Here is a 288,358-nt window from a genome sequence, read left to right as displayed (position 1 = left end):
GTGGGCTGGTCTAAAGCTCAGAGGGGTTGCTGAGACAACTGGAACAGCAGGTGGGATGCAGCAGACTGGAAGCTGAAGCAGGCAGGGAGACACTCACAGGATGCAGGAAGATGGTCCCAGGGATTGGAACACAGGGAGGTCAGACAGGCCAGGTCATACACAGACGAGCAGTACAGGAGCAGATGCAGGAGGCTGAAAGAGAGTCACAGAACAAGCCGTGTCGGTAACAGACTGGTACGGATGAGCCAGAGGATCAGAGAGAAGCGAGGTCGTGGACAGGCCGAGGTCAGGTGCAGGCGGATGGCAAAGGTTAGTCACAAGGCAAGCTGGATAACACAAGAACGGATCAGGAAAAACAGATAACTCTCAGGGAACGCTGTAGATCAGACAGCAAGATTTCCTTGTCATGGCAGAGTTTAAATAGCATGCCTGGCGCTGGTAATCGCGCGCTCGCGCACTCCTGTGCCTGTGTACGCGCACCTGCGCATGCGCACCCGCAAGCGTGCACCCACTTGCGTAGAACTGCTGCTCCCAGCAAGCCTTTCCTGACAGCCAGTGTTCAAACCCCTCCAATTTACATAGTTCTTTATAATGCCTATTCCCCCAAAGTGGTGAGTACTCCGAGGCCCCTTCAAATTTCATTATACTCCTCATTTCCTTCCAAATTCTATTCATAAGTGACAGTGTTGGACCCTTACAGGTATCGGCCAGGGCTCCAGTTTCCAGCTGTGCCAAAAGATTGTAACTAGAACTATAGAGCCTGTATAGGATCCTCCCAATTCACAGCACCCCAACCAACAAAATGCTGAAGTTGGGAGGCTATGAAGTAGAGTCTCGGCTGAGGCACCGCCAGTCCACCCCAATCCCTAGCTCGCTGGAGGATTGATTCTTTATCCTGGGATTTTTTCCTTTCCATAGTAACCTTCGAAATATTGATTCTTTTTTTTAACCATTTAAGAGGTATCCATATCGGTGAATTGTGAAGAACAAATAATAATTGAGGGGCTCAGATCATTTTTATAAGGTTTGCTTGGCCCACCACCGATAACGCCAATTGGATCCACGCCGTGCTCTTAAGGTGGAATTTAGTGAGAATAGGAGTTATCTAATAAATAGTCTTCTACTGTTGAGTGTATCTTTATTCCCAGATATTTAAACAAAGATACAATTTTAACTTGCGGAGCCTCTTTTAATATAAGCAAACTAGAATTATCTAAAGGAAGTATAACATATTTGTCCCAATTGATAATGTAAACAGAGAACGAACCAAACTTTTGCATAAGTGACATTAAAGAACTTAAAGAACTGTCCATATCCCCGAGAAACAGCAGAGCGTCATCTGCATATAATGAGATTTTTTCATTCCTTAATCCTCTACTAAATCCACAAATAGATTCTGATTGGCGAACAGCTTCAGCCAGTGGTTCGATGGCCAATGCAAATAACAGAGGGGACACCCCTGTCTAGTACTTCTGTATAATGAAAAAAATTCTGAAACCACACCATTTATTTGCATACAGGTCCTCGGAGCAGAGTACAACAGCTTAACCCACCAGATAAAATTATCCCTAAGGCCAAACAAACCCATCACCTCCCACAGATATGTCCACTCGACACTGTCGAAAGCTTTCGCAGCGTCAAGTGACACAATTGCTCTCTTCCCAGGGTTATCCAATGGTATTTGCATATTCAAAGAAACCCTCCCTAAATAAATAGCTGTAGATCTTGTAGGGATAAAACAGCACTGGTCTCGATGAATCAAGCTCTGCATATATCTGCTTAGTCTTGTTGCCTGGACCCTGGCTAGAATCTTAGCATCTGAGTTCAATAATGACATTGGGCGGTAAGATTCCGGAGCCAAAGGGTCCTTTCCAGGTTGTGGTAACACAATGATACAGGCATCCCTCATAGAATCTAGAAGCTTAAATGATTCTAAGGCCTGATTAAGAACCTTCAGCAGTTCTGGAAGCAAGACCTCCCTATGTTGTACACTTCTGATGGTAAACCATTAGTTCCCGGGGCAATATCATTTGAGGAATCTACCACTGCCTTGACAAGTTCCTCTAGTATCAATGGGGCAATTAAGTTCCTGTCCAGAAGTTAGAGAGAGAGAGAGAGAGAGAGAGAGAGAGAGAGAGAGAGAGAGAGAGAGAGAGAGAGAGAGAGAGAGAGAGAGGCAAGTTTTAGTGGGTCTAAAAATTCCTGCTGTGCAGCTTTGTTAATCATTTCCTGTCTATATAATAATTGTGCATCCTTCCAGACCCCTTTATTAGAGGTGGTAGGATCCTTAGTGTACTGAGCTTCTTTCTTCTGCGCATCGGCTTCTAACCTGGATTCCCGTTCCCAACTAGTTTTTTTATAAATACTCATGGCTTTAAGCAAAGTTCCCCTTAAAAAAGCTTTTATGGTATCCCATACCACCTGAGATAAGGCTGAGATCATTTAATCATTTATATGAAAAAATTCCAGTAAGGCCCGATTGGTTGAGTCCCCCTGGGGCAGAAACCAAAAAACGTAATCTAGTTTAAAAATGGCAGCAATCTAAACAAATTACAGTTACGTGACTCTAGGGCATCCTCCACTGAGAAAGAAAGAAAACATTTAAATCAGGGAAAATGACGGCATTCAGAATACACCTATTCCAAACCGACGGGACACTGATTATCGGACTACACCATCTAAGTCAGGAGGGAGGGGTCCCATACCCAATCATGATCATAACAACTCTATACATAAACCCCAAAATATAGCCTACACCTCCAGACAGGATAATTCTTACAATGTGCCTATGCAGTAATTAATATCACCCTTTGGAATATTAATATGCTGGTGAGTACGCTCCATATAGACCGTTTCAGACAGAACAACAGGATTTTCCCAGGGGAGGTCATTGGAACCCACTGGAAAACACCCATCATGCCAGGGCCCACAGGGGATGGTTCCGACCCAAATATGGGAGGGGGAAAGGAAGGAGGGGAGGCTATTGGCAGCAGCCTTACCCCCCTCAATTTCAACCCTACCCATCTCAAGCAATAAGAGGAAATGAGGGGGGAAGACATACAGAGGGTGTAGGAGGGGCCGTACCAAAAAACGAAACAAGAAAATTAGGACAGGGAATTTTCAATCTAAGTGGGGTGAAATTTACAGAGAATGAATTGAAAGTTTTAGACTTAGGCTTAAAGTTTGCACCAGATAGAGGTTTTGAAGAATTTAGTACTTATATTGATGTCCAGAAGTTTATAGGGAAGTTGAAGATAAAAAGGCATTTTTCCACCAAAACAGTCACTACTAATGTAGATGGGGGTTCCGTTTATTTACATAGTGGGTTAAAAAACAGTTACATTTTTAATCCTAAGGGGTCATCTAGCCATTTTATTGTGACCTTTAAGGCAATGGTTGAGCAGGATTTAAAATCTTTGAAGAAAAAATATAGGTGACCTAAAAGGGATATATGGGCAGGGATTAGGGAGTTGGAGGACAGGAAACAAGTGGTAGTATGTCCTGCTGACAAGGGGGGGGTTGTGATTTTAAGGAAAGAGGATTACAAAAGGGAACTTAACAGACTGGTTGACAATATTATTATATACCAAATCCCCAAGGTTTACAAAAACCAGACCAACCCACCCGGGAGGCCCATAATTAGTGTAATCAATTCCATAAGTTCTAGATTGGGGGAATATTTAGATACATACCTACAACCTTTGGTACAACAATATCCAGCTTATTTACGTGATAGCAAACATTTAATTAATATGCTGGAGAATTTTTGGGTAGATGACAATATTATCCTGGCTACAGTGGATGTGAAGTCGCTGTATACGAACATACTCCAGGATGATGCTCGAAGAGCAGTGAAGTGGGCTCTAAATGAGAGGTCACAACTGAAATTGTCCCAGCAAACTTTTATCCTAGAAGCCCTTGAATTTGCCATGGAATGTAACTATTTTTGGCATGACTGGAATTTTTACCGTCAACACAAGGGCGTTGCCATGGGGGTCAGATATGTGTTGAGTGTGGCAAATAGCTTCCTCAGCAAGTGGAAAGATGTGGAAAAATTTGGGAAACCTAGATTAGAGCTGGAGGTATACAAAAGGTATATAGATTATGTATTAATAGTTTGGAAGGGCAGTGAGGAAAATCTTAAAGCATTCCTGGATGAAATTAATATAAATGCTTATAGTATTACATTTATGGGTGGATGAGATCGAGAACAAATTACATTTTTGGATCTGGTAATTTATAACCCATTCTTTTGGGTTTATTCATAGCTTTCACATTACACAGTCCATCATTCATTTTTGATTTGGATACAATCACTTACTTTTTTATTTTGTTTTTGTGGGGTTTTTTTTCTTTGTTTTTTCTGGGTTTTTTTTAGTTCATACACTTTATCACAACACCATTCATCACTTTACTCACCTACTGATATAGGCTCCACTCATTACTTACACACATCAATTTCACATAATTTCATTTTCTTACCATTGCAGAGCAGTTTGGACTGATAAACACACACCAGAACCACATGGTTGTGACATGGTCACCTGGCCACCACCTGCCTGCTGTTTTCTGGCCCGGATGGAATTCCTCACCTCAGCCCCGGGTGAGATGATTATCCTTGTCCCCCCTCTTCCTTTGGATTTTAGGTTGGGCGCCACCATTTGACCACACTGTAAGTTACACACCTTTATTTTTGAGAGATTGTTTCTCCGTTTAAAGGATATCCCAACTTATAAACATTACTGATTTATTTTCAGAGCATCCTACTCCTGATGATTGGCAAGAGCCATGAAACGTGCGTTGAATTATATCAAACTGATGCTTTAAACAATTTTGGTCTACCATGTAAAATCGATCATGTTCATTGAAATTTTATGAATGGATGAGTGTTCTTTTATAATCAAGATGTTTATTTATTATTCTGTACTTTCTTCTGTACAATTGTTTTATATTTATATTTATGCAAATGTATTACACTGGATTGTGTCCTGTATTACAGATTGATAGTTCCTTAATGTAATCTGCTATTTCATAATAAACTGAACAATCCAATGACTTGCCTCATATAAAGTCCCATTTCCTCTCTCTTTTTGTTGTTGTATTAATTTGAAAAAGTTGTCAAAAAACACTGGTCAGTTTTTTGTTACAATATTTTGGCATCCCTATTGCCAAGCAATCCAGTGTTTGTGTATAGAAGGTCACCTAATTTAAGAGACAGATTGGTACATAATGTACCAGACCCTCCTAGGAAGTTTGAAACCTTCTTGGATCATAAGGGTTTCTATTCTTGCCACAAGTTTAAGCCGTGTAGAACAGTAAAAAATAGAACTAGACGTACCCACACTTTTCATTCTAATGTTACCCTCAAACAATATCCCATTAAAAAACTGATTACATGTCATAGACTTACATAACCTACCTCCTATCCTGTCCGTGTGGCCAGCAGTATGTTAGCCGCACTACACGCAGGTTGGCGGTTGGATTGGGTGAGCACCTTAATAACATAAAAAATGGGTTTAGAAAGCATAGTCTTTCTTGTCATTTTAGGCTCTTTCATAATAGGGACCACACTTTACTCACTTTTTGTGGCATAGATAAAATAGACAATCATTAGAGGGGTATAGATATGCGTAAAGCAGTATCACAGAATGAAACGCAGTGGATATATGAATTATGCACTTTGAGTCCACAGGGAATGAACATAGATATTGATATTAACTGTTTTATAACATTGTTAATGTTTGTATAGATCCAATAGCTATTCAACATGGTGTATAGGTTTATCTGATAAGAATTGTAATTTTTATGTTATAGAGTAGATTCATTAGTCTGGACAAACTATCTACTTATCCCTCTTATTTGTATACATTTTCATGTAAAATGCATAGTTTCTCTGGGTGACCAGTGATAGTCTCTGTAAAAATATCCTATATTGCCACAAGATGGCGTGAGTAGATATTGTAAAATGGGTAATTTTTTTTTTTAATTCATTTTCATTTTTATTTTTAGTATTAGGGCTGAGTTATTTTTTAGGGAATGGATGCACGGGGAGAATATCTGTTTTTGATTTTATCGTTGCCGATGATTCAGTGAACCCTCTATGAAGGGTATATAAGGAGAGTTACGCAGAGTCATCTTCTGATGATGTCATTTTTGATGATGAAACGCAGTAAGTTAGGATGCATGGTGCGGTGTATTGGACTTTAGGTGGAACGCACGCTACAAACCCGAGCCTTCCAAACCGTTAATGGTTTATTGGATGCTAATTAATGCCTGTACAGGAAAGGTGTCATGGTTATGCAATAGAGTTTTGTCTGTCAGCTTACCTGTCTCCATGTGTTCATCTCTAAAGACCAGCTGACTCTCACCTGACTGGTTTTGTAACCTCTCCTCTAAGCATGGCCCCACCCCAGGCCCTATCAGGGAACCCTATATTAACCTGTGCACTGCAAGCCAGCAGTGCTGATCAACCATTGTGTGTTAGCTTTCATGTGCACTTGCTGTGTTTCCTGCGTCTGATTCTAGTTACCGACTTTGGCCTGTTCTCGACTATTCCTGTCTGCTCGTGACCCTGACCTTTGGCGTGTCTCCGACTATCCCTGTTTGCCTGTGACCCTAAACCTTGGCGTGAACTCTTTGTCCTTGTCTGCTTGTGGCCCCGACCTTGGCTTATTCCCTTAATATCCCCATCCTTCTGTTTCCTACTGTGGGTGTGAGCTGGGGGACCCTGGGGGTTGCGACCTGGAGCCAGTTGCAGCCCAGTCCATCCTCACCACTAGAGGTGAACACCTGCTGGCTCTTAGACTCCGCGCCCCAGGGAATCTTACGCTCTAACCCCGGTGGGATCCGTGCTGGTGTTCCAGCGGCCCTGCCTTCCTTACCACCCTGACTCCCATCCGCAGCAGTCAGCTGCAGGGTCCACTACCTTGTGGTGCACTCCTGATCCCTACGGTGTGCATCTGTCACCTAGCCTCAAGGTGACCTGACAGTTTGATCAGCCATGGACCCGGCTGATGTGCCGATACCTGCAGATGATCCGTTGCAGGGCTTAGTTCTCAGACTTGAGACCCAGGAATGGCATCAGACCCAAGTGATGCGATTCCTTCAGGATTTGGCATCCCGTTTTAAACAGGTTCAGGCCTCATTAGGACCCCCGGTTCAACAACCTCAACTGCTATCTGCTGTTGCACCTATCGCACCAGTCACACATTTAGCCACACATTCATTACAACTGCCAGCTCTGGCTCGTTTGTCTGGGGACTCCAAGGCTTGCAGGGGGGTAGCCAGTGCACAATTCATCTTGAACTTCCGCCCAAAAACTTCCTGTCCGATCGGGCGAAAGTAGCCTATATTATATCCCTCCTGTCCGGCGAGGCGCTAGCTTGGGCTGCCCCTCTGTGGGAACTGAATGATCCAGTGGTTTCTAGCCTGTCTGATTTCTTCAAACTTTTTCGGAATATCTTCGAGGAACCGAGTTGTGTCTCCTCAGCGGCTAGCGCTCTTTTACGTCTCCGTCAAGCGTCCGCTTCTGTGGGACAGTATGTTCTTCAGTTCCGCATCCTCACACCTGAATTGAGCTGGAATAATGAGGCCCTAGTTGCAACCTTTTTACATGGCCTCTCTGACAGAGTGAAGGATGAATTAGCAGGAAGATCCCTTCCTGCTGATCTGGACTGTGTCATCACCTTGTGTAACCAGATCGATATTCGCTTTCAGGAGAGAGCCCTGGAAAAAAGACGCCAGCACTCCCCGTTCCTTAGGCAGCCTGAGCTCCCAGTCCCTTCTCTTCGATCTGAGGAGCACCCCCTGCCCGCTGAGGAACCTATGCAGCTGGGCTGGACCAAGTTGTTTCCTGAAGAACGCGCTAGGCGCAGAACTCTGGGCCTGTGCCTCTATTGTAGGGCCAAAGGTCATTTTCGTGACGCTTGTTCTCTTCGTCCGGAAAAACGATCGGGGCTAATACATCTGGAAGGTGGAGTATTAGACCCTGAAGTATCACCTTCACCTTCTCGTCTTCTTCTTTCTGTGTTCCTTCATGTCGGCGCTTTCTCTCGTTCGGTCTCGGCACATCTGGATTCCGGAGCCTCTGGCAATTTTATGGATTGGCAAACTGCATCTTCCATGAGACTTACCCTTGTGCCCCTTTCAACGCCATTGGTGGTCTTGGCGATTGATGGCACTGTTCTCCCAGGGGGTCCTATCCTCTTCCAGACCCTCCCTGTTAAGATATCGGTACGGACACTCCACCAGGAGTGGATATCCTTCCTTGTCTTACCTAAGGCTTCATCTCCTATCATATTAGGTCTTCCTTGGTTACGGTTCCATTCTCCACACATTGACTGGACTGCTGGATGGATCCTGGCTTGGGGTTCCTCCTGTTCCTCTTCCTGCCTACTCAAGGTTACTCCAAAAGAGAAACTTCCTGTTGCCACCATCCCAGTATCTTCTGCTCTTCCCGATCCATATAGCGATTTCTGGAATATCTCCTGCAATAGTCGGGCTGAGGCACTCTCTGGGTCATGTGGCACTCTGGATGAGGAGCCCACCTGTGAACTTGAGCCGATGATTCACTCCAGTTTGCATGGTCATTTACCTTTGCCTGTTCCTGGACCCCCTTGGACGCACACCCAGGCTGACTCGTGTACCAGTTCCACAGTCACTACACCCTGTGATGCAATTCTGGTGGTCGCTGCACTTGGCAATGCTGTTCAGTCGGCCTCTGCACCAGTTCAGCCTATGCCCAGTGAAGCTATCCAGCTTGACTTCTGTGACACATCACTTTCTAACCAACCTGGTCTCAGGGATCCACTGACTTCTGCCCAGTCTGATGATCCTGTGCTGGATGTCCAGCTCATCTTTAAGGGTCTGGGGGACCCTGCTCAGACTCCTGATGGTGTTCTTATGTCTTTACCCATTCCTAAGAAGCCTTTAGCCCTCAATAAGTCCTCTCGCCCTCTCCCTACCTCGGTTTTGGTCTCTGAGGATAATCTTAAGTATGAGGTTAGTCAAGTTCTCGATTCCTGGCGCCGTAGAGGCATTCTTCAGTACCTCGTACATTGGGAAGGGTTTGGTCCTGAGGAGAGGTCTTGGATCACTGCATCTGAGATCTTTTCGCCTCGTCTGTTGAGGAGGTTTCATCTGGAGTTTCCCTTTAAGCCAGGGCCGAGACAGGGGAGGGGAGGCCTCATAAGAGGGGGGGTACTGTCATGGTTATGCAATAGAGTTTTGTCTGTCAGCTTACCTGTCTCCTTGTGTTCATCTCTAAAGACCAGCTGACTCTCACCTGACTGGTTTTATAACCTCTCCTATAAGCATGGCCCCACCCCAGGCCCTATCAGGGAACCCTATATTAACCTGTGCACTGCAAGCCAGCAGTGCTGATCAACCATTGTGTGAGCTTTCGTGTGTATTTGCTGTGTTTCCTGCGTCTGATTCAAGTTACCGACTTTGGCCTGTTCTCGACTATTCCTGTTTGCTCGTGACCCTGACCTTTGGTGTGTCCCTGACTATCAGAGGCGGCTCTAGACTTTGTGAGGCCTTAGGCAAAACTTAGACATGAGGCCCCCCTCACTCCCATAATGGGAAAAAAAATTCAGGGGATGAAAATGAACTGTATTAGGAGGGTACAGTATAGGGGAGTGGACAGTACAGGGGGTAGGTGAGTGGGCATAATAGAGATATATTTTCCTCAAGCAGAGCTGCACAGGGAAGCTGCTCTCACAGATCCTACCTATTCTGGTAGGCTGTCACAAAGAGAGAAATAAAAGAGGGATGGGTGGAGAAGGAAGGAAAGAAATGGGTGGAGATGGAAGGAAAGAAACAAAGATGGAACGAAAGAAAGAAAGAAAGAAAGAAAGAAAGAAAGAAAGATAGATAGATAGATAGATAGATAGATAGATAGATAGATAGATAGATAGATAGATAGATAGATAGCAGGAAAGAAAGATAGATAGATAGAAGGAAAGAAGGAAAGATGGAAGGAAAGAGAAAGAAAGAAAGATGGAAGGAAAGAGAAAGAAAGAAAGGTGGAAAGAAAGATAGAAAGAAAGAAAGATAGAAAGAAAGAAAGAAAGAAAGAAAGAAAGAAAGAAAGAAAGAAAGAGAAAGAAAGAAAGATGGAAGGAAAGAGAAAGAAAGAAAGAAAGAAAGAAAGAAAGAAAGAAAGAAAGAAAGAAAGAAAGAAAGAAAGATAGATAGATAGATAGATAGATAGATAGATAGATAGATAGATAGCAGGAAAGAAAGATAGATAGATAGAAGGAAAGAAGGAAAGAAAGAAAGAAAGAAAGAAAGAAAGAAAGAAAGAAAGAAAGATAGATAGATAGATAGATAGATAGATAGATAGATAGATAGATAGATAGATAGATAGAAAAGAAAGAAAGAGAAGGGGGTGGAGACGGAAGGGAAGGAAGAGCATCCCCTACATCAGTGTACTCACTGGGAGGCAGGAGGGACTGGATGGATGGATGGATGGAGGGAATGGATGGATGGATGGATCAGACTCCCCTTGTCCTTTTCTCTTTCCTGGGCTTCAGCTTGAATCTTCCCGCCCCCCCACACATCACCTTCTCTGAGACAGAAGAGAACACTGCCGAGGAGAGTGGGCGGGGCAGACAGAGGAGGATTAGGAGGGTACAGTATAGGGGAGTGGACAGTACAGGGGGTAGGTGAGTGGGCATAATAAAGCAGGGAAGCTGCTCTCACAGATCCTACCTATTCTGGTAGGCTGTCACAAAGAGAGAAATAAAAGGGGGATGGGTGGAGAAGGAAGGAAGGAAGGAAGGAAGGAAGGAAGGAAGGAAGGAAGGAAGGAAGGAAGGAAGGAAGGAAGGAGAAAAAAAAGAGAAAGAAAGAGAAAAAAAGATGGAAGGAAAGAAAGAAAGAAAGAGAAAAAAAGATGGAAGGAAAGAAAGAAAGAGAAAGAGAAAAAAAGATGGAAGGAAAGAAAGAAAGAGAAAGAGAAAAAAAGATGGAAGGAAAGAAAGATGGAAGGAAAGAGAAAGAAAGAAATATGGAAAGAAAGAAAGAACGATGGAAAGAAAGAAAGAAAGAAAGAAAGAAAGAAAGAAAGAAAGAAAGAAAGATAGATAGATAGATAGATAGATAGATAGATAGATAGATAGAAGGAAAGAAAGATAGATAGATAGATAGATAGAAAGAAAGAAAGAAAGAAAGAAAGAAAGAAAGAAAGAAAGAAAGAAAGAAAGATGGAAGGAAAGAGAAAGAAAGAAAGATGGAAGGAAAGAGAAAGAAAGAAAGATGGAAAGAAAGAAAGAAAGAAAGAAAGAAAGAAAGAAAGAAAGAAAGAAAGAAAGAAAGAAAGAAAGAAAGAAAGAAAGAAAAGAAAGAAAGAAAGAAAGAAAGATGGAAGGAAAGAAAGAAAGAAAGAAAGAAAGAAAGAAAGAAAGAAAGAAAGAAAGAAAGAAAGAAAGAAAGAAAGAAAGAAAGAAAGAAGAAAGAAAGAAAGATGGAAGGAAAGAGAAAGAAAGAAAGATGGAAAGAAAGATGGAAAGAAAGAAAGATAGATAGATAGATAGATAGAAAGAAAGAAAGAAAGAAAGAAAGAAAGAAAGAAAGAAAGATAGAAAGAAAGAAAGAAAGATGGAAGGAAAGAAAGAAAGAAAGAAAGAAAGAAAGAAAGAAAGAAAGAAAGATAGATAGATAGATAGATAGATAGATAGATAGATAGATAGATAGATAGATAGATAGATAGATAGATAGATAGATAGAAGGAAAGAAAGATAGATAGATAGATAGATAGATAGATAGATAGATAGATAGATAGAAAGAAAGAAAGAAAGAAAGAAAGAAAGAAAGAAAGAAAGAAAGAAAGAAAGAAAGAAAGATGGAAGGAAAGAGAAAGAAAGAAAGATGGAAAGAAGAATGGAAAGAAAGAAAGAAAGAAAGAAAGAAAGAAAGAAAGAAAGAAAGAAAGAAAGATAGATAGATAGATAGATAGATAGATAGATAGATAGATAGATAGATAAATAGATAGATAGATAGAAGGAAAGAAAGATAGATAGATAGAAGGAAAGAAAGAAAGAAAGAAAGAAAGAAAGAAAGAAAGAAAGAAAGAAGGAAAGAAAGAAAGAAAGAAAGAAAGAAAGAAAGAAAGACAGAAAGAAAGAAAGAAAGAAAGAAAGAAAGAAAGAAAGATAGATAGATAGATAGATAGATAGATAGATAGATAGATAGATAGATAGAAGGAAAGAAAGAAAGAGAAGGGGGTGGAGACGGAAGGGAAGGAAGAGCATCCCCTACATCAGTGTACTCACTGGGAGGCAGGAGGGACTGGATGGATGGATGGATGGATGGATGGAGGGAATGGATGGATGGATGGATCAGACTCCCCTTGTCCTTTTCTCTTTCCTGGGCTTCAGCTTGAATCTTCCCGCCCACACATCCCCTTCTCTGAGACAGAAGAGAACATTGCCGAGGAGAGTGGGCGGGGCAGACACAGGAGGAGAGGGCGGGAGGAGGACGAGCAGAAGCTCTCTCTCCTCTTCTGTCTGGCTGTGCGGGCAGCAGGGGGAGGGGGGAGATCCGTCAGAGCTCTACTGAGCGGCTCTCCCTGTCTGTGATCTGGAGCTCTGATCACACGTCTCACTCGCAGCCTGTATCTCTCCCTGTAGCAAAGTGATACAGGACTGTGTGATGGCGGAGATCTCTGCTGCTGGAAGGGGCGGCTCTCTAATTAGGTAAACTAGCCAGCTGTGCGAGGCCCCTATGACTGCGAGGCCTGAGGCCACCGCCTATCTTGCCTAATTAGAGAGCCGCCTCTGCTGACTATCCCTGTTTGCTTGTGACCCTGAACCTTGGCGTGAACTCTGTTGTCCTTGTCTGCTTGTGGCCCCGACCTTGGCTTATTCCCTTACTATCCCTATCCTCCTGTTTCCTACTGTGGGTGTGAGCTGGGGCACCCTGGGGGTCGCGACCTGGAGCCAGTTGCAGCCCAGTCCATCTTCACCACTAGAGGCTCTGGTGAACACCTGCTGGCTCTTAGACTCCGCGCGCCAGAGAATCTTACGCTCTAACCACAGTGGGATCCGTGCTGGTGTTCCAGCGGCCCTGCCTTCCTTACCACCCTGACTCCCATCCGCAGCAGTCAGCCGTAGGGTCCACTACCTTGTGGTGCATACGGTGTGCATCTGTCACCTAGCCTCAAGGTGACCTGACAAAGGGTTTGCATCAATCCTGTTTCAATATTGTACCTGTTTTTTAAGCTTTTAAAATAAAGAGAAAATACTTTTTTATGCTATGTGGAGCCCGTTTTCTTTTTGATTGCCACAAAGTTAACCCTTGGATTACGGATCACAGGAAGGAGATATAAACTGGTTCGTGGATCCTCTGGTTTTGAGACCGCCAAACTCATTTGACCTCTCTTGTCATATGATATTGAGGGTCAACAACATTTGGTGAGTAGGGATCTTCAACTAACTTCTATGAGTCGTTTGGGGAGCACTTCTTACTAATATCACTATATTGTGGGATTTCAACGGAGAACAAGCACATTTCTTCTTGGCAAAAGAAGTTTATTATAATCACTACGGACTTATGAATTGTTGCATACGCATGTTAATTTTGTTGTTTTACTTTAATAATTTGCACATTGTGATTGCACATTTATGTGATTTTTTTGTTTTCATTTGATTTAGCAAGCACTGTTTGTTCACGGAAGTTTAGATTTGAAACACCAGTCTCTATATTAATAACATGATTTGAAACAGCTGCTGCATGTAACACTTTAGGATATCATTTTAAATGGTTTGTCACTCTGGGTAAAAGGATTTATTCATTACATATAAAATCCTCAGTATGACCGACAAGAGCAGCAGGGAGTTCTCTGATTCTGATTACGAACCGATGTTAAGTAGTGTAGTGGGTCTGTAACAGAATCAGAGGAGGAGAAAAGGGTGCCCACCAAACGAAGGTGTGCTGTCAAGGAGCCGGCAACCACCAATAGTGCAGTGGCAACCACCAGTAGCAGAGTACCTCTGCATGAAAGGCCAGGTATTAGTGGACTGTCACATCAGCAACAAAAGGTTAGGGCCCATGCCAGTCTTCCAGATGCACTTGGAAACCCAGTATGTTTTTCACCTAACTTTGGATCAGCTAATATCCCCCTTTTACTGCATAGGCAAGTGTCCAGGCTAGACAACACAGAAACATTTTCACCCATTTATTTTTTTTCCCCAGTGATTTATTATGTTTAATTGTGGACCAGTGCAACCTTTATGCCCGACAATTTATCACCAATAACCCAAATTCAAGCTATGCCCATCTGTATGAATGGAAACCTATAACAGCAGGAGATGGATGGGAATGCGGCGATACCCCCCTCCCCGCTTGAGATGGAGGGGAATGTGGCAGCGATCAGAGGCCCCCTTACTTTAGGAAGGAGGCAGATCAGGCAGACATGGATCTGGGCTGCAGCTCCTCGCTCTGGGGCCATCACTTGGGTCCTGACTGAGACCTGATTGGCCAGGAGTCCTAAGATTCCCTGGCCATTCGGGTCTCAGGAACTGCTTTCTGATTGCAGCAAAGAACAGAGAGAAGCTTACCGCTCCAGGCAAACTCAGGTGCAGGATGGATCACAGGTGCAGACCTCGGCTCACCACCATGGAAGACGAAAAAGACAAGGAATTGGTCGCACACTGGAACTCCAAATTATCTCGATGTCATCTTTATTGTCAAAAAAGGGTCAGACAGATACAGACCCTTTTTGACAATAAAGATGACATCAAGATAATTTGGAGTTCCAGTGTGCGACCAATTGCTTGTCTTGTTTGCTTTCTGATTGGTCGGGAGGAGAATCAGGAAGACAATAGCGAATATTATTTGCGCCCCTAGCCCACACTTTTTTGAAGCCAATTAGAGCCTCAGGCTCTTATCATGTGCTTAAAAAAAAAACCCAATGAAATCCATGCGTCCGGCGCCCTGCATGTAGATTAGGGGGCAGACGCATGGATGGGGGGTGGCGCCCATGCGCCCCCTATGGACAGCCCACCACTGGTTTGGGACCTTATAGTCTCACTCTTCGAAAAGGAGTATCATCTGTACGTTGATAACTATTATACCAGCCTGCCCCTTTCTGCAATCTTTATCAGAAGAAAACACTAGCATGTGGCACAGTGATAGCTAATAGGAAGGGCTTCCCACAAAGGCTGGTGAATACAAAACTACAAAGAGTGGAGTCAGTGAGTTTGTGGAACAAAGAAGTATAGGTTATGAAGTAGAGGGGCAAACGAGTTGTAAATATGCTTTCTTCAATCTACAACAACACCTCGAATGTATACATGAGTACAATATGTTCATGGGGGGAGTCGACTATAATGATCAAATGATCCAGCCCTATTTTGCAACAAGAAAAACCCACCACTGGTACCATTTATCTCTTCAATTTGACAATTTGCAATATTTTCTACCATAAATCCACTGAAAGAGCCAAAACCTCAGATATCAGGAGGAAATCGCTACTGACCTTGTGTACCAGGAAGGCCCCCCACTAGAAAACATTTGTTCAGATGCAGTGAGCAGACTCCACGAATGCCATTTTTTAGATATAGCCCCTCCCAGAGAAACATGCCATAAAAAATGTTGGGTATGCTTGGAGTGGAGTATGTTGGGTATGTTGGAGTTAAACAAGACACCATTTATTATTGTCCCCAGTGTCCTTCCCAACCAGGCCTATGCATAGTAGACTGCTTCCGCTGTTACCATACTTCTCTACAATATTAGTGAAGTATAGTGAACTAATTCTGACTGCTTGCCGTTTTCCCATATATGACCATTTGCCTGCCGCCTAAACTGACCATGCCTCTGCCTGCCACCCGAACAGACCCTGGCCTGTTTATCGACAATGGTTCTGTCTGCTACCTAAACTGACCATGCCTCTGCCTTTCACCTGAACTGACCTTGGCCTGTTAATAAAAACTACATTTTTTGCCTGCCGCTTGGACTGATCTTTTGCCCTGCTACTGTAGTAGTGGGATTCAAGATAACAAAAGGGTCTTGCATATGTGAGGGGCTTCAGAGTAGTTTCTCTAATTGGAGAAAACTACGTTTTTGTTTTCTCTGGGTTTTGTAATTCTTGGATAAGTGTCTGGAGACCGGCGGCTTCTAAGAGTTTTGGGTGGGAAGAAGCCCCTACCCCTGTCCCCAGGTCTCACCTGACCAAGGCCCTAAGCCTAATATTTCTGCCTGTTGCTGACTGACCCTGGCCTGTTAATTGATCATGCCTCTGCCTGCTGCCTGACTGACCACAACTCTGTCTGCTGCCTGTGCTGACTCTGGCCTTTTTATGGACCATGTTCCTGCTTACTGCCAGGACCTATACTTTGGCTGTGCTGACCATGTCTCTGCCTGCTGCCTGGACAATTCCTTTGGCTGTTGCTGACCATATCTCTACCTGCTGCCTGGACCAATGCTTTGGCTGTGCTGACAATATCTCTGCCTGCTGCCTGAACTGACTCTAAACAGTATGAATAGTATCCCTGCCTGATGCCTGGACAATTCCTTTTGCTGTTGCTGACCACATCTCTGCCTGCTGCCTGGATCAATGCTCTCCTTGGTGGACAACTGTACTGCTAAACCACAGGTAATCTTTTGTTTACCATTTGCTCAGCAGATTGTGTTTTGGGGTGTAATTCTTTGTAAGTCCATTTTTATGGTAATTTTGTGGGTGTTTCCACTGTCCTGGTGCTTCAGGGCCTTCAAAAATGTGATAGATTGTCAGGAAATTAGATGTATAAATTATGCCCCTAGAATGCCCGAAGGTGCTATTTGGATGCTGGGCTTCTATGTGGCCAAGCTGTGAGAAAGTCTCACACATGTGGTATCGCCATACTTAGGAGTAGCAGAATGTATTTTGGGGTGTGATTGTTGGTATGTACATGCTATGTGTTAAATATCTTAGAAAATTGACAACTTTGTGCAAAAATATTTTTTTTTTCATTTTCTTTCCATATTTTCAAAAAAATTGCGTATTCAAAAGACTCATTATGCCTCATAGAACATACATTGGGGAGTTTGCTTTCCAAAATGTGCTCATTTTGTGGGTAATTCCATTGTCCTGGTGCTCCAGGACCTCCAAATGTGATATTTAGTCAAGAAATTACAGTAGATGTATAATTTATGCCCCTAGAACACCTCATGGTGCTCTTTGAATTTTGGGTCTCTCTATGTGGCTAGGCTGTGAAAATGTTTCTTATGTGGTATCCTCATACCCAGAAGTAGCAGAATATGTTTTGGGGTGTAATTGCAAGTAAGCTTATGCCATGCGTAAGAAATAACGTGTCAATATGACAAAAAAAAAAAAGACAATTCTGAATTTTCCAAAGAATTGTGGGAAAAAAAGTGCAACTTCAAAAAACTCACCATAGATAACAAAAATACTAATTGTGACGATAGTCACTTTGGGTGGGGTGCTTGTGGAACCCAGCTTACCTTGCAGAGCTTTGGAAAATCCGTGTCTAGCTCCCTCGGTCCTTCCTATGTGTAAATCACCCTGTGTCCATTAGGGGCACAGGGTGACCGAGAACCCCATTCTGATCTGAGATAGTCAGACTCGCTGTACAGTGGAATGTTGTATATATGTACATTATCTCACAAAAGTGAGCATACCCCCTTACATTTTTGTAAATATTTTATTATATCTTTTCATGTGACAACACTGAAGACATTACACTTTGCTACAATGTAAAGTAGTGAGTGTACAGCTTGTATAACAGTGTAAATATGCTGTCCCCTCAAAATAACTCAACACACAGTCAATAATGTCTAAACCGCTGGTAACAAAAGTGAGTACACCCCTAAGTGAAAATGTCCAAATTGGGCTTAATTAGCCATTTTCCCGCCCCGGTGTCATGTGACTTGTTAGTGTTACAAGGTCTCAGGTGTGAATGGGGGGCAGGTGTGTTAAATTTGGTGTTATCGCTCTCACTCTCTTATACTGGTCACTGGAAGTTCAACTTGGCACCTCATGGCCAAGAACTCTCTGAGAATCTGAAAAAAAGAATTGTTGCTCTACATAAAGCTAGCCTAGGCTATACGAAGATTGCCAAGACCCTGAAACTGAGCTGCAGCACGGTGGCCAATACCATACAGCTGTTTTACAGGACATGTTCCACTTAGAACAGGCCTCGCCATGGTCGACCAAAGAAGTTGAGTGCATGTGCTCCACGTCATATCCAGAAGTTGTTTTTGGGAAATAGACGTGTGAGTGCTGCCATCATTGCTGCAGGGGTTGAAGGGGTGGGGGGTCAGCCTGTCAGTGCTCAGACCATACGCTGCACACTGCATCAAATTGATCTGCATGGCTGTCGTCCCAGAAGGAAGCCTCTTCTAAAGATGATGCACAAGAAAGCCTGCAAACAGTTTGCTGAAGACAAGCAGACTAAGGACATGAATTACTGGAACCATGTCCTGTGGTCTGATGAGACCAAGATAAATTTATTTGGTTCAGATGGTGTCAAGCATGTGTGGCGGCAACCAGGTGAGGAGTACAAAGACAAGTGTGTCTTGACTACAGTCAAGCATGATGTTGGGAGTGTCATGGTCTGGGGCTGCATGAGTGCTGCCGGCACTGAGGAGCTACAGTTCATTAAGGGAACCATGAATGCCAACATGTACTGTGACATAATTAACTGCTTCCCGACCGCCGGCCGTCAATTGACGGCCAGGCGGCGCAGCTCTCGTTGCGGGCGGACGTCATATGACGTCCTCGCTTTCCTAGGCCACCAGGGGGCGCGCGCGCGCCGCCGCCGGCGATCGCACGCACCCGCCGTGTCACTAGGCACCCGGTGCACGTGCCCGGCGGCCGCGATGTCTGCCGGGCACCCGCGATTACCGGTAACACAGCAGGACCATGGATCTGTGTGTGTAAACACACAGATCCATGGTCCTGTCAGAGGAGAGGAGACCGATGATGTGTTCCCAGTACAGCGGAACACCGATCGGTCTCCTCCCCTAGTGAGTCCCCGCCCCCTACAGTTAGAATCACTCCCTAGCAACACAGTTAACCCCTCGATCACCACCTAGTGTTAACCCCTTCACTGCCTGTCACATTTATACAGTAATCAATGCATTTTTATAGCACGGATCGCTGTATAAATGTGAATGGTCCCAAATATGTGTCAAAAGTGTCCGATGTGTCCGCCGCAATATCGCAGTCACGATAAAAATCGCAGATCGCCGCCATTACCAGTAAAAAAATTTTAAAAAAATAAAAATGTTATAAAACTATCCCCTATTTTGTAGACGCTATAACTTTTGCGCAAACCAATCTATATATGCTTTTTGCGATTTTTTTTACCAAAAATATGTACAAGAATACATATCGGCCTAAACTGAGAAAAAATTTGTTTTAAAGAAAAAAAAATTGGATATTTATTATCGCAAAAGGTCAAAATTATTGTGTTTTTTTTTAAACTTGTCACTCTTCTTTTGTTTATAGCGCAAAAAATAAAAAACGCAGAGGTGATCAAATACCACTAAAAGAAAGCTCTATTTGTGGGCAAAAAACAATAACAATATCATTTGAGTACAGTGTTGTATGACCGCGCAATTGTCATTCAAAGTGCGACAGTGCTGAAAGCTGAAAAATGGCTTGGGCAGGAAGGGGGCGAAAATGCCCAGTATTGAGGTGGTTAAAATAAATAATTGTGTATGTGCTAGGTAAAAATAACGTGATAAAAGTATAGATAACACCTAAAATAATATTGTAGCGAAAAATCTATAAATCACGTTAAAAATAAAACTAATAATATTCAGTGCCATTAATCAGTGCCATTCATTAATGAAAACCAGTGAATATATATATATATAAAATTATATATAAATTATCTATAAATCACGTTAAAAGTATTCAATAATAATCAGTGCTATTCATTTATGAAAAACAGTGAATAAATATATATAAATATAACATGCAACATGCAAAACGTGAAAAAATCCAGGTGATGATGAAAAAATTTTTTTAAATGTCCGAAAATTCAATAAAATTAATCCAAAAAAATTATGTATAAAGTGCAGGCATTAGTGTCCAAATAAATTATATATAGGCATTCCTCGTGTTCTTCCTATATGGTGTGGAAAATACGGCATGCTTTGGTGCCCTCCAGTGACCCCCAATAGCTCATGCGCTCACCTCTGAGCATGTGACACAGTGGTTAAACAGTGTCTATAGACGCAGTAGAGCCACTCCTGGGCTCATATGGGATCTGTTGGGAATGATCTGCACCTCTCTCAGATAATCATCAATCGTAACATATGTGGGAAAGAAAGAAACCCCATAGTGTAATACCATCAAAAATTTATTAAAATTAAAACCACTTCCCTCCAGGAGGGTACTCACAAGGTATAGGTGCGTCAGTGCACCATCCTATCCATAGCATAATACACAGGGATACAGGAACAAACGTCTGGCGTGCGGTGTGGTATATAATCCTCTGCTTGTCTGTGTGGCTCTGTCCTGCCCCTCCCCTACGTGTCTTTGGCACAGGGATAGCGTGCCTTCATCTGGGGGATCTGAGATCCCCCAGATAATTTATTATTTACATTCACATCAGTCCCTACACCCTCAAGGAACTTACAATCTAAGGTCCCTAACTCACATTTATACATACTAGGGCCAATTTAGACAGGATCCAATTAACCTACCAGCATGTCTTTGGAGTGTGGGAGGAAACCGGAGTACCCGGAGGAAACCCACGCAGACACAGGGAGAACATGCAAACTCCAGGCAGGTAGTGTCATGGTCGGGATTCGAACCAGCGACCCTTCTTACTGCTAGACGAGAGTGCTATCCACTACACCACTGTGCCGCCCCCCAGATAATTTATTTGGACACTAATGCCTGCACTTTATACATCATTTTTTTGGATTAATTTTATTGAATTTTCGGACATTTAAAAAATTTTTTTCATCATCACCTGGATTTTTTCACGTTTTGCATGTTGCATGTTATATTTATATATATTTATTCACTGTTTTTCATAAATGAATAGCACTGATTATTATTGAATACTTTTAACGTGATTTATAGATAATTTATATATAATTTTATATATATATATATATATATATATATATATATATATATATATTCACTGGTTTTCATTAATGAATGGCACTGATTAATGGCACTGAATATTATTAGTTTTATTTATAGATTTATAGATTTTTCGCTACAATATTATTTTAGGTGTTATCTATACTTTTATCACGTTATTTTTACCTAGCGCATACACAATTATTTATTTTAATTTTGTCACATACACGATATGAAACGTGGATAGTGTGTGCAGCTGATTGAAGTATTTGGATTCACTTTATAGGCATCTATCCATTTGTGGCTCACAAGATCTTTATGCAATTATCGATGTACTGTGACATACTGAAGCAGAGCATGATCTCCTCCCTTCTGAGACTGGGTCGCAGGGCAGTATTCCAACATGATAATGACCGCAAACACATCTCCAAGGCGACTACTACCTTGTTAAAGAACCTGGTGATGGACTGGCTAAGCATGTCTCCAGACCTAAACCTTATTGAGCATCTGTGGGGCATCCTCAAACGGAAGGTGGAGAAGCGCAAGGTCTCTAACACCCACCAGCTCCGTGATGTCCCCATGGAGTAGTGAAAGAGGACTCCAGTGGCAACATGTTAAGCTCTGGTGAACTCCATGCCCAAGAGGGTTAAGGCAGTGCTGGAAAATAATGGTGGACACCACAAAATATTGACACTTTGGGCCCAATTTGGACATTTTCATCTAGGGGTGTACTCACTTTTGTTGCCAGTGGTTTAGACATTAATGACTGTGTGTTGAGTTATTTTGAGGGGACAGCAACTTTACACTGTTATACAAGCTGTACACTCACTACTTTACATTGTAGCAAAGTGTAATTTCCTCAGTGTTGTCACATGAAAAGATATAATAAAATATTTACAAAAATGTGAGGGGTGGATTCACTTTTGTGAGATACTGTATATATTGTATGTTGTCTCATGCTTTTGGACTCTTTGCTTGGATCGACTGGGGTGTGGCTTTGTCCCATTGTTCTGTTGTGTCTATCTCTCTGAGGAGAAGTGTATTATGGGATGGAAGTTTGTATTGGTGTTCCTGGCATGTAAACCAGGGGGAGGGCAGAGAGGGGAGGGGGGAATCCCTCCAACAGTCCTCCCTGCTGATAAGGTGTTCTATTGTTCAAATGTTTCAATGCCTCTGTGTTCCTTATTGCTGATTGGACAGTTTACCCCCTCCTGAATCCAGGGGAGGGGGGTTGTCCCTGAGTTGTATATCTGTTGTAACATGTGTTTGAATAAACAGTCTGTTGTTTTCACCCTAAATTGAGTTACAGCTAATGACTGGGTGCTCTGTGGCATTTTGGATTATGTAGTACCGGACAGAGGACAGACAAGTTACATACTGAGACAATTAGGACCATTCACCTTCACCTATGCCATGTCTGCCGCCTGGCGTCCCCCCTGGGGGGTACCCATGTCCGTTTTATCCCCCTCAGCTCCCGTGCCATACTCTGGCTGCTGCTGTCCTTTTGGGGGTTGAGCGATGGAAACTCTGGTTTCGTTCATTGGTAAGTATTGGGCCGCTTTGCTCTGGCCCATTCTGCCATTGTTCTTACATTTGCCACTGTGACACATCTCTTTGTTTATTTAGATACATTTCATCCGCATCCACCCCGATGAACGAGCAATGATCTCGCGAAACGCGCGTCGGGTTTTCTGATGCGTGCATTTGTATATACTGCATTGTATAACGTTTGTATCAACTTTATTTATTCTCTTCAATTTGTGCAAATCCATTGGCTGAGCTAATATGCTATATTATCCATGTATGTACGTTCATTTTAATAAACATTATGTAGCGCTGGTAGATTTGTGATCTACCATCTGATAGGTAAATTTAGTAAATTGCTCGTTAGGGGAAGTTAGATTTGCCTCTGTTCCAGCTTGGCTGACGTTGCATGTGTTTCCATACTGGGCCGTTGGGTGTCGTTGTTACTATTGGTCAGTGTTGGAAAGGCAACGTATCAAAGCTTATGGATGCTCTTCTGTCCCGGAGACAACTCGGTGGAGGTGGTCCTCCGAGTGGGATTCTGGGAGAGGGTATTTATGGGACAGACTCCATGTTTTAGGGTCGTTTTACAGCCACCTGCTGGCCCTCCTGGCCGACATGTATGCGTTAGAGTGCTACCTCGTGGTCCTCCGTTCCGGAGGCCCGCATCGCTGTGGCGCATGGGTGGGCCCAGAAGTTTGTCTGGGGCCTACCACAGCAGCCGAGGAATGGTCCTGAGCTGTCTATCCAGAGTGAAGAAGCTGGACAACCGAGGAGATCCCAGGGGAGGACCCGTCATGGAAGGATCATGCAGAGTGCTGGTCTGGAGAGGGGCCTGGTGACTCAGTTGGAGGACGTATCCTAAAGTAACTTTACAGAATAGTGTTGCCGGGTTTGACTTAAAGGTTCAAGCACTGTGACTGACATTCACCGCAAAACCAATACATCCTGTGGCAGAGGATCGTACGGGTTCATCCTAAGCAAGTCTGTGGCAGAGACTTTTGTTCGTGCTGGCTGCTAGGCAAGTGAGAGAGGCCTATCCAGGCGAGCAAAGAGTGTGTCCCACAAGGGGAGTGCATTCTACTGTAATATTCAACTCTAAAGGACATTTGTCAAGAATGCTACAGAAAGGTATTTGAGCTTTCCCTGCAGTTTCCCTTCTGTCTCTTTCCTGCTACTTCCTTTGTTAATTGTTCAATAAAGCATTGAAAACGCACTCAAGTGTTGGTGCTTGTATCGTCCGGAGGTAAACTCAATGGAATCCTAGACCCGGTGCCGGTGAAACAGAGGGAAGGAGAGTGAAGGTAACAAGCCCACTTAAACCAGCAGCTCCGCCGAGAGTTATTGCTACATGTGGGGGCTCATCCGGGATTTGTTGACTGTCAGTTCTCACAAACCAGAGAGGTGTTTCACCGGGAGTTTACGGTGAGAGCTGGACTTTGTCAAAATTTTGCAGGAAGAGAAGGGGTTAAAGATGCAGGACTTTATTTCTGAGTGCGTAGACGGCGGGCGCCAGTGAAGGCCCGGGAGCTACGTGATCAGAAGAACAAGTGGGAGGAGTCTACCCTACTTGATACCGCGTGGGACGCGTGTATGTGTGTGGCACCAGAGGAAAAGAGAAGCCTCGTGATCGTTCTGAGAAGATCAGAGTGTGGCTATGTCTTTTCCGGCGATGCAGCCAATTATGGGACCGAGAATGTTCCCGGCAAACACCGTGTTGAATACTGTGCTGATCGGAACCCTGCTTACGGATACTGGAGTTCATTTGAAGCCGGTTTGTTCTGTATACCTCAGGAGATATTGAGGGGCTGGGCATGATCTGCCATCGATGTGAAGGACTGACTGTGCATCTTCGTCCGTTTGGCCGATGTCTGCAATGTGGAGAATACTTGTTTGTGGTGGAGCAACCTACCACGTCGCCCCGTGCTTATCAGATGGATTGGGCAACAGGTATCGCCACAGTAGAAGCTGCTACTACTACAGAGAGAGAACGGCGGGCCACCACTTTGCCTGTTGTTACTGATAATGTTCCGGAGAAAGACACTGCTGTTGCCGTCTCATCAGAGGACATTACTGTGATTTCTGCGTCCACTACGCCTACTCCTGTTGTGCCTGTACAGAGGAAGGTGGTATATGTGCAGGCTTCCTGCGGCCATGGTCGAGGCCTACCTCAGAGGTTACCTGAACAGGAGCTGCCAGAGTCCATGTCAGGAACGGGTAAGCCAATGATGGGGAATGTATCTGGGACTGTAAATAAATAACTGCCAGCGGAAGACTTGGGAGATTCAGAAATAGAATCCATGTCGGATCTTTCCGGTGATGATGACTTATTTGAGACTATGTCACAAGAACTGTTGTGGTCACAAGGCGAAGACGTTGCTTCTGCTATGACTTTCCCTGAATGGACAGCCCTGAGTTCTGGGAAGACGTCACCCTGTGTGGAGCCGCCAAGTACTGCTACTGAGACTTTATCGAAAGTTGCTTGTTCACTACAGACACCGGCTGGGTCTATGGTGAGCAAATCACTGGATTCCTGTGTGCCTCCTGGTATAGGGAAAGACAGATCTTTGCCCAAACTTGCATGTTTGCAGAGAATGTTAAACAAGCGTGTGGCTGCAGAGTATGGTTTGGAATTCCCCTATGTGCCCCAGGACATAATGCAAGTGATTGAACTTAACCGGGAACTTTGGTACAGTGAAGCTGTTTGGGACTACTTGTCTGTGCCTAAGCCTTTCCAAAAGACTGGATGTTCTGTTAAAATGGATGAACGTTTTAGTGGATGTTTTATGCACTGGAACTTCAGTCGGCACATCTATGCTGACAAAGTGGTCATCTGCAGGCCGGAAAAGATGACGTTGTCTATTTCATTACCACAGTGGATAAAAGGGGAAAGACACTGACCTTGCCAGATCCCCGGTTTTATTGGTGATTATGGACAAAAGAACTTTGAAGTTAGATAGTTAGTTAGTGTCAGTATAAAGAGATCTTCGTGGTCAAGATCTGGATACTCTGTTCAGTGTTGCAAATCCAAGGACTTCTTTTTGCTACCCGGATTTCTTTCATTTAGAGAAATTAATATTCAGGGATGGACTCCTTAAGATTATTTTGATATAAGTAAAAAGGAAGAGAGGCTCATTTTTTAAAAAAATGAGGCTTTGCTCCTGCTATTGTACAGTATATGTGTGTGTTTAATATGTTTTCCTTTTCAGGAACTATTGGATCTCCTATCAAGCTGGGAGGCTTTTCAGCTAGATAGATAGTGAGGTTATGTACAGTCATAAGATGGTTTTGTTTACTGACGTGAACATAATGTTTTGTAGATGTAAGTCTTATAATGTCTTTCCACTGTCTATCTTTCTTCTTTGACTATCCAAGTTATTAAAAGCTCAAATACCTACTCCCAGGCTTGGGAGTTACTGTCATTGTTTTTGGACAGACGTTGGGGACAACGTCTACTGTAGTGGGGGGAGTATGTAGCGCTGGTAGATTTGCGATCTACCATCTGATAGGTAAATTTAGTAAATTGCTCGTTAGGGGAAGTTAGATTTGCCTCTGTTCAAGCTTGGCTGACGTTGCATGTGTTTCCATACTGGGCCGGTGGGTGTCGTTGTTACTATTGGTCAGTGTTGGAAAGGCAACGTGTCAAAGCGTATGGATGCTCTTCTGTCCCAGAGACAACTCAGTGGAGGTGGTCCTCCGAGTGGGATTCTGGGAGAGGGCATTTATGGGACAGACGCCATGTTTTAGGGTCATTTTACAGCCACCTGCTGGCCCTCCTGGCCGACAGGTATGCGTTAGAGTGCTACCTCGTGGTCCTCCGTTCCGGAGGCCCGCGTCGCTGCGGCGCATGGGTGGGCCCAGAAGTTTGTCTGGGGCCTACCACAGCAGCCGAGGAATGGTCCTGAGCTGTCTATCCAGAGTGAAGAAGCTGGACAACCGAGGAGATCCCAGGGGAGGACCCGTCATGGAAAGATCATGCAGAGTGCTGGTCTGGAGAGGGGCCTGGTGACTCGGTTGGAGGACGTATCCTAAAGTAACTTTACAGCATAGTGTTGCCGGGTTTGGCTTAAAGGTTCAAGCACTGTGACTGACATTCACCGCAAAACCAATACATCCTGTGGCAGAGGATCGTACGGGTTCATCCCAAGCAAGTCTGTGGCAGAGACTTTTGTTCGTGCTACGTACTGGCTGCTAGGCAAGTGAGAGAGGCCTATCCAGGCGAGCAAAGAGTGTGTCCCACAAAGGGAGTGCATTCTACTGTAATATTCAACTCTAAAGGACATTTGTCAAGAATGCTACAGAAAGGTATTTGAGCTTTCCCTGCAGTTTCCCTTCTGCCTCTTTCCTGCTACTTCCTTCGTTAATTGTTCAATAAAGCATTGAAAACGCACTCAAGTGTTGGTGCTTGTATCATCCGGAGGTAAACTCAACGGAACCCTAGACCCGGTGTGGGTAAAATAGAGGGAAGGAGAGTGAAGGTAACAAGCCCGCTTAAACCAGCAGCTCCGCCGAGAGTTATTGCTACATTTATACTGCTATTACTCTTGTTACTCAGTGGCTAACTGTGACTACCTCATTTAAAGTCCCAGGGCAACTTTCTCTTTTTTTGTATATCTCTTTTTTTGTACCGGACAGAGGAAGCATTTACGGCAGGCAGACTCTTCTTGAGTACGGGGGTCTGTCACAATTGGTTGGCAGCGTTGGGATTGTGCTTCCTTGCTGTGAACACATCCAAACCACCACCTAAATCCAAGGTCCGGATAGCAGGAGAGCAGAGGTACAGATACCAGCCATCATGAAAGAGGAATTCCAAAGGAGGTTGCGAGAGATACAGCACAGGGGACCAGTAGTGCAGGTCCTGCTGGGATGGTAGCCCCATGGAAGACTTTGACTACGGTGGCCTGGGACTGTTGTACTGGAGGCTGTCCAAGGACCCTGACTTTGGGAGTAATCTGGAGTGACGTTTGGAGGTAATAATGGAGCACAGAGAGGGAAGTCTGAATGTTTCGGAAGTGCTCTGGGCACAGGAAGATTTGGAGTTCCTGGCCGTTCAGTAATGGGAGCTGGAGATTGCCTACAGACAGCTGATAGACTCTGCTCAGCAGCAGGGTGGGGCTCCCTTTGCCTGGGACTATCCAGAAGTACCAGCCTGAAATCTGGGTAGCTCTGAAATCCTGGCTGAAAAGTCGGCAATGTAACAGTGTGTAACAATGTAACAGTTGCCCACCTGCCCTCGCAGCTATGGACGTGAATGTCTTATGGCGGATGCAGCAAGTGCCGACTGACCTTGATGAACCTGTTTCTGCACAAGACAAGGTTGGATGGAGGAATGTGCCTGTCCAGCAGCATGCCAGAGAATCGGCAGTGGAAACTCCGGAGATTGCCATTTCCAAAGCTGAAGTGCTGACAACAGGGCAGAGCTCTGCTAACCTCTGTCCAGCACTGATAGCATCTTCTAGGTTCCACGGACAGGAGATGGTGAACTTCTATTCCCAGACACCAGTTCCAGAGACTGGGGATGTAATAGACTTGTCTGCTGAGGAAAAACAACCTAGTAAACCTCCAGCAGAAGAGCTGGTATTAGGGCGGAATATCACTGAGCTCTGCCCAGCACCAGTAAACTTGTCTTCATTCTACGGACAGAAGATACTGAACATCTATCCCCAAACACCAGTTAAAGAGATTGGAGATTTGATAGACTTTTCTTCTGAGGAAGAACAACATGGTGAGCCTCCAGCAGAAGAGCTGGTATCAGGGCCAAACTTCACTGAGCTCTGCCCAGCACCAACCACAGCCTCTGTGGGGTTATGCCCCGTACACACTATCAGACATTCCGACAACAAAATCCTGGCTTTATTTACGACGGATGTTGGCTCAAACTTGTCCTGCATACACACGGTCACACAAATGTTGTCGGAAATTCCGAATGTCAAGAACCGGTGACGTACAACACGTACGACGAGCCAAGAAAAATGAAGTTCAATAGCCAGTGCGGCTCTTCTGCTTGATTCCGAGCATGCGTGGAATTTTGTGCGATGGAATTGTGTACACACGATCGGAATTTCCGACGGATTTTGTTGTTGGAAAATTTGAGAACCAGCTCTCAAATTTTTGTTGTCGGAAATTCCGACAAAAAATATCCTATGGAGCCTACACACAGTCGGAATTTCTGACAACAAGCTCCCATCGAACATTTGTTGTCGGAAATTACGATCATGTGTACACAGCATTACAAGAGAATTCTCCAGCTGAAGCACTGGCCACCAGACAGAGGGTGCAAGACCTCTGCCCCACACCTGCGTCAGTTCCAGGGCCCATGGTGAGGAGGTGGCGGTCACTCCCCAACAGTTAGTAGGAGTGGATGATGTGGGATCCTCAGCTGAAGTGCTAACAGGGCAGAATGCTACTGGCCTTTTCACACAACTGCAACTTGAGCTGATATCGGTGGATAGGACTGCAGTCTCCACTGACACCAACCCAGCAGAAGAGCTGGCAACAGAGAAGAGTGCTGCTGGCCTCTGCCTTCAACTAACAGAAGAGGGAGTTCCTGTGAAAGTGGATGGGACTTCGGTCTTCACTGACACAACCCCAGAAAATGGTGCGGCTTTGAGACAGGAGGATGTCAGCCATGCTTTGCAAGCACTGGGGAATTTTCATCTACCAAAAGAGGATGGGACTTCAGTCTCCACTTGTATACCCCAGGGATGCTGGGTAGTCGACCCAGATCCCCCCAGACCTTCTCTGCAGTGGCTGAAAGGACTCCAGGGAGAAGGGCCAGTCCACACTTTTCCCCAGCGGCGGGTATGTTTTTTGAGAGAGGCAGAGGTTGGCTGGGTGAGTAATGCTATGTTTGGGACAATTTATTTGGGGTACTGTGTGGATACCGGCATTGGTGGACTGCAACTACTGACTAACTTCAGGGTCAACCTGTCTGGGGTCTCCTCCTGTGTTAGTCCCCTGCTGAAAGGGGAGATGTGTGACGGGAATCACTTTGGGTGGGGGGCTTGGGGAACCCAGTTTACCTTGGAGTTTACCTTGGAGAGCTTTGGAAACTGTGTCTAGCTTCCCCAGCCCCTCCTATGTGTAAATCACCCTATGTCCATTAGGGGCACAGGGTGACCAAGAACTCCAGTCTGATCTGTGCTAGTCGGACTTGCTGTACAGCCACACTGGAATGTTGTATATATTGTGTGTTGTCTCATGGTGTTAGACTCTCTGCTGGAATCATTTGGGGTGTGGCTGTGTCCCGTTGTTCTGTTGTGTCTGTCTCTCTTAGGAGAAGTGTATTATGGGATGGATGTTTGTATTGGTGTTCCTGACATGTAAACCGGGGGCAGTGTAGAGAGGGGAGTCCCTCCAACAGCCTTCCCTGCTGATAAGGTGTTCTATTGTTCAAATGTTTTAATGCCTCTGTGTTCCGTACTGCTGATTGGACAGTTTACCCTGCCCTGAATCCAAGGCAGGGGGGCTTGCCCCTGAGTTGTATATCTGTTGTTACATGTGTTTGAATAAACAGTCTGTTGTTTTCACCCTACATTGAGTTACGGCTAATGACTGGGTGCTCTGATGGATTTTTGATCGTGTGGTACCGGACAGAGGAAGCATTTAGGGTGGGCAGACTCATCTTGAGTACGGGGGTCCCTCTGTAACACTAATGCCCCGTACACACGGTCGGAGTTTCCGATGGAAAATGTCCGATCGGAGCGTGTTGTCGGAAATTCCGACCGTGTGTGGGCTCCATCGGACATTTTCCATCGGATTTTCCGACACACAAAGTTGGAGAGCAGGAGATAAAATTTTCCGACAACAAAATCCGATCGCGTCAATTCCGACCGTGTGTGGCCTGTTCCGACGCACAAAGTGCCACGCATGCTCAGAAGAAATTCCGACACGGAACAGCTCGTTCTGGTAAACTTAGCGTTCGCAATGGATACACCACTTTCGTCACGCTGCAATGTTAAAAATGGTTTAATACAGCGCACTCTCTTCTTCTTTATAATGTGACAAGAATTAAGTAGTTTTGCTGCTCATATTCACACAGACTTCTCACAAACTTATTTCGTTACTATTTATCGGGATTCCCTCAATATATTTTGATTTCTCACATCTGACAACATAATTTAGTTGTATTTTTTTTTTTGTTTGGCTTTAATGTAGATTCTTTTTTTGTGTTTGTATTTTTTTGAAGGGTGTTATTTTTTTTGGGGGATTTTTATTTGTACTCCCGAAAATGTTTGTGTGTGTTTTTTGTGTCAAGTTACCACAACACCATTGATATGTTGTTCTATTTAATCTGTCAGAGATTTTTTGGTGTTGGTGTCCCTTGTTAATTTCACATGTTATGTTAGAAATGTACCTGAATCGTCACCAACAAACTGTCCTTTTTGGATTAAAACACACACAGGAGAGTAGAATTTCCCTAAATTTTTAAAATTTTATTAAGGGGTCACAACTAAACAAAGAGGGAGGCAACGCTGGAGAAACAGCAGAAGTGGGTGAAGCCTTGGACCCCCAGGGCAGACATCAATTATTTTCAAGCAAAATTGGTGGCCTGAGGAGTCCTTATCTAAGGGAGTAAAAGAAAACAAACAAAGGCGCCTCTAAGTGTAGAAGAAAGACAAGTTTAATGCCCCAACTGGGTTCCAAAAACACTTACAAGATGGGAGGTGTAGTCAGGCACTTCGTAAGTGGAGCTGCATTGGAAAGGGTCACAGTGGGAGGAAGCATTCAGAGCGGATGGATGTGGTACAAGGCAGCGGCAGTGTGGAACAGAGGAAGCCGCTGTAAGGCCGGTGTCGTTAGCACGAAGAGACGGCGTAACCGGTAGTGATGTCATCCACTGGAGCGGTTCCTTAACCAGCCTGGACCGCAAACAGACAGCCGAAGGGAGGAAGTGTCGTCATCAATAAGGGACGCGTTTCGGAACGGTCATACGTTCCTTTTTCAACCAATGACTATAATGATGGCTATGCCTGATATATATACACACACAAACTAATGGTGGGTTGGCCTGGGGGCGGGGGCAACAATCAAAATTTGATAATAACATAATTTAAAAACGTCTAAATGCATTTAAATACATAGAAACACAGGTAACAGCATTTTAAAAGGAGGCAATGAGAAAAATATATATATGTATGGGATATTAGGAAGAAAAACAAAAGTAAAAACTGAAATGATGGAGAGTTAAAAAGGGAGAGTATATAATGTATTCTATCAATAGGGTGTCTGGAATAGACTAACACGCAGCCTTACATGTACAACGGCATAATAAAAATAAATGAAAGCAAAGAGGCAAATATAAATAGCAGAATAAAAAATGAAATTGGGACATTTGTGTCACCAATACTATCGAAATGTGGTAATATTAGACTGCCGCAAATACTGTAGTAAAAGAGAGGGGGCTGGATTAATATTATCATAAAATTGCGCTGACTTCAAAATCCTCGTTTAACCCTCCAGGGGCTAAAACATTTAATAAAAATATCCAATACATTTCCCTGTGACATAGTCGTCGGTAGCGTTCAGCTGGGGGAAGATCTTTTGGCATTGAAATATTTTTTTAAATATTCTTTGATTTTTATTGCCTTTATATGAAGCCAATTTAGGTTGACGCACGGACTATTGTATTCTTGCATTTATTGCTAGTCTCTCATTTATTTTATATCATGTTTTAAATTTGCATGTGTACAATTTTATTCACAATCTATATACATTTTATATATACATATTTTTAAATGAATTTTGTGCGTATTTCCACGGTACAGCAATTTTATCCTTTTATCTATTGATCACCTCCCTCTTTTTTTTTTTTTTTTTTTTTTTTTCTCTTCCAGTTATGGATTTCTTGTCTGAAATAGATTGCCTTAAATACTCCAAAATAAATGATCTATTGGCCTTTATACCCAAAGAATTTTTTAAACCCATACCTCAATTTTCCCATTCTAAATACAAATCTCTCTGCACACTATTTCGGAAATTGGAGAAGTTAGTCATTTCCGACAATCAGCAGTGGTGGGATGAATTTTTCCTTCTCAAATATTTGTCTGCCCACATTACTCCCAGGGGCCTTAGAATTTTGAAAACATGTTCCTTTTTAGACACCGAGTTACAGAAAGAATGGTCATCCATTTCTGAGTTTTGCACCAACAAATGGATCAAAATTATCTCCACACAGAGGCACATCAAATATGAACAATGCTTTCATCAAATAAAAACAGTATTTCATCAAATCACAGATCTTACCACTCATTTACCATCTCTCTGGCTGTCTATCCTGACCAAACTAGCATATAAAAAGGAAGACAATTTGATCAAACACAAATTAGGGAAATTTAGCAGAGATTTGAAAGATTATAGTAGTAACAACATCTTCTCCTGGAAACGTAAATCGACCCACGACCTCCCATCCCTTATGGATATCAATCCTTTTGCTCCCATTGTCCCCCGTATAATAATCCCTCTCAAAACAACATCTATAGTCCCTTCTGGACCTATTATACACAATAAAGAAAATAACACCTCTGCTCTGGTATCCACGTCATCATCCCCCAATAACAACCTAGATCTTGTCCAACCTATGCCATTGGCACAGGTCACTCCCATCTCCACTGCACCAAACATCTCTGCTGCCCTCCCCTGCTCAACCACTACCATACATAATACCATCGTAAATAACACACATACTCCTTCAATAGTTTCTCCCGGTTCGTTGGTTTCGTTTGGTCCTAACACTTCACTTTTGACACCGCTTGCCACGACTCAACCTTCAGTATCAACTGCGGTTCCTTTTTTAGTATTCGACCCTCCTCGGACAAAATCACAAAAAAGAAAACACACAGAAGAGGTTGTCGAGGCAGAGGAGGCAGGTCTCACTCCAGACCCCAGCAAAAAGAAAGCACTGTTAAAATCTTCAACCTCTCCACCCATGCTTTAACCACAGATGAAATCTCCTTACTTAGTCGAGGCCTAAATTTTGCTCCATCCGCTCCACCTAATCCCTTTCTTCTCTTTAAGGATTTAAATAAATTTGTCCGCCTTCTTACTCTAAAGAGATTTTTTAACATCCAATCCACTAAACACCGTCCTCATACTGATTCCCACATATCTGATGCATCACACAACACCATTGATGTCCATACAGAAAGTGATTCCCTTTCCATCTTGGAAGAACTGTATAGCCATCCCCTCACTCCATCTTCTTTTCAGGCAGATCATGAGAATGATTATTTCCTATACACACAACATTTAATAACCTCTCCACCCATTCAAAACACTACGTTTAAACCCCCTTCGGTCTTTTATCCCACTCAGTCCAAAGGCTCATGCATTGATGCTTTCTACCGCATTGTCCATGCGGAAATACAGGAGCTCTGCAACAAAAATAAAAAAAGCTATCTCCAATCTCACTCATCGTGAACAAAGAGCCCTTGATACACTTACCAAAAATTTGGATTTGGTTATCAAAAGTGCTGACAAAGGGGGAGGTATAGTGATACAAAACAGAGTTGACTATGTCTCTGAAGCCACTCGATTGCTATCTGACAACAACACATATACCAGACTTAACAAAGATCCTCTACCCTCATTTACCCTAGAAGCTTCCGCCCTTGTTAAGACAGCACTAAACGACAACATCATTACCCAACAAGAAGCCTCTTTCCTGATTAAAGAAGTACATTTTACACCCTATTTCTACCATCTGCCCAAGGTGCATAAAGACCCAAAAACACCACCCGGGCGTCCGATTGTGGCGTCTATGGACAGCATCAGCAGCGGACTTTCACAATATATAGACCAATTCCTCCAGCCATTAGCCCAATCCCTTCAGTCGCACATTAGAGATGGTGTCCATTTGTTAGAGATTTTAACAACGTACTCTTGGGACCACAATTACCATTGGGCCTCTCTGGACGTCCAGTCTCTATATACATCCATACCCCATGAGGTGGGCCTCAATGCCCTACAGTTTTTTCTCTGTCGAGACCCCATGCTTAATCCGAGACAAGCTTCCTTCATTGTCGAGGCCACTTCCTTCTGCCTTACACACAATTATTTTAAATTTGAGGATGAATTTTTCCTGCAGATATGAGGTACAGCTATGGGGGCGCACTTTGCACCCTCATATGCGAACCTTACCATGGGGCACTGGGAGCATCAATATATATGGAACAACAATCCATTTTCCTCCCACATTGTTTTTTATGGCCGGTATATAGATGACGTGATTATTATATGGGATGGCAATGCATCAGTCTTTTCTGACTTTGTCAGATATTGTAACACCAACAGCATGGGCCTGACTTTCACCTCTGTCATCGACCAATATAAACTAGCCTTTTTGGACCTCGAACTTTTTTGGATAGGCAAGGAGATACATGCCAGAAATTACACCAAGCCAACAGCTGGGAATTCTTTCCTCCATTACAATAGCTGTCACCACCCCCTGTGGCTAAACAATGTACCCAAAAGTCAGTTCTGTAGGCTAAAAAAGAATTGCACCCTAAACAATGACTATGATACCGAAGGTTCAACTTTGAAAGAAAAGTTTCTCGAAAAGGGTTTTCCTGTTGATCTTGTAGATGCAGCTTATCTAAAATATAAGAGTACACCGTTTACTGAGAACCCTCGCCCACGCCCCCAGAAGGGTAATTTACGATTCATCACTCAATTCCATACTCAACATAAGCAAATGGAAAATATTGTAAAAAGACACTGGCCTCTGTTATTACAAGATGAACACCTTCTTTCCACCCTGCCCAATAGACCTCAATTTGCCTATAGAAAGGCACCTAACATCAAAAGCAAGGTAGCGACCAGCAAACTTAAGGCCAGATCTTTGCCTCCTGGCCACCACATGCCCACATTCCTAGCCATCTCTGGGATGTATCAGTGCCGTAAGCCTCTCTGCAAGACTTGTGGCTTTGTGGTACATGGCCAGAAAGAATTTCAGGTTAAAGGCAAAACATACCCAATCAAGGGCTTTCATACATGCTCATCTGACCATGTTATATATTGCCTCACATGTCCCTGTGGCTTATTTTATGTAGGACGTACCATTCGGCCACTACGTAAACGTTTTGGCGAACACCGCCGGTTTATTGAAGGCGGATTAGATAATCATAGTGTCCCCAGACACTACCTCCATGCCCACGATAAGTCCACCAATGGCCTCAAAGTATGGGTCATTGAGGCAATGCCAAAAGATCTTCCCCCAGCTGAACGCTACCGACGACTATGTCACAGGGAAATGTATTGGATATTTTTATTAAATGTTTTAGCCCCTGGAGGGTTAAACGAGGATTTTGAAGTCAGCGCAATTTTATGATAATATTAATCCAGCCCCCTCTCTTTTACTACAGTATTTGCGGCAGTCTAATATTACCACATTTCGATAGTATTGGTGACACAAATGTCCCAATTTCATTTTTTATTCTGCTATTTATATTTGCCTCTTTGCTTTCATTTATTTTTATTATGCCGTTGTACATGTAAGGCTGCGTGTTAGTCTATTCCAGACACCCTATTGATAGAATACATTATATACTCTCCCTTTTTAACTCTCCATCATTTCAGTTTTTACTTTTGTTTTTCTTCCTAATATCCCATACATATATATATTTTTCTCATTGCCTCCTTTTAAAATGCTGTTACCTGTGTTTCTATGTATTTAAATGCATTTAGACGTTTTTAAATTATGTTATTATCAAATTTTGATTGTTGCCCCCGCCCCCAGGCCAACCCACCATTAGTTTGTGTGTGTATATATATCAGGCATAGCCATCATTATAGTCATTGGTTGAAAAAGGAACGTATGACCGTTCCGAAACGCGTCCCTTATTGATGACGACACTTCCTCCCTTCGGCTGTCTGTTTGCGGTCCAGGCTGGTTAAGGAACCGCTCCAGTGGATGACATCACTACCGGTTACGCCGTCTCTTCGTGCTAACGACACCGGCCTTACAGCGGCTTCCTCTGTTCCACACTGCCGCTGCCTTGTACCACATCCATCCGCTCTGAATGCTTCCTCCCACTGTGACCCTTTCCAATGCAGCTCCACTTACGAAGTGCCTGACTACACCTCCCATCTTGTAAGTGTTTTTGGAACCCAGTTGGGGCATTAAACTTGTCTTTCTTCTACACTTAGAGGCGCCTTTGTTTGTTTTCTTGTGTTTCTATAGACCCTGCTTCAGTCTTATTAAGCTGCAGCCCTTTGTGTTGAAGAGTACCATCCTATTTATTTCCATCACTTCCACTAGCATCCTCATGCTTATTTGGGACTGCCTTATATAGAGACATTATCTAGACTATACCAGCCCTGTGCGCCCTATTGAAATATTTTTTTAAATATTCTTTGATTTTTATTGCCTTATCTAAGGGAGTGCAGTCTGGTCCAGAAGTCCCAGAGATCCGGAAAGCAGCAGATGACATCTGTGTCCCCAGGCTGTGGTCATACAAGAGACTGCAGCTTTTGTCAGACCAGACTGAACCCAGGGCCATCACTCTCAGGTCTTCCTTCCACGCTTCCTTCCACGCGGTGGCTCTGGTGGTGGAGTTGTGGCAGCAGGAGGAGGAGGAGGAGGATGGTCCAACTCAATGACGTCGGTCTTGGGTGTTAGTTCCCCACTCACCCCCTTACGTAGGACTTTATACAGAAGGTCCTCACAGAGCTTGCGTTGACCCTCCTGCATGCCCTGCAGTTTTGTGGCAGCCATGCAGGCAAAGGCCTCTTCAGGAGTGGGTAAGGCTCGGAGGGATGCAGAAGCCTCCTGAATGAGCCTGAGCGCAGAATCATGCACGGGAGTCGTCTTCCTCGCTCTTTTATTATATGGAAGGCGGAGGGGAGGAACCTGCGATTCTGTCAGGCTGCGACTGGTCCCAGGCTTCTCTTGGCTGACACTTAGCCCCGCCTCCTACTGGCTGCCACTAATCCCTGCCTCCTCCTGACTGCCACATTCCACAACCTCCTCCTGGCTGAGGTCTTCCTGTGTATGAAAAAGGGACATAGTTTTAGTTTTTGATTCATCAATCACACAATTTTCACCTCCTGACTGTTACAAATTGACTGTTACCAAATATAACAGACTATCATTCTGAGCCCAGCATTTTTCATTCTTGTCCCAATTTTGGGTGCCCACTACTGTCTATTGATATGTAAAACACTTTTTGCAATCAGCAATTAGTGATCAATAATAACATCTAATAAACATCATTTATTTATTGACCAGAAATCTGTAGAAGAATGCTATACCTGACTCCAGCTGGGCTCCTCCACTTCTTCCTGGCTGGAAGGCCCAGGTTGGACATCGGAAGCCTCAGCTGGGGTGGAAGGAAGAGTGGAAGGAAGAGTGGAGAGGGATTCCCTGACTTCAGTGTGGTCTGACAGAAATCACAGTCTCTCATAGTACCACAGCCTGGGGACATAAATGTCATCTGCTGCAGCTCCGGATCTCTGGGAATCTGTGACCTTCTTGCGCTCCCTAAGATAAGTGCTCCTCAGGCCACCAATTTTGGTTTTTAAATAGGGGATGGTTGCTGTGGGGACCACCGGCTTCACCAACTCCAGCAGTTTCTCCAGCGCTGCCTGCCTCTTTTGTTTATTATTATAATGAGGATTTCTCACCTGCCACAGACAGGGCAGCTCCCTGTACTTGTCTATGAACAGGGGGAGGAAATTGTGGTCGTTGAACCCATCCATTTTCTCTGCAAGACACAACACAAGACAAACCCTAATGTCAGGCCAAACTCCCCTAATCTTGTTACAATATAGGCTTCCATTTCGAAGCAGTATAGGCCCAAGTTTAGATCCTACCTTCATTATCACGATTGGCACCTCCGATGCTCCTTCCTCCGCTCACAGATCGTACGTAAGACGCACGCGTGTTATGCTTTATACACACTGCGCATGCGTGTAACTCCGCCCGCCCCTGACGTTCTTTCTAGTCTATTCCCCGCCCCTTTTCGTTCGGCGCAGTGGGGGAGGAGCACATGGCGGATACACAGCAGTATCGTGATAATTGTAGCAACGAGGAGGAGGAGGAGGAAAGCACGGATCCGGAAACGTCTGGATCCAGAAATTCGGGGTACGTCGATCGAAAGATCAGCTCAGGAAGCGGTGGTTGGACCTCAAATTAAGAGAACATGAGCAGTACAGAAAGATCCGGAGAGTGCTGCAAAAAAGTAAGTAGTTGTGCTGTGTTTCTATTCTTTTGATGTTTAGTACGTTCGTGCTGCTTCATGTGCTTTTCGGAACTGTTGTACAGTTTAAAATGGCAACTTTCATGTTCATGGGCACATTATTCGTTCGTATCCAACATTTTTCTTTCGGACTATAAAATACCATTGTTTAGGCCATATGCATTTGGCCACCATTTTTACGTCCTATACTTGTCTTAAAAGAATTTGGTTGTGTAGATGGCTTTGTTACTAGAATGAAATGCAAACTAGATTCTGTGTAAGAAGAGGACACTCAGCAGCAGTTTACACATCTGGACGCTGGAGCACTAGTGTGGGACACAAGAACACCATTTTTATTAGGGGGCCACACAGGTGCTCCAGTGTATACTATAGGGGGGGTGCTACATCTGTGAAGCTTGTACCAAACAGGTAAAGTATTGCAGCTTGACAAAGGACACTGAAAATGCTACATTTTGGAACTCTGCTAAACTTGCCAATTGTACCCCACTTCCAAGCAATGTTTCCTATTTATAGTTCTGCCATCAAATATCTGTGTGCTAATTATACCTTTTTGTTTTACATAGGGGAGAAAAGACTCGGAGGACACCCCTCATCCGAGGAGACCAGATCCCACCCCCCTCTGGAAGAAGGGGAAATCCCACCAACCCAAGCTGAGCAGGAGGAAGAAGACATGGTGGAAATTGTCACCACAACAGGTGAGTGTCTGCGACCACAGGCTCAGGTAAGAGATGGATGCCGGCAGATTTTTGAGACCTAATTTTTTTTGGGGTTCCTCTCTTTTTAGGTGATCGTGATGTTGTGGATCCAGATCCTTTCACATCCGAAAGTGCCCAGATCCTGATCGGGGAGATCATGGGGTGTAATTTACAATTGGAAAACATCAAGAAAAACATCAATGATGTTATTCCAAAAAATAAAAACATTATTGATGTTTTGGGGCGAGTTTAAAGCCCCTCCAAATCCCTTTGTTTTTTGGTGTGCTACAATGTGCAAAATGTTTTTGTGATTTTTCAAAAAGCCAAATTTGGAGGATGCACACAGTGTGTCAACATGTGCTATCTGCCATCACGGGAGATCAATGGACGCGTTTTGGGTGTGCAAACCCCTCCTCAATAATAAAGTAGCTGAGAGGAAGGGGTTTCTCATCCCAAACACGTCCCTTGATCCCCAGTGATGGCAGCTAGCACATGTTGAAATTCGTAAATTGCTGTGCATCTTCCAAATTTGGCTTTTCCTGGGGTGACTTCACACCATCTGAACGCAATATCAAACACAGTTCCTAAATACTCATGTCTGATATTGCCTTCAAGTTCTACAGTTTGTAAGTTCAAGATTTGTGTCTTTCTTGTTGGTTTTACACAGGCCTGTTTTATCGTAAATGGACATTTCTTTTTTTGATAATGCTACCCCAAAAATTGGTATACAACAAACATGTTGGTTTGTTTGAAAAACCTTTGGTAAATGCACATGTGATTGTGCAGGTATAAAAAAGTTTGTTAATCCAGAATGTGTGGATTATTGTGTCAACGCTACAACACTTTTGGGGTGATGTCATTGCTGTTTTCAGAGAAAATGGGGGTTATTTACTAAGGGCAAATCCTCTTGGCACTACAAGTGCAGTTTCAGTGCAGTTGCAAGAGCACTTGTAGTGAAATGTGTCTTTGCATTTAGTAAATAACAGCCAACAGTGCTTTGTATAAGGTTACACAATCACGCCATTTTCTTGACTCAACACATTTCTGTCAGGGTCAGCTAAAACAAACACAAGCAGTAAATGTCCACAAAGAATGTCTTTTTTTGTTTTTTTATTAAAAAAAGGCTTCATATATTTGCTGGCATATTGATGGCCCCCTACCCACAAAGAACTCCAGGTATCGTAACCGGACATCACGGGCACTCAGGGAGGGCAAGCCAGGACGGCCGCTTTCAAGCGCCGTCAGTGTGGTTTCATGTATCATTCTGGCCTCAGGCCCAACTGAGCCAGCATAGTTAGCCGAATGTTTCCTTAAAAAGTTATGGAGAATACAGCACGCCAGTATAATATGGTTCAGTTTATACTCCGCCATATGGATAGGTGTCAGAAATAGGCGGAACCGGCTGGCCAGGATTCCAAATGTGTTCTCCACCACTCTTCGGGCTCTGGCCAGCCGGTAATTAAAAACCCTCTGTTCCGGGGTGAGTGTCCTCATCGGGAATGGCCGCATCAGGTGGTCCCCCAGCGCAAACGCTTCATCAGCCACGAACACGAATGGGAGTCCTTCCACATTGTCCTCTGGAGCTGGCAAGTCCAAGTTGCCATTCTGGAGACGCCTGTAGAACTCCGTCTGGGCGATGACTCCACCATCGGACATCCGGCCATTCTTCCCCATGTCCACATACAAGAAGTCGTAATTAGCCGACACCACCGCCAACATCACAATACTATTGAACCCCTTATAGTTGAAATAGTACGACCCCGAGTTGGGTGGTGGGACGATGTGGACGTGTTTCCCATCAATTGCCCCTCCGCAGTTAGGAAAGTCCCACCGCTGGGCAAAGTGGGAGGCCACAGTCTGCCATTCCTGTGGCGTGGAAGGAAACTGTTGAGGGAAAAAAAAAATAATTACTATTTTTGCTCAGAAACATGGCAAGCAGATTAGGCACAAACATTATGGGGCAACCTCCAGATAGCATTTATTAATTTAACAAAGCCAAAGTATAAGGTACACCTATCATATTCCCCCTCCCCCCCCTCTCATGGGCCATTTCTAACATTATGGGGTGTGTGGAAATCTTGGACAGGTAACCCTCTTCACTTCATTGAGAGATGAATGCCTAAATACAGGGTATTACTTGGAACAGCCCCTCCTTAGTTACACTATTGGCAGCCCACTGGACAGGTAAGAAGTGTCATAATACAAAGATATAAATACACATTGTACACATTTGAGGACATTTGGACATTATGCTATTACCTGTCAAGATAATAATAGGATACAAAAACTTTAAACAGTACCATTTGAAAGTATACAGGCAGGCCCTTGCACTACATGCTTTGGGTAATTCATCCATAAATCAGAGCAAAAAACAGATGGGTATAGTGTGTATGGGTTTGGCAAAGTCAGCAGATAGATGATTGAGGATAGAGAGAGAATTGGTATCAGCTGACTTACCAGTTGGGGGGAGGGAGGGTTACTAAAAATGATTTGGGGACACCACAAAAAAAAAGCCTCTGCCACTCTGCCTGAATTTAAAGATAAAATAACATTTCTAAACATTTTAGGGGGTGTTTGGGGTAAAGCACTACTATGGAGCTGATAAAATACATTGTTAAGTGACTACATGAGGTGAATATGGGCCAGAGACCATGCTGGGGAGGTTATTGAAGGCCAATCTGTATGAAGGACCTAAAAAAATAATTACATAAAAATCCTGCATGCATGAGAACAAAGGGGACATTCACAGCAGATTCCAATCATGGTCATTAGGGAATGAGGAAAGAAATACAATATATTATCAAACATTAAATACAAAAAAAGTGAGATTAAAGGATAAAAATCTTACCTTCATATACTCCTTTTGCAGGACCTGGATGATGGCAGAACAGGTCTCGGGGATAATGATCCCCAGAGCCTGGGGGGAGATGCCTATCGAGAACTTCAAGTCCTGCAGGCTTCTCCCTGTCGCCAAATACCGCAGGGTAGCGACCAGCCTCTGCTCCGGAGTGATGGCTTGCCTCATGCAGGTATCCTGCCTGCTAATATATAGGGTGAGCGAAGCCAACAGACGGTGAAACACGGGGTCCATCATCCTGAGAAAGTTCCTGAAATCATCAGGATTATTCTCACGGATCTCACAGAGCAAAGGCATGTGACAGAACTGGTCATGCTGAAGCAACCAATTCTTGGTCCATGAACTCCTCCCCACCCTGTTCATGGACTGGACTTGTGTCAAGGTCAGGACCCCAACACCAAGCCCCCGCACAGCACGAACTCTACGAGGAGTATGCATACGCAACATGGCTAGAAAACGGTCGGCTGCTCAGAACGAAGTAACAGAACGCACTGAAGAACAGCAAGGCCTGTGAAGAGCGACCTGAAAAACAGTAACGAACGAACAAGAATACAATGACTAATTAAAGTCACGCAAGTTTACAAACCCACAAGCACAAACTGAACGGCAGAAAACGATCTGAAAGCCACGAGTCTGAAAAAGCGCGAATTGTCTCTCACCAAACTTTTACTAACACGAGATTAGCAAAAGGAGCCCAAAGGGTGCCGCGCTTGGTTCTGAACTGGCCTTTTCTAGTCTCGTTGTACGTGCTTGACGTCACCGCGTTCTTGGCGATTGGAAATTCCGACAACTTTGTGTGACCGTGTGGACGCAAAACAAGTTTGAGCCAACATCCGTCGGAAAAAATCCTAGGATTTTGTTGTCGGAATGTCCGAACAAAGTCCGACCGTGTGTACGGGGCATAATAGTGGGCACCTGCTCCTTTGAATAAGTCAAAATCCGGTGCAACGTCCCTTAATAAAAAAGGGGTAGCTGCCCCTTTCCAGTGTATCACCACTTTATGCAAAACAAATAATAAGAAAATTCAGGTGCTTACACTCATATAAAAAATGTGTTCCAGTCCATATGTAATATTATAATGTATTAACCACTTGACGACCGCCTCACGCCGATGTACGTCGGCAAGGTGGCACGGACAGGCAGAATCACGTACATACACGTGATCTGCCTTCCGCGGGCGGGGGGTCCGATCGGACCCCCCCCGGTGCCAGAGGCGGTCGCCATCTCTTCCCGGGCGATTAGAGGTGAGGGGGAGGCCATCCATTCGTGGCCACCCCCTCCCGATCGCTCTCGGCGAATGAAAATCCTTCCTGTGTCTCTGTAATGTAAACAGAGGCACAGGAAGTGATGTCATCCCTCCTCGAGCGGTCTTTTTGATCCGGCACCGAGGAGAGAAGACATCCAAGTAAGTGCACCAACACTACACTGTCAGTAGAACACGCCAGGCACACTTTTCACCCCCCTTCACCCTCCGATCACCCCCCTGTACCCCCTGTCACACTGACACCAATAGCAGTTTTTTTTTTTTTTGCATTGGTGTCAGTTTGTGACAGTTATAAGTGTTAGGGCAGTTAGGTTAGCCCCCTTTAGGTCTAGAGTACCCCCCTTTAGGTCCAGGGTACCCCCCTAACACCCCCTAATAAAGGTTAACCCCTTGATCACCCCCCGTCACCAGTGTCGCTAAGCGGTCGTTTTTCTGATCGCTGTATTAGTGACACAGGTGACGCTAGTTAGCGAGGTAAGTATATAGGTTCGCTGTCAGTGTTTTATAGCGACAGGGACCCCCATATACTACCTAATAAAGGTTTTAACCCCCTGATTGCCCCCAGTTAACCCTTTCACCAGCGGTCACCGTATAATTGTTACGGGTGACGCTGGTTAGTTGGTTTGTTTATTATAGTTTATTATAGTTTTAGGGCACCCGCCGTTTATTGCCTTATACAGGTTTAACCCCCTAATTGCCCGGCGGTGATATAAGTTAAGTTTTTAGGGTCAGATAAGGTCTGCATCGCCCCAGGCAGCGTCAGGTTAGTGCCAGTACCGCTAACACCCACGCACGCAGCATACACCTCCCTTAGTGCTATAGTATCTGAGCGGATCGATATCTGATCCGATCAGATCTATACTCCCCAGCAGTTTAGGGTTCCCATAAACACAGTGTTAGCGGGATCAGCCCAGATACCTGCTAGCACCTGCGTTTTGCCCCTCGGCCCAGCCCAGCCCACCCAAGTGCAGTATCGATCGATCACTGACACTTACAAAACACTAAGCACACATAACTGCAGCGTTCGCAGAGTCAGGCCTGATCCCTGCGATCGCTAACAGTTTTTTGGTAGTGTTTTGATACAGTCGCTGACAGTCAGGAGCATTTTTGCCTGTGAGTCTCACTAGTGTACCCCTAAATTTAGAGCCCAAAATGGCAAATCGAAGGTACACTAGTGAAGAGGCCTACACGTTTCTGAGCATGACAGATAGTGAAGAGGAAGTCACTCATCTGTCAGATTCAGGCTCAGAATACGATCCTGTAGAGGACAGCGGCTCCATGACAGATAGCTCTGACGACGGAGTTGTGGTCCCTGCTAAGGTCAGGCGTACCAGACCCCAATCTTCTTCTGTCCTTGAAGTGCAAGAACCGCAGGGCTCTCGTATGGAGCAGAGAAGTACTAGTGCCGCTATTCCTTCTGGTGAACTGGCAAGCACCAGCGGCCTAGTACACCCTGGTCGTACATCCAGCACTGCAGTAACACTTGGTGATGTGGCGAGTCCCATAAGTGCAGTTCAAGCTGGCGAGGTGGCAAGCACAAGTAGTGTCCCGCTGCCACCAAGAAGACAAAGACAGGCCCATCGTGCCCATAGTGCCCTTCCTGCTGCATTCGCCAATCCGAATTGGGAACCCACCACTTCTGCAGCACCCGTACTTCCCCCATTCACTGGCCAACCTGGAATTCAGGTGGAAACAGTTGATTTTACGCCACTGGATTTTTATTCACTGTTTTTCACCGAAGATCTCTATAGATCTATTGTGGACCAAAGCAATTTATACGCTGGTCAACACATCGCCGCTAATCCCCAGTCCTCCCTTGCCAGAGATTGGAGACCAATTACGGTCTCCGAATTTAAGATCTTTCTGGGCCTTTCCCTCAACATGGGCTTGAATAAAAAGAGTAAGTTGCGGTCATATTGGTCCACTGACCCAATTTACCATGCGCCCGTGTTCTCTGCTTCCATGGCCAGGGCACGATACGAGCAGATTTTGCGGTTCATGCACTTCAACGACAATGAACTCTGTCGTCCTCGTGGAGACCCTGGATACGATCGGCTCTACAAAATTCGGCCCCTCGTAAACCACTTCAACCAACGTTTTGCAGACTTGTTTACTCCCCATCAAGTTGTCTGCATTGATGAGTCCCTGATTAAATTTTCTGGCCGCTTGTCATTCAAACAGTTCCTTCCCAGCAAGCGTGCCAGATATGTAGTCAAGATGTATAAGCTCTGTGACAGGGCCACAGGCTATACATGTAGTTTTATGGTTTACGAGGGCAAAGATAGTCACGTAGAGCCCACAAACTGCCCTGACTACATAGGAAGCGCTGGCAAGATAGTGTGGGACTTGGTGTCACCCTTATTCGGAAAGGGGTACCACTTGTACGTGGACAATTATTAAACGAGCGTGCCACTTTTTAGTCACTTGTTTGATCAGCAGATTGGAGCATGTGGCACTGTGCGACCTAATCGCCGGGGCTTTCCTCAGTGGCTTGTAGATTTCAGTCTTAGGCTGGGGGAGAGAGCCTGCTTGAAGTGTAATAACTTGCTCGCTATGAAGTGGAGGGATAAGAAGAATGTTTTCGTTCTCACCTCCCTTCATGCAGACACGACGACCCAAATTACTACAGCGACTGGTGTTGTGGAGAAACCCCTCTGTGTCCACGAATATAACCAAAATATGGGAGGGGTGGACCTCAACGACCAGTTGTTGGCGCCGTACCTAGTTGCCCGTAAGGCCAGACGTAGGTACAAAAAAGTGTCTGTTTATTTATTTCAATTGGCTTTGCTGAACGCTCATGTGCTATACAGAGCTTCAGGACGGACTGGATCCTTCCTTAAATTCCAGGAAGAGATCGTCAGAGCCCTTCTGTATCAAGACGGTGCTCCACTTCACCATCCCCAACCAAATGCAGTAGGCCGGCTGCATGAGAGGCATTTTCCTTATGCCCTCCCGAGTACCCCTACCCAACGAGCCCCCCCAAAAAGATGTTGTGTCTGTAGCAAGCGCGGATTTAGCGCAAATAGGTTGGGGTGTCTACTTTCCAAAATGGGGTCATTTTGGGGAGTTTTGTGCTATCTTGGCATTTTATGGCCTTCGAAACTGTGATAGGTAGTGAGGAGTGAAATCAAAAATTTACGCCCTTAGAAATCCTGAAGGCGGTGATTGGATTTCGGGGCCCCGTATGAAGCTAGGCTCCCAAAAAGTCCCACACATCTGGTATCCCCGTACTCAGGAGAAGCAGCAGAATATATTTTGGGGTGTAATTCCACATATGCCCATGGCATGTTTGAGCAATATATCATTTAGTGACAACTTTGTGCAAAAAAAAAAAAAATTGTCACTTTCCCGCAACTTGTGTCAAAATATAAAATATTCCATGGACTCAACATGCCTCTCAGCAAATAGCTTGGGGTGTCTACTTTCCAAAATGGGGTCATTTGGGGGGGGTTTGTGCCATGTGGGCATTTTATGGCCTTCAAAACTGTGATAGGTAGTGAGGAGTGAAATCACAACTTTACGCCCTTAGAAATCCTGAAGGCGGTGCTTGGTTTTCGGGGCCCCGTATGCGGCTAGGCTCCCCAAAAGTCCCACACATGTGGTATTCCCATACTCAGGAGAAGCAGCTAAATGTATTTTGGAGTGCAACTCCACATATGCCCATGGCCTGTGTGAGAAATATATCATTTAGTGACAACTTTGTGCAAAAAAAAAAATTGTCACTTTCCCGCAACTTGTGTCAAAAAATAAAATATTCCATGGACTCAACATGCCTCTCAGCAAATAGCGTGGGGTGTCTACTTTCCAAAATGGGGTCATTTGGGGGGGTTTGTGCCATCTGGGCATTTTATGGTCTTCAAAACTGTGATAGGTAGTGAGGAGTGAAATCAAAAATGTATGCCCTTAGAAATCCTGAAGGCGGTGCTTGGTTTTCAGGGCCCTGTACGCGGCTAGGACCCAAAAGGTCCTAAACATGTGGTATCCCCGTACTCAGGAGAAGCAGCAGAATGTAGTTTGGGGTGTAATTCCACATATGACCATGGCATGTTTGAGCAATATATCATTTAGTGACAACTTTGTGCAAAAAAAAAAAATGTGTTACTTTCCCGCAACTTGTGTCAAAATATAAAATATTCCATGGACTCAACATGCCTCACAGCAAATAGCTTGGGGTGTCTACTTTCCAAAATGGGGTCATTTGGGGGGGGGTTTGTGCCATGTGGGCATTTTATGGCCTTCAAAACTGTGATAGGTAGTGAGGAGTGAAATCAAAAATTTACACCCTTAGAAATCATGAAGGTGGTGCTTGGTTTTCGGGGCCCCATACGCGGCTAGGCTCCCAAAAAGTCCCACACATGTGGTATCCCCATACTCAGTAGAAGCAGCTAAATGTATTTTGGGGTGCAATTCCACATATGCCCATGGCCTGTGTGAGCAATATATCATTTAGTGACAACTTTGTGCAAAAAAAAAAAAAAAATTGTCACTTTCCCGCAACTTGTGTCAAAAAATAAAATATTCCATGGACTCAACATGCCTTTCAGCAAATAGCTTGGGGTGTCTACTTTCCAAAATGGGGTCAATTGGGGGGGTTTTATGCCATCTGGGCATTTTATGGCCTTCGAAACTGTGATAGGTAGTGAGGAATGAAATCAAAAATTTATGCCCTTAGAAATCCTGAAGGCAGTGATTGGTTTTCGGGGCCCCGTACGCGGCTAGGCTCCCAAAAAGTCCCACACATGTGGTATCCCCGTACGCAGGAGAAGCAGCTGAATGTATTTTGGGGTGCAATTCCACATAGGCCCATGGCCTGTGTTAGCAATATATCATTTAGTGACAACTTTTTGTAAATATTTTTTTTTTTTGTCATTATTCAATCACTTGGGACAAAAAAAATAAATATTCAATGGGTTCAACATGCCTCTCAGCAATTTCCTTGGGGTGTCTACTTTCCAAAATGGGGTCATTTGGGGGGGTTTTGTACTGCCCTGCCATTTTAGCACCTCAAGAAATGACATAGGCAGTCATAAACTAAAAGCTGTGTAAATTCCAGAAAATGTACCCTAGTTTGTAGACGCTATAACTTTTGCGCAAACCAATAAATATACGCTTATTGACATTTTTTTTACCAAATACATTTTGGCCTAAATGTATGACTAAAATTTAGTTTATTGGATTTTTTTTATAACAAACAGTAAAAAATATCATTTTTTTTTCAAAATTTTCGGTCTTTTTCCGTTTATAGCGCAAAAAATAAAAATGGCAGAGGTGATCAAATACCATCAAAAGAAAGCTCTATTTGTGGGAAGAAAAGGACGCAAATTTTGTTTGGGTACAGCATTGCATGACCGCGCAATTAGCAGTTAAAGCGACGCAGTGCCAAATTGGAAAAAGTCCTCTGGTCCTTAGGCAGCATAATGGTCCGGGGATGAAGTGGTTAAACCAAATATCCTGATACAATAAAGTTCCACACCATCCTATGTAAAAAAAAATAATAAAAAAAAAAAAAGTGTTCTATATTATTTATCTTATCTTATACAGTACTCCACAACCTGTTACACACCAAGTCACTCACCACAAGCTTATAATTATGACTCTTTATCAAAAAGGAAGGTCAAGCAGCACTTTTTCTAAGACTTGGATATGTTCTCAAATGATTTGGTTAACAGGTAGTTCTCTCTCTCTCTCTCTCTTTACACAGTTCTTCCCCTGTATGGCTCTGTAGCTCTCTCTCATGATATAATTAATTAACACCAAAAGATAAATACTGTACTATGCAGTGTAAATGGATTTTCATTTTTTTTAAGCATGTAGAATGTAATGCCCCATACACACGGTCAGTAGGAGCTTGTTGTCGGAAATTCCGACCGTGTGTAGGCTCCATCGGACATTTTCCATCGGAATTTCCGTCACACAAAATTTGAGATCTGGATCTCAAATTTTCCGACAACAAAATCCGTTGTCGTAAATTCTGATCGTGTGTGCACAATTCCGACGCACAAAGTTCCACGCATGCTCGGAATCAAGCAGAAGAGCCGCACTGGATATTGAACTTAATTTTTCTCGGCTCGTCGTACGTGTTGTACGTCACCACTTTCTTGAGGTTCGCAATTTCCGACAAGATTTGTGTGACCGTGTGTATGCAAGACAAGTTTGAGCCAACATCAGTCTGAAAAAATCCATGGATTTTGTTGTCGGAATGTCCAATCGTGTGTACGGGGCATAAGAGTGTAAGCATCTGACTTTTCCTATTTTTTGTTTTAATTCAATACTGGGACCTTTCACCCCTTTCCTTCCCAGGCCAATTTTCAGCTTTCAGAGCTCTTGCACTTTCAATGAGAATTTCGCGGTCATGCAACACTGTACCCAAATGAAATTTTCATCATTTTTTTCACACAAATAGAGCTTTATTTTGGTGATATTTATTCACTACTTAGTTTTTTATTTTTTGCGATATAAGCGAAAAAAAATAGCGAAAATTTTGAAAAAAACCTATATTTTCTACATTCTATTTTAACCACTTCAGCCCGGAAGAATTGGCTGCTCAATGACCAGACCATTTTTTGCGATACGGCACTGCGTTGCTTTAACTGACAATTGCGCGGTCGTGTGACGCTGTACCCAAACAAAATTGACATCCCACAAAATATAGCTTTCTTTTGGTGCTATTTAATCATCTCTGCAGTTTTTATTTTTTGCTCTATAAACAAAAAAAGAGCGACAATTTTGAAAAAAGCACAATATTTTGCAGTTTATGCTGTAATAAATAGCCCCAATTTGTTTTAAAAAAATGCCAAATTTTTCCTGAGTTTAGGCCAATATGTATTCTTCTACATATTTTTAGTAATAAAAATAACAAAAAGCATATATTGATTGGTTTGTGCAAAAGTTATAGCGTCTACAAAATAGGGGATACATTTATGGCATTTTTAGTATAATTTTTTTTTTTTACTAGTAATGGCGGCGATCTGCGATTTTTATCGGGACTGCAACATTATGGCGGACATATTGGACTCTTTTGACACATTTTTGGGACCATTGGCATTTATACAGCGATCAGTGCTACAGAAATGCACAGATTACTGTGTCACTGGCAGGGGAAGGGATTAACACTAGGGGGCGATCAAGAGGTTAATTGTGTTCCCTATGTGTGTGTTCTAGCGGTGGGGGATTGGACTGACTATAGGAGATGAGAGATTGTGGTTCCCAGCTCGTAGGAACTCACGATCTCTCTCTCCTCTCCTCACAGAACTGGGATGTGTGTGTTGACACACACACGTCCCTGTTCTGCCTCTCGTGCCCTTGATTGCTCATGGCCGGCGGTCATCGCAACTGCTGGTCACGAGCATCGGCACCCTAGCTGTGTAGCTGGCACGTGCGCGTACCTGCTATCCCGCTTAAAGGGACCGATGTACGGGTACAACAGTTTGCGGGATCGTGACGACCTGCCGGTATAATGACGGCGGTTGGTCGGCAAGTGGTTAAAGAAATCCAATAAAATCTAATTTTGTCATAAATTTAAGCCAAAATGTATTCTGCTACATGTCTTTGGTAAAAAAAATACTGATAAGTGTATAATAATTGGTTTGTGTGATCACGGACAGTTGTACACAGCTGATCATGTACTAATGTGCGCAGATGATCACGGACATATGTGTGCAGATGACAGGGCTGGACTGGGACAAAAATGTGGCCCTGGACTTCATCCAGACCGGCCCAAGGCACAACACATCAGGGTACAGTGTACATCAGGGCACGGTACAGAGCCCAGCACTTCAGGACACGGTACAGAGCCCAGCACATAAGGGCACAGAGCACGCCACATCAGGGCACAGCACATCAGTGCACGGCACATCAGGGCACAGGGCACAGCACATCAGGGCACAGCACATCAGGGCACAGGGCACATCAGGGTACAGAGCCCAGCACATCAGCGTACAGGGCACATCAGGGCACAGCACAGGGTACAGGGCACAGCACATCAGGGCACAGCACATCAGGGTACAGAGCCCAGCACATCAGCATACAGGGTACATCGGGGCACAGCACATCAGGGTACAGGGCACAGCACATCAGGGTACAGGGCACAGCAGGGCATATGATATTGAGGCACAGCACACAGGGGCACAGGACATCAGGGCATGGGACATCAGGGCACAAGGCACATCAGGGCACATAGCACATCAGGCCATGGGGCACATAGCACATCGGGGCACATGGCACATCAGGACACGGGGCACATCAAGACATCAGGGCATGGGGCACATAGCACATCAGGGCACGGGGCACATCAGGGCACATAGCACATTGGGGCACATAGCACATCAGGACATATTGGGGCACATCAGAGCATTTTGGGGCACATTAAAGCACATCAGGGCACAGAGCATAGCACATCAGGGAACAGAGCACAGCACATCAGGGCACAGCACATCAGGACACAGGACACATCAGGGCACAGCACATCAGGGTACAGAGCCCAGCACATCAGCGTACAGGGCACATCAGGGCACAGCACATCAGGGTACAGGGTACAGGGCACAGCACATCAGGGTACAGGGCACAGAAGGGCACATGACATTGAGGCACAGCACATCAGGGCACAGGACATCACGGCACGGGACTTCAGGGCACATCAGGGCATATAGCACATCGGGGCACATGACAAATCAGGACACGGGGCACATCAGGACACAGAGCACATCAGGGCACGGGGCACATAGCACATCAGGGCACGAGGCACATCAGGGCACATAGAACATAGGGGCACATAGCACATCAGGACATATTGGGGCACATCAGGGCATTTTGGGGCAAATTAAAGCACATCAGGGCACATTGGGACACATCAGGGCACATAGCACATCAGGGCATATTGGGGCACAATAGGGCACATTAAAGCACAGCAGGGCTCATAGCACATCAGGGCACATTGGGGAACATCAGGGCACATAGCACATCAGGGAATATTGGGGCACACCAGGGCAGATTGGGGCACATTAAAGATCACGGACATATGTGTGCAGATGACAGGGCTGGACTGGGAGAAAAATGTGGCCCTGGACTTCCTCCAGACCGGCCCAAGGCACAACACATCAGGGTACAGTGTACATCAGGGCATGGTACAGAGCCCAGCACTTCAGGGCACGGTACAGAGCCCAGCACATAAGGGCACAGCACATCAGTGCACGGCACATCAGGGCACAGGGCACATCAGGGTACAGAGCCCAGCACATCAGCATACAGGGCACATCAGGGCACAGCACATCAGGGTACAGGGCACAGCACATCAGGGCACAGGGCACATCAGGGCACAGCACATCAGGGTACAGAGCCCAGCACATTAGCGTACAGGGCACATCAGAGCACAGCACATCAGGGTACAGGGCACAGCAGGGCATATGATATTGAGGCACAGCACACAGGGGCACAGGACATCAGGGCACAAGGCACATCAGGGCACATAGCACATCAGGCCATGGGGCACATAGCACATCGGGGCACATGACACATCAGGACACGGGGCACATCAAGACACGGGTCACATCAGGGCATGGGGCACATAGCACATCAGAGCACGGTGCACATCAGGGAACATCAGGGCACATAGCACATCGGGGCACATAGCACATCAGGACATATTGGGGAACATCAAGGCATTTTGGGGCACATTAAAGCACATCAGGGCACAGAGCATGGCACATCAGGGAACAGAGCACAGCACATTAGGGCACAGCACATAAGGACACAGGGCACATCAGGGCACAGCACATCAGGGTACAGAGCCCAGCTCATCAGTGTACAGGGCATATCAGGGCACAGCACATCAGGGTACAGGATACAGGGAACAGCACATCAGGGTACAGGGCACAGCAGGGCACATGACATTGAGGCACAGCACATCAGGGAACAGGACATCACAGCACGGGACATCAGGGCACAGCAGGGCACATAGCACATTGGGGCACATGACAAATCAGGACACGGGGCACATCAGGACACAGGGCACATCAGGGCACGGGGCACATAGCACATCAGGGCACGGGGCACATCAGGGCACATAGAACATCTGGGCACATAGCACATCAGGACATATTGGGGCACATCAGGGCATTCTGGGGCACATTAAAGCACATCAGGGCACATAGCACATCATGGCATATTGGGGCACATTAGGGCACATTAAAGCACAGCAGGGCACATAGCACATCAGGGCACATTGGGGCACATAGCACATCAGGGCATATTGGAGCACACCAGGGCAGATTGGGGCACATTAAAGCACATTGGGGCACATTAAAGCACATTGGGGCACATCAGGGCATATTGGAGCACATTGGGGCGCATCAGGGCATATTGGAGCACATTGGAGCACATCAGGGCACATTGGGGTACATCAGGGCATATTGGAGCACATTGGGGCACATCAGGGCACATTGGGGACCATCAGGGCACAGCGTTTACCAGCTAGCATGCAGAGTAGCGCAGGAAGCATCTGTAATATGTTCTCTCTCATGTCACGCTGCTCCCCGGCGGCCCCTCCTCTCTTCTCGTCTATCCCAGATGTCACAAGCAAATGGGGATGGACGAGAAGAGAGGAGGGGCTGCCAGGGAGCAGTGGAGAGATAACTTATTACACACACTTCCTACGCTACTCTGCATGTATCTCAATCTACCCATCAGGCACCAGCTGTCGGAGATTGACGGGTAGATCGCCGTGGACCTCCAATACAACAGGCAAATTAGGCGGTCGCTGAAACCGGCCCACTGAGCCATCGGCCCACCGGGAAACTCCCGGTAGTCCCGATGGCCAGTACATGCCTGGCAGATGATCATTGGGACATATGATTTTACTGGGACATATGTGGGGGATGGCTGTTTTTACTTTGTGGGGACATGTGTGTGGTGACACTTGTGGGGACACTATTTTGGGGACACTGGGCTGGTGACCACTGTGTAAAACAGCTCATATTTGCTGATCACTGGCCGGCTGCAGCGATCTGCTCTCCCTCTCCTTACTGACAAAAATTTTGTGAGGAGAAGAGAGCTGATCGGCTAGCAACAAGCTCTCTATTTACGTCACATGATGGCTGTGATTGGACACAGCCATCATGTGATCAGGAGGGCCAGTCACAGAGCCCTCCTGCCGATCTGAGATGCGCTCTATCCATCAGGATCGCGCCGCTGTGCAGGCACACACTCGCGATCCCTCTCCTTCTGAAGGACATTCCTGAATATCCACTCAGAAGGAGGAAGTGCCCACCTGGCCGTATAAGTGCAGTGGCCGGGTGGGAGGTGGTTACTTACTAAATACTTTGGACTGTCTGCTTTCCAAAAAGGGGTCATTTGGGGGGTATTTGTACAGTCCTGGCATTTTAGGGCTACAAGAAAAGAGGCCGTCAGTACATCAGGATTTATCAATTTTCAATGATATACAGCATAGCTTGCAGACTCTATACCTTTCACACAGACTAATGTACACTAATTGGGGTTATTTTTACCAAAGAAATGTAGCAGTATAAATTTTAGTCAAAATTTACGAAGAAAAGTTACATATTTGCAAAATGTATAAAAGAAACTAAGAAAAATTTATGTTTATTTTTATTGTTTATTGGCCTGGGCAGGAAGGGGAGTAAAAGTGCCTGGTATTGAAGTGGTTAAGCGTTGCAAAGAAAAATTAGGTCTCCTGCCCAGCCAGACAAGGCTTGGCTGTATGAGGTGGGTGTGTAAAGCTCAAGACTGGTAGACAAGAATACAAATCCTTTAGCAGATAAAACAGCTTTCTTATATGTAGTTCATCTGTTTATTTAACTGTTTGCCTAAAGTAATCATTTCCATTTGTTTTCAGTTGCTTTGATGTGTTATAAATATTTGATTATACTATTTGGTAAATTAGTTTTTTTTTTTTTTAAGAAACAAAAATGTAAATTATTCATTAAATTATTTATCTATTTTTACATTGAAATATTGTTTACACAGCTTTATTAAATAGACGTGTTTGATACTTTTCACAGTGATAGTCTTTATGTTATGTTCTTTTGTGCTTTTAATCATAGTGTTTAAAAGATCCAGTGTTGTTGTATTTTGGTTTCTCTTTCCTCCAAAGCCCTGCGCCGTAATCTCACGTCTAGGCACTCCAATGTGGGTGGATAACTTGTCAATTCAAACTTGTTGGCAAATAGACTTGTTGAGCTGAAGAGCCACTCTAAATCTCCTATTCCATATACACAAACTTGTCTGACGTAACGACCTAAAAGAGAAAAAAAAGTTACTGTGGCTTCTGGACATTCTGTACTTGAAGGGTAGCTCCACTTTCATGGGTAACAAATACCACATAAAAAATATATATATATACTGTAGCATATATAATTGCTACACAAGCCATATTTTAATATGGATGTCCAGGATTCTCCCTCCTGATTGGCTGAGACACAGCACCATTGGCTCCCACTGCTGTCAAAGTCAGTTAGACAATCAGGAGAGAGAGGAGGTGGGGCCGAGCCACGACTCTGTGTCTGAATTGACACACACAGCTGTGGCTTGGTTCTGGAGCCCCCATAGCAAGCTACCTGCTGTGGGGGCACTCAACAGGAGGGAGGGGCCAAGAGAGTGGGCGAGGGACCCAAGAAGGGGAGGATCTGGGATACTCTGTGCAAAACCACTACACAGAGCAGGTAAGTATAACATGTTTGTTATTTTAAAGAAAAAAAAAAACAAGACTTTAGTATCACTTTAAGATACAACACAGGTTTTAGACATCCTCTGCAACAAAAATGTAATTTATGGTGAGGTACTCCCAAAGGGTTAACTACTTCTAAAGGAGTGTTGACACTCTAGCTTTTGTCATTAGGTTCCACTCACACTGCATGACTGAGTCTTCTTGTGCTTTTTATTGCACGTTTTCAAGATACACACAAAGAGAAGAGCTACCCTCTGTACAACAAACAGCTCAAAGAAACTCCTGCACCTTTTTTGGGTGTAGAACTTTGCATGAAAATGTGTGTTTGCTGGCCACATTTGGGGTCCCATTGACAAATATTGGCACTGCATGCGTGACGCAAAACTTTATTACATGTTCCGTGTATGTGAGCAGAAATGTGCAGGTGTAAATGGAGCCGTAAGGCTCCCTCAGATGGGCGCTGAGACCTGTCTTCTACGCTGAGCTGCTTTTTTGTCACATTTGCATCCACCTCAGAGCTGCTCACAGGCAGCCTATAGAAGTGGATGCAAGACTCATCAGCTGCATGTACACATACGCATGTCAGAATTTGACATGTGGGCAGGCATGAGTGGGTGCATGGATCAAAATTCAAACAGTGCACTCTGAACCACGCACCTGCTCCTGCATTAGCTCATTTTCCTCCTCCAAAGCTCCCCCAACTCTTCCGCCACAATCTTCTGGTGAGGTGGGGGTTATTAAAACTGTTGTCCAGAGTGCTGGACTATGCCTGCCATTTCCACCCAGCTCCTCCATTCAAAGAAGTCAGTAATACAGCTTGTATAAATGAAACTGATCTATGAATGGAGGATGGGTAGATGATTGAAAGGCCTGCCTTCTAGATGTTTTTACATTCTCGGCAGCTACATTATAGCTGTCTATTATCTTCTTAGCAATTTCAAAAAGTTCTCATATGCCATGTTTTGTACCTTGCATTTTTTCAATAAAAATCTATTGAAAAGGGAAAGGTCCGCCTTCTCCATCCATACATAATTTTTCATTAATAGAAGCTGTAGTAATGGCTTCTATGAATGGAGGAGCTGTATAGATAACTATTTTTACCTGCTAGTGCTGTCCACCCTCTTAAACATTGTGGGGGGGGTTTTCCCCATCATGAACCTGCATCGCTAAATCTTGGTTTGTGCCTCATCTCCAGGTGTGGAAGGTGAATGTATTTGCTTGCCATTTGTCTGGTGGATAATTTTTTTTAAGGCAAAACGCTGGCTTTAAAGTCTGCTTGGGACAGCGTAAATGTATATGCTATATATGTCCTTACCTTTAAGAGTATGATTTTTTAGCAATACAAAGCTGGCAATCTACAAGATAGAGCAGGGCCAGAGAGGGATTACTTTGACTCAGCTGGCCAGCTTGAACATGTAGCATTGATGTATGTAAACCGGCAACTCGGTGTACTCAAACATTATAATTCTTTATTATCTACACAGGTTACATAAAGTAAAACAACGCATTTCGGCTGCAGTGGCCTTACGCCTAGCATATGAATACAAGCCATGTGGTGCCCTGGTATTCAAAGTTAGCTCACTTTGAATACCAGAACACCACATGGCTTGAACCATTGATGGGACTTGGGTTTGTTTTTGAAATGTTTTGCTGGTATAGTGATAAACATATATTTATATCTTATATGATTTGAATTTTTTAGCACATATTGATCACTAGATAACTGTTTTCCTCTCCTGACTTGGTATCTCATTAATGGTTTTAATTATAGGGTCCCACCTTTTTAATTGGTTGGGCAGTAAATGCTGGAACCCATAAAAGTTGTAATCATTCTGTGTTTTAATATGCTATGAGTAAGGCCACTGAGGCCGAAACGCGTTAGCATTGTTTTACTGGATGTAACCTGTATAGCTAATAAAGAATTATAACATTTGAGTATACCGAGTTGCCAACTTACATAGATCAATTCTACAGCACTGAGGGACTGCACATCCGAGCCACGAGCACCGGTCTTCAGCTTTAGACAGCATCATCAGCTTGGGTATTGTATGTAGTAGCTTGAACATGTATTGAAATATATGCAAACTGTTTTTAAGCAAGTGTTTAGTGTTTAGTACAACGTATGTCATGTGCTGTATATATGGAAGCCATTTATGACCTGAGTACAAACGTATCTCCATTTCCACTGCATAGTGGAGATCAGTAAAGAAAAGGGCAGGTGTGCCTGAAGTTGCTGGATTATTCTTTGATGGGGCAATAAATTATGCTCACTGAGCTGTAAAGCCCATGTAATATATATATTAGCATCACTTAGCATCACTTTTGATAGCTGCCCATGATGTTGCCTTCAATAGGTCATACGCTTGGGGCGATGTTTCGGTGGTGGTTAAGACCAGGGATCATAGGCTTTCTGTCCCAGAGTTTGTCCTGGCCAGAGCTTATACAGAGATGTGGTTTGCTCAGTGAGTCCGCTCAGGAGGGAAGAACTGGACCATTACCTTTACACCGTGGTGGAGTTAGGACAGAAGTATGGGGGGTCAAATTTCTATGACTACCATCGCTCTTTTTCGGCCAAGGCCGCTGCCTATTTTGCTCAGTTTCAAGTGGTGATGGTATGGAGTAATATAGACACATTGGCCACCCAACGTGAATTCAAACCCGGGGAACCTAAACGTGCCCAGCAAACGACAAGCGTAGTAAACCTAACCGAAAGCAGCGTAGAACGGATGAGGAGACTTGCCACTGTACAAGCCAATTAAAAACGATCACCTCAATCCGTTGGCACCCATAGACGTGATACAGTATCTCACAAAAGTGAATCTTTTATTCTATCTTTTCATGTGACAACACTGAAGAAATGACACTTTGCTACAATGTAAAGTAGTGAGTGTACAGCTTGTATAACAGTGTAAATTTGCTGTCCCCTCAAAATAACTCAGCACACAGCCATTAATGTCTAAACCGCTGGCAACAAAAGTGAGTACACCCCTAAGTGAAAATCTCCAAATTAGGCCCAAAGTGTCAATATTTTGTGTGGCCACCATTATTTTCCAGCACTGCCTTAACCCATTAACAAATTGAAGCCTAACTCCAGCTAATACTTTATAATCATATACAACAAACAGTTTTTTTTTTCTCTTGAGATAAAGGCTTCACATAAATAAATAAATAAATAAAAGCTGACCATTTTAAGCACCTCTGTCAGTGAGCTTGTTCTATTATTATTATTAGTATTATTATTATTATCCAGAATTTAAATAGCACCAACAGTTTAAGCATCGCTTTACAATACAAAAGGGAGACGATACAGTTAAAATACAATAAAATACAAGAGGGTTAAAAGGGCCCTGCTCAGATAAGCTTACATTCTAATAGGGAGGGGCAGGTGGTACAAAAGGTTGTAATTGTGGGGAATGAGCTGATGGAAGTGGTAAAAGATTAGCTGGAGGTGTGCGAGGCTTCCCTGAAAAAATTTTTTTCAGGGATTGCCTGAAGCAGCTAGGGTAGGAGATAACCGGACAGATTTAGGTAGAGAGTTCCAGAGGATGGGAGAGGCTCTGGAGAAATCCTGCAGATGAGCATGGGAGGAGGAGACAAGGGAGGTCTTGAGAAGAGCAGAGAGGGCGATATGGGTGATATTTGGAGACAAGATTGGTGATGTAGCTCGGAACAGAGTTGTGAATGCCTTTGTATGTTGTGGTTAGCATTTTGAATTTAATTCGCTGGGTGATCGGGAGCCAGTGTAGGGATTGGTAGAGAGGGGTGGCAGACACTGAGTGGATAGTAACGTAGATGAGTCTTGCAGCAGCATTCATGATAGACTGAAGAGGGGATTGCCTATGGAGAGGTATGAGAAGGGCATTGCAATAGTCCAGGCGAGAGATAACAAGGGAGTGACTGAGTAGCTTGGTGGTTTCATGGGAATGTAGGCTGTACAAAAGAATATTATATAAAGAAAATAATTCACACACACAGCACCTTTATTGGTATATAAACATAAACTTTATAAATCCTTATCTTTATTAAATTCATCAATAAATAACATTTATTTCAAATTCTTTTTATTTTTTTTTTTAAATATCTATCAATATCTCTCTCAGTTATAGAACTTGAGCGAGTACCATAAATAAAAACATTCAGCAAATGTCCCCCCTTGATCCAAGGGTGACAAACCACATAACAGGTGCTGCAACAGGGTGGGAGGGAAGGGGAGCTCGCCAAGCCGTTATGGGGTCACCTGTGACTGGAGCTTAGATGCGGGGGTCTTATATAGCCCCCAAACACGTGTATCGCTCCGGAATACACGTGTTTTTCCCGCCTAGCATCACGTTTTACCCGCTTAGAATCCACATGCCTGTCAAATTCGTCAATTTAAAGGGCCAGTAACAATTTTTTTTTTTTTTTTTTAAATATTTCTTTTGACCGCCACAATCCCATGCTGTGGGCACTTTAATCAATGCCCACTTCTCTCATGGGAATGTAGGCTGTACAAAAGAATATTATATAAAGAAAATAATTCACACACACACACAATTCTTAAATGGTAATAAAATGGCCACGGCACCTTTATTGGTATATAAACATAAATGTTATAAATCCTTATCTTTATTAAATTCATCAATAAATAACATTTATTTCAAATTCTTTTTATTTTTTTTTTAAAAAACATCTATCAATATCTCGCTCAGTTATAGAACCCGAGCGAGTACCATAAAAAAAAAACATTCAGCAAATGTCCCCCCACCAGCCGGTTTTTGTTAATAAAACAAAAAACGGCCTACCCCACCACCGAGGCCATTTCTATCATATTTTGTAGACCTAAATTAAAAATATCCAGGCCTACATCAGACAAGTGAACTCCGTCTTGTCTATAGAGGCCCGAAAAACCTCCTTCCAAATCTACATGTCGGAAAGAGAAGCTATCCAAGAAAGGCATGAATTTTTCAATAGAATGGTTCACACGCCTCCTATTCTTTTCCAAAGGTTTTGTCTCTGAAGAAGATAACCAAACAAGACGCGGAACCATCTCAGAAAAAATCACTCGAGTACCAGGAAAGGAAAGTTGTATGCGATGCAAATCTTGTTTTATCATAAAAATCAAATCCAACGTCGATTGTTTAACTACATCATTGCCACCTAGATTAATTATCAATATATTTGGAGAGGGCCAAAGCTGAGCCAAAGCAGAAAGGTGAAAGAAAAGATTAGTCCATTGAAGCCCACAAATGCCCCTCCAAAGAACTTTAAAAGAAGCAGGAGATAAAAATATGTTGGAAGTATAACAGCGTTTGCATGCTCTTTTGTGAGCCCAATAAACAAACGAGTGTCCAATAATCCAAATGTAGGACTTGGAACCTATGAAATTAAAGAGATAAATTAGGGCGAACATAATGATTCTAGCTGCTTCTGTGGCGGCTCCAATGCAAAATGAGTGTGAAGAAAATTTAAGTTGAGAAAAGGCCTAAATGAGATAAACAATGCCGTAACAAAGCTGAAAATTGAAATTTAGTACATGGGGAATGATCTAAATGGACCTAAAAATTACCCGAACATGAAGGCCGAACAGAAAGATATGTAGAAAGTATTTCATAAGAGCAAATAATGGAGTTGCCACAAGCATGTAAAGTGAGCCAATGCCCTTTACCATTAACGTCTGTCTTAGATCGGCTGATAAAAACATGTACCTTACCTTGTGAAATTAACACCTCATCAAAAAGTAAACCTGAATTACCTTTTTTATTAGCCGGGACCATCTCAGAGATATGAAGTGCTGCAAAGAAAATTAGAACAAAAGCTGAATGAAGTAACAAGGCTTCGTATTCTGAACAGCACACCTTCTGAGTTGTTAAACAAATGTTTCATAAGAGATCCATAGAAATGGGCCAAGCATATCCGGTGTAAACGTTTTTCTCCTATAACCTTTAAGCGCTTAATGTACGGAAAAAAAAACTAGTACAAACTGGCAAGTTATGCAGTTATGCAGTTTTAAGAAAGAAACTCCAACCAAGCTCTTATTAACATGATTATAAGAAAAATTGTTTTGCATGAGTGAACAAAGAAATGCTAATACTGTTTGCTCTGTAGGTGAAAAACCGGAGAAACCCAATTCATCATTAAACAATAGCCATCTTTTCCATGCAACCAAATATTTGGTCCATGTTCTAGGAGCAATAGAATACTGAATAGCCGAAAAAACAGAGATTAAATCAAATCCCATAGATGACTCGGGCACGTGTAACCATCTAGGTCCGCTTCGGGAAAAAGCTGCCTGAAACGAGCCATCTGGAAACAAGATAATGCATCAGCTACCACATTCCATTTACCAGGAACATACTTTGCTTTAACCCAAATATTCAGTTTTAAGCATAATAATACAAAATAGCACAGAAGTTTTATGACAGACACGGATTTATAAAAAAGACAGTTTAACAAAAAAAAGCACTCCTTTGTTGTCAGAATGAACTAAAATCCATTTGTTGGCAAAAAATTCACCCCATAATTTGAAGGCCACTATTATGGGAAACAGCTCTAACAAAACAATGTTTTTTGTGGCTTTACTAGAAACCCAAAAAGGAGGCCAAGCACCACAGCATCAATGAGTGTGCCATATTGCTGCAAAACCCAGTGAATATGCAGAGTTTGTAAACAATTCCATGTCAGCTGAAAAAAACAATTCTTCCTGAACAAAGATACGACTGTTATAATCCATAAGGAATTGTGACCATACTAAAAGATCATCTTTGAGATCCGAAGTAAGGCGAATATGCGAAAAAGGAGATTTAAACCCAGACATCGCCATAGACAGTCTTCTGGAAAAAATTCTGCCAACCGGCATAATTCGAGAAGCAAAGGCTAACAATCCCAAAAAAGACTGAAGTTCTTTTAGTAGAACCTTTTTTCTACGCAAAAAGAGGCATATTAACGCTTGAATCCGAGTAATCTTTAATAAAGGGAGTTGAAACTGAAATAAGGTGGTATCAATGCTGATACCCACGAATTCGATAACCAGAGCAGGAAGAACAGTTTTTTCATATGCAATAGGAATGCCAAAATTTTGAGCAATGGTTAAGAATAATTGCAACAATAAGGCACATAATGGTGAATCAGAAGGTCCTATAACAAGGAAATCATCCAAATAATGGATTATTCCTTCACAGCCGGATTAATGCAATAGAACCCACTGTAAAAAGGTAGTAAAAGTTTCAAAATACTGACATGATTAAGAACAACCCATTGATAAACACATGTCATAGAAAAAATAACCTTCAAAACAAAAACCCAAAGAATTAAACGATTTGGGTGCAATAGGCAATAATCTGAAAGCAGATTTAATATCTGATTTAGCCAATAATGCTCTGACACCAAATTTCCTTATCAGATTTATAGCATCATCAAAACTGGCATATGTTACAGAAGATAAAGAATTGTCGATCTCATCATTCAGTGAACTTCCTTTTCTGAAAGAAAGATGATGAACAAGTCGATAAGAATTAGGTTCCTTTTTTGGTACTAAACCTAACGGAGATATGTGAAAATTTTTGAAAGGAGGAGATACAAAAGGACCAGCCACTCGGCCAGCAGCGATTTCTTTAATCAACTTTTGTTTAACCACCTGACTATGAATAAAAACTGATTTAAGATTATCCACCATATTGCACCCGGATCCAGAAAAAACTGGAAGCTTAAAACCGAAAGAAAAGCCTTCAAATAAAATTCCTGCTTTCTCCTTGTCTGGATAGAGAAGTAGACACGGGTACATTTTTTCCAGCTTCACTGGTGTGCGAGCTTTTAGAATTGTCACAGGATTTAGCATGGGAATAGGTCCTTTTAAAACATTTTGATGAAGGGTGAGTCCCAAAACAAAATGAACATTCATGCTTATAACGGCATGATGTTGACCATTTGCACTGGGACTCGTTATAAGCGTAACATATACCCTTTTTATATACCGAGGAGTTTGATTCACGAGGGGTTGTCTCGCAACAACTTGTTTTTGGGGAAGGATGAGGTTTAACCATAAACCAACATCTTTCATCCTCCATTTGAGAGTAGGGTAAACAGCCATTTTTTGATGGAATGATTCATCATAGTTGTACCAACCAAAACCGCCAAGATTTTTATACCTTTCAAGAATATGTTCAAGATGTTGAAATAAACCACTACATTTTTTAGGGAATTTTTCGCCTATCATAACCGAAAAAATACAAAAAGCTTGTAACCAATTATGAAAAGACCTTGGGGCTGTACGACGCCTATCCTCATCATCATTTCTTTTATCATTTTTAATAAATAAATATTTGGAACTGGGAAGTAACGTTAATAGGTCAATAAACTCACCTTTCCATATTTTCTCTTTTGTATGTGATGCTAAATGAAAAACGGTGATATCTCACATGGTAATGCCTCTTTAAAACAAGTTTCAGGCACCGGAGATAATACATGAGACATAACAGCAGATTCCTGTGCATTGTCAACAGTAGTCGCATTAACAGAAGCAAAAGGCATTGAAGTATTGGTAGAGCAAACATTAGCAGGTGATGAGACAGGTACAGACATTTGTGTATTACCTAAAGAAGCCATAAATCTAGATAAAGAATTAAGTAACTGTGTGAATAACTGCTGTTGTGCTGACTCACCAGCTGGAATGGTTCCCATAGGAGACTGATTATTCCAATAGATTGCTGCTCTGAGCTTCTGTACTCAAAGCAGCCATTCTTGTAGGAGACTCTGGTAGCAGAGGAGCCAAAACCATGTCCAGCTGTGCATGCCTGCATGACAACAGATGACGTTGGTACCTGTGAAGAAAAAGAGACATTTCTTCTGGGAGGTGGGGATGGTTGAGCGCTTCCCTGCCCATCTCTGACACGGAGAGGGGACGGGGAGAACGCCCTCTTCTTCTGACGAATGCGTCGGCCACTGCGCTGATGCGTCGTGACGTCATCGGCATCATCATCATCACGTGGGCGGGACTCCTCTTCTTCACGAGAAGCAGCTGATGTAGCAGGACGCTCCTGCGGGTGGTTTCGCTGTTGCCTGCGGGCTTGAATGTGGTGAGTAGCTGGATGATTTACAAGCAGCGGTGGAACCTGCACTCCATCCACATCAGCAGCCAATGGATGTGTAGCTAGATCTTCCATTCCCGTCTCCAATGCCTGCTCCGCTTCTAAATCCGCCAGGCATTTCTTCAGACACTATTCTCCTCCCTCTGACGCTGCCTTCTCAAGGACCCTTCTGACTAGCATCTGCATGACCTTACACGACAGGTATGCTATGGCGTCAACTGTGACTGGAGCTTAGATGCGGGGGTCTTATATAGCCCCCCAACACGTGTATCGCTCCGGAATACACGTGTTTTTCACGCCTATAATCACGTTTTACCCGCTTAGAAACTACATACTTGTCAGATTTGTCAATTTAAAGGGGCAGTAACAACATTTTTTTTTTTTTTTTATTATTTCTTTTGACCGCCACAATCCCATGCTGTGGGCACTTTAATCAATGCCCACTTCTCTCATTCGCTAAAAAGGGGTACTTTTTAGAGATGTTACAGAGAAGAATGCAACAAACTTTTGACAACGATTGGATTTGGGGCTGAAAGGACAGGTCAATGTCTAGGATTACACCTAGTACCCTGGCATTAGGGGAGGGATTGATGGTTGCATTATTGATTTTGATCGAAAAGTCATAAAGGGGGCATGGGTGTGGGGGGGAATATTATCAGCTTGGTTTTAGAGAGATTTCGTTTAAGAAGTGGTGCAACATACATGCTGATATGTCAGTTAGTAAGTTAGTAAAGTGAGAGGAGACTGAAGGAGTGAGGCGAGGAGTAGACAGATAGATTTGGCATATAGATGGTATTCAAAGCCATGGGCGGTTATCAGTTGACCAAGGGAGGAGGTGTAGATAGAAGAGAAGGGTCCAAGAACAGAGCCTTGGGGGGCCCCCACAGAAAGGGAAAACAACAGAATTACTGGCTGGATAACAAGATGAAAATATAAGACAGTGTAAAAAATAAAACTGATACATCCATCACATTTAAGAATTGGTAAGCTGCAATATACGGAATAAATGTTTGTTTTTTGGTTTAATACTGCTCTAACAAGCATTATGATTTTTATTTATTTTTATGAGGTCAGCTTGCTTTACTATGTTTTTTTTCATATACTTTGACTAATGTGAAGTGAATTGCATATCATTCTACTTTATATACAAAATACTTCATTATACTAACATTTTTGCTTAACAGAAAGCTGTGATCTGCCACCATTGTACTGTAAGTGAAAGCTGAAGACACCAGCAGTTGAAATTTTAAATAGGCATTTGAAAAAGGACCGGGCTTCTGTACCTACTAGCAGTTGTTATATCCTATTCTATTATGTGGATCATGTGTCCTGTTATCTCTAACTTTCATACTAGAGTAAAAACAATGAGAGCCTATTACCGTGGCAACCATCGTGTGCGCTGTCATCACTCCACTTTATCGCTCTGAGTTTACCTTCCCATTTAGCATCTGGCATGGACCCTGGAAAATCTGTTGGAATAGAAAAAAATATTATTTAAGCAAAGTGTGCACTTTCGTGTTGGGTCCACTGTTTAAAAAATGGGAAACTTTACATGACTTAAATTTTATCAAATGAAAAAGCCTTTAAAAAAAAAGTCATGGGAAAATATGTGTTATTCAGGGAGACGTGACCAGATGCATTAAATGTTGGTAAATAAAATAGCATTCCCACTTTATGTATAAAAGACATTGCGTGCCAATTAGCACTTGATTTATTTAAAAAAATATCAATAAACAGCAGAAACTGAACGAAAATTTGCAATGTCACATAACTAAAGCTCTGTACACACGGATCGAATGCCAGGAGACATTGGCTGCCTCAATAAAAACTGCCCAACTTTGGGCCTGTGTGCATGTCGGTCTGTCTAACTAAAGCCAGCCTGTTTGGCCAGCTTTTGTCGGACGTGCATGCTGGAAAACCAGCAGCTGACTGGCTCCCGATCAGGTCTCTTAGCCAATGACGAAGTGCACTGATCAGAGTGTTCTGGCAGGGGGGCCATCTCCCTGTCAGAACACAACAGCTAAGCGGGGGGAGATCGCTGTACTAACGTCGGATAGTTAGTACAGCGGCTCCGACTGGAGCCGTCAGGTTTTTTCCGTTGAAGGAAAAAACTATTAGTGTGTACCAGGCTTAAGATTACCTAGGCAAGAGCATTTAAAGTAAACTTGGTAAAAAAACAAAACAAAAAACAAACCTCCAAAAGCGGTAGAGTCTTCACCTTTTAGCGTGAAGTTCCGCTTTAATACAATGCGGTAAACTTGTCAAACAACAGAGTTTTGTCTCTGCAAAATTGTGTACATTTTGTATAGCATCTCGTTATTTGCAGTAGCTAATTCATTACACTTAAAGTGGAGTTCCACCCAAAAATGGAACTTCCGCTTATCCAGTTCCTCCCCCCTCCGGTGTCACATTTGGCACCTTTCAGGGGGAGCAGATACCTGTCTAATACAGGTATTTGCTCTTACTGCTAGCAAAAGATCGCTGCAGTATCTGCAGCAATCTGCGCCATGTCCGGCCCCTCCTCTGCCCCCCCGCTGTCTTCTGGGAGACACACAGGTCCCAGAAGACAGCAGGGACCAGTCAGAACACGCAGCATGACTCGCGCATGCACAGCAGGGAAACAGGCTGTGAAGCCGCAAGGCTTCACTTCCTGATTTCCTTACTTAAGATGCCGGTGACTCCACCCGGAGCCGAGGGATGGGTCGGCTTCGGGTGAGAACATTGCGGGCGTCCTTGACAGGTAAGTGTCAGTCAGCAGCTGCAGTATTTGTAGCTGCTGACTTTTTCATTTTTTTAGCAGGCGGAACTCTGCTTTAAATACTTATTTATTATGATCATCAGCTCCATCTAGTGGTCATAGTGCAGTATTTCGCTAATTCACTCCATCAGTCAGGAGAAGGGTACAAAAGAATTTCCAAGGCATTAGATACACCTTGGAACACAGTAAAGACAGTCATCATCAAGTGGAGAAAATATGGCATAACAGTGACATTACCAAGAACAGGACGTCCCTCCAAAATTGATGAAAAGATGAGAATAAAACTGGTGAGGGAGGCTGCCAAGAGGCCTACAGCAACATTAAAGGAGATGCAGGAATATCTGGCAAGTACAGGCTGTGTGGTACATGTGACAACAATCTCCTGTATTCTTCATATGTCTGGGCTATGGGGTAGACTGGCAAGATGGAAGCCTTTTCTTACAAAGAAAAACATCCAAGCCTGGCTAAATTTTACAAAAACACATCTGAAGTCTCCCAAAAGCATGTGGGAAAATGAGTTATGGTCTGATGAAACCAAGGTTGAACTCTTTGGCCATATTCCAAAAGATATGTTTGGTGTAAAAACAACACTGAGCATCACCAAAAGAACACCATACCCACAGTGAAGCATGATGGTGGCAGCATCATGCATTGGGACTGTTTGTCTTGAGCTGGAAGGGGCCTTATTCAAGATAGAGGGAATTATGAACAGTTCCAAATACCAGTCAATATTGGCACAAAAACTTCAGGCTTCTGCTAGAAAGCTGAACATGAAGAGGAGCTTCATCTTTCAGCATGACAACGACCCAATGCATACATCCAAATCAACAAAGGCATGGCTTCACCAGAAGAAGATTAAAGTTTTGGAATGGCCTAGACAAAGCCCACACCTGTGAAGAAAGGGGGAGAAAATTACCCGGTTTGGAAAGGGCCGGGTAACAAAAGGGGGTTACTATTACCAACAAAAATAGATCAAAACTAATTCTATCAAAAAGTATCAAATTTATTGATTAAAATTAATCAAGCCATCTATTTAATTAGTCAAACAGTTCATTTCAGACACATTGATGTATTCCATAAAAACAATTAATCACAGTATGGTATGCAAGTAACCATATATCAAAATTCGACAGACAAGACAACACACACAAAGTACAGGACAAAACATCGCTGAAAGTCCGGTCCGGACGCTTTGTAGTGGTCAGTGATCCAGTATCTTGTTCAATTAGTGGATGGAAGTATTGTCCCAAGAGGATCACAATGGATCACTTAATTCTCAGAATCTTTGGTGATAACTGGCACTGATCAACACAAAAAGGAAGGGAGACAGGATAGATGGGAGAGCTTATGGGGGAAGAGGCTATTGAATATGGGTAACCAGGCCGGCATCAAGGGGATATTCTTATGCAAGTACTCTTGTTGGCTGTATAGAGAGTTAGGGACTGCAGATTAGTCCCCTAAAGATCAGGCAGTTCATAAGGTAACAGTGGCGTGGATTGGTCTGGGCCTCTCAGAAGGCGAATTAGCTCTTAGGAGATTTAATCTTCCTTATTTCCACAGGCAGCAAGCAACTCATAAGTGTAATTCATAACAGCATTGATTGCATATATTTGGGTCACTCATTAATTGCTAGCTATAGATAACCATGCCCTTGTGTAGGCAATTGTGTAACTGCAGTACTGGAGTAGGTAACTATGAGTCCTATGAATCTGGGTACGGCTAGAAATACAGTTCTTTATGTTGGTATAATGCAAATTGAATCTGTACGTAAGCACCCTGTTGTGTGGTAAGCCCAGAACTGAATCCAATTGAAAATCTGTGGGGTGATCTGAAGAGGGCAGTACATAGGAGATGTCCTCGCAATCTGACAGATTTGGAGTGTTTTTGCAAAGAAGAGTGGGCAAATATTGCCAAGTCAAGATGTGCCGTGCTGATACACTCAAACCCAAAAAATTTAGTTTTGTAATAAAATCAAAAGGTGGTTCAACTAAGTATTATTGTAAGGCTTAATGTACACGGGGCGTTTTAACCACATTCCCGAACGATTTAGGCTCCATGTACACGGGACGCTGGGGCAAACTCCTCTGAACGAACTTGAAACCAGCGTTTAGAAATGCCCATTTTGCCACGTTTAGCGGCGTTTTACCGCATTTGAGTCTAGAAGCGTTTATTAAGATGACCTAGAAAAACTACAAAAAGTTTTTTAATTGCTTTTTTTTTTTTTTTTTTTTAAATGTGTCTGTTTTTATGCAAATTTAAACGTTAATTTCATTTTTTATAATATATCAAATTTTTATTTGCATTTTTTTATATTTTTAATAATGAAATATTAATTGATTAATACATTTTTGGGATTTTTTTAAAGCTTTATATGTAATTTCTTATTTCTTTATTTATTTTGTATTTTTTATGCAAATATTTGTTGCAAAAATTATTATATATTACATTTTTAAATTGTGCTTGATAAATATTTATTTATTTATTTATTTTTTTAATTAAAACATTTTAAACTATTTTCTTTAATGTTTTTTCATCGTTTTTCATCATATTTTTGTCTTTTCAGGTCAAAAATATAGGGTACCTTTAAAAATGCTTATAAACCAAAATACATCTAAACGCTGGTACCTCGGTTAGCCATGTTTAGCCGCGTTTAGTCGCGTTTGGCATCTGAAACGTGGAAATCTTCGGCGTCTGAACCCAATTTTTTGCTTTCAAAGAAACGCAACTGCCTAAAAACGGAAATAAACGAGACTGTGTACATGGTCACATAGGATAACATTGAATGAGTTCAGGGGCAGTTGAAAAAAGCATCCAATTGCCTCTGAACGTACGTTTAGCAGCGTCCCATGTACATGGGGCCTTAACTTGACAGATAGTAACCACGTTTAAAACGTCCGCTTTGCCACATTTACATGTCGCGTTTAGCCGCGTTTAGCTGCGTTTGAGTTTAGAAGCGTTTGAAATTTTTTTTTTTTCAAATTAGCCAAAAATGAAAACCGCCTTTAAACAAAACGCGACTAAGAGCGAGTTACCACGTTTAGACGCGTTTAGAAGCGTTTAGCGCTTAAAATGCCTCTGAACTCAGCGTCTGAACTCATTTTTTTTGCTTTCCAAAAAAGGCCTCTAAACTCAATTTCCTAAAAATTACATTAAACGAACCCGTGTACATGTACACATAAGATAACATTGGATGAGTACAGGGCAACTAAAAAAAGCAGCCAACTGCCTCTGAACGTCCGTTTACCAGCAGCAGTGTACGGGTGTGCACATTTATTTAACCATATTATTTTAGTTTTGAATTTTTACTTCCCTCCACCTAAAAGCTTCCAGTTTGTTGTTCGTCTGAGTTGTACAGTTTTTTTTATAAGTCACATTAAAGGTGGAAAAAGTTCTGAAATGATTCATCTTTGTTTAATTTTTTACATCACATAAACCTGACATTTTAACAGAGGTGTGTAGACTTTTTATATCCACTGGGTATAAAGTATCTTTTTTCTGCCCTCTAGTGGTCAGATGATGCAGCACTGTATACCTTATACAATACACAAAATACTACATTTCTAATACATAGAGTATGCACAGATACAGATGGCTAAGAAACCCTAAATATTGCAAAACCATTTTATAAGCTAGGTATAGATTTACACACAATACATTTTAATTGTAGATCAATGGTAGTTTACACCAGAGTATGGCAAAATCACATTAGTCACACTGTGATGAAAAATCCTGTAACTGAGATATTCTTAAATGTTCATTGTCCAATTCTTACATTATACAGAAATCAAGAAGACATATACAAGTATATATATGTATATATATATATATATATATATATATATATATATATATATACACACAGTATCTCACAAAAGTGGGTACACCCCTCACATTTTTATAAATATGTTATTATATTTTCTCATGTGACAACACTGAAGAAATGACATTTTGCTACAATGTAAAGTATTGAGTGTACAGCTTGTATAACAGTATAAATTTTCTGTCCCCTCAAAATAACTCAACACACAGCCCTTAATGTCTAAGGCTCGGTTCACACGGGGGCGACTTGTCAGGCGACCTAGCCGCCTGACAAGTCGCCTCCCGTTCTGTACAATGGAACCGTTCTAATCGGAGCGACGCAAGTCGCTCCGACTTAGAAGAAAGGTTCCTGTACTACTTTGGGGGCGACTTGCATAGACTTCTATACAGAAGTCGTCTTGCAAGTCGCCCCGGCAGTCGTGTGCAGGTCGCCTCGGTGAGGCGACCTGCAAGTCGTGCCGCGGCACTAAACCACTGGCAACAAAAGTGAGTACACCCCTAAGTGAAAATATCCAAGTTGGGCCCAAAGTGTCAATATTTAGTGTGGCCACCATTATTTTCCAGCACTGCCTTAACCCTCTTGGGCATGGAGTTCACCAAAGCTTCACAGATTGCCACTGAAGTCCTCTTCCACTCCTCCATGACAACATCACGAAGCTGGTGGATGTTAGAGACCTTGCGCTGCTCCAGCTTCCGTTTGAGGATGCCCCACAGATGCTCAATAGGGTTTAGGTCTGGAGACATGCTTGGCTGGTCCATCACCTTTAACCTCAGCTTCTTTAGCAAGGCAGTGGTCCTCCTGGAGGTGTGTTTGGGGTCATTATCATGTTGGAATACTGCCCTGCAGCCCAGTCTCCAAAGGGAAGGGATCATGCTCTGCTTCAGGATGTCACAGTACATGTTGGCATTCATGGTTCCCTCAATGAACTGCAGTTCCCCATTGCCGGCAGCACTCATGCAACCCCAGACCATCACACTCCCACCAACATGCTTGACTGTAGGCAAGACACACTTGTCTTTGCACTCCTCACTTGGTTGCCGCCACACACGCTTGACACCATCTGAACCAAATAAGTTTATCTTGGTCTCATCAGACCACAGGACATGGTTCCAGTAATCCGTGTCCTTAGTCTGCTTGTCTTCAGCAAACTGTTTGCGGGATTTCTTGTGCATCATCTTTAGAAGAGGCTTCCTTTTGGGAGGACAGCCATGCAGACCAATTTGATGCAGTGTGCGGCGCATGGTCTGAGCACTGGCAGGCTGTCCCTCACCCCTTCAACCTCTGCAGCAATGCTGGCAGCACTCATACATCATTTTCCCAAAGACAACCTCTGGATATGATCCTGAGCACATGAACTCAACTTTTTTTGTTGACCATGGTGAGTGTCCTGTCCTGTTAAACCACTGTATGATCTTGGCCACCGTGTTGCAGCTGTTTCCAGGGTCTTGACAATCTTCTTATAGCCTAGGCCATCTTCATGTAGAGCAATAATTCTTTTTTTCAGATGCTCAGAGAGTTCTTTGCCATGAGGTGCCATGTTGAACTTCCAGTGACCAGTATGAGAGAGCGATAACACCAAATTTAACACACCTGCTCCTCATTCACATCTGAGACCTTGTAACACTAACGAGTCAAATGACACTGGGGAGGGAAAATGGCTAATTAGGCCCAATTTGGACATTTTCACTTAGGGGTGTACTCACTTTTGTTGCCAGCGGTTTAGACAATAATGGCTGTGTGTTGAGTTATTTTGAGGGGACAGCAAATTTACACTGTTATACAAGCTGTACACTCACTAATTTACATTGTAGCAAAGTGTCATTTCTTCAGTGTTGTCACATGAAAAGATATTTAGAAAATATTTACAAAAATGTGAGGGGTGTACTCACTTTTGTGAGATATAGATTATATATATATATATAGATATATATATCTATATATATATATATCTATATATATATATATATATATATAGATATATAGATAGATATACAGTGGGGACGGAAAGTATTCAGACCCCCTTAAATTTTTCACTCTTGTTATATTGCAGCCATTTGCTAAAATCATTTAAGTTCATTTTTTTCCTCATTAATGTACACACAGCACCCCATATTGACAGAAAAACACAGAATTGTTGACATTTTTGCAGATTTATTAAATAAGAAAAACTGAAATATCACATGGTCCTAAGTATTCAGACCCTTTGCTGTGACACTCATAAATTTAACTCAGGTGCTGTCCATTTCTTCTAATCATCCTTGAGATGGTTCTGCACCTTCATTTGAGTCCAGCTGTGTTTGATTATACTTATTGGACTTGATTAGGAAAGCCACACACCTGTCTATATAAGACCTTACAGCTCACAGTGTATGTCAGAGCAAATGAGAATCATGAGGTCAAAGGAACTGCCTGAAGAGCTCAGAGACAGTATTGTGGCAAGGCACAAATCTGGCCAAGGTTACAAAAAAATTTCTGCTGCACTTAAGGTTCCTAAGAGCACAGTGGCCTCCATAATCCTTAAATGGATAATTTGGGACGACCGGAACCCTTCCTAGAGCTGGCCGTCCGGCCAAACTGAGCTATCGGGGGAGAAGAGCCTTGGTGTGAGAGGTAAAGAAGAACCCAAAGATCACTGTGGCTGAGCTCCAGGGATGCAGTCAGGAGATGGGAGAAAGTTGTAGAACGTCAACCATCACTGCAGCCCTTCACCAGTCGGGGCTTTATGGCAGACGGAAGCCTCTCCTCAGTGCAAGACACATGAAAGCCCGCATGGAGTTTGCTAAAAAAACACCTGAAGGACTCCAAGATGGTGAGAAATAAGATTCTTTGGTCTGATGAGACCAAGATAGAACTTTTTGACCTTTATTCTAAGTGGTATGTGTGGAGAAAACCAGGCACTGCTCATCACTTGTCCAATACAGTCCCAACAGTGAAGCATGGTGGTGGCAGCATCATGCTGTGGGGGTGTTTTTCAGCTGCAGGGATAGGACGACTGGTTGCAATCGAGGGAAAGATGAATGCAGCCAAGTACAGGGATATCCCAGACGAAAACCTTCTCCAGAGTGCTAAGGACCTCAGACTGGGCCGAAGGTTTACCTTCCAACAACACAATGACCCTAAGCACACAGCTAAAATTAAGGAGTGGCTTCACAACAACTCTGTGACTGTTCTTGAATGGCCCAGCCAGAGCCCTGACTTAAACCCAATTGAGCATCTCTGGAGAGACCTAAAAATGGCTGTCCACCAACGTTTACCATCCAACCTGACAGAACTGGAGAGGATCTGCAAGAAGGAATGGCAGAGAATCCCCAAATCTAGGTGTGAAAAACTTGTTGAATCTTTCCCAAAAAGACTCATGGCTGTATTAGATAAAAAGGGTGCTTCTACTAAATACTGAGTAAAGGGTCTAAATACTTAGGACCATGTGATATTTCAGTTTTTCTTTTTTAATAAATCTGCAAAAATGTCAACAATTCTGTATTTTTCTGTCAGTATGGGGTGCTGTGTGTACATTAATGAGGAAAAAAAATGAATTTAAATGATTTTAGCAAATGGCTGCAATATGACAAAGAGTGAAAAATTTAAGGGGGTCTGAATACTTTTCGTCCCCACTGTATATACACACACACACAGTATATAAATAAAACACTAAAACTCTTTTTTTCATGTTGGATAGAGTAAGAAGGGTTATAACCTCTGCCGTTTTTTTCTTTTTGCCACCTTTCGTCCCATTGGGTACATTTCCCTTTACTTCCTGTCCCATAGCTAAAGCAGGAAATAAAAGGAAATCCCTCCAAAGTTAGGAGTGACCAGAATTAGTGTCCTCTTGGAAGATCCTCCCTCTGTTACTGTTCTGGTGACCACCACTAAAATTTGGGATTTTATTTTACTTTCGCTTTTAGTGATAACGGTAAACAGGGAAAATGAAGATGGTGAGGCTCTATACAAAACTTTAAAAAAAAATTGATTATTTTATTAATTTGCCATACTAAATTCTTTGTAACCATAATGCACTGCCTAGTCTTTGAACTTAGGTCAGTTGGCTAATAAAGGGGCAGCAAGGGGTCTATTGGATGAGCAAGTTACCTCACTATAAAAGGATGGGTTCCCTGCAGTCACTGGCAGTGTGTGTTGGAACAGTTTAGGGAGAGCTGACAGTCTGTGTAGGGAGAGTTTATTGCTTTGCGGTGCTATACTGTGCTATATTGCACTATATTACTATGGACTACATTGTGGTGCGCTGCATATTCTTTTGTAGACCCCCCATTTCCCCGTGCTCAAAGACCCAACAGTTCTTTTTCAGGACTACTTTTTTGTAAATTTTCATTTCTGTCGCTAGTGCCTTTTTTTCTTTTGCTATTTACAGGTCCAAAGCATATTCTTGATAGAGACACAGGCAAAGCGTCCCCTCATTTGCAACACGTCACCTCACCACATACTTGTCCAGTAAAGTATTGTGCACCAAAACACCATATATTTATTCCTTTTATTTCTATTATTAAATGTAAGCAATCTCCTCCCCTTAAAGTAATAGGCAGAGGTTCTGCATGTGGAGATAGTAGAAGAAAAGCAGGTTCTGTAGGACAAAGCTAGAGGCAGAGCACGTCTGCCTTTTTCAGTCCCAGAGCTGCCATACTATACATCCACAGCACGCATAGGGGGTAGTTGAGTGTCTAACAAAGCCTTCCTCTTCTTCTTGTGCCTAGGTGAAAAGCAGCTAATTGTCCTCAACTGTTGCTAATGCGCCCTCTTCTTCCTCTTCCTATGTCCTGTTAATCCTGCCATAGCCCAATAAACTGGCAATGATGGATTGTCGAAATTATTTGACCACACAATCACTTATTCCTTTCAGATACAAAGAATGAGGAAGATACAAAGAATGAGGAAGATACAAAGAATGAGGAAGATAGTGCCATGACCATAGAAGGAGAGGTCATGAGACTGGAAGCTGTAAGAAGCTGGTTCCCTGCCACCATTGTTTTGCCCAGAAGGCCATCCCTGCCCTTAACCAGCATGTGAAATTAAATGCATCTGTATTGCTGAAACGGACTCTAGGTGGCAGGGTACACATAACTACATGGTCCAGTATGCATATACAGGGATGTTACATATGCTTCATGGCACACTTGGTCAATCTTCTGGACACTGGGAACAATACAAGATGGGGCACACTGCTAGAGTTTAAGGTGCCTTTATGTGTCCTGTCCGATGTTGAGAGCACAGTCATCTGTACCTCCCCTTCCTCCCTGTTTCATACTCCAACTCCTCCGAGCCAACAGTTCCCCCCAAGCACCCCAGAGCATATGCAATGTTCCAAGCTAAACACTGCCATGCTGTATTTTGGCTTGTATGCCTGGGGGACTGGAGCCACACTGACAACTCGCCAGGCCCATGCCAAGAAGTGGCTGACCCCTCTTCAGCCAGGCAAGGTCATGTGTGACAATGGCACTAACCCGCCGGCCACTTTTCACCATGGAAAAATCACACATGTACCTTGACTGGCACATGTCCTCACCCTACTAGTGTAGCAGATCATTATGAAGTATCTTGGCTTTGTAGAGGTCCTTTGTCAGGCCAGAAAGTTTTGTGGACACTTTGGTTAGTTATACTCTGGCCATGGCATGCCTGGCAGAAATGCAGAGCTATTATCAGCTTCCTGCCAACCACCTCATCTGTGACACCCCCATGTGCTGGAACTTAATGTATGCCATGCTGCAGATGCTGCAGCAGTCTGTTATCAGTGGGTACCTGCACAACTATAGTATGAGGACATGTTCTGGAGAGATGGGGTCCTTTTACACATGCAAATGTCTCATCACTCACAATGCGTGCAGCTTAGGATGTTCCTTGAGACAGCCGACTGTCTGTGTTGCTCTGTGAGTTACCTACCTGGAACAAGCAAGTAGCTAGTGATGTGATCAGTGTACTGAAAGAATGAGCCCCAGAATTCTCAGGGATAATCCTAAGTGGTCACTCTCCTTAACACTGCTGGGGTTAGCACTTGTAGCCATGCCCCCATAGGAGTTGCTGAATGTAGTGGTTCACCTGTCACCATGCCCAGCCCGGCATCCATCTCTCAGTCACTCAGAGACATAGAACAGTCCATAAGCTTTGTTTTTTTTTGCTTTTTTATTGAGGGCATTTAACTTGGATGGGTATGGGGTATCTCTCCAGCACAAACTCTTGCTTAAGACTACCGTATTTCTCCTCCAGCACTTCATATGCTGCACACTGTTACCTCTCTAGCACTTCACGTTCTGCAGACTGTTACTCCACCAGCACTTCCCTTGCTGCAGACTGTAATGCCCTGTACACACGGTCGGATTTTCCGATGGAAAATGTGTGATAGGACCTTATTGTCGGAAATTCTGACCGTGTGTAGGCTCCATCACACATTTTCCATCGGATTTTCCGACACACAAAGTTTGAGAGCAGGATATAAAATTTTCCGACAACAAAATCCGTTGTCGGAAATTCAGATTGTGTGTACACAAATCCGACGGACAAAGTGCCACGCATGCTCAGAATAAATAAAGAGATGAAAGCTAGTGGCCACTGCCCCATTTATAGTCCCGACGTACGTGTTTTACGTCACCACGTTTAGAACGATCGGATTTTCCAACAACTTTGTGTGACCGTGTGTATGCAAGACAAGTTTGAGCCAACATCCGTCGGAAAAAATCCTAGGATTTCGTTGTCGGAATGTCCGAACAAAGTCTAACCGTGTGTACGGGGCAATACTCCTCCAGACTAGCTAGCACCGCATGGTAGGCCTAGGGTTGCCACCTTTTCTTCGAGCCAATCCCGAAAGCTTCAGCAGGGCTTGGCATTTTTTTGTAGCATACACTATGAGATTGTAAAATACCTGGGACACCTCTGTGCGCCCTAGGGGAGTAGTAATGCGGCACGCACAGCGGTGAACAGGGGGTGTAGCCAATTGCATATAGTGCAGATGTGTGTAATGTGCAATATAGTGTATATAGTGCAAGCATGTGTAATATACAATACAGTGTATATAGTGCAGGCGTGTGTAATGTACAATATAGTGTATATAGTGCAGGCATTTGTAATGTACAATATAGTGTATATAGTGCAGGCGTGTGAAATGTACAATATAGTGTATATATAGTGTGTAATGTTTGATGGGGAGCCTCCCAGTGTAATTTTGGGGGGGTGGGGGAGGTCTCCTGGTGTAGTATGGGGGGGGACAGGAGAGAGGAGGGGGGCTGACAGAGAGGAGGGGGGGCTGACAGAGAGGAGGGGGGGCTGACAGAGAGGAAGGGGGCTGACAGAGAGGAAGGGGGCTGACAGAGAGGAGGGGGACTGACAGAGAGGAGGGGGGCTGACAGAGAGGAGGGGGGCTGACAGAGAGGAAGGGGGTGACAGAGGGGGGCTGACAGAGAAGAGGGGGGCTGACAGAAAGGAAGGGAGCTGACAGAGAGGAGGGCGGCTGACAGAGAGGAAGGGCGGCTGACAGAGAGGAAGGGCGGCTGACAGAGAGGAAGGGGCGCTGACAGAGAGGAAGGGGCGCTGACAGAGAGGAAGGGGCACTGACAGAGAGGAAGGGGCACTGACAGAGAGGAGGGGGGCTGACAGAGAGGAGGGGGGCTGACAGAGAGGAAGGGCGGCTGACAGAGAGGAAGGGTGGCTGACAGAGAGGAAGGGGCGCTGACAGAGAGGAAGGGGGCTGACAGAGAGGAAGGGCGGCTGACAGAGAGGAAGGGTGGCTGACAGAGAGGAAGGGGCGCTGACAGAGAGGAAGGGGGCTGACAGAGAGGAGGGGGGCTGACAGAGAAGAGGGGGCTGACAGAGAAGAGGGGGGCTGACAGAAGAGTGGGGCTGCAACCATACCTTTGGGTTCCCGCTGTGCGGAGGAGGTTTTGGGCTCCCCAGTAGTAACCCTAGGTAGGCCTGACACTAATTCAGCCAGGCCTCAGTGAACTGTCTTTTGTGGGCAGGGACCTCGAGCCCCTGTGTTGTAGAAATAGTTCAGGTGCTAGCTGTCCTCTAACTCAGCCACAAATTCCAGATAGCTCTCTTCAGGCCCTGCCAGCCAGCCTGGCTGAAATGACCTTTTTCCACTGCCCTTTCCACAGTTCACTCTTCTGGTTCTGCACCCATCTCAAATTGCAATCTCCCAGTTCTCTCAGGCGCGCCTCCCTAGTCCTCCTGACTGTGCTTCACTCACCAGCACTTCACTTGCTGTGATCTGTTGTCCTCCCTGGAGATTCTTAACAGTGTTCTCTCCTGCTGTCCTCAACTTGCTCTCTCATGTGCCTCTCTTCCAAGATCGCTTCACATCTCCTGGATGCACCTGAGCCCCAGCCCAAGGTCACCCCCCCCCCCCCCCCAGACTGGGGAGCTCCTCATGGGCCCCGAAAGCCTCCACCCTCTCACTCCAGCTCTTCCACCCGACAACTCCTCCTCAGCTGGGCTGACCATAGGTATTTAAGGAGGCCTGCCCCCTGCCGATCCAAGTTGGGGATTAGTCAAGGCTCCTTAGAATACCCCAGGCAGCTCCACTTCTCCTCTCTTCCTCTCTTTCTAGTACCTTCTAGAAAGAAGAGGGAGGTGACAGTGATGCTACCTGTGAGTCACCAGCTGCTACCGTGAGCAAATTCTCCACCGTGCCCGTTCGGTGAGAATATTGCTCTGGTACTTGCTTTAGTTACTCACTGTGGTCCCTGGTAAAGGTGGTTGGTCCCTTAATGATGACAGCTTCCCTTCTACCTCCGACCATGAGGGGTTCTCCAGACGGTAGAACCGTTACTGTTGGTTGGACGGCAAGCCGCTGTCCCAATCCTGCACTGCCCTCTTACTTCTGGTCCTCACACAGCCTGGCAGCCAGATGCCCCCGGTATAGGCCCAATCTCTGGCCTAGCAGCCTGGGGCGTATGACACACGTCCACCCAGACAGCCATCCAGGTGGCATAGAACACAGATCACCTGACTCCACCCAAATATATAAGTAAGAAAACCCCTGCCCATTGGCTGGGATACCCCATAAACCCATAACCTGACCTTGGGTTGCCCTTCTCATGTCTAGTACCACCAAGTACCCGGCCACCTAGTGGTAGAAGAGAAAAGTGCAACAAGGCCAAACTTAGGGAGACATCAATGGATCTCTATCAATCAACCAGGATAACTACTCCTGGCAAGTAAATTTGTGAGGAGCTCCTTGCCTAAGCTACAGGGTGCTACATTCATTTTTAAGAAAGGACTTGTCAAAAATCGTCTCTTGTAACACTTCGCTTCCTTTTTTGGGGGGAGTGAGTAGGGGTTAGCTAGCAGCCAAAAAGGGGTTAAAACGACCCACAAAGTGCCGCTGCAGTGGCGCTTCAGCAGCGGTGCCCATTCAGTTCAATGGGCAGTAGCGGTTTAGGAGCGGTGTATACACCGCTCCTTCACCACTCCAAAGATGCTGCTTGCAGGAGTTTTTTTAGCGTCCTGCCAGCACACCGCTCCAGTGTGAAAGCCCTCGGCCTTTCACACTGGAGAGACAGGAGAGGCTCTTTACAGGCACTATTTTTAGCGCTGTAGCACCTGTAAAGCGCCTCAGTGTGAAAGGGGTCTTAAGGTATAACTAAAGGCAAAACTGTTTATTTAGTTTTGGATAGAGTGGAGAGGAATTAGAATGCTTGTCAGTTTTTACTGCTGTCTGTGCGCCCTGTTGGGGAAGTTCACCCTCTCTATTTATCCTGTTTACCATTATCATTGAAAGTGAAAGTAAAATACAATTTTAGGTAGTCCCCAGAAAAGCAATAGGGGGAAAAATCTTCCAATGGGGACACTAGTTATGGTGACCTCAGACATCCCAACCTGACAAAACTCATTTCAGGGAGGTGGCAAACTAATTTCAGGGAGGTGGCGCGGCGCTTCACACCATCCCCCCCCCCCCCCCAATTTAACACATTTTTAACGACAATTTTAACTCCCAATCTTTTGGTCTTTGATGGCAACTTCACATTCTCTACTTTAAACTTTCCACCAGTACACTGTGGGACCATTTTTTACCATACCAGGCCTCCAGCTGTATTATCAGCTCGGAGACAACCTCCTTCCCGCAGTGCAACCATTTCCGTATTCCAGCCTACTTTTTTCGCTGGAAACACACCAGAGAGGCACATACCACCGAATGAGCCCCCCACCACTTCCATCACATCTGTTTTCTACCACCATCAGAGACCAAAGATACCGCAGTTACATCACTGCTATGACGACCCAGATCCATTGAACCTGAAAGAAAAGAAAACAAACAAAGAAGACCCACACAAACAACAGGGAGGGTGGGTGGGCAACTTTCTCCTGTCTACTGTTTCTCCCCCACTGCTCCTGGAATTTCCCGCCTCCTTCTTTTATAGCACTCCACCCCCTTAGTTCATTTTTCTGCCTCCTCCCCTTTACTTCCCTCTCCCATTAACCCCTTGTTGTCTCACCGCTCCACACTTGTCATGCTCGGCCCTTCATTATTTTCCATGGTTTCTTTCCATTCCGGGCCTCACTAGACAAGCAGAGATCGAGCTTCTCCTTTCTGGACATTGCTCTGCAATGCTCTCAAGCCGCTCCTCCTTATCCATGGACCCGAGGGGATGGGGTGTGTAATCTGAACAGTGGCATGTCCAGGCTCCTGGTGTGACACTCTCCTCCTCCCTAGCTCGCTCAGCTGTGTGACAGGCTCAGTGTCCAGTCCGCACTAGTTGTCAGTGCTATGCTGACATTTCACATCCTCGGCTCCTCTCCTCTCTCTGCGCCGAAAATTCAGAGCTTCTCCAGAGCCAATGAGACAGGAGGGGTGTGGATTGAAGGCAGAGGAACCAACCAGGATTGGAAGATTATACTACAGCAGACAGCCTGACACCTCCCCCACCCTGTACTCTCACTGAGGATCGGCCCTTCTGGGGGATCGCAGGGCACTCATGGCATAGTTGCCAACTGTCCCGGATTTCCCGGGACATTCCCGGGACTTGGACGCCATTCCCGAATTTTTGGTGTCCCGGAAATGTCCCGAGAAATCCGGTTCTTCACAATTCGCCGCCGCCGCCGACGCTAGAGGTCTGCGGCCGGCGGAGACAATGTCTCCACCGGCCGCCATTTTAATGAAGTTCAGGAAGACGGCTGGGAGGGCTAGACGGAGCTCCTGCGTCGCCACCCACCCTCTGCCCCGCTCTGCCTCGCCCCGCCTACCCCCCCGCCCCATTGCCAGTCTGATATGGAAAGGGGCGGGGGTTCTAGCCATGCTGCGGACACTACTAGGACACCTCTGAGGTAGGGGGGGGCGCACCACTGTAGGACACCTGATGTGAGGGGGGCTCCACTGGGTACACGCACCTGATGCAAGGGGGGCTCCACTGGCGACACCTGATGCAAGGGGGGCTCCACTGGGGACACCTGATGTGAGGGGGTCCACTGGGGACACCTGATGTGAGGGGGGGTCCACTGGGGACACCTGATGTGAGGGGGGCTCCACTGGGGGCACCTAATGTGAGGGGGGGCTCCACTGGGGACACCTGATGTGAGGGGGGCTCCACTGGGGACACCTGATGTGAGGGGGGCTCCACTGGGGACACCTGATGTGAGGGGGGCTCCACCTGATGTGAGGGGGGGCTCTGCCGGGGACACCTGATGTGAGGGGGGCTCTGCCAGGGACACCTGATGTGAGGGGGAGCTCTGCCGGGGACACCTGATGTGAGGGGGAGCTCCGCCAGGGACTCCTGGTGTGAGGGGGAGCTCCGCCGGGGACTCCTGGTGTGAGGGGGAGCTCCGCCGGGGACTCCTGGTGTGAGGGGGAGCTCCGCCGGGGACTCCTGGTGTGAGGGGGGCTCCGCCGGGGACTCCTGGTGTGAGGGTGTGCTCCGCCGGGGACTCCTGGTGTGAGGGGGAGCTCCGCTGGGGACTCCTGATGTGAGGGGGGGACTCCTGGTGTGAGGGGGGGCTCTGCCAGGGACTCCTGGTGTGAGGGGGGGCTCCGCCGTAGACTCCTGGTGTGAGGGGAAGCTCCGCCGGGGACTCCTGGTGTGAGGGGAAGCTCCGCCGGGGACTCCTGGTGTGAGGGGAAGCTCCGCCGGGGACTCCTGGTGTGAGGGGAAGCTCCGCCGGGGACTCCTGGTGTGAGGGGGAGCTCCGTTGGGGACTCCTGGTGTGAGGGGGAGCTCCGCTGGGGACTCCTGGTGTGAGGGGGAGCTCTGCTGGGGACTCCTGGTGTGAGGGGGGACTCCTGGTGTGAGGGGGGGCTCTGCCGGGGACTCCTGGTGTGAGGGGGGGCTCCGCCGGGGACTCCTGGTGTGAGGGGGCTCCGCCGGGGACTCCTGGTGTGAGGGGGGCTCCGCCGGGGACTCCTGGTGTGAGGGGGGGCTCCGCTGGGGACTCCTGGTGTGAGGGGGGGCTCCGCTGGGGACTCCTGGTGTGAGGGGGGCTCCGCTGGGGACATCTGATGTAAGGGGGGCTCCGCTGGGCGCACCTGATGCAAGGACGAACTCTGCTGGGACATCTGACGCAAGGACGGACGGCTGGTGGCAGGCGACGTGGCTAGCGACACGCTCAGGGATCCCACTGATTCTGCATTATGGTGAGTTGAATGATTTCATTTTATATTACAATGTTATATTAGAAAAAATACACTTCAATCATCCTGACACCATAACAACCATGGTGCCGGGATGATTGAAGTGCTAACACCAGGTGTTTGGAGTATCTTTATCTGCTGATTGTTAAACTTTCTAGAATACACATATTTTTATTGTGTAGAATCTGGGGCTGCTGTCCCGTCATTTCCCTCTCCCCCTCCTCCCCTCTAATCCCTCTCCCCCTCTCTCCCTCTCCATCCCTCATTCATCTCAGACTCTAACCACACCCTCTTGAGCCACGACCATTTAAGCCACGCCCACTATGTCGCGTAAACCACGCCCATTTTTCGTTGCGGCGCACTTTGCGCGCCGCACTTGTGTATTTTTCTAAGCCACGCCTGCAAATGAATGCCCCCCCCTATTTATTGTACGGCTCCGCCTACAGCCACAAAAGTGTCCCACATTTTTTTTTTTTACAATGTTGGCAACTATGTCATGGGTGTCCGGGAGCCACTCCTGAAATGCGGGAGACTTGAGATGTCTGTGACCTGGGGATTCCTAAGCAATTCCTTTAATTTGCAGGGATTTTCTCTTAAATCCTGCTTGGCTATTAGACAGAAAGTGAAGGGAAATCTCCAAAATGGGACACAGATAGTGGAAAAAAATCTGACAGGGGTTATAACCTTCCCAGAGAGCCGGTTCACACGGGGGCGACTTGTCAGGCGACCTAGCCGCCTGACAAGTCGCCTCCCGTTCTGTACAATGGAACCGTTCTAATCGGAGCAACGCAAGTCGCTCCGACTTAGAAGAAAGGTTCCTGTACTACTTTGGGGGCGACTTGCATAGACTTCTATACAGAAGTCGTCTTGCAAGTCGCCCCGGCAGTCGTGTGCAGGTCGCCTCGGTGAGGCGACCTGCAAGTCGTGCCGCCTCTGGTGTGAACCGAGGCTTACGCTATCCATAATGAAAAAAAAAAAAAAAAGTTTTGCCTATAGTTCTACTTTTGGAATGTCTAGAGTTTAGTACCAAGATTGCCCCCCAAAGGCTTTATTAGGATTTGCTTCTAGGTTTGAGTTTTGTGATTTTCAAGCAGGATTCAACAATCCCCTACAAATTCATCCCAGGCAGATTCACACATCTCTACCTTTTACTAGAAAATGTATTGTGAAAATAAAACCAATAATGCACATGAAGAAATGTTTTTTCAATGCATGGGTCATAATATGAAGCAGTACACCCATGCACTGGAAAGCAGCACTAGACTATTTAAATCAGAATCATAGACACATGAAGGGAATACACAAATTGTTGTTTTCTATCTGTCTGAGTATGACTGACCCTCTGAATGTTGCCTAACATGCTCTCTTGTATGAATTAATATTATTATTATTATTATACTGAATTTATAAAACAGTTTGTGCAGCACTTGACCAGTGTAGTCTAAATGTCCCCTTCATTCTTATCGCTGTTACCCACTTATACTCCAACCCATACCTTACCCACCTCAAATAATGAGACCACACTTATATTTTATGGAGTAAAATGGCCATAACAGCCTATTTTATTAAAACAAACCAACTAAATAACTCCAAACCACTATATATATATATATATATATATATATATATATATATATTATATATACTGTATATATAAATATAATAAACAATAACATAACCTGTTAACCCCAGTCTGATGGTCTCTGACGGTGACCCACCTTTTAACCACGTATAACCACATACCACACCAATGCACTGTGGGACCTTTTCCAAACTGATAGGCCTCCAGCTGTGACCGCTCGGAGACAACCCCTTCCCACAGTGCAACCATTCCAGTATTCCATCCACCGTTCAGGAATACACCGGAGGGGCACATACAAACGATGAGCCCCCCACCCCTTTTTGATCCTTCCGTTTACTGCCACCGTCAAAGACCACCAGAAGAACACCGCCATAGCCCTGAAGGGCACCTATCCGCTGTCATGACGACCTTCTTCCTTTTCCTGCAATAAATTAAAAACAGAGCAGCAAGTACACAAGGACACATTGCACACATATATCTAGGGCGGGAGGGTGGGAAAAACTGCCTCCTCCTGTAAGTTCATCTTCACACTGACCCTTTGCACCGCCCCCTCTATAAATATAACCACTCCCCTTTGGCAAAAACTTCTTTCTTACCTTCCCCTTTCTTGCCACTCCCATTACTCCTTTCCACATTAACCCCATATGTGTCTCCCTTAGACACACTGTCATGCCCGGCCCTACACTATCCCTCCTTGCAGTCCTTTCGTTCCGGGCCTCACTTTACAAAGTGGAGGACAATACAATTACAATACAATTCAATATAATACAAGAGGGATCAGAGGGCTCTGCTTAATCAATTTTTGTAGTCAAATGCCATTTATGTGCTTTTCAGTTCAATAGAACATAAAAAGCATAGCTTTTCCAAATGGCCTTTCCTTTTATTATACACAGATAGCACACCTTGACACACACACACACACACACACACACACACACATACAGTACACTGATAATTGTATGAAACGGTTATACTATCAGGAAATAGAATGGCCCCTTTAGCAGCTGTGTTAGGTGACGCTTGTCAGTACAATTGACACTTTTGCTCATTAATCACACAACTGACGGTGTCTGAACAATTTGTATAATTTCCTGAAGCATGTCCTGGCAACCAAGTACGCTGAATGTTTACTGGCAACCAATTGATAAAACAGCCCCACCAGTGCTGTGTCAGAACAGCGTGCATAAAATACCCGAAAACATGTCCAGACAATTGGGAATGCTGCATCCTCAGCGTCCACAGTTGCCTGGACATGCCTCGAGGAAGTTATACAAGCTAAAACTGACAGTTGATACTAATGAATGATCAGGCATACAAAGAATATTGTCTGTTGGGTCAGTTTCCTTCAAACAAGAACATTGTATATGCCAGAATGTTCCTATTGTTGGCAATGGTTAATGGAGGTGGGCGATATGCTGAAAGTTTGGGGTCAGGGCCCATCACCCCCAGGCAATCGCTGCAAGATAAATTATATGTAAATGTCTGTGAACAGCTAGCAGCAGGCTCTGTCAGGCTCCTATTGCTTTGAATGGGGCTTTCCACCTGCAGCTATTCGCAGGGATCCTTGTTGAGTCTCCTGCGGGTAATTACAAACGGCCCCATTCACAAGTTTGAATGGGACCTAACTCAGCTTTAAAAATATATTTACCTGAACAAGGACATCCATATATATCATCATTACTAGTCTGTCCTATTTTATTTGGAAGAAATCAGAGAATTACTTTTTACCTATGAGTACCTACCCCTGATCAATGCGTCTTGGGAGCAATCATTTGGTTTAATTGGATTTTTCTAGACCAGTGGTTCTCAACCTCAGTCCTCAAGTACCCCCAACGGGCCATGTTTTCAGGTTTTCCTTTACTTTGCACAGATGCTTTCAATCAATATCAATGACATGGTATTGATAAGAGCTATTTTGTCTAAGGAGAGTTCCCAAAACGTGGTACCTGAGGACTGAGGTTAAGAACCACTGGTCTAGACAATAGCGCCTGATTGTTAAGACTGTTCAGTACAAAATATGTCCAGAGGCCTGGATTTTTAAAGCTCACATGCATTAAAGTGATAGTAAATCCAGAAAAAAAAAATCTGGGCCCCCTGCAAGGTAATGGCATAATGTGCTAGTATGCATTTTATACTAGCACATTATGGAAGACTTACCTTAAAACTAAGTTCTTTCATCTTCACCTAGTCTTCCTTCTGGGTTTGTGGGCTCTGGCCATTTGAATGGCCAAGCCGCGATGTGCACAGGAGCCACAATCACGGCACAGCACTGTGAAGGGACTGCATAATCAGTATGCTGTCCCTTCACAGCGCAGTGTGCATGCACCGGTGATGTCACCGGCTGCAAAACATGCAAATATCTCCCAACCGGAGCATGTTAAGGAGATATTCATTTTACCTACAGGTAAGCTTTATTATAAGAAAAATAGGTAAAAGCTGTATTATAAGCATTATAAGTAAAATTTGCAAAGCAGACTTTACTACCGTTTTAATTACAAAATAGTCTGGAACTACAAACTTTTACCATATGTGGCAGTATGTTATGTTAAAAAAAAAAAAAAAAACAGACCAACACAGTCAGAAATTTTATCTATGTACTATTTTATTTTTGTGCTTTACTATAGGTGTAGCGCACCCCACGTAGGAGCCGCTGGAGAAATGGGATCCCCCACACTGTACAGCCAGGCACCCCAAATTTCACAGGAGCCCATAGTCAGAAAACAGTCCAGTGCTTGTTTTGTTTTTTTTATTGAGGGGATAAAAACTTGGATAGGGAGTAGGGGTATTATTGGATGCCCACTTGACCTAGAACAACTCTTCAGGGACAACTTTCCCATGTACAGTCTATATACAATCCACTGCTTTCTCCAGCTTACTTGCTTGCAGAAATCCTAGCTGGCACACTGATAGTTAACCTGACAAAAAAGGAAACAGTCAGATTTTTGAACTAAAAGCCCTTTACAGGCAGGGACCCCAGGCCCCTTGGGTTGTGAAGCAAAGTACAGTGTCCCGCTTACATCCCTGTGGCTACTGATCCCAGCACCACCGCTTCAGGCACTGCCAGCCCACCTGGCTGCAGGTGTCCCTTTCACTAGTCCACCTGGCTACTTCTCCACCATAGTCCTCCCAGACTGCGCACTCACCAGTCCACCTGACAGACTTCTCCTGGAGATCTCCTGGATGTGCTGACTCTGGATACAAACACTGTGTACATGTATCGCATGTATAAAAAAATAGAAATAAACCGCGCTATAACCCAAGTGAACAATTAGTCCTCAAAAAAGCTGCAATCTCGACAATAAACATCAATTGTAAAATAAACATAAAAAATAAGAGAATTGTGCTAAAACGTGTGCAAGATTACATAAATGACATAAGTGAAAAATATTTCGATGATATATGTAAACAAGGATAAATGTGGGTAACAACTGAATATAGTCCACCAAAATGTCCCATCAAGTGAAAATTGAATATAGAATAATAGTGACTCCAAATAGCCCGCAGATAATAAAAAGTCCAAGTGATAGTTGATAAATGATCCGTGACTAAAAAGGAGGATCCACCACCGAGAGTAGAAGGGGTTACTTCTTACCAGATGGCCATGACCCCCCACTACAGAGGATCACAGCAAGCAGGCAAACTTGTAAGACAAACAATGGAAGCTTCTACCGGCATCCACTAGAGGTCATCACACCGTCAGCCAAACCCGCAGAACTCATGGCAGGGATACACTTACTGTCCTCCATCCTTACTTCTGTCTTATTTCCTGTGTCTGTAGGTCGTGACACAGTTCCTCTGTAGTGGGGGGTCATGGCCATCTGGTAAGAAGTAACCCCTTCTACTCTCGGTGGTGGATCCTCCTTTTTAGTCACGGATCATTTATCAACTATCACTTGGACTTTTTATTTATCTGCGGGCTATTTGGAGTCACTATTATTCTATATTCAATTTTCACTTGATGGGACATTTTGGTGGACTATATTCAGTTGTTACCCACATTTATCCTTGTTTACATATATCATCGAAATATTTTTCACTTATGTCATTTATGTAATCTTGCACACGTTTTAGCGCAATTCTCTTATTTTTTATATTTACATGTATCGCATGGATGGCAGCGGGTGACGTCGTCCAAACGTGGCTCCTCCCCTGGATCCTGGGATCCTGGGGTGTGACAATCGCTGAAACATAAAGAGGAGGCTGAAGGGAAAATTACTGCCAGTCTGGAGGGTACAGGGCACCATCTTGTGATTACCTTCAGGTTAGCTTCTATTAAGGAGATGTTCAGTATACCTTTGAAGGCCCTAGCCACCGCTCTATGCCAAACCTCCAGGTCCCAGGATTCCTGTAGGTCTCTTTCCCATGCTTCCATGTATGGGAATTTGGAGGCAGGTTTGGACAGTGACGCGTAAATTATTGATATACCACCTTTTTGCTCCGTGGCCTGTCCAAACCAACGCTCATAGTCTGTGAATTCTGGGGGAATGGGTTTGTTTTTCCAAATGGAACAGAAAAAATTAGAGATTTGATGAAACCTAGAGGATGGGAGAGAGTGGGGGACATTACTGGGGGTCTAGATTTTCGGGGACACCAAAGGAGATAGTCTAGTGTATATGTTGGACCGCCTGTCTTTCTATGTGATTCCAGTTAGGCTTCTCGAGCCCAGAGTAGACCATGGATAATTGGGCTAGCCTTGCTGCCTGGTAATACCATAACAGGTTGGGGAGGCCTAATTCCCCCTGTGACTTGGGGCTAAAGAGAATGCGTTGAGCAAATCTATACCCTTTTTTCCCCCCAGAGAAATTTGATTATTTTCTTTGGAATGATTTGAGGTGATCTTCTTATCGCCATGGGGAGGGATCTAAACAGGTAAAGAAGTCTGGGCAGTAGAGTCATCTTGATAGACTGAATTCTACCAAGCCATGACAATTGGAACAGGGACCAAGTTTTAAGGTCAGATTCAAGCTTGTGATACATTAGAGGGTAATTAGCCTGGTACAATCGTTCGATCTTGGAGGAAAGGTTTATCCCTAAGTATCAGATTGACGAGTCACTCCATTTGAATTTGAAGGATGGTTTCAGTTGCTCCACTGAAAGAGGTTGGAGGGAGATGTTTAATGTGTGGGATTTGGTCACGTTTACCTGGAGGCCCGAGATGCTCCCAAAGGAGTCTAGCAGCATACAAATGTTTGGTAAAGAGGTTATTGGGGAGATGACAAAGAGAAGGATGTTGTCAGCGAATAACGCGCATTTATAATTGGTGTGTCCGCATTGGACACTCCTCATGTTTGGATCAGATTGAATTGCTATTGCTAAGGTTTCGATAGCTAAGGTGAAGATCAGGGGTGATAAGGGACTTCCTTGCCGGGTTCCCCTGGAGATATTGATGGGATCTGAATAGAAGCCCTGCAGTCTGATCCTAGCTTCTGGATTAGAGTAGAGAGACCCCAAAATCCCCAAGAAGATCTCTCAGAAGCCCCATCAGTTTAGAACTGCGAAGAGATAAGGCCAGGATAGTGAATCGAAGGCCTTCTGCAGGTCCAACGATGGAAGCAGACCTTCCTGGCGGGGGTCTCCATCCCACCCAGACTGTAGGTGTCATGAAGATCCTGCCAGTAATCGGCAATTCAGACGCATGGGAACACGGCCACGGGTTCCACTGCTCATGCGCGCACGTTCACGGGTGCTGTTACGCACGGGCACGCGCGCACTCCCGCTAGTGCCAGGCGGCCTATTTAAACTGGCCTGTCACACTCAATCCCCGCTGTCTGCTCTACAGCGTTCCGTGTGCCTTAACCTGATCTGACCTGTGTACTCTGCTATCTGACCCGGCTTCCTGTTAGACCATCCTGCTATCCGCCTGCACCAGACCCTCTTGGCTTGCCTGACCATCCCTCTGTGTAATCCCTGGTACCTCTGCTGCTCGACCGATACCGACCTCCAGCTTGTTTGACCATCCCTCTGTCTGATACCAGTATCCAGTCTGTTTACCTGCTGCCTTGTTCCTGGTTCCAGTCCAGCGTTCCAGACTACTACCTGCTGCTTGCTCCTGGTTCCAGTTCAGCGTTCCAGGCTACTACCTGCTGCTTGGTTCCTGGTTCCAGTCCAGCCTTCCAGTCTACTACCTGCTGCTTGTTCCTGGTTCCAGTCCAGCGTTCCAGTCTACTACCTGCTGCTTGTTCCTGGTTCCAGTCCAGCATTCCAGTCTACTACCTGCTGCTTGTTCCTGGTTCCAGTCCAGCATTCCAGTCTACTACCTGCTGCTTGTTCCTGGTTCCAGTCCAGCGTTCCAGTCTACTACCTGTTGCTTGTTCCTGGTTCCAGTCCAGCTCTTCAGTCCTGCTTACTTACCTGCTGTGGTTCCTGGTCCTCTCTGCATTCCAGTCTCTAGTCTCCCCTTCAGCTCAGGTTCCAGAGGGTGCCACCACTCCTGAACTTCTGGTGACTGTTGATCCTGCCAGGCACCCATACCACTCCTCACTCCTGGGCCCTCTGTCTCCATTCCAGGGGAACGGGAGTGGGAGCTGTAAGGGAGGTCTTTCTCTGCACTTCAGGCTCAAAAGCTACCAGGTACGTGACAGTAGCAGACAGCCATGTCTGACCCTGAGCAGGGAACACCTCCCATAGAGGAACTTTGTGCACACCTGGCAGGATTGACTGAAGCAGTCAAGAATCTGCAGCAAGGATACACCAGGCTGGAGGAACGAGTGTTAACCTTGTCTAATCCCATTGGGGTCCAGGGAGTTCCTTCTGCTTCTGCTCCTTCAGTCGGGCCTTCCTCAATGGTGGTAATGCTCAATCCAGAACCCAAAGTCCCGACGCCTGAACGTTTCTCCGGGGATCGCCTTAAATTCAGGGCCTTCCGCAACTCCTGTGAATTATTCTTTGCTCTTCAGCCACGTACCTTTTCCCTGGAGGCTACCAAGGTGGGCTACGTAATTTCTCTGCTTTCTGGTGACCCCCAAACCTGGGCCCATCGCCTCTTGGAGCAAAAGGACATATCCCTGACCAATCTCTGCACCTTCTTTGACGCATTGGGTCAGCTGTACGATGACCCCCAACTGTCCGCGACTGCAGAGGCGGCTTTGCACACCCTGGGTCGCAGGGCAGCAGAGGACTATGTGGCTGAATTCAGAAAGTGGAGTGCGGACACAAATTGGAATGATGCGGCTCTCCGCTAACAGTTTCGGATGGGACTTTCTGACTCTTTGAAGGATGAATTGGCCAGGGTGGGTACACCACAGACTTTAAATGCCTTGATCGATCTAGCCATCCAGATCGATCGACGCCTAAGAGAACGTAGGACTGAGAGAGCTATGGGATCTTCTCGCCCAACTTGGGTTACCCCTAAAGTTCTTCATCATACGTCACCAACACCACCTACCTCCACGTTCAACCCACTTGAGCCAATGCAATTAGGGGTCTTGCGGCCTTCTCTTACCCAGGAGGAACGGCAACAAGTGAATAATCTGTGCCTGTATTGCAGGGAACCTGGGCACTATGTCAGGAACTGTCCCCTTAAACTCCGTAAGTGCCTATCCGTGTCCAACGACTATGTTGCACCTCTGGCTAAGAATACTACTCACCTTGCTCTCTCTATCCTGTTACAGCTTCCAGGAGAGACTCTGCAAATAACCGCCATTATTGACTCTGGAGCTTGCAGTTGTTTCATGGACTCTCTCTTTGCTACCCAACACCATATACCTTTGTTGCCTAAGGCCCATGGACTTTCCATCCATCTAGCTGATGGAACCGCCATTAAATCTGGACCTGTTACCCAAGAGACTGTTCCAATACCCGTCTGCATCTCCAATTCTCATCAAGAACTGCTACGCCTGGATATCATCGCCTAACCTCTGTTTCCCATAATCCTCGGCATGCCATGGTTACAGGCTCACAATCCTGACATTAATTGGATCACAGGTGAAGTTACCTTTTCTTCTTCATATTGCCAACAATCTTGCAGATTTCAGAATGTTCAGGAGAACCCTACCTTGCTTTGCCTAGATACAGATCCTAGTCTACACTTCTCCATCCCTTCTGCCTATCATGATTTTCTAGACGTATTCAGCAAGCAGGGAGCAGAGGTCTTACCCCCTCACCGGACCTATGACTGTCCTATTGAATTACTTCCCGGTGCTGAGATTCCTTTTGGAAGAATCTTTCCTTTGACTGAAGTAGAACAAGGGGCTTTACAGGAATATATCGATGAGAACCTAAAAAAAGGCTTCATTCATCCGTCCACGTCTCCAGCAGGTGCAGGCATCTTCTTTGTACAGAAGAAAGATAAGACCCTCAGACCATGTGTGGATTACCGCGAGCTAAATAAAATCACTGTAAAAAAACGTTACCCTCTTCCTCTGGTGCCAGAGTTGTTCCAAAGACTTGGGACAGCTACCATATTCACTAAGCTTGACCTCCGCGGAGCCTACAATTTAGTTCGTATTAGGGACGTAGACGAATGGAAGACCGCCTTTCGTACCCGTTATGGACATTTTGAGTACCTAGTGATGCCTTTTGGTCTGTGCAATGCCCCTGCTACATTTCAGTACTTTATCAATGATGTTTTACGAGACTTTCTAGATCTGTTTGTTATTGTCTACTTAGACGACATATTAATTTTTTCTTGTTCCCTTGAATCCCATCGCAGGCACGTCAGAAGTGTGTTGGGCCGGCTTCGACAACACGGTCTATATGCAAAAGCTGAGAAGTGAGAATTTGAACAGGAAAGTATTCCATTTTTGGGGTCAATCATTTCCAGTAGAGGCATTAAGATGGACCCTCAAAAGGTCGCTGCAGTTTTAGATTGGCCAGTCCCGACAGACAAAAAGGGAATCCAGCGATTCGTTGGATTCGCTAATTTTTACCGTAAATTTATTAAGGGGTTCTCAGCCATCATCACACCCATCACACAGCTAACTAAACAAGATACATGCTTCCACTGGTCTGCTGAAGCCCAAAAGGCTTTTGAGACTCTCAAGGGCCTTTTTACTTCCGCCTCCTTACTAAAGCATCCAGATTCCTCTCTGCCGTTCGTACTAGAGGTGGACGCATCTGGAATTGCAGTAGGGGCAGTGTTGTCCCAAAGACAGGGAACTAAGGCCCTGTTACATCCTGTGGCCTTCTTCTCTCGTAAATTGTCCACGGCAGAGAGAAATTATGATGTAGGAGACAGAGAGTTGTTGGCAATCAAATCAGCATTGGAGGAATGGCGCTATCTGCTGGAAGGTACCGCTCATCCAGTCTTAATTTTTACAGATCATAAGAACCTGGAGTATTTGAGATCTGCAAAAAGATTGAAGCCACGTCAAGCCAGGTGGGTTCTCTTTTTCTCCAGGTTCTCCTTCCATGTCACTTACCGCCCTGGCTCCAAAAATACCAAACCTGATGCACTATCCAGGATGTTTCACAAGTCCCAAGAGGTTTCCCTTCCAGACACCATTCTATCCCCGGGGAATTTTCTTTTGCTTCAGGGAAACCTGCTTTCCCAGATTAAGCAGGCTTCCGCAGAATTGGGATCTTCCATTAGGTCAGAACACCAAGTTAAGGATGGGTTACTGTGGCACGAGGATAGGATCTTTCTAGTACGAGTTTCAGTACTAGAACTCTGTCATGATCATGCATTGGCTGGGCATTTTGGCGTGGCTAATACCACTGATCTGGTACAGCGTACCTTCTGGGGGCCTCAGTTACGCGAAGATTGTAGGAAATTTGTTGAGTCCTGTACCACCTGTATCAGGAACAAGGGGCACAGAACCAAGGCATGGGGATTGCTAAAACCATTGCCTGTCCCAGATAGGCCTTGGAAAATGCTTTCTATAGACTTTATTGTGGAATTACCCCCGGCTGGGGGCTTCACCTCAATTTTGTCTCATAGTAGACCGGTTGTCGAAAATGGCCCACTTTGTCCCAATGAAGGGCACTCCCTCAGCTACAGAAACGGCACAAGCATTAATTAAAGAAGTCATCAGGCTCCATGGGGTACCGGTTAATATCGTTTCTGATCGGGGGGTATAGTTTACCTCCCGATTCTGGAGGTCTCTGTGTAAGACACTGAACATTGAGCTCTCATTTTCATCTGCTTATCATCCCCAGACTAATGGGCAAACAGAGAGAACAAACCAGACTCTTGAACAATATTTATGCTGTTTTTCTTCTTTTGCCCAAGATGATTGGATTTCTGTTCTCTCATTGGCTGAATTCGCCTACAACAATTCTATTCATTCCGCTATCAAACAAACTCTGTTTTTTGCAAATCATGGTTTACTTTCCACCCTTCATTTTTGCCTAATTATCTTCCAGAGTGCACAGTACCCGCAGTTCAGGAGAGGTTGGACTTCTTTACTTCCAACAACCAAGTTTTACAGGAGACCATGACCAGGACCCAGGAATATAATAAAGCAATCTTCGATAAGAAGAGGCGAGGTGAGCTGTTACTTACACCCGGGGACCAGGTATGGTTATCTACAGTAAATCTCAGGATGGCTTGCCCTTCAAAGAAATTGGGTCCCAAGTTTCTTGGACCATTTCCTGTCAAGCGGAGAATTAATGAGGTGGCATACGAACTTGAACTCCCGGATTCACTAAAAGTGCATCCAGTATTTCATGTGTCCCTGCTCAAACCCTCTATTTCTAATCCATTTCCAGGCCGAAGTACGGATCCTCCTGATCCAATTTTGGTAGATGGGGAGGAGGAATTAGAGGTGGAGGCTATCATGGACCATAGGAAAAGAGGTAACCAAAATCAATTTTTGATAAAATGGAGGGGGTTTGGCCCAGAAGAAAATTCTTGGGAACCTGAGGACAATATTCATGCTGAAGATCTGTTGCAATCTTTTAAAAGAGCCCATCCAGAGAAATTTCTTCAAAGGGGCATCCGGAGGCTGCCCCTTGGGGGGGGGCAATGTCATGAAGATCCTGCCAGCAATCGGCGATTCAGACGCACGGGAACACGGCCACAAGTTCCACTGCGCATGCGCGCGCGTTCACGGGTGCTGTCACGCACGGGCATGCGCGCGCGCACTCCCGCTAGTGCCAGGCGGCATATTTAAACCGGCCTGTCACACTCAATCCCCGCTGTCTGCTCTACAGCGTTCCGTGTGCCTTAACCTGATCTGACCTGTGTACTCTGCTATCTGACCCGGCTTCCTGTTAGACCATCCTGCTATCCGCCTGCACCAGACCCTCTTGGCTTGCCTGACCATCCCTCTGTGTAATCCCTGGTACCTCTGCTGCTCGACCGATACCGACCTCCGGCTTGTTTGACCATCCCTCTGTCTGATACCAGTATCCAGTCTGTTTACCTGCTGCTTGCTCCTGGTTCCAGTCCAGTGTTCCAGTCTACTACCTGCTGCTTGTTCCTGGTTCCAGTCCAGCGTTCCAGTCTACTACCTGCTGCTTGCTCCTGGTTCCAGTTCAGCGTTCCAGGCTACTACCTGCTGCTTGGTTCCTGGTTCCAGTCCAGCATTCCAGTCTACTACCTGCTGCTTGCTCCTGGTTCCAGTCCAGTGTTCCAGTCTACTACCTGCTGCTTGTTCCTGGTTCCAGTCCAGCGTTCCAGTCTACTACCTGCTGCTTGTTCCTGGTTCCAGTCCAGCGTTCCAGTCTACTACCTGCTGCTTGTTCCTGGTTCCAGTCCAGCGTTCCAGTCTACTACCTGCTGCTTGTTCCTGCTTCCAGTCCAGCTCTTCAGTCCTGCTTACTTACCTGCTGTGGTTCCTGGTCCTCTCTGCATTCCAGTCTCCAGTCTCCCCTTCAGCTCAGGTTCCAGAGGGTGCCACCACTCCTGAACTTCTGGTGACTGTTGATCCTGCCAGGCACCCATACCACTCCTCACTCCTGGGCCCTCTGTCTCCATTCCAGGGGAACGGGAGTGGGAGCTGTAAGGGAGGTCTTTCTCTGCACTTCAGGCTCAAAACCTACCAGGTACGTGACAGTAGGATTGAAATTACATCTATAGCCTGCCTTACTTGGTCTGGGCCCTGTCTTCATGGGATGAACCCCACTTAGTCATTGTGTATATAGTGACTGATAAAGGAGCCTACACGATTTGCTAAGATTTTGGTCAATAGCTTTAGGTCGTTGTTAATCAATGATATGGGCCTGTAGTTCTCTACTAGCTCTTTGTCTCTGGATGCGTCTAGCTGGGCAGGGGAGAAACAGAATTAAAAAAGGAAATAAAAAATAAATCAAGAAATGACAAGTGAATAGGGTTTCGGTTGAAGGTCCTGGGGATCACCAACATCTTAGAGGGGACCCTCATTTCAATTTGCTGGGCAAGGCCGAGCTTTAGGAGGTGGAAAAAAGGTGAGTCCCTTCATGGTGGTCAGGTGGGCATCGTGTCCTTCACTTGTCTGCTTTTGGCAGATTTCCATGTTGGGGGGGATCGGGCTTGTAGGTGTGGTATGCTTGGAAGTCCCTGATTGGAGGTTTGAGGTGTCCATTGCTGAGTAGTTGGAGATGAATTTCAAGTTCAGCTGAGAGGATCACCAGCAGTGGTTTGAGGGCTCTGCGTCGTTTAATGGTCATGGGAGAAATATCCGCAAAAATCGGAATATTGTGCCCTTGAAAGGATATATGCGATTGTTGGTGGGAAATTTTCACGATGTCCTCCTTAATTGCGTAATAGTGGGGTTTAACTACCACATCTCTAGGGGATCCATCTTTCCTAGGGGGACCTAGTGATCTGTGGGCTCTATCTAACTCCAGTTTGTGTGGAGCGATAGAAGGGATGAGGATTTTGATGAGATCCTGAACCACCTTAGGGATATCAGTGATAAACTCTGGTATGCCTCTGATCCTGAAATTATCGCTCCTCGAACGATTTTCCAGGTCATCGATCCTGGCCAGGGCCAGTTCCAGCTGCTCATGTACAACCTGGATATGGTCTGTGTTTTGGTTAGCCCTGGATACTGTGATTTTCCAGCTTGTGTTCGATCGCTTCCATTCTGGAGACCAGGTTTTGGAAGTCTAAGTGAATGTCATTAGTGATTTTGTTAGCTGTGTAAGGCCTCTGTCTAGCAGCTCTGATAGCTTGAGGTACAGGTCTCCTGCATTGAGGGGAATGTCTGTGCCTGGGCCTCCAGGGGTAGAGATAGTATCCAGGCGGGCAAAGGTTTCTTCCATAGGGGATAGCATGTAGTTATCCAGCGAACACTTGATGAACGATTCCGTCGAGGCAGGGGATGGGGATATGTTATGGGTGATGCTGGTGGGTGCCCAGGGTGTGCAGGCTAAAGTCGGTGGGGTTAGGACTTGCCTGTGCTCTGTCTACCCTCCTGTGTGCTGGTCTTGTGGCTGAGACGCGTCCGCCATCTTGGATTCGGCCTGTTTTCCCTCGGAGGAGATTTACGGTTCTAGGTCCTGGCAGGCAGAGCTTCCAGGCATGTAAGTGCTGCTGGGGGGTTCCCCGATAGATTCCCGCTGTTGGCGGGTGTCCCGTTGGCTATGATCCGGCGCTGGGATGGCTCGATGATTGAGACAGTGTGGAGCTCCCCGCTTACGCTGCCACCTTGGAAGCTACCGCGCATGCGCCCCAGCCAGACTACATTTACCTACACTAGAGCTTTTAACTATGTACACCTAGCACACTACGCTAGAGGGTGCTACACTGGTAAGAAGAATCTGGCTGTGCAGTTGTAGATTTATGTGCAGTAGTATGATTATTTGCGCATTTTAAATTTGAAGTTCTACAAATGCTCAGCATGATATTTTAATATACTAGAAATATTACCACACACAGCATTGTATTATCACCCAGGTAATCGCAGACTGTGTGAATAGCTGCAGCTGCTGACAACCTGTGATTGAAGTGTACAGGCTCTGCAGCCACAGCTAGCCACTCACACCTGTCAAAAGCAGCAGGAATCAGTAGATTCTTGCCACTGCCATTGGCACAGCGGCAAAACGTCCATGCAAATGTAGCATTCTCCATCTAAAGCCTGTGTGACAAAATGACAACGCAGAAGCACAGTTGGGAGACAAGGACAGAGTGAGCTCAAACAAGAACTTTCATGGCAGAATCACCAGACAATAGTCTAATAAAAACTGCAGATTTAGGATTGAAAAAATGTCAAAGCTTAGTGATTGGGTTTACATAGATTAATGGGTGTCTTTTCTGTGGAACTCTACAGGCTACGGGTGCCTGCAAGCAGAAAACATCTTTCTCTGTTCTCACCCCCCTGTAGTAAAATCTGATTGGTTGTTACAAGTTCCCTTGCTGTGCATAGTGTACTATGCACTACATTAATTTGCACTGCACTTTGCACTCTCAGTCTTCACGAGGGAAACAGGGGGCTTCAGTAACCAAAACTGCAATGTTTATCCTCATGTCACAGGAAGCACCCTCATGGCTAACAGAGGATAGAATTAGAAATAGACTTGAAAAACTTAACATTAATAAGTCACTGGGACCAGATGGCTTGCACCCGAGGGTCCTTAAGGAACTCAGTCAAGTAATTGCCAGACCATTGTTCCTAATTTTTACGAACAGTCTACTGACTGGAATGGTACCAGCTGATAGGAGAAAAGCCAATGTAGCACCTATATTTAAAAAAGGGCCAAGATACATCCCTGGGAATTACAGACCAGTTAGCCTAACATCAATAGTATACAAGCTCTTGGAGGGGATGATAAGGGGCTATATACAAGATTTTAGAAATGACAACGGTATCATTAGCAGTAATCAGCATGGATTCATGAAGAGTCGTACTTTCCAAAACAATCTATTAAACTTCTATGAGGATGTGAGCTGCCATCTAGATAAAGGAAAGTCCATAGACGTGGTGTATCTGGATTTTGCAAAGGCATTTCATACAGTTCCCCATAAACATTTACTGTACAACCCAAGGTCTGTCGGCATGGTCCATCGGCTGAGTACACGGATTGAAAACTGGCTACAGGGACGAGTTCAGAGGGTACTGATAAATGGGGAGTACTCAGAATGGTCCAGTGTGGAAAGCGGGGTCCCCCAGGGTTCTGTCCTGGGACCAATCTTATTTAATTTATTCATAAACAATCTGGAAGTTGGGATACACAGCTCAATCTCAGTATTTGCGGACGATACAAAGCTAAGCAGGGCAATCATTTCTGGATGTGGAAACCTTACAAGAAGATCTGAACAAATTAATGTGGTAGGCAACCATGGCAAATGAGGTTTAGTGTAGAAAAATGTAAAATAATGCATTTGGGTGGCAAAAATATGAATGCAATCTACTCACTAGGGGGAGAACCTCTGGGGGAATCTAGGATGGAGGAGGACCTGGGGGTCCTAGTAGATGATAGGCTCAGCGGTGGCATGCAATGCCAAGCTGCTGCAAGCAAACCAAACAGAATATTGGCATGCATTACCCCTTCAGATCCACGCTATAGCTGAATGACAGCTACAGCGCAAACCTACTTTGCCGGGAGGCTGTCAATAGACAGCCTCCCCTTTGCACGCTCCCCGCGCGCCCCCTGCAGGGTGTGCTCGGCGTGCGCTGTGCTTACAGAGTCAATGAGACACGGGTGATCACAGATCACCGATCCTGGCCCCTTGCCACGTGATCAGCTGTCAGCCAATGACAGCTGATCACATGATGTAAACAGAAGATCAGTAGTCGTTTTTTTTTCTCCTCACGCTGACAGCGTGAAGAGAAAAAAAAGCCGATCACTGGCTTCTGTGCAAGGGATATCAGTCCCAAAGAGGAAGATGCACAGCCATCTCATCTGTGCCCACTAGTGCCGCCTGCCAGTGCCACCTGCCAGTGCCCACAGTGCCAGGAATCAGTGCTCACTAGTGCATAACAGTGCCAGCAATCAGTGCCCCTATCAATGCCCACTAGTGCCACCTATCAATGCCCACCAGTGGTGCCAATCAGTGCCACCTAGCAGTGCTGCCTATCAGTGTCACCTACCAGTGCTGATCAATGTCCATCACTGCCACCTATCAGTGCCCATCAGTGCCACCTATTAGTGCCCTTCAGTGCCACCTATCAATGCCCTTCAGTGCTGCCCATCAGTGCCATCTATTAGTGCCACCCATCAGTGCCACCTCTCAGTGCCCACCAATGCCACCTATCAGTGCCCACCAGTGCCACCTCATCAGTGCCCATCAGTGCCACCTATCAATGCCCATCATTGCCATCTTATCAGTACCCATCAATGCAGCCTATCAGTGCCCATCAGTGCAGCCTATCAGTGCCCATCAGTGCAGCGTCATCGGCGTACATCAATGAAGGAGAAAAATGACCAGTTTGCAAAATTTTATAACAAAATATAAAAGTTTTGTATTTTTAAAAAAAAATTAGGTCTTTTTTAATTTTTTTTAACAAAAAATAAAAAACCCAGAGGTGATCAATTACCACCAAAAGAAAGCTCTATTTGTGGGAAACAAATGATAGAAATTTAATCTGGGTACAGTGTTTTATGACCGTGCAATAGCCGTTCAAACAGTGCCAGCGCTAAAAGCTGAAAATTGGTCTGGGCAGGAGGGGGGTTTAAGTGCCCAGTAAGAAAGTGGTTTAAAAGGGGATTAACTACAGAGATAAAACAATAATTCTCCCACTCTACAAGTGGATAAAACTTTTGTGAGCTGCCGCACTCCTACCTAAAGTCAAAAACCAAAGAAATATAAAATTAAATAAAATAAAAAAATATAAATGTAAAAAAAATATATATTTAAAATTAAAATAAAGATAAAAATGAAAATAAAAATAAACAGCTGCCAACACTACCCACACTTCCCAAATGTAACAATACAAACTGATATACCAAATGTGCGGCGCTAAAAATAAATGAAATAAATAAAATATAAAATTAGATGAATATTAAACTAATAACTAAATGCATATATTCTATAATGTAATGGTAATAAAGTCAAACATATGTAGCGGCTTTTTTTATTGTGTCTTTGCCATCACCCTCTTACCTGTATTTCCACCAGACACGGGACTTAGAGTCTGTATTAGGCCTACAAATGTATGCACCAGTCACTTCGTTATGTTTCCAATGCTTTATTGCAAATCTTTTGAAGAAGTAGCAGTAAAGAGGTAGAAAGAGAGTTGCAGGAGGGTTCAGATACCTCATGCAGATCACTGAGGAATTTGAGATCCTAAAGACAAACACACCTTCAGTCAACAGATCTTTGCCCACCCGGATAGGCCTCTCTCACTGACCTAACACCCGGAATGATGCACGGACGAAAAGTCTCTGCCACAGACTTGAGAAGAACAAATTGTTGTACGATCCTCTGCCACAGGATTTAGTATTAGATGAACAGCAAAACACACTACCAGAACCTTTAAGCCAACCCGACAGTACTGTGCTGTAGGTTGGTTATGTATTAGGTGCGTCCTCCAAGTAAGTTACCAGGTCCTCCCGAGAGACCAGCCTTCATCCTGGCTCTCTCCAGCAAGGGTCCTCCCCTGGATCTCCTCAGCTTGGCTCGGCTTCTTCCTAACAGGCAAGACAGCCTAAGGACCACCTCTGCGGTAGCCCTCAACATCTGTAAAGAAAAATGACTATCAAGCCTGAGAGTAGGTATCTGAACCAAAACTTGGATGGGGAAGAAGAAAGACAGTAAAGAAGAATGTTACAATTTCAAACATTAATCTACCGCGGTCACAGCACCGGTCTCTGCTAGATCGGACGGCGCATCCCTGGGTTTCCTCTCAACTACATGAGGCATTACAATGATAAAGCCCATGCTTTCCCTCTCATGGATACCTGATGTTACATTTTTTTGAGAGGTTCCAGGCTGTGGCCGGCTGCTCTTTCCAATTCATTTCAGACACTTTTTACCTGTGATCGAATTGCGATCATCTGTATACAATTACCATTGGCAGTTTTATGCAACCTTACCATACCCAACTGAATCTCTAGCTCCTGAGGAAGCGTTCTGTGTAAGGCGAAACATGTAGAGCAACTAGAGAACATCTCACCGTGGATCACCAAACCTGCAGCACCCTGTTTGCTATAACCATGTGATTGTCTACTGTTCAATGCCCAGGGGAAGTATTTCTCCTCTATATGGACTGAGTGATATGTTTACACATTTATAATCTCCCTAATGTTACATAAGCTCGCAGGATAGGATCCATACGGTGGATTATTATTAGGGTTTATATCTAGCCTGATTTGTTTTTAATAATTTATGTTTGTCCATTGTCTCTTTATATTTTTCTAATAAAATACCCCTATTAAATTTACTTTTTTGTAGTTTAATACTATTGTGCCTCTAAAGTCCCATTCCTAGATTCTTTCTATTCACTATCCTAATCCTGGGGACGCTGGCACAAATTGCTACTGAGTACCTGCAGAGTCACCCTGCTTTTTGAGGTACTTTAGCACTAGGTCCTTCATTTGAAATCACCAATAGAACCAGGGATCTTGCAGAGTCAGTTTCTTCTCTTGTTTATCCACAGTGGTGATGAAATGAACAATGTCATCTTTTCCAGGTCTGCAAATGACTACTTTGTCAGCATAGATGTGCCGACCGTAATTCCAATGTAGCAAACACCCATTGAACCGTTCATCCATGATAGCAGAATAACCAGCTCTCCGGAAAGGCTTTGGTACACACAAATAGTCCCAGACAGCTTTATGGTACCACTGTTCTCGATTGGTCTCGATTTCCTGCATAACTTCTTGAGTAACATAAGGAAATTCCAGACCATACTCTGTGGCAACTCGTTTGGTGAGCACTCTTTGCAATCGGGCTAGTCTAGGTAAAGCTCTGGTTTTTCCCAGACCAGGAGGCACACAAGAATTTGAAGATTTGCGCACCATAGATCCAATGGGCATCGGTTCAGGCTCAAGCGAACTAGTAACTTTAGACAATGTCTCTTTGGTAGTGCTGTGCAGCTCCACACTAGGTGATGTCTTCCCAGAATCCATGGCTATCCAGTCTGAGAAAGTAAAGGCAGAAGCAATATCTTCACCCTGGGCCCACAATAATTCCTGTGGCATTGTCTCAAACAAATCATCATCACCGGAGATTTCTGACAGAGAATCTATCTCCGAGTCTCTCAACTCCTCTGCAGGCAAATATTTACAGACAGTCCCAGATATGTTCCCCCTTGATCTCTCACCTGTTCCTGTCGTGGACTTTTCCAGATTCATGCTCTCCTCCGGCTCCGGTTCAGGTAGTCTTTGGGGTAAGCCTCGACCGTGGCCGCGGGAAGCCTTTACATATCCCACCTTCCTCTGGACAGGTGCAATGGAAGCAGAAGCAAGGGTGATGTCCGCTGATGAAGCAGTGACAGCGACATCTCCCTCAGGACCACTCACAGTAGCAGATGGGACAAGGGCCTGTTGCTCTTCAGCAGCAATGGCAGTAGTTTCCACCGTAGCGATCCCTGTAGCCCAGTCCACTTGGTAAGCACAGGGCGACATTGTAGGTTGCTCCACAGCGAATAGGTATTCTCCGCACTGCAAACATTGAACAAATGGATGGAGATGTATGGCCAGTCCCTCGCACTTGTGGCATGCCCAGCCCTTCAATATCTCCAACAGTGTACAACACGAACCGTCCCTGCGGCTTCAATGCATCAGCAGGGTTCCCATTAGCATAGCACCCGCAGCGGTGCTTGTAGAGAACATCTTAGACCCCATGGCTGACGGCATCAATGAAAAAGAAGACATGGCTGCACTCTGATCCTCTCAGTATGATCACGAGGCCTCTCTTCTTCTTTGGCGCTAGACACACACACGCGTCTCACGCAGCAACAAGCAGGTGTAGCTCCTCCCACTTGCTCCTCTGATCACGTAGCTCCCGGGCTTTTACTTCTCCACCCGCAGCCTACGCAGTCAGAAATGTGATCTTGCAATTTAACCCTTCTTTTTCCTGGAGAAAGTGACAAAGTCCAGGAACCCCTCTTTTAGTACAGACTCTCGGTGAAATACTTCTCAGAGTTGCGAGAGGTAACGGCAAATAATCCCAGGCGACGCCCCCACATGTAGCGCTTACCCCCGAAGGAGCAGCTGATTTTTTTATCGGGTCTTTGCCATCACCCTTTTACCTGTATTTCCACCAGACACGGGACTTAGAGTCTGTAATAGGCCTTACACCCACCAATGTATGCACCAGTCACTTCGTTATGTTTCCAATGCTTTATTGCAAAACTTTTGAAGAAGTAGCAGTAAAGAGGTAGAAAGAGAGTTACAGGAGGGTTCAGATACCTTATGCAGATCACTGAGAAATTTGAGATCCTGAAGACAAACACACCTTCAGTCAACAGATCTTTGTCCACCCGGAATGATGCACGGACGAAAAGTCTCTGCCACAGACTTGAGAAGAACAAATTGTTGTACGATCCTCTGCCACAGGATTTAGTATTTGATGAACAGCAAAACACAGTACCAGAACCTTTAAGCTGACCTGGCAGTACTGTGCTGTAGGTTGGTTAAGTATTAGGTGCGTCCTCCAAGTAAGTTATCAGGCCCTCCCGAGAGACCAGCCTTCATCCTGGCTCTCTCCAGCAAGGGTCCTCCCCTGGATCTCCTCAGCTTGGCTCAGCTTCTTCCTAAAAGGCAAAACAGCCTAAGGACCACCTCTGCGGTAGCAGGCCCCAGACAGGCTTCTGGGCCTACTTGTAGTCACATAGCCTCAGGCCAGCGTGGCCTCGAGGCAGGAGAAAAGTCACCACATACCTTAGGCCAGGAGGGCCAGGAGGTAAGAGAGAAACAAAAATGGCGTTTGCCCCTTAAATACCCTCTCCCAGAATGCACAGCGGTGGACCACCCCCACTGGGTTACTTTTGAGAAAGAAGAGCACTCAATACACTTCAGCCTATTGCTCTTCCAACACTGGCCTGAGGTTACGACACCTACAGACAGCAGTATGGAACTACATGCAACACAGCCAATGCTGGAACAGAAGCTAATTTAGCCACAGATTAAATCTGAACTGTATACAGAACAGATAACCCCCTAAATTTACATGCAAGTGCCTGATCAACAGGAGCAGGTCGCTACATATAAAATATAATTAAAGTGCATGTGCTCCATGTGATGCACAGAAATCCTCAATAATATGAAAAGTCCATTACAAAAACATAAACATAGAACGTGATGGTAATATCTTCATGCAATGTCCAAAAATATATATAGGGAAAGTGCACGTGCTCCGTGTATTGCACAAAAATCCTTAATATTTCAACAGTCCAAACATAAACCGTGATGGTGATATCTTCATGCGATGTGCACACACCCCCCACCAGGTGAACCCTCACCTTAAGGGCTTTTTTAAAAAAGCCTGTCATAACAAGCACATGGCCTCAACTCCACCATGCTGTTAGGGCGGAAGAGTGCTGATGTGTGGCTGGCAGTGGGAGATGATATCATCTCTCTGCTGCTCACCGCACCTCACTCCCAAATTGAAGAGGCCTGGCTGTGAAGAGCGCTGATGTGGAGCGGGCGGAGAGAGATGTCATCTCTGCTCGTCTGCCTGCTGGCTTCTCTCTTCTCCCCCGCCACTCTCATGCAGCCAGCCTGCCCGCTGCAGCAGCCGCAACCCGCTGGTTAGGCAGGGACCCTGCAGCAAGAGACTCGGGGCTATGGGCCCCAGATTTGGGGCTATAGCTCCAATAGCCACCCCCTAGCAACGCCCTGTGTTTATGTTTGGACTGCAAGTTTTTCTATTGTCTTTCACATGTGTGATATATGAGGAGATTGCTGATAGCCAGGAGGAAACAGTGGCTTGTGATCAGGAGGAAGGAGTGACCTTTGTATCAGCATTTAAGCCATAACTAGCCACCACATGAAAGAGGAACCATAGGAGGATCTTCCCAAGCTGATAATATTATTTATCACAGTTTTTAAAAAAAAAGCCTATAAGGTGAGGGTACACCTGGTGGGGAGTGTGTGCACATCGCATGAAGATGGAGTTGATGGACTTGTGTCTTTTTTCAACCTCACCTACTATGTAACTATGTATTACTACATAAACAAAACTAAGTAAATATGTAAAGTATGTATCTGAAGAATGTTGTGAATGCCCTTCTTTCAAAATATTTAGAGGGTTAGTTTACTTTTACAGAAAAAGCGAACTAACAGCGGACACCCTCCCCACTCCACTGGTATAGGGATTTGAAATATTTGTTGTTCTCCCTCTTCTCCATCCATCAATGCTTCCAGGTTGGACCAGATGGATTTTGATTTATGTGGTCCATCCCTATAAGTGCTGACTAGTCAATGGACAGACCAGGTGGATTCTGATTGTTCAGCGCTGTCAATCTGATGGTGCTGACCAATCAAAATCCATCTAGTCTGTCCTGAAAGTGCTGATGGAGAAGAGGGAGGGCAGCGGGGATTACAAATCCCTGGACCAGTGGAGCAGCTGTGGGGTGGTGCTGACAGCTCAGCAACCCCAGATGTAAACAGAGTGGTTTAAATGGGGGGGGGGGGGGGGGGGGATGGACGGAATTGTTTTATGCTGTTAGTTCACAATTACATTTTTTTCTGTAAAGGTGAACTAACACTTTAAGTCAGGTATAGAATATACTGTATGTTAGAATATTTAAATAATGGTGCCTTTGTTTCCATTGTACTAATGTCTCAGAGATGCCATGGTGCTTAGGATAACTTACCTTGTCTTCAGCTAATTACTTTTTACTTATTACTTTTTTTATCAGCCTCTCCTTTTCACTCTCTTCCCCGACTGCTAGCAACTTCTTCTGTTGTAAAGGTGGCTCCTTCTCTTGCAGGGTACTTGCAGAACCACCATTACATACAGGCTACTGGCATAACAATGGCGCTACCTGCACCAACAGGCACAGGCAGCCCAAGAACGATAGATTCATATGAATGAATGTGGCTTGTAATGGCCAGGCATGTGCAGAGATTAGAGGATATGTAGTTCAGAGGAAGGGGAATTGAAATACTGTGAATTCTTGGATGTTCACAGTAACAACATTGCTAACAACAATAAAAAGTAGCTGGTTATGGACATTATTGCAATAATAAATTGCTGAATGTGTAAATACACATGTATGGATGCAAAAAACATTGCCTTTAGTACTACTTTAAGGCCATGCTAATGAAGTAGCTATCTATGTAGCTTCATGTTGGTTTAGACTTTACAGGTTCCATGTGATTAATAGTAAAGTAGTGAAAGCAGTACCAAAATACTTCACTTAATCCCTCTCCTTTCTGCTGCCTTATTGTGTTTAGGTATGCTGTATTTGTTTAAAATGTAACAGTTTGTTTTCTATTGAAATGCTACGATTTTGTTTATTTATGCTGTTCAGCAATCCGGAGTAAAGGCTAACCAGACTTTTTGAGTGGAATATCAAAGTCTTGGCAAATGTTGATAAACTATCTGTAGAACACTTTACAGTATCAGACTTGTCCTTTTCAAATTACACCCTTTATTGTTGTTATAATCAGATTAGTTTTGGCTGGTCATATGAGATCTGATTATGCTTTTAGCAGCAACATAGGTTAACATGTAGAGTCATGACCAAAAAACATTACAGTGTTGGCACTGTGCCCATCCTATAATGATAAAATGTCATATACCAGGTAAAAAAAGAAGTATTGAAAGATACTTATTCCTGGAGGTATAGGAATAAAAATGTCAATTGGTAGAAAATGGCTGCCCCGGGGTGCTGACAAGGCTGCTTTCATGTGTGGGCTGGAAATCCACAATCTCTAAAATAGGAAGGGAAGGAAAGAAAACCCCAATCCGGCATAGTGTAGCACAATTTATTAAGTAAAATATAAAACAAAAGGAACTCACAAGCGGGTGAGGGGGAGAGAGAGGATGACAATCCGCAGTGGATGGTAATGAGCTAGGAGCTGTGTGGTAGTCCTTGGTGGAGAAGAAAGCCAGCTGTGGTGGGGAGCAAGATGAGCCTGGAATCCGTGTAGGGAGACTGGGCGTCAGGCTGCCCTGTGTGGCCGTGGTGGTATATCCAGAAATCAGATGTCCGCTAAAGAGGATGTGTCCAGCTGGAGGAGCTGTCAGTCCAACCACTGTGTGAGCCAATCGGGACGTGTTTTGGAAGCTTAACCACGCCTCCTTCATCAGCCTTATTGTATGAAAAAACCTCTGGAAATTTATAGAGCTGCTAATTATCTTCATGACATCCAGGTTAGTGAGATGCATGTCTTTGAGCAATCGCCAGTATGGCGGTGTCAGGGATGTCAGCTCTTAGTATTTACAAATAAAAATGTTATTACCATACTGGATTAAAGATTAATGTAGCAAACTAAATTGGTAAAATGTAACAAAGTATAACAGAGTGAAAGATAACAAAGAATGCCTATGTGAGTCATGTACAGTAAAACCTTGGATTGCGAGCATAACTTGTTCCGGAAACATGCTTGTAATCCAAAGCACTTGTATATCAAAGCAAATTTCCCCATAAGAAATAATGGAAACTCAGATGATTTGTTCCACAACCATTTATTCATAGGTCTTTCAGTTTATAGTCCATATAAAAAGATTATAGCAATGTCATAGGTTCAGTAACCATAAAATGACCATTCACAAATGACAGCCTCCACAAGGGGATTAGAAGCAAAATCCAGCAGGAGCTACAGAGTATAAAAGAGAAGAGCGGGGCCTCTAAGTATAGCAATATAGTTACATGTAATGAAGGTACAACATTTAGCAACTCACATGGTTGATGATTAAAAGAGGCACATCTAAGTATGTAGGCCTCCGGGGTAAAGCTGTCCACATACACAATCTTGAGCGCAGAGTGGAAGGGATGACTTTGATGGCGGTACGAAGGATGGCTTATGTGGACAGCTTTACCCTGGATGCCTGCATACTTAGATGTGCCTGTTTTAATCACCAGCCATGTGAGTTGATAAATGTTGTACCGTCATTAAATGTAACCATATTGCTACACTTAGAGGCGCCTCTCTTCTCTTTTATACTCAGTTGTGATGTGACGCTACTCGTACAGTATATCAAGACATCACTTGTATATCAAGTCAAAGCTTATCAAAAAATTTTGCTTGTCTTGCAAAACACTCTCAAACCGAGTTACTCTCAAACCAATGTTTTACTGTATAACATTAAATAGATAATATTTGAAGTTGTAAAGATGGTTAAGATGATTCCATAGAATATAACAAAACAAATTAATGTGAAATCAATAGATTGGAAATTACAGGAGAACTATGTACAACTGGTGATGTATATAAAAGACTCCCCCAAGGACTACCACACAGCTCCAAGCTCCTTACAATCCACTGTGGACTGTCATTCTCTCTCTCTCCCTCACCCGCTTGTGACTTCCATTTGTTTTATATGTTTTTTTACTTAATAAATTGTGCTACACTATGCCGGTTTGGCGCTTTACCTTCCCTTCATAGGTTAACATGTAACTGCACCTTTGGTGCAATTCCGCACATTTTGTTGCTTGCTGTGCCTCCTGTCCCCCCAGTAAGCCATATATTCACCGGTCCTCAATCTAGGGGGCAATATACATAGACAGTGATGCCGCAGAACCATTTGTCAAAATTGCTTTAGCGCTTTAGCGCTGTATACTTTCCGTTCAGTCTCATAGAGAGATTGTAATACGGTGGAAATTGGAGTGCAAGCATTTTACAGCACTGAAGCAAAAGGCACTGCACATGTGCAGGCCTAGCAAAGATTTTGATTTTGTCTTTGGACCAGTGGCAGCCCGTCCATTAGGGGCACAGGTGCACCACCCCCCTAATCCATGCGTCCGGCCCCTAATCTAAATGCAGGGCAATGGACGCATGGATTTCAATGGGATTTTTAACATTTTTTTTTTTGAAACACATGATTACAGCCTGAAGCTCTAATTGGCCTCAAAAAAGTATGGGCTTGGGGCACAGAGCACTGCGCCCTAAGCCCACCCAGTTGTGGGACAATAACGAATTAATATTCGCTATTGTCTTCCTGATTCTCCTCCCAGCCAATCAGGAAGCGAATCTTAAGACCCGATTGGCCGAGAGGAAAAGTGATCATATTGACCGCCGAGGGAAGGAGGAACCTTGAAGCTGGAGACGCAGTTTGAAGCCACCGAGGAGAAAGCCATCGCCAAGGAGGAGGAGGTGCAGGAAGGAGCCAAAGCTCCCCATGACCATATGGGGTAAGTGCAGAGCTTGTGGGGAGAGGAGCGAGCGACAGGGGGGATGTCTTGTTTTCCGCCCCCCCAAAATATACAGCACCAGCTGCCACTGCTCTTCAGCATTATTGGCAATATCTCTCTGGACTGGGGATTTTCCTATTTTTAACAAATGTGATCCGGCTGACTATAAATAAATCTAGTTGTGTCTACATGTCTACACCTTAGCAGATATTTACCCCACTCTGATCCTCCCTAGTGGCCTGCTTACCTGTCTATTTCAGGAGCCCAATAGTGCTGGAGGGGTATTCAGGATGAGAAGAGGCCCATTGTTCTACACATATTAGGTATCCCCACATAATTCTAAAACCATCATTTAGGTCTATCTCTAAATTTATGAGCTGTCAAAGTTTTAATAGGTTAAATATCAACAATTTATGGTAATAAAGTTCTTCCCCATTTCATTGGAGCATACAATTTTAAAGCATGGCATATTTAGTATGTATTAAAGTAGAATTATGGCCATCAAAAAATATATGTGTTGCATCACTTAAAGCGGCTCTTCACTCTGTTTGAAACATTTTTTGGTCCGCAGCTACAAACACTGTAGCTGCTGACTTTTAGAAAAAGGATTCAGGGCTTTCCTCACCCAGGCCAGTTCTGTGATTACACGACTCCAGCATGTTTAGTGTGGGAAATCAGCTGTGACTCCTTGCGGCTTTGTCCGCAGACTGGGAGCTGACAAGCAGAAGGTGCTCAAAAGGCATGATGGTTGGCAGCATTGAATCATGGGAGATGAAGAGAGCTGTTTTTTCACAGACTGAATACCGATGGATTTCCTCTTTGCTGCGAGGAGACTAAGGTGTGTATTCTGCTGCTCCTGTGTGCACATCAATCTGTTACAAGCCTGCAGCCATGTGCTGAGGACTGAAGTTGCTCGAGGCAGATCCAGAAGTGAGCTGACATCTGTACAGCGGGACCCTTGTTGCTGTATTGCTGGGACTGCTGAGAGGACACTGCTGCCCATGGTTTGGGAATCAAAGTGATATGGGCTTCCAATGTTTGGGTCGGGAATGTGTTTGTAGAAGAGATGGTATTAAACACCTGTAGCATAAATGGAGACAAATATTCTTTATATGTTTTATAAAATTTTGGAGTGAATCCATCTGGGCCAGGACTCTTTCCTGATGGAATGTCTGTAATTACTCCAAGTAGTTCTTCCATTGAGAAAGGGTTGTCCAATAATTCCCTATGGTCATCTTCTAATGTTGGAATAGAGGTTTCTTATACATAGTCTTCAATGCTACAAGTTTTTGATCCCTCGTTCTCTACAAAGGATGGTTGGGCCAAGTTGTAAAGAGCTGAAAAATATTCTCCAAATGTTTGATGGAGACTTTGCGGGTCTGAAGTAAATTCCCTCGATGACTTCCTTATGCTAGCTCAGTGGTTCTCAACTCCAGTCCTCAAGGCGCCTCAACAGGTCATGTTTTCAGGCTTTCCATTATTTTGCACAGGTGATTTGATCAGTTTCACTGCCTTAGTAATTACCACAGCCATTTCATCTGAGGGAAATCCTGAAAACATGACCTGTTGGGGCGCCTTGAGGACTGGAGTTGAGAAACACTGTGCTAGCTATAAAGGTCTGAGGAGGACGAGGATGTAATATTCGTGCTAAATGTCTCCCACATTTGTTTCCATATCTATAATTATTTAAGGCACATTTCTGTTGGTATGAACTATGCTAATACTTCTGGAGACTGTGAGGCTTTATGTAATGTTTCTAGTGTATGAAGCTTTATCAGGGAATTTTGAATGGCCACCGATCTTTCTTTTTTAAGACGAGAGCCATGTTGGATGAATAACCCTCGCAGGACTGCTTTAGGAGCTTCCCATTTTAATGGTAGTGCAGTATCATCCTGTTCATGATCAGGAACAAAGTTACCAATTGCTTCTATAATTGCTTTATGACAGATTGGATCAGACATAACTCTATCGTTTAAACGCCAAGACCAGCTTGTGCCTCGAGTCTGGGGGAGATATATTGATAGAAATACAGGTGAATAATCAGACCAAATAAATGACCCTATTTCCATTGAGGGGTTCCACTCCAAAACCTTTGGACCTGATAAGAAATAGTCTAGCCTACTGTAAGATTTATGTGCTGATGAGAAATATGAATAATTACGATCAGTGGGATATAGAATCCTCCACAAATCAAGAAGTCTATGGTCAAACAATTGTTTCTTCAGGGCCCTCAGCTGGGAATAAGAGATATTGGAGCATTGGGCAGAGGTGTCTAACTGAGGCTCCAACACTAAATTGAGATCTCCTCCTACAAGAATAACGCCTTCAGCAAAATCCGCTAAAAGATGAAGATAACAAGAAATGGTCGTGGTTTGGTCATAATTCGGAATGTAAGAATTGGCAATTGTGAAGAGTTTATCCCATATCCGGAATTTAAGTAAAAGGTATCTACCATTGGTATCAGCTATATGTTCCAAATATTGAGCCAGTAAATTTTTATGAAAGGTGATGGAGACCCCCCTGGCCTTCGAACCAGACATAGTGCTATGAAACCATTGAGAGTAATGTTTAACTGAGCATGCAGGGATGCCTTCGGTGCGGAAGTGGGTCTCCTGGAGGAGTATTATATCTGCCTTAGCTTTTTGCAAACTGTATAAGATCTGTCCTCTTTTTGACTCCTTGTTTAAACCTTTGACATTATAGGTACAGAGTATCAGTAGAGATGCCGAGGAAGACCCTCTAACCATCTTAAAAAAAAAAAAAAGGGGGGAACTTATAAAAAGAGAGGTTCCCTCTCTAGGGGCCCTGAGCTACTCAAGGTCCACAAATAGGACCATACACTCGTAAAAAATAAATAAATAAATAAAAACATTGCCTTTAGTACTACTTTAAGGCCATGCTAATGAAGTAGCTATCTATGTAGCTTCATGTTGGTTTAGACTTTACAGGTTCCATGTGATTAATAGTAAAGTAGTGAAAGCAGTACCAAAATGCTTCACTTAATCCCTCTCCTTTCTGCTGCCTTATTGTGTTTAGGTATGCTGTATTTGTTTAAAATGTAACAGTTTGTTTTCTATTGAAATGCTACGATTTTGTTTATTTATGCTGTTCAGCAATCCGGAGTAAAGGCTATCCAGACTTTTTGAGTGGAATATCAAAGTCTTGGCAAATGTTGATAAACTGGCTGTAGAACACTTTACAGTATCAGACTTGTCCTTTTCAAATTACACCCTTTATTGTTGTTATAATCAGATTAGTTTTGGCTGGCCATATGAGATCTGATTATGCTTTTAGCAGCAACATAGGTTAACATGTAGAGACATGAGCAAAAAACATTACAGTGCTGGCACTGTGCCCATCCTATAGTGATAAAATGTCACATACCAGGTAAAAAAAGAAGTATTGAAAGATACTTATTCCTGGAGGTATAGGAATAAAAATGTCAATTGGTAGAAAATGGCTGCCCCGGGGTGCTGACAAGGCTGCTTTCATGTGTGGGCTGGAAATCCACAATCTCTAAAATAGGAAGGGAAGGAAAGAAAACCCCAATCCAGCATAGTGTAGCACAATTTATTAAGTAAAATATAAAACGAAAGGAACTCACAAGTGGGTGAGGGGGAGAGAGAGGATGACAATCCGCAGTGGATTGTAATGAGCTGGGAGCTGTGTGGTAGTCCTTGGTGGAGAAGAAAGCCAGCTGTGGTGGGGAGCAAGATGAGCCTGGAATCCGTGTAGGGAGACTGGGCGTCAGGCTGCCCTGTGTGGCCGTGGTGGCATATCCAGAAATCGGATGTCCGCTAAAGAGGATGTGTCCAGCTGGAGGAGCTGTCAGTCCAACCGCTGTGTGAGCCAATCGGGACGTGTTTCGGAAGCTTAACCACGCCTCCTCCATCAGCCTGATTGTTTGAAAAAACCTCTGGAAATTTATAGAGCTGCTAATTATCTTCATGACATCCAGATTAGTGAGATGCATGTCTATGAGCGATCGCCAATATGGCGGTGTCAGGGATGTCAGCTCTTAGTATTTAGAAATAAAAATGTTATTACCATACTGGATTAAAGATTAATGTAGCAAACTAAATTGGTAAAATGTAACAAAGTATAACAGAGTGAAAGATAACAAAGAATGCCTGTGTGAGTCATATACAGTAAAACCTTGGATTGCAAGCATAACTTGTTCCGGAAACATGCTTGTAATCCAAAGCACTTGTATATCAAAGCAAATTTCCCCATAAGAAATAATGGAAACTCAGATGATTTGTTCCACAACCATTTATTCATAGGTCTTTCAGTTTATAGTCCATATAAAAATATTATAGCAATGTCATAGGTTGTGTAACCATAAAATGACCATTCACAAATGGCAGCCTCCACAAGGGGATTAGAAGCAAAATCCAGCAGGAGCTACAGAGTATAAAAGAGAAGAGCGGCGCCTCTAAGTATAGCAATATAGTTACATGTAATGAAGGTACAACATTTAGCAACTCACATGGTTGATGATTAAAAGAGGCACATCTAAGTATGCAGGCCTCCGGGGTAAAGCTGTCCACATACACCATCTTGAGCGCAGAGTGGAAGGGATGACGTTGATGGCGGTACGGAGGATGGCCTATGTGGACAGCTTTACCCCGGATGCCTGCATACTTTGATGTGCCTGTTTTAATCACCAACCATGTGAGTTGATAAATGTTGTACCGTCATTAAATGTAACCATATCGCTACACTTAGAGGCGCCTCTCTTCTCTTTTATACTCAGTTGTGATGTGACGCTACTCGTACAGTATATTAAGACATCACTTGTATATCAAGTCAAAGCTTATCAAAAAATTTTGCTTGTCTTGCAAAACGCTCTCAAACCGAGTAACTCTCAAACCAATGTTTTACTGTATAACATTAAATAGATAATATTTGAAGTTGTAAAGATGGTTAAGATGATCCAATAGAATATAACAAAACAAATTGATGTGAAATCAATAAATTGGAAATTACAGGAGAACCCTGTACAACTGGTGATGTATATAAAAGACTCCCCCAAGGACTACCACACAGCTCCAAGCTCCTTACAATCCACTGCGGACTGTCATTTTCTCTCTCTCCCTCACCCGCTTGTGAGTTCCATTTGTTTTATATGTTTTTTTACTTAATAAATTGTGTTACACTATGCCGGTTTGGCGCTTCCTTACCTTCCCTTCATAGGTTAACATGTAACTGCACCTTTGGTGCAATTCCGCACATTTTGTTGCTTGCTGTGCCTCCTGTCCCCCCAGTAAGCCGTATATTCACCGGTCCTCAATCTAGGGGGCGATATACGTAGACATTGATGCCGCAGAACCATTTGTCAAAATTGCTTTAGCGCTGTATACTTTCCGTTCAGTCTCATAGAGAGATTGTAATACGGTGGAAATTGGAGTACAAGCATTTTACAGCACTGAAGCAAAAGGCACTGCACATGTGCAGGCCTAGCAAAGATTTTGGTTTTGTCTTTGCACCAGTGGCAGCCCGTACATTAGGGGCACAGGTGCACCACCCCCCTAATCCATGCGTCCGGCCCCTAATCTAAATGCAGGGCAATGGACGCATGGATTTCAATGGGGTTTTTAAAATGTTTTTTTTTAAACACATGATTACAGCCTGAAGCTCTAATTGGCCTCAAAAAAGTATGGGCTCGGGGCACAGAGCACTGCGCCCTAAGCCCACCCAGTTGTGGGAAAATAACGAATTAATATTCACTATTGTCTTCCTGATTCTCCTCCCAGCCAATCAGGAAGCGAGTCTTAAGACCCCATTGGCCGAGAGGAAAAGTGATCATATTGACCGCCGAGGGAAGGAGGAACCTTGAAGCTGGAGATGCAGTTTGAAGTCACCGAGGAGAAAGCCATCGCCGAGGAGGTGCAGGAAGGAGCCAAAGCTCCCCATGACCATATGGGGTAAGTGCAGAGCTTGTGGGGAGAGGAGCGAGCGACAGGGGGGATGTCTTGTTTTCAGCCCCCCCAAAATATACAGCACCAGCTGCCACTGCTCTTCAGCATCCTTGGCAATATCTCTCTGGACTGGGGATTTTCCTATTTTTAATAAATGTGATCCGGCTGGCTATAAATAAATCTGGTTGTGTCTACATGTCTACACCTTAGCAGATATTTACCCCACTCTGATCCTCCCTAGTGGTCCTGTGCTTACCTGTCTATTTCAGGAGCCCAATAGTGCTGGAGGGGTATTCAGGATGAGAAGAGGCCCATTGTTCTACACATATTAGGTATCCCCACATAATTCTAAAACCATCATTTAGGTCTATCTCTAAATTTATGAGCTGTCAAAGTTTCAATAGGGTAAATATCAACAATTTATGGTAATAAAGTTCTTCACCATTTTATTGGAGCATACAATTTTAAAGCATGGCATATTTAGTATGTATTAAAGTAGAATTATGGCCATTAAAAAATATATGTGTTGCATTACTTAAAGCGGCTCTTCACTCTGTTTGAAACATTTTTTAGGTCCGCAGCTACAAACACTGTAGCTGCTGACTTTTAGAAAAAGGATTCAGGGCTTTCCTCACCCAGGCCAGTTCTGTGATTACAGGACTCCAGCATGTTTAGTGTGGGAAGTCAGCTGTGACTCCTTGCGGCTTTGTCCGCAGACTGCTGCTGCCCCAGACGAATGTGGGAGGAAAGGGTGGGGGTGCCAAACTTCTGGAAGTGGGAGCAGGTACCTACCAAAACTAGGTACCCCCCCAAAAAAAAGTTCAAAAAGAAGAAGAAGGGAGAGGAGGACATAAAGCGGAACTTCCTCTTTAGTGGGACAACACTGTTAAGCAGTAAAGCATGTCTGCCTTTTCTTTCTGAATGTAGGTGTACTAAATAGCCAGGGTACGGGGAGGAGGCCTTCCTCATCTTCCTGCTTCTATGCACAGAGCAGCGCATTTACCCCAGCAGCTAAAAATGTGCCCTCTACTTCCTCCTCCTTTACAGCTAATCCCACAAAATGACAATGAGTAGTTGGCTTAATTATTTCAGCTCAACATCAGTAACGTGCTGCAGGAGGATGTGCAATAATTCATATTATCCAATGTTGAGAAAGGGAGTGCCAGGAGCATAGAGAGAGGGCACATCAATAGAGGGAGGGTACGTCAGGCAGGGAGAAGCAATTAACTGTGATGTTCCTGCAGTTGCAATTTAATGCCAAGTGGGTTTGAGCGATGAGGTAGGGATGATAAGGTGACAGACTGTACCTGAGGTTGTAGAGGTACAGTAACCGAGGGAGAAGTAGAATTTGTGGTGAGGCAGGATTTGTCCAAGGGCAGGGGCAGCTTGCAGAAGACTGGAGGAAGCAGTCTCCTTGTTCCTCTGGATGGCTATTCCCCATGGGTACAGACTACTGTCAATCCACATTGCTCAGTGGTCTGGGCTCTTTTGGCAGCGCCATTGTGGCTTTCAGCCTCTGTCTACAGCTTATCATTCATTTGGGTACCACATGCATGAGGACACATATGATTCACATCACAAAGCTCAGTGGGAGCAGCACCTCAATGACACACTCCTGCATCTCCTTCTTCCTCACATTCCACCTCTCCCCCTACTCCACTAGACTCTACATTTGCTTCTGCTGCAACAGTTGTTGCCTTAAGCTGTATGAAAGGAAGTCTGGCAAGGGGTTTGCGAGGCTTGCCTTACAGCACATCAAGCAGGGAGGAATGTAAGCATGGAGCAACACTAACTAGGACCAATTGTAAGCTTGGACTTCACAGTCTTTTAACTGTAGCCAGGTGCTTAGCCAGAGACAAAGATCGATTTAGGACACTGCGGTGCTCTCTTTGCTCCCAATGGAATTTAGCTAATTGGGTTAACACTACCCCACCTACATCCAATAGAGGGAGCTGACAAGCAGAAGGTGCTCAAAAGACATGATGGTTGGCAGCATTGAATCATGGGAGATGAAGAGAGCTGTTTTTTCACAGACTGAATACCGATGGATTTCCTCTTTGCTGCGAGGAGACTGAGGTGTGCATTCTGCTGCTCCTGTGTGCACATCAATCTGCTACAAGCCTGCAGCCATGTGCTGAGGACTGAAGTTGCTCCAGGCAGATCCAGAAGTGAGCTGACATCTGTAAAGCGGGACCCCTGTTGCTGTATCGCTGGGACTGCTGAGAGGACACTGCTGCCATTAACCTGTTGCTGCAAGCAGAGACTGAGCACAAAGGGGCTGGACATCTAACTAGCAGCATTATTTACTACATGCAGACTTTACTGGGACTGTACTCCACCGTAAAAACTGGGCCCCAATTAGGGTTGCCACCTCATCCCTTTAAACCGGAACACATATGAATTACATAGGTTTTGAGACTAAATTAAAGTGGATTTAAATCCCAATTTTTTGATGTCATAATGTAGAGTATAAGATTTCCTATCATTTGAGCCCAGTCTTGCCACAAAGAGTTAATCCAGCTCTGAGCAATCCTCTTTTATTGTTCAGTGAGATAAAACTTGACAAACAGAGAAAAACTTTGTTAAATCCTCCCCCTTGTTGTGAGTGACAGGTGAATTTACATATCTCGTGCACTAGCCTAAGACATGCATTATTTTTTAATTCCCACCCCCACTCCTTTCTTCAGCAGCTCTGCAAGGATTGGCTGTTCCACACCTCAGCATGATATGGCATGCTGAAGTCATGTGGTTACTTTCCTGTCTTTTCACTGGATGTTAGAGATCATAGCCAGAAGTTCAGTGTAAGAAATACACAGGAGAAAATGCATATTGACAAGGGGAGTGTAGAGGTGGGCGGGGAGTCTACTGACATCACGACTCCACCCACCGAGCTCCAGACAACAGACCCACCCACAGAATCTGCAGTTTTTCGGGTCTCATAACAGACAGAGGGGAGATATTTGACAGGTAAAGATACATGCAGGAGGCATGTATATCCTTATAGATAACCCCTATGGTAGTATTTTAGAAAGGATGACATTGGGTTTACATCCACTTTAATGCAGATTAGGCACCAAGTGAGTTTAATTACCACCTTAATCAGCCTCAGAACCTGTGTAATTAATATGTGTTCAGTTTTGAAGGGATGAGGCGGCAACCCTAGCCAGCTGCTAACTGGCTGTAGAACTAGGGCTAAAGTCTGCTTACTCAGATAGTTGTTTCACAAGAACTTTGCCAATTGTCCATAGTAAGAGGTACATTTTAGGGAGTCGTATATTTCATCTCTGTCATTCATATAGAGTGCATTCTACAATGGATTTAGCTTACTGTTTACAGAGGAGTTATTGCAGTATTGATTATCATTGCTGTGACTGTTTTCTAATGCCATTACTTATTGCTGATTTTGTGGATTACCAGGTTTACTCTAATTTAGCTGCATCGAATTTCCATCTATGTTGCTATAGCTTTGTGAACATATTGTCCAGCGAACTGTAATTGGCCTTTACTTACCCTTTACTTACTCTTTTATGTGCATCCTGCTATTTACTGATATGCAAACAGATTTAAAGGGATACTAGCACATTAGCCTTTGGGAGCATGGCACCACTTTTTAATATAATTTAGCCTGATGTTTGCTTTTGATACTGAACTTTAGTTGAGTGCAGGGTATCTATGGTTGTTCTCCCAGTAGCAGTGCAGTATCTATTTGCTTAAAGTAATATAAAAGTCTCATTTCTTTCTTTTTTTTTTTTGAAACAACAAACACGTTATACTCAGTGCAGTGCAGTGGCTTTGCACAGAGCAGCCCTGATCCTCCTCTTCTCAGGTCCCCCCTCCAGCGCTCCTGGCCCCTCCTTCGGGGGATGACTGGGCAGTGCTTTTTGCGGCCACTGCCGCGTCACTTACGGTTTCCTGGCTCACTGCTGTGTGGAGAGCAGTGGCGTCGCTTGCTATGGCGATACGGAGCAGCTCTTCCTCCTCCTGGCCTACCTCCTCCCTGTCTTTCAGCTCCTACACATAGGCGTGCTCCAGGTGGACCCGGGTGGCTGCTGCAGGTCCATTACAGTGAATCTCTCACGCTGTGACTGCCCTCAGGTAAGCAACAGACCTGTCTGGGAAGCCTGCAATCGCCACTTAGTACTCTGGCTTCAGCGGCTTGTTATGGGGCTTTGCCCAGCTCTGCCATCCTTGCTGTGTACTCTGGGGAACTGACAGGTCGGCAGATTAGTCCCTGGATCGCAGGAATGTGAGTAGAGAATGTGAGTCAACGAGACAGCATCAGCTTTAACCCCTGCCAGGCTGAGCAGTAATTACTGCAACATCTCAGCCATATTTTTGGAGACAGTGGACAAATGACAGAAGGCAATGTGTACATGGAGGATGCAATGCATGGGGGGATGTGTAATAGAAAGTGGGGAAAATGTGGGCAAGAGGGGGTATTATGTACAGGGAGGGTATACTACGTACAGGAAGGGGGGGTTAATATGTACAGGGAGGGGGGTAATATGTACAGAGGGGGTAGTATGTACAGGAGGGGGTAGTATGTACGGAGGGTAATATGTACAGGAGGGGCTGATTTGTACATGGGGGCAATTTGTACAGGGGGGTAATATGTACAGGAGAGGGTAATATGTACAGGGAGGGGGTAATATGTACAGGAGGGTTCAATATGTACTGGAGGGTTTAATATGTACAGGGAGGGGGGGTAATATGTACAGAAGGGTGTAATATGTACAGGGAGGGGGTGATATGTACAGGAGGGTGTAATATGTACAAGGAGGGGGATAATATGCACAGGGGGGGCTAATATGTACAGGGAGGGGGTAATATATCTGTGAATGAGCCTGCACTATATACCCTGATCTGTGACTGAGGCTACACTATATACCCTATCTGTAATGCTGAGCTATAAACCCTGATCTGTGAGGCTGAGCTGTATACAGGGTCCTGTGATGCTGAGCTATATACCCTGATCTGTGAGGCTGAGCTGTACACTCTGCCCTGTGATGCTGGAGCTGTATACTCTGTCCTGTGATGCTGGGGCTGTATACTCTGTCCTGTGACGCTGGGGCTGTATACTCTGTCCTGTGACGCTGGGGCTGTATACTCTGTCCTGTGACGCTGGGGCTGTATACTCTGTCCTGTGACGCTGGGGCTGTATACTCTGTCCTGTGACGCTGGGGCTGTATACTCTGTTCTGTGATGCTGGGGCTGTATACTCTGTTCTGTGATGCTGGGGCTGTATACTCTGTTCTGTGATGCTGGGGTTGTATACTCTGTGCTGTGATGCTGGGGCTGTATACTCTGTCCTGTGATGCTGAGCTGTATACTCCTGACACCATGGGTGGAAGCAAGTGGAATACAGGGGACGGAGTGGGTGGATTATATAAGGGGTGGGGCTTATGAGAAGTGGGAGGGGGCAAAAAGGAAGGGCGGGGTCTTGCTCCCCCATCCTAAAACTTCACCAACTGCCACTGCCTGAAGAGTAACTTGGAGCAGTAAAGCTGCCACAAGAGAGCCAGGTGGCTAAATGTTATGTTTTGCAGTGATGCTGAGAACCCCCTGTGTAGAAAGACATACCTGTGTGAATTTTGGAATTCATTTAAAAGTGGTCAGGAAAAGCCCTGAAAACTATACCTGGTGTGGAGTAGACTCACGGTTGTGACTCTATCATTGAGAAAGAAACCCTGATGTGTCACAAACTGTAAAGCATGTCTTGGGTATGGTAAGAACTTGCTACCCACCCAGTATTGCACAGGCTAGCAAGTTCTCAACCATGACATACCCATGACATACTTTCCAGTGTCAGTAGGTGTCTCCGCTGAGAGCATTGCAGTAGGTGTTATGTCAGCACAGCTATTTCACCCAGCAGTACGCTCCCACATCAAAGAGAGCAAAAAAACCCCATAAGCATCAGCTTATGTATATTAAGGCCTGTAGACGACTGAGATGAATAACGAGGGCTAGCTGCCAGATAACATGTGGTTCTAATAATGATGTATACCTGTACCTCCCAACTTTTTGAAATGGGAATAAGGGGCACCTATTACCAAAAGTATGTAGGCATAAGACACACCCCCTGCCATGCCCCTTAAAGGAAAAAAAAAAAAGATTAGTAAAACTCATAAGGGCTTTTTTTTTACCACTGCTATTCCTTTATACTGGTTGTGAAATTTACAAATGCAGCAATTTAGAAATTGGATGTAAGGTTTGGCACTGGGAAAAAAGTGCATTTTTTATACAAATATAGAGATCAGACCAAAATGAGGGACAAATAAGGAGGAAAGAAGGACAGAGGGACTTTGTTCCAAATCAGGGACGGTCCCTCCAAATCAGGAACAGTTAGGAGGTATGCGTATACCCACCCAAAGCTATACAATGTCTCTGGGCTTGGATTCTGAGAAAACACAAAATGTGTTTTCTCCACACCAGCTATAAATATAATCCACAATCCCGCCAGTCAGTGCCTCAGAATCTGCCCAGAATATGCATGGAACAAAACATGACAATTTAAAACTCAATGCAATTACTTACTTTTCATTCAAGTTTAAAGGTTACATAAATAAAGAAATACTCTCACTATGTTTTTTTAAAAGTACTGGTTTATAATACCAGAATAGGAATTCCAGTTTAAAACTGATAACAAGATAAAAAAATATTTCCAATCTTCCTGGAAGAAGGTACAAAAACATATATAACATGTTATAAGGTTAACATTGTTGCAGTGGCGTCACTAGGGTTGGTGTCACCTGGTGCGGAAAAAATTGACAAGTTTTCTCAAAATGTTTGTACGTGTGCATACAGTTTTGATCTTTTGATTAAAATACACCATGTCATGTGGCTAAATCTTCCAAAAGAAGAGAATCCAGTTGGTTTAATTTTTTTGTATTTGTTAATACCAGACAGACAGACAGACACACCCCTTGTTAGCACTGTGGTTTCCTGTAAAATTGGCCTTTACAGGGGGTCCTTGACTTACGAACATCAGAGTTGTGAACGGCTCCTACTTACGAACGGGGCCCGAGTGACGTCACTGCCGGACGAATCTTCCTCTCCTTGCTGGAGTGAGCCGTTCCTCCGTTCCTGGCCTGGCTGCGAAGTTAAGGGGCCCCCCTCGTCATCCTGCCTGCCCATCCACAGGCCTGGTACGGTCCGGTGGCCTGCGAGGCCGCTAAAACTGCCTGTCGTGGCTGCGGCCTTGTCCGGCCTAGTGAAGCCTCCAAGATCCCCGGTCTTTCCTGCGCCGCTGCCCCGCCGAGCTGCACTGCGGCCGGCCTGCCTGGACTCGGATCGCAGACACTGCTGCTTTCACCATCCATCTCCCTGCTGTGTCTCCTGTCCCTGACTCCGATGTAAACAGTGAGAGGGGAGAGCTGTGCTCCTCCCCTCTCAGCTGTGACAGGAAAACTAGCACAGTGCTAGGACTCCTGTTTTGGAGGTGACAGGGGCAATAAAGAGAACCTGTCACCTCCAATTGCTATCACACAAGGAATTGTTTTCTCCTGTGTGATAGCAATAAAGTTAAGTGAAAAAAAATTGATAAAAAAAAAAAATGAAAATAAAAAAATATAATAAGAAATACAGTAATAATTAAATTAATAAAATAAAAAAGTAATTAAAAAAAGTAAAGAATAAGAAAAATAATATTAAAAATAAGAAAATTATACAAAAATAAAAAAAGACTGGATTTGCACTTAAAAAAGGTACTGTTCCAACTTATAAACAAATTCGACTTAAAAACAAACCTACAGTCCCTATCTTGTTCGTAACCTGGGGACCCCCTGTACTACTATACTGCAGGGCATGAGATATGCTCTTATGTCAATCCCCTTAACAATAAATGGAAGGCTGACCGCAGGTGTCTCACACTTTGCTTGCTGATGGCCGCATCGCGGGAGGTCTCTTCGTTCAGGTCACAGCAGAGTGGGAGACGCTTCCTCCCACCTTACAATTTGGGGGTTCGCTTCACCCACAGGTTACGTTTTCGGGGCATTGCTTAGGGGTACCAGCTCGTCCTCGCAGGTTTGGTGTCCGGAGGGGGTTGGGGGGGCTGTTTTGGTTACTCTCTGCCATGAAGTTTTGTGGGGGGAGTGTGTGTTTGCTCTTGGTAGCTGGGGGGCTTAGTTGAGTGGTTGTGGGGGGTCTCCCGGTCAGGGGGAGGACGGGTGGGAGAGGGGTAGTTTGAGGTCCGCCCATTTTCTTGGTGTGACTTAGGGGGCGAGGGGGGGGCAGAGCAAGGTCCGCTCCACATGGCATCAGGGGGGAAGGGTGGGATCTGTTGCTGCTAGGATGCTAAGACTGACAGTTGCTAGGTTTTTGTCATTATGACATTAAACGCATGGAAGGCATATTTCTTTGCTGTGTTTTTTGGTGGAGTCAAGCCTAACCCTAACTGAGCCTGCGTGACAACCCCGCTGCTATCTGACACATTACCCAATTCACGTAACTTTTTACTGTCTTAACCTACTCCTCAATGTTGGTACCCATAGGTTGGGTACCTGGCTACCCCAATCCAAAGTTCTCTTGTCTTATGGTCCCCTAACTGCATTTTGTTCTACAACCACAACACCATATGTCATGCCCTTCCCCTAATTGTGACTGCAAACTTGTTCCATGGTTAAAGGAAAAAAAAAAAAAGGGAATCAGACCCACTTCCAAGAAACGTGCTGTTCCATACCTGCAGGTTACCCATCACGTCTATGGGTGTTTCAAACAGATTAAGGTGATCGTTTTTAATTGGCTTGTTCAGTGGCAAGTCTCCCCATCTGTTCTTGCGCAGCTTTCGTATCTCTCACGTTTTCTCATGCAATCCACATATCTCATGCAACTTACGTTTCTCATACAATTTATGTTTCTCATGCAATTTATGTTTCTCATGCAATTTTTCGTTTCTCACGCAACTTTCTTTTCTCAGACCAAATCACATTTTTCCATGTTACTCACGTTTTTCCATGTTACTCACTTTTTTTTCATGTTACTCACGTTTCCCTTGTTACTCACGTTTTTCCATGTTACTCACGTTTTTTACATGTTACTCACGTTTTCCCTTGTTACTCACGTTTTCCCATGTTACTCATGCTTTCCCATGTTTCTCATTTTTTCCTGTGTTACTCACGTTTCCCATGTATCTCACGTTGCTCATACAATTTATGTGCTTGTGCAACCTACGTTTCTCATGCAGTTGGCATTTCTCATGCAGCCTCGGTTCTCATGCTGCTCACACTACTCACAGTTCTCGTTCCGTTACATTCCTTCACGCAGCTTACATTCCTGTCGCAGGTTACTTTTCTCAGTTTGCTCACGTTTCTCACACAGTTTATGTTCCTCACCCAGTTGCGTGTTTTTCACTCAATTCGTAGTTGTTATTTTCATCAAAGGTAAAAACAATGTGTCTGCGCTAGAAGAAATCGCTACGCTCAAAGTGCAATATTAATAAACATAAACAACATAGGTATTGATATAAATGTGCATGCGTGAAAATACCCCTAGGTGCTAAAGTATAAAGTGCACAGTGCTATGTAAAACACAGAATGTGAGTGATCAAACAAAACAACATATCAATTAAAATATCAAATAAAATGCAAGAGGATATAACAAATAAATGAAGTCCAAAACCGTGTATATCCAATGATATAAAAGTGCCCAAATAAATTAGTCCAAAGATTTGGTGAATTTCACATATCCTATCTTCCAAAGTGTGCCACCAAGAAACATGCTGTGGTGTCTTCCAGCCGCCCCCGCAGGTGTATATGCTCACCTTCCTATGTGTGACACAGCGATTAAACTATGTCGAACAAAGCCTTGGAGCCACTCCTGTGCTCATTAGGAACCAGCTGTGCAAACTCCCAATGTTCTCAAATGGAGATGGTTTCTTTTCTCATCAGCAGTATATAGCAGTCTTGTGACTTCTAGCAGTGTCCAGCCAAGCAGTGGTTAAAGCTTGTAGGAGGAGTTTTCTAATTGTCCTATGAGACTGCAAGACCCCTTACCCTCTGTCTAGAGAGTGCTGATTGGCCCTGTGCTGATCACATGCACTCCTCCCATGAAAAAAAACCTCTCTAGCAATACACACCAAACTGAGCATGCTACCCTCTGTCTAGAGAGTGCTGATTGGCCCTGTGCTGATCACATGCACTCCTCCCATGAAAAAAAACCTCTCTAGCAATACACACCAAACTGAGCATGCTCAGTTTGGTGTGTATTGCTAGAGAGGTTTTTTTTCATGGGAGGAGTGCATGTGATCAGCACAGGGCCAATCAGCACTCTCTAGACAGAGGGTAAGGGGTCTTGCAGTCTCATAGGACAATTAGAAAACTCCTCCTACAAGCTTTAACCACTGCTTGGCTGGACACTGCTAGAAGTCACAAGACTGCTATATACTGCTGATGAGAAAAGAAACCATCTCCATTTGAGAACATTGGGAGTTTGCACAGCTGGTTCCTAATGAGCACAGGAGTGGCTCCAAGGCTTTGTTCGACATAGTTTAATCGCTGTGTCACACATAGGAAGGTGAGCATATACACCTGCGGGGGCGGCTGGAAGACACCACAGCATGTTTCTTGGTGGCACACTTTGGAAGATAGGATATGTGAAATTCACCAAATCTTTGGACTAATTTATTTGGGCACTTTTATATCATTGGATATACACGGTTTTGGACTTCATTTATTTGTTATATCCTCTTGCATTTTATTTGATATTTTAATTGATATGTTGTTTTGTTTGATCACTCACATTCTGTGTTTTACATAGCACTGTGCACTTTATACTTTAGCACCTAGGGGTATTTTCACGCATGCACATTTATATCAATACCTATGTTGTTTATGTTTATTAATATTGCACTTTGAGCGTAGCGATTTCTTCTAGCGCAGACACATTGTTTTTACCTTTAATACTTTGCACGAATATGGAACGTGACTGAGTGTTTGCAGCTGGTCTCCACTGTTCACTTATCACTCTGTAGGCATTTATCCGTAAGTGGCTCGCAGGGTTTTGCATATAATTTTGTTATTTTCATCATTTTGCTGGGTACCATTCATATGTTTTCATCATTTTGAGTTTACATTTTCACGATTAAATCATGGCATTCTCCACTGCAGTTACCTGTCTCGTTTTCGGTTCGCACGGATTGAGTTGGTCATTTTTATTGCCATTTACAGTGGCAAGTCTCCTCATTCGTGTTACATAGGTTACATCTCGGTTTCTGTTATCACGTGCCTGACACGTTTTCAGGTTCATAGGCCTGAGTTTACATTTTTAATTTGCCTGATGTGCCTCACGTAACTTGGCCTTGCTAGTTTGTTGAGACTGGTACATTTTCAGTCTGGCACAACGTACATTTCTTTATTTGTATCTCATTAATCAGGTTCATCTACACGTTAGATCTCTCGGCAACATTCCACTGAAGGGTTACCTATCACGTTATGGGTGCCAAAGGATTGAGTTAATCGTTTCTAATTGGCTTGTACAGTGGCAAGTCTCCTCATCCGTTTCTCACATGTCTTTCGTCACGAGTTCATACGTCATCACATCATGCTTCTCATGTCACTTGCCTGACACGTCCTCAGGTTGCATAGGCCTGAGTTTACGTTTTTAATTTGCCTCACATGCCTCAGGTAACTCGGCCTTGCTAGTTTCTGGAGACTGACACATTTTCAGTCCTGCACAATGTTTACATTGTAATTTATTCACGGTCACCTTTATATGAGTAGCGGTAAGGGAAGTAAGAGATTTTCCTTTTTCTTAGGGTAGGTTGGGGTTTGTGTGATTAACTCTTGTTTATGACAGTGTTGTTCTTGTTTGCATAGGTCATGTCACAGGCAGCAGATATTGAAGACTTTGCCTCCATCCATCCTGCTCTGGTTAGGGGTTCTGAACATGGTAGCACGGCCACCTTGAAACCTACCGGTTCAGCCGTCTCTCTGGCAGTGGCATAGGATCAGGTGGAGGGGTCTGTGTTATTTTGATACTAAACTATCCTTTGGGTCCTAAAGCATCCGTTGGCTATTGGATACTTTCGCACTGGCACTCAGCTGGATATTCTCCCATGTAGTATGCTGTCATGTAGTCATCCACTATCTAGGCGATTTCCTCCTCATTGAAGTTTCCATACATGGTCCCGCTGGTCTACGGGAACTAACGTCACTTTTCTCTGTGCTTGCGTCCCTCTGACGGCAAGGGAAATGGTAGGCCCGGCGATTGCACAGATAATCAGTCTACCTCAGGTGTTGTTCTAAAGCAAATCCAGGTCTTTACTCTTTGTTGTATGTAGGCTGATTTGGCTGTCTTTCAGTTCCATTTTTATATTCACTATAGGTTCATCAGTGGAGTAGAGAATACAGCAGCAGATGCTCTGTCCCGTTTTAGTTACCTGCCTTTTTTCCAGCAGGTCCCAGTCACGTACGCCTGTGCTACACCATCCCGGATTTTCTTGCTACAGATGAAGCTTGATCAACAAGTCATTGTCAGTTTAAGCCTAGGAAGGCTGGTGACACGGCCTGGGATACCTTCCAGGCTTTTCTGTCTCAGTATCCTAGGTTTTATTGTCACAAACATTTAATATCTACTTTATTTTGTTGCATTTTTGTCACTCACAGCTCAAGCTTTCCACAAGCTGGTGCTAGGTCACAGTCCTACACCGACTTATGGTGGCAACAGCGGAAGTACCCAGGGATAGGCCACTTTGCCTTTCCCTAGTGCTCCCTTCTTCACTAGCGCAGTGCATGAAACATCACCATACCCTGCTGCCACACCTAGGTTTGGCCATTCTTTTAGGATAGGTGCGGCTTTGCTGCTTCTCACCAAGGGGTCCGTGCTTCATGTTGTGGAGAAGTTAGGTAGGTGGAATTCAGCATGCATTTCCGGATACATCCCGGATCCACATGTTGAGATGCCACGTGCTTTAATGCGTTTGGCTGCTCAATGTCACATACGGTTACTTTCGATTAAATCTTTTGCTAGTTCATCCTACTGTCTTATTTTTGCCCCCTTTTAGGCATACTGACCACGTGACCTTTGGCACACCCCAGGTCACTTTTCCCGTTTACCCTCAGACCTTTCCTAATACGGTTTACTAGAGACTCCAAGTACAAATGGAAGGCTGACCTCAGGTCAGCCTGATTTTGTAGGAGGAGTCGGAATGTATTTAAACCCATCCTCTATCCTCCTTGCCTGTCAACAGTTTCTCTTGTGTCCCACCCACTCTTCCCCTTTTTTCTTGCTATTTCTTCTCTTTTACTTCTACTTGGGTATGCCCTCTTTTAGGCATACTGACCACGTGACCTTTGGCACACCCCAGGTCACTTTTCCCGTTTCCTCTCAGACCTTTCCTAATACGGTTTACTAGAGACTCCAATTACAAATGCTTGTTAAACCACCCTGAAGCCATATGTAATTTCAGTAAAACAAAATAGAGAGGACATATCAATAATGAATGCAATATTTGACTTGGTTCAAAAATCTGTACACTCCATAAACACACACCTATTTTCTTTCTTTAACACGTGAAGGTGAAATCCCAACATAATATTAAAACCTACTATTGTAAGAGGATCCTGTGGAGCCTTATGTACTGTAACATTTTCATATATCATGGACACAGTCAAATAATCTTTATTTTGGTGTCTGTTTACACTTGAACATGGTGCTGCAAACCCGCGTTCCGTGCTGGTTTCCCGCACCACATACAAATCGCACTGCCTTTGCGATCTGCAGCAGGTATCAGTGCAAAGTTAACAACACCCCAAATGCAGGTTGCAAACGCAGTGTGTTTGCCTGCACCGGATCACATGGTACAAATATAATGTGACCCAGTTGCAGTGCATCTCCAAAAGTAATGCATGCACTACTTTTGGTGCGGTGGGGTGTGATTTCAGCCCATTCAAAATGAATGGGCTGAAATTGCACTGCACAGAACAGTTCTGCTTCTGCTACTGCAGGAGAGTGCAGTAGCTGTGCAGGTTCCTGTGCATATCTTTTGATAGCTGAAAAAACTTAGTTGGGTGTTGAGGCAAGTTCAATGAAGAATCAGGACGTGATCGCAAAGGAAATGCTAGTGTAGTAGGTGGCGCTCAGCCTGCTTGCGGCCCCGCACCTACCGCCGGCTGAACCAATACCAACACTGGCAGGTTCCCAGGGACACAGGAGACTGTCAGCAGCTGCGGGGGGAATTCCCCCCTCTCTCCCCCCACACTGGACAGTGTGCCGAGCGTTGCTCTCAGGGATCCATCCGCTTGCTCTGCTTCCTCCCTTGCTTCCCTATTGGCAAGGGGAGGGAACCAATGACCGGACAGGACTGCTGCAGCAAGGGATTATGGGACATGTAGTCCCCAGTACAAGAGGCCCCACTGTAATCCTATGTGGGCAAAACTACACAGCCCAGCCTGCCCACAGGGAGAGGAGTAAAAGAACACCCCAATGCTGCTTGGGAGCTGGGCAGAGACCACCAGACGAGAGAGAAGATCGGTCCCAGGGTAAAGGTGCTGCCTTCCTGGGTCGGTGTGCCGTTTCCTCCCACAGATCTGCAGCCAGTCGGAAACATCCTGCCTGAGAGGGGGATCCCAAGTGATTCCAGTTACACCTGTACAGATGGCATCAAGCGTTCTGGTTGTGGGGAAGCCAGTTGGACAACCTGAAGAGCCTGCCAGCCAGAACATCTCCTTTGGGGCCTTGGTCGACATGATTGGTGAGCGGGCACTTATCCATTCCCTTAACCAGATAGAACACTGCATGCAGACACCGGTGTTGTCTTTCCAATTCACCTACTAGGAGGATTTACTGCCAGTACACTGTATACTACTCCTGATAAACAGGACACCTAAGTGCACCAACTAAAATAGCTAGCTGAAAATTTAAGGCCTTCTTTCTTCCAAGGGACTACAACCGATTTTCCTTCAAGGAATTAAAGTCACTGGTGCCATAAGGCCCATGCATACACCCAGGGCTCAGGATATATAGTAAATGAAACAAGAAGAAACAAAAGGCGGAGCCCGGGTGGGTGCCAATAGAAATGGAGCTGCTGCCAACCCACTGCCCCACGGCCTGTTGCTGGTCTTTGACCTGTTGTGGAAAAGGGTTCCCCTGGATTCCCCCATGTCTTTTACAATCCTAGAAGTGGCCTGCACTCGGACCAGTATTCGCAGAAGAAAAATATGTTTGAATGTGTTTATACATTTTTGATGTTTTGGGTGCGACTGACCTATAGGTCTGTATTATTTTTAAAAGACACTTACAAATAAACATGTCATGTGTTTATATCTTTTAAAAGAAATCAAAATCCATTTGGATACATTTTTGGTCTCTGTTAATTCCAAACAGATACACATTTTTTCCACTCTAGTTTACTATAGTGCTGCTGGGCTTAATACAGCTGCTGGACCTGTCATAGGCATTTGTCAAGAGTGCCAACTTTGCCGATCCTTTCCATCCCTCTTCTTCATTCAGAGAAGCTGTACTAAAGTTTCCATCAATGAAAAGCGCTCTATGAATGTAGAAGGTTGACAGTTCAATCATCTGCCTCACACAAGTGTGAGTGTGTTTGGGGCAGAGCACCGAAGATTTCAACTAGGACAGCCAGCAACAGCGCAAGGAACATGTCTCAATAAATGAAGTACAGTCTTTTATGCTACAAAAAAAAAATAATACAAATGAACAAAACTTAAGCCTTGTACACACGATCGGATTTTCGGCAGGGAATTGTGTGATGACGGACTGTTTGCCTAAAATCCGACCGTTAGTACGCTCCTTCAGACAATAGTTGGCCAACTTTCTGCCAACAAATGTTGGATGGCAGGCTAGTAAATTTTTGGCGGACAACAGTCTGTTGTTCAGATTTTCCTATTGTGTGTACACAAGTCCGTCACACAAAGTCAAAAGTACAAACACGCATGCTCGGAATCATGTACATCAACCATAACATCAATCATGTGTGCATGTACATCAACCATAACTTTATGACCTCTGATAATAACACTGATTATCTTGTTACATTGGCGTCTGAAAGTCGGTGGGATATATTAGGCAGCAAGTAAACCTGCTGTCCCTGAAGTTGATTGGTTGTAGCAGAAAAAATGGGTATCGCAGTAGGGTGTTTGGGGATGTGTAGCCGCAGACTGGTCAGGGTGCCCATGCTGACCTTTGTCCACAGCCAGAAGCATCTACAATAGGCACATGAGCATCAGAACTGGAGGTGGAAGAAGATGGCCTGGTCTAACAAATCATGTTATTTTACATTACGTGGATGGACGGGTGCATGTGGAATAGATGGCACCAGAATATAATATGGTAAGAAGGCAAGCCGGTGAAGGCAGTGTGATGCTTTGGCAATGTTCAGCTGGGAAACCTTGGGTTCTGTTCAATCACCAAGTACACCACTTCATGAAAACGGTAATCCCTGATGGCAGTGGCCTCTTTCAACAGGGTAATGCACCCTGCCATACTGCAAAAATGGTTCAAGATTGGTTTGAAGACCACAGCAATGAGTCTGAGGTGATGACTTGGCCTCCCAATTCTCAAGATTTCAATCCAATTGAGCATCTGGGGGATGTGCTGGAAGAACAAGTCTGATCCATGGAGGTCCTACCTCGCAACTTACAGGACTTAACCACTTCCTACCTGCCATATAAGAGAATGATGTGCGCAAAGTAGTTAAGTTATCCATATGACGTCCAGCAGGATAAGTCGCGATCACACACCCCCAGGGGCGCGCAGAGTGGCGATCGTTGGTGTGGTGTGTCAGTCTGACACACTGCATCCCTGATCTTGGTAAAGACCATCTGACGTAGGTTTTTTACCATGTGATCAGCTGTGTCCAATCACAGCTGATCACAGCGTGAACAGGAAGAGCCGTGTATCAGCTTTTCCTCCACTTGCACTGACAGACGTGAGTAGAGGAGAGCCGATCGGCTGCTCTCTTGACAGGGGGGATCTGTGCTGATTGATTATCAGTGCAGCCCCACCATGGATGCCCACCCAGGGCCACCAAGAATGCCACTCGGGACCACCAGGTATGACCACCAGGGTTGCCAATCAGTGCCCATTAGAGGTACCAATCAGTAATGCCTGCCAGTGCCTCATCAGTGCTGCCTATCAGAGCCATCTATCAGTGCCCATCAGTCCCACCTATCAGTGCCCAACAGTGCTGCCTATAAGTGCCCATCAGTGCTACCTATCAGTGCCCAGTGCCATCTATCAGTGCCCACCAGTGTCGTCTATCAGTGCCCATCAGTGCCACCTATGAGTGTCCATCGGTGCCGCCTATCAATGCCCATTAGTGCTGCACATCAGTGCTGCCTATCAGTGCCCATCAGTGCTGCATATTAGTGCTTCATCATCAGTGCCACCTCATCAGTGCCACCTCACCAGTGCCCATCAGTGCCACCTTATCAATACCTGTCAGTGCAGCCTCATCATTGCCCATCAGTGAAGGAGAAAACTTACTTATTTACAAAATTTTATAACAGAAACAAAGAAAAACTTTTTTTTTTCAAATTTTCGGTCTTTTTTTTATTTGTTTAGCAAAAAAAAAAAAAAACCCAGTGGTGATCAAATACCACCAAAAAAAAAGCTCTATTTGTGGGAACAAAACGATAAAAATTTTGTTTGGGTGCAGTGTTGCATAATCACGCAATTGTCATTCAAAGTGCGACAGCGCTGAAAGCTGAAAATTGGTCTGGGCAGGAAGGAGGGAAAGTGACCTGTATTGAAGTGGTTATAGTGTATCATTTTTTTATTTTATTTTGGATAAAGTAAGGAAGGTTTATAACCCTTGTCAAGTTTTTTCTGCCATCTGTGTCTCATTGGGGAGATTTCCCTTCACTTCATGTCCCATAACCAAAACAGAAAACAAGAGAAAATCCCTCCAAGATGAGGGAATCCCAGTGTGTTACTAGGGTCACTGGAACTTCCGTATTTCCCTGAAAATAAGACCTACCCTGAAAATAAAACTATAGCATGATTTGACACATACATGGAGTCTGAGAAGCTGCACACACCTATATGGTAAGTCTTAAACAAGCAGGAAGTTCCCCGTGGGGTTTTCAGGCAGCAATTTGAGAGTCGCAGATAGTATTTTATAAAAAATAAATTATTTTTATTTTTAATTAGACAAAGGACAAATGAACAACACTATATTAAAGTTAAAACATGAGCTCTGGTTTACAAATACGTGAGACTACTAGAAAAAGGAAAAATGAATGGACAAGGATAATAAAATACAATTATGTCAGCTTGTTGTATTAAAGTTATGGTGATGCCGTCCAATGTACAGGAGAAAAAAAAAAAAAGCCCCAATGCATTTCAACCTAAGAAATTTTGCGGTCTTCTTCAGGGGGTTCACATATTTCCTCTCCTTGAAATAGGCTCACTTAACCAGAGATTGCTTGTTAAAATACACACATAACGATTGCAAATAGTTTTCCCTTGATCAACCTGGAAAATGCTGAGAAAAGTCACGCTCACCTCCACCTCCACTCTGAAGGGAGTCGCCCCCGAGTATAGAGCTTACAAGTGATCACAGGTGTTTGGGCACCCCGCAAGGAGATAAAGGCTAGACCTGATTATTTTGGTAATTTTTGGGAGCTATATATCCTCTAAAGTATGCAGCATGAAGTCCTCCACCCTGCAGCACACCCAGGGCTGGCAGGGCTGGCAACTCTTGAGTAGTTAGGTAATGCTGCAGTTGTTCCCTGATAAATCCAGCCTGCACATCACCTAACTACTCAAGGGAGGTGGCAAACTCATTTCAGGGAGGTGGCACTCCGCACCCCCCGACCAATTTAACACAACTAGAGGATGATCAAATGAAATGGAATCAATATACACAGGTTTACTTCTGAGAGATATTAAAGGAACACTCTAACCACCATGACCACTTCAGTGATTTGAAGTGGTCATGGTGGTAGGAGTCAGTATGTGCAGTGTTTCTGCTTAAAACAGGTAGGGGGGGCTGAGAGAGAGAGAGAAGTGGGAATGAGAGAGAGAGGGAGGGGCTGAGATAGAGGAATAAATATAGACTTCTCCAAAATTAGTGTGAAAAGGTTGCCATCATCCCACAACAGTGAAAAATTTGGGGCTGAGAGAGAGGGGGGTGATGACAGAGAAATGGGGGGCTGAGAGAGAGAGAAGCATAGAGAGCGGGTGGTGGACAGAGAGGGGGGCTGAGAGAGAAAGAGGGCGGGCTAACAGAGAGGGTTGCTGAGAGGGAGGGGGGCTGAGAGAGAGAGAGGGAGGGGGGCTGAGAGAGAGGGAGGCTGAGAGAGAGAGAGGGAGGGGGCTGAGAGAGAGAGAAAGGGAGTTGGCTGAGAGAGAGGGAGGCTGAGAGAGGAGAGCGAGGGGGCTGAGAGAGAGGGAGGCTGAGAGAGGGTGGTTGAGAGAGAGAGGGTGGTTGAGAGAGAAGGTGGTTGAGAGAGGGATAGCTGACAGAGAGGGTAGCTGAGAGAGAGAGAGAGAAGGAGGGGGCTGAAAGAGAGGGAGGCTGAGAGAGGGTGGTTGAGAGAGGGGGTGGTTAAGAGAGAGAGAGAGGGGGGCTGACAGAGAGGGTGGCTGAGAGAGAGAGAGAGAGGGAGGGGGCTGAGAGAGAGGGAGGCTGAGAGAGGGTGGTTGAGAGAGAGAGGGTGGTTGAGAGAGAAGGTGGTTGAGAGAGGGAGGGCTGACAGAGAGGGTGGCTGAGAGAGAGAGAGGAGGGGGCTGAAAGAGAGGGAGGCTGAGAGAGGGTGGTTGAGAGAGAGAGAGGGTGGTTAAGAGAGAGAGGGGGGCTGACAGAGAGGGTGGCTGAGAGAGAGAGAGAGAGGGAGGGGCTGAAAGAGAGGGAGGCTGAGAGAGGGTGGTTGAGAGAGAAAGAGAGGGTGGTCGAGAGAGAGAGAGAGGAGGGGCCGACAGAGAGAGAGGGACTGAGTAGGCACAGCAATGGGGGAGGGTAAGTGGGCACAGTACAGGGGGCAGGAGGGTACAGTACAAGGGGAGCAGGAGGGCACAGCACAGGGGGAGGGGGTACAGTACAAGGAGAGCAGGAGGGCACAGCACAGGGGAGGAAAAGTGGGCACAGCACAGGGGGAGGGTAAGTGGGTACAGTACAGGGGGCAGGTGGGTACAGCACAGGGGGAGGGTAGACGGGCACAGCACAAGTGGAGGGTAAGTGGGCACAGTACAGGGAGCAGGAGGGCACAGCACAGGGGGAGGATAAGTGGGCACAGTACAGGGGGAGAAGGAGGGCAGAAGGAAGTATGTCCCTTACATCAGAGTACTCACTGGGAGGCAGGAGGGACTGCATGGATGCATGGATCAGCTGCAGGGCTTGCTGGGCTTCATACTTTCCGCTCACACATCCCCTTCTGGTAGGCAGAACATACTTTCAGGGAGTGTGGGCGGGGCAGACACAGGAGCAGAGGACGGGAGGAGGAGGAGTAGCAGCAGCTCTCTCTCCTCTCCTCTCCTGTGTGGCTGTGTGAGCAGCAGGTTGAAGGGGGAAATGTCAGCGATGGCTCTGCTGAGCATCTCTCCCTGGATCTGCCCTGCAGCCGGGATATTACATGGCATTTGCAGGTGTCTGGGAGCCGCACCTCGTGGGAGACTTGGGATGTCTGCAAAAACACACACCGCACATAATATAATCCTTTTACAGTGCGGATTACATGATTTTACAATGACTAACTAAGGCTTATTTTTGGGATTATAGAGATTACAGGACTTCATAATGCTGAATGCTAATGACTTATCCATGTAAAACATAGTGTCCAAAAAAGACACCGACTTCCCACCGATATTCATGCTAAACCTTATGTCAGTGCTGACCGTATTGAAAAATTCATCAAATTCACAAATGGTTCCAATGTTGCCAAATTCTTCTGATGTAACCGCACATTTTTGAATCCTAATCCACTTTATTCAGTTGTTTCGATACTGTTTACAGTTCTTTTTGCACATATGAAATAGTTAAAAAACAATGAATCAAAGGAACATTTATTCAAAAAGACTCGGGATACCAATATTGTCAAGTACTGTATGGATTTAGAGACATAAATAAATGGAACACATTTGATCGAGATAGTGAAGACTATCAAAGGAATCAGGTCTACAGATGGCCACGCTTATACACTAGACGAGGTTGGATGGAACAAGGGTTAACAAGGAGAGATGGAGCTTCTGGTTTCTCATTAGTAGCCTCTACAGATACGGATTCTTCTCCCACAGGTTTCCATCAAGCCTAGTGGGAAGGCAGAAGCCGAAAGCAGACAAGATCATACAATTCCAGAGAGGGGTCTACAGCCATGTACCTACCACAACGCAATACACGGGGCAATCAAACTCGATACCGGAGAACTTAGTTCACAATATCTCTATGAGAATGCTTTCCTCTGAGGAGGTAAGTGTCCTGAACAAGGGATTATCTTTTCCCTAAAGTTTTTTTGGAAACATTTGTGCTAGATCAAGATTTATACAGACTTTTTTATAGTATTAAATGAAAGGTCCATGTTGAACATAAACCCTGCTTTGATATAGAGGTCTCTGCAGAAACTTTTGTAAGAAATTGGGGCTGACAAATAAATTCAAGTCTGTTCCACCTACCAGGTATGCACCAGTGGAAACCTTTTCACAAGAGGTTATGAGGGATGTACGGGATTTCGTATCTGGACTTGACTATTCTGACCATAGACCTAACAATCTTTCCTTTAAAGAGAAAATGACTCTAAAGGAGCTAAAACAGAGTGATGAAATAGTGTTGAAGCCAGCTGATAAGGGGGGCTCAATTGTGATTATGGACAGACAGATGTATGAGAAGGAAATTTATAGGCAACTACAAGAGCATGAAGTGTATAAAAAACTGACCCCACTTGGAGTATACACAAACAACTAGAGAGGATTCTAAAACATGCCCTTAAGGAAGGGAAAATAACAAGTGATTGTATGTATGAATATTTGTTGCCTGCCCATCTTAGGATTCCTGTTTTATATATCCTCCCGAAGATACACAAGGACAGAGAAAATCCTCCCGGACGTCCGATCATATCGGGTAGAGACTTTATCTTTGCTCCGTATCACAATTTTTGGACAAAATCCTCTCCCTTCTGATACGACAAACCAAATCATATATCAGGGATACCAATGCATTTTTGGACAAGTTGCTGTCATTACCTGAATGTCGGGAAGATGACATCCTAGTAACATGGGATGTAAACAGCTTATATTCATCCACCCCCCAAAAGCAGGAATTGAAGCAACTATAGAGTTAATTAAGGAGAATGGATCATACTCGTTAGCGCGGATTGAGCTGATAGAGAAACTGTTAACCCTGATTTTGAGTAATAATTACTTTCTTTTTCAGGATGTGTTTGTACAACAGTTGAAAGGAGTTGAGATGGGTTCCAATGTTGCCCTGTCATTCACATGTGCATTTATGAATAATTTTGAAAAGATATATATATATATATATATATATATATATATATATATATATACGATTTGATAGGGGGACATTGGAACCATCCGTGAATTTGATGAATTTTTAAATATGATCAGCACTGACATAAAATTTAGCATGAATATCGGTGGTAAGTCAGTGTCTTTTTTGGACACTATGATTTACATGGATAAAGGCAAAATAGAGTCAGACATTCATGTCAAACCTACAGACAGGAATCAGTTGTTGTGTTTTGATAGCTTTCATCCCTTACATGTTTTTAGATCAATTATACGGACTCAGCTAATCAGTTTAAAAAGGATTGTTGGTGATGCAGAGATAAGGACACAGAGAACAACAGAAATGTGTGAGAAATTTAGGATCCGTGGATATCCTGAGGAAATGATACAGCATGCATTGGGGAAGCTAGTGTCCACAGAAAAATTATAAAAGAAATAGAAAATGCAATACTAAGTGACTCCCCTTCTCCATGCAGTATCATAGCTATATTGAAGAGGTCTTTAAGATTATTAAAAAACATTGAACACGCATACCCTGAGATAGAACATTTTCAGGAAATACCATTAAAGGCACATCTAATGAACCAAACATTAAGGGACATGTTAGTCTATTCAGAACATAAATGTGTAAAAAAGTAGAAACAAATACATTTTTGGGAAGCAAGAGAAGTGGATCGTATCCATGCCTCAGTTGTGTGTAGTGCAAATTGATGAGGAAAGGGGATAGTTTTATACACCCAGTAGATAAAAGAAAATATCATATTCACGGTTTTCACTCATGCCAGACATCATATTTAATCTATGCATTAATATGTCCATGTAAGTTAGTATATGTTGAAGAGACAACACAAAAAATCAAAGACCGAATATCACAACATCGGTCATCCATTAGGAATAAACTATCAGGTTTACCTGTTCCCACTATACTATATGCATGACTACTGAGAAGCGTAGGCTCATTTATGACCAACTAATAACCAATACCTTGCCCCCCAAAAAGGCAAGGAAGCTGATTAAGTTGGAAATAGGGCAAGGCTACAGCTTTATTGAACTTTTCAAAGTACAATTTTTCAAATGTACCAGACAACAATGTCAGCCACAGTATACCATGTGCACCCATAAAACATAAACTCACACAGTCTAAGAGGCCTGTCCTTAACATCAGTGCCAGACAGGCATTAGACTGACCCCAGAATTTACTAAACAACAATGCCAGCCACAGTATACCATGGGCACACATAAACATAAACTCACATAGTCTAAAAGGCCTGTCCTTACCACCAGTGCCAGACAGGCATTAGACTGACCCCAGAATTTAACTTGAGGGCATAGCCCATGAAGGAACATCAATTGCTGGCAAGGTCAAAACCACACGCAAGTTAGTGATACACTGATGAGCGCCCCACCGCAGCCAGCACCTGCTCGACAACAGATTGCCAATCATTTAAATGAAACCCATTAGGTCTTAATAAATACTGTTATCTCCCTCAAGACCCCAGTGGCGGACAACAATGCCACCAAAAAAAAAACAACCTAGGCATTTACCAACAAGAACTAGAAACAAGAACAAAGTATGTGACGGGCCAAAACCAGAAAAGGAGAACAATGTTGGACCAAACAATAGATTGGTAAAACTGGCACAACATGGAGCAATACCATGCTTAATAGAGGAGATTGAATCTACAGGCCGGTAATGCCCTACATTGTTACCCCGTACATGGATGATAAGAATGAAGGGGACCGAAACAAATTGCCTCAGGTAATACCAGCAGCCAGTGTAGGCCATGAAAACTGCCACAACAAATTCTGCCAACTGTAAAGGAAAATTCTCCACACAGTGTCAAAATTTGGCATGGCAAGAGGCCAATTAACTAAGGAGTCAACCATGACCCAAAGAAATGCTGGGGAGAGACATGAAATCAGAACAAATGGTGAGGATGAACATATAGCAAAAATTTTAATGATTCCCATTTATTTAAAAGCTATCTCTGTCATCCGAAAAAACCCATCCCATGGGTAGCAATGGCTGCACCAATCAGAAAAGAGTATGTGGGAAAAATCATTAGGAGGCAAGACCAACTGGGAAAAGGAAAAGGCTGAAGACCCGAGGTTGGAAGAATAAGCGGGAGATAAAAACAAAGGATTCTGTTATCAGCACATCCTCTAAGTTACCACCAACTGGGCGTTTGTCCTCGGCGACAAGTTCACTAACCCTAAAGGTGCCAAAGAATGCCCAAGAAAAGGCAACTCCAAACAAGAGAGCCCTAAATTCAAAAACAGACAGAGGGCAAAATGGAGAGGATGTCGGTTAAGTTGTGCACAGAAAACAGGTGCCGAGAATCAGGGAAGGAAGTCAGATGTTTCCAACCTTCCAAAATCCTCTGAATAAGAAATCTTTGGAGATGTCCTCCCATAGTCCCATGAATAGACTGAACCAAACAATACAGCAGAGGGAGCGGTACTCACCATCGAACCAGCCACAACTATATCCTGCAAGTAGAGGAGGTAGGAGAAAAGAGCCATGTGCCTGTCCCATAGGGGGAAAGGGAGAACGCATCGACAGGTGGAGGCACCCATGTGTCTTAAATTTGCCAGCAGGTTACCTGAGAGTTCTGGGAGGGGAGGCATGGACTAGGGCCCAACAGGAGTCAGAAACAAGACTACACAAAAAAAGAAAGACAAGGAAGACCCACAGCCATTGAAACCAAAGAGCAGAAGTGGGTGAACTGTGAACAAGAGGACAAATCAGCAATGGAATTAGCTACATATGAAACCAGTCAACTGAAGACATCCAAGCACCAGGAAAACACAACAGGGAGAACAAAGATGGAGAGCATGCAGAGAGGCAGTTAACCACTTGTACCACATGATAATTCCACTGCCACCACATTAGGAAAGAGCTCTAACAGCATCATGTTATACAACAAATAGATTTGGGCCAAGAATGACCATTATAGGAGTGCAAGAAGGACAACCGTGTTTCCAAGTCATCACACATAGGGCTAATTTGTACATAATGATGTGTATCTGCTATACATTCCATAGACGCCCACAGAAGACACCTCCCATCAGAAGAACGTGGAATGTGAAAACAAGATGGCCCAAAAAGATTGAAGTTGCTACAGCCATAGCTTCCTAGAATCCCTTGGGAATTTAACCAAGGAAAGAAGCTAAATAACCCCAGGTAGTCAGCAGACCATCTAGACAATGTTAATCTCAATGGCCAAAAGGACAGAAGATTGGCAGGACCTTCCATGTTGTTGGAACGGAACAGTGGCAGTGTACAGGAAGGAAGCAAAAAGCAGACTCAGAAGCACCAGGAGAACCAGAGAAAAGTGTTGTATAAGTTTATATATATATTTGTTATTTTTTGGGTACCACAGCAAGTGAGGAAACCCGCAATGATCATTAGTGGTGGATGAAAGGGATCCAAAACCCCTGATTAAGTCCCAACTATAAGATCCAAGCCTTCCTACTGAGTAAAAGTCAGCGCTACAGTGAATAAAGTTGGCAGCTACCAATGCAGGTCGATATACATATGCCATAGACTAACATTTCGGCAGTCAAAACTTAGTTCTTTCCAGGCAGCCAGTTTTAGGCAAAACTGGGTATCAAAATTAAACAGCACAGCTCTCCATATTTTGTAGACCTCCCAACTGAGGTCCACATAACTGAATAGTGAAGGGACTAATTCTGGATTTTTTTTTTTTTTTTACAGAGCAATGCATAGGCACAGAATCCTGCAGCCAGTTCCCAAAAATTACAAGGAAGCTCTTTGATTTTTCACCCTCAGCATTAACATCAATATGTTTTTAATTGTCAAGTGTCTGTGTATCAAAAAGCACCAGCATCAGCACATCAGTGAACTCACGGTGCCATTTTTAAAATGTAATTATTTAATCCCCTGTTCTAAGTGCAAAATTGGAGAAAATCGATTATAGAGGGCCACCCAGGTGAGAACCAGACCCTGTTTGGGATGGGGTAAAACAAAAAATGAAATATTCCTTTAAATATCGTACCTGGGGGGTGTCTAAAGTATGCCTGTAAATTGACGCATTTTTCCCGTGTTTAGAACAGTCCCACAGCAAAATGACATTTCTAAAGGAAAAATTGCCACTGAAAACTGATCGCGGCTGTAATAAATTGTCAGGTCTCAGCTATATAAAAAAAAAAACTTATTGAAAAAGAGAGCATGGGTTCCCCCCCATCCATTACCAGGCCCTTTGGGTCTGGTATGAATATTAAGGGGAACCCCGTATCAAAATTAAAAATAAAATGGTGTATGGCCCCCCCAAAATCCATACCAGACCTGAAGGTCTGGTATGGATTTTAAGGGGAACCCTGCGCCAAAATAAAAAAATTGGCGTAGGGCCCCCAAAATCCATACCAGACCCTTATCCGAGCATGCAACCTGGCAGGCCGCAGGAAAAGAGTGGGGGACGAGAGAGCGCCCCCCTCCTGAACCGTACCAGGCCACATGCCCTCAACATGGGGATGGTGCTTTGGAGTAGCCCCCCAAAGCACCTTGTCCCCATGTTGATGGGGACAAGGACCTCATCCCCACAACCCTTGCCCGGTGGTTTTGGGGGTATGCGGGCGGGGGGCTTATCGGACTCTGAAATCCCACTTTAACAAGGGGATCCCTGCCCCCCATGTGAATTGGTAACGGGGTACATTGTACCCCTACCATTTCACAAAAAAAGTGTCAAAAATGGTAAAAAAGACAAGAGACAGCTTGGGACAAGTCCTTTATTAAAAAATACAAAAATAAAAATGTCCACCGATGTAAATTCACGCCGCCTGACGGACTGAAAAAGAAATTTTAAAAAAGACACAACCGTTCCATCCCCATAGGAGGCTCCCACCGTGTGACGCTTCTTCTGGGTGACAGTTCTTATATAGCTGAGGGTAGGGCCACCCGGTGACGTAATCAGGTGACCCGGTGACGTAAACGGGTGACCCCGCTCCCCTCTGATGCCACGGGGAAGCCACGGGGAAGCCCCAAAGCTACCTCCCCATGTTGAGGGAATGTGGCCTGGTACGGTTCAGGACGGGGGGCGCTCTCTCATCCCCCCTCTTTTCCTGCGGCCTGCCAGGTTGCGTGCTCGGATAAGGGTCTGGTATGAATTTTGTGGGGGACCCCTACGCCATTTTTAAAAAAATTTTGGTGCAGGATTCCCCTTAAAATCCATACCAGACCTGAAGGGTCTGGTATGGATTTTGGGGGGCCCCTTTGCCACTTTTTTTAAATTTGGCGCAGGGTTTCCCTTAATTTCCATACCAGACCTGAAGGGCCTGGTATGGAGTTTGGGGGGACCCCCACGCAATTTTTTTTTATTTTTGGTTCTGGGTTCCCCTTAATATTCATACCAGACCCAAAGGGCCTGGTAATGGACTGGGGGGAACCCATGCCCTTTTTTTCATTGTTTTCAGTTTTATCTATATTGTCGAGACCCCACAATTCATTACAGCCGCGATCAGTTTTAAATGACAATTTTTCCTTTAGAAATGTAATTTTGCTGCAGTACTGTTCTAAACATAGGAAAAATGCGACTTTACAGGCATACTATAGAAACCCCCCAGGCATTATATTTAAAGGAATATTTCATATTTATTGTTTCACTTAAACGTTAAAAAAATCACTGCTCGCCAAAAAAACGTCCATTTTAAAAAAATATTTTTGCATTGATACATGGCCCCTGGAGCAGGACCCAGGTCCAGGTCCCCAAACACAGTTTTTATGACAATGATTTGCATATAAGCCTTTAAAATGAGCACTTTTGATTTTTCATGTTAGTGTATCATAGTAACTATGGGTGGGAGAATCTGTCCAGAGGACAACTATTAGTAATGCACTCCACAAATCTGGCCTTTATGGAAGAGTGGCAAGAAGAAAGCCATTGTTGAAAGAAAGCCATAAGAAGTCTTGTTTGCAGTTTGCGAGCAGCCATGTAGGGGGACACAGCAAACATGTGGAAGAAGGTGCTCTGGTCAGATGAGACCAAAATTGAACTTTTTGGCCTAAAAGCAAAACGCTATGTGTGGCGGAAAACTAACACTGCACATCACCCTGAACACACCATCCCCACTGTGAAACATGGTGGTGGCAGCATCATGTTGTGGAGCTCCTTTTCTTCAGCAGGGACAGGGAAGCTGGTCAGAGTTGATGGGAAGATGGATGGAGCCAAATACAGGCAGTCTTAGAAGAAAACCTGTTATGCCCTGTACACACGGTCGGACATTGATCGGACATTCCGACAACAAAATCCATGTATTTTTTCCGACGGATGTTGGCTCAAACTTGTCTTGCATACACACGGTCACACAAAGTTGTCGGAAAATCAGATCGTTCTAAACCTGGTGACGTAAAACACGTACGTTGGGACCACATACGGTCGGAATTTCCATCAACAAAGTCCTATCACACATTTTCCATCAGAAAATCCGACCGTGTGTACAGGGCATTAGAGTCTGCAAAAGACTTGAGACTGGGGCAGAGGTTCACCTTCCAGCAGGACAACGACCCTAAACATACAGAGCTACAATGGAATGGTTTAGACCAAAGCATATTCATGTGTTAGAATGGCTCAAAGTCCAGACCTAAATCCAATTGAGAATATATGGCAAGACTTGAAAATTTCTGTTCACAGACACTCTCCATCCATTCCGACAGAGCTTGAGCTATTTTGCAAAGAAGAATTGGCAAAAATGTCACTCTCTAGATGTGCAAAGCTGGTAGAGACATACCCAAAAAAGACTTGCAGCTTGTAATTGCAGCAAAAGGTGGTTCTACAAAGTATTGACTCAGGGGGGCTGAATACAAATGCACGCCACACTTTTCAGATATTTATTTGTAAAAAATTGTGAAAATCATCTATCATTTTCCTTCCACTTCACAATTACGTGCCACATTTACGTTTTTGGTTGTAACATGACAAAATGTGGAAAATTTCAAGGGGTATGCATAGTTTTTCAAGGCACTGTATGTCATATGACCCAAAAGACTGCGGGAACATTCACAAATAGTAGCACGGCTCGCACATGCATAGTGGAAAGCTGGCTGTGAAGCTGCAAGGATTATTTTTTATATATTTAGATTTTTTTTTTGGTGAATGAGTACCCCATACTCATTTACATAGGGGGGCAGGATCTGGGGGCCCCCTTGTTGAAGGAGGCTTCCAGATTCCGATAAACCCCCTGCCCGCAGACCCCCACAACCACTGCCTTAGCTTTTGTTGGGAAGAGGCCCTTGTCCCCATCAACATGGTGGAGCCCCCCATGCCCCAAAGCACCTCTCCGTGTTAAGAGCTGTCCCCACCAGAAGACAGTGATTATTGATAGTGGCTATAGCAGCTGCTAGTGATAATCACACGTGAATCTGGTAGGCTGGTTGTACCCAAGTTGATCAATTGATCAACTTGGTACATTCAGCCTGCCCATACATGGTTCGAATCTTGGCCAAGGCCTGTCGAACCGTCTATGACTGGCCTAAGGTACATTTACATGACCATAAAAATGTGACTGATCACATAGATGAGGTTTTTCTGGAGCAAAAGTTCCTGCATAAATAATCTGTAAAATGCTTGCTTTTCGAGGATTTTTTTTTTAAATGTGTAAAATTGTAGTTCTTTATCCTCCTGTGTTTCTTTCAATGCCAGAGTGTATTTTTTGCATCTGGTATAGGTGTATACATTTGTCTGCACGCATTTATATTTGTAAGCACACAAAATGCACATAAAATGCATGTCCTGATATTCACATTTTTGGATTTTTGGTTACAGATCTGAACATGTACATGTTTACACACCCGTGAGCATGTCACCAATGAAAGCAATGCACTTGAATTCAGATCCAAAACTAAAAAAACCTTTAAATGCTATTTTTTACTGCTATTCGAATATAGCCTGAAAGACCCTGGACACTAACCATAAGGGTTGGTTCACACCAGGGTGGATTTGATTTATATCAAGTCAGTTTAAATCATGATTTAAATCACTAGTAAAAAGGCTTGATTTAAATCAACTCGATTTAAATCATAATTTTTAACCACTTGGCGACTGGCTCACGCCGATATACGTTGGCAAAGTGGGTGGATGCGCGAAACAACGTACTCGTATGTCATCCGCGGCTAGCGGGCGTGCCCGCCGCGGAAGCGTGCCCACCGGTCCCGTGGACTTGATGTCCGCCGGTGGCCCGTGATCCTGGCACGAAGAGGCAGAACGGGGAGATGCAAACAAGGCATTTTCCTGTTCTGCCTAGCAACATGACAGGGATCTACTGCTCCCAGTGATCGGGAGCAATGATCTCTGTCATGTTCTAGTGAGCCCATCCCCCCTACAGTTAGAACATGCTGAGGAAACACAGTTAACTCCTTGATTGCCCCCTAGTGTTTAACCCCTTCCCTGCCAGTGACATTTACACAGTAATCGCTGCATTTTTATAGCACTGATCACTGTATAAATGCCAATAGTCCCAAAATAGCGTCAAAAGTGTCTGATCTGTCCGCCGCAATGTCGCAGTCACAATAAAAATCACAGATCACTGCCATTACTAATAAAAAAAAACATTATTATTAAAAATGCCATAAATATATCCCCTATTTTGTAGACGTGATAACTTTTACGCAAACCAATCAATATACGCTTATTGCGATTTTTTTACCAAAAATATGTAGAAGAATACATATCGGCCTAAATTGAGGAAAAAATGTGTTTTTTTTATCTATTTTTGGGGGGTATTTATTATAGCAAAAAATAAAAAATATTGCTTGATCACGCAGAGGTGATTAAATACCACCAAAAGAAAGCTCTATTTGTGGGGAAAAAAAAGGACGTCAATTTTGTTTGGGCACAACGTGGCACGTCCACGCAATTGTCAGTTAAAGCGACGCAGTGCCGTATCACAAAAAAAGGGCTTGGTCAGGAAGGGGGTAAATCCTTCCGGGGCTGAAATGGTTAAAGAGCTACTGTCATCTCTATCTGGCAGCGGCTCCTCCTCTGACCCGCTGTTGACTCAACAGTCCCATTCACTTTAATGGCACAACAAGGTGCCATTAAAGTGCCAGCAGGAACAACAAGGTGAGGGATGTGGAGGCAGCAGGTGGTTGGATGCCCACTAACAGGCGCTGCCATAATGGATCAGAAATGACAGGTGCTCTTTAAATGTATGGACTTATTCTTGCTGGTAGTTCAAATATTTAATACTTGCAAACAAAATAAAGGTTTCCTATTTCGAATAATAAGCTGTCAGGTTAATAAAATGGCGTTATCAGAACCGATTCAATCTTACAGTTTGTAGTGTACATAGATTTGCAAAACCATGGGATAAAGGAATATTCCTGAACTTTGTTTATCTCATGGTTACTGTGCCATTGTGTGAATGCATCAATACAGTGCATGTTATCTCAGCTTGCAGAGCTTGGATTAGTTGAATGAGTTTACCAAAAATGTAAATATTGCAGAATATACAGCCTCATGCTACATAACTAAGCTCCATTTCATGCTGAATAAACTAAATTATCGTTGTATGGGGGGCGTGGCCTAGAGCATGGAGTGAGCAGACATGCCCTGCTGGAGCTCCCGCACACACCGGACGTTCCGAAGCTCGTACCGCTTCACATCTTTAGCCGACAGGTCGGTAATGGGGAGGAGAGGTGGGGGAGACACCCAGCACACCCCTGATCCACAAAAAGAGGGGGATATAGACAGATTCTTCACCCGACTGGGCTCTAAACAGCGCGCCCCCCCTCATCCAAGATAGCGCCGACCCGCTCCTCGGGCTCACACACAGGCTCACAGGGAGCTGCTTCACAGCGCTCCACACCTCACACCAGAAACAGACAGCGTGCCAGATCCCCTGCAGACTCAGAGAATGAGTCAGTCCGATCGGCTTGTCACTCCCCAGATTCCCACAGATCATTCACTAGCTGGGATATGGAGGCCTACATCAAGGCCCTCCCCAACAAACATGATTTTGAAGCCTGTGTACAGAGAATGGAACGCTCATATAAGCAGGAAATAGCAGAGCTGCGCAGAGATGTCACTAACAGGCTGGAAGAAGTTGAGCACAGTGTAGAAGAGACTGTTTCCACCCTGCAAACCCACAAATCCATTCTGCATGAACATACCCTGCAAATACAACAATTAATATATCACCAGGATGACCAGGAAAACAGAGCCAGACGTAACAATATACGCATTCGTGGCCTTCCTGAATCCGTGGAAACCAAAGACCTGGCCCCTGCGATTATAGCCATCTTCAACGAGCTGCTGCAAAAAGACAAAGATGCCCCCCTGGAACTGGATCAGGTGCACAGAGCTCTGGGCCCTAAAAATCCTAATCTGGAACACCCCAGAGACGTTATCTGTAGAGTACATTTCTACACGGTCAAAGACGCCATTATGCAAGCTGCACGTACCCAAGAATCCATCTTTTTTAATGACACTCAAGTAACTTTGCTTCCAGATATATCTAAGCTGACCCTGGATATGCGTCGAGCTCTGAAGCCCCTTACTGGAGCTCTTCAGGCAAAGCAAATTAAATATCGCTGGGGCTTCCCGTTTAACCTGTCTGCATCCCATGATGGGAAATCAACAATATTTCGCACATTGGGAGATTTACCAAAGTTCCTTGGAACATTTGAGCTACCCCAGATCCCGTTACCAGATTGGCCACTTCACCCAGCAACTCCTGGATTCCAAACCAATAAAGGCTGGCAGAAACAATCCAAGAAGAACAAACGTTCAAAAGCTGAAGCTTCCAAGACGACTGCTGGCTGAATCCCTTCTCTCCACTTCTTAATTAACCACCCTTTTTTCCACAGGTCTCCAACCAGTGATATCGTCCTGGTTCCTAGTTAAGTTGGGACTTTAATTTGATATATTATTTTTGCACTATTGATTGCACTGACAGGTCTTATACCACTCTAATATGCACTATAGCAATGTGTTGGGTTTCTGCATAATGGTTATGACTGTCGGCACTAATTTCCCTCCCCCCCCCCCTCCCCTCTCCCCCTCCTCCCCTCTCCCCCTCCTCTTATTAATAGTTGGTTATACTTGACCTGTCTACAGTTAAGCAATAGACCCTCACTGCGGTCATTAGACAAGGGACTTCCCCGGGGTTCCCCCCCCGGGGATGGCCCACAAGAAGCGAGTCATATAGAATATGTGTAGCAATGGGGGACCCTGAGCTACTAAGTTAAATTAAACATTGTTTTTTGTTGCCCGGTGTGTGCGGGCTCCTCTGTGCGCTGACACGTACCCCCTCATAGGTTTTATCAGCACCCCTAGCGGGCTTTGCTGACTTGTTGGTTACAACACTATAGTTGGATAGGCCTTATTGGCCTTCTTCTTATTCTCCTTTTTTTTCTCTCCTCTCACTTCTGTCTCCTCTATCCCCTTTTTCTTTTTCTCTCTCTCCCTTTCTTTCTTCTCTTTTCTGCTCCCTAAGTTCGCCACTGGATGGCGACCTCCCCTCCTCTTCTCCCTCCCTCTCTCCCCTGTTCTAGGGCAGCGGACCTCACTCCTTTCCATCCTGATACTTCAATTAAAATTCCCCTTTTATGGCAGCACTACCCTCCCTGAAAGTCTCCTCCTTGAATTGTAGGGGCCTCAATACCCCGGAGAAGAGACGTCAAATTTTGTACCACTTTCATAAACTGCGTACGCAAATTCTACTTCTCCAAGAGACCCATTTTAGGTCTGACACAACTCCGAAATTCCTACATAGGCAATATCCCACCTGGTTCCAAAGTACTAACCCAAAAGTTAAGTCCAAGGGGGTTTCTATTGCATTCCATGCCACGTTCACACCAGATGTGTTAGACTCTTATATAGATCCACATGGGAGATATGTTTTCCTCAAATTATCATATTTGAATGTGATATACACAGTTATTAACATATATTCTCCCAATCAGGACCAATTGCAATTTCTCTCCTCGGTTACATCACGGCTAAAACGTTTCAGTACTATCAACATGATCCTGGGAGGAGACCTTAATACTGCCTTGACTCCCCGTCTTGATACTTCAACTGGTAAGTCCTCTGTTTCCCCAGCTTCTCTGACCAAAATCCGAACGATCCTTGCAGAGCTCTCCTTGGTAGACGTGTGGAGGGTCCTTCACCCCTCTGCCAGGGACTATACATACTATTCCCCAGCACACACCTCTTACAGTAGGCTGGACTATATCTTTATCTCACAAACACTACTGGATCATAAACCCGAAACTTCTATAGGCCTTACCCTTTGGTCTGACCATGCTCCTATTCACCTGAGCTTAGGGAGGATTCCGTCTGGTAAAGCCAGAACCTCCTGGAGACTTAACGATAACCTATTATCTGACTTGACATGACGATACCAACCCACTTATACAATGGGAAGCACTTAAGTGTGTCCTCAGGGGCAAATTTATCCAACACGGTTCCAGACTAAAACGTGAACGTACGGTAGACATTGCACGCCTCCTCGCTTCCATCAATGGTAGATTCACATAAACGAAATCCTGACATGGCCACTCATTTGGACCTGACTAATGCCAGGAGAGACCTCTTGCGAATTTTTGCGGAACGCTCCCTGACAGCTAAAAATAAGGGACGCTTTGTTTATTACTCCCAAGCTAATAAATGCGGTAAGCACCTAGCAAACACATTGCACCCTCGTCAACTCCGGAAACCTATTCCCTTTATTAATTCACCTACCAAAGGGAAATTACTGAATAACTCAGCGATAGCGGAGGAAATCCGCCTATACTATGCCTCTCTCTACAATCTCCCCCCACAGACTCCGACCTTTAAACCTCATGGAGGTGAGCCCCCACAGGACTTACCCTCGTACATCCTAGAAACAGCCCTCCCCACCATCCCTTCTTCCGATTCGGAAGAAATGGAATCTGCTCTTTCTGATACAGATTTTGTACAGGCCATAAAAAATCTCAAACCTGGCAAAAGCCCTGGTCCAGATGGATTCTCCCCACGTTTTTTTAAGACATTCCCACTGTTATTATCACCCCTCTTAGCAAAAGCGTTCTCAGCGATAGATGGGAATGTATCCCCCTCTGCAACCCTTCTCCAAGCCCAAATTGTAGTAATCCCGAAACCAGACAAAGAACCCTCCGCATGCTCTAATTACAGACCAATATCCCTATTAAATATTGACCTGAAGCTTTTCGCCAAGATTCTTGCCAACCGAATATCACCATTACTACCCAACATTATACATAGAGATCAGGTGGGTTTTGTCCCTGGCCGAGAAGCTAGGGACAACACCACCAAAACCATCCATCTAATAGCATATGCTCATCGCACCCACACTCCAACTTGTCTTCTTTCTTGCGACGCAGAGAAAGCTTTTGATAGGGTAAACTGGTCCTTTCTTCAATCCACCCTTTTCCCAGATAGGATTAGGCCCTAGAATGCTAACACGTATCATGTCTCTTTACTCCAAACCGACAGCTACTGTCTTGACAAATGGTACACAATCAGACAAATTTTCAATTACCAATGGTACAAGGCAGGGCTGTCCACTTTCCCCTTTATTGTTTGCCTTAGTGATTGAACATTTAGCTCAAGCAATTCGGCTAAATCCAAATATACATGGCATCCAGACCCCCTCTTCCCACTGTAAACTTTCTTTATACGCAGATGACCTACTTCTTTATGTGACCCAACCCCCTTATCAGCCTCCCCTCATTACTAGCTGAAATCAATAGGTTCGGCCACTTTAGCAACTACAAATTAAATGTTTCCAAGACAGAAGCACTGAACCTTTCCCTAACTCAAAATACTTTGACATCTCTTAAAGCCAACTTTCCATTCCAATGGCAGACGCGCTCCATTTCATATCTAGGTACTGCTATTCCTAGATGTATACCAGACATCTACGCCCTAAATTTCAGCCCTCTTTTAACTAAGCTGCGACGCCTCTCTGAGGAACGCAAAGACTTATCAATGTCATGGTTTGGATGTATGAGTACACTGAAAATGGACATACTTCCAAAACTACTATATTTATTTCAAGCTCTTCCAATTGCTCTCCCATCAGCTTTTTTTCGTGCCCTCCGTACTATGGCAATTCGCTTTGTATGGGGAGAGAGCCACCCCAGACTGAAACACAAACTCCTATGTGCCCCTATTCATAAGGGAGGAGTTGGTCTACCCGACTTTGAGGTATACCATAGCTCAGCTGTAATCTCTCGAGTTCTGGAGTGGTTCCCTCGTCCCTTGATCAAAGCATCAACCTTGATAGAACAGGATATGTCATCGGACGACCTCAGGGCACTTCTCTGGGGATCTGACAAAACCTATAAATCTATCACAAGCCTATCCCCCCTCACCAGAGACGCCTTGGCGGTATGGTATCGGAAAAGAGAGACATACTCACTGTCTACTGAGCCGAGTCCCCTTACTCCCTTATTTGATAATCCAGCTCTCCCAGAAGGTAGCCTTGTACACAAACTGGGAGGATACTTGAGAGATTCCTGGCCTACAGCACAACAATTTGTAGACTCGGAGACAGGTACCTTCGTGACTCACCATAGTACAGCTGCCTCTAAGGTGACATGGCTTGCTCGTTTACACTTATCCTCCTACTCCAAAAAACTTCATGCCACCAATCTCATACACAGGCCTCTGACTGGATTCGAACTAACCACTTACACAGAGACGCCTCGCCACACTCTATCACTGGTGTATAGGATGTCAATAGATTACACCCATAACAATCTTCCTAAATACACCACTGCATGGTCGGAGGAGCTGGGAAAAGACATAACAGAGGCGGAATGGGGTAAAGCTTTTCTTTTTACCCATAAATCATCTATCTCGAGTTACACCCAGGAAAAAAACTATAAATTAATATCAAGGTGGTACCGGGTCCCAACTACTCTCAAGACTATGTTTCCATCTGCATCCGACGTCTGCTGGAGATGTAACTCCGCAACAGGCTCGTATAAACATATCTGGTGGGAATGTGATGTGATTCGGCCTTTTTGGACACAAATTTTTCAAATTTATAATGAGATCTATGACAAATCTCTCACACCTTCCCCCATCATAGCACTTCTCTCCGTTCTTCCCGGGACCCTCAAATCCCAAAAACACAGTCTGCTCAAATTTTTCCTGAGCGCGGCGAGACAACTAATTCCTAGACATTGGAAAACTGCCTCTCCTCCATCCCTCATCGAATGGGTGGCTGAAATAAATGATATTATGCTCATGGAGGAGTTGCAGGCTAAATCCATAGAAAAAGAAGCAAAGTTTTTGTTCATCTGGAGGCATTACTCTACTTCAGACAAATTAAGGAATAGACTTTCACCACTAAACACAACTTAAAAAACTGAGTTCTCCTAACTCCCCTCTTAACCTTTGTGTCATTATTACACAAGCAGTTAGGTGTGGTCCGCTGCCTCTACACCCCCCCCCCCCCCTACTCACTCCCCTTCTCGGGGTTTCCCCTTTTCTCACCATCCCTTTTCTTCTGTCTATTATTCTTCTAACTCCTCTATCCCTATATCCTTTCTTTTTTCGATAATCATTTTATGTGCCAAATATATTTGTAGCTGCCAGCATATATAGTCTAGGCAGCCAAGAAGCTCGAAAGTACTATCAATCCCGGTTCTGAGGGTACATATGGAAAATCTATCACCTCGGCCTCTGGAGCAGCAGGATCCCATAGGGGCTTCCGGGCCAGAGGTATAGACAGTATGATAAAACCTGCATTGTATCTGAACCTTTTTTTTTTTTTTTGTTACTAATACTTTTTCTAATCGCATTCACGCATGTAAAATTGTACTTTATAAATGTTTACACGTTTATGTTGTGGATCGGTGTACCCTATGTTTGGGTCCTGATCTAGCTCTTGTACTTTTCTGTTTTTTAATATGAAAAACAAATAATAAAAACATATTGAACATAAATTATCGTTGTATCTTAAATAGAAAATTATCTTTACAAATATTTTTACTCCAAAAGCATTTTAATAAAATAAATTTGGTAAAAAAAAAAAAAAATGATTTAAATCAAAAAAATCTAATTTAAATTAAAAAAATCCAATTTTTTTTATTTAAAAAAAAAAAAAATCATTGATTTATATCCACCCTGGTACACACCAACATTCCTGTGTTCATTTGATTAGGCTAAAATAGCACTGAAACGCAAGGTAGCTCATGCACTACTTTTAAAAAATGTCCTGCATGAAAATGCATGGTACTGTGTTACCATGTGATTTGCACCCACAAATGCACTGCGATTGTGATCTGAGTTTGTGGTGCCATTAACATTACTTTGGCAACTGCAGCAGATCACAAAAGAAGTGCATTTTCAGCACGGCACACAAAATGCGAATGGAAAGCACCTTTCCCCACACCACGTTCTGCTGCGAACTTGCCCTTAAAGAATTGTCTTTGGATGAGATCTTGGTCTTAAGGTGGATACACAATATACAATTTCTGTTGTTCAATTTCCTTTACATTTACATTTAACTATGTAATGCAAGGGCCTACATGATTGCACACAAATCCAAAGTGTTTATATTTGACCTCATATTATATGATTTTGGTAAATTTAAAGGAAAAAAATCAAAATAAAATTGTATAGTGTGTAGCCAGCTTAAAGCCTCCTACACACGTTTAGATTTTCAGACGACCGAACGTCTGTTTTCTGTGACATGCTGGTCTCATGTCGAAAGTGAAGAGGTTACTTATAATACGAAAATTTTTGGACGTCAGAAGTGATGTAATGTGTTGAATAGTTTTGTATGTATTCTTTTGTTTCTGAGCATGCGTAGTCTTGCTCTTATGATTTTTTTCGTACGAAAACCGTAATAATGAAACAAAAATCAGACGTTGAGTTCACATCTGACAAAAATTTTATAGACTGCACATCCAGTTTTTGTCTGGCGAAAAAGCGGAATCGGCTGTCGAAAACACCTTACTAACAATCCAAAAATCGTCAGACAGCTCGACGTACAAATTTTTCCATCCGATTTTCGTATCGTGTGTACGGCCTTTAGACTAACATTTTTTTAGTTATTGGTCTTAAACAGTCATAACTTATATGTGATACCATGACTGATAAGATTGAAATGTATCGAGGTGCATGCGTGGCAGCTCGTCGGATGGACGCCTAATCCTAAAGCTCCGCTCCAGCCATATAGCTTCTTCACAGCCACTTCCAAGGCAGAGCCCCGACCACCGTCATTGCCCGAAGATAGGGGACACCGCAGGGATCCCCAGGATGGCTGGGGGAACAGCAAAGAGGGACCTTTCCTGCATTCTGGATGCCGGACCGGGACCTTTGGCCTCATCCAAGATGGCGTCCACTGCTAGCACATGAGGAGGAGAGCTTGGTACAGAAGACTCTATAGCAGACCAGGATGTCTGTTCCCACAGTGACTGCACACTACCACAACAGCCTGTCTCCCACCTCCTCAGAATCCCTCATAGGCAGAACCCTGGAGGACATGCCCCTCTCCCCCATGGAGGATATCACTGCCAGCCCAGAGGGATGTAATGCCTCCTCACAGGGCCTCCCCTCTACGCCCCAGGACTTCTCCTACATGATGGCAATGTTTTCCACAATGCTTTCCAGAGGTCTGTCTCAAACCGCTACCCAAATCACCACTGCCATCCAGGCTGATCTACAGCATTTAGGTGCAAGGATTGAAGCAATCGAAACCAAAGCAGACCAGACTGTAGACAGAGTGAACCAGAATACTGCTCGAATTAAGGATCTGCATGACCAGCTTGAAAGCGCTTTTTCCAAAATTGACAATCTTGAAAATCGCAGAGATATAACTTCAGGATTAGGGGATTTCCCAAATCATTCAAGGATGCTAACCAAATAGTACGCTCTTTTATAAAGGAACTCATCCCCAACATCCCAGACCAGCGCAACCACCCCCCCAAGATGGCCTCCCCAGAGACATTGTCATTAAGCCACACTTCTACAAAGTAAAGGAGGAGGTAATGCACTGCTCCCGGCAGGGAGGTCCACTTTCTTTCCAGGATCATCCCATACAAATTTTTGCGGACTTATCACCCTATAGCATACAGAAACGGAGATTGCTGAAACTGCTCCTACAAGTGCTGACCCAGAAATCTGTCTCATACAGATGGACCTTCCCTTTTCGCCTGTCCTTTTCCCTGAATAACAAACCCTACGGCTTCTCATTCTTCGCAGACGCAGAAAGGCTGCTCCTGCAACTGGGCCTCATCACTCAAGACCCTATGACAGCATCGGCCAGCAGGGGCCCCAACTCGTCTTCTAAGAGACCACCATCCATCCAGTCCTGTCACCCCACTGTGGCAGAAGCACCTATCCAAGAAGTCCAAATACTCCAGGCCCCCCTAGTTAGAGTCCATCACCTGGGCCTCTCCCAGGCCTGTTGTCGGTCCATCCTGATCCATATGGATCCTCCTGAAGAATTATTACTCTCCTCTCCCGTTTGATCAAGCTAGGCTTGGCACAGCCCTCCACACTCCCCAACACTGTTTTTTCTGTGTTTTTTCCTCTTCAAGACTGTTATCCAGGCTGAGGTGACAAGCTGAGTGTATTTGCTTGGCTTGCTGTCCTGCAATTCCCTGTTGGGGTGAGCTTTACCCAAGCCTTTGACCCGTGCTAGTTTGGATTCCCTAGGGGGTACCTCTGTCCTCATACATTTTACCGCTATTGCAAGTTGGGGTGGCCGGAGCGGATGTCCTGCTCCTCCACTTGTCGCTGACTGGGAATATTTTTTAGTCCCTGTTGCAGACTGCTACCTCTCCCCTGGCCCTTGGGGAAATTTCCTTTTTTGTGTTTGGGGAAAGTGTATATGGTGTGTGGGAATGGGCTCCCACACACTATCTTGGGTTTAGAATTTCATTACATCTTAATGTTTGAAGTTCACATGTTTTGCTTCTCTTTTTTCTTTCCAGAAGGTCCGCCTCTTCTCCCTTCACTCTCCTCTTCTTCTCCTCTCCCTCGAAGGTCACCTAGACGTCAACTTTTCTCCAGGTCAGAAGTATACATCTGGTCAATGCAGGGTAAGACCCACACAGATGCTGCAACTACCCCACCCTCTGATCCATGCCCGTAAATAACACTTCTCCATCTCAGTTACACATAGTTTCACATAATGTACAGGGACTTAACTCTCCTGTCAAAAGGAGAAAACTATTAAAACTCTACCAATCCCAAAAAACAGACATCCTCCTGCTCCAAGAGACCTGCTTTCCCACGTCTTTTAACCCCTCCTCTCTAAATAAACGCTACCCCCAGTTTTACCTCTCCAAAGGAGTAGCTATATGTTTTTCTAAACATTTAAACTTCTCCATGTCGGCGGTAACCAGGGACCTCTCAGGCAGATTTTGGTAAAAGGCACGATAGATGGGACGCTATATTCATTTGTTTTATTCTACACTCCAAATAGTGCTCAAGCTAAATTTTTTGCGCCCATGCTAAACTCTCTTGAGCAACAGAAGGAATTATCACCCGACTCAAACGTTGCATTTGACCTTTCACTGGACAAATCGGGATCCGAACTTCCCCGCACTAGACGACCCCCTAAACAAAGCCTAAAAATTGCTAGACTTCTCTACGACTCAGGATTGGTTGACATTTGGAGAGAACTTAATCCCCGCTCCAAAGATTACACTCATTATTCTGCTCCCCACCATACCTATGCCAGGATAGATCATGTTTTCCTTCAAGCCTCACACATACCTCTCGCAGTAAAATCAACTATTAGGGACTCCCCTATCTCAAATCACTCCATGGGGATGCTTTCTATCCACTATTCCAACAACTCAAATAGAGAATTAATGAGGCGCTCCTAAGTAACCCGGTCCATTACGCCCCCATAGAGCAAGACCTGAACGATTACTTCCGCACAAACGAGACTGACGCAATTACCCCAGCTATTACTGCCCACAAGGCGTTAATAAGAGGCAAGATCATCCAGCTGTCCTCCCATCTAAAAGGGAGCATCGAGCCAAGATAGATAATCTCACCAAAGAATTTCATGTTTTAAACGAGACATAAACGAGAATGCACATGAGTTTCACTTCAAAAACTGGAAGCAGCCCGATTGAACCTAAACCTGGCTCTTACCACCGAGGCCGAAAAGTGCCTTCATTGGTCTGGCACAAGATTTTACTCCCAAAAAGATAAGACTGGTTCCAAATTGGCCACCAAACTGACCCCCAAACCCCGCTCGTTAGCTTTTCCCAAAATCCGCACTCCCTCTGTCGCTTTAACACAGAACCCCCCAACGTATTATGGAATGCTTTCACAAATTCTATGCTACCCTATACAAAGATAATAATTCCTGCCCCCTCCCCGCCCAACTAGAAGAATTCCTCGATACAATATCTCTTCCAAAACTCTTGGTCGACCATACAGCTCTCCTATAAAAGCCTATTACCTCCTTCGAGGTCATCGAGGCTATCAAGTCACTTAAACAAGGTTTCGCCCCCAGCCCAGATGGGTTTTCAGTAGGCTACTACAAGAAGTTCTCAAGTTCCCTATCACCTTACCTGGTCCGGTTCTTTAACGCCCTACATTTGGGATCTCCGTTAGAAAAATCCTTGAACCTGCCATATATCTTGTTCATCCCTAAACGAGAAAAGGATCGCCTGTCCTTTCAGCCAATCGGGTGACAGGTCTTAAGACCCACTTCCTGATTGGCTGAGAGGAGGATCTAATATTCATTTGCTATTGCCACACAACTGAGTGCTCTGCGCCCTGAGCCCACCCTTTTTTGAAGCCTATTAGAGCCTCTGGCTCTAACCACGTGCTTCGAAAAAAAAAACACCCCTCCCATTGGAATCCATTTTCCTGCACCCTGCATGTACATCAGGAGGCCGGAAGCATGGACGGGGGGGTGGCGCCCATGCGCTCCTAATGGACGGGTCACCACTGCTCATAATTATGCTTCTGCACTGCCACTTTGCTCACATGCAACCCTGGTGGTGTATACTACTGACTGTTCTGACACTCTGTGAAGGCACAATTCCCTGTTGTCACTATCAGGAAGCCATTTCAGAGAAATGATGTCCAGCTAATGCTGGAACAAGTGCATGTAGTGCATGATGTGCAGTTAATGGCAGAACATGTGCATATAAAGTGACTAAAACAGGCTGGAGGAGATCAGCAGCACTGAGAACCAAAAAAGGGATAAAAAAAAGATTAAAACAGTATTTTATGACAAAAAAAGATTACCCGGGAGTAGGGTGATAATTAAGTGTCCATGTGGCTTATGTTATATTGGGTAGACAGCATAAGAAGTTAATGAATACATCGTGCAAGTACTTTATTAATAAGTAACAAATTGATCTACCAGTTGTTAGTCATTTTAATGAACAAAAGCATTTTGTTTTACAGCTATGCTATGCAACTATTGACCATGTGCTGAGACTGAAAGGAGGAGGAAATAGAAAAAAAATACTCTTAAGAAAAGAGGTAGAATGGATCCATAGAAAAAAGAGGTAGAATGGATCCATGAGCTTGATACCATACAGCCGAGGTACTTTTTTTAAAAAAATTACATTTTGTATTTCAGTTTTAAAGAGATTCTATGTGATATCTATTGGCAGGTTATTGATTCATGCACTTGGAAGCTTGTTGAATGCAGAGAATACTTTACTTTCATGGAGGAATATCAATGTATGTCTTACAGCAGCAGTCTCCAACCTTTTTGGCATCGGGGACCGGCTGCATGGAAGAAAATTGTGCCAAGGCCCGGGAGTGAGGGGGCGCGTGGGAGGTAAGCAATTTTTCGCCGGCAATTTGTCGGGGCAATGGCTGGTGTTGGCGCTTCAATCATCCCGGCACCATGGTTGTATGGTATCAGGGTGATTGAAGAAAATTATTTATAATTTCTTATTTATTATTTGTAATATACAATGAAATAGTATAACCATAATGTAGAATCAGTTGCCTGCCACCAGATGCAGCTTTTCACTTGCCACGTCACTTGCCACCAGATGTGGATTGTCACTTGCCACGTTGCCTGCCAGTGCCACCTGATGTGGATTGTCACTTGCCACCAGATGTGGATTGTCACTTGCCACGTCACCTGCCACCAGATGTGGATTGTCACTTGCCACCTTATGTGGATTGTTAGTTGCCACATCACCTGCCAGTGCCATCAGACGGGGATTTCCACTGCATTGGTGACAGCACTGGTCCATTTAGCACAGAGGCAGGCCTCTGTGCAGTAGTCGGTTCTGATTGAGGGCAGGAGAGTGAGATGCAGGACGGGTGGTGAGAGATTATGTCATCTCTCTGCTCCCTGTCACACCTCTGACATTGAAGAGGCTAGGCTGTGTAAAGGAAGTTTGTAAGTTCTGTATATAATTGTATTCTATTTTGTATGTATTGCACACTGCCCTCACTGTGCACACGGCACTAATAATGTTTTCATTATATGTTTGCATTCTTTCGAGTCCTGATTAGAATTAGTCTGCCTATGTTACGCCCCTTGTTACCATAAACGTACAATTGTAAAATTAATGTGATACCTACGTAACCATGTTTATAAAAACCTTCTATTGCGTCATAATAAAGCAGAACAGTTATTTGGAAAGATGCAGAGTGTATCTTTTGTGTCTGTTCCCTCCTGCAGTAGTTATTATTAATTTGGAATCACTAATCAACATGAGGATAGGAGTTGCCTATCTATAAATTTCCATGTCAGATGGCAAGCCAGCCAGGAGAGGATTTACAGGTGACCCTGACAATCCGAAACGAGGAGCTTGAGAAGATACTGGAATTGCTGATAATCAGCTGGCTGAGGTAAGTCTTTTGCTTACATTTGAGTTATCAGACTTCCTTGATCGGTAAGGCATTTTTGGGACAAAGGGTACCTATTTTACTCCCCTTAATCAAACTGTATTGATTGGTGGTTATATGTTATGATGTCACTGTCTACTGTCCATCGGAGTGTTATAGATAAGAAAGGGAAGAATAGTGCTGTTGACAGGTATATGTAGTACATCTGCTAGATAAAGTAGTTTAGAGGCAAGAGGGTATAGGCACACGTAGAGAAGACTGACCAGTCAATATGGGCATTAAATTAAGTAAGGTAAAGAAGGGCAAGAGACCATCAAAAATGCCCAGTGCAAGAGGAGCGCAATAAAATATATGAACGGAAGGTGCAGTTCCGCCTATACTGAGCCCCTAGATAAATGGTTAGAGTGGACAGGGATCCACAATGGGTAACTGGGTTACCAAAGTCCACAGGGACTAAGAATCATGCAGAGTAAACAGCTAGAGAAACAGCTATCTATGTGAGCAGGATGGATCAAGGGTGACAATTAACACTAGATAGAAAGGGACATTTTCATGTTAAGTTGTGGGATGAATTTGGGGTCAGGCACTACAACTAGTAAAGTCAAAACAGAAATGAGAGGTAAAACAGAATACTTTATATGTTGTCAGAGAGGGAAGATGGGATGAGCTCTATGGCTGCCCGTCTGATCATAGAATCATAGAAGCTAGAGTATGAAGTATGGGATTACAATACATGGGATGCAAAGGATATCAGAACAAAATAAGGAAAGCAGAATTTAAGCAGGGAAATATTAAAGAGTTAAAAGAAAGTGAGAGAATTATATGAGTGTGTTGTGTACAAATGGGAAAAATGTAAGCGATTTTAGAGAGATATCCGTGTATGTGTGTGAATGCTGGGACCTTTAGTTCTATCTCTTGTGTGTGTCATGTATGCAGATGTGACCCCCTCCTTTGCACTTTCATGAAAGAATGTAGCTGGGATGAGAGATCAGTGATGAGCTAGAGGGACACAATGCCAATTTCAGTTTTTTAGACAAAACATTTATAACAAAATGTGCCGGGTTAATGAATCTAATGATAAACAATGTGATCACAATTATTTTGAATCTATTTTCCAAACATGGTAAAATGAAGGTTACATTTAACCGTGTATTACACAAATTGAATATCCTTTAATAGTGGAAACAGTGCATTTAAAAAATGAAATCTAAAGGTCTGATAATAACTTGATGTGCGATCCATGATGTGAGAGTAATAATAAATAAAATTTAACAGACCCATCACATCAAGTCCACACACCCTGTTAGCATAGATGCCACCTGCAGCCAATTGTATAGTTTTTGATGTGGCTGAGAGCTGTTTTTATTTATTTTTATTTTTGAAATCCAAAGCAGAATGTGTGGATTGTGAAATGATGTGCCCCTTTTCCTTGTAAGTGCAGTGGTATAAGCAGAAGAACACTTTGGATTTATGGACATCTCTGCATGACCGCACGGTACTGTTATCATTTATTATGTTATGACATCAGGAAAATAATGTCAGATGGAAACTAAGGATTTGTGTTATCTAGCTAAAACTAACAACAGAGCAAGCAATGAGAAATTATAACATTGCTAGGAAAAAGTTGTCTTTTTGAAACATAAAACTGAAGTTCTTACACAAACAGCATGATACAAAACAAGCCATTGTAATATATTTATGCAAGCTGGACCCAGTAATGAAGGGTTCACCCCGATATATCAGAGCTGTAGCTTTATGCAAAGGTGCTATTAGACAAGGTTACAGACATTATTTTGGTCAAATATTCCATTTTTAATGGTCCCACATTCTGCATAGCATATATACAGCTAACTAAATGCTTTTCTAATGAAAAGTTCAAAATATTAATTTGTTTTGTTTGTTCATGTACAAATCTAACAATGAAAAATGCGTACATTTGAATCCAGCCACCTTACTGCCTCTATTGGAGGAGGCTGGAGACAAAGAAAAACCACATGTGTTTAATTGATGACGTAGGACTCAGCTGCTGTGATCGCAGTGCAGGACACACTCACTGAAGACCCAGATAATTCATTTTTTGTGGTGTTATTCTTGGTTTTATACTGAGTATGCAGTTTATCACCCAGAAGGATACTCTGTATTTAGAGTCATTGGATCCTTTTTTCCCCAGCTCAAGAAGCAGAGCTCCATGTTTTAGCAAAGCCTGTAAGCTATAAAAAGAGTATATATATATTTATATAGATCGTCGAGATAAAGAGAGCTTTTGGTTCCATTTGCAGGGCCAGAAGTTTGTTTTTACTTTGGCAGGTAACCCAATCAAGCATGCAAAGTTAATTTTATTGGCTGTTTTCAGCCTTCCAGGTTCTTGCTGAGGTAGCCATACTAACATTAAAATTCACACATGGAAGCAGACCAGACAACTAAGGATGCTACATTACAGCCCCGGACACTTGCTGGGTCTGTGCAACTCACAGATTCCACCCTGGTTCTGGCCCAGTATAGCTGGGATTAATAATTCAACTTAAAGGACCCAGAACGAGAAGAACAAGTGGTCCACTGGGGGCAATTTCTTATGAAACGGGACTTTGGAAAAATGCGCTCTTTTATTTCTGCCAGTCACTCTTTTCCCTCCAGCTTGACAGATGGACCGTGTCATCAGTCACAAGCAGTTAAGGCTGCCTTAGTAAATGAGCATGGGATAGAGCCAGGGTTCTCCACAGTTGTTTTTTTATAACATACCACTTCTAGTTTTACCTGTTACCAAAGGTGTTACCAAAAGCTGAACATCTGTCAGGAAAGGGTCCATCCGCTGGTAAGAGCTATCATTTGGCGTGCAGTACTGAGGTCCACCAGCAGGTGTCTCCTGGTCCTGGCTGTTTGGAACTGTCAGGAGAGTCTTTCCCTGCTGGTGTTATGTCATCATTGGGCCGCAGTACTAACGTCCACCAGCGGATGAATCCTGGCAGTATGGAGCAGACAACTCCCTGTTCTCAGGTGTTACATGAGGACAGTCCCATAAATACCCGGCAAGCCCTCCCATGCTTGCCTTGGTATCTTTCTTCCTTGCGCCCTGACCTGTACCTGCGACCTGTATCCTGAACCCTGTAACCTGTATCTGAACCTGAGCCTGAATCTGAGCCTGTACCCGATCCCATCCTGATCCTGTCCCTCCTGTGTTCCAGTTCCCTTGTAAGCCTGATCCCATCCCTTATCTCCCTCTCCTATCCTGCCCTTGTTCAGTTGCTGATCCCCTGTGTATGACCCTGGCCTGGCTAACGTGTTTGATTTCGGTACTTTCCTTTGGCTGTATATATTATCTGTTGTCTGTGGGTTTCTGTTGGTTGGTTGAGCACTATTTGTATTTGGGGTGTTTACTTATTTATATCACTTATCTTAAATATTATTCTTATTCACTTTACATACGTTTTGGTTTCCTCTTTGCAGTCCACACAATCTGGTCACACCTGTTCATGACAACATCCTTTCCAGAGATTACAAAAAGATATATCCAGATGCCCAAGTCAGGATCTTACGAGTGTGCATTTTGTCTGTATGGACATGTTTTCTGGATGTCCAGTGGCAAACGCTACTGCAAAGGCCACAGTAAAAAGTGTTATCAGAAGTAATTTGTAAGTACAGAGTGCATAATCTACAGAGTAACAGAGGAAATCATTTTTATAGGAGAGTCCTTACTAAAAGTTTTGAGGTTTTATTTTTACACACCCTACTGTCTACAATGTCGTGGAAAAAGTAGAGTAAGGAACTAGAAAACTTTTGCCCGAATGTTTTCTTATATTTTCTCAAGTCCCTAAGAGGATGTTGGTCTCTCTCCCTATGAGATTTTGTTTGGAAGTGTGTTACTCACTTGCTTATATTTTGTCTCAGCAGCTGAAGTCCTCCATTTGGATCTCACAGAGAATGTTGCTGATCTTTGAAGGTTTTTGACAAATTCATTTATGTATTTTCTTCCCAATTCTAGATCCTAAAAGTTTAGAAGAATCTAAAACTAAAGCCAGGTGACTTGTGGAATGTTAAGAGACATTTATATATAAGGAAATGTTTGAAGACTCAATACAGCATCTATTTCATGTACACTTGTGCAAAACTTGAAGGAAAAGTCACCTGGATCCACACCAGATACTGCAAAAATGACTAAATTAAAGAAATCTCTGTGTTTGATTTGTTTCCCTCCTGGAATCAGTCTAGGATACTATTTATTCAAATACTAATTGTAAGGGATATAATATATATATAAATATAATGTGATTTGAAAAGTAGTTTAGCCATGTTGAAGTCATGTTTGTCTTTTATACATCTTCAATTTTTGGTAGAATTGTCTGAATTTACATATGCTGATAAGTGAGCATGCCAACAATTAAGCTAGAAGGGCATTCTGGCCACAGGAGTGTACAGTCAATACTCTGTAAATATGTATTATCAATCATTTGTTTTCACAATGAAAAGTCATTTTGTAATGATAAAGCTGCTCAGCTATTATTTTCTCCACAATGGAGTTTTTGCCTTTTTGGCCAGTACTACCTCCACCAGTGAAGGTTCCAGGATATAGGTGATAGCAGGTATGGTTAGTGATCAAAATATTGATCAAAAAAGAGGAGACTATAAAGGAAATTTGTAAGTTCTGTATATAATTGTATTCTATTTTGTATGTATTGCACACTTCCCTCACTGTGCACACGGCACTAATAATGTTTTCATTACATGTTTGCATTCTTTCGAGTCCTGATTAGAATTACTCTGCCTATGTTACGCCCATTGTTACCATAAACGTACAATTGTAATATTAATGTGATACCTACATAATCATGTGTATAAAAACCTTCAATTGCGTCATATTAAGGCAGAACAGTTATTTGGAAAGATGCTGATTGTATCTTTTGGGTCTGTTCCCTACTGCAGTAGTCATTATTAATTTGGAACCACTAATCAATATGAGGATAGGAGTTGCCTATCTATAAATTTCTGTGTCAGCTGTGAGGGCGGAAGAGCAGTAATGCGGGGCAGGTGAAGAGAGATGATGTCATCTCTGCTCGCCCGCTTCTCTCATCAACCTATTTTTGACAGATCACTGGCTCTCTCATGCCGCCCGCCCGCCTGGCTCTCTCATGCCGCCCACCAGCCTGGCTCTCTCATGCTGCCCACCTGGCTCTCTTATGCCGCACCTGCTGCCCGACTGCAGAGAGGCCACGGCCCGGTAGTTGGTAGTTGGGCACCCCTGTCTTACAGCATGGAACAGGCAACAGTAAGATTTAAGTACATACGCTGAACATAGACAGAACATCCTGTTATTACTTTATCATAGAATAACACACTATAACACTGCAGCACCACCTGGATAGATAGGTATAATGCATACAGTACATATTTTCAGTTTATATAAGCAACTTTACATTACATGTTGTCGTTCTTCCAACACCCCTTCTCAACAGCATGTGCTTTGTCAAATTACATTCAGTTTCTTCTGAATATAACTGTGACGTTCTTTCAATAAAGGCTTGGTGAGTGCATCAGCAGTCATCTCTGACGGGCTGTATTGAATGCCAATAACACCTTGCTCTTGATTTTCCCTCAGTAGGTGATACTTGATGTCGATGTGTTTGGTCCTAGGATTGACCCTTTCTGATTGTGTAAGCTTTATACAAGCCTGGTTGTCTTCACAAATGGGAATTGGTTTTGACATGTCTATCCCAATGTCCATAAAAAGTTGACAAATCCATATCACCTTTTGACATGTGCGTGCTGCTACAATGTACTCTGCTTCAGTTGAATATAGAGCGACAGTTGTTTGCTTTTGACTATTTTATTTTTATTCATTTCAGGTACTTATATAGTGCCGTAAATTTACGCAGCGCTTTACATATACATTGTACATTCACATCAGTCCCTACCCTCAAGGAGCTTACAATCTAAGGTCCCTAATACACATATACTAGGGCTAATTTAGACAGGATCCAATTAACCTACCAGCATGTCTTTAGAGTGTGGGAAGAAACCGAAGTACCCAGAGGAAGGCCTCGTAGGCACACTGAGAACATGCAAACTTCAGGCAGATGGTGTCGTGGTCGGGATTTGAATCAGCGACCATTTTTGCTGTTAGGTGAAAGTGCTAACCACTACACCACTGTGCTGCCCCTATACCAACTTATGGTTCCTTACCCATACTGGAAGATCAATCCACTTGTGGATTTGCGGTCTGTGCAGTTCCCGGCCCAATCAGCATCCACATACCTGACCAGTTTTGAACCTGATGTTGCAGGAAACCGTAACTTCATCTGAATTGTTCTTTTGAGGTATTGCATCACTCTTTTTACTGCGTTCTAGTCACCCTGAAAGGGAGCTGAAACTTTCCTGCATAGTATGCCCACTGCTGCGGTTATGTCTGGTCTTGTCATAGTGGCAACATATAGCGATACGTGTCATTGTTGGGTAGCAAGTTTTCTGATTCATTGCAATTTTGATAGCCTGGTTCAATATAAGTTTTCACTTCCTTTGCATCTTGCATATGGAATAGTTCCAAGATTTCCGGGATTTTCTGAGATTGGTTGAGAAGATAACTTCCATCTTCTTCTCTGTTTGGATTCCCAGATAGTAGCTAATGTTCCCAAGCTCTTTTCTTTCAGCTTGTGAAATGGCTGATTGTAATTCTCTTCTTGTTCAGAACCGGTTACAATGTCATCAACATAGATAAGGATGTATATCCATCTGTCTTCTTGATTTTTGTAGAGACAGGGGTCTGCTTTACTTCTTGAGAATCCCTCTCTGGTAAGTACGTTGTTCACTTTCTCATTCCACATCCTTGCAGAATGTTTAAAGCGGGATTCCGGCCAGCAAAAATTTTTTTTTAAAGTCAGCAGCTACAAACACTGTAGCTGCTGACTTTAAATAAGTACACTTACCTGTCCTGGGAGCCCGCGATGTCGGCCGCCCGAGGCCGACCCGTCCCTCGGCTCTCAGGTCCCGGCACCGCCATCCTAACTAAGGGAAACAGGCAGTGGAGCCTTGCAGCTTCACTGCCAGTTTCCTACTGCGCACGTGCGAGCGGCGCGGCGCTCTGTGAATGGCCCTGTGGTTTTCTGGGAACACACACACAGTTCCCAGAAGGCAACGGGGCCGCTCACTGAGGAACAGGACACGCCGTGGAATAGGAAGAGGCAGATTAGGAAGACTGCCTATCAACAAGGGTTCAGGTAAGTTTGAAAATTTTTTTTTTTCAAATGTTTTTTTTTTTACATTTTTTTAGGATTTTTGGTGCAATTTTTTTTTTCATGGTGGCCCTCCACTTTAAGACCGTAGATGCTCTTCTGAAGTTTACACACAATGTTGTCTCCTTGCTCAAACCCTGGTGGTTGCTCCATGTAGGAGGGAGCTCTGTGAGTGTCCAGGTTTTATTTTCTTGAAGTGACTTTATAGGCTTGTTTATACTTGCTTTAAAACAGGGCTTCAGACACACTTTGTTAAAGCTCTCTTAACGCCAGTCAAAGCCCCTGTCACTAAATAAAATGGTTAGCTTACAGTCCTGTTTACACCTTGCATTTGCTTTACTTTGCTTTGCTTTGGCTTTGCTTCAAAAAATATACCCCATGTCTCTTTAGTGGTGCTTCAAAGCATCTTCAAAACCTTTATAGAAGTCTATGGCATAGCTCGCTTGAAGCACCTGCAGTTTTTGAGAAGCTTTAATTCAGCATCATCTTCGCTTTGTTTTGAGGAAATTGCAAGTATGAGATATCAACACACACATAGGGCATCTGCCAAGCTTCAACAAAGCTTTAAAAGAGCATCACTGAAGCTTCACCGAAGCCTTTATCAAAGCACCACCAAAGCGTCATCGAAACACCACCAAAGCATCAAAAACTTGTTCAAAAAGCTTGTTGAAGCAGTAAGTTCTTTAATGTGCGTTGAAGCTGAAGCAAGTGTAAATGAGCACTAATTGTTCTTCTGCTGCCTTTCCCCATTTATTGGCTTCACGTTTTGGTAGTTTTTCAATGTCTTCCCAGGATGTTGGTTCAAGTACGCTGTGTGTTTTGACAGTGTATGATAGCTTGTGGGGTGTCATCCCCTTTGTAGTCCAAGTGGATCTTCTGACTTCAGGCAGTTCAGCAGGATCTGGTGGGGAACTTGGTTTAGGCAATGTGAATTCTACCTCTTGTTCTGACTCCTGCACAGGTTCTTTTTGATCCAGAGCCAGTACAGGGGGGGGCGAAAGGGGCAATTTATTGGGGGTGGGGTGGCACAGTGAAGAGCCGCCTCTGCTGACTACAATGCCGCTTCGGCGTTAAGCTTCAGCCAGGAGTGGTTTAGCATTGCCTGTGTGCTCCACGGCCAGGCATTGGAGAGAGAAGACGAAGCATGGCTATGTCTTAGGCAGGAGGCAGGGCCAGCGCTGTGTTGTCCGGGGAAGGAGAGGGGGAGGAGAAGGGGAGGAGACTCCAGCAACCAGAGCAAAGTCTTTCCCGCTGCTCCGGAGACACAGATCACGCTCCACCAGGCCGTCACCCCCCACCACCTGGAGGAGGCATCTAACATGCAGTGGCGAGGACTGGAAGAGGAAGGTCCCGTGGAGGAGGCCCCACGAGCGCTGTATGGAGCTGATTGAAAGGGAGGTAGGAAAGAAGAGGTGTCTGGACCGGGCCGCCCTTCTCGTGGGGGGGGGGACCGGGGCTCAAGCTGCAGGGAGAGGCACAGCTACCACAATGGAAAAAAAAGGGAAAACTAATAGCAAAAAGCTAATAGCAAAAAGAGATCAAGCTGCTACTCAGAATGGTATATGACATCAATAGAATATGTAAAAAAGGGGAAGCTGCGCTGAATAAATTGACCTGTGAGGCTACCAACTATTAAATTAAGCACTCACATAAAGTGTTGAATGTGAACAGACATGTGAAATAACACAGTACAATACTTAAATTAGGCTGATACAATAAATGTGCACAGAAGTGCCAGTGAAATAATCTAAAGAAACAATAATGTAATACGGTGACAAAAATTAGTGCACATAAAATTATACACATAAACTGTCAACAAACCAAATGGCCGATGACATAAATAAACAATACACCACAAAAGCAGTGAACAAGTTCATGAAAGTAAGTCCATGTACCTTAATAGTGAACATATAAATCAGAATTTGACAAAAATTGAGTGAAACAATATAGTCCATGCAAATGGTTGTTGGCTGGAAATTGACTCCACCACAGCAAACACTGCCGCTTACCAGATCAGACGGGCAGCTATTGAGAGCCGGCTGGCTTGATTTGTTAATGCGAATTTTAATCTACCTAAATTTTAGGAGTCTGGTGTCCGTTTGGAGATCCCGGGCTAGGGCATCAACCATCCGTGTTCAGTGGTCCCCTGTAATAATGGACCATAGGGATTTGAAGCTAAAGACCAGTGTCTACCTAAAGATCCCAGGCTGGGGTATTAGCCATCTGTGCTCTGTGGTCCCCTGTAACTAGGGACCATAGTGATCTGGTAAGCGGCAGTGTTTGCTGTGGTGGAGGCAATTTCTATTTCTTCACGTTTCCTTTGGTGCTGTGTTTATTGTCACCGTTAACCAGCCAACAACCATTTGCATGGACTATATTGTTTCACTCAATTTTTGTCAAATTCTGATTTATATGGTCACTGTTACTGTACATGGACTCACTTTCATGAACTTGTTCACTGCTTTTGTGGTGTATTGTTTATGTCTTCGGCCATTTGGTTTGTTGACAGTTTATGTGTATAATTTTATGTGCACTAATTTTTGTCACCGTATTACATTATTGTTTCTTTAGATTATTTTACTGGCACTTCTGTGCACATTTATTGTAACAGCCAGGGGCGTCGGGAGGGGGTGGCTAGACGTGGCTGAAGCCCCGAATGTGCCCCCGAAAAGCCCCGAGCCTCAGGCATGCAGCTCTTCATTATAAGCCCCGAGCGGCGAGCGCAAGGACCGATCTGATCCCGAGCGCCGCCGAATTTGGCCGAGTTTGGCCGAGTACCGTAGCAGGTCCCGCCTTCTGGAGCCTGCAACGCCTATGATGGACGTCCCCCTGGTCCAATGCTGGGACCGCGGGACCTGTGACATCCATCATAGGCGCTGCAGGCTCCAGAAGGCGGGAATTACAATGCGGCTGCCACGCCACTGTAAGATCCCCGCTCAGCGCTCGGGCGGCCCGCTCTCCTCTCCTCCTCGGCTCCTCCTCCTCCTCTGACTGTCTGACTGCCTGGCTGCTGTGACACCGCACACCACGGCTGAGCTGAGGTAGGTCAGACAGTGTATGTGGGTCAGGCAGGTCAGTGTAGGTAAATGTCAGTGTAGGTAAATGTCAGTGTATGTAAATGTCAGTGTAGGTAGGTCAGTGTAGGTAGGTCAGTGTAGGTAAATGTCAGTGTATGTAAATGTCAGTGTAGGTAGGTCAGTGTAGGTAAATGTCAGTGTAGGTAAATGTCAGTGTAGGTAGGTCACTACGGTCAGTGTAGGTAAATGTCAGTGTAGGTAGATCACTACGGTCAGTGTAGGTAAATGTCAGTGTAGGTAGGTCGGTGTATGTTAATGTCAGTGTAGGCAGGTCAGTGTAGGTAAATGTCAGTGTATGTAAATGTCAGTGTATGTAAATGTCAGTGTAGGTAGGTCAGTGTAGGTAGGTCACTACGGTCAGTGTAGATAAATGTCAGTGTAGGTAGGTCACTACGGTCAGTATAGGTAAATGTCAGTGTAGGTAGGTCAGTGTAGTAGGTCACTACGGTCAGTGTAGGTAGGTCAGTGTAGGTAGGTCAGTGTAGGTAGGTCACTATGGTCAGTGTAGGTAGGTCAGTGAATGTAAATGTCAGTGTAGGTAAGTCAATGTAGGTAAATGTCAGTGTAGGTAGGTCAGTGTATGTAGGTCAGTGTAGGTAGGTCAGTGTAGGTAAATGTGTCAGTGTAGGTAGGTCAGTGTAGGTAGGTCACTACGGTCAGTGTAGGTAGGTCACTACGGTCAGTGCAGGTAGGTCAGTGAATGTAAATGTCAGTGTAGGTAGGTCAGTGTAGGTAGTTCACTACCGTCAGTGTATGTAGGTCAGGTAGGTCACGGCCCAGCCAAAAAAAAAAAAGGCCTGCATCACGTGTACACACGCCCCCCCCCCCCCCCGGTCCGGCCTTGGACTTCGGGCTGAAGCCCCTGGTCTTTTTGCCACCTAGCAACGCCCCTGGTAGCAGCCTAATTTAAGTATTGTACTGTGTTATTTCACATGTCTGTTCACATTCAGCACTTTATGTGAGTGCTTAATTTAATAGTTGGTAGCCTCACAGGTCAATTTATTCAGCACAGCTTCCCCTCTTTTACATACAGCTACCACCATGCCACAACCTCTTTCTGCAGCCAGCGATCACCAACACGAGAAAGAGCCAGCACCCCCCCACAGCATCCCTCAGGCACAGACTGGCCTTTATATTCATCCCCTGTCCCATCCCATCCTTTCCACGCCCTTCCTCCTGATCATCAGTGTCACAAACAATATGGACAGCTCAGTCCCAGTGTGCCCATCTGTGATTGGCAGCCCTCGACCCCTCCCTCCACCCTGCCCTTACCCCCACCTATGCGGGACGCCACTGGGGGGGTTGTTCGCATCCTATGCTAGCATTGCCTGCTGATTGGCTTCCGCTGCCTCTTAAAAATGGGGGGTGGGGGCGCATTTTGTCATCTTCGCCCTGGGCACCAAATGGCTCCAGAAATACACTACAGCGGCCATGGTATTGAAGCCTCAACATGCACCATATGACTGCGGGGTAGCTAGGTACCCCAAGCACCCAGAAATCGATCTAATGTTCATTCCCTCACTAAATACAGAACAGGGAGAACACACAAGAACGAAGCCCCTTAGAGAGGAATAACAATATATATACAATTCCCTAATTAATTGCTACAATACTAATACTGTTAACCATAATGATACATTATATAGATTGCTGGGTAATAACATACAGCATAACATCTAATATTTATCAATTGGAGCAACAAGGAAATCTAAATCAAATAAAATTAATAAAAAATAAAAATAGATATGTTATAAAAAAGGAAAATTATAAGTATATATATATATATAGCCCAATTTAAAAAAAGCTTGGAGGGAGATAAAATTTACATAAACCAAACCCAGAAAAAGTGATACATAATGTCATAAACTGTACCCAAATCTGAATTAAACTCTATATAGAGGAAAGGTGATGACTAGCCACAAAAAGAGGAGGGGGGGGGGGACCAATATAGCACTCTCCCAATAATGACAATAGTATCACCATAAATGATGACAATACCTGCTGCCATATAACCAGAAACATGGAGAGAATACGCAAACACAGAGTCCCCACACTCTAACAATTGCTAAGAAAGCACTGGAGGGCAAACACCTTGTTCAAACCCCCCCGTTGATTAAGACCCCATTTGGTATATCCACCATGACTTCCTCTTGCTGATTTCTCTAATATAATTACATCCACTCCAGTGGTGTTTAGGGGCCTCTATCCCCCAAAACTGCATCCCTTCTAAAGTCTTATTGTGCTTATCTCTAGAATGAATGGACAGATGATGCTTATCAAACTCGTTTCTTATATTCCTCACGTGTTCTTCCATTTTGATTTTAAAAGTCCTCTTTGTTCTACCAATATAAATTAAGTTACAGGGACATTTGTTGGCATAAACTACTACTTTAGTGTCGCAGGATATTAAATTCCTTTTTAGGATTGGTAAAAGTCTTTACTTAACCACTTCCCGCCCGGCCTATAGCAGATTGACGGCCGGGCGGTGGTTCAGTTATCCTTACTGGGCATCATATAGGATAACAGGATAGCAGGATAACAGCCGCCACGCGCCTGCGGGGGCGTGCATCGCGGCGATCGGTGGAGCAGTGTGTCTTGATAAAGAGCAGTGTGTCTTGGTAAAGAGCCTCCGGCGGAGGCTCTTCTTTACCACGTGATCAGCCGTGTCCAATCATGGCTGATCACGATGTCAATAGGAAAAGCCGATGATCGGCTTTACCTCACTCGCGTCTGACAGACGCGAGTAGAGGAGAGCCGATCGGCTGCTCTCCTGACAGGGGGGTCTGCGCTGATTGTTTATCAGCGCAGCCCCCCATCAGATCCCACACTAGACCACCAGGGAAGCCGCCAGGACCACCAGGGAAGGGGGCAACATGTGGATGGCCAGGTATGTACCCCATGGCCATCCACATGTGCAAATTATGCCCAATCTGTGCCAATCAGTGCCCAAAAATGGGCACTGACTGGCACCATTATATATGAGTGATGCACAGCAATGCCACCCATCAGTGTCATCAGTGCCACCAATCTGTGTCATCAGTGCCACCCATCGGTGTCCATCAGTGCCACCTGTCAGTGCCCATCAGTGCCCATCCGTGCCACCCATCAGTGCCACCCATAAGTACCCATCAGTGCCACCCATAAGTACCCATCCATGTCACCTATGAGTGCCCATCAGTGCCGCCTAAGAGTGCCCATCAGTGCCACCTATGAGTGCCCATCAGGGCCGCATACCAGTGCCACCTATCAGTGCCCATCAGTGCCGCCTATCAGTGCCCATCATCAGTGCCCGTCAGTGCCACCTCATTGGTGCCACCTCATCGGTGCCCATCACTGCCACCTTATCAGTGCCCGTCATTGAAGAAGAAAACATACTTATTTACAAAAATTTTTAACAGAATCAAAGAAAAACTTGTTTTTTTTTCAAAATTTTCGGTCTTTTTTTATTTGTTGCGCAAAAAATAAAAACCACAGAGGTGCAAATTATGCAAATTATGCCCAATCTGTGCCAATCAGTGCCCACAAATGGGCACTGACTGGCACCATTATATATCAGTGATGCCCAGCAATGTCACCCATCAGTGTCATCAGTGCCACCCATCAGTGTCCATCAGTGCCACCTGTCAGTGCCCACCTATCAGTGCTCATCCGTGACACCCATAAGTACCCATCAGTGCCACCCATAAGTACCCATCAATGCCACCTACAAGTGCCCATCAGTGCCGCCTATGAGTGCCCATCAGTGCCACCTATGAGTGCCCATCAGTGCCGCATACCAGTGCCACCTATCAGTACCCATCAGTGCTGCCTATCAGTGCCCATCATCAGTGGCTGTCAGTGCCACCTCATCAGTGCCACATCATTGGTGTCACCTCATCGGTGCCCATCAGTGCTGCCTTATCAGTGCCCGTCAGTGCAGCTATATCAATGCCGTCATTGAAGAAGAAAACGTACTTATTTACAAAAATGTTTAACAGAAACAAAGGAAAACTTGTTTTTTTTCAAAATTTTCGGTCTTTTTTTATTTGTTGCGCAAAAAATAAAAGCCACAGAGGTGATCAAATACCACCAAAAGAAAGTATATTTGTGGGAACAAAATGATAAAAAATGTGTTTGGGTACAGTGTTGTATGACCGCGCAATTGTCATTCAAATTGCAACAGCGCTGAAAGCTGAAAATTGGCCTGGGCAGGAAGGTGTCTAAGTGCCTGGTATTGAAGTAGTTAATATTTTTTGGGACCCTCACACAACTATAGCAACAATCACATCCATGGAAGCCCTTGATGTCCCAGAACATCAATGGCCTGGATGGTGGGAGTTCTACCACGTTGTGCACAATCCTGTACCTCAAATTAGGTGCCCTTTTATAAACGATGCTTGATTTATTAGACAAAGAGTCACATAATAATGTATTCTGCTTCAACACCTGCAAAAACTTAGTAATGATACTTTCTACATGCTTATTTTGTAGGTTATAATCCAAAACCAAACAAGTCTCATTACCTAGATTCCTTTCTCTATCAATGGTATCCTCCAGTAACCTTTCTCTATCCATATCCCTAATTTTAGTCCTTTCTCCCTCCAGAAAGTTAGCCTCATACCCTTTATGTCTGATCATCTTGGTTAATTTGTCTGTTTATCAAAATCTCCAACCCTTGTACAATTGTTCTTTATTCGCATATACTGTCCCCTGGGGATATTGATTATCCAGGTGATGGAGCATCTGCGGGGCATCCTTAAACGGAAGGTAGAGGAGCGCAAGGTCTCTAACATCCACCAGCTCCGTGATGTCATCATGGAGGAGTGGAAGAGGACTCCAGTGGCAACCTGTGAAGCTCTGGTGAACTCCATGCCCAAGAGGGTTAAGGCAGTGCTAGAAAATAATGGAGGCCACACAAAATATTGACACTTTGGGCCCAATTTGGACATTTTCACTTAGGGGTGTACTCACTTTTGTTGCCAGTGGTTTAGACATTTATGGCTATGTGTTGGGTTATTTTGAGGGGACAGCAAATTTACACTGTTATACAAGCTGTACACTCACTACTTTACACTGTAGGAAAGTGTCATTTCTTCAGTGTTGTCACATGAAAAGATAAAATATTTACAAAACTGTGAGGGGTGTACTCACTTTTGTGAGATACTGTATATTGTTATTCCTCTCTAAGGGGCTTAGTTCTTGTATGTTCTCCCCATCCTGTATTTAGTGAGGGAATGAACATTAGATCGATTTCTGGGTGCTTGTGGGTACCTAGCTACCCCGCAGTCATATGGCGCATGTTGAGGCTTCAATACCTTGGCCGTCATGGTGTATTTCTGGAGCTTGTAGCCAGCAACACTATTGACATTATTTAAGACTATGCTTGATGGTAGTTGCAAACTAGGTTGGTCATCTCTAATGGTAGCTCGCAAGATTTCTATCTATAATATTCAGTTCACAGCTTCCAGGGATCTGTGTTTCTGGTGATGGGCTTTCATCAAAATAAACACTATTATTGTCACTTTGTCAGTCTTTGGGTGTAGGATTCTGTAACCTTTAGTTTGCTTACTGTAGCCTACTAGAATGCCCTCTATGGCTCTGTTCTCCAACTTGGATCACTTTTCACTTGGAATATAGTCATATGCTTTACATCCAAACACTCTGATGTGCCCTATGCTAGGCTTTGATCCATGCCACATTTTAAATGGAGTACTTTTATTGGCTCTCGAGGGTAGTCTGTTCTGCAGGTAGGTTGTAGACATGACTGCTTCTCCCCAGTACTTGTGAGGTAGGTTGGCATCCGACAACATGCATCTGGCCGTTTCTTTAAGAGTGCGATTTTTCCTTTCTTACACTGTTTTGTTCAGTAGTGTATGGTGTACTTGTCTGGTATACTATTCCTTGTCTCTTGAGGTATGAGGCCACTTCTTTGCTTATGTATTCTACCCCATTGTCGATGCGTATTATTCCTGGTTTGCGTTGGAATTTGTGGTTAGACATGGCAACAAACTCTTTAAGTTTCTTTGATGTTTCATTCTTGTGTTTCATCAGATAAGTAGTTGTGTACCTGGAATAATCATCAACGAAGGTCAGTAGAAATCTGCTCCCGACAGACATGGGAATTTTCATTGGACCGCATACGTCACTGTGTATGAGCTGCAGGGGGTGGGTGTTTTTTCTTTGAGAAACCTGTGGAAGGGGAGCACATGTGGCTTTTTCTTCAATGCACAACTTGCATTTCAGCACTTTGCAAGGCGCTATTGACAAATCTTCTGATAAGCCTCTCTTTATAATGTCCTGTACAGCTTATTAACTTCTGTGTCCCAGCCGCCTGCGCCATAGGTGAATACATTTGTTGTGTAGGTCATTAGAGACTATATTGCCTTGCTGGTCTGTGGTGATGAGCCTGTATAGGTGATTATCTAGTTTTCCTTTTGCAAGGAATTGCTTATTATTGTGAATTGTGCATTCATCACCATGGAACTTATCTGTAAGACAGTTGTTTGCCAGACTTTTCACTGATAGAAGGCTGCCTTTTAGTTCTGGAACATACAGCACTTTCTTTACAAGTATACTGTGGTGACCTCTCTGTGGTGTAATGCAGTTCAGGAAGCCCTGGCCTTTACCTTTGGAGGTGATGCTTTTCCCGTTTGCTAGGAAAACTTTGTCTTTTGCACTGTAATCAATGTTTGTGAAGAAGGTCTCATCGCTAGTCATGTGGCTTGTCACACCTGAGTCTATGCACCAGCCGCGTGGCTTGCCTATTTGTGTTACTTTAAAGGTGCCACTCCATGATGTGTATGCAGTTTCCTTTGCGATTGCTTTTAATTTTTATTTTGTGAATAACTCTAGCTTTTGATGCTCAGCTTGCCAGATAGAACAGTCCTTTTTAAGTGACCGATCTTCTTACAATGAAAACAGGCTCTGCTTTCTTTGTTGTGCTTTATGTCTTTGTACATATAAAGAGCTTTGTCATCATGGTGCATATTTTCTTTCCTTCTGTCATATTCATCGATTAATCTTCCTTTGACATATTCCAGTGTCAGCTCCTGCTCGAGTCTGGTTTCTAAAGCGTTAATGAAAGCAGTACTGTATATGTCTCTGAAAGGCTGCAGAGGAGTAAGGCCCCAATATGATTATCTTTGATGTCCTCTCCGATGGCACGTAGCTGCTCTATGATCTCTAGCACAGCATTCACGTGGTCACACATTTGCTGGCCTTCTTTTAGTCTCATCTTGTACAACTTTCTTAGCAAAAACAGTTTGCTATTTAGACTTGAACGCTCATGCAGTTTTTGTAATGCAGTCCACATACCTTTGGCTGTTTTCTCTGTTCTTATGTGGATAAGCTGGTCATCTTCCACTAATAAGCTTATAATTGCTTTTGCTTGTTTATCCTTCCTATCCCAGTCCTCTGTCTCTCTGTCTGTGGGCCTGTCTGTATTTAGCACTTGCCACAAATTATCCTTGCTAAAAAACATTTATTGTTTAAACTTCCATAGCTGGTAATTGGCATTGTAATCGCAAACTTCACAGTTGAACTTGCCATCTTTCAATAGCTTGTATACAGTATTCACTGACTTGCTGTATTCACTGAGTATTCTTTTCAGTACCTCTGGGTGCTGCTGGGTGCCTGTAGTATCCTCTCCAATGCCTGGGTGCCTGGGACCCATAACCTATTGGCAGGTTAATGATTCATGTGCTTGGAAGCATGTTGAATGCAGAGAATACTTTACACTGAGCATAGACAGAACATCCCGTTATTACTTTACCATAGAATAACACACTATAACACTGCAGCGCCACCTGCTGGATAGATAGGTATAATGCATACAGTGCATATTGTCAGTTTATATAAGCAACTTTACATTACATGTTGTTGTTCTTCCAACAATATAATGCGTAATCCTGTTGTACATTGCTATCATGATGTGACAAACTGAATACTAGGTATATATTTTGCGTGATTTTAGTTTTTCTTCTCCATTGATTTGGAGTTTAGTCACTTCTGGTTTTCTGTTACAAGACATACATTAAATGTATTTTTTTGTGGATTTATTGTGGCCTGACAAAGTTCACGTTGTCCAAAACTGTTGCCAATTGTACTATTTGTTCCATGTCAACTTTTTGGATTCTATATTGCTGTGCACCAACCTGCCATTGTGCAGTGCTCCTGCTCTGTGTGCATATATACAGTATACGCGCACACACACACATACATATATAATACAAAAGTATTCACCCCCCTTGGCTTTTTACCTATTTTGTTACATTACAGCCATTAGTTCAGTGTTTTTTTAATCTGAATTATATGTGATGGATCAGAACACAATAGTTTAAGTTGGTGAAGTAAAATTAGAAAAATATGTACATAAAACTATTTTTCAGAAATAAAAAACTGATAATTGGCATGTGCGTATGTATTCACCCCCTTTGTTATGAAGCCCATAAAAAGCTCTGGTGCAACCAATTACCTTCAGAAGTCACATAATTAGTGAAATGATGTCCACCTGTGTGCAATCTAAGTGTCACGTGATCTGTCATTACATATACACACCTTTTTGAAAGGACCCAGAGGCTGCAACACCTAAGCAAGAGGCACCACTAACCAAACACTGCCATGAAGACCAAGGAACTCTCCAAACAAGTAAGGGACAACGTTGTTGAGAATTACAAGTCAGGATTAGGTTATAGAAAAATATCCAAATCTTTGATGATCCCTAGGAGCACCGTCAAATCTATCAAAACCAAATGGAAAGAACATGGCACAACAGCAAACCTGCCAAGAGATGGCCGCACACCAAAACTCACAGACCAGCCAAGGAGGGCATTAATCAGAGAGGCAGCACAAAGACCTAAGGTAACCGTGGAGGAGCTGCAGAGTTCCACAGCAGAGACTGGAGTATCTGTACATAGGACAACAATAAGCCGTAGGCTCCATAGTGTTGGGCTTTATGACAGAGTGGCCAGAAAAAAACCATTACTTTCAGCAAAAAACAAAATGGCATGTTTTGAGTTTGCGAAAAGGCATGTGGGAGACTCCCAAAATGTATGGAGGAAGGTGCTCTGGTCTGATGGGACTAAAATTGAACTTTTTGGCCATCAAGGAAAACGCTATGTCAGGCGCAAACCCAACACATCACATCACCCAAAGAACACCATCCCCACAGTGAAACATGGCGGTGGCAGCATCTTGCTGTGGGGATGTTTTTTAGCATTCGAGACTAGGAAACTGGTTAGAGTTGAGGGAAAGATGGATGTTGCTAAATACAGGGATATTCTTGAGCAAAACCTGTACCACTCTGTGTGTGATTTGAGGCTAGGACGGAGGTTCGCCTTCCAGCAGGACAATGACCCCAAACATACTGCTAAAGCACCACTTGAGGGGTTTAACCACTTCTAAACCAGGCCTATTCTGGCACTCCTCTCCTACATGTAAAAATCATAATTTTTTTGCTAGAAAATTACTCAGAACCCCCAAACATTATATATTTTTTAGCAGACACCCTAGGGAATAAAATGGCGGTCATTGCAACTTTTTATCTTGCACGGTATTTGCGCAACAATTTTTCAAACGTGTTTTTTTTTGGAAAAAAAAACAGTTTCATGATTTAAAAAATAAAACAGTAGAGTTAGCCCAATTTTTTTTTATATAATGTGAAAGATGATGTTACGCCGAGTAAATAGATACCCAACATGTCACACTTTAAAATTGCGTACACTCATAGAATGACGCCAAACTTCAGTACTTAAAAATCTCCATAGGCGATGGTTTAAAATTTTTTACAGGTTACATGTTTAGAGTTACAGAGGAGGTCTAGTGCTAGAATTGTTGCTCGCGCTTTAACGCATGCTGCGATACCTCACATGTGTGGTTTGAACGGCGTTTACATATGTGGGCGGGACTAATGCGTGCGTTCGATCCTGATCGCGAGCTACCAGGGACAGGGGCGTTTTAAATTTTTTTTTTTTTTTTATTTTACTTTTTTTTTTACTTTTACTTTCTTTTACAATGTTTTTTTTTCTAATCACTTTTATTCCTATAACAAGGAATGTAAACATCCCTTATAATAGGAATCATTCGTGACAGGTCCTCTTTATAGAGAGATGCAGGGTCAATAAGACCCCGCATCTCTCCTCCAGGCTGGAAAGCATGAGATCGGAAAAAAAATCCATGATCTCATGCTTACCAGCCGCGATCGCGGCTTTGTTTACAACCGTGGTCCAGACGAAATCTCTATGCTTGTCATCCGGCGGCGGACGATTCTTTCTCTGGGTCCCCGATGGCACAGGAGAGCCCGAAGAAGCACCGGATGGCAGCGGGAGGGGGGATGTCCCCTCCTGTCGCCTGTAAGAACGATCAAGCAGTGGAACTGCCGCTATGATCATTCTTATGGCGCACAGAATCACCGGCGGAAAACAAGGATATCTGAATGATGCCTGTAGCTGCAGGCATCATTCAGATATTCCCACTGAAAGTCCAGGACGTCATATGAGGTCCTTGGGTGGGAAGTGGTTAAGGGAAACATGTAAATGTGTTGGAATGACCTAGTCAAAGCCCAGAACTCAATCTAATAGAAAATCTGTGGTCAGACTTAAAGATTGCTGTTCGCAAGCGCAAAACCATCCAACTTGGAGCTGGAGCAGTTTTGCAGGGAGGAATGGGCAAAAATCACAGTGGTAAGATGTGGCAAGCTCAGAGACTTATCCAAAGAGACTTGGAGCTTTGATAGCCGCAAAAGGTGGCTCTACTAGGTATTGACTTTAGGGGGGTGAATACTAATGCACATTGACTTTTTCTGTTATTTTGTCCTATTTGTTGTTTGCTTCACAATAAAAAAAAACATCTTCAAAGTTGTGGGAATGTTCTGTAAATTAAATGATGCAAATCCTCAAACAATCTATGTTAATTCCAGGTTGTGAGGCAACAAAACACAGAAAATGCAAAGGGGGGTGAATACTTTTGCAGGGCACTGTATACACACACACACACTGTAGATACACACACACACCATTAGGTACCTGCAAATGTTCACTCAAGAAAAAATAAGCACATCTTATCTTAGTCACACCAATGGCCATACACATGCACAGAGGGTGCCACATACACTACTGTGCAAAAGTTTGAGGTAGGTGTAAAAAATGCTGTAAAGAATGCTTTCAGAAATAGAAGTGTTTAGTAGTTTATTTTTTATCAATTAACAAAATAGAAAGTAATTGAACATAAGAGGAATCCAAATCAAATCAGTATTTGGTGTGACCATCATTTGCCTTCAAACCAGCATCAATTCTTCTAGGTACTCTTGTACACAGTTTTTGAAGGAACTCAGCGGGTAGGTTGTTTCAGACATCTTGGAGAACTAACCACAGATCTTCTGTGGATGTAGGCTGCCTCAAATCCTTCTGTCTCTTCATGTAATCCCAGACAGACTTGATGATGTTGTGTTCAGGGCTCTGTGGGGGCTAAACCATCACTTCCAGGACTCCTTGTTCTTCTTTCTGCTGAAGATTGTTGTTAATGACAATGGCTGTATGTTTGGGGTTGTTGGCCTGCTGCAGAATAAATTTGGGGCCAATCACACACCTCCCTGATGGTGTGACATGATGGATAAGTATCTGCGTGATTTTCTCATTGAGGACACCATTGACCCTAACCAAATCTCCAACTCCATTTGCAAAAATACAGCCCCGAACTTGCAAGAAACCTCCACCATGCTTCATTGTTGCCTGCTGACACTAATTACTGTACCACTCTCCAGCCATTCAGTGATCAAACTGCCTCTTGTTACAGCCAAATATTTCAAATTTTGACTCATCAGTCCAGAGCACCTGTTTTCTGCACCCCAGTTCCCATGTTTTCAAGCATAGTTGAGTTGATTAGCCTTGTTTCTGTGTCAGATGTATGGCTTCTTGGCTGCAATTCATCCATGAAGACTACTATTGGCCAGACTTCTCTAGGCAGTAGATGGGTGTACCTGGGTCCCACAGGTTTTCACCAGTTCTGCAATTGATGGTACTGCTGGAACAGCATATCTTGAAACCCCAGTCTGCTCTGAAATCTTTGCCTGGTAGAAACCTTGCTGATGCAGTACAACTACCTCGTGTCTTGTTGCTGTGCCATGGTGTATGGCCTGTGACAGGAAACTGTCTTCCACAGCCTCCCCTTAGTAGCAGAGTTTGGCTGTTCCTCACTTAGCCTCCAACACAGCTGTTTCTGTTTCGGTTAATTATGATTAGCACCTGTTTGGTATAATGGGTTAATCATACACCTGACTCGAATTCTATAAAATTCCTGACTTTGTGCAAGTGTACAATGTGTGCAACAAAGTGTAAGAACTGATGCTGGTATGAAGCCAAAGGGTAGTTACACCAAAGTTTGATTCACTTTGGATTTTGTAAATTGCTAAAAAAAACAATTAAAATACATAGTATTGAATGCATTCAAGAGGAGCTATTGTAAAGTATGTAAAGATTATATTTTTAGTAATAACACCCTGCAACAAAAAAAATCTGTATTTAGAGAGAGTGCACATTTCTCAGAGCACTTGTTGCACAGTAAGTGAAAAGGGGAACTTGGTTACTTGTTTCTGGTGGGAACTTCCTGTCGATTACACCCCTGTTCCCTCAGAGTGATGAAGTCCTCTATTTCAGATTATTCTCTGACTTTGACTAAAGTTTATTCCCTAACTTAGACTAAAGTCGATTAACCACTTGCTAACCAGGGCAAGTTTAAAATTTTTTGCACACATGGTAAAATCTGCATTTTTTGCTAGAAATGACTTTAAACCCCCAAAAGTAAATCATTTCTGAAAGCAGAGATCCTGGAGAATAAAATGGTTGTAGTTGCAATTATCAGTTGCATATTTTTAGGAGAAAATAAACTAAAATGAATTTTAGTGCAAACAAACACAATATTATACTCCTTCATTTTTGGTAAAATATAAAAGATTGAGCTGCATTGAGTAAGCAATACAAAGGTGTCAAGCCTTAAAATTGTGTCTACCCGTGCAATCAAATCAAAAATTATGGTATCCAAAAATCTCCATAGTAGGGTGCCCACGTGTCCCGGATTGCCCGGGACAATCCTGCAATTAGCAGGTCTGTCCCAGGCACCCTCAGTGTCCCGGAATTGCCCCCCGACCCTGGACCGTTCTTATGCTCTCTAAAATATCCCTCACATCGCTGCTGTCACTCACTGACAGCCTGTGGTGGACCCCTGGCTGGTGAGACCCCTTTTACATGAGCCGCTGGCTCAGTGCCCAAATGGTTGCTCGCCATTGCCCGCCTCGCATCTAGCAACCAAAGACGTCATGAGGAGGAAAGAGACAGAGCCCCAGCATTCACAGCGGGAAGATTTAACAACCTCCTCTGCGCCTACTGATTAGCTCCACCCACCTCCTCCCTGCATCGTTTATCCAGCAGCATGCAGAAGTGCACGAAGGAGAGATGAGTTTTGTAGAAAGCCAAGTGAATCCAAAGCACTCACCATGAACAGATCAGGGTTAAAGTGGGGTTCCACCCAAATTTTGAACATTATCTCTATGCATTCTCTTCCTTGCCTAGATGCTGACATGCTGTGTAAAAAAATTTAAATCGCCGTAATTACCTTTTTTTTTCTAATCTTCTTAGCACTTCCTGGTTTTCCTCCCATGGGAGTAGGCGTGTTTCTAGCCTCTCCCAGACCTCCCACAGTCCCCTGGGAGCTAGTCTCAGGCTTCCCAGCATGCATTGTGCAACAGCGTCATCACAACATCTCGGTGAATGCTGGGAGCACAGCATTCACCGCATCCAGGAAATACATGCTTGTGGGCTTCAAATGCCCACAATGAAGATGGAAACCGCCTTCAGTGAATTTTATAAGTTATTCTTTACAACGAAATCGGACACAGGCGGACTTATTACACAGAACATGTGAGTAGATAATCATGAGAAGAAAAGTTTGTGAATGAACTCCAAAAAAAAAAAAACGATAGATAGGTCGACCCCCGCTTTAAAATGCTCAGTCAGCTCTCCCCCAGCAGCCAGCATTCTGTGCTGAACTGTCAGCACTTCACAGGAGCTCCAAGTGTGTGTCAGCTTGGAGCTAGCACTGATAAGAGGACTGTAGGCAGATAAGGGGTCTGCAGAAGAGGAGAGGACACTGACAGATGAGATGACACCCTCAGAGGGATGGAAAGAGGACACATCCTTAGATATCAGGACAGGGTTCATGCTGGGATGTGACCCCCCTAAAAGTGAAGGACTACAGGTCCCAGCATGAACCCCTCAGAACTTGAGATGTGATTCCCCCAATCAGTGAAGAACTACAGGTCCCAGCATTAGCATGTGAAATCTATGGGGTCACACACTTAATTCTCAGGGGTCCATGCTGGGACCTGCAGTCCTTCAATTTGGGGGGGATCACATCCTTAGATACCAGGGGTTCATGCTGTGACCCCCCAAAAGTGAAGGACTACAGGTCCCAGCATGAACCCCTCAGAGCTGAAGATGTGACAACCCCCCGCCCCAGCATGGGAAAAGTAACATCAGCAGCCAGCGGTGGGAGGGGCATTCACTTTCCCGGGGCTCCGGTGTATCAGACTGCTGGCAGGCTATAGGTGACAAGTGGCACACTGCATCTGGTAGCAGGCTACAGGTGAAAAGTGGCACACTGCATCTGGCATCAGGCAATGGTGGCAAGTGAAATGCTGCATCTGGTGGCAGGCAATGTGTTACAATTGGCACACTGCATCTGGTGGCAAGTGACACGCTGCATCTGGCAGCAGGCAATGGTGGCAAATGACAAGCTGCATCTTGGGGCAGGCGACAGTGGTAAGTAACAAGCTGCATCTAGTGGCAGGCAACTGTGGCAAGTGGCACACTGCATCTGGTGGCAAGTGACACGCTGCATCTGGTGGCAAGTGACAAGCTGCATCTGGGGGCAGGCGACAGTGGCAAGTAACAAGCTGCATCTAGTGGCAGGCAACTGTGGCAAGTGGCACACTGCATCAGGTGGCAAGTGACAAGCTCAGGGTCCCCACTGATTCTGCATTATGGTGAGTTGAACAATTTCATTATATATTACAATGTAGTACAACACCAGCCATTCATCCAACAAATCACCCCTGCCGCCGAATTCCCCATCAACCCCAAGACTACATTCCCCCAACCCCCCCCATCTTTTTTTGGGAAGGGGGGCAGGGGGGGTGTCCCTGAACGGCAGTTTGGAAATGTGGTCACCCTACTCTATAGGCAACCCTTTAAATGTCTTTATAGTTTATCAGTTTACAGTTAAAGTATAACTAAAGGGAAAACTTTTTTTTTTTAGTTTGAATAGCGTGAAGGTAGATTAGAACCCCTTTCAGTTTCTTTTTCTTTTTTTTTTATTCTTTATTTAATGGTATGCATCAAAATAATACAAAGTGACAAGATACCCTCTCAGTTTTTATTGCAGTCTGTGACCATGTTAAGGAGATTCCCCCTCCCTGTTTGTCCTGTTTACCATTATCATTAAAAGTGAAAGTATAAGAAAATCACAAACCTTGGGTCGTCCCCAGAAAAGTAATAAAGGGGAAATCTTCCAATGGGGACACTAGTTCTAGTGACCTGGGGGTCCCCAAGAAATTCCTATAATTTGCAGGGATTTCCTCTCACTTCCTGTTTGGCTATGAGACAGGAAGTGAAGGGAAGTATCTGCAATGGGACACTGATGGTGTAAAAATATCTGACAGGAGTTATAACCTTCCCTTATTCTATCCAATATGAAAAAAAAAGTGTTGCCTATAGTTCTACTTTAACCCTGAATTATGACCCTAGAATTATTACTTTCAATCTGACACATGATTATTCCTCATATGTGTTGCACAATTGATGTTTATGGTTTTATGGTTTTGTGACAAGTAATAGCAACCACAGTATAATCAAACAAGTTACGTGACTGTCAATGTAAATTAATAGGAATATAACCCCTGTATACAGAGCACGTTATTTTTTCACTGTCATTGGAATGTGAATCAGAATCCTTCCGTAGCATACCTGAACAGTTTGTGTGTGTTCTCTATACTGTATGATTGTTCTGTCAGTTACTTCCTTATTCCCTCAGAGTGTCCTCTATTTCATTGCAGCTATAATTTTTTTACTGTACCCTAATTTCACCCACCCGGCCTTTGCACCGTAGAGTTTATTACCCATATATGCAACACTAGCTTTAGTGACTCAGATCAACCAACCAGTTCAGATTTCCTTACTTTAGGTACGCTAGGGGTTACAACTTCACATTGCTATTCTCCACATTACTTTTACAATTTATTTCCTATAAATAAAATTAAGTGTTTAAGTTTTCCAGATAAACTTAATAGTGTTGATTCACTGAGGACCTATACAAATACGGCTACCATGTCCTAAAAACCCTAAAGTGGCTGTAAAGGCGCAAGGTTCTTTACCTTCTTTGCATGAAGGTATAAAACCTTCTGTGTGCTGTGCAGCAGCCCCATCTCAATCCAGCAATGTGCACGAGAGCAGCATGTCTCGCGGGACACTTCCTCTTCATTGGCTCCCGCTACTGTCGATCACAGCCAGTGAGCCAATGAGAAGAGATCAAGTTAGGCCGCGCTCTGTGTGAGAATGGATACACAGAGCAGTAGCTCAGGAGCGAGCCTGCTCTGGGGCCCCCAAAGCAAGCTACGTGCTATGGGGACACTCAACAGTAGGGAGGGGCCAGGAGCAACCTGAGAAGAGGAGGCTCTGGGCTGCTCTGTGCAAAACCACTGCATAGAACAGGTAAGTATGACATGTTTGTTATTTTTTAAAAATCTGCCTTTAATATCACTTTAACTACCTCCGGCCTGTCGTATAGTAAAATGATGGTGGGCAGGGTCTCCTCTCGTTCTGGGGCAACGTCATATGACGTTGCCCCAATGACAACGCTCTCGCTCACCCACTCTTGAGAAAAAGGCGGTGAGGCGGCTCTTTACCATGTGATCAGCTGTGTCCAATTACAGCTGATCATATGTACATGCAGAAGTACCATTTATCGGCTCTCCTCGCCTCACACTGACAGGATGTGAGGTATGGAGAGCCAATAAGCAGCATCTCTTTGCAGGGGAGACTGTACAGGTAATCAGGGCACTGATTATCAGTGCCCTGATTACAGCTCAGCCCCAATAGTGCCCAGCAAGTCATGTCAGTCTGTGCCCATCAGTGACACCAATCAATGCCCATCAGTGACACCAATCAGTGCTGCCTTTCAGTGCCTGCTCATCAGTGTCCATCAGTGCAACCTATGCGTGCCCATTAGTGCCACCTATCAGTGCCACCTATCAGTACCCATCAGTGCCGCCTCATCAGTGTGGCATATTAGTGCCTCCTCACCAGTGCCACCTAATCAGTGCCCATCCGTGCAGCCTATCAGTCCCGCCTCATCAGCGCACATTCGTGAAGGAGAAAAATTACTTATTTACAAAATTGTCTAACAGAAACTTATAAAAAAATTTTTTCATTCAAAATTTTTGGTATTTTTGTTTTTTTAGCAGAAAATAAAAAACCCAGTGGCGATTATATACCACCAGAAAAAAGCTAAATTTGTGGGAAAAAAAAGCTAAAAATTGAATTTGTGTACAGCATTGCATGACCGCGCAAGTGTGACAGCACTGAAAACTGAAAATTGGCCTGGGCAGGAAGGGGGGTGAAAGTGCCCAGTCTTGAAACGGTTAAAGAGGTCCTTCAGACTTTTTAAAAAACTAAATAAAAGTCAGAAGCTACAAATACTGTAGCTGCTGGTTTTTAATAAATGGACACTTACCTGTCTAGGGATCCAGCGCTGTCCTTACTCAGGCCGTCTCTTTGCCGATCTTTGGGTCCCTGGTGCCAGCCTGTTTAGTAACTCCTGGTGGTTTCACAGCTGTGAATGGTCCTGCAGCCTGTTGGGACCTGTGACATGTCTGAGGAGGCTACGGGCGGGGAGGGGGGGAACCGAACTTCCAGGTGAAATCGCCTAGGCGATCCTACTGGCAGTGGGAGTGGGTACCTAACAAAACTAGGTACCTGCACCCTCATAGTTAATGTATGGATGAGGGAATCAGTTTTTCATTAACCCACTGCTTGAACGAAAAGAAGAGAATCATCTATGACAGTGTTTCTCAACCTTTTTACCGTGGTGAAACCCTTGGCAAAATGTTTGAGATAGATTCTATGAGCTGCTTTATTTTCTAATTTTTTCCTCAATTACTTTGATAATACAGTGTGTACTATTGGTGCTGTTGGCTTTTATAGCAGCTCCATTTTTCTGTTCTCGCTAGCATTTTTGTATTAAGAGGCATGTGACGCGAAAAAAAAAAAAAAAAAAAAAGAAATCGAATAGTAAATTAGCAAAACTTAACCTTTTAGATGCCAATTAAATGTTTGTATTAGCAATACCACATAGAATTTGAATACACTTACCTGGAATTCTATTCAGTGTCACCCAGTAGTGTTCGTCGGGGCTGTAAGTGTCCTTAGACCATTTCAGTAGATCTACAGCTCTCTGGTCTTCCAGGATGAACTTAGTAAACTCCCTTGTCAGCGCAACATACGCCGTGCCAAAATATATAGTGATGTTGTGCGGAGGAGGGGGTTTCAAGGTATGAGTCCTTTTCATTTTGGAATGTACAATATCCTCACGGTGGACATATTTAGTCCGAGGGATGGCATGACCGGGGGGCAGCACCCCAGGCGTGATATTTTTCCCTTTAAATTTTTTCAAATGCTCAATGATCTCCTTATTTGTCTTTAAAGGGAAATCCTGTCCACACACATTGATCACATATTTCCATTGCACCTTTGATTTCAGCAGATCTTTCATGCAGTTCAGATCCGCCTGGAGTCTCGATATCCCGGCATACACCACAGGCTCCATTTTCAAGGCGAGAAAAGCATTAGGAAAGCAATTCACTAAATCTCTTACCGCCTGCAAGTAATCCGCACTCACCTTCTCATCCACATGGATGCAGTATATGTTTTGCGGCATATAGATGGCCCTGAACAGTCGCTCGAACGTGTCAAATTCTTTATGCAATACAATTATATAGGCTAAAGGAAAATCTGCTTCTTCCACCGACAGAGGAGCTGTGATGAAATGGTTTTGCGTTTTGTACCCATCCACACATTTCAGTTTCTTAATGGACGTTGGTAAAAAATTTCTCCACATGAAAGATTTTCCCTTTGCGGCCAGTATGTCACAGGTTACCTCCAATGCAGACACATCATGGGAAAACTGAATTCTTTGTGAGCTGGGCTGCTCATTCAATTGGCTGGGATTGTAGAGGAACAAAAGCACAAGTTCCATAGCAAATACAAAGAGGATAAATTGCATGGGCTGAAATGATTTCCACGCATTGACATAAAGCTTACCATAGCCCTTCATTTTGCACTAGCTGTGTGTTCCAGGTGTCATTGTCTTTTTTTCCTCGCTGTATGGGAAGGATGTTTGTCAGGCTTTTCTGCTGTCTATTTCCTCTAAAAGCTCTACGTTAACATTGTTCTGCCTTGTGGGGCTGGCTAATTGCATATGAATGCAGCACTCCTGTGATTGGGTAACCAAAAATTAATGGCAGACTGGTACTTTCCTTCTTTGGTGATGCAATAAGATCAGATTTCACACTAACACTATAACCCTGCTTAAATAAATGGTTGGCTCGATCCTTGGACCTTAGGAATTCGATATTAACTGAGGAATCTGTTCTGCAAGCACTGATTGCGCAGTCTAAAAGAAAATATGATAGAAGGAATGATAATTTGATTTTAGGCATGTGCTTATCAAACCTGGCTGAAAGTAATAGGCAGGTATTTTAGGATATCACCCTTAGTAAATATGGTGTTTTTTTCCACACTAAATTGCTAATAAACCCACGATTGATCCAAGTATTGCCTGCCGGAGTGTACGGAAGCCAGCAAGAAATCAAATTATGACCACAGCATCAAAATACATATGAGCTAAAATAGACATTTACATATTAGGCTCCATTCACACGTGTGCGACTTGTCATGCAACTTTGGACATGACAAGTCTCAGCCATTCTTTTCCATGGCGCCTGTTCAGATCAGTGCAACGGTGCCTGCGCTACTTTTGGTGCAACTTGGATCCATTAAAGTGTTACTAAACCCAGGACCCTGCATTCACTATATCTGGTCTCCCACAGTACGCAGAACATGGAAATGCAATTATTTTTATAAATATAAAATTATAAACACCTTTTCTCATCAGCAGTATATAGCTTGTGACTTCTATCAGTGTCTGGTTAAAGCTTGTAGGAGGAGTTTTCATTCTCCTCCTGATTGTCCTATGAGGCTGCATGACCCCTAATTTTCTGTCTGGGCAGTGCTGATTGGCCGTGTGCTGATTACATGCAACACCCCCCCCCCCCCCCCCCCAAAAAAAAAAACTCTCTAGCAACACACACACTGAGAATGTGCAGTGTGCCTCCTAGGGCTCTGTGATATCAGAAGATGGATTTGGGACAGTAAAAGAAGGGAAGGATCAGAGAAGACACGATCAAACGGCCTTTTTTACACAATGCGGAGGATTAACCCTTTAGGTTCCATAGTGAATATAATAAGCAAGGGTCAAGGAAAATATATTTTCACACTGAGCTTTTTTAGGCAGACCCAATCGAACCCTCCAGTTTCCTCTATGGTGCGGTGGGTGTCAACAGACATGTATCCGCTACCACCCACCAACATCTGATCCGATCCTATCCACTAGAGCTGCATGATTAACCGTTAAAAGACGTGATCTCGATTCGACCCCCCACGCAATCTTAATTCAGCATTTCCATGATTCATGTAGAAAGTGCAGAGCCGTTCCCATGCTCACAGCTGTCAAAAAAAGTAGCTGGTGTAGCGTCGATGAGTGCCTCCTGTCGAATAATGCCTCCTACATACTGCGCATGCGCAGTGCGTCACGCCAGCTGATTTCCCGATCAGCTGGCTTGGTGCATCGACTGCACATGCGCAGTACGTAGGAGGCATTTTCCAACGGGACACGGGGAGCGCGCGGAGGTAGAGAAAAGAGTGTCAGTGTAGGAGCGAGGCTCGGGAAAAGCAAAAGTGATCACAAGGCAGAGACAAGACAGCAAAAGAGAAGATAATTAGAGCACATAAAATATATGAAAAAATTACAAGAAAGAACAACAATAAGACAATACAGCAAAAAAGAAGATAATTAGAGCACATACAATATATGAAAAAAATACAAGAAAGAACAGCAATAGAAAGGAGAGAACTGGTAAAAGGGAGAAATGGCAGAAACAGCGGGAAAAAGGAAAAAATGGAAAAGGGGGGGGGGGGGGGGTGAAAAAAATAAATAAAATGGAAATAAAATACAATGAGATAAAATAAAAAATGAAAAAATGAAATAAAAACATTATAATTAAAAAATAAATACAAATAAAAACAAACAAAATTAAAAAAAAAAAAAAATATATATATATATATATATATATATATATATAAATGTAAATAATAATAATAATAAATAAATAAATAAAAAATACAGCTAAAAGAATAAAATAAAAAAATAATAAAAATAAGAACTGCTAAAAGGCAGTAATGGCAGAAACAGAGGGAAAAAGGAAAAAAAAGAATAAAAAGGGGGGGGGAGAAAAAAATAAATAAAATGGCAATAAAATAAAATGAGATGAAATAAAAAATTAAAAAATGGAATAAAAAAATTATAATTAAAAAATAAATACAAATAAAAACAAACAATACATATATATATGTAAATAAAATAATAATAAAAAATAATTAATAAAAAAATAAAATTACAAAAATAAAATTAAAAAACTATAAAAATAAATCTAAATAATAAAATTAGAAAAATATATATAAGAATGCCTGTCAATGAAAAAAATTAAAATAAATAATCAAATATTAGAAATGCAGAGACTCAATCGACTCGCTCCTATGTGGAGCACCCTATGCTAATATCACAATGAAAGCTTAGAGTTATATCGAAAGCTAAATGGTTTATTGTGCAAGCCAATGGAAGTAAAAAATTGTCACATGCGGCTATTATGAAGTATGTCGGAATATATACCAAAAAAATGTAGGTATACTTGGCGAGTCGCTTGGGTCTCTGCTTTTCTGATATTTGATTATTTTCTATTGCTGTTCTTTCTTGTAATTTTTCATCTATTTTATGTGCTCTAATTATCTCCTCTTTTGCTCTCTTGTCTCTGCCTTGTTCATGTATCACTTTTCTATTGCTTCAATCGCTTTTCCCGAGCCCCGCTCCTACATGCTGACACTTTCTTTTCTTACCCCCTGCGCGCTCCCCGTGGCTTGCCTCCCGTTGGAAAAAGGAATCCAACGAACTGCGCGTGTGCAGTCGATACATCACGTCAGCTGATCGGCAAATCAGCTGGAGTGACGTGATGTACTGCACATGCTCAGTACGTAGTATGCATTTTTCAATGGGAGGCAATAATCAACACTACACCGGTGTAATGTCGATTATTGCCTCCAGTCAAAAAATGCCTCCTACGTACTACGCATGCGCAGTACGTCACATCACTCCAGCTGATTTCCCGATCAGCTGGCGTGACGTATCGACTACACATGCGCAGTTCATCATATGCATTTTCCGATGGGAGGCAAGCCACAGGGAGCGTGTGTAGGGAGAGAATCTTAAATGTAAGATTCAGCCGCGCTCTCTGTGGTGTAACGACTGGGAATGCGCAGTTCGTCGGATGCATTTTTCGACGAGAGGGAAGCCACGGGAGCGCGCGGAAAGAGAACACTGACGTAAGGGAGAACTCCGCAGGGAACACTGACATAAGGGAGAACTCCACTGGCCTAATAACGTCAGCGGCAACACCACATCCAGCCCCGCCCCAACACACCCCTAGACTGCTCTAGAGAAAGGGGGCGAGTGCCATGCATAAGCAGTGTATTTGTCAGGGAAGCTTGGATTGACACAGCGGTGCCAGCGGGAGGGCCAAGGTTTGTGCTTCGAGAGGGGGGCGGGGCCCTGAATAGCTATGTATGTGTAAGTGACCTACACTGCAGTTTAAGAAAGCCCATCAGAGATCCCGTTCCCAAGAGCTTGCAATCTATTAAAATGACATACAGTTTATCTCTGTTTACTCTTTGTTCTTTTGACAAGTGTGCTTTAGATAGAGCATGTCAAGCCGTAGCTGTGCTCCGGGGAATATGCTGATTGCCCATCCGTGCTGCTGCTGGAGGGAGCCCAGGTGACCATAAATAAGGGCCCTACAGACTTGGTCATGGTGAGTGACCAAGTTACCAAGTGGCATATCTCCCACACCATCCCATACACCACTCCATCTCCCCTGGGGACTGGGACCCTCTAAGCCACTCACCTGGGGACAGGGACCCCCTCTTCTCCCCTGTGGACTGGGACACCCATTTTCCCTGGGGACAGAGACCCCCTTCTCCCATGGGGACTGGGACCCCTTCTCATCTGGGGACTGGGACCACTTCTCACCTGGGGACTGGGACCCCTTCTCACCTGGGGACTGGGATCCTTTCCTACCTGAGGACTGGGATCCTATCTCACCTGGGGACAGGAATTCCATTTCTCCTGGGGACAGGGAACCCATCTCCACTAAGAACAGGAACCTGATCACCCTTTGTGTGCCAACCTCACCGCCCTGCCCGATCACCCTGTGTGTGCCAACCTCACCGCACTGCCCGATCACCCTGTGTGTGCCAACCTCACCGCCCTGCCTGACATGTGTCCTGTGTGAGGGCCCTCCTGTGACAGCTCTTGTCAGGACTTTACCTCACTGTGTGCTGCCCTACATGAATACATGGATGTGCTCCCACTACATGACTGACCCCTCTGTGTGCTCCCCCCTACATGTCTGCAAATTCTGACCACCTCCTGTATCCTGTACACATATTCTGACTGCCTCCTGTGCCATGTCCGCAGCCTCTAACCACCTCCTGGCTGCAATATCTGACTATCTCTTGTCTTTTATCATGTCTGCATTCTCTGAGGGGAAGTCTGTAGAAGAATCAAGATTAAGAGTGCCGCCGGGATGGGTATTATGGGCAGAGTCAGACATTTATGGACTGTGGAGACTACAGAATAAAACCAGAGGCACCAACTCGGAGCCATATAACTGAGCCCTGCATGGTGCACCTGAGAGGTCAGTGACAGTGCCGTCAGGCCAGTCTGAGAGGGGGTCACTGATGTCAGGGGGTAGTGAATACAAAAATGTAAGGGGGCACTGATATAAAGGTTTCCCCTTATATCAGTAACCCCCCACTTACCTTAGTGTATTCACTCTGCGGAAGGTGGTCTCTGGTCACCAGAGTCCCCCCTCCCACATTAGAGTTCCTGCCATTTCTCTTTACATCAGAGTCTACGGGATTCCCCCTTACAGTACAAGGGAACTCAGATGTAAAGGAAAAGACTGCAGAGCATGAGCTAAGGAGGAACTCTGATATAAGGTGGTCTCTGGTCACCAGAGACCACCTTATATCAGAGTCCACTTCATTTACATCAGTGTTCACAGAGTTCTCCCTTGCAATGTAAGATTAAAAGGCATGGAGGCCCAGAGACATGTCCAGGGAACACAGCAGATACATGGGTTAGATTAGAAGGGATGAAAGCACAGAGACATGTCGAGAGTACACAGAAGATACATGGGTTAGATTAGAAGGGATGAAAGCACAGAGACATGTCGAGAGTAGGCAGAAGATACATGGGTTAGATTAGAAGGGGTGAAGGCCCAGAGACATGTCCAGAGTACACAGAAGATACATGGGTTAGATTAGAAGGGATGGAGGCCCAGAGACATGTCCATGTCCTCAGTACGCAGAAGAAACATGGGTTAGATTAGAAGGGATGAAGGCCCAGAGACATGTCCAGAGTACTCAGAAGATACATGGGTTAGATTAGAAGGGATGAAGGCCCAGAGACATGTCCAGAGTACGCAGAAGATACATGGGTTAGATTAGAAGGGATGAAGGCCCAGAGACATGTCCAGAGTACGCAGAAGAAACATGGGTTAGATTAGAAGGGATGAAGGCTCAGAGACATGTCCAGAGTACGCAGAAGATACATGGGTTAGATTAGAAGGGATGAAAGCACAGAGACATGTCCAGAGTACACAGAAGATACATGGGTTAGATTAAAAGGGATGAAAGCACAGAGACATGTCCAGAGTACGCAGAAGATACATGGGTTAGATTAGAAGGGATGAAGGCCCAGAGACATGTCCAGAGTACGCAGAAGATACATGGGTTAGATTAGAAGGGATGAAGGCCCAGAGACATGTCCAGAGAACACAGAAGATAAATGGGTTAGATTAGAAGAGGTGAAGGCCCAGAGACATGTCCAGAGTACACAGAAGATACATGGGTTAGATTAGAAGGGATGGAGGCCCAGAGACATGTCCAGAGTACGCAGAAGATACATGGGTTAAATTAGAAGGGATGGAGGCCCAGAGACATGTCCAGAGTACGCAGAAGATACATGGGTTAGATTAGAAGAGATGAAGGCCCAGAGACATGTCCAGAGTACACAGAAGATACATGGGTTAGATTAGAAGGGATGGAGGCCCAGAGACATGTCCAGGGTACATAGAGGAGGCCTCCGTCCCTTCTAATCTAACTCATGTGTCCTCTGTGTACCCTGGACATGTCTCTCGGCCTCCATCCCTTCTAATCTATCTCATGTATCCTCTGTGTTCCCTGGACATGTCCCTGGGCCTCCATCCCTTTTAATCTTACAGTGCAAGGGGGAACTTTGTGAACCCTGATGTAAAGGGGAACACTGATGTAAAGGGCAATGCTGCAGACTCTGATGTAAGTAGGAACCCCTTACATCAGAGATCCTCTTTAGATCATGCTCTGCATCATTTTTCTTTACATCTGAGTTCCCTTGCACTGCAAGGAGGAATCCTGCAGACTCAGATGTAAAGGGAAATGCCGGGAACTGTGATGTGGGGGTGGAGGGGGGCGACTCTGGAGACCAGAGACCACTTTCCGCAGAGTGAAAATGCTAAGGTAAGGGGGGGTTACAGATATTATGGGAAACCTTTATATCAGTGCCCCTTACATTTTTGTATGCACTACCCCCTTACATCAGTGACCCCCCCCTCAGACTGGCCTGATGGCACTGTCACTGACCTCCTCTCTGGTGCAGTGTGCAGGGCTCAGTTAGACAGCTCCAAGTTGGTGGCTCTGGTTTTATTCTATAGTCTCTTCTCCACAGTCCATACACATCTGACTACTCCCATAATCCCCATCCAGGCATCGCTCTCAATCTTGATTCTTCTCCAGACTTCCCCTCAGAGACTGCAGACATGATAAAAGACAAGAGATAGTCAGAGATTGCAGACAGGAGCTGTTACAGGAGGTGGTTAAAGGCTGCGGACATGGTACAGGAGGTGGTTAGAGGCTGCGGACATGGTACAGGAGGTGGTTAGAGGCTGCGGACATGGTACAGGAGGTGGTTAGAGGCTGCAGACATGTAGGGGAAACACACAGTGGGGTCAGTCGTGTAGTGAGAGCACATCCATGTAGGGGAGCACAAAGTGGGGTAAAGTCCTGATAAGAGCTGTCACTGGAGGGCCCTCACACAGGACATGTCAGGCAGGGCGGTGAGGTTGGCACACACAGGGTGATCAGGTTCCTGTTCTTAGTGGAGGTGGGGTCCCAGTCCCCAGGGGAGATGGGGGTCCCAGTCCCCAGGGGAGAATGGGTACCTACCCCCAGGGGAGATGGAGTGGGGTATGGGATGGTGTGGGAGATATGCCACTTGATGACTCGGTCACTCACCATGACCAAGTCAGTAGGGCTCTCATTTATGGTCACCTGGGCTCCCTCCAGCAGCAGCACGGATGGGTGATCAGCATATCCCCAGGGAGCACAGCTATGGCTTGACATGCTGTATCTAAAGCACACTTGTCAAAAGAACAAAGAGTAAACAGAGATAAACTGTATGTCATTTTAACAGATTGCAAGCTCTTCGGAACAGGATCTCTGATGGGCTTTCTTAAACTGCAGTGTAGGTCACTTACACATACATAGCTATTCAGGGCCCCGCCCCCCTCTCGAAGCACAGACATTGGCCCTCCCGCTGGCACCACTGTGTCAATCCAAGCTTCCCTGACAAATACACTGCTTATGCATGGCACTCGCCCCCTTTCTCTAGAGCAGCCTAGGGGTGTGTTGGGGGCGGGGCTGGATGCGGTGTTGCCGCTGACGTTATTAAGCCAGCGGAGTTCTCCCTTATGTCAGTGTTCCCTGCGGAGTTCTCCCTTACGTCAGTGTTCCCTGCGGAGTTCTCCCTTACGTCAGTGTTCCCTGCGGAGTTCTCCCTTACGTCAGTGTTCTCTTTCCGCACGCTCCCGTGGCTTGCCTCTCGTCAAAAAATGCATCCGACGAACTGCGCATGCCCAGTCGATACGTCACGCCACAGAGAGCGAAGCAGAATCTTACATTTAAAGCAGAGGTTCACACAAAAATTGAACCTCCACTTTTCGGAACCCTCCCCCCTCTGGTGTCACATTTGGCACCTTTCAGGGGGGAGGGGGGTGCAGATACCTGTCTAAGACAGGTATTTGCACCTACTTCCGGCGTAGACTCCCGTGTCTACGCCCCCTCCCACCCCCCGTGCTGTCTGCTGGGACACACACAGATTCCAGAGACAGCGGGGACCAGTAAGGAAGCGCAGCGCGACTTGCAAATGCACGGGATGTGAAGCCGCAACGCTTCACTTCCTGATTCCCTTAAAGAGAATGGCGACGGCAGCACCTGAGGACCGAGGGACGATTCGGTCTCGGGCGCCGACATCGCTGGACCCTGGAACAGGTGAGTGTCCTTATTTTAAAAGTCAGCAGCTGCAGTATTTGTAGCTGCTGACCTTTAAATTTATTTTGCGGGACTCCCTGTTTAAGATTCTCTTCCTCCACACGCTCCCTGTGGCTTGCCTCCCGTCGGAAAATGCATATGACAAACTGCGCATGTGCAGTCGATACGTCACGCCAGCTGATCGGGAAATCAGCTGGAGTGATGTGACGTACTGCGCATGCGCAGTACGTAGGAGGCATTTTTTGACAGGAGGCAATAATTGATGTTACACTGGTGTAGTGTTGATTATTGCCTCCCTTTGAAAAATGCATACTACGTACTGCGTCACGTCACTCCAGCTGATTTGCTGATCAGCTGACGTGATCAACTCACACATGCATATGACGAACTGCGCATGTGCAGTTGATACGTCACGCCAGCTGATTGGGAAATCAGCTGGAGTGACTTGATGTACTGCGCATGCGCAGTACGTAGTATGCATTTTTCAACGGGAGGCTGTGATATTAGCATAGGGTGCTCCACATAGGAGCGAGTCGCTTGAGTCTCCGCTTTTCTAATATTTGATTTTTTTTTTCATTTTTTTCATTGATAGGCATACTTATATATATCTTTCTAATTTTATTATATAGATTTATTTTTATTATTTTTTTATTTTATTTTTTTAATGTATTTATTCTTTTTTATTATTATTTTTATTATATACACATCTATATATATATATATATATATATATACATATACATATACATATTTATTTTGTTTGTTTTTATTTGTATTAATTTTTTAATTATTATTTTTTTATTCCATTTTTTTATTTTTTATTTTATCTCATTTTATTTCCATTTTATTTTTTTTTTCTTCCTTTTTTTCATTTTTTCCTTTTCCCTCTTTTTCTGCCATTTCTGCCTTTTACTAGTTCTCTCTTTTCTATTGTTGTTCTTCCTTGTAATTTTTTCATATATTTTATGTGCTCGAATTATCTTCTCTTTTGCTGTCTTGTCTCTGCCTTGTTCATGTATTCACGGCGAGACATTGATTATCCAATGAGAGCAGGGAGTGGGCGGGGACGGAATGGCTTCACGGTGGGCGTATCCTCCAAGCCTCTCCTACACTCAGGTGTCCGTTTATGAAGCAGTGAAATCTATTCACTGCTTCGTTCTCCGGCATTCACAGTGAAGAATCTTCTCCTCTGTGTGCCAGTTTATGAAGCGGTGTAGATCGCTTCACCTTTGGAGGAGTGAAGTGATCTACAAATGCTTCAAATAGTGGAGAACATCCCCTGATACTGGAATCTCGTGAGACTTTACGAGATTACAGCACCAGATGTCAGTTTATCAAGCAGTGATAAATTATCACTGCTCAACGGCGTGGATTAATGTTAATAAAATAATGTGTCCCCCTACATTATACACATATGTATACACACACACACACTATATATACATGTATATACACACACATGATATATATATACATATACACATTATATGTATATATGTATAAATATGTATACACATAAATATGACAGGGGGACATGCTTACAGTGTTGGGGGGTCTGAACGAGGCATAAGGAAGTTAAAAATCTTCCTCCTTCCCCCTCAGATCCCCCCAGATTTCCTCTTCACTCCCCGATTCACCACCTCTGAGCTGGTGAACCTGGGAGTGTGAATTCTGACACAGATCGCCAGTGAAGCGGTGAGATCACCGCTTCATAAACTGGCCCTTTCTGTGTCATTCAATGAGGATTCTCCGCGTGTAGAGATAATCGGCGGGAGAACAAGTTCAAACATGTTCTCCCCCGATTATCACTGTTTCATAAACTGTTTATGGACTGTGATCAGCGGTGATCCTCGGGATCACCGCTGATCACTGCTTCATAAACGGACACCTCACACTCTTTTCTCTTCCTCCGCGCGCTTCCCGTGGCCTGCCTACCCTCGGAAAATGCATCCGACGAACTGCGCATGTGCAGTCTCACGTCACGCCAGCTGATCGGGAAATCAGCTGATGTGACGTAGTGTAGGAGGCATTATTCGACGGGAGGCACTCATCGACACTACACCGGCAAATTTTAACAATAACTCAGTGCTGAAAGAGAGATAAAAGGAAACATATCTTTCTGTGTACTCATTTACAGATCAAAGAGATGATTGTCAGTCTGCAAATGAAATCAGTTTAAAGCCACCTTGTCAAGTAAAAAAATAATAATAATTTGTTTTTATTAAATTGTTCTTCTGTTTAACTCCTTATTAACCCTTAAAGGGGTTGTAAAGTCAGAAGATTTTTTATCTTAATGCATTCTATGCATTAAGATAAAAAGCCTCCAGTGTGCAGCAGCCCCCCTCAGCCCCCTAATACTTACCTGAGCCCCATCTCTGTCCGGCGATGTCCATGAGTGTCATGGCCACCCGAGACTCTCCCTCCTGATTGGCTCAGACACAGCAGCTGTGCCATTGGCTCCCACTGCCACGGCCCTGTGTCTGAATGCTCATAGGGAGTAGGGATGGGCTTTATGTTCGGGTCGAACATGAGTTCGACTCGAACATTGGCTGTTCGCCCATTCACCGAATAGCGAACAATTTGGGGTGTTCGCGGCAAATTTGAAAGCCACGGAACACCCTTTAAAAGTCTATGAGAGAAATCAAAAGTGCTAATTTTAAAGGTTAATATGCAAGCTATTTTCATAAAAAGTGTTTGGGGACTTGGGTTCTGCCCCAGGGGACATGTATCAATGCAAAAGTGTCAGGAGAATATGGCTCCCAGCCGTCAAAACCGTGTTACTGCGCGCATGCGCGGCAGAATGCCGCTCCGGCGCATGCGCATTCGCGGGCCGGCAATCCGACAATAGCGCACGCCCCACGTGATCCTTGGGCTGGCCTATAAAAGGGACTCTGGCACACAGATCAATTACTGGTTTGTCTTCAGCTTCCTGTGATATCTCTGCTTCCTGTTGTTGTGACCTGCTTTGACCCGGATTGACCTCGACTACTCTGCTTGTCTCCTGAACCTGACCCTTGGCTTTGTTACATGGACTTCCGCTCTTCTCCAGTGTTTGACCCTCTGCCTGTGACCCGGATTTACCTGCTGTCTCCTTGCCCTTGAACCTCTGCCTGTATCCTGGACTATCCTTGTGTCATACTGCCACATACCTCAACCTGCTGTGATTATACTTATCCTGTGTGTGTTTGACTATCAGCCTGGTTCTGGACTTTCTCTTGTACCTGCTTCAGCAAATCATCCATCTGCCAGTTGCTGCACAGCTGCCTCCCTCTACTAAGGACTTCCCGTCAGCAACCTCCTGCTTCCTGAGGAAGCCTGTACCTCTTTGTGCATCCACTCCCTGTCTCACCTCCAGGGGGCGGACTGATAAAAAGAAAGTTTTAAAAACGGACGTTTGTTCGGGGGCAGTGATTTTAATAATGCTTAAAGTGAAACAATAAAAGTGAAATATTCTTTTAAATTTCGTACCTGGGGGGTGTCTATAGTATGCCTGTAAAGTGGCGCATGTTTCCCGTGTTTAGAACAGTCCGAGAGCAAAATGACATTTCCAAAAGAAAAAAAAGTCATTTAAAACTACTCGCGGCTATAATGAATTGTCAGGTTTCTGCAATACACATAAAAATCATTGAAAAAAATAGCATGGGGATCCCCCCCAGTCCATTACCAGGCCCTTCGGGTCTGGTATGTATATTAAGGGAAACCCTGAACCAAAATTTTTTTTAAAAAATGCGTGGGGGTCCCCCTAAATTCCAATACCAGGCCCTTCAGGTCTGTTATGGATATTAAGGGGAACCCCGCGCCAAATTTTTTTAAAAAAATGGTGTGGGGGTCCCCCTCAAAATCTATACCAGACCCACGCAACCTGGCAGGCCGCAGGAAAATAGGGGGGACGAGAGAGCTCCCTCCCTCCTGAACCATACCAGGCCACATGCTCTCAACATGGGGACAAGGGCCTCATCTCCACAAACCTTGCCCGGTGGTTGTGGGGGTCTGCGGGCGGGGGGGCTTATTGGAATCTGGAAGCCCCCTTTAACAAGGGGACCCCCAGATCCTGGCCCCCTCTGTTTGAAATGGTAACGGGTACATTGTACCCGTACCATTTAACAAGAATGTGTCAAAATGGTAAAAAAAAAACAACACACACCGTGGAAGAAGTCCTTTATTAAAAAATAAAAAAATAAAACTGTCCCACGAAGTCTTCTTCTTTGCCGAGGGACCGAAAAAGAAAAAAAAAAGCTGCAGAGATCTGTCTCCATGGGATGCACCCGTCGTATGACGCGTCCTCGCAGGTGACAGCTCTTTTATAACTGAGGGCGGGGCCACACTGTGTCATTGCCGGGTGACCCCATCCCCTCTGACACACAGGGACTTCCCCATGACCCTGCCCCCCTCTGACACACGGGGACATCCTTATGGCTTCCCCCGTTGCATCAGAGCGGGCGGGGCCACCCGGTCCGCCCCCTCTGATGCAACGGGATAGCCATATGGATGTCCCCGTGCGTCAGAGGGGGCGGGGTCACCCGGCGATGTCACGGTGTGGCCCCTCCCTCAGTTATAAAAGAACTGTCACCTGCGAGGACGCGTCATACGGTGGGTGCCTCCCATGGAGACAGGTCGCTGCAGCTTTTTTTTTTTTTTTCTTTTTCGCTCCATCAGCGGAGCAAGAGAAGAAGAAGACTTTGTGGGACAGTTTTTTTTTTTTTTTTTTAAATAAAGGACTTCTCCCATGGTGTGTGTTGTTTTTTTTTTTTACCATTTTGACACTTTATTTGTGAAATGGCATGGGTACAATGTACCCGTTACCATTTCAAACAGGGGGGGCCGGGATCTGGGGGTCCCCTTGTAAAGGGGGCTTCCAGATTCCAATAAGCCCCCCGCCCGCAGACCCCCACAACCACCGGGCAAGGGTTGTGGGGATGAGGCCCTTGTCCCCATCAACATGGGGATATCCTCCCCATGTTGAGGGCATGTGGCCTGGTACGGTTCAGGAGGGGGGAGCTCTCTCGTCTCTTCCTCTTTTCCTGCAGCCTGCCAGGTTGCGTGCTCGAATAAGGGTCTGGTATAGATTTTAAGGGGGACCCCATGCCATTTTTTTAGGTATGGATTTTGAGGGGGACCCCCACGCCTTTTTTTTTTTAATTTTTGCACGGGGTTCCCCTTAATATCCATACCAGACCTGAAGGGCCTGGTATGGAATTTAGGGGGACCCCCACGCATTTTTTTTTTCAATTTTGGTTCGGGGTTCCCCTTAATATTCATACCAAACCTAAAAGGCCTGATAATGGACTGGGGGGATCCCCATGCCAATTTTTTCAATGACTTTTATGTGTATTGCAGAGACCCGACAATTTATTATAGGCGCGAGTAAGTTTGAATGTCTTTTTTTCCTTTAGAAATGTCATTTTGCTCCCAAACTGTTCTAAACACGGGAAACATGTGCCACTTTACAGACATACTATAGACACCCCCCAGGGACGAAATTTAAAGGAATATTTCACTTTTATTAAAATCACTGCTCCCGAAAAAAACGGCTATTTTTCAAACTTTTTTTTGCATTGATACATGTCCCATGGGCAGGACCCAGGTCCCCAAACACTTTTTATGACAATAACTTGCATGTAAGCCTTTAAAATTAGCACTTTTGATTATTCATACGGCAAAAGAGGATACAGGGATTTTTGCGGTGTCAGGTACAGGAAGACACAATTAACTTTTATCAATTAAAATAAAACATAATTTTATTAACATAACATAATTAAAAGAACATGCTGTTTTAAAGCAATGTAAAATTACAAACGTTTGGTGGTCAAAAATAAACAGGTAAATGGTAGATCGCAGATGGAGATATTGCACACTACCCCAACATGTTTCGCTATTTAGCTTCCTCAGGGGATGTGTGAGATTTTATTGAGACCACTAAATAGATGAGAGAACAGGATTGTAACAAGGGTATAAAAATATACAATCAAAATAATAAATACAAAATATATGATTTGAGTATGAGCTTGGTTGCCAAAAGGAGAACGAGGGTATGGATACTTACCCTAAACACTGATAGCACCCGTAAACCACCAGGCTGGACCCCAAACAACGCCCCAAAAGGACCCGATCCACGGGAATCAATTAGGCATGGCCATAGAGGGCTGATAGGGGGACACTAGAGAGTAGTAAAGTTTCATAGGATTAGACTGATGAAAGGGGTAACTAAATATAAGGAGCAAAGGGGGGACAAATGTCTCTAATGCCCCGTACACACGGTCGGATTTTCCGATGGAAAATGTCCGATCGGAGCGTGTTGTCGGAAATTCCGACCGTGTGTGGGCTCCATCGGACATTTTCCTTCGGATTTTCCGACACACAAAGTTGGAGAGCAGGAGATAAAATTTTCCGACAACAAAATCCGTTGTTGGAAATTCCGATCGTGTGTACACAAATCCGACGGACAAAGTGCCACGCATGCTCAGAATAAATAAAGAGATGAAAACTATTGGCCACTGCCCCGTTTATAGTCCCGACGTACGTGTTTTACGTCACCGCGTTCAGAACGATCGGATTTTCCGACAACTTTGTGTGACCGTGTGTAGGCAAAACAAGTTTGAGCCAACATCCGTCGGAAAAAATCCTAGGATAAACTCGGCTGCAAAGGCAGACTGAAAGATAAGTAAAAAGATTTTTTCTATATTATGTTATATATAAGTCAAGTTTGAAAATAAAGGAATAAAGGCAAGCATAAGGATCTTGTAAAATTATTTTAAATGTGCTCCAGGGAAGGTGAGAGTAAGGCTACCTAGGAAGGTGATCAAAGAGAGACATTGCTGGAGAAACAAAGACAATGAAGCAATAAGGTGGAAGGGGGGAGGGGGAGAAACACTCCACAATAAAAGACCGTGAGTGTGAAGGGAAATCGTGTCAGTGAGGGAAGAAGAGAAAACGCCCATAGTGGAAATCCTGGGGATAAAAGGTGAAAGCCTCCATGAAGGGAAGTGAATAGGGAGATAGTGAGCAGCAGGGGCGGACTGACAACTCATGGGGCCCCCAGGCAGTAGAAGGTCATGGGGCCCCCTGTGTCTCCGCCCACATGCAAGCCACACCTACACAAAGCCCCACTTACATAAATCATGGGGCGCACAGTAAGGCACATCACATGGCACACAGCAGAGCACGGGGCACATCATGGGGCACAGGGCATGGGGCACACAGTAGGACACATCACAGGACACATAATGGGGCACCCAGCAGGGTTTATTATGCTGTACACATCAGGGCACATTATTGAGCACAGCATGGTGCATCACAGGGGGTACAGGGCACATCAGTGGGTACACAGCGGGGAACATCACAGAGCACATCAGGAGATACACAGCAGGGAGCGGGCCGCACATCACAGGGCATGTGGCAAATAGTAGGGCACACGCCCCCTAAAACGTCACAGTCCCAGCATGCCCAGGGACTGTGACATCATATGGGGGCGGGGTCTCCGCCTATATAAGTCACAACGCAGCCCTCAGAGACCAGTCCAGCCGGAGAGAGCGTCGTGTCAACATCTGGGGGAAGAGAAGAGAAGAGAAGCCAAGAAGCCAAGAAGCCCAGAAGCCCAGAAGTCCGGACCTCCGCTCGCAATAGAGCTACATGAAGAGAGCGGAGGGGCCGGCCGAAGACCTGCGACACCGGGAGAAGAGGCCGGAGAGCGGAGAAGAACCAACCGGACGCCGGGAGAAGATGAAGCGGAGGGACCCCCGAAGCCGGAAGAAGACCCCCGAAGCCGGAGGAAGATCCCCCCCCGGAGCTGTTTAATAAAATATTTTAAAAACCTGTGTAGTGTGTTTTATTACTTACACTTTTTTCCTAGGTAAATGGGTAGGGGTACCATGTACCCCATACTCATTTACATAGGGTGGGGGGCCGGGATCTGGGGGCCCCCTTATTAAAGGGGGCTCCCAGATTCCGATAAGCCCCCGCCCGCAGACCCCGACAACCAACGGCCAGGGTTGTCGGGAAGAGGCCCTTGTCCTCATCAACATGGGGACAAGGTGCTTTGGGGGGGGGGCGCAGGGCGCCCCCCTCCCCCAAAGCACCCACCCCCCATGTTGAGGGCATGCGGCCTGGTACGGTTCAGGAGGGGGGGGGGGCGCTCGCTCGTCCCCACCCCCTTTCCTGACCAGCCAGGCTGCGTGCTCGGATCGGGGTCTGGTATGGATTTTAGGGGGACCCCACGCCGTTTTTTCGGCGTAGCGGGGTTCCCCTTTATAATCCATACCAGACCTAAGGGCCTGGTATGCCCCGCGACGGGGCTAGCAAGGTGTCAATCTCGCCGATAAAAGCGGCAAGATTGACATCCTTCTCTAGTCCCGTCGCACCTGAGTCACGTTCAAAATGAACGGACTTGTCCGTGTGTGGGCAAGTCCGTTCATTCTGAAAGTCCGCCGGAACTCCGGCGAAAGTCCGTCGGAAAGACGGGCGGACTTAGCCCGCCGGAAAATCCCGGCGTGTGTAGGCAAGTCCGTTCGTTTTAAAGTCCGGCGCACCTGGCGGACAAAGTCCGTCGGAAAGTGTGCCGGACCAAGTAGGATAGAAAGTCCGCTCGTGTGTACGCGGCATAACTCTCACCTTCCCTGGAGCACATTTAAAATAATTTTACACGATCCTTATGCTTGCCTTTATTCCTTTATTTTCAAACTTGACTTATATATAACATAATATAGAAAAAATCTTTTTACTTATCTTTCAGTCTGCCTTTGCAGCCGAGTTTACAGATTTCCTTTTCAGATTCATTTAAGTGTACTCTCCTTATAGACAACTAGACAAACTAATACATTCTGTGTGAGTATTAACTCTAAGAGACATTTGTCCTCCCCTTTGCTCCTTATATTTAGTTACCCCTTTCATCAGTCTAATCCTATAAAACTTTACTACTCTCTAGTGCCCCCTATCAGCCCTCTATGGCCATGCCTAATTGATTCCCGTGGATCAGGTCCTTTTGGGGCGATGTTTGGGGTCCAGCCTGGTGGTTTACGGGTGCTATCAGTGTTTAGGGTAAGTATCCATACCCACGTTCTCCTTTTGGCAACCAAGCTCATACTCAAATCATATATTTTGTATTTATTATTTTGATTGTATATTTTTATACCCTTGTTACAATCCTGTTCTCTCATCTATTTAGTGGTCTCAATAAAATCTCACACATCCCCTGAGGAAGCTAAATAGCGAAACATGTCGGGCTAGTGTGCAATATCTCCATCTGCGATCTACCATTTACCTGTTTATTTTTGACCACCAAACGTTTGTAATTTTACATTGCTTTAAAACAGCATGTTCTTTTAATTATGTTATGTTAATAAAATGATGTTTTATTTTAATTGATAAAAGTTAATTGTGTCTTCCTGTACCTGACACCGCAAAAATCCCCGTATCCTCTTTTGCCGTATATATCTTTATTGGGATGAGGTGTCTAACCTATGGGTGTTGTTTCACCAACCGGACCAACTTCATATATTTTTGATTAGTCATGTTTGTGTCCCATAGACTTTAACGGTGTTCGCGTGTTCGAACAAATTTCTTGCCTGTTCTGCTGCGAACCAAACAGGGGGGTGTTCGGCCCATCCCTAATAGGGAGCTGTGACTCTGCTTGGGTGTCCCCATAGCAAGCTGCTTGCTGGGGGGGCACTCGATAGGAGGGAGGGGCCAGGATCACAGAGGATGGACCCGAGAAGTGGAGGATCTGGGCTGCTCTGTGCAAAACCAAACCACTGCAATAGGGTAGGTAAATATGACATGTTTGTTATTTTTATAGAAAAAAAATGAGACTTTACAATCACTTTAATTTACTCTAATCAGCCTTTTTAACTTTATTATCCTTATTATCCTTCTCAATTTGATTTTTATTTTCCTGATGATTTTTTTTTTTTATTACTTACTTCTATTTTATAAACTGTTAACAATTAAAACTTTTCTTTTGTTTGCTTTGATCATTAATGTTTTTTACACCTTTAACATATATTTACACGTTTCACATTGAAAAAAGCGCAAAATTACAAAAAAAAAAATATTTTATTTCATTTGTAAAATAACTTTTCAATGCTTTGTACCAGTGGCGGCTAGTGTTTTTTTGAGGCGGGGGGCAGAAAACAATCTTGTAAATCTTCAAAATAAAAAAATTCTTCAGAATCGTGAGAGCTCGTGATCTTTATTTTAGCCACTTAAGCCCCGGACCATTTGGCTGGCCAAAGACCAGAGCACTTTTTTGAGCTTCAGCACTGCGTCGCTTTAACTGACAATTGCGCGGTCGTGCGACATTGCACCCAAACAAAATTGAAGCCCTTTTATTTCCACAAACAGAGCTTTCATTTGGTGGTATTTTAATGCCTCTGCGGTTTTTATTTTTTGTGCTATAAACAAAAAAAGAGCGACAATTTTGAAAAAAATGCAATATTTTTTACTTTTTGCTATAATAAATATCCCCCAAAAATATATAAAAATAAATTTTTTTTCCTCAGTTTAGGTCAATACGTATTCTTCTACATATTTTTAGTAAAAAAATAGCGTATATTGCTTGGTTTGCGCAAAAGTTATAGCGTCTACAAAATAGGGGATAGTTTTATGGCTTTTTTATTATTCATTTTTTTTTACTAGTAATGGCAGCGATCTGCAAATTTTATCATGACTGCGACATTATGGCGGACAAGTCAGACAATTTTGACACATTTTTGGGACCATTGGCATTTTTACAGTGATCAGTGCTATAAAATTGCATTGATTACTGTAAAAATATCACTGGCAGTGAAGGGGTTAACCACTAGGGGGCAGTGAAGGGGTTAAGTGTATCCTTGTACGTATTCTAACTGAAGGGGGTATGGGAATGTGCAGGGAAGATGACAGATCGCTGTTCATACTCTGTATGGACAATGCAAAGGTGCAGGAGAAGCAGATCCAGCAAGAAAAGAAAGAGCTAAAGATGGAGTTGTGCTGGGAAAGTAATGGCCCGGAGCTTAGTATAACTAGGAGGAGGGCCAGCATGACTGGGGTGGGGCAGTGAGGCAGAGGCAATGGTTTAGGAGGTAGGACAGTGGGGGGAGTTTAGGTTAACTTGGGGGGTGAAGTTTAGGAGCGGTGGTCAGTGGGAAGAAGAAAATGTACAGGACAGGTGATTTCTGCAGCGGTCCCCTGTTAGGCAGTGCAGTTAACATGGGAGACTTAGAGCACTTGTTTGAGTGACTGCGGGAGGAGACGGCGGCAAGAGGCACTGGCTAGCTGCAGGCCACGGTTTCCAGTTTGCTCCAGGGCCCCAGCCAGGCACCCTCCGGCGCGCCCGCCAGCCCCCCTCCTCCAGGGTGGCCACATGCTAGGAGATCTAGGCCTCCTGAGCGTTTTAGCCCACCGTTAGATGGTGTCTGGGATCAGATTGGTGGCCCTGTACAAGATCTTCTGGTGCCGCCTGCCAAGAAGAAGCCTGCTGTTGATGGTGCAGCTGCCAGGATGAATCCCCGCTCACGGCGGACTCAGGGAGGGGGCCTGTCTGCTGGACCTGCTCACGCCCCCCCTGCTGTGGAAGCCAGAAGTGTGGCGGGCGCCTCTCTGGGCTCTCTGCCCGATCGGTGGGCGGCTCAGCGAGGGAGAGATGCCTCGGCGTGTGCCGGCTTGTTGCCAGGAACAGCCAGGGCCTGTAATCCTGATGGGAGAGGAAGAAGGAGAACAGCGGCAGAAACGCTGTACCATCGTGGGCTTCTCCTGCCCGGCCTGAAGCTCAGCATGGCAGACACGTGGAGCGGGAGGTTCGGCCTGGAACGGTGCACAGTGAGGACCTCACTGCAGGGCGCTCGGCAGTGGCGAGGAATCCGACGATGCGGCCTACTGACGCTGCTCAAGGGGAGGTCAGGAGTTCCCAAGACAGTCTGTCGGAGGGAGAGTTGGATGACCGGGACGCAAGCATGATCCAGGACGCGGCGCGTGGAACAGGAAATACGGGCTGGATGTCCGGTGCGGCAGCTGCAGCCAGGTGAGAACCTTACTGTATCTTTTTCCTCTCCTGTCCTTAGCAAGGGGACTTCTGGGTGCGGGGTTGTGGGTACAGGGGTACCATTGGGGCAAAGGGTTGGCTCAGGTTGGGTAGGTCCCAGTACTGGTTCCCTGTCACTTGGAGCAACGGGGGAGCAAGATGTGGGGGTGGTGCAAACATTGTTGGCGAGCTTGCAGGAGGTGTTGGCGCGCTGTGAGACTGGTACACGGCCGGTAGCGGATGCCTCCCCGGTGGCGGCGTGGGCTGCAGCCCACACTTCCACTGTTCAGGGATCTGTGCTGGCGGTGCCGGGCCCTGTAGTGTCGGCTGGAGAAACGGGGCTGGTGGGGTGCCCGAGTACTGGTGGAGTAGGGGTGGCCAATCCTGTGGCCCCGCCTGCGTCACTGACGGTGGTGGCGAGTACAATGGCTGCGGCTGGGGATGCCGCGTCAGTTGGAAAAGGGGCAGTGGGTGTAGATGGGGTGCGTTTGGCGGATGCCGCCAAATGCGAAGTCTACGTCTGTTTTGAGGGGTGTTTGGGTGCTCATTTGAAGACTGAGGTAAAAGAGCGCATTTGGAAAGGTGAGTATGTCGACATTTTCTCTTTGTTGCCCTTGGAGAAGTTTAACTTGGACAAAGTTAAACCTGACAAGAGCAAGAAAGAAGAGGAGGAGAAGCAGCGCTACAGATTGAACCCGCGTACGTTTGCAAACTGGTTGCAGGCATTTGCGATTTTGGCGAGCGTGATTGGGGAAAAGGCGCCAGAAAACTGTTCGCCGCTTTTTTGCTACCTTGATTCTATTGGGGAGGTGCAAAGGGTGTATGGGGGGACTGCTTGGCTGCGCTATGATGAACAGTTCCGGCAGAGGAAGGCGGTCCAACCTTCGTTATGGTGGGACCATAAGGACATTAGTCTTTGGATGAAGCTAATGTCCTCTCCGAGAAGTTTGTTGCCTCCCTTTCAGGGTGGGTCGGGGGTCCGGGCTCTGCCCGGTGGTCGCATGGGTTTCTGCTGGCAATTTAATGCAGGCGCATGTAAATTCAGAGCCAAGTGTCGATTCTGGCATGAGTGTTCCACATGTGAGGGTTCGCATTCGCAGTCTCGGTGCTTTAAACAGGGACGTGGAAAAGGTGGGGATGTTGGAAAAAGGGAGGACACTGGTGATGGTAAAAAAGATGGTCCCCTTTCTAAGGCGCTATCCTGATTGGAACGTGGCTAAGCTATTGGAGTTGGGGTTTACTGAGGGTTTCAAATTGAATAGTCGACTCCAGGTGGTTCCGCCTATGGCGGATAATTTAAAGTCGGCTACAGAGCACGCTGGAGTCGTTACGGAAAAATTATTCAAAGAAGTGTAGTTGGGTCGTATGGCTGGCCCGTTTGAGTTGCCGCCGGTATCCCGATTTGGTTATATCCCCCTTGGGTGTGGTTCCTAAGAAAGAGCCGAACAAGTTTCGGCTCATTAACCATTTGTCCCACCCGCGGGGGGGGAGCAGTCAAAGCGGGGTTCCACCCAAATTTTGAACATTATCTCTATGCATTTTCTTCCTTGCCTAGATGCTGACATGCTGTGTAAAAAAAATTAAATAGCCGTAATTACCTTTTTTTTCTAATCTTCTTAGCACTTCCTGGTTTTCCTCCCATGGGAGTAGGTGTGTTTCTAGCCTCTCCCAGACCTCCCACAGTCCCCTGGGAGCTAGTCTCAGGCTTCCCAGCATGCATTGTGCAACAGCGTCATCACAACATCTCGGTGAATGCTGGGAGCACAGCATTCACCGCATCCAGGAAATACATGCTTGTGGGCTTCAAATGCCCACAATGAAGATGGAAACCGCCTTCAGTGAATTTTATAAGTTATTCTTTACAACGAAATCGGACACAGGCGGACTTATTACACAGAACATGTGAGTAGATAATAATGAGAAGAAAAGTTTGTGAATGAACTCCAAAACAAAAAAACGATAGCTAGGTGGACCCCCGCTTTAATGATTCCATTGACCCAGGCCTCTGCACTGTGTCTTATACGTCTTTTGATACGGCGGTCGCCTGGGTGCAGAGTTTGGGAAAAGGGGCCTTGTTGGCAAAAACAGATATAGAGGCTGCTTTTCGCCTCTTGCCAGTTCATCCTGATTGCTGCCATTTGTTGGGATGTCGGTGGCAGGGTATATATTTTGTTGATAGATGTTTGCCCATGGGGTGTGCTATCTCCTGTTCCTTGTTCGAGCAGTTTAGTTCTTTTCTGGAATGGGCGGTGCGGGACGTGTCGTGCCTGTCATCCGTCATCCGTCATCCATTATTTGGACGATTTTTTTGTGTATAGGGCCTGCGGAGAGCATGGTATGTGCGTCTCTGTTGGCTACAATTCAACAACTGTTTGAAAATTTTGGGGTGCCGTTGGCTGCTGATAAGACAGAGGGTCTGGCAACTGAGTTGTGTTTCCTGGTGATTGTTATTGATACTGTGGCTATGGAGTGCCGTTTGCCCTTGGACAAACTGGAGGGTTTGAGGCAGGAGGTGGCTGGGGCTTTAGTGGTACGGAAGATTCAGCTTCGAGCTTTGCAATCCCTGCTGGGCAAGTCAAATTTTGCCTGCCGCATCATGCTCATGGGGCGTGTTTTCTGCAGGCGTCTGGCGGCGGCCACGGCCGGTGTCCGGGCTCTGCATCATTTTATTCGACTAGGGCTGGATCACAAGGAGGATTTGAAGGTTTGGGACTCTTTCTTGGCAACCTATAATGGCCGCTCTCTGTGGTTAAAAAGGGTTGTTTCAAACTCCGACATTGAGTTGTTCACGGACACGGCAAGTTCTGGGGCCTTTTTCCAAGGTAGGTGGAGCGCCGGGGAGTGGCCGGAGTCTTGAAGGGAGGAAGGATTAGTACGCAATTTGGCGGCATTGGAGTTATTCCCCATAGTGCTGGCAGTGGAGTTATGGGGGGAAGAATTTCGGATTCGCCGTGTGCGTTTTCACTGCGATAATCTGGGGGTGGTACAGGCCATCAATAACAATACTGCGTCTTCCCCACCGGTTGTGCGCTTACTGCAACATTTGGTTTTGATTTGTTTATGTATTAACTGTTTTGTGACTGCTGTGCATGTTCCGGGAATTGATAATTCTGTGGCTGATGCCTTGTCTCCTTTCCAGTGGGACAGATTTCATCAACTGATGCCGGAAGTGGATGTGCACGGGAGTCCTTGCCCCGAAAGGTTATGGAGCATTGCCACTGCCCAATTGTTGATACGTAGATCGGTTTCTGCAGCTACTTGGCAAGCGTACAGTAAGTTCTGGCTGGAATGGGATGCTTTGGTGCGTGAAGTAGGTGAATACGTTCATGATGAAGGTAGAGTACATTTGCTGCTTTACTTTATAGGAAGGAACTTAGAGATCGGGGTATCGGCTTCTTATATGTCACGTAAGTTGGCTGGTCAACGGGACGCTACTAAGGCTTTCATGGTTCGGCGTGCTATGCGTGGATATTGCGCCGGTCGATCGGCAGCCGATACAAGACGCCCAGTTTCTTTTACGGTTTTGGGGACGTGGTGGAACAGTTGGAAAATGTTTGTGTGTCTCAGTTTGAGTGGGTTTTGTTTTGGGCCGTGTTTATATTGGCCTTTTTCGGTGCTTTTCGGGTGGGCGAGATGGTGAGCAAGAATGAAAAAGGGTACGGTGGTTTGGATGTTCAAGATGTGTGGGTGCAAGGGGATGCTCTGGGGGTGTTCCTAAGGTGGTCTAAGACTGATCAATTGGGCAAGGGGGCTTGGGTGGAGTTGAGGTCGGTCCCAGGTTCTCCTATATGTCCAGTGGTGGCTGTGGGGGAATTTTGCAGAATTAGGCCTGCAGGCGGGGGGGGTTTTCTTCCGCCATGAGGATGGTACAGCTGTGTCCCGTTTTCAATTTCAAGCTGTGTTCAAAAAATGTTTGGGGGCAGCGGGTTTGAAGGCGGAAAATTATTCTTCTTATTCGTTCCGCATCGGTGCGGCCACCGAGGCAGTCCGGTGGGGTTTGGATGAAAAGGTGGTACAGCGTATTGGACAATGGGAATCGGCAAGGTTTAAATGATACGTGCGCCCAACTTTGTTGTAAGCATAAATTATATAAAAAAAAAGTTACATTTCGGGAATGGGGGGGGGGGATTATTGTGGTGGCCCCTCTCTCTCTTTAACTTTCTTCTAATGCATGTTGGGCGCTCAAGTGGGTCAATTGTTGTGTAAGGGGGTGATGTGCTTTACTTTTCCCTATCCCTCTTTTTTCTGTTTCTTTTCTTTCAGAGTCAGCAACCTGCTTGGTGTGGATACTTGGACACTCATATGTGTATTGGGGTGCCAGGAGGTCGGATGTCAGGAAGGATGGCAGGTTGTTGGGTTTGTCTGGGGAGGAAGGGATAGTGAGCTGGATTGGATTCCCGGACATGCTGTGTTCCAGGGTGGTTCCTGAAAGGGAAAGGTTCGCTCGATTTGACCGCCCCCTGATGTGGTTCTGCTACATGTGGGGGGTAATGACCTGGGTTTGCAGTGTGTGAGGGAGTTGATCAGGGACATCAAATTTGATTTGCTGCGGCTGCAATCATTCTTCCCTGATACTATTTTTATCTGGTCTGATATCGTGGCCAGAACGGCGTGGCGTTTGGCTCACTCTGTTGCAGGTTTGAACAGAGCCCGGGTTAAAGTCAACAAAGCGGTGGCCAAGTTTTTTGTACGGAACGGGGGTTTGGCGGTTCGTCACCGGGAATTGGAGGAGGAAACGTGGCGTTTTTTGCGCTCCGACGGTGTGCACCTGAATGCTATAGGTATTGACCTGTGGCAGCTGGGTTTGCAGGATGGTGTTCAGCAGGCATTTCGGGTGTGGAGGGCGACACGTACCTAAGATATCACGTGTGTGTGCTCTGGCGGTAGGTCTATGGGGTCTTTGAAGGCGGTGCTGAAAAATAATGGAGGTTTGGGAGGGGGTTGGACCCATACGGAGGTACGGGAGACCTTTCCCCTTAAAATGGTAACAATGGTTGTAATAGGTTGTATCTGGAAGGAAGTAGCTGGTTGTCCTTGAGCTCGCGTAATACACAGCGTGGGGACTTTCATGGGTGTACCGATACAACTAGTTGGTTGGAATTTATACTTGGCCTTCAAAGACCTCTAGATTAGAACCATTTATAAGGATGTGTATTTGGTTAATGTTATTAAAAAATGTATTTATATGCATTAAGTTATATGTTTGGAAAATTTTGGTAATTTTATTTTGTTGTAATAAAAAGGCTGCTATGGCCATTCGACTCCAAAAATTATTGTGTCGTCTGGTCATTTGCTAGTAAAGGGGTGGTAAGTAGTGTAATGTTATTTATGGGAGCCTCACGATATGGCACATTCCTTAGTCAAGTAATGGCCCGGAGCTAAGTATAACTAGGAGGAGGGCCAGCATGACTGGGGTGGGGCAGTAAGGAGGAGGCAATGGTTTAGGAGGTAGGACAGTGGGGGGAGTTTAGGTTAACTTTGGGGGGTGGAGTTTATGAGCGGTGGTTAGTGAGAGGAAGAAAACGTACAGACAGGTGATTTCCCACCCTCTCTCCCTTAATTCATGTTTATGGTGCCAGATGGATAATGGGTTGGTTTGGTTTATTTGGTATTTGATGCAGTATGGGTTTTGTGGGTGTTTAAGGGTGGTTTCCTTTCTGATGTCATAGCAGTGGTAGGTCTATGGGGTCTTTGAAGGCGGTGCTGAAAAATAATGGAGGTTTGGGAGGGGGTTGGGCCCATACGGAGGTATGGGTGACCTTTCCCTCAAAATGGTAACAATGGTTGTAATAGGTTGTATCTGGAAGGAAGTAGCTGGTTGTCCCTGAGCTTGAATAATATACGGCATGGGACCTGTCATGGGTGTACCGATACAACTAGTTGGTTGGAATTTATACTTGGCCTTCAAAGACCTCTAGATCAGAAAAGTTTATAAGGATGTGTATTTGGTTAATGTTATTCAAAAATGTATTTATATGCATTAAGTTATATGTTTGGAAAATTTGGGTAATTTTATTTTGTTGTAATAAAAAGGCTGCTATGGCCATTCGACTCCAAAAAGTATTGTGTCGTCTGGTCATTTGCTAGTAAAAGGGTGGTAAGTAGTGTAATGTTATTTATGGGAGCCTCACGATATGGCACATCCCTTAGTCAATGGAGTTACAGGAAAATCTAGACAGTCATTTTGACTGCTGAACTTCAGAGCTGAGGTAACCCTCAGCATCATGTGGTCTCATGAAGAGGGATGTCTATGTGTTGGACAGGCATGACTCTAGTGCAGTGCATTCAGTGGCCCGAAGACTACTGTATACTGAAACACACAGGCCTGGGACCACCTATGCTTACCAGATCATCTGCATCTCCAACGCTCACAAAGATCTCAGAGCCCTCAAATTCCCAAACTTGTCCCCTCTCTATATATCGATCTACCTTCCTTCTTCCTTTGGGGTCAAAGTACTCGAGAGAGACAGAGCAGGTCAGGGACAACCTGGGTCACAGCAAGTAAACACAGGTAACAGAACTCAGGAACGGAACACTGGAAGCTGAAAGACAAACCAGCAATTAGACAGGGAACAGATCAGCCTTTTATAGGCCAGCATGGGGGTGTAACGTTAACACGTGCGCGCTCCTGCACCGTTGCGCCATGTCATGAACCCATGTGCGCCGTCCCGCTGTACCGTCCCGCTGTATCACGCACCCGCATTTGCCGGAGCGCGACTCTGCCGCGCAGGTGCACGGGAATGTTCTGGTACTGGCAAGTCCTGCTTCTATTATTTCTCTGACTGTTCCCCCCCAAGGGGCAGCCTCCGGATGCCCAACTTGGCCAGTACTTCCAGATATTTCTTGTGGAATGCTTGTATCAAACGTGGGGCGTGTATGTTAGAAGAAAGTTCCCAAAAGTTATCTTCCGGAGGATACCCTTTCCATTTGATCAAGTACTGGACTCGACCACCCCTCTTTCTACAGTCCAAAATTGTCTCCACCTCAAATTCATCTTCGCCTTCAATATTAACCGGAGGGGGTGGCAATTCTTCCCTTGCTCAAAAAGGGCTGGGAGTCACTGGTTTCAATAAGGATGTATGAAAAACAGGGTGCATCTTATAAGAACTAGGTAGAGCAAGTTCAAAAGCCACGGGGTTCACTACTCTTTTCACCTTGAAGGGGCCAATGAATTTTGGCCCCAATTTTCGTGAGGGACAAGGAAATTTGAGGTTAATTGCAGATAGCCAGACTTCATCTCCAATTTTGAAGGTTGGATTGCTCTTCCTTCCCCTGTCATAATATTTTTTGTAGTTGTCCTGGGCATTCTGCATAGCTTCCTGGATCAGTTGAAAATTAGTTTGGATAAAACTTATTCGGTCCTGTACCGCAGGAACTGACACTTCCGGAAAAGAGTTAGGCAGAAAGGAAGGGTGAAACCCATAATTGGCCCAAAAAGGGGTTTGGTTGGTGGCAGTGTGTATGGAATTATTGTAAGCAAATTCCACACAGGGGAGAAGAGAAGTCCAGTTGTCTTGGGAACATGAGCAGAAGCATCAGAGGTATTGTTCCAAAGTTTGGTTTATCCTCTCTATTTGGCCGTTACTTTGGGGGTGATAGGCTGAAGAGACGCATACCTTGATTTCCAGAGATTTGCAAAGGTCTTTCCAAAATTGGAGGTGAACTGAACTCCTGTCAGACACAAGGTTATTGGGTACACCATGAAGCCTAACCACTTCTTTAATAAATATATTTATGGTATCTGAGGCAGAGGGCGTGCCCTTCATGGGTAGGAAGTGAGCCATTTTTGAAAGGCGATCCACCACTACCAGAATGGTGGAAAACCCTTCAGGGGGTGGTAGGTCAACGATGAAGTCCATAGAAACTTCCTTCCAGGGTTGTTCCGGAATAGGTAACGGTTTTAGCAAGCCCCAGGCTTTTGTGTTGGACCCCTTGCTGCGTTGGCAGACAATACAAGATTTGACGTAGTTTTTACAATCCTGTCTCCACCCCGGCCACCAGAAGGATCGATGTACTAATTCAGATGTCTTTTGTACCCCAAAATGTCCTGCTAACTTATTATCATGGAAAGTCTTCAATATCAAGAGCCTTACTTGTAATGGAACAAATATTTTGTTTTGAGCCCAAAGCAGACCATCCTGCTTTCTTAACGAAGGTACCTCTGGGTCCTAACACTGGCTGGAGGCCTGTTCAATGGCAATCTTTAGATCAGGCTGAGTAAGACAAAGAAAATTTTGAGGAGACAGGATGGTACCATGTTCTGCTGTCTGGATGGCTTCAGGGAACATCTGGGAGAGTGCATCTGCTTTTACATTTTTGGAGCCTGGTCGATAGGAGATGTGGAAGTTGAACCTGTAGAAGAATAATGCCCAGCGAGCTTGTCGGGGTCTGAGACGTTTCACAGTCCTGAGGTACTCCAGGTTCTTATCATCCATGAAGATCATACCGGGATGAGACGCACCCTCCAGAAGATATCTCCACTCCTCCAAAGCAAATTTGATGGCCATCAGCTCATGGTCTCCAACGTCATAGTTTCTTTCTGGTGGGGTTAGTTTCCGGGAGGCGAAAGCTACAGGGTGAAGAAGAGCCTTATGACCCTGCCTTTGGGACAGGATTGCTCCTGTAGCTGACTCTGAGGCATCTACTTACAATATATAGGGCAAAGCGAGATCTGGGTGTTGTAGTATCGGGGCGGAAATTAATAAATCCTTCAGTTTATTGAAAACTACCTGTGCTTCTTGGGACCACTGGAACTGGCTCTGCTGGCGAGTCAGTTGGGTGATGGGTGGAATGATTATTGAAAATCCTTTTATGAACCTGCGATAAAAGCTGGCGAAGCCCACAAACCGTTGGACCCCTTTTTTATCCACAGGAGCTGGCCATTCTTTGATTGATTTCACCTTCTGGGGATCCATTGCGACTCCATCAGTTGAAATGATAAACCCCAAGAATTGGACCACTGTCTTTTCAAACTCACATTTCTCCCCTTTTAGGTAATATCCGTGTTTCTTGAGAATCATGAGTACTTTCTTCACATGAACTTGGTGCAGCTCTATGGTGGTGGAAAAGATAAGGATATCGTCAAGGTAAACGATTACGAAGTTACCTCGAGTATTCTCAAAAAATATCATTCACCAGATGCTGAAAAGTAGCTGGGGCATTGCACAGCCCAAATGGCATCACTAGATATTCGAAGTGTCCAAATCTGGACCTAAAAGCTGTCTTCCACTCATCCCCCGGGCGTATCCAAACAGGGTTGTAGGTGCCTCGTAAGTCAAGTTTAGAGAAGATTCGGGCGGTTCGGAACCGTTGGAACAACTCTGGGATAATGGGGAGCGGGTAGCGGTTTTTGATAGTGATTTTGTTGAGCTCCCTATAATCCACACAAGGTCTTAGTGAGCCATCCTTCTTCTCAACAAAGAAAATCCCTGCTCCAGCTGGGGAAGAGGAAGGGCGAATGAACCCCTTTTCAAGGTTTTCGTCAATGTAGGACTGAAGGGCCTCCAACTCGGTTTCCGATAGCGGGAATATATGGCCAAAAGGGATCTCAGAGCCAGGTAGAAGGTCAATGGGACAGTCGTATGGCCGGTGAGGAGGTAGACTGTCGGTCTTCTTCTTGTCAAAAATGTCCATAAATTTGTGGTATACTGAAGGAACGTGCTGGAGATTATCGGGTACCGGCTGGATGGTCAGACAGGAGGTAGTGCTGATGGGAACAGAAGTGAAGCAATGTTGGGAGCAGTAGGCAGAGGAAAAGGAGATTTCCTTCTTACTCCAATTAATGTGAGGATTGTGAGCTTGTAACCATGGCAGTCCCAGGATGATGGGGAACATGGGTGAGCATATGATGTCAAAGCAAAGAAATTCCCGATGACCAGAGTCTGTAATGGTGAGAGTGGGCTTGGTCTCCTGGGTAACGGGTCCTGAGCAAGGTAAAGATCCATCGGCCATATGTATTTGGAGACTTTGTCTTTTATCTTGTAGAGGAATATGCAGGCTTCGGGCCAGGGATGCATCCAGGAAGCAACTGCAGGCCCCAGAATCAATGATAGACAGTAGCCGGATCTCCTCGCCTGCCACCTGTAGGGAGACAGGAAGGACAAGGTGAGTCGAGGTTGAACCAGCTACCTGAAAGTTCATAGCTTTACGTGAAGAATACTTACTGGGCCTCACAGGACAATTGTGCAGGAAGTAGCCTGCCCCTCCACGGTATAGACATAGGTTGGCTTCACGCCGGCGTTGCTTTTCATCAGGAGTAAGTGGAGCCCGGACCAGACCCGGTTGCATTGGTTCACTTTCAGGAGTGGAAGAAGGAGGGACTGAAGGAGGTGAGTGAACTGGAGGGACCCTGGGTAGCATCCAGTTAGGCCGTGGGGACTGGAAACGGTCGGAGTGTCGTTCCCGTAGACGTCTGTCTAATTTTATGGCTAGTTGGATCAACTCTTCCAGGGTAGAGGGAGAATCAACACGTGCAAGTTCATCCTTAAGGGTTTCTGAGAGTCCCTGGTGGTACTGATATTTGAGAGCCGCCTCATTCCATCCTGTGTCCCCAGACCATTTTCGGAACTCGACTGTGTAATCCTCCACTGGTCTTTTGCCTTGGGTTAAGGTATGCAAGATGGTTTCAGCAGTGGCTGTGCATTGAGGGTCATCTTACAATTGTCCCATGAATTCAAAGAAAGTTTCCACGGAGTTTAGTAGAGGACTCTTCTGTTCCAGGAGGTTATGGGCCCAGGCTTGGGGTTCCTCAGACAGCAGAGAGATAATGAACCCCACTTTTACTGTCTCAGAACTAAAAGTCTTAGGTTGGAGAGCCAAATATAACAAACAAACTTTCTTAAATGCTCTGAACTTTCTGGAGAATCACTCAGGTGTGGGAACCCTGGGCTCTGGAAGAGTCATAACCACTGCAGGAGCTGTGTTGGATCGATCTTGCGAAGAGGTTGCCCCACTGGAGGATGTTGGGGCTGTATCCACAGGAGTAGGAGATAATGTTAGGTGCTGGAGACAACCTTCAAGTTGAAAATAGCCATCTTGTAACTTCTGGACTGCCTGCGTGAGGGCTGTTACCTGCTCGCATAGAGCCTCGAGAGGGGAACCCGCTCTGTCGGCCTCAGACATGGCTGGTTTGTACTGTCAGGGTACTCACCAAGGCCGAGATGCTGAGAGTGGCTCCCCTTGCAGCTAAGCGCATTTTACCCCTGAAGGTGGTACAGAGGGTATAGGACACAGAGAGGCACGGGTCGCCAGCAGGTAGATGAGTCTTGAAAGGAGAACTCTTGCAGAGTAGATGTGTGGAGCAGAGATGAAGCGGACACCTGGACTGAAGTAGAAGACCCGGCTGGGGCTCTAATCCAACAGACCCAATACTGGTTGGGACTGACTGCAGGAGGGTGCCGGGAGTTAGGCACGGAGTACTCAGTGAAAGCAAGTCCTTAATGCAGGCCGGGGGCATACACAGGAAACAGGTAGGTAAGGAAGTCCTTAAGCAAGCTGGGGGTCAAACACAGGAGTAATGCAGCAGAGAAGTCTTGAAGGCAGGCTGGGGGTCATGCACTGTGAGCCAGTATTAGAGAAGTTCGTTAGACAAGCCGGGGTCATACACAGGAAGACAGATGGCAGAGGAATCCTTAAAGCAAGCCGGGGGTCAAACACAGGAGGCAGGTAACAGAGAAGTCCTTTAGACAAGCCGGGGTCAAAGTACTCGAGAGAGGCAGAGCAGGTCAGGGACAATCCGGGTCACAGCAGGTAAACACAGGTAACAGAACTCAGGAACGGAACACTGGAAGCTGAAAGACAAACCAGCAATTAGACAGGGAACAGATCAGCCTTTTATAGGCCAGCATGGGGGTGAAACGTTAACGCGCGCACGCTCCCGCGCCGTTGCGCCATGTCAGGAACCAATTTATTTATTTTGTATTATTATTTTTATTATTTTTTCCTTTTTTCTGGGGTATTATATACTATGTCCAGGAAGCACCCGAGTTTCATAAATATACATTTATTTTTTTTGTTTTTGAGTGCAGAATAGTTCGATAGCATTCTCATATATATTGTTGATTGTGACAAAAGTCTTTCTCTCGGGACCCATCATGGGGCCTTCTTTGTGTGTATCCACTTTCCCCTTGTAGGTACACCAGCCCTCTGGTAGGGATTGGTGTGAGTGTTTTTTTTTTTTTTTTGGTGTTTTGTATGCTATTTTTTTTGTAGAGTTTATTATTTTGTATTTAGATTCTGGTTTCTGGGTAGCTCCTAATCCAGAGAGAGAGTTATCTCTCTCATCATTTTGTTTTTGTTTTTTTCCTCTCCCCTCCCCCCTTTTTTTTTCTCTGCAGGAAATGACAACCAAAATATCCCCGCAATCCTCATTGAAACTCTGTTCATATAATGTTAGGGGTATTGATAATCAATCCAAAAGAGGCCAAATTCTATACACCCTTCATAAAGCTAGGGTAGACTTGTACTTTTCCAAGAGACCCATTTTAAAGCAAATTGTATTCTAGCATGCTCATGAAGATATTATTCGAGATGGTTTCATAGTACTTTGTCCTCTTCCAAGAGTAGGGGAGTCTCCATCGCTATTCACAAGCGTCTACCAATATTGCCCTTGGAGCATGTAACTGATTCCAATGTCTATTTCTTAAATTTAGGCTTTGGAATAGGGTTTATACAATCACCAATTTTTATATCCCAAACTATGATCAAATAAAGGCAATTGCACAATATCTTCATCTTTTGACAGAGTTTGCAGGTACGATTCTTATAGGAGGTGATTTTAATATGGCAGTAGAACCCCAATTGGATACCTCCTCTCAGCGATCAAATATCTCTTACAGCAGGCTGAGAGCCCTTAAAAGAGAGTTGTTTGAACACCGATTGCTGGATCTTTGGCGTACCCTAAATCCTAAAAATCGGGATTATACATACTATTCTTCAGATCACCAATCCTACAGTAGGTTAGATTATTTTTTCATTTATTGGAATGAAATCCACTTATGGATATTGGGTCTTTTATTTGGTCTGATCATTCACCTCTTTTTTTGACAATACAACCACCTCAGACCCCACCTTCCGATTGGTCATGGCGTCTAACCACTTCAGCCCCGCTCACTGTATATATACGTCATTTTTTTGAAGATGGATATCTCGGTAACGGCAGCAGCTGCTGCCACAACCGAGATATCCATCTTTTCAGTGAGCGATTCTGTACACGATAATGGTGGTCTCAGCGGCGGGTTCGCCGCGAGATCACCGTTATCGGCGGCGGGAGAGGTGCCACCCCCCCTCCCGCCGCTCTCCCGCACCCTCCGCCGCTTACCGGAGCCGTCGGTAGCGGCGGAGGCGATCGGGTCCTTTCCCTGCTGAGGTATGGAGACAAGTGAGGCCAAGATGGCGCCTACCCGTCTCCATACCATGTGACGGCCGGAGCGACGTCATTACGACGGCTCCGCCCACTCTCTTAAAGGCACAAATTTTTTTAGTGTCATTTTTTTAAACGACTTTTTTTTTTTTTTTTTTTTGCATTGTAGTCTAAATATGAGATCTGAGGACTTTTTGACCCCAGATCTCATATTTAAGAGGACCTGTCATGCTTTTTTCTATTACAAGGGATGTTTACATTCCTTGTAATAGGAATAAAAGTGATCCAAATTTTTTTTTTTTTTAAAAACAGTGAAAAAATAAATAAAATAAAATAAAATAAATAATAAAAAAAAAAAAAAAAATTTTTTAAAGCGCCCTGTCCCGACGAGCTCGCACGCAGAAGCGAACGCATACGTGAGTAGCGCCCGCATATGAAAACGGTGGTCAAACCACACATGTGAGGTATCGCCGCGACCGGTAGAGTGAGAGCAATAATTCTAGCCCTAGACCTCCTCTGTAACGCAAAACATGCAATCTGTAGAATTTTTTAAACGTCGCCTATGGAGATTTTTAAGGGTAAAAGTTTGACGCTATTCCACGAGCGGGCGCAATTTTGAAGCGTGACATGTTGGGTATCAATTTACTTGGCGTAACATTATATTTCACAATATAAAAAAAAATTGGGCTAACTTTACTGTTGTCTTATTTTTTTTTTCAAAAAAGTGAATTTTTTCCAAAAAAAGTGCGCTTAGAAGACCGCTGCGCAAATACGGTGCAAAAAAAAGTATTGCAATGACCGCTATTGTATTCTCTAGGATGTTAGAAAAAAAACAATATATAATGTTTGGGGGTTCTAAGTAATTTTCTAGCAAAAAACCTGTTTTAAACTTGTAAACACCTAAAATCCAAAACGAGGCTGGTCTTTAAGTGGCTAAACGAAACCCTTATGTCAGATCCACTATGTCATCAGGCAATTTTGGTAGCGCTTAAAAATTTTATTGCTGACCATGAGCATGATGAGACCCCTTTACCTCTACAATGGGAAGCCTTGAAAGCGGTATTACGAGGATTTGATTATTCAATATGGAGCCCGGTTAAAGAATGAAAGATCAGCGACTATACAGGACACTGTCAATGCTTCGGGCGATTCTGGAGATTTCACATAAATAGTCTCCGACCCCGGAGATATTGGCTGATATATCTTTGATACGGTCATCTTTACAGTCTTTAGAGCTGTCTCATAGTAAAAGTCAAAATAGATATACCCTAGGAAAGTACCAGTATGGAGACAAGGTTGGGAGACCACTTGCGAGGTGCATCCCCGCTCCTCACAGACCTTTATACCTAGTATTGCGTTACCATCTGGGGAAATCACCTCAGACCCACAGGCTCTCCATAAGGCCTTTTGTTATTATTTTACAGCTTTGTACAATCTTAACCCCCCATCATCTTCCGACTTAGATTCTCTTGGCCAGTGTATACAGGAATATGTGTATGAAACTGCTTGCCCAAAATTAGACGAAGATAGTGGGAACTCCTTGGATTCCGCTTTTTTACTTGAGGAATTATTAGAAGTGATTACTAATACACTATCGGGTAAAAGTCCCGGTCCCAATGGTTTTACTTAGAAATTCTATAAGATCTATAAAGAACATATAACACCGTTCATGCTTCAGGTGTTCAATAGCATATCTGCTATTAATGGGTTTTCACCCCAGACACTAGAGGCACACATCACATTAATTCCTAAACCAGATAAAGATTTAAAATTGTGTTCTAGTTATTGTCCTATATCTTTAATTGGGGTAGATATTAAGATCTATGCTAAATTGATTGCCTTATGTCTTCAACCCTATATTCCAAATCTGGTACATTCAGATAAAGTTGGTTTTGTACAGGAGAGAGAAGCGCGTGATAAATCCCTTTTACTTATTGATCATACTCAGTCAGCAAAAATACCAGCTTGCCTTCTCTCTGTTGATGCAGAGAAGTCATTTGATCATGTTGGTTGGCAGTTTTTGGAACAAACTCTGATTCAAATAGGACTAGGACCAGTCCTGTTAAGGAAAGTCATGGCACTCTATACTAAGCCAAGAGCTAGAATACGGATTACTCAATCTCTGTCTTCTAACTTTCCTATTCAAAATGGTACACATCAGGGATGTCTGCTGTCTCCCCTTCTATTCGTCTTAGTAATGGAACATCTGGTAACAGCTCTTAGGCAAAACCCTTGTATTACTGGCATACCATTAGATGGGCAGGAGGTGAAGTTGGCAGTATTTGCTGACAACTTGCTACTTTATGTTACCAACCTACATGTCTCCATGCCCTCTATTTTGTATGAATTTCAGCATTTTGGGGCCCTAAGTAATTTTAATGTTAATTTGTCCAAATCAGAAATCCTTGATGTATCTCTGTCACCACATCAAGTCCATGCTCTTGGAAATAATTTCCCATTTAAGATTTGTACTTCAACATTAAAATATCTGGGTATAAAAATTCCACAAGATCTTACCAAGTTATATATAGAAAATGATCACCCTCTTATGCAGCGTACAATACAAGATCTAAAAAAGTACGATTGATCTCATTATTCATGGTTTGGGAGGATCAATATTTTAAAAATGGATATAGTAGCGCGTTTTCTCTATCTTTTCCAAACTATACCCATAGTGGCCCCCCCGTTCCCTTTTTGTTACTCTACAATCTGCTTTCACAAGGTTTATTTGGGGTTGCAATAGACCTAGATTACAAAAGAGAATTCTATCTCTCTCTAAAGCAAAGGGGCACCAGACCTATATTATTATCATGTTGCAGCAGTGTTAACTAGACTAGTAAACTGATTCCATCATTCTCACCTTAAACAATGGGTACATATAGAACAGTCGATTGCCCCTTTTGATCTTCAGGTGCTTCCCTGGCTAGATATCTCGTGGTCCACTTTCTTCTTTATCTTTTCTTACAGCACATTTAACCACTTCAATACAGGGCACTTAAACACCTTCCTGCCCAGACCAATTTTCAGCTTTCAGTTCTGTCGCAGTTTGAATGACAATTGCGCGGTCATCCAACACTGTACCCAAACTAAATTTTTATCATTTTGTTCCCACAAATAGAGCTTTCTTTTGGTGGTATTTGATCACCTCTGCGGTTTTTATTTTTTGCGAAACAGATAAAAAAAGACCAAAAATTCTGAAAAAAATAAAAGTTTTGCTTTTGTTTTTGTTTAAAAATTTTGTAAATAAGTAAGTTTTCTCCTTCACTGATGGGCACTGATAAGGCGGCACTGACGGGCACTGATAAGGGGGCAGTGATGAGGTGGCACCAATGAGCGGGCACTGATGGGCACTGACGATGGGCACTGATATGCGGCACTGATGGGCACTGGTAGGCGGCACTGATGGGTGGCACTGATATGCAGCACTGATGGGCATTGATAGGCGGCACTGATGGGCACTTATGGGTGGCACTGGGTGGCACTGGTGGGCACTGATGGGCACTGTTAGGCAACACCTATGGGCACTGAAAGGCTGTACAAATGGGTTCTTATGGGTGGCACTGATGGGCACTGATAGGCGGCACTGCTGGGCACTGATAGGCAGCACTGATGGGCACTGATACGTGGCACTGATGGGCACTGATGGGCACTGATACGTGGCACTGATGGGCACTGATACGCGGCACTGATGGGCATCCCTGGTGGCACTGGCAGTGGTAGGCATGGGAGTGGGCACTGATTGGCAGCTGCCTGGGCATTGATTGGCTGCTGCCTTTGCACAGATCAGTATTTCCCTGGGGGTCTAGGGGGCATACCTGGTGGTCCAGTGTGGCTGGTTTCCCTGGTGGTCCTGGGCGGCTTCCCTGGTGGTCCTGGGCGGCTTCCCTGGTGGTCCTGGGTAGGATCCGAGGGGGGGCTGTGCTGATAAACAATCAGCACAGACCCCTCCTGTCAGGAGAGCAGCCGATCGGCTCTCCTCTACTCGCGTCTGTCAGACGCGAGTGAGGAAAAGCCAATCACCGGCTCTTCCTATTTACATCGTGATCAGCCGTGATTGGACACGGCTGATCACGTGGTAAAGAGTCTCCGTCAGGGACTATTTACCTAGAACGGTGTTGCGGGGTGTCAGACTGACACCCCGCAACAACGATCGCCGCGATGCGCGCCCCCGGGGGTGCGCAGCCGCTCAATATCCTGAGGACGTCATATGACGTCCAGTCAGGATATTGAAACCACTTTGCCGACGTCATTCTGCTATATGGCGGGCGGCAAGTGGTTAATGTGTATTTGGGATAAATTGCAAACCCAATTAGGACTTTCTCCTAAAGTGGGATTGATGACGCCCCTGGATTCCCTCCGGCAGCGACACAGAGACATTTCTTGTTATTGAGTAAGGAGTGAAATCGTCGATTATCTCAAATCCTTTGCAGGGAACTCTTCCATTGCTATCAAATTTGATTCCTATACAGCATCAATTAGACACTGGCTAGAATATCGGCAACTATCGTCTTTTCTTTTCTCATTTCCTTCCTGGGATGTATATAATAGAAAACCAGATACCTTTGAGTCTCTGCTGTTACAAGATAGTATACCAGAGCACATTCTGTCTGCAGTGTATAGGGTTCTTATTCTTATGCCGCGTACACACGGTCGGACTTTCCGGCATACTTGGTCCGGCGGACCAGAGTGTGCCGGACAATCCGCCCGTGTGTGGGCGGCGGCGGACTTTTCCGGCGGACTTCTTCCCAAAAGCCCGCCGGACCTAGATTTTAAACATGTTTTAAATCTTTCCGTCGGACTCAGTTTCGGGCGGAAAGTCCGCTCGTGTGTGTGCTGGTCCGACGGAAAGCCCGCTCGTGTGTAGGCTGGTCCGACAGACCAAGTACGACACGAGGGGATGGTATTGCATCTCGCGCTCGCTGCAATAGGAAAAACAAATCTTCCTATTGCGGCGAGCGCGGGGCATACCAGGCCCTTAGGTCTGGTATGGATTATAAAGGGGAACCCCGCTACGCCGAAAAAACGGCGTGGGGTCCCCCTAAAATCCATACCAGACCCCGATCCGAGCACGCAGCCTGGCCGGTCAGGAAAGGGGGTGGGGACGAGCGAGCGCCCCCCCCCTCCTGAACCGTACCAGGCCGCATGCCCTCAACATGGGGGGTGGGTGCTTTGGGGGAGGGGGGCGCCCTGCGCCCCCCCCCCCAAAGCACCTTGTCCCCATGTTGATGAGGACAAGGGCCTCTTCCCGACAACCCTGGCCGTTGGTTGTCGGGGTCTGCGGGCGGGGGCTTATCGGAATCTGGGAGCCCCCTTTAATAAGGGGGCCCCCAGATCCCGGCCCCCCACCCTATGTAAATGAGTATGGGGTACATGGTACCCCTACCCATTTACCTAGGAAAAAAGTGTAAGTAATAAAACACACTACACAGGTTTTTAAAATATTTTATTAAACAGCTCCGGGGGGGGGATCTTCCTCCGGCTTCGGGGGTCTTCTTCCGGCTTCGGGGGTCCCTCCGCTTCATCTTCTCCCGGCGTCCGGTTGGTTCTTCTCCGCTCTCCGGCCTCTTCTCCTGGTGTCGCAGGTCTTCGGCCGGCCCCTCCGCTCTCTTCATGTAGCTCTATTGCGAGCGGAGGTCCGGACTTCTGGGCTTCTTGGCTTCTTGGCTTCTCTTCTCTTCCCCCAGATGTTGACACGACGCTCTCTCCGGCTGGACTGGTCTCTGAGGGCTGCGTTGTGACTTATATAGGCGGAGACCCCGCCCCCATATGATGTCACAGTCCTTGGGCATGCTGGGACTGTGACGTTTTAGGGGGCGTGGTCGACCACGCCCCCTAAAACGTCACAGTCCCAGCATGCCCAAGGACTGTGACATCATATGGGGGCGGGGTCTCCGCCTATATAAGTCACAACGCAGCCCTCAGAGACCAGTCCAGCCGGAGAGAGCGTCGTGTCAACATCTGGGGAAGAGAAGAGAAGCCAAGAAGCCAAGAAGCCCAGAAGTCCGGACCTCCGCTCGCAATAGAGCTACATGAAGAGAGCGGAGGGGCCGGCCGAAGACCTGCGACACCGGGAGAAGAGGCCGGAGAGCGGAGAAGAACCAACCGGACGCCGGGAGAAGATGAAGCGGAGGGACCCCCGAAGCCGGAAGAAGACCCCCGAAGCCGGAGGAAGATCCCCCCCCCGGAGCTGTTTAATAAAATATTTTAAAAACCTGTGTAGTGTGTTTTATTACTTACACTTTTTTCCTAGGTAAATGGGTAGGGGTACCATGTACCCCATACTCATTTACATAGGGTGGGGGGCCGGGATCTGGGGGCCCCCTTATTAAAGGGGGCTCCCAGATTCCGATAAGCCCCCGCCCGCAGACCCCGACAACCAACGGCCAGGGTTGTCGGGAAGAGGCCCTTGTCCTCATCAACATGGGGACAAGGTGCTTTGGGGGGGGGGCGCAGGGCGCCCCCCTCCCCCAAAGCACCCACCCCCCATGTTGAGGGCATGCGGCCTGGTACGGTTCAGGAGGGGGGGGGGGGGGGGCGCTCGCTCGTCCCCACCCCCTTTCCTGACCGGCCAGGCTGCGTGCTCGGATCGGGGTCTGGTATGGATTTTAGGGGGACCCCACGCCGTTTTTTCGGCGTAGCGGGGTTCCCCTTTATAATCCATACCAGACCTAAGGGCCTGGTATGCCCCGCGACGGGGCTCGCAAGGTGTCAATCTCGCCGATAAAAGCGGCAAGATTGACATCCTTTTCTAGTCCCGTCGCACCTGAGTCACGTTCAAAATGAACGGACTTGTCCGTGTGTGGGCAAGTCCGTTCATTCTGAAAGTCCGCCGGAACTCCGGCGAAAGTCCGTCGGAAAGACGGGCGGACTTAGCCCGCCGGAAAATCCCGGCGTGTGTGGGCAAGTCCGTTCGTTTTAAAGTCCGGCGCACCTGGCGGACAAAGTCCGTCGGAAAGTGTGCCGGACCAAGTAGGATAGAAAGTCCGCTCGTGTGTACGCGGCATTAGACTCCATCCATGCCTCCCAGAGTTTTCAAATAAGTGGAATATGGACCTGAACGTCCAAATTAAATCAAAGGAATGGGAAAAAGCATATATTCTGAGACAAATTTCAAGCTTCTTTCTTGTTGGTATAGATGCCTGCTGTTGCCTCACCCAACACCACTGTGGGAGTTGAAGACAGGGAATAGGAAACTATATATTTTATCTAGTTGGACGAAGGATGATAAGGCAGGGTTATTTCTCTAAGGGTTTAAAAATCTGAATGGTCTAAAGTATCACCATGCATTTTTTTTATAGCATATGAGTTTATTGATGAGTAGACTGTCCCTAGTCTTATTTCCTTTTTTTTTTTTTTTCTCTTTTTTCTCTTCTTTTTTTTTTTTCCCTCTACCTTTTTGTAGGGGCTCCAGCAGCTCCAACAGGGTGTTGGCATATGTTTATATGTAATATGTCCGATGTTTATACATTAATGTAATGTGGTAGGTTGTTTATCATTAGCTATAGTATATGGATAATGTTTTTGTTATGTAAATTTAACATTTTCAATGAAATCAGAGTTGAGCGTACCTTCTTGTCTCTGGTCAAGCCCCTGACTGATATGACCAGAAAGGAATGGTAACCCACAGAGTTGGTCTCTAGAGTCCATTAAGGCCTTTGAGAGTCTCAAGGCTGCCTTTGTTTCTGCTCCTGTGTTGGCACATCCTGATCCTATGTTACCTTTTATCTTTGAGGTTGATGCTTCAGAGACTGGAGTTGGCACCCTTCTGTCTCAACGTTCTACCTCTGAGAGCGCTATGCATCCTTGTGGCTACTTTTCCAAGAAATTGTCACCTGCGGAGTGCGATTACGAGATTGGTGACAGAGAGCTGTTAGCGATCATTTTAGCCCTGAAAGAATAGAGACATCTCCTCGAAGGTACCACTGTGCCGAATCTCATTCTTACTGACCATAAGAATCTCACATTCTTGTCTGAGGCTAAATGACTCTGAAGGGCATGATGGGCTCTTTTCTTGTCTAGTTTCAATTACATTGTCTCATTCTTACCCGGTACTAAGAATGTAAGGGCTGATGCTTTGTCAGGACAATTTTCCTCCACTTCCAAGATGGAGTCGGTTCCGCTGCTTTGTCCCAGAGAGTCTCTGTACTGCCGTGCTCCAGACTAACCATTCTCCCAAGGCTGCTGGCCACCAAGGGTCCTGCCCACTTAAACCGTTCAGATGATCTCTGCCTTCGCCTTGGTCACATCTCTAGAGACGCTCTCCTGTGTTCCTGTTAAAGACTTGCTTGGCTGACATTCCTTCTGGTTCCAGCTCCTGCTTGCTATTCTACTACGCTCATCTCTGGCTCCCTGACTTTTTGGCTTGTCTGGCTATCCGTTCCGGTTCCTGAACTCTGGCTGTGTTTTGACTCTGTTTACCTTTTTTATTATTATTAAACAAGTGTGATTTAACTGTACTTCTGTCGCAATTTGAATCATGATTTCTGACAGTGCGCCAGAACTTTAATGTGAACAGCATAGAACTTAAACATAGGCTATGGAGTTTGGTGTCCTGAATCAGGGTGGGTGACCAGACAAGGGAGCAGGGGTGTGAGGGAAATAACGAGCCCATCTCAATGTCTGCACATTTATTCGGTGCTTCTGGGCTGCACCAGGAGACCACTGGCCGAAGGTGGGATGCTAAATAATATTTATAAACATCCGGGGCCCCCTGACCCCCCCCCAAGGGAGAAGATCACAGAGCTTGTTACCCTATGGACCTTGTCATTCTAAAGAAAATTAAGGAACCAACGTTTGATTAGATTTAATTGTGACATGGAGATAGGAACCGGTAGGGTCTCAAAAAGATATAGCAGTTTAGGCACAACAGACATTTTCAGTACATTGATCCTACCTATCCAAGATATCGGAAGTGGGCTCCAACGCTTTAAGATGTCACTGACTTCTTTAAGCAGGGGAACATAGTTGACTTGATACAGGGAAGTGTAGCCTCTGCTAGGGGTTCTAGACAAAGGATAAAAAGTAACGGAGAGAGAGGGCAGCCTTGTCTGGTGCCATTAGTCATTGGGAAGGTCTGAGATAAAAAGGAGGCCACTCGGACCTGGGATGAAGAGTTGGAATAAAGTGTTTTAAGAGCAGATATAAGGGGCCTCGGAAACTGAATTTGGTTAGGGTGGTGAACATGTAAGGCCAGCTCAGTCAGTCTGTCAAATGCTTTCTGAGCATCTAAGCTAAGGATTATGGCAGGTCTGCATACTCTATTCAACATGTCTATGAGGTCTATGGTACGTCTAGTATTGTCTCCTGCGTGTCTGGTAGGGACAAAGCCTACTTGAACCTTGTCGATCCGTTTTGTCAGGAATTGGGATAAGCGATTGGCCAGGATCTTCGGAAAGAGTTTGTAGTCAGTTTGTAGTCAGTATTTAACTGCTCAGTCAGTCTGTCAAATGCTTTCTGAGCGTCTAAGCTAAGGATTATGGCAGGTCTGCATACTCTATTCAACATGTCTATGAGGTCTATGGTACGTCTAGTATTGTCTCCTGCGTGTCTGGTAGGCACAAAGCCTACTTGATCCCTGTTGATCAATTTTGTCAGGAATTGGGATAAGCAGTTGGCCAGGATCTTCGGAAAGAGTTTGTAGTCAGTATTTAACCGCTTCCCGACCGCCTCACGCAGATATACTGCGGCAGAAGGGTCACGTACAGGCAGATTAACGTACCTGTACGTTGCCCTTAAAGAGGCGGCTTGCGGGCACGCGCCGCCGGAAGCTCCGTGACCGTGATCGTGGGTTCCACGGACCCGATGTCCGCGGGGATACCCGCGATCGTCTCACGGTGAGGAAGAACAGGGAGCTGCTAATGTAAACAAACATCTCCCCGTTCTGCCTATTGACACTGTCACTGATCTCTGCTCCCTGTGATCAGGAGCGGCGATCAGTGTAGTGTCACACACAGTCCCTCCCTCCCACAGTTAGAAACACTCCCTAGAACACTCTTAACCCCTACAGCGCCAACTAGAGGTTAACCCCTTCACTGCCAGTGATATTTTTACAGTAATCAATGCAATTTTTTAGCATTGATCGCTGTATTAAAGCCAATGGTCCCAAAAAATGTGTCCAAATTGTCCGATGTGTCCGCCATAATGTCGCAGTCACGATAAAAATCGCAGATTGCCGCCATTACTAGTAAAAAAAAAATTATTAATAAAAAAGCCATAAAACTATCCCCTATTTTGTAGACGCTATAACTTTTGCGCAAACCAATCAATAAACACTTATTACGATTTTTTTAACCAAAAATATGTAGAAGAATACGTATCGGCCTAAACTGAGGAAAAAAAAATGTTTTTTTATATATTAATAGTGTTGATCAGTTCGTCTTCAGTAATGGGGGCGTTTAATGTTAATAAGTCCGTCTTGTCCAGCTTAGGTAGCTGAATACCGTCCAAGAAGATCTTTAACGTCCCTTGGTCGAATGGGGGATGGAGGACGGGGGTTAAACAAATGTATAGTTTGTCACAGAAGTTGCCAAAGACTTGGGTCATAGTCTGTGGGCAATGGGTAGACATACCATCCGATTGCTTCAAATGGTCATGAAAGGAATGAAAGGGTCTAGGGTTGAGTCTGGAGACCAACATGCTGTGAGGCTTATTGGAGAACTCATAGAATTTTTGTTTCGCCCAGAGAAGGGACTTAGCTATACCGGACATGTCCAAAGATTTTATCTGATTTCTCAACAAGGCTACTGCCCTCAGCCGGGCCACCGTGGGAGAAAGCACCAGAGAATGCTCAGCAGTTTGCAGTCTGGCTAGTAAAGAGGTTTTTAAAAAGGCAGTGTCTTCCTTCCTGCGCAAGCTCACAGAAATACATTGTCCTCTGAAAAAGGCCTTATGAGCCTCCCAAAGAGTGGACGGACTGCGGACAGAACCTGCGGTGAGTTGAAAGTATTCGATTAGTGCCGAGAGAAGTTTTCCTTTGGTATCAGGGTGGTTCAATAAAGACAAGAATGAAATAAAAAACAAAAAACCAAAGGATTCTACACACTCTATAGGGTTAACTACATAATTTATTGCATCAAAAAAGCTATACAAAACATTTCTAGCACAAACCCAAGAATCCCCACATATCCAAAAGCCCCCAAAAGATTTCTAACCCCTCCCTTACAAAATACCTCTAAGTACCGCACCCTGTATGGGACGATGATGCACACCTCATAAAAGAAACCGAGGGGCAGCAGACACAATCCCCACAGGGAGCTCAACAGAGAGAGATGCAATGCATGAATCTATCCATTCTACATAGACGGGGTGGCTGGAGAGAGGGGGCGGCGCCCATGCACCCGTAATGGTCGCACCGCCACTGCCCGCGTCCCCGGGTTAACTCTTTCTTGGCCATAACTTGACAGTGACCTTGTGCTGTGAAGTAGACATTTTCTTCCACAGTACAATACATCCTTTCTTCTATTACACACCTGCAATTTGCATAATATTACATGGTGTTTCTTGGGTATTCTTTTCGGATGTTGCCGGTAGCAACCACTGCAATAAATCAGGAAAAAAATATCTCTGATGATGCCCCCAAATGTAGCACTGCCCCCCCCCCCCCATTGGGATTGCTGTGTACAGACTTCCCTAGGTCTTCCCCTTATTATCTTGCAGCCAGTTACTAGGGTTTTTCATACGACCACCCGTACTCTCATCCGCTCGTTATTCAATAATCAAACCAGGGGTTCATTTTTTTGGTATTTATTGTTGGAACTTGGATAGGAGAAGGGAATAGTGGGATACTCCAACTGGAATTTATTACAGACCCGGACAACTCTCACTCGGCCTCACCAGGTTGAATGTGGTGCCAGACTCTCTGCTATACCATACTGCAATTTCTATGAGAGAAATAAGTCCTTTGCTTGCCTTGGCAGCAGACTCAATGAAACTTTTTTTATCTTCAGGACACTCACTAGCATCCCCTTTGACTGACACCCATCCACTGACTCTACTAGCTGAAGGGACAGCCCTCACAGGACAGGCCCCATGACACAGTTCTGTACTCACTGAAGGCCAAAACAGATCCTTCCTGGCGTGTCTCCCTTCCAGTCATCTACAAAATAGATTACAGCACACACATACAAAAATGATTTTTAAATCCTGATTAATTTAATGATTAATTTAAATCCTGCAAGGCTATTTAAAAACAGCTGAGCATATTCAACATATGGGGATTTGGTCACACTATATGGTCATATAGTGCTAAGCCCACTTACTGCGTCAAAGTATCCCATTATCAGTGGGTCCTACACTAGTAATAGAATGAAAGATCCTGAGTTTTAACCACGGGAGACAAACTCCTCTTTATGTGAGAACTGAAAGGACTCCTGATATAACACTGGTGGACACTAATAAGAGGTAACGAAGGGGGGATCCTTCCAGGACCCCGCTTTTCAGCTGAAGACGCCGAGCACATATGCCCTTGGCATATATACAGTCGCCCAGCATGCACTGAGGCACTTTCCTCAGCCAATCACCAGGGTTGTAGCTATGCCTATGCTCTCATTTGTCCATTGGACCAGTGTAAAACATTCAGACAACATGAGCAGCATCTGAGCACAATGAGCAAACCCTACCAATGGATCCCTGCTCCCTGGTAGGCAGAGAGCATCTAAATTTACCTGACAATCCTCCTGATAAGCAGAAAGACCCAAAAACTGTACTCTCATTTAGCACCTACCTAGAAGGGTGCTACATGTTTTTCTGCATTTTTAAGCGTTTTTTTAGCTGTCACAATTTTTTTTTTTTTTTTTAGCTTTTTTTAACAAAATTATACTCCCACAAAAGTTTATGGCTCAAAAATACTGATAAATGCAGAATAGCTGCATTTTCAGCAGTTTTTGGCGTTTTTAACCACTTGACCACTGGGCACTTAAACCCCCTTAATAACCAGACCAATTTTCAGCTTTTGGTGCTCTCACATTTTGAATGACAATTACTCAGTCACGCAAAACTGTATCTATATGAATTTTTTGTCCTTTTTTTCACACAAATAGAGCTTTCTTTTGGTGGTATTTAATCACCGCTGGGTTCTTTATTTTTTGCGCTATAAAAGAAAAAAGACCGAAAAATCTGTAAAAAAATTAATTTTTCTTCGTTTCTGTTATAAAATTTTGAAAATTAGTAATTTTTCTTCATATATTTTGGCCAAAATTTATACCGCTACATATCTTTGGTAAAAATAAGCCAAATCGGTGGATATTATTTGGTCTTTGTGAAAGTTATAGCGTCCACAAGCTATGGTGCCAATATCTGAAAATTGATCACACCTGAAGTACTGACGGCCTATCTCATTTCTTGAGACCCTAACATGCCAGAAAAGTACAAATACCCCCCAAATGACCCCTTTTTGGAAAGAAGACATTCCAAGGTATTTATAAAGATGCATGGTGAGTTTTTTGAAGTTGTCATTTTTTCCCACAATTCTTTGCAAAATCAAGTTTTTTTTTTTCTTTTTTTTTTTTTTTCACAAAATTGTCATATTAGCAGGTTATTTCTCACACACAGCATATGCATACCACAAATTACACCCCAAAACACATTCTGCTATTACTCCTGAGTATGGCGATACCACATGTGTGAGACTTTTACACAGCGTGGCCACATACAGAGGCCCAACATGCAGGGGAGCACCTTCAGGCATTCTGGAGCACCCATGCCAATTCTGACATTTCTCTCCTACATGTAAAAATCATCATTTATTTGCTAGAAAATTACATAGAACCCCAAAACATTATATATGTTTTTTTAGCAAAGACCCTAGAGAATACAATAGCAGTCATTACAACTTTTTATCTCGCACGATATTTGCGCAGCAATTTTTCGAACGCGTTTTTTTTGGAAAAAAAAATGTTTTTTGCTTAAAAAAAAACAAAACAGTAAGGTTAGCCCAATGTTTTTGCATAATATGAAAGATGAAGTTACGCCGAGTAAATAGATACCTAACATGTCACCTTTCAAAATTGCACACGCTTGTGGAATGGCGCCAAACTTCGCCACTTAAAAATCCCCATAGGCGACGCTTTAAAATTTTTTACTGGTTACAAATTTTGAGTTACAGAGGAGATCTAGGGCCAAAATTATTGCTCTCGCTCTACCGATCGCAGCGATACCTCACATGTGTGGTTTGAACACCGTTTTCATATGTGGGCGGGACTTACGTATGCGTTCGCTTCTGCATGCGAGCACACGGACAGGGGTGCTTTAAAAAATTTTTTATTTTTTTTTATTGTTCATTTTACTTTATTTATTTTAGTTTGACACTTTTTTCCCCCAAAAAATTTTTTGATCACTTTTATTCCTATTACAAGGAATGTAAACATCCCTTGTAATAGGAATATGGCATGACAGGTCCTCTTTACAGTGAGATATGGGGTCAATAAGACCCCAAATCTCACCTCTAGGCTGTGCCTGAAATTAAAAAAAAAAAAAAGATCCTGGCTTCGATCGTAGCGGTGAGTCGGTAGAAGCACCGGAGGGCGGCGGGAGGGGGGGACGTCCCCTCTCGCCTCCCGTAAGAACAATCAAGCAATGTAACAGCTGCTATGATCAATCTTATGGTATAGGGAATCGCCGGCTGAAAAAGATGATATCTGAATGATGCCTGTAGCTGCACCCATCATTCAGATATCCCCGCACAAAGTCAAGGACGTCGTATGACGGAAGGCCGGAAGTGGTTAAAACGCTTTTTTTTTTTAACACAAAGTTGTCCATTTATACAATATTTCTAACACATAGCATGTACATATCAAAAATGACACCCCAAAATAGATTCTCCTACTCCTCCTGAGTACGGCGATACCACATGTGTGAGACTTCCACAGCCTGGCCACATACAGAGGCTGGGTATGGCTGAGCATGGCCGGGTATGGCTGAGCATGGCCGAGTATGGCTGAGCATGGCTGGGTATTGCAGAGTATCGCCGAGTATGACTGGGTATCGCCGAGTATGACTGGGTATGGCAGAGTATGACTGGGTATCACCAAGTATTGCAGAGTATGGCTGGGTATTGCAGAGTATTGCAGGTTATGGCAGAGTATTGCAGATTTTTGCGGGGTATTGCAGAGCATGGCTGGGTATGGCAGAGTATGGCTGGGTATCACTGAGTATTGCAGAGTATGGCTGGGTATCACTGAGTATTGCAGAGTATGGCTGGGTATCACTGAGTATTGCAGAGTATGGCTGGGTATCACTGAGTATTGCAGAGTATGGCTGGGTATCACTGAGTATGGCTGGGTATCGCGGGGTATGGCAGAGTATTGCGGGATATTGCGGGGTATTGCAGGGTATGGCAGTGTATTGCGGGGTATTGCGGGGTATGGCAGAGTATTGCGGGGTATTCCAGGGTATGGCAGAGTATTGCGGGGTATTCCAGGGTATGGCAGAGTATTGCGGGGTATTCCAGGGTATTGCAGGGTATGGCAGAGTATTGCGGGGTATGGCAGAGTATTGCGGGGTATTCCAGGGTATGGCAGAGTATTGAGGGGTATTCCAGGGTATGGCAGAGTATTGCGGGGTATTCCAGGGTATGGCGGGGTATTGCGGAGTATGGCGGGGTATTGCAGGGTATGGCAGAGTATTGCGGAGTATGGCGGGGTATTGCGGAGTATGGCGGGGTATTGCAGGGTATGGCAGAGTATTGCAGGGGTATTGCAGGGTATGGCAGAGTATTGCAGGGGTATTGTGGGGCATACCGGAGTACTGTGGGGCATTGCAGAGGGCATTGCAGGGCATGCATAGTAGTGGGGATGGCTGAGCATGGATGGATGGATGGCTGGATGTCTCTGTGCAGCGCTGTGGGCACTACACATGCAGCCCACAACGCTGCAGCCATCCATCCATCTCCCTCTCCTCCACAGTGTACCGATCGGTACACAGAGGGGAGGAGAGGAACCGGCGTCATCAGATGACGCCGGTTTGTTTACATGTGATCGCTCCGTCATTTGACGGAGCGATCACATGGTAAACGGCCGCGATCAGCGTCCATTTACCGGGATCTGTGATGCGCCGGGTCCTCTGGACCCGGCGGTCACGGATGCTCTCGAGTGCGCGCCCTAGGGGGCGCGCGAGAGCAGAATTCTGGGAGGACGTCCCTGGACGTCCTCCCAGAGTTAAACAACCGCCCTGTAGCCGTCATTTGGCTATGGGCCGGTTGTTAAGCGGTTAAACTTTTTTTCAGCTTTTTTCAAAATTAGAGTATTTTTAAAGCTGAAAAACTCCTCTTAAAACCCACTAGTTCTGGGGGGTTTTTCCAGCCAAAAAACGCCTCTGCCAAAAACTGCTGATAACAGCCTATGTGTGCATGGACACATAGGATAACATGCTGGGGAGTTTATTGGCTGCAGGAAAAAACACCTGAAGCCAAAAAAAGCAGCTGTAAAAATGTTCAGTATGCATAAAAAACATGTTAGGCCTCATGCACACTGAACGCTTTTACAGCTGCTGTTTTTGGCTTTAGGCGTTTTTTATTCTGCAGCCAATAAGCCAGGAATGTGTAGTCAGGGGCTCTGCCTCACCTGCCGTGAACATAAAAAACAGCTTCGAAGGTCGTAGCTCGGCGACATGAGGTCACAGAGACGCCAAATGGAGTGGGTAGACTAATTCCTACTCCACCACTGGTAAACATTTGGGGCTCCTATGACCTATGGTTCTGGAGATATGGGGCTCCTTGTGTGAAGCCTGTCAGAAGCTACATACAGAGTGGCCAGTTAAATACAAGCTGGCACACTGTTTGCAGCAGACTGAGAGGTTGAGCTCACAGTTCCTCTCCTCACATCTTGTCAGAGGCACTGAGCTCAATGGACAGCTTGGAGCCTTGGACCAATGGTAGTACCATTAGCCCCAGCTGTCCAATAAAAATTGGACAGCTGTCCTCTCACTGCAGTCATAGAAGGAGCATGTGTTTAAAAGATCCGAAACTGCGTTGCTTTAACTGACAATTGCGTGGTCGTGTGATGCTGTACCCAAAAAAAATTGACGTCCTTTTGTTATCCACAAATAGAGCTTTCTTTTGGTTGTATTTGATCACCTCTGTGTATTTTATTTTTTGCGTTATAAACAAAAAAAGACCAACAATTAAAAAAAAATAAAAAATTTTTTTTTTTTAAACTTTCTGCTATAATACATACATATAACACAATTGCAGCGATCTGCGATTTTTAGCGGGACTGCGACACTGCGACGGACAAATCTGACCCCAAATGACACTTTTTGGGGACCAGTGACATCATTACATTGATCAGTGCACTGATCAATGTAAAAATTACACTGGCAGGAAAGGGGTTAACACTAGGGAGCGATCAAGGGGTTAAGTGTGTTCCCTGGGTATGTTCTAACTGTAGATGGGACGTACAGGTACGTCGGTTCATGTAGGAGAGCTGACCTGCCGCAGTATATCTGCGTGAGCAAGTGGTTAAAGCCTGATTCACACCTATGCATTTTTTCCTTGTCAAAAAAGTTTTATTGATTACACATCAAAATGAAGGTACATTACTTACTTATACAAGGGTACAGATGATTAAGCTCTATGTTGAACAATAAAACTTATATAGATAGGGAACATGAAAATGTCTTATCCATGTTAAACTGCTTCACACGACCTAAATAAACGGTGTAATTTAACTTATCAATGCTATTGCTGATATAGTATCTATCAAAACCACAAAAAGTTATTATGAAAAATGTGTAAATGCATAGGTGGAGTACATATTGGTATAGAGCTTGTGTAACTAAGCAATAGTTTTAAGAAAGTAGACAGAAGAATGAAAGTAAAGAGAGAGGGAGAAGGGAAAGAAAAAGACAAAGAGACGGTTCACAAGGTCGGTCCAGGCACCAGGGCACTGCACAGCGCAATTATTCAATATGTGAATGGATATGTGGTTCCTTGAATCAGTTAATCAGTTACCATGGCAGAAGGACCAAATCATTGAAATTTGGAGGTAAATGGTACTTTAACCAAGGGTTCCATATTTGTTTGAATTTCGGGATTTGGTTACAATCAATAGCAGTCAGTCTGGCATGAGACATTGCGGAATTCATTCTGTTTTTCGTTTCAGCCAATACCAGTAATGGCGATTTCCATGCTTTCGCCATTGTTTGTTTTGCAGCTGTTGAAAGTTGAACAAAAAGCTTAAATTGAGAAGATGTTAGGTATTCTGGCTTCAAGTTAAGTAATGCTGTGAACGGGTCTGGTTGTATCAATGTTTGGAACATTTTAGAGGCTAATTCAAAAATCTCTTTCCAAAAAGATTGAGCTATTGGACATGTCCACCATGTATGCAGGTGTGTGCCTAAATCTGAACAGCCCCTGAAACAGAGGGCTGATTGAGTGGGTGCGTATTTAGCCACTCTAGCAGGTACAAGGTATCAGTGGGTTAGGACTGTATAATTAGCTTTCATCGCCAAAACATTGGGTGAGGATGTTTTAGTAATTAACCATATCCCGGACCATTCTGTGTCATCCAATTTACATCCCAGATCTTCCTCCCACTTCTGGAAATAGGTTAGTTTGTCAGGCTTAGAATTAGCCAGAATTTGCGTATAAAAAGATGATATCATTCATTTAGCAAGTGGGTGTTTTTTACACATTGATTCGAAAGTGCAAAGGTGAGACAAGGGCGTTTCAACATTTATGAGAGGTGTGAAGAAATTTTTAATTTGAAGATATCTGAACAGTTCTGACTGTGGTAAATCATAGCTTTCTAAGTTCTGGGAAGGATCGAAAGGATTTAGAAGTGACAAATTCATAAAGTGTTAGGATTCCAGTGGTTGACCAGGCTTTAAATGATTTAGGGTATAGCCAAGCCTGGTAAAAGGCAGTATTTTTGAGAAAGGATAACAGGGGATTATGTTGTGATTGTAATTGATGTTTCATGTTGAGGCTGTCCCAAAGGGATATAAAATGTTTAGTTATGGGATTACTCAGTTTGCGACAGTCTTTAGGCTGAAGCCATAATAAGTTAGAAATTGATAGTGGGTCACATTCTGATGCTTCTACTAATACCCATAATGGGATTTCCTGTTTTGTGTGGCATTTGGAAAGACTGGCCAGGTGAGTAGTAGTTGGCAAAGTTGGGAAAACCAAGGCCTCCATTGGATGTAGGGAGATATAGTGTGTGTACAGGTATGCGTGGTTTGGAGGGACCCCAGACAAATGTTGTTGCTCTTTGTTGCACCAGTCTCAAATAATAAGATGGGATAGGTATTGGTAAGACTCTAAACAGATATAATAATTTGGGAAAATGGTCATTTTGATTGCGTTAATCCTTCCTATCCAGGACAGTGGGAGCTGTTACCATTGTTTCAATAAGTTTGTAATCTGTTTCAGTAAGGGGGGGGTAATTGACTGAGAATAAATCTGTATGAGTATGCTGTCAGATGAATTCCTAGATATGGAATAGTTTTTTCTGCCCAGATAAATGGGAGTGCCGCTTTTGCTGGAATCAGTTCTGCATCAGTTAGCAATATATCGAGCGCATAACATTTCTAAGGATTAATGGCCAGGCTGGAAATGGTCGCGAACCTGTTGAGAATGGGTGAAAGATTAGGGCCCGAGACTTGTGGGCATGACAGAAAAAGAAGGATATCGTCTGCGAACATACAAAGTTTGTGCTATAGACCTCCTACTTCGATGCCGGTTATTGTAGGATTGGTCCTAATTTGTTGTGCTAAAGGTTCTAGAATAAGAGCAAATAAGAGGGGCGATAGTGGGCAACCCAGTGTGCCTCTTTTAATGTTGAATGATTCCGATTTGTATTCTGCATATTTTATGTATGTCTTAGGTTTATTATATAATTCCACTATCCATTTTATGAAATGTGGGCCGAATCCCCATTTTGTAAAGAATATTGCATGCAAGGCCATGAAACCGTATCGAATGCCCTCTTAATATCCATAGAAAGAAAACAAGAAGGGATTCGTCATTTTTTTAGCAATATGTGCCATATGCACCACCCTACACACATTATCACCCGCTTGTCTGTGCAGTATAAAGCCTACTTGATCTCTGTGTATTTGGTTGCCTATTATTTGGTTAAGGCATTTTGCTAACTTTTTTGCTAGCAGTTTAATATTTAGGTTCAACAGAGAGATGGGGCTATAACCTGAGCAGGAGGTATCATCAGAAAGAGGCTTCGGGATCATACATATAATTGCCGTTAGTGATTCTTGTCTGAAACAGTACATTAAATGCCTTAGCTAAAATAGGGGAAAGAAGTTCTGTAAATGTACGATAATATAAGGCAGAATATCCATATGTGCCTGGACTTTTATTAATCTTCAATTCTTTAATGGAATCAGCTACTTCTTCCCTTGTTATAGGTTCTTCTAACAGTGTTTTTTTGAGCATGAGATAATTGGTTTTCATGTAGAAATTATGTCTAGTGCGTTTGTAGGTTTTGTCTACAGATTCCATGAGAAATAAGTCGTATTCTAAGCGTGTTTTTTCCAATTGAGAATTTGCAGTCAGAGAAGGATTATCTTGAAACGATATGGATGCTGCATTAAAGTCATTTTCTAGTTTCCAAGCAAGAGTTTTACGTTCCCTTTTGAACAAAGCCATTTGTCTCTGTATAGTGCCCCGAAATACAGGTTTGTGAGCTTCCCAAAGTGTTGGGGGGAAATGTCTGGCGTAGAGTTGTGTAACAAATATTCTTTTAAAGCCTGCTCAACTTTCTGGCATTGAGAGAGGTGTTTGAGCATTATATCCGGTAGGTACCAAGTTGGATCATGCGCTTTTGGTATGGTGGAAGCTATGGTTGTAAATACCGCATTGTGATCTGACCATGAGATGGGAATCATATCAGATGCGAGTATCTCTGGTATCATATCAATGGTTAAGAAAATATGGTCAATACGGGTGAAAGATTGGTGTGGGTGTGAAAAGTAGGTGAATCTTTTTTTTGTTGGGTTACTTTCTCTCCAAGTATCAACCAAGTACTTGGAAAGGAGTTGGGAGAAAGACAATTTGGTCGAGGTACTGTGAGGGATGTAGGGTGATTTGTCGAGAAATGGGAGGAGAACCTGATTAGAATCTCCACCCATGATCACCGTTCCAATTTTATGTGTGTTCACCACTTGCAAAAGGTGTGATAGAAAAGATGAAGTTTGTTTATTAGGAGTGTAGTATGAGACAATAGTAACTGCCGTATCTATTATATGTCCTAGAAGTATTATGTATCGACCTTCTGGATCTTTAATTTCCAATAATAGAGTGAAAGGGGTGGACTGGTGGAATGCTATAAGGGTTCCCCTTTGTTTGGAGTTGGCTGAGGCAGTAAAAGTTTGTGGGTAAAAAGGAGACATAAATTTAGGCGTGGAATTATTGGTGAAATGAGTTTCTAGTAAGCATAAAATGTGTGCCTTCCGTGCATGAAAAGTACGAAATGCTTTGGTCCTTTTCTGCGGTACATTTGGCAATTGAGTACGAGGATAAGACTCACCAAGAAGTAAACAAAATCGGATTTGGTGGAACGGCCTATGTGAACATAAAGGATTTGAGGGAAGAGAGAAATTGCGCGGAATCTGAAGTGAAAAATAAAGAAAAAAATAGAAACAAGAAAGCTTAGCAGATACATTGTTTGATTTAAAACAAATAAATATTCAAAAGATTAAAAATTAGCCTGTGATGGGGAATACAGATCCCTATCAGGGGAAAAAACGCTCACGTCAGACTCCCACATAATATGGGTGGGTGAACGAGGTAGACCAAGGAGGGCACAGGGATCATCCGCATGCTGGGAAAAAGCCCTATAATAAGAGCATCTAGAAGATGCATATGTTCTTTGGTTGCAGGTAGTAAAATAATTACTATGCTAGTTGTTCTGGTATAATTGCCTTGAGCTTATAACATATTGAGTTAGCTGGTTCCACTATCAAGAGGCAAGTTAGAACAATGGTACGGGTGGGAACTAATTACTCGGACAAACCTATAGAAAGAAATAGATTCTCTAAACAACTCTGAGCTAGCCTATAATTGCCGCAAATGTGTATTTAATACACGTACTATCCCTTTTTTACTAATTTTAACAATCAAATGGTCATATTTTGACAACATGTAAGTGATTATATTACAACAGAGAATATAATAACCAAGTAAGGCTAAGCGCATTAATGGGGTTATAAGAGGAAGAAGGATAGGCAATTGAATTTATAGTCTACTAATAACCTTAATTATGACCAATTCCTTTACTGTGCTTTTGCAACTAGCAATTTTCCTAACCATTGTAGTCAAAAACTTCAAAGAGAAAGTAAAAAATTTCCCAAAAGCCCTTAGGGAGTAAGCAAATTAGGATTTAACAAGCATGTCGCTCGTAAATTTGGGGAATATAACCATGTCTTAGGTTGTGAAAAATAGGAAAACGTCCTATGTATTCATGTGTCCAATCTGTAGAGATTCATCTCTATGAATGAATATAAATTAGATAACTATAGGTTTAGACTGTTAGTCCATAGAGTCTTCCTGATCTAAAGGAGTGGAGCCATATCGGATTCTCTTGTGGGAATGGTGGCTTCCATTTTTTCCTGTACTTTGAGAAGTGTTACTTGTAGGTGAAGATGAGGCTGCTCTTCTATGCTGTGGAGAGGCGTTGATTGTATCATGCATTAGTTGCACTTTTAGCAGGGTCTTTTGCAGCTCTTCTGCAGTTCTGCACGTGTATCTGTTGCCTTGATGGGTAAATCTGATGGAGAAGGGGACACCCCATTGGTACACAATGTTATGGCGTTGAAGCTCCAGAAGCTGGGGTTTCATTGAGCACCTTTTAGCAATGGTGAGCTGGGATAGGTCAGCGAACAGCTGGTAATTGTGTCCTTGAAAATTTAAATCTTTTTTGTCTCTAGCAGCTGCCAATATTTGCTCCTTTGACCGATAGTAATGGAATTTTGTGATTATATCTCTTGGGGGGCCATCTGATTTATTAGCAGTGAGGGCCTGGTGTACTCTGTCTAATTCCAGACGTTCGATAGGGATGGACGGTTGGAGATCTTGGAATAATGGTGTGATTATGGATTGTAAATCTGTCACGGATTCTGGGATGCCACTTATGCGCAAATTGGATCTCCTGGCCCTATTTTCATAATCCTCTAATTTAGTTTGGAGTAATAAATTCTCCTCTTTTAAATTCTCCATTTCAGCCATATAGTCTTTGGTATTCATTTCTATTTCATCCACTCTTAGCTCTAATGCAGCCGTGCGGTTACCCAGCTCTCTGATCTCTTTAGTGAGACTATTTGTTATTTGTTCAGAGGTCTGCTTTAATGCCTTATGAAGCATTCTCTCAAACTGATGTAAAAGTGCAGGGGATGTTGTGGATACTTATGAGGAGTTTAGTTCAGTTTCTGACTCTGCTGGTGAGTCTGACTGGGTTAGCTTCTGCCTGTGGGAGCGTACTGAGGCAGTGAATGAGGGGGGAGCCGGCGCCATTTTAGCAGTGGTCCATGCCTGTGTGTCCTTTGTGAGGAGATTTTTTGATTTGCCACGGTTTCCCCCCAATACCATTATGTCAGTTTCCGGGTCCTATAAGGTCCTGTTGAGTGCCTTGGAGTCCTGCCTTCTCCCCTATAAGTGCGGCTTTTTCCCTCGGCGGAGCGGAGCTCTAGCTTTCCATGACCGTTCCGCTAGACTCCGCTCATGTGCCCCACACCTATGCAATTTTTAATGCATTTCTAGTTTTGCAGAAACACACTACAGTCCATTTAACATGGTTTCCTATGGATGTAGTTCACATCTGTGTATCTTATGGAAAGGGCCAGGGACTTTTTCTGGTTTTTGGTTCCATAGACTTCAATGGATCAAAAACGTGTATGGAAAAACACAAAATGCACCTGGAGTATGCAAACTGCAACCTGCATTGGTCTGAACCAGGCCTAAGTGGTTAAACTGACCTCATTTACAGACAGAAGTTCATTCCTTTGATCTAAATAACTACATGTTACAATGTTTCTCTTTATCTCCGATGTTGTGATAAACTTGGCAGGATGCCTGGAAAATGATTCTTGCATGGTTTGGGACAAATTAGATATTCTCCTCCTGCACAACTCTTGCTGCAGACTATCTCTCCTTCTCCCACCAGCATGGTTTTTCAGGCGCAGCTAGCACATGGTTTGGCCTATTTCTAGTTTCAGCCAGGCCTTAGCAAAAGTACCTTATTACAGACAGGGACTGTGGGCCCCTATAGTGTAGCAACAAAAGTTCAAATGCTAGCCGCCCTCCTTGGTGGACTACTGATCCCAGTCAGCCCTTTGCAGACCCAGACAGCACTCCTGGCTGCAGGGTGATAACAAAAAACTTGCCACCCCCCTCATCTATAGCTGGCTGTTGCAGTAAGTGGCATTGGAAGGCTAAAACAGGTAACAACAAAGCCTGGGGGCTTTGTTGTCTCCTGGCTGCAGGGGCCCGACTTCACTGCCAGTAACATGACAGTCTCTCCCGCTGGCTCTACATCCATCTCAGACTGCACACTCCCAGTTCCCTCCGGCATGCCTCTTCCAGCTCTCCTGACTGTGCCTACCACTCACCGACACCTGATGGATCCCTCCTGGAGTATTCCCCGCTGTCCTCTCCTACTCCTGTTCTGGAAACCCCTTGGGTTGTCTGGGGTTCCCGTTCAGCTCTGAGCCCCTGGCCCAAGGTCACCCCCCCAGAGTAGAGGGCTCCCACCAAGGCCTAATACTCCATCTCCAGTTCTTCCACCCAAACAACTCCTCCCCACCTGGGCTGACCCTAGGTATTTAAGGAGGCCTGCCCCCTGCCAATCCAGGTTGGGGATTGGTCAGGGCTCCTTAGAACACCCCAGACAGCTCCACCCTTCTTCCCCACCTTCCTTCTAGAAGCCTCTAGAAGCAGAAGGGAGGTAACCGAAAGATGAAACTAGCTGTGAGTCACCAGCCTACTCTAAGCCACTCCCATCTCTCAGATCAAAACAAACAGGCCTAGATTTTAGCTAGGCCTGCCTAAATGTACCTGTTCTACAAAAACATCTCACTCTAGCACCTACACTAGGTAGAGGGTGCTACACAGCATTTAGATATGAGGAAGGAAAGTCATAGGTATTGGTGTGCTTTGGATATGTACCTGTCCAGCCTTTCTGAGTCCACAGAGGAAGATTCCTTCTAATCTATTACCCTTATGTTGCCTTTCTATTAGCTATCACTCTGGCTAGGAGAAAAAGGGTCTCTGAAAGGTTTTTCAGGGAGCCTTTCCTAAATAATTCTCTTGGATAGAGTAGTATTTAAAGCGGAGCTCCAGCCCCCCCCTCCAAAAATGAAAACATCCCCTTTTGGATGGAGCTCCGCTCAAAGCGAGATCCTCTTTATTTGCCCAAAGTAGCATCATTGTTTCACAGAGAAGGTCACCTGTTGGTCCATTTAGTGGCCCTAAGAAGGGGCTAGAGGCATCAAAGGCCACAAATGCTAAATGGTTTAGACAGTTGACCTCTCTAGCTTACAAAATTAAGGGTTTTCTGATTCCATCATCTTTAAGAGACCATTCCCCTAGATCCTTAGCTGCATCATGGGCAGAGAAGGCAGGGGCATTAGTAGAACAGATCTGCAGATCAGCCACATTGTCCAGCCAAGATATCTTCATTAGGCATTATAGAGTGGAGGTACTCTTGCAGCAGGACCTGGTGTTTGGCAGGAAGGTCTTACAGGAAATGGTCTCATCCTGAAGTGAGCCCAGATTGCTTGCTTGCTTTTCAATGTTTATGAGAATCTTCCAGGATGGCAGGCCTACTTCCCATCCTTGACTTGTTGGTGTTGCTTATGGTATAATTTTTTCCCCTTCGTGCACTGGTGGAGGTAGTCTAATTTAATATCAACTGAGGAAAGAGAGGGGTGGGAGGGTTTTTTTACTGCTTGTTTTGTTTCCTGTCAATCATCTTTCAGTTTTACTACCCTGGAAAATTCCCAGAAACATTGTTATTGGTAAGCGTAAGGCCCCTTTCACACGATCGGACCGTTCAGGTCCGCCTGTCAGTTTTGACGGCGGACCTGAACGGGCGCTCCATGTTAGCCTATGGAGCGATGGATGTCAGCGGAGACATGTCCGATCCGCAAAAAGCAGATGGATGGCCCTACGTCCAGATCTGTCGCTGGCGGATCGGATCGGGTGAGATCTAATGAAAAATAGGCAGCAGCGGCGCCTGACAAGCCCCTCCCCGCTCAGTGAGCAGAGAGGGAACTGTCAACGGAGAGATCTCCCGCTGGGTCGGCGGACTGAGGCGGGCTCCGTGGAAGCGGAGTCCGCCTCGGGTGAATGAGGGCTAACTGGGATTTTTAAAGTATTTTTAGAAAATTACTGGGACTGCAGGTTGAAATGAAAAGGAAATTTTTAATAACATTAAATTACAAAATGACTTGTGTAGTAATTTCATATGCTTTATTATATATATATAATTATATATTGTTTTAACAATGTAGTTTTTCTATAAAGCCTCATTCACATGGGGCATTTTAATCCGTGCCCTATGCAGGGTCATGTTTTACCAGCATGGGGATGTTTTACAAGCATGGGGATTCACAGGCATTGTGTGCATCTCTATGCTGGTAGTCCCATTGCTGTATATTAGGACACAGCTTCTGCTCTCAATATGACATCTGTACCTATGTGGGTGCATGTCCCCAACACACCCAGGGTACCACGCCTGTCCATTCCCATGGCGGTAAAACAAGGCCCTGCCCAGATTAGAATTTCCCATGTGAGCAAGGCCTAAGTCTAAATTACTGCTGAACCCAGCCACTGAGGATTCCTTTTAAAGGACTAATCCACCTAAAAGTGAAATTATAGTTATAGGTATAGAGTCAACTCTGGGCTTTATATATGTTTTGGATACTCCAACATACTCCAACATAAGTGACTTGCACCTTTAAGGGGTTCAACACCCAAATTATTCTTTATCAAGTATCCAAACAAAAGAACTCGCTGCTCCAGGTGAGACAGGAAGCCTAATGATGTCACAGGTGCCTGCCTTGGCTTGCCTCCGCATACGATCAATACTGAAGAAATGGCTGCACTCCAACATCCATCAAAATTCTTATTTAATGAACGAACATCTCAAGTGTTACAAACAGTTCAAATGGTAGACGCATTTCACACACTAACAGGTGCGCTTATTCATTAGTAATGACTAATGAATAAGCGCACCTGTTAGTGTGTGAAACACGTCTACCATTTGAACTGTTTGTAACACTTGGGATGTTTGTTCATTAAATAAGAATTTTGATGGATCTTGGAGTGCAGCCATTTCTTCAGTATTATTCTTTATCAAGGTTGCAAGGATCTGCAAGGGCTATAACTGTTAGGCAGAATAATAATTCTTATTATTTTTTATGAATGCTTCCTTCTAAGGTTGCAAAACTGTTAGTCATTCTCCTATTTATTTTATCTTTGTGACAATTACATATTTTTATTACATGGTTAGTATCTGCTTCTAGCTACCTCGCCCTAGTAAGTAACTAAAGTTATCTGAAGAACACCAGACTAATCAATGTAACCTGCCAAATAAATCAACAAAAATGTAAGTCTGCAGCTTTTCTAGTAAAGCATAAACTATTCCTCTTCCATATCTTTGTGTGTGTGGGTGGGTGCAGCATGGTGCGGCAGCAATAACACAAATACAGCCCAGGTGCCAATAGTGGAACTTTTATTGAAGTAAAGGCAAAACAGTTAACAACAAACCCAGTGGGAGGAGGCCCAACTGGGAACACTTACGGATGCCAACAGCATGTAGCAGAGTGGGTTTTAGCTGAACTGACTGCATTTGTCTGGAGGGACAGATTGTGACGGAACATCCCACACTCCGCTTGAGTGCTTCTGTCAGTATACCACTTCCTCCCAGTCTGGATATAGATATCAGATATTCCAACCGCTCATAAGCACAAAACAAGACGAGAATTGTTTCACTACTAACATGGACTGTTTTTATTAGAACCAGAATACGAGTCTTTTTATACAGTAGAAGAGGAGGTCCCCCCTCCTGCTCATATTACTCTATCAATACACCTGTAACCTAATTAACATGAGCTAATTAACTAATCCCTTTAAGCAGCCGATGTGACTCCGTGCCCTCCTGAGCATTGTTATGATTTATTTAAGATTTCACTACAGGTCAGACTTGTTGTCACCGAGCTTCACACAGTATATTATACATTATCATAAGTACAACAACAGGACATTTTCTCAAAATAGCAGGCGCTCCAGCAGGAGTCGGCCTGTCTCCTACATTGTACAGAGGACAATGTGATCAGCTCTCTCAATTAACTAACATGTTGAGTTCAGAATCAAACAAACCAAGAAAAGTCTCTACATACATCCTGGGAGATATTGTGGACAAATATCACTGTCTCACTTTAAGTAGTCCAAGATATATTTTCTTACTCACCCTGTGCCAGGATGGCACAGGGTGACTTAGACATAAGAGGTGTATGGGGAGCTGAAACAAGGGCATCCCATACTTTCCAAGGGATTCTGGGTTCCACGGGCCCTCCCATCACACGCATTACGGATGGAAAGGTGTCCAAGGAGAGTGCAGCACCCTAAGCTTTTCATACTCTCCTGGAACCTTTCTATGCCGCTAATACTGTTACTGACAGACAAGTGGCCTGTCCCTACTAGGGATGGGCCGAATGACCCCCAGTTCGGTTGGCACCAGAACTTTCGAACATTGCAAAAGTTCAGAACCGAATAACAAACCCAATTGAAGTCTATGGGACCCAAACGTGAAAAATCAAAAGTGCTAATTTTGAAGGCTTATATGCAAGTAATTGAGCATACAATGGTTATGGGCGTCCGGGTACTGCCCTGGAGGACACATATCAATAAAAAAAAGTTTGTAAAAAAACTTCATTTTCAAATGAGCACAGATTTATTGATGCTTAAAGTGAAAGCATAAAAATGAAAAATTCCTTTAAATATAGTGCCTGGGGGGTCCCCTTAGTCTACCTGTAAAGTGGCACATCTGTACTGTGTATGGAAGCTGCTGCAGAAATAATTGTATTTATAAAGCCCAAAAAATGACATTTTCCCTGCAAGCTTTCTTTATTTTGTAAGCAACGGCTTGTGGAGCCAGTCTGTATGATGAGGTTACAATGTAGTGCACTGGGAACAAGATTAAAGATTTTTTGGATAAATTCTGGTGTCTCTTCCACAGACTTTGGATAGAAGTAACAGGTGCAGAAAAATTGGTCTTTGGGTGTCGGTGGTGCCTTCACACCTTAACCTCATAGAGGTACTCTTGATGAAAGCAAGAATTGGCCTTGCTGTCAAAAATTGCAATGATATGCACTTGTCAAACAGGTGCGGAAAAATTGGTCTTTGGGTGTCGGTGGCACCTTCACACCATAACCTTATAACGGTACTCTTGATGAAAGCAAGAAGTGGCCTTGCTGTCAAAAATTAAAATGATATGCACCCGTCAAACAGGTGCAGAAAAATTGGTCTTTCTTTGGATGCTAGTTGTGCCCATGAAACCTACACCAAAAAAATTCTTCCAGATGAAATCAACACCCACAACGCTAAGTAGCCTAGAAGTCCTGCAGAGTACCCACATCCCAAAAATACCTTTTCAGCGACATCTGTATCAGGGGTTTCATAGCTGCTGGTAATCCAGGACTGATTCATTTTGATAAATGTCTGACAGTCCACTGACTCTGTGCACAGACACATTCTATTATCAGTAGCAAAACCTCCAGCAGCACTGAATGCCCATTCGGAAAGCACACTGGGTGCAGGGCAGCCCAGCGGGTCATTTGCATACTGGGCAAGTTTTGGCCAGTAATCTATTCTTATGACCCAGTAAGCCAGTGGATCGTCGACTGGAAAGCTCTCCATATCTGTTTTTGCCCCTATTTAATTGTCCACCGTGTGATGCAGACGCTGCAAATGGAATGTGGAAGCTGCAAGCCCTGGGTGGCAAGGACTAAAAAAAATTGTGAAATGCATCACTTAGGTAGTCGCCTTCTCCACTGCTCCTCTCTTGACCAACAGAAGCCTCAAAACTATGGGAAAAGTCGGGAAAAGCATTTCAGTAAACTCCTTTTTAAGCTTTCCTCAAGAGATTTCATCTTCTGCATTCTGTGAGAATGGGATGAGTTCTGAGACTGTCCCCTTCTAACGGTGCTCAAGGAGGGTTGCCAACCAATAGTGATCCTTCTCCTTTACGGCACGTATTCTTGTGTCCTTTCGCAGGCTTTGAAGCATGAGGGAGCCCATGCACCGCAAATTTGCAGAGACATGAGAAGTAGACTCCTCGGGGTCACTGAGGATTATAGTATCTGGAACTGCCTACTCCCAGCCACATACTTCTGCCAAGTGTTCTGCAGATGGAAAACCATCTCTTACTGTTTGACGTATGTCTTCCTCTGCTTCAATGCCTCCAAAACTGCCAGAATCCTCCTCCTTCTCCACCCTCTCTTCTTGTGTGTTCTGTTGCATAGGAAAAATGGTGTCTGCATAAAGTGGGCCTTCAAAGGAAAGGAAGTCCTCCTCTTCCTCCCACTGCTCTGCCTCGAGTGCCCTGTCCATAATGCCACGCAGAGTCTGCTCCAGCAGGAACACCACAGGGATTGTGTCACTGATGCATGCATTGTCAGGGCTCACCATCCCTGTGGCCTCCTAAAAAGGCGACAGTACAGTGCATGCATTCTTTATGAGCAGCCATTGTCATGGGGAAAAAAGCTAAGCTGGCCTGAGCCTGTCGTTGTGCCATACTCACACAGGTACTCATTGACGGCCCTCTGCTGCATGTACAGCCGCTGCAGCATTGCCAAAGTCGAGTTCCACCTGGTGGGCATTCCCACTGAATTTCAGCCAACCCAGCACTGGCTGTGTATGACTGCCTGAAATGGCTACAGACTCTTCTGGCCTGCTTTAGCAGATCTTCCAGCCCTAGCTACCTATTTGGGAAACGCTGCACCACCAAATTGAGGACACGTGCTAGGCATGGCACATGTGTCAACTCTCCTTGTCTAATGGCGGACAGGAGGTTTGTGCCATTAACATACACCACTATTCCTGGCTCCAGCTTGCGTGGCGTGAACCACCTCTGGGCCTGTCCCTGCAGAGCTGCAAGAATCTCTGCTCCGGTGTGTTTCCTGTCCCCTAGACACACCAGCTGAAGCACTGCATGGCACCTTTTAGCCTAACTCATTGAATAGGCCTTTGAACGCCTTAGGGGGTACTTGTGGTTCATAGGACAGTTCAGCAGAGGAGGGCATGGAGGAGGAGGAGGTAGAGCTGACAAATCTGGCATCATCATCACTACTAGCTGTATGGAGATGTGGGGGCACAACAAGTTGCAGCACTAAGCCCTGTCCTGCATCCTTCCGAGTTGCAAGCAAAGTTACCCAGTGTGATGTGAACAAAATATATCATCCCTGACCATGCTTGCTGGACCACGTGTCAGCAGTAACATGGACTTCGCGGCTGACTGCCTTGCCCAAGGATACCACAACATTGCCTTCCATGTGATGATACAGAGCTTGAATGGCCTTCCATGAAAAGAAATAGCGACTGGGAACCTGCCATTGTGGTACAGCACATTCTGCAAATTCATAGAAGGAGGCAGAGTCCACCAGATGGAAAGGCAGAAGTTGTAGAGCCAGCAGCTTTGACAAGCTGGCATTTAGACACTGGGCATGTGGGTGGTAGTGACTGTATTTTTTTTTCGCTGCAGCAGATGGGGCAGAGAAATTTGCCAGCTATAGTCTACAGCTGGTGGTGTGCTGCTGGCAGATGTGCTGCAAGGACCTGGGACACCCTACGCTATACCATCCTCCCTGCCAGTGGAGGCTGCTGAGATGTCATGAGGTATAGTGGGGGCAGACTGAGGTGAGTAAGGAGGAGGAACAGATTTGTGGTCCTTTTGGCTTCTAGGTGCTCCTGCCAACGGGCTGAGTGGTGAGAGGTTAAATGCCTTGTCAAGCATGTGGTACCCAAATGGTGCATCCACATACATATTTTCACATCTATATTACATTGTGTTAATAAGCACCCCCCCCCCCATCATGTCTGGGAGGATAACAAGGAGAGGCAGAAGCTCCCATGGCACTGTGAGGAGACCAGCAGCGTATGTGTCCACAGACAAAGGTGAGAAAGGATTGATTGCTATGCCCCTGGGATGGGAATCAAACACCCCGAATATACATGTGCCACATCCTAAAAAATTGAATGAATAGCTAATAAGGGAAAAATGGACTTTAATGGCACACATAGAAAAATATCAAAATTTTAATAGTTCATATAAATTCCAGACATATACAGTATACATTTATAAAAACACATATTTTTTTTTACATAGAAAAGGACCCAATGATTGACACATGGGGAATACCACTTGTATACTTCCTGTGGGGCTATACTGTTTGTATCGAAAAGGCCCACACTAAGATACGGCATTGACTGTTGGGTTTTCAAAGGTCCTTAGTATATTAAAATTTGCTCAACATGTTTTGCGACTATAGTTGTCGCTTCTTCAGGAGCTTCTGTATTTCTGGTTAAAGAAATAAACTTCAGTTAGGATCAGATATTGGTAATATGATGTACAATTGTTGTGATATCTGCATGACCATTTACACACAATATACAAACTCACCACGAATGGTGTTAAAGAGGGTTTCAACACTTGCCCATGCCAGTAGAACACTTCAGCAGACCCACCACCTCTCCAAGGGGAGAGGAAGACCACAGGACCAAGTGCCGAAACAGCAGAGAACCATCACATAGGTAGTGGTATTGGGATGCACCGGATAACTACAAGTATAGGATATACAGATAATTGCTAAACTGGTTTATATGTTACATGGTATCATGCTGTAATAAGTATTACTGTACTTACATAGCTTAACACAGTATGGCCTTAATAATGTTCATAGGCATTTTAGGGAGCCTTGTATAGGGAACAATCCTGTCTGTAAAAACATAGACTATGTTTAGGATTTTACCATCCATATAGTATGTAAAAAGCCAATAGTGCAGGGTATATTTAGTTAGGTTTAAAGGGAATAGTTCTCTTCTGGAGTTCTTGATGGGAGGGGCCCCTCCATAGGCAAACAGGCTCTTTAGCAGTGTTAGATTAGAAACAGACCTCACCTAAGTTTCCTGGCAATAGAAAAGGTCCATCCATTGGGCGCACCACGTGGTAGACTGGTCTGAACCTGCAAATCAGGTATGGAAGGAACCCACAACTCTGTAACCTTTACAGCAGTCTACAGTATATCACAAAAGTGAGTACACCCCTCGCATTTTTGTAAATATTTTATTAAATCTTTTCATGTGACAACACTGAAGAAATGACACATTGCTACAATGTAAAGTAGTGAGTGTACAGCTTGTATAACAGTGTACATTTGCTGTCCCCTCAAAATAACTCAACACACAGCCAGTAATGTCTAAACCGCTGGCAACAAAAGTGAGTACACCCGTAAGTGAAAATGGGCCCAATTAGCCATTTTACCTCCCCAGTGTCATGTGACTCGTTAGGGTTACAAGGTCTCAGGTGTAAATGGGGAGCAGGTGTGTTAAATTTGGTGTTATCGCCCTCACTCTGTCATACTGGTCACTGGAAGTTTAACATGGTACCTTATGGCAAATAATTCTCTGAGGATCTGAAAAAAAGAATTATTGCTCTACATAAAGATGGCCTAGGCTATAAGAAGATTGCCAAGACCCTGAAACTGAGCTGCAGCATGGTGGACAAGACCATACAGCAGTTTAACAGGACAGGTTCCACTCAGAACAGGCTTCGCCAAAGAAGTTGAGTGCACATGCTCAGCATCATATCCAAAGGTTGTCTTTGGGAAATAGATGTATGAGTGCTGCCAGCATTGCTGCAGAGGTTGAAGGGGTGCGAGATCAGCCTGTCAGTACACAGATCTTCAGCCGCACACTGCATCAAATTGGTCTGCATGGCTGTCATCCCAAAAGGAAGCCTCTTCTAAAGATGATGCACAAAAAAGACCACAAACAGTTTGCTGAAGGCAAGCAGACTAAGGACATGGATTACTGGAACCATGTCCTGTGGTCTGAAGAGACCAAGATAAATGTATTTGGTGTAGATGTTGTCGAGCGTGTGTGGTGGCAACCAGGTGAGGAGTACAAAGACAAGTGTGTCTTGGCTATAGTTAAGCATGGTGGTGGGAGTGTCATGGGGCTGCATGGGGAGCTACAGTTCCTTGAGGGAACCATGAATGCCAACATGTACTGTGACATACTGAAGCAGAGCATGATCCCCTCTCTTAGGAGACTTTCTAGTACTGCGCTTCAATCATCATCCAGGTAAGACATTTTTCTTATTAACTCTTTTTCTTCATAAAAAACACACATAAAAAATAACACAGGTAAGTAAAAACATACCTCACTTCCCTCCTCCCCCACCCTTCCAACTTCCCCACCTCCAGAACTCATCCGCATCCTCCACACCCATCCTCCTCCTATCCACCAGCAGCACCACATACAGTTTAGCCAGATATAAATTAACACAGTCTTCCTCAGATGCAGCCCGCCTTCCTCTCACCTCCCAACACCTCACATCCCATAGCCCCTCTTTTGTGAGATACTGTATGTGGACATTTCAAAAGTGGGCTGTACACACCAACTGTCTCTCAGGCATTGGTGCATCTCTTCCTACCTCCCCTTTCCACCCTTATGGAGACTGAATAGCTCTTCATAGGCCATCCTGCCTTCACGATAAGCACCTAGTCTCGATGAATTGCTCTCCCCAGCCGCCATTCACGCCAAATGTCCTCAAAGCGGGCCCAGGTCTCAGCACAATCTGGCACCCGCAAAGGGTTGGGGATATGCAAATAGTCCCAGACCATATCATCCTCCCACTCTCCCCGGGAGCTCTCTGTGATGTCCATGGTCTTGGGAGGGACATAAGGGTAGTCCAGACCCCACTCCAAAGCAACTTTTCTCTGCACCTCGCGTTGGAATCTGGAAAACCTGGACAGTTATTTGGGCTTTCCTTTCCCATGGAGGACACAAGCATCCTGGGACCTCATAACCCACTGTCTGTAGGCAGGCATCCTGGTCTGGGTGGTGGAAGGTCTGTTTAAAAAGAGCTATCTGCTGATGACAAGGGCTCCTGCAGCGTCTTCAGTTCCCAAAACTGGCTCTGGCACATCTCCACCCTCGGACTGGACTTCCAGGACATGGGAACCTCCTGTCTCCCATTCCTCCTCCAAGCTGCTGCTATGGGATGACCACTCCACCAGCCTCTCCAGGGACCCAAACTCCGCTTGCAATCTGGGGGAACCCCAGTCTATGACCCTGCCCTTGCACTCCCCTTCTGGCTCACCTGAAGGCGCATCCCCTTCCAGCACTGCCTCCTTCCAGAAAGGCTTAACAACGGGCACTTGAGCTGCCGGCATTTCAGGGACTTCTGGCTCCTGCATGGCAGTACTCACAGTCATCAGGTCCCCGACCAGGCCACAGGCCATGGCAGACTCCTCTTCCCTCATGTCACAGATTTTCGCTCCAGGCTCCGACTCCGTTCCGCCTTTCAGGGATGACTCCAGGCCCTCTCCAGCCTTCCAGGACTTCTGCGACTGCACGCAACACATTCCAGAGTGTAGGTCCACATTGTAGTACTGTGGCTCCTGCTGGCTGGATGCAAGCCTTGTAAGTGGTTGGCCACAATGGCCACACCGGATCCATGCACTGACCACAGTGGTCGGTATCTGTCACTCTGGGCAAAGCAGGGACAGTCTCTCTGTCTCTTCCACCACCCTGAGGGCGAATCCCCACAATGCTCCAATTGGACACCGGTGTCCACCAGTGTCCACTCCGGCAGATAAGGCAACCATGTCAGCACTGGGTATACATGTCCACCCACAGCCATCTTGCTCCTCTGCCTCATGGTGTCTGCTAGCAGGGAACGCTGGGTCTCCTCTAGGACGTGGCACCCCCACCTGGCTTCCAGACTGGCTTACGTCTGTGAAACTGATAGCCAAGCCCCTCTCCTTTCGTGCTGCTGTAACCCCTTGTTAGATGAACTGAAGTTAGCAGGCATGCTGATAATAGCAGAACTTGTCCAGGCATGTCGCTCGGCACAGACTGTGCCCAAGCAACTAGGAACCAATGACCAACATTAAAGTTTGCAACCGATGCCTTACTGAAGGGAACACTTGTAGCACAGTCCTGCCTGCAGGCACCCGCAGGCTGACCCCAATAACCCGGGGCAACAGTAGACACTTCCAGTCACACGTTACTGTTTAAAGCAGGAGTTTGAAGCATACGTTCATGATGTCCAGCATTAGCAGAACACTGGACATATTTGTAATCCAAGGGTAGGCGTCCAGTAATACCAGAATGCTGGACGCATTTGTAATCCATGGGTACAGTTACCCGGCATGGTTGCCAGTGACAGCACATGGTGAAAAGCCACTGAATTGCAAGATTATTATAAGTGTCTACCCCAGCGCTGGTTGGGGCAACTGGGTAAGCAGGTACCGTGTTTCCCTGAAAATAAGACATACCCATAAAATAAGCCGTAGCAGGATTTCTAAGCATTTGCACAATATAAGCCATACCCCGAAAATAAGACATAGTGATAGGCGTGGCTATGCAGCGTAACGGCGCAGAGCGGTAAGGAAGACGGGCAGCCCTTCTCATCTGCCCCATCATGGCAGCTGCTATCTCAGAGGTGACGGAAGAGGCGCGGGCAGCCCCATCAACAAGGTCGGCTCCCCCTGTCAGGTCCCGGTCGTTCTGTGCGTGCTGCAAGCTGAGGCATATAGGGAGACATAGAAAGTGAAAGTCTCCTCAGTAAAGTGAGGAGCAGGACACTCTGCTTTAGGTATTGTGTGTCCTCGGGGAAAGAAGTAAAGCTGTGGCTGCCGTTTTACTCAGCACTGTGGGTTTCTCTCCCCCAGCAGCAACCAGCAACAGTCTGTGGGTCTCTCTCACCCCCCACAAACACCAGTAAAACTGCTGCTTAATAAAAATAAGACATCCCCTGAAAATAAGCCATAGTGTGTCTTCTTGAGGAAACATAAATATAAGACGGTGTCTTATTTTCGGGGAAACATGGTAGTAGCAATTATCAATGGCTCCCGCTGGTTACTATGGGCAACGGCACTTATTTGTACAGTACTGAATAGCAGGCAGAGCACGTAAGTCCTTCCTCTGTGTTCAGTTCCTCAATAATGGTAAAACAAAGCACAGTTCCCCGACTTGCTCAACTTTGATTTCTAGGGGCAACGACTGGCAGGTTACCCACCTGTCACCCTGGCCCTGCATTCACTTCCCAGACACTCCAACACAATGAAGAGTCCGTTGGCTTTGTTTTTGTTTTTTTAATAAGGGAATTTAACTTGGATGGGGTAAAGGAATATATGGGATGCCCAGTAAAGATCATAGCAATTTGGTTGGGACAAAACTATGTACAGTCCAGAAGATTCGCTCCATTCCTCCTCCTGCACATCGCTTCCTATCTAGTGGTTCGCTCCATTCATCGCCTCCTGCACATCACTTCCTATCTAGTGGTTCGCTCCATTCCTCCTGAATGTAGCTTTCTATTTAAAGATGCCAGGAACAGCTAGCACATGGTGGTTAGGCCTGACACTGGCTCCTTTGGTGTAGCAGAAAATATGGAAAGTCTTTAGTGCTAGCTGTCCTATAGATGGACTACTGCTCCCAGTCAGCCCTCTTCAGGCCCTGCCAGCCCTCCTGGCTGCAACTGCCCGACTCCACTGCCCGCAACAAAACAGCCCATACTGCTGGCTCTGCAGCCATCCTAGACTGCACACTCCCAGTCCTCTCAGGCGTGCCTCCCCAGTCCTCCTGACTGTGCATGTCACTCACCAGCCCCCCTGGCTGCAATTGCTGGTTCCCTCCTAAAGACTTGCCTGGCAGTACTAGCTCCTGCTGTCCTCTCTGACTCCTCCTGTGTCTCCTGTTCAGATCCTTCATGATTTCTTGAAGGGCTCTGTCCTGCACCCGAGTCCCGGGCCCAAGGTCACCCCCTCTCCTGATCTCCAGACTGGGGAGCTCCCCACAAAGGCCCCCGACAGCCTAGTACTCCATCCTCAGTTCTTCCACTCAACAACTCCTCCCCAGCTGGGCTGACGCTAGGTATTTTAAGGAGGCCTGCCCCCTGCCAATCCTAGTTGGGGATTGGTCAGGGCTCCCTGAGACACCACAGACAGCTCCACCTCTCTTCCTCTCCTCTTCTTCTAGAATCCTCTAGAAGAAAGAGGGGGGTAACAGTGAGGTGATGCTGTCTGTTAGTCACAGCTGCTATTCTGAGCCATTCCCAGCCCACACAAACCAAAACAAACAGGCCTATCATCCAGCTAGGCCTGTCTAAATTTACCTACACCTACCCAAAAAAATATTCTAGCACCTACCTAGGTAGAGGGTACTACAGGGCATTAAACTTGCAGTAATGCACTGAACTGTACGGTGTTAAACTTGCAGTAACGCACTGAAATATACTGCATTAAGCGTGCATTAACGCAAAGAAATGTACTCCGTTAAATGGAACATAATGCACTGAAATATACTGTGTTAAATGGTCACTACACTCACACTGACTGAACTATCCGTACATTCATACTAATGTAAAGATAAATGGTGGTCGCACTACACTCACACTGACTGAACTATTCCTACATTCACACTAATGTAAAGATGAACAGTCGCACTACATTCACACTGAACTATCCCTAGATTCACACTTAGCTGATATTCTACACTGACAATAGAATCAGAATAGCACACTATAGCACACTAACAGACAAATAGCACTGAACAGAGCCCTGTTCTATCTCTCTCCATGCTGATATCACACAATGCCCCGAACGACCACACCACCAGCACTTACGGTCTTCCTCTGGGTCCCTCTGTAGTGAATTCTCGCCCTTAGGGGAAGGGGCCGACTCCCATTGAAGCGCAGACACCTGTTGCTTCAGGGAAGCCACATCCAAGGCAAGTTTGCTTAGTGTTGACTGTATGGCAGACAGTGGTAAAGGGGCCAAGGCCTCTTCCGGCATGTGCAATGGATCATATTTGTTGGGTTTGGCTTCCATTGCCTCAGTGTCTTCCTGCTCCCACGCAACCATGTCCACCACTATATCATGAAAGGAGATGGCGGGTTGTACTCTAATTCACTCCTGCAGAGCTCTCCTGACTGTGCCTGCTTTCAGTCCTGCCATGAATTGGCCCATCAAGAATATGGCCTGTGTAGCGGTACCCCCGTAGGGGCTGCTGAGTGATTGTGGCCCACCTGTCACCCTGCTCAGCCCAGCATTCACTTCCAGTCACTCCAAGACAATGAACAAGTCCATCAGATTTTTTTTTGTATTTTATTGAGGGATTACAACTTGGATGGGGTTAAGGGATTCATGGGATGCCCAGAAAATGATTCTTACATGGTTTGGGACAATTCAGATATTCTCCTCCTACGCAACACTTGCTGTAGACTGTCTCTCCTTCTCCCTCCAGCACAATTATTCAGGTGCAGCTAGCACATGATTAGGCCTAACTCTGGTTTCAGCCAGGCCTCAGCAAAGTTCCTTATTACAGGCAGGGACCGCGTGCCCCTATAGTGTAGCAAAATTCTGTTCTGGTGCTAGCTGCCTCTTTGGTGGACTACTGATCCCAGTCAGCCCCTTACAGACCCTGACAGCTCTCCCGGCTGCATCGGCCCGACTTCACTGCCAGTACCATAACAGTCTCTCCCGCTGGCTCTACATCCATCCCTGACTGTACACACCCAGTCCTCTACGGCATGCCTCTCCCAGCTCTTCCGATTGTGCCTGCCACTCACTGACACCTGATGGATCCCTCCTGGAGACTTGCTCGGCAGTATTCCCCGCTGTCCTCTCCTGCTTCTGTTCAGGACACCCCTTGGGTTGTGTGGGTTTCCTGTTCAGCTCCGAGCCCCTGGCCCTGATAGCCTAATACTCAATCTCCAGTTCTTCGTACCCGGACAACTCCTCCCCAGCTGGGCTGACCCTGGGTATTCAAGGAGGCCTGCCCCCTGCCAGTCCAGGTTGGGGGTTTGTCAGGTGTTCTTAGAACACCCCAAACAGCTCCACCTTTCTTCCCCATCTTCCTTCTAGAAGCCTCTAGAAACATAAGGGAAGTACCCGAATGTAACATAGAATGCATGAAGGTAAAAAACCTTCAGCCTTTATAACCACTTTACGTGTAAAGATTCAGTAGGTCTCCCTGCGACAGAGCCTCTGGAATCTTTCAGCTTGGGAATCATAGCGAGGAATGCACTCTATCATCCACACTCTAAGTCCCTCTGATCAAATTTAACACACCTGCTCCCCATTCACACCTGAGACCTTGTAACACTAATGAGTTACATGACACCGGGGGAGGGAAAATAGCTAATTGGGCCCAATTTGGACATTTTCAATGAGGGGTGTACTCACTTTTGTTGCCAGCGGTTTAGACATTAATGGCTGTGTTGAGTTATTTTGAGGGGACAGAAAATGTACACTGTTATACAAGCTGTATACTCACTACATTGCATTGTAGCAAAGTGTAATTTCTTCAGTGTTGTCACATGAAAAGATAAATAAATAAATAAATATTTACAAAATTATGAGGGGTGTACTCACTTTTGTGAGATACTGTATATGTATATATATATATATATATATATATATATATATATATATATATATATATATATATATATATATATATATATACGTGTATATGTGAATGAAGTAACAAGAGAAAACCTATCGGTGTTTCAGAGTCTTACCTTACAATTGTAAGGGGGTCAATATGGTCGAAGGTGTTGTTCATAGAGGATTCAGAGAGTATTATCAAACAGATATTTTGGGAATAAAAGGTTTGAATTTGAGTATAAATCAATCCACCCTTCGATCTGAGACTCAAAGGAAAAAAACATGGAAGGACCTATCAAACAACAATGAAGGAGAGTATATTAAGAAAGGTACAAAAAAAAAGGGTTCACATAGTTTGCGGACCAGTTTGCTCTAAAAGTTCTGACCTTGATCTGAATGTAGGCGCTGAGGCAACCCGTAATGGACGAAGAACTTCACCACCAATGTCTTGGCAACTGTACTAGCTTGTTGAACCCCGGTGGGGGAGGCCTGGACATATCAGGTGAAATGATCTGTCACAACCAGGACATTACTCCTCCACCAGGTGGGAGTTTGCCGCCGCCCCCCCCCCCCCCCCCCGAATGTTAGAAATCATGGGGCCCCCGTACATCCTACCTGACAGGGCCCCCTTCGACCCAGTGGTAGGTGACATAACAAGTGACACCCTACATCAGCTGGCAAGTGACACCCTGCATCCCCTTGCAAGTGACACCCTGCATCTGCTGGCAAGTGACACCCTGCATCTGCTGGCAAGTGACACCCTGCATCCCCTGGCAAGTGACACCCTGCATCCGCTGGCAAGTGACACCCTACATCTCCTGGCAAGTGACACCCTGCATCCGCTGACAAGTGACGTGGCAAGTGACACCCTGCATCTGCTGGCAAGTGACACCCTGCATCCCCTGGCAAGTGACACCCTGCATCCGCTGACAAGTGACGTGGCAAGTGACAACCTGCATCCGCTGAGAAGTGACACCCTTCGCTAGCTGACAAGTGACACCCTGCATCCGCTGACAAGTGACGTGGCAAGTGACACCATGCATCGGCTGACAAGTGAAGTGGCAAGTGACACCCTGCATCCGCTGACAAGTGACACCCTACATCCGCTGACAAGTGACGTGGCAAGTGACACCCTGCATCCGCTGGCAAGTGACACCCTGCATCCGCTGGCAAGTGACACCCTGCATCTGCTGACAAGTGACACCATGCATCCGCTGACAAGTGACGTGGCAAGTGACACCCTGCATCCGCTGACAAGTGACACCCTGCATCTGCTGACAAGTGACACCCTGCATCCGCTGACAAGTGACACCCTGCATCCACTGGCAACTGACATACTGCATCCGCTGGCAAGTGACGTGACAAGTGACACCCTGCATCCGTGGCTAAGTGACGTGGCAAGTGACACCCTGCATCCACTGGCAAGTGACGTGGCAAGTGACACCCTGCATCTGCCGGCAAGTGACGTGGTAAGTGACACCCTGCATCCGCTGGCAAGTGACATGGCAAGTGACACCCTGCATCCGCTGGCAAGTGACGTGGCAAGTGACAATCCGCATCTGAAGGCAGATGACGTTGGCAAGTGACACGCTCAGGCTTCAACTGATTCTGCATATGGTGAGTTGAACTATTTTATTTTATATAACAATGTAATAATAGATATATTGCACTTCAATCATTTTTTTTTTTTGCGATACCTCACTGCGTCGATTTAACTGACAATTGCGCAGTTGTGTGATGCTGTACCCAAACACTCGGCTACTCTCGGCTCCGCTCGGGACTGCGAGAGGACCCGAGAGCCGCCGAGAGGACCCGAGAGCCGCCGAGATACAGAGGACTCTGTATCTCGGCGGCGCCATTTTTAAACTTCAAGACTGCAATGACAAGGCTGCAAATGACAAGGCTACACTGACAAGGCTGCAATGACACTGGACAAGGCTACAGATGGATGGACAAGGCTGCAGATGGACGCTGTGCAAGGCTGCATTGATGGGCATTTAAATGTAAGTTTTTTCCTTAAACTTCCCTCCTAAAAGTTTTTTCCTTAAAATTCCCTCCTAAACTCGGGGTGCGTGTTATAAGCCGGCGTGTGTTATACGCCGATAAATACGGTAATGTATAGAAGGTAGGGCCCGAAAGCGACTCAAGCCCAGGGGCCCCCACCACCCTTAGTCCTGCCCTGATCAGGTGGGTAAGTAAATTAGGTGGGACCCAGATGTTCATCCTTAGGATATGGACCTCCACCTTATTAGAATGACACCCTGCATCCGCTGGCAAGTGACAACCTGCATCCGCTGGCAAGTGACACCCTGCATCCCCTGGCAAGTGACACCCTGCATCCGCTGACAAGTGACACCCTGCATCCGCTGACAAGTGACGTGGCAAGTGACACCCTGCATCTGCTGACAAGTGACACCCTGCATCCGCTGACAAGTGACACCCTGCATCCGCTGACAAGTGACACCCTGCATCGGCTGACAAGTGACGTGGCAAGTGACACCCTGCATCGGCTGACAAGTGAAGTGGCAAGTGACACCCTGCATCCGCTGACAAGTGACACCCTGCATCCGCTGACAAGTGACACCCTGCATCCGCTGACAAGTGATGTGGCAAGTGACACCCTGCATCCGCTGACAAGTGACACCCTGCATCTGCTGACAAGTGACACCCTGCATCCGCTGACAAGTGACACTCTGCATCCGCTGACAAGTGACGTGGCAAGTGACACCCTGCATCCGCTGGCAAGTGACACCCTGCATCCGCTGGCAAGTGACACCCTGCATCTGCTGACAAGTGACACCCTGCATCCGCTGGCAACTGACAACCCTGCATCCGCTGGCAAGTGACGTGGCAAGTGACACCCTGCATCCGCTGGCAAGTGACGTGGCAAGTGACACCCTGCATCCGCTGGCAAGTGACGTGGCAAGTGACAATCCGCATCTGAAGGCAGGTGACATTGGCAAGTGACATGCTCAGGCTCCGACTGATTCTGCTTATGGTGAGTTGAACTATTTTATTCTATATAAAAATGTAATAATAGATATATTGCACTTCAATCATTTTTTTTGCGATACAGCACTGCGTCAATTTAACTGACAATTGCGCAGTGTGATGCTGTACACAAACACTCGGCTACTCTCGGCTCTGCTCGGGACTGCGAGAGGACCCAAGAGCCGCCAAGATACACATGACTCTGTATCTCAACTGCGCCATTTTTAAACTTCAAGACTGCAATGACAAGGCTGCAAATGACAAGGCTACACTGACAAGGCTGCAATGACACTGGACAAGGCTACAGATGGATGGACAAGGCTGCAGATGCACGCTGTGCAAGGCTGCATTGATGGGCATTTAAATGTAAGTTTTTTCCTTAAACTTCCCTCCTAAAAGTTTTTTTCCTTAAAATTCTCTCCTAAGCTTGGGGTGCGTGTTATAAGCCGGCGCGTGTTATACGCCGATAAATACGGTAATGTATAGAAGGTAGGGCCCGAAAGCGACTCAAGCCCAGGGGCCCCCACCACCCTTAGTCCTGCCCTGATCAGATGGGTAAGTAAATTAGGTGGGACCCAGATGTTCATCCTTAGGATATGGACCTCCACCTTATTAGAATATAGTTGTTATATCTAGGTTTGTAGATATGTATACATGAATTTACATGCCAAACAAAACATGAGACCATCTTACGTGTATGTTCTTCGGTGCAAGCCCATGGGTGTGGGTTGCTCCATCCATACACATATGCATATACACATGTTTACATGTGTTTACTATCCATTTTCCATATCCCATCTGCCCTTGTTATGGACCCATGGACTAATATGCGCCTATCATGTGTGCGTTATTGTCCACACATATGCACATACACATGTTTACATGTGTTTACTATCCATTTTTCATAACCCATCTGCCTTTATATGGACCCATGGACTAATATGCGCACGTCATTTATGTGTTATTGTCCAGACACTTGACCATTCCAAGTAGTATATTTCTGCCATCAATTATCCCTTTTAATTTTTCTTTTTTGATTTACATATTATTTTGTCCTGGACCCCTCCATCACACCTCTATGCGATATGCATGTGCGTACATTCATATGCATATGCACGTATATATATATATATATATATATATATATATATATATATATATTAAATTATTTTCCTCCTTTATAGGTTCTGACCTTAACATGCCCTCTATAATACCAATAATTATTTACCCATAGTTTATTAGCTTACTAGTCTAGTCATCTGCTTATTTAATTAAAAAAAAAACCCATTTGATTTTTCATGGTCAACATTGATTCAATTAGTTAACTATATGGATACACTCATTCATTTCAACGTGTAAATTAGGATGCATATTCCAATTACCATTACATCTTATGTATTTATTTGCCCATTAGTAGGTCCTATGTATCATCAATATTCTTGTTCTATATGTTGTTCTATATGTTCTTTTTCTCTGTCTGTTTTTATTTTCTTTCCTCTTTGTTTCAAGTTTTTTCTCTCTAATTTTTAATTTTTTAACAATTTTTTAACAATTTTTTAAAATTTCTTATACGCTTATACATTGTAAGTATTTTTTAACTCATTTTCATGTATTTCCACTGCTTTGTTCTAGCTGACACCGTTGCTTAGCGACCTGCGTCAGCCTATATATAATGGACAATACCTATTAACCTATTAGATCTGAGGAAAATGCGGATGCATTGAAACGCGTCATCTGACATGTCCAGATGTCATTTCCACTGCCTAGCTTATAGTGAGCCGTGCACTTCACGCTGGTCCTCTTCCGTTTCCGGCTTCCGGCGTTAGAGATGAACAATGTACAGCCCTTGCTGACATCTGGGCTTCCCTGTACCCTCCACAGCAGCGTCCCCACCAGCCAAGGATTGCAGACCACGGACTGCCTATGAACATCTTTTAGACAGCACATCTCTGGGACCCCCCACTGTGAACAGCTGCGGTCTTGCCCACGGACTGTCTACATGTGTATACATGCCTAACTCTTATTGAGTATTTGTAATTAGCCCTTTGGCCACCTTTTTTACATTTATCTATTAAAGTTGCATTTGATACTGCACTTAGATTGGCGCACCTTGTCTACTTTCCACTGAGCACTTTTACCCCCTTCCTAACCAGACCAATTTCAGCTTTCAGTCATGCAACACTGTACCCATATGACATGTTTGTCCTTTTTTTTTCACACAAATAGAGCTTTCTTTTGATGGTATTTATTCACCACTGGGATTTTTTGTTGCACTATAAATAAAAAAAGACCAAAAACTTTGTAAAAAAAAAAAAAAATTTCTTTGCTTCTGTTATAAAATTTAGCAAATTAGTAATTTGAATCTGAAAATTTTTCAGACATTTTAGCGCTAGAAAAAGCACCTGCAAAGCGCTAAAATGCCTCTCATGCCTCCCCAGTGTGAAAGCTTGAGTGCTTTCCCACTGGGGCAGTGCACTTAAGTTGCGGGACGTTAGAAAAAGTCCTGCAAGCAGCATTTTTGGGGCGGTTTGGGAGCGCTGTATACAGCACTCCTAAACCGCCCCTACCCATTGAATGAGCAGCACTGCCAAAGTGCCTGCAAAGTGATTCTGCAGCGCTGCAACATGGGCGCTTTAACCCTTTCTTCGGCCGCTAGTGGGGGGTTAAAAGCGCCCCACTAGCCGCCGCAAAGTGCTGCTAAAATGATGGTAAAGTGCCGCTAAAACTAGCACCGAGCGCTTTCAGTGTGGGAGTAGCCTAAGAGGCATGGTGAGTTTTTTGAAGTTGTCATTTTTTCCCACAATTCTTTGCAAAGTGAATCTTTTTTTTTTCTTCTTTTTTCAAAAAATGTTCATATTAACAGATTATTTCTCATACACAGCATATGCATATGTAGCACGGCCTCCTGAGGGACCGGTTAGATTTCCCTGCTCATCTGCACTGCCATGACCTGGTGAACATTCTAATCCACCTGACACTCTAGGTTCAGACATGTTTGCACCACCTTAAAGCAATAAGTCAGAAAACTCAGTGCATTTATATTCTGATAATGTTCACTAGGACAGTTCAAAGAAGATATTGTCACAAAGAGGAGGTAATAGATCTGCTGAGTTTTGGGCAACAGTGCGAACTCAGCAAAAGAACTCCTCTGAATAACATAAGTCAAGATATTTGCAGATAAACAGTCTATTATATACACATGTACAATGGAGTACTGCTTGCACCTGAAAGAAAAAACAAAGTTACATGGTTATACTGGCAAATTTCTAAAGGGGAACCCTCGGCCAGCCTACAAATCTTTAACCCTAATGAGAGGTCAGACTTAATAGCAATGGTATAAGGACCCTTGTAGCAATAATGACAGCAATGTCTCCGTTGCAGACCTGATGGTCTTCACCGGCAGTAAGAGCTCATTAATTGTATCCAAAAAGGTGTAATTGCAAGCAATAAGGTTTCATGAAATGGTGGATGCTAAAGATGTCTATGCACAATGTTCCAGGTAGGTTCAGTAAAGTAGTCCCTAGGTAAAGATGTCTGTGCAAAGTGTCCCAGTGAACCCATGAGAAAGGGATTTGTAAAGGTGGGCGATTGCCCTCTCACCAACAACCAGGCCGATTTATTGCCCTCCGGACAGCAGCTCCTGTAGCGACACACGTGCAGCGGATCATTGAAACATTGAGCAATAGGTATAGGTTTGTCAGAATTTTCTCTATGTGCATCATACATGAATTTGTTTGGAAGGCATATCCTGTCTCAACCTAGAGTACATGTTTTCCAGTGGCTCTGGTCGCTGTTCTGTTCCCCAGAAACGGCATCCAGATTCAGGTTCAAGTTCTACTTCAGGCTCTGGTTCTGGTGCAGGGACCATCTCTCTCTCTCTGCGAGATTAGTAGAAGGAGTGGGAGCATCTGTTACACTCGCCACTTCACTGGGCTCCACCTTTACCTCCTCATCTCCCCTTGGTGGGTGAGGATCTAATGTTTAAATTTCAGACAAAGGAAGACATGTCCTCCTTCTAAAGGGTGTCCTTGGACCATCTTCTTCCTCAGTACTAGGGACGATGGAATCATCTTTTGAAGGAGAAACCCACAACCAATCAAGGGTTAATTCTTTATCGTCACTCTCCTCTTCAGGGAGCCTGGGTGGGAAAGTTTTCTAGACCCTAGGCCTCGGCATCAGGGACTGATAAGTCTCTAAGAAAGGGTGTGAGGGTACTCAAATAGCCTCTGATATGGACAAAAAATGGTTTTGATGCCAGGTCTTGATATTTGGTACACAGGGAGCCCAGGTAGTCATAGACAATTTTAGGAACGCCATTGATCAGCCAGCTTATGCTTCCCTGGCACCCCTAGATTGCGCAACAACACTCAATCTCCAGGTTGTAAATCTTGAACTCTTACTCTGAGATCAAAATTTTTTTTTTCTGATGGTAGAGGCCTCCTTGGCTTTCTCATAAGCCACTTTTAGATTCTTCCGAAGTCTGTCAACTGTAAGAGGCTTGGGAGGTGTGATCTAGTGATGTTCCAAAAGCCAGATCCACAGGTAGATGAGCTTCTCTTTCAAACATTAACCTGTAGGGGGAGTATCCAGTAGAATGATTTGAGGTGCTATTATAACCATGAACTACTGCAGCAATATGATTCCCCCCAGTGGCGGCCCGTCCATAGGGGGCACACAAGCGCTGCCCCCCCCACCCAGCAGTCACAAAAAAAATCCAATTTTTTTTTTAAAAAAAAAGGTCCCTTTAAAAAAAAATAGAAAAAAATGTTCTTTAAGTGCACTGTGTTCAGGCACCAGACACAGTGCACTATGGGAAGCGCCATGTTAATGCAATCATGAGATTGCAGACGGGGCTCTTCATTTGCAGGCTTTTGACCTGCTTTGCGGCGCAATCCAAAACGCCGAACAGCTTCCGCCCCTAGTATTACTACTTTGTTGTTCAAGTGAAGAGGTTACTTCTGGTTTCCCTGTTCCAGGGAAACCGGAAGTGACATTGGCAGCTCCGTGGAATGCACGGCGTGGGCGGAGCTGCCTGTAAGTGAGGCTCAGGGCTGCATTAGATGGGGCACAGTGAGGCTGCATTCAATCGGCACAGTGAGGCTGGATTAGATCGAGCACAGTAAAGCTGCATTAGATCGGTCACAGTGAGGCTGCATTAGATGGGGCACAGTTAGGTTGCATTTGATGGGCACAGTGGCTGCATTTAATGGGGCACAGTGGGAGAATTTGATATGGCACAGTGGCTACATATTAGGTGCACAGTAGCTGCATTTGATGGGGCACATTGGCAGCATTTGATGGCACAGTGGGAGCATTTGATGGCACAGGGGCTGCTTTTGATGGGCACGGTGGCTGCGTTTGATGGCACAGTGGCGGCAATTGATGGGCACAGTGGCTGTGTTTGGCACAGTGGCTGTGTTTGATGGTACAGTGGCGGCAATTGATGGGCACATTGGCTGTATTTGATGGCACAGTGGCTGCGTTTGATGGGGTACAGTGGCTGCATAAGATGAGCACAGTGGCTGCATATGATGGGCACAGTAGCTGTATTTGATGGCACAGTGGCAGCATTTGATGGCACAGTGGGAGCATTTGATATGGCACAGTGGCTGTGTTTGATGGGCACAGTGGCTGCGTTTGATGGCACAGTGGCGGCAATTTATGGGTACAGTGGCTGCGTTTGGCACAGTGGCTGTATTTGATGGTACAGTGGCGGTGATTGATGGGCACAGTGGCTGCGTTTGATGGCACAGTGACTGCGTTTGATGGCACAGTGGCTGCATTAACTTGGGCACAGTGAGGCTGCATTAGATGGGGCACAGTGGCTGCATTTGATGGGGCACAGTGAGGCTGCATTAGATGGCGCACAGTGAGGCTGCATTAGATGGGGCACAGTGAGGCTGCATTAGATGGGGCACAGTGAGTTGGCATTAGATGGGGCACAATGAGGCTGCATTTGATGGGGCACAGTGAGGCTCTATATGATGGGCACAGTGGCTGCATTCAATGCTGCACAGTGGCTGCATTTGATGGGGCACAGTGGCTGCATAAGATGGGTACAATGGCTGAATAAGATGGGCACAGTGGCTGCATATGATGGGCATAGTAGCTGTATTTGATGGGGCACAGTGGGAGCATTTGATGGCACAGTGGGAGCATTTGATATGGTACAGTGACTGCATTTGATGGGCACAGTGGCTGCGTTTGATGGCACAGTGGCGGCGTTTGATGGGGCACAGTGGCTGCATTTGATGGGGCACAGTGAGGCTGCATTAGATGGGGAACAGTGAGTCTGCATTTGATGGGGCATAGTGAGGCTGCATTTGATGGGGCACAGTGGCTGCATTTGATGGGGCACAGTGAGGCTGCATTAGATGGGGCACAGTGGCTGCATTTGATGGGGCACAGTGAGGCTGCATTAGATGGGGCACAGTGGCTGCATTAGATGGGGCACAGTGGCTGCATTTGATGGGGTACAGTGAGGCTGCATTAGATGGGGCATAGTGGCTGCATTTCATGGGGCACAGTGAGGCTGCATTTAATGGGGAACAGTGGCTGCATTTGATGGGGCACAGTGAAGCTGCATTAGATGGGGCACAGTGAGGTTGCATTTGATGGGGCACAGTGAGGCTGCATTTGATGAGGCACAGTGAGTCTGCATTTGATGCTGCACAGTGGCTGCATTTGATGGGGCACAGTGAGGCTGCATTAGATGGGGCACAGTGGCTGCATTTCATGGAGAACAGTGAGGCTGCATTTAATGGGGAACAGTGGCTGCATTTGATGGGGCACAGTGAAGCTGCATTAGATGGGGCACAGTGAGGTTGCATTTGATGGGGCACAGTGAGGCTGCATTTGATGAGGCACAGTGAGTCTGCATTTGATGCTGCACAGTGGCTGCATTTGATAGGGCACAGTGAGGCTGCATATGATGGGCACAGTGGCTGCATAAGATGGGCACAGTGGCTGCATATGATGGGCACAGTAGCTGCATTTGATGGGGCACAGTGGCAGTATTTGATGGCACAGTAGAAGCATTTGATATGGCACAGTGGCTGCGTTTGATGGGCACAGTGGCTGTGCTTGATGGCACAGTGGCAGCAATTGATGGGCACAGTGGCAGCAATTGATGGGCACAGTGGCTGCGTTTGATGGCACAGTGGCTGCGTTTGGTGGGGCACAGTGGCTGCATTTGATGGGACACAGTGAGGCTGCATTAGATGGGGCACAGTGGCTGCATTTCATGGGACACAGTGAGGCTGCATTTAATGGGGCACAGTGGCTGCATTAGATGGGGCACAATGGCTGCATTTGATGGGGCACCGTGAGTCTGCATTTGATGATGCACAGTGGCTGCATATGATGGGGCACAGTGAGGCTGCATATGATGGGGCACAGCGAGGCTGCATATGATGGGGCACAGCGAGGCTGCATATGATGGGCACAGTGGCTGCATATGATGGGCACAGTGGCTGCATAAGATGGGCACAGTGGCTGCATATGATGGGGAACAGTGAGTCTGCATTTGATGGGGCATAGTGAGGCTGCATTTGATGGGGCACAGTGGCTGCATTTGATGGGGCACAGTGGCTGCATTTGATGGGAAACAGTGAGGCTGCATTAGATGGGGCACAGTGGCTGCATTTGATGGGGCACAGGGAGGCTGCATTAGATGGGGCACAGTGGCTGCATTTCATGGGGCACAGTGGCTGCATTTCATGGGGCACAGTGTCTGCATTTGATGGGGCACAGTGAAGCTGCATTAGATGGGGCACAGGGAGGCTGCATTTGATGGGGCACAGTGAGTCTGCATTTGATGGGGCACAGTGGCAGTATTTGATGGCACAGTAGGAGCATTTGATATGGCACAGTGGCTGCGTTTGATGGGCACAATGGCTGTGTTTGATGGCACAGTGGCAGCAATTGATGGGCACAGTGGCTGCATTTGATGGCGCAGTGGCTGCGTTTGGTGGGGCACAGTGGCTGCATTTGATGGGACACAGTGAGGCTGCATATGATGGGCACAGTGGCTGCATAAGATGGGCACAGTGGCTGCATATGATGGGCACAGTAGCTGCATTTGATGGGGCACAGTGGCAGTATTTGATGACACAGTAGGAGCATTTGATATGGCACAGTGGCTGCGTTTGATGGGCACAGTGGCTGTGTTTGATGGCACAGTGGCAGCAATTGATGGGCACAGTGGCTGCATTTGATGGCGCAGTGGCTGCGTTTGGTGGGGCACAGTGGCTGCATTTGATGGGACACAGTGAGGCTGCATTAGATGGGGCACAGTGGCTGCATTTCATGGGGCACAGTGAGGCTGCATTTAATGGGGCACAGTGGCTGCATTAGATGGGGCACAGTGAGGCTGCATATGATGGGCACAGTGGCTGCATAAGATGGGCACAGTGGCTGCATATGATGGGCACAGTAGCTGCATTTGATGGGGCACAGTGGCAGTATTTGATGGCACAGTAGGAGCATTTGATATGGCACAGTGGCTGCGTTTGATGGGCACAGTGGCTGTGTTTGATGGCACAGTGGCAGCAATTGATGGGCACAGTGGCTGCATTTGATGGCGCAGTGGCTGCGTTTGGTGGGTCACAGTGGCTGCATTTGATGGGACACAGTGAGGCTGCATTAGATGGGGCACAGTGGCTGCATTTCATGGGGCACAGTGAGGCTGCATTTAATGGGGCACAGTGGCTGCATTTGATGGGGCACCGTGAGTCTGCATTTGATGATGCACAGTGGCTGCATTTGATGGGGCACAGTGAGGCTGCATATGATGGGGCACAGTGAGGCTGCATATGATGGGCACAGTGGCTGCATAAGATGGGCACAGTGGCTGCATATGATGGGCACAGTAGCTGCATTTGTGGCAGTATTTGATGACACAGTGGGAGCATTTGATATGGCACAGTGGCTGCATTTGATGGGCACAGTGGCTGTGTTTAATGGTACAGTGGCGGCAATTGATGGGCACAGTGGCTGTGTTTGATGGCCCAGTGGCTGTGTTTGATGGCCCAGTGGCTGCGTTTGATGGGGCACAGTGGCTGCATTTGATGGGGCACAGTGAGGCTGCATTAGATGGGGAACAGTGAGTCTGCATTTGATGGGGCATAGTGAGGCTGCATTTAATGGGGCACAGTGGCTTCATTTGATGGGGCACAGTGAGGCTGCATTAGATGGGGCACAGTGGCTGCATTTGATGGGGCACAGTGAGGCTGCATTAGATGGGGCACAGTGGATGCATTTCATGGGGCACAGTGAGGCTGCATTTAATGGGGAACAGTGGCTGCATTTGATGGGGCACAGTGAGGCTGCATTAGATGAGGCACAGTGAGGCTACATTTGATGGGGCACAGTGAGGCTGCAGTGAGGCTACATTTGATGGGGCACAGTGAGGCTGCATTTGATGGGGCACAGTGAGGCTGCATTTGATGGGGCACAGTGAGGCTGCATTTGATGGGGCACAGTGAGGCTGCATTTGATGGGCACAGTGGCTGAATTAGATGCTGCACAGTGGCTGCATTTGATGGGGCACAGTGGCTGCATAAGATGGACACAGTGGCTGCATAAGATGGGCACAGTGGCTGCATATGATGGGCACAGTAGCTGCATTTGATGGGGCACAGTGGCAGTATTTGATGGCACAGTGGCAGCATTTGATGGCACAGTGGGAGCATTTGATATGGCACAATGGCTGCGTTTGATGGGCACAGTGGCTGCGTTTGATGGCACAGTGGCGGCAATTTATGGGCACAGTGGCTGCGTTTGGCACAGTGGCTGTGTTTGATGGTACAGTGGCAGCAATTGATGAGCACAGTGGCTGCATTTGATGGCACAGTGGCTGCGTTTGATGGGCACAGTCAGGCCCGGATTTACTCCCTTTGCCGCCCCAAGGCCGGGTTCTTCAATGCCGCCCCCCCCCCCACCACACACACACACCACCATTCTCGTCCTTTATTGATGATGCTACAATAGATCAATCAAAAACATATCTCCATACACGAGAACACTGAAAACAACTGGCTTTAATTGTACAGACTAAAAATACTTCAGGGTAAGCGCGCGAGGGGTAATGATTTTTCGCGGGCAATTTTTCAGGGCAATGGCTGGTGTTAGTGCCTCAATCATCCCCGGCACCATGGTTGGTATGGTGTCAGGATGATTGAAACACATTATTTCTATCATTACATTGTAATGTAAAATGAAATAGTTCAACTCACCATAATGCAGAATCATTGGGAGCCCTGAGCGTGTCACTTGCCACCATCGCTTGTCACTTGACACTATGCCTGCCACCAGATGGAGATGTCATGCCATGATGCCACCACATGGTGATGTCACTTGCCACGCTGCCACCAGATGGGGATGTCACTTGCCACGCTGCCACCAGATGGGGATGTCACTTGCCACATTGCCTGGCTGCCACCAGATGGAGATGTCACTTGCCACGCTGCCACCAGATGGAGATGTCACTTGCCACGCTGCCTGGCTGCCACCAGATGGGGATGTCACTTGCCATGCTTCCACCAGATGGGGATGTCACTTGCCATGCTGCCACCAGATGGGGATTTCACTTGCCACACTGCCACCAGATGGGGATGTCACTTGCCACGCTGCCACCAGATGGGGATGTCACTTGCCACGCTGCCACCAGATGGGGATGTCACTTGCCACACTGCCACCAGATGGGGATGTCACTTGCCACACTGCCACCAGATGGAGACGTCACTTGCCACACTGCCACCAGATGGAGACGTCACTTGCCACACTGCCACCAGATGGGGATGTCACTTGCCACACTGCCACCAGATGGGGATGTCACTTGCCACGCTGCCACCAGATGGAGACGTCACTTGCCACACTGCCACCAGATGGGGATGTCACTTGCCACGCTGCCACCAGATGGGGATGTCACTTGCCACGCTGCCACCAGATGGGGATGTCACTTGCTACGCTGCCACCAGATGTTGATGTCACTTGCCACGCTGCCTGTCTGCCACCAGATGAAGGAGGGCGGAATGAGAGATGTCATCTCTCTCCCCCCGCCGCCGCACCGCTGACATTACTTCTTAATCTTTTCAAAAATGGCGCCAGGCGGCGCAATCACGCTACTGCGCATGCGCCGCCTGGCCGAGCGCGTACGAGCTTTCCCGAGCCCGGCCGCTTCAGAACTGCGCATGCGCAGTAGTGGGCGGCTCGCGGCCATCTTTTCTAAGGGCACCGGTGCCCTTAATCAACTTTAACGGGCAGCCTGAAAGGGGGGGCGGCCGCGAAGTCGCCGCAGGAGCGGCGCCGCCCCTGCACCGCTGCCGCCCCGAGGCCTGGCCTCGGTGGCCTTATGGCAAATCCGGCCCTGGGCACAGTAGCTGCGTTTGATGGGAACAGTGGATGGGTTTGATGGCACAGTGAGGCTGCAATTGATGGGGGTTTTTTCAGAATTTTTCAGTTTGTTTGCGCCCCCCCAAAAATTTTGAGCACCAGCCGCCACTGATCCCTCCAATGCTGTTTCTTGTCTAATGGGAGAGTCCCCAATTTGTTCAGCAGGGTACAGTTGAAACACTCAGGTTCTGGATCCCCTTGAAGATGGTGAGGAGTAGTCCTTGATTTCTTTATGCGTAATAGTTCACGTAATCTTCTGATCAGTTTGCTCTCAAAGTCCTGACCTTCATCCGAATGCAGGCGCTGGGGCAACCCGTAATGAACGAAGAACTTCTGCACTAGAGTCTTTGCCACAGTACAAGCTTGTTGATCCCTAGTGGAAAAAGCTTGAGCATATCAGATGAAATGATCTGTCACAACCAGGACATAACTTCGTCCACTCAGGTCAGGTTCCACACACAAGAAATCAATGCACACCAACTCCATGGGCCCCTGACTTTGAAGATGGCCCATAGGGGCTGCCCTGCCTGGTAAGGTCTTTCTCTGAATGCATCTGATGCAAAAGCAACTGTAGCTTTCCACCTCCATTCTCATGGACGACAATAAAATCGATCCCTGACCAGCTTGAAGGTTCTATCTGGGCCTAAGTGACTATGATCACCATGAAGAGCAGTCAACACAGTTAGACGGTTTCTCAGGGAGGAACAGTTGAGTCACACCTCCTGGTTCCTCAGAGGGACCTCTTTGATATATGACCCCATCTTCCAACTTCATTCGTTCCCACACTCTATCGATTACTTTGGTCCCCTCGATGGTTCACCAGTATCTGAGGGTCTTGGGCAGATAATGATTTCCTTATCAGACTCCCCAATGGATCTTCCCATTGATCCTGTCTCATATCCTCTTTTGTCAGCTATTCTTGTCTTCGTACTTGGGTCAAATCACAATAATACTTTGGTACTTCCGCGGGGGTGACTCCCACAGTTTTGGTTCCTATGGCTCCTCTGTGTTTATACTCTACTCCTTGACACATGGCCTGTACTCCTTCAAAAGGTAAATGGACCCAACTCTTCTGGCCATCCTTGATAGACTGAGGCCTTCGGGAAAGAGCGTCAGCGTCTCTGTTTCCCACACCCAGTCAGTATTTCAAGCTGAACTAAAACTCAGACAGAGCTGCCAACCACTGATGCTCAGTGATGTCCAACTTTGCAGTAGACAGTAGGTAAGTCAAGGGGTTGTCAGTCTTCACCACAAAGGTAGCCCCATACAGATAGTCGCGTAGCTTATCTACCACAGCCCACTTGAGGGCCAAGAACTCCAATATATGCTCAGGATAGTTCTCATGGGGGTGAGGCTGCGACTCACATAGGCCACTAGGCAGAGTTTCCCCCCAGCTCTTGGAACAACACCCCTCCAAGGCCATCTCTGCTGGCATCCACATATAATTTATACGGTTTAGCTGGATCAGTGTAGGCCCACACCGGTGCTTCAACCAGGCTCTCCTTCAGCTGTTCAAAAGACCTGTCACACTTCACCGTCCATTGTTCCTGAATAGACTCACAAGGCTTACTGGGGCCTCCCCTCTGGGTTTTCTGCTGGTCTCCCTCCGTTTGCTTCTGTAACAGCTCGTTCAATGCCAGGCAATCTGTGAGAAGTTCCTCACAAATCTTCTATAGTAAGAACAGAAACCCAAGAATGACCTCAACTCGATGACAGTGTTTGGGCGAGGCCAGGAAGTGACAGCCTCCAACCTTTGAGGGTCAGTTGCTATTCCATCGGCTGACTCTGGAAAGTAGCAGGGGCTTGGTAGTCGATGCACATCTAAAGGGACCCATTCTTCTTCCTCACTACCACAATCGGGGAGGCATAGTGGCTCTTGGACTCCTTTATAACCCCTGATCTCTTCAATTCAGCCAGCTGCTCTCAAAGATCCTCCAGATCACACAAGGGGATTCCCTTGGCCCTTTCTCAAAAAGGCTTATCTTCAGTCTGTCGAATTCAATGTTGAGAACTCCTGGCACAACCCACTTCAAAGTCAGTCTTGGGGAACATTTTCTCCCATCGAGCTATCTGAGTTTTGATCCTCTCCTCCTATGCAGAGGGTAGATTTGGGCAGTGGACAGTGGTTCTTTTTCCATCTCCCTTCTGAACTACCTCATCTCCCGCCACTGGGGTGGCAGCACTCACTTTTCTGATCACCATACGGGGCTTTAAGCTGATTGGGTGACTAGTGATGTTCCTCACGCTGACAGGAATTTGACCCCTGTTTCTTAGTAAGGCCAGAGTGGGTACGATCTCAGGGACCAGTTCTATTCCAACCTCCTCCTCTGCCAAATCAGCTTCCACCCACACGTAAGGGCCTGGCTGGTCCCATGACAGCTTGACCATGGCTTTCAGACAGGCCCTCTCCCCAGGCTGCAACACCTTCTCATGGGTATCCAATCATCACAATTTTCCCACTCCAGCAGATGCCTTCTTCTCTTGTAACACTCCCTGGAATGCCTGCCTTAGCTGAAGATGAATCTTCCCTACTGGAGCGCACTCCAAGGCCAGGGGAGTAGTGAGTAGTCTTCTTACAAGGTTGGTGTTGGTGCCTATCAATAAGAAATTTTGGCCTGCCCCAGGAGGTCGGTGACAGACAACAGGCAGCGTATCGAAAGTCTCTGGTTTTCCTGCCATGGCAGGATCGAAGGTTATCTTTATAGGTATGTATCCATCCTATGGGCACTTCTGGGTCCCTATGCCCCAAATCTCTAATTCCTTGAGCTTGCACAAAGGGATATGCTTCAAGTACTTGTGGTAAAAGTCTCGATATAGCAACATCACCTAAGCTCCAGTATCCTTGTATATATATGCCCTCTACTTGTACCGAGACTATGGGGCAGGGCCCCACTAAGTTCTTTGGTAGGTTGGAGGTGGCGGAGTTGGTCTAACCATTCATTCAGTAAGGTGTGCATTGATTTCCTGCCTCTGTCTTCCCTTCTCTGAGTATTTTCTTTCTTTCGCTCGTTTAGGTAAAGAAGGGGTAGAGGTAACAGGTGACCTGCGTCCCCCTTTTTTTTTTCTTGTCTCCTTTCTTGGCTTTGGAGTGCAGTTTCCCCTCGGGACTCTCAACTAGCTCTTTCACTGAGGTCCCCTGAAGCTTCCCGCCGGCTTTGGAAAAAGTAATTTTTGTAGTGCTCTCAGAACTTCCGTAAGTAATTGAGGGCTGATGCCAGACTTGGGGCACTCTGCTCGGAAGTGTCCAACCTCTCCGTACCCATAACATCTCTTCTCTTGCCCTTGGTACAGTTTTTGCTCACCTTGACGAGCCCCTTGTTTTCAGACCTTCGCTTGGGTCTTCATCACTCGCATCAGAGCATGATACATTTTGGTTTGGGCCTGAGCTACCTGGGCCATCAATTCTGTTGGCCCGAGTTTTGCTACTGGCTTATTAATGTCAAGAAGGGCCAATCCCACTGGTTCAGACTCAGTTCCACTGTCTTCATCCGAGAAATCAATTTCCGCATGAACAGCTCGAGCCACCGCTTTCTCTTTGTTCCCAGCAATAGAGCCCAATTCTCTTGATCTTTGGCTTTTCTCTTCTAATAGAGCCTCCTCCACTCGTACTTCTCTTCTCAATTCAGGATATGTGGGTACCGCTTGAGTTCTCTTCAGCAGTAACTTTAATACATTAGGATGATTTGGCCGAGCCCATTGTAGAACCCTGTCCAGGCGAGCCTGGTCAACATCTTTGGGGTCAATACCCCTCTTGAGGAAAATTTGATGCAGCATCCTGTCTACTCGAGGGATGTATTCGAACAGACTCTCTCCCTTCTGTTTCAACCCTCCCAAATACAGCATACTGAGCATCTATGTAGTTCACGACAACACAAATTTTCTTGCCCATCCTCAGATTACGGATCAAATCAGCTGCTGGACCTCGAAGCCTCTCACTGAGCCGTTGTCATTCCATGGCCTGCAGGGCCTGACTCATCCACGTTTCAAACTCATCTTCCCCCACAGGAGTCGGCAATTGCCCTGATAAGAACCTAAGTCTTCGATAGCTCTGGTTGGCATTTCCAGATCAATTCTTCACTAAGCTATCAACTAGTCAGTTCATATCTGTGTAGAAAGAGAGAGGGGGAGCACTCCCACAGGTACGAGATCCTTCTCCTGAGTTCAGGTCAAGGGCTGCCTCTCAATCTATTCTCCCCCCACTTTGAGTGGGAACACTTTAGCAATCATTACTTCAGCAAGACCTAACTCTTCCTACTTAAAACACATAGGTACCTCCTCCTACCATTCTAGTAGTACCCTGACTGGATCCAACTCATATGTGGCTTCAGTTTCCACAATGTAAGCCCGGTGTCCTGGGACCAGAGCTCTCAGCCACTTTCTGATCTCCTGCTCGGTGTGCTCACTTCCCGTGAGCACATCCAGAACAGAGCTCTTCTCTGTTGGAGCCAGCTGCAGATAGCATCCCAGACGAGCCCCCAAATGTAACACAGCCTCCTGAGGGGCTGCTTGGATTTACCTGCTAATCTGCACTGCCATGACCTGGTGAACATTCCAACCCACCTGACACTCTGGGTTCAGACATCTTTGCACCACCTTAAAGCAATAAATCAGACAACTCTGTGTGTTTATATTCTGATAATGTTTACTAGGACAGTTTAAAGAAGATATTGTCACAAAGAGGAGGTAATAGATCTGCTGAGTTTTGGGCAACAGTGCCAACTCAGCAAAACAATTCTTCCAAATAACACAAGTCAAGATATTTGCAGGTAAACAGTCTATTATATACACATGTACAGTGGAGTACTGCACCTGAAAGAATAAACAATTTACATGGTTATACTGGCAAATTTCTAAAGGGGAACCCTGGGCCAGCCTATAAACCTTTAACCCTAATGAGAGGTCAGACTTAATGGCTATGGTATAAGGACCCTTGTAGCAATGACGACAGCAATGTCCCCATTATTGCAGATCTGATGGTCTTCAGTCGGCAGTATGAGCTCATTAATTGTATCCAATAAGGTGTAATAGCAAGCAATAAGGTTTCTTGAAATGGTAGAAGCTAAAGGTATCTATGCACAGTGTTCAAGGTTCAGTAAAGTATTCCCAAGGTAAAGATGGTTGTGCAAGGGGCGTATCCTGATGTGAGCACTGGCGGACGTGTATCTGGGGAGCTCTGGGTATCCTGATCTAAATCCTTGCCATCTGTGCATCTGCCTTGCTAAATCAAGCTGATACCCTGCCAGCCCGTTCCTCTGTGTCCCCTGTCTTGTCCTTGGCCAAAATTACAGAGTCTCTCTGCCCGGGGTCTACGCGATATAGCTTCAAAGCACCTGCGGCCGCCGCCATCTTGCAGGCCTGTGCCACTCTGGGGAGATCCAATCCCGGCCGGACTGGAGGTAAGGGACTGTCCTCCGTCCACATCTGCCTGCCCATCCATCTGCCTAGCACGGCCTAGGGGCCTGTTTGGCTGCTGGAGACATCCGTGGCGGCCTGGCGTGGGCCTAGTGAGGCCTGTAAAGCAAGTGTTTCCTGAGCCAATATCCCGCCGGGGGGCGCAGGGGCCAGCCTGCCTGAACTCAGGTGCATGGATTGTCTGTTTCCTCCCACCCTCCCATCCATCCACACCCCTGCCATCCATCCACACCCCTGCCAAGGCCTGGTGTGCTGCCCAGCAGAGACTGCTTACCTGAGCTGGCTGAGAACTCCTGGGGCCTAGTGTCTCCTGTCATCTGCCACCCCTCTGCCTCAGTCATACTGCTCTGGGCCCTGCCCACCCTAGTGTCCCCAGCATCACATCCTCACCACCTTGTCTTTGCCTGTGTGTCTGCTTTGAAGTTAGGGGCTGCTGGCAAACACTGACAACCTGCCCAGCGTGTTCTTTCCTGGGGCTCAGCGCCTGCTGCCAGCTAGATCGCCCTCTAACTGCCTCCTGAACGCTCGCCTGGACACGGACAAATATCCCATATAGAGGGCTTCTGTGGTGAACTGTCCGATGTCCTCCTTCTCCAAAAGGGGAAGGGATCCTCCAAAGCCACGAAGACCAACACACCGCTCTGGCTACCATTGCCATCTTCCCTGCGGACAGATCCAATATTGGTAGGGCGGCTTGCTGGTCGATTTGGAAATGGACCCTGGTGAGGCTCCAATGGCAGTGGGATCAGCCCCACTGCCTCAAGATGGTACGGCCACGATCCTTGCTGCGATCAAGAAAAGTAGGACCTCGCTGCTGGTACGCATTGACCACCTCACTGAGAAGTGTGATCTTATACGGAATGACCTCGACAAAATAAGGGGGAGAAAGACTGAATCCGAGTCCAGAGTATCAGCCACAGAAGATCTTACGGCCACCCATGCGCCTCCATTGCCGAGCTGCAGCGCACAGTACAGTCCCTTGTTGCAAAATGAGACGACGCCGAAAACAGGCTGAGGCACAATAATGTCAGAGTTCTGAGTCTGCCTGAAGGAGAAGAAGGGGACCACCCTGCTGAATTCATGGAGGAGTTCTTTAAAAACCTACTAGGCTTCACGAACATTCCCCCTACATACGTGGTTGAAAGGTCCCACCGGGTGCCCATGGGCTGTGCCATCTCAGGGAATCTTCCCAGGCCTTTTTTGGTCCGATTCCTTAACTATCGGGACAGGGACAGGATTCTCTTGGAAGCACCCAAACATCCCACACTCAAACATTGCAACTCCTCTATTCTTCTTTTCCCTGAC

The 288,358-nt window shown here is 45.0% G+C and overlaps 1 protein-coding gene and 1 long non-coding RNA gene across 2 annotated transcripts; one reads left to right on the top strand and one right to left on the bottom strand.

Annotated features, from left to right (window-relative positions):
- The first annotated feature begins 8,491 nt into the window (after nucleotides 1-8,491).
- LOC141145909 (uncharacterized) lies at nucleotides 8,492-11,220 on the top strand. The gene is made up of 2 exons (XR_012244697.1): nucleotides 8,492-10,025; nucleotides 10,170-11,220. It is a non-coding gene; the product is annotated as an uncharacterized lncRNA (long non-coding RNA).
- Nucleotides 11,221-54,988: 43,768 nt separating this feature from the next.
- LOC141144920 (N-acetyllactosaminide beta-1,6-N-acetylglucosaminyl-transferase-like) lies at nucleotides 54,989-193,076 on the bottom strand. Its single transcript, XM_073631040.1, has 3 exons — nucleotides 191,898-193,076; nucleotides 66,706-66,795; nucleotides 54,989-55,835 (listed from the first exon to the last, which is right to left on the bottom strand). The coding sequence occupies exons 1-3, from the start codon at nucleotides 192,856-192,858 to the stop codon at nucleotides 55,645-55,647; spliced, it is 1,242 nt and encodes a 413-aa protein (XP_073487141.1). The 5' UTR covers nucleotides 192,859-193,076; the 3' UTR covers nucleotides 54,989-55,644.
- Nucleotides 193,077-288,358: the final 95,282 nt, after the last annotated feature.

The sequence above is a fragment of the Aquarana catesbeiana genome, linkage group LG05 (genome assembly GCF_042186555.1).
Source record: "Aquarana catesbeiana isolate 2022-GZ linkage group LG05, ASM4218655v1, whole genome shotgun sequence".
NCBI classification, from domain to species: Eukaryota; Metazoa; Chordata; class Amphibia; order Anura; family Ranidae; genus Aquarana; species Aquarana catesbeiana.
This window is presented reverse-complemented; position numbering and strand designations above follow the sequence as displayed.

Bases quoted from the DNA above. Each gene is read 5' to 3' on its own strand.
- LOC141144920 (XM_073631040.1), bottom strand. From the start codon at position 192,858: ATGAAGGGCTATGGTAAGCTTTATGTCAATGCGTGGAAATCATTTCAG. The intron at 66,796-191,897 runs GTAAGTGTATTC...CTATTCCAACAG, and splicing joins GACACTGAATAGAATTCCAG to ATTTTCCAGGGTCCATGCCA. The intron at 55,836-66,705 runs GTAATAGGCTCT...TTTCTCTTTTAG, and splicing joins CGCACACGATGGTTGCCACG to GTCGTTACGTCAGACAAGTT.